At 37.7% G+C, this 244,306-nt stretch overlaps 2 protein-coding genes across 9 annotated transcripts; one reads left to right on the top strand and one right to left on the bottom strand.

Annotated features, from left to right (window-relative positions):
- Window positions 1–3,070: 3,070 nt before the first annotated feature.
- Window positions 3,071–118,358, bottom strand: SDCCAG8 (SHH signaling and ciliogenesis regulator SDCCAG8). 2 transcript variants are annotated; one of them, XM_057414515.1, is made up of 18 exons: window positions 118,210–118,358; window positions 105,221–105,400; window positions 105,032–105,114; window positions 102,068–102,181; window positions 101,534–101,659; window positions 101,126–101,266; window positions 100,165–100,229; window positions 98,178–98,366; window positions 95,906–96,044; window positions 92,815–92,967; window positions 90,306–90,440; window positions 86,664–86,780; window positions 74,356–74,498; window positions 54,547–54,674; window positions 52,329–52,437; window positions 45,430–45,561; window positions 9,763–9,889; window positions 7,468–7,849 (listed from the first exon to the last, which is right to left on the bottom strand). In XM_057414515.1, exons 1-18 carry the CDS (start codon window positions 118,274–118,276, stop codon window positions 7,760–7,762), a joined length of 2,238 nt encoding a protein of 745 aa, XP_057270498.1. In that variant the 5' UTR covers window positions 118,277–118,358; the 3' UTR covers window positions 7,468–7,759. The 2 variants fall into 2 exon arrangements, with proteins under 2 accessions (XP_057270497.1, XP_057270498.1); XM_057414514.1 differs by lacking the exons at window positions 100,165–100,229; window positions 101,126–101,266; window positions 101,534–101,659; ... (2 more) ...; window positions 105,221–105,400; window positions 118,210–118,358 and adding an exon at window positions 3,071–3,208 and having other exon boundaries at window positions 7,754–7,836; window positions 98,178–98,352.
- Window positions 118,359–118,564: 206 nt separating this feature from the next.
- On the top strand, window positions 118,565–219,108 carry CEP170 (centrosomal protein 170). 7 transcript variants are annotated; one of them, XM_057414442.1, is made up of 19 exons: window positions 118,565–118,750; window positions 144,335–144,480; window positions 149,400–149,489; window positions 154,122–154,200; window positions 154,828–154,886; window positions 155,010–155,172; window positions 157,198–157,332; window positions 166,813–167,286; window positions 169,921–170,552; window positions 183,878–184,027; window positions 190,311–190,437; window positions 193,798–195,627; window positions 201,334–201,568; window positions 206,172–206,319; window positions 207,704–207,871; window positions 208,155–208,243; window positions 213,542–213,635; window positions 215,593–215,644; window positions 217,094–219,108. In XM_057414442.1, the coding sequence occupies exons 2-19, from the start codon at window positions 144,376–144,378 to the stop codon at window positions 217,378–217,380; spliced, it is 4,917 nt and encodes a 1,638-aa protein (XP_057270425.1). In that variant the 5' UTR covers window positions 118,565–118,750; window positions 144,335–144,375; the 3' UTR covers window positions 217,381–219,108. The 7 variants fall into 7 exon arrangements, with proteins under 7 accessions (XP_057270425.1, XP_057270422.1, XP_057270419.1 ...); XM_057414439.1 differs by lacking the exons at window positions 118,565–118,750; window positions 144,335–144,480; window positions 149,400–149,489; window positions 154,122–154,200 and adding an exon at window positions 199,676–199,726 and having other exon boundaries at window positions 154,810–154,886; window positions 201,442–201,568; window positions 206,172–206,349; XM_057414436.1 differs by lacking the exons at window positions 118,565–118,750; window positions 144,335–144,480; window positions 149,400–149,489; window positions 154,122–154,200 and adding an exon at window positions 199,676–199,726 and having other exon boundaries at window positions 154,810–154,886.
- The last annotated feature ends 25,198 nt before the right edge of the window (window positions 219,109–244,306 follow it).

The following is a 244,306-nucleotide window of genomic DNA, read 5'->3' as shown; positions in this document are numbered from 1 at the left end:
TGTGACATTTCTTGACCTTGCTAGTTCTTTCATTAGATCCATGCAAGATCTAGTCATATGGTTAAGGATATTAAGCAGACACGACTATGAACCCAAGGAACCGTATTACTGTAGGTCATACTTAAACTGTTTATTTCCTTAAGTATATGACCCACAAGGATGTGAAATAACTACAAGAAACTGTTTTTGTACACTGTACATCCTTAGTATTTTTACACGTATATGATAGGGATGCACATTATTTTCCTTCGTACAGACAGCTTAAATAAAGCACTATGTCAATCTGCTACTTCTGTGTTTTTTAATGCTAATTTGTTCTGGAGGTTTGTAAATATATATATATATATATATGTTCAAGCTTGCCACAAAGGACGTATTTTTTTATATCTGCACATTACTATTAAATATCTTAGCGGATAAAATTCCTAAGTTGTTCTGTGTCAGAGAAAGAAAAACTGAAATGAGAAGGCTATATTGCAGATTACAAAAGATTTCTCGAGTTTTGGGTTAAATATTTACTTCATATTTTAAAGTAATTTTATATAGGTTAGACATTTCAATCCTGAAATGCACAAAGAATTTACTTAATTTCTTTTTACAAGAAAATGTACATCGTTATTTTTTTATCACTCTGTATATAATGACCTGTGCATGTTTAGTTACAAGTTTTATTTGCTGTGAAGTCCTAGTGATAACTGTAACTTGCTGTGACGTATTTCAAATGCTGGGTGATCAGTTTCAGCTTGTACATTATTAAGTTACAGTATTGTCAAAAAAAAAAGTTTTTATGACCAAGCAAGATGTATCTGTGCTTTGGACCAAGGCTGTTCCCATACAGATGGATCATGTTAATTCCACGAGGTGCATGTCACTTGTAAAAGGAAATTTGGGTTGCACTTTGGAAGGAATGATGGGCTATGCTCCTATCAGAACACCCACGACTGAAGTGATTTGTCATCTGATGAAATTCCTAGCCTTGCATCCTGGAGCTAAGTAATGCCTTAGGGTAAGGAGAGGAAAAAACAGGCAGGTGGGATTTGCAGGGCACCTCGGAGTGGGACTCTTTGAAGCCCATGAGCTGGCCCAGGGCCATTTGCACCAGCCGGCTCTGAGGGCTGAGTGTCCCTAGAGCAGTCGCCTGGGTTTTAGCTCAGGTCTGGGGCAGGAAGGCTTCCTTGCAATGGGAGGTGCTTTGTCCAGCTCTCAGGGTTTGGACTTTTTTTTTCCTCCTGTTTTCTCCCCCACCTTGTAATTAATAGGGAAGTGCATGACCCAGTAGTTCGGTGGGAATAGGTGACTGGTGATCAGCTGCAGCAGCAGCAGGACTGTCTGGCCAGGCTGCATGCCACGTCACAGGATCCTGCTCTGGCTGTGGATGTGGGATCTCCTGGATTTGGTCACCTAGTCTGACACTTGTAAACCCAAGCATTTTGTGCCTAAGGAGAAGTGAGGTGGGGGAGAGCTTTAGACAGGTAGATCTGGTGCTGCCTGTGCTTAATGACTAATTAATTGCTACAAAATAGAGTAGCTGCTGCCTGGAAATAGATTCCTTCTAGACTCCCAGAAAGGCACTGGATTGAGCCTGCTCCTGGGATGAGCGTGAACACCTCCTCACCCAGGATGCATTGAGATGAAGTATGGCTGTGCAAAAGGTCCAAAAGGTTGAGGGTCCAGCTGTGCCTTGGGCCAGGGCACGGCAGCTCCAGGAACTCGGTGACGCCTAACTGTTGGGACTAGGTGCCAAGTTCTTTTGCGTGTGTAGTTTATAGGCACTTTCTCCTATCTACACACAGATTTATGCTGTGGAATAATAAAAAACAGATTTAAACAATAAGTTTGCATATTCCTATATTTATAAATGTATATTCTTACCTGTGTAACCATCCATAAAATAGTGACACTTAAATAATTGTCAGCCTGATTACTGTGGAAAACCCAGTTTTTGACTGAACTTATTGTCATCAGGCTTTCTTGTCCTAAAAACTTGAGGCCATTTTAAGTGTGTTTATTGTCAGACTGGAAGCAGTTCAAGGAGGCAATCAGATGTGTTTGGCAGTTTAATGTGGCAGGAAATTGAAGTAGGGAGGAAAGCCCACTTTGATGTTAGGGTTGTACCACTAATAATTCTTAAAAATGCAAAGCAAGGAAAGATTGTCCCCCACACAGAGCAAATGGTAACTTCTTGCATGTGTTGTTACTCCTATTTTTGTTATATCTTATGTATTCATGCTGGCTGAGGTAGCTTTATTAATGGGGAACTGTTCTTTGCACTTTTCCCCCCTTTACTAAAGCAATTCTACAGCTACACTGAAGGTAGTAGATGTAGAAGGCTTTTTTCATATGTACGTAGATTCTCCTGTGCTAGTTAGCAGAAGATTTAGCTGAATTATTTCTGAAACAGTCCGGTATTTGGAAAGGAACTTTTCAAAACCCAGGTGTGCAGTTAACCAGAAAAAAGCCCTCCATGTATATCCTCCAGATGTTTTAAGTTCAGTAATTTGAAGCCAAGTTCAGCTGGTGCCCATCTGAGGGAACTGCTCAATATTTGCTGGTGGGAAAGTCTTTTGTCACCCCCTTAGCTGATCTGTACTACTTGATGAGGGCGCCTTTCTCTTAAAGGCTTGATCCAGTGACTTCTGCCCATGGAAATGCTTCCACATTATATGGAGTATTTCTTACTTATCCTTAGGCTTTTCCGATGGATAAGAAGTGGTTGGGACTCTCACTTCTGTTATAAAAAGTGACAAATACCTTGTAAAAATAAGGTTTCCACGTAGGTTCTGTTAATGAGTTTATAGACAGGAATGCAGTCGGCTTGTGCAGGGCTTATGAGTCCCCTTCTCCCACCTCCCCTTGGATTCAGGAGGAGGAAAAGTAAAAAGCCAATTAAGTTTATTGGTATTTCAGCCTTTAAGACATCTACATTCAATCATAAAAATAGATAAAAACATTTTATAGAAAATTGTACAAATTACAAATTCGGTCCATGCTATGTTATTGCTGTTCCAACACTTGCAAGCCTGGTCTTCAGAACAGTCTCGGCTGTCTTCTTAGGAAGCTGGGTAGGTTAGTGAGGCTTAATAATATTTAGGATTCTGTAGCTGAAACCGAACAGAAACCAGCTGAACTGAGCAGCAAGCATGCCTGTGTTCTGCAGAGGTGACTCTGGGTGAGCCTCAGACCGGTTTCAGCCAGGTGCAGAGCAGCCCTGAAAGATAAAAGGAAGAGATGGGCGTGTGAGTATCTGTCTTGCATTGCTTGTGTTTCTCATTTGTGCCCCTTCAGCCTGTGGGTGAGTTCTTAGAAGAGAAATACAGAAATGGGTAAGGCTGTGGCAGTGTAGTGTAAACAAACGCTGTTTTGAAGCCAGTGGTTCCTGTGGGCCTGCTGCCCTCACTGCTTTTGAAGATCAGAAGTCTTACAGGTAGCAAGGAGGAGAACTGTTTGATTTCTGACTAACAGGATCTCCACGAGCTTTAGACATGGCTCATGTTTAGCAGTAAACAACTGAGCTCTTGTTTTGGGGCACATCTACGATCCCGCCCCTTCTGCCTTCCAGGAAGGAGGCGGCAGGTTTGTGCCAGAGCATGTTTACTGGGAATTGGAGGGAGTGTGTACAGGGTGGGAGCTGCAGCAAAACGGGAAGTGACTGCCTGGGCCAGGAGGAAATACCTCTGGCTGGAAGGCTAATGTGCCCCTCCGAAGCTCTTGCATAGCTCTTGTTTGTGCTTCCTCAGGAGCACTTCAAGAGTGGCTCTTAAGCAAGACATCAAACTCTACTGGAGCTGGGGGAGCTACCTCTTAGTATGCCACTGGAGTTCTGACACTGGAATTTAAGAGATGTAAATGACCTCAGAAATAAAAATAAACTTTCTACTTTGTCTGGTTTTGCATTAGAGGGCAGAAGGGTTCACTTCCCTCACCCTCCTTACTTGATAAGGGATTTATGGCTGAGTTAAAAAAGAATTTATGAAGCTGCAGTTTCATAAAAAGGATTAATTAAAAACAGTAACATGGGACTTTTCCCCTCAAAATACATGCACCAACACCCAGCACAGGGAAGAATGAACTACAGCTACAGGAAGCCGTGGGGCTCACATTCTGCGTCGGTGCCAGTGAAAGGAGGCCTAGCGCCACACTGCAGTACTCCCCAGCGTTACAGCCAGCATGAGAGTACTGGCAGATTAAAAAGGCAAAAGTCCCCAACACTTAGCTCCTGAAGAAGCCTCCTGGCAACTGGTGCTGTGGTGGGTGGCTTACAACAGCCCAGCCAGCCCCCTTCTCCCCACAGCTGCCCTTCATGACTGCCCAACATGTTGTCTCACTGCTCCCGCTACTAAAGCAACCATGCCCAGCTGTAGAGGTAGAGGCTCTCCTTTCTAGGCTTTCCTCTTCAGACCATATTTCATACCACTAAGCTTCAAAACATCTGTAGCCTGGAAATGTCAGACTGCCACAGATTCCTCTAACTCAAAACCTCCCATTTTCTGCTTCTTGTCACCTACAGTTATAAAAAGCATTTCATTAGCCCTGCCTGTAAATCAGATCAGTGCCAGTACTTCCAGCCCGAAGCCTCAGGGTGCCCACACATCTGTCGTCACCACAGTTACCCCTCCATTCTTTGTGACATGCAGCACTTCACCTTGAGTGACGAAGTAGGAATTCCTCCACCTGACTACAGCCTGGCCACAACTGCTTTAACAATAAAGCACAAATACAGAGAGGGTATCATCATAATCCACTACATAGCAGCCTGGATGCTAAATCAGCCACTTAAGCTGTGCAATTCTGTAACTAAATGGACACGATGTTGTCACTCCTAATGCACAGGTAACTGGCAGATGAGTTTGGTCAGGGACCTTTCCCGTCTTACAGCTTCTCATCCACTCACCAGTACTTCGGTACACAGCTGCAGCACAGAGTGCCCAGGTTCCTGCCACCACCACCTCCTCACCTCAGCAGCACCTGTTCTCTCTGGGTGCTGGGTATTCTCAGGTGTACAGCTTCAGAGTGTCTGTAGGAGCAGAGCCATGGACAGCTGAATGGTTTCATTGCTGTTAACTCAGTGGAGGGTAGAGAAGCCACTAAGTTCTTTGGTTAGAGAGCACTCAGGTGGCTTAGGTGCCTCAGTCCTTATTTGCGGCGGTGCAAATGCCCAGGTGGAGCTCTCAGGAGAGCCAGGCTTAGCTCCTGAGCTGCTCCCAGCTTTGCCCACTGGCCAGACACTTCACAGGAGATGCAGGCCTCCTACAGCTGCAGGTTCACAAACTCTGAAGAGTAAAATACTGGGTGATGCAGCAGTTGCAGTGTCATGTCAGACACCAAGCAGAGCTCTATCTTTATCCCCTCCTGTCATCGTTTAACTCTCATCACCTCTGACTATACAGGCAGTGATGAAGACTTTCACCTACTTAAACCCCCCCAAACAATAAACCACAAAAATTCAACCCACAGCTCCTGTCTGTGGAATATCACAGGGTGTTACAAATACCTGGTAGGGGCACTAGTTTTGTGCATTGCAACTCCACTAAAAAACCCCAAAGCTCTCTCCCCAGTAACCTAAGCAGTCTTCAGGCCTCCTAAGAACAGTTGATGACTGTGTAAGGATCAACCTGAAACCCTTCTGACATCAGAGATGGATGAGCTACTTGTTTCCTGGACATAAAACTCCCCTTCTTTCTAAAAGCAAATGGAGCACGTTACACACTGCATCTGTTGCTGGGACCTCACTGAAATTTCCTACTGACATAAGAAAACAAAACTGCTGCTAAGGAACAGTTATAGTTCTGAAAGTACCTCCCACTGAGCGACTGGAGGGGCAAGGATGGGAATACAGTCACAAGTGAGTGTATTTTAACTTCTGTTGAGAAGGAAGGTGGTCTGTTCACTGTGAAAAAGACATCTGTAATGAGGGAGGAGACTGGTTTAGTGGCTTGGACGTAGGGAGAGCACAGGGAGAGCACATGGAGAGCAATGGGTGCCTGCCAGGGAGGGGCTGGCTCGTAGGAGGAAGTCTTTGTGGGGGAAGGCAAGAGCAGCAGCGTGGACAACAGTCTGAGCTGAGGGCAGTCCCCAGTTCCTAGTCCTGCAGGTCTGTGCTCTTGCTGGCTCAGCAGCTGGGATCTGCAAGGGGATTATCCACTGGGACACATACTTCCTGTCAAAGTGATGGACACCAAGGCAGGTCCTGCTAGCAAGGAGCATCCCAGCTTTCAGAAACACAGCACTGAGGCTTCTAGTAATCATCTCCATTTAGATGTTTGCTCTGCTATGCACATTTGTAGTTAGTATCTATATAGAAGGGGAGCTAAATAGCTCTTACTTTCCTGACTCAGAGTGAGTTGCAATGCAAGAGAGACTTTAAAAGGTAGAAACTCAAAACTTGAATCTTCTGAAAACCTTCAAAACAAGAATTGTAAATCCTGTAATTAGACTTTTGACTACCTTTACGTGGACCTGAATACATTATACTGTATTCCATTATTAAATAGTAGTGCCATCTATTGAATATTATTGTAATGGCCCGACACAAGCCCAGGCCATAAGGTCAGGCCACATTTTCATACTGGTCCTTTTTAACTATATGAAAATGAAAGTTACAGAGTGAGCATCTTCATCATTTAGGCAGGTGGTTATTCAGAAATAATACTGAGCTTCTTTCCATAATAGAAGATTTAACATTATTTCTTTAAAAGCATGTAATTCACTGCTGAGAATGAGAAAGGTGTTTTCAAAAACTGTGGTGCTTGTGTTGGTTAAACCTTCAACAAGGATGTTGAAAGTTTTAAATCAGGTTACCTATAAGGGAATTCAGCATGTAGCAGGATCAGGTATTATTTCTTTCATGATGACTTTTTAAATTCACTTTAAACCCCAGAATTTTCTTAACAAACAGTGTGAAATGAGTTTTCCATGGAAAAACAGACTCCCAGCAAACCAGAATGTAGCTGGATTTAAAGACTATACTTCCTTCCTTCCTTTCTCTCTTAGCCCCCTTACAGGAAACACTAACACTAGAAACAAAAATTGCAGCGGAAGTGACCTGAGTTTTTAAAGCAAATCCGATAGATTTGTCTTCCCGCCACCGCCTGTCAGCTAGATTAAAATAAATGATGCAATTCTAAAATATGGGACTTTTACATTGAAGTTAAGTAACTTTTCCAAGGCAACAGGAACAGCTCTAAGCATGTATCGATACTGTAACTCCAACAGTATCACTCCAAATACAATCACTTATATAATGTATCTTTCAACATGACATGAAGTTTTATGATTTATCCCAAAACAAACTGTAGCCTTTTTGAAGAAATAGAAAGGATTCAGCTTCCTTAGAAGGAGAATACAACTGGAAGCAAGGAAATTCACCAATTCCAAATCAAAACACAAACACAGTGATGATCCAGACCAAAAAGTACCTATCGTAAAATCTGAGTTCTTCTAGAAGTTCTCACCTTTCTAGGAGCTGTATGCCCTCCTTCCCCTCCCAGTTTACATCTTTAAAGGTTTTTTTCTTTTAATTCTGTCAGGTAAGCCTGTCCTTGAAGTGGAGCGCTTGTCCTACATTTTTAAGTGCTTAAAAAGAAACAAACATAAAAAGCTCCAACAATTTCAAACCCAAAAATGTTTCCAACACTTCCTTCTCCCTTTTGTCTTGAAGTGTTTGCCAGATTCAACCCACATCTGCAAATAGTTTTAGTCCTCCTTTCCTCTCCCTCCCCTGTATCTATATATAGGATACAGAAAAAATACCTACTTCTGCTCATTTCTCTTTATCCATCCAGGTTTTTACTTGATTCCATCTGTGTCCTGTTTGAGATCTGCATCCCATTTTTTCCCCTGAAATATGCAACTGCAGTTACTAGTGGCTTATGTTCCAAGATACAACAGCACATTAAGTTAGTATATTTTATATTATTTTTAAAAGACCAGGTTTCTCCCTCTTCTCCCCCACCAAAACAAAATAAATTCATTACAAAGGAGAAATGTTGAACAATACAGTAAAATGTGGAGTATGATGTCACTTTTACCTACAATCAACACTGATTCTGAAGTTGATACATTTTTTTTAACTATATTTTTACTCTGACTGCATCCTTCTGTAGTTCAGAGCTCCCATTTATGGTGAACGGTTCTTTAGTTTCTTTAAAACAATTGCCTGATATTCCAGGCAGCTCTTTTGGGCTGAATTCCAATTCCCAGAGAACCACCATTGCTTTAAATAGCTGCAAATAGATTTTTAGGACTCATTTCACAATTATTTTTTATATCATTCTTGTCTTCAGAGTGTTCCAAAGTTAAAAAGTATTCTCTGGAGCACAATTAACTTGTAATGAACATAAAGAAGGAAGCTTTTGCCTGTCAGGCCTTGATAGCAGTGTAATACTGTAATGATTTTTTCCTGTTTTGTCTGTTTCCTGTACTTCTGCCCAACTTCATAAAGGCATGCTCACTTACAGATAGATTATCAATAACACAATCCCTATGGACCATGTAAAGTCTGCTCACATAACCCAGAGTGCTGCCTTTAAAACAGAAATGTTAATTTTCTTTTCTGAACAACCATCTTACAGAGAGAACAATATGGTTGCCATGAAATTTGCCCATAGTTACTACATGCTGATAACCTTACACTATCTTGAGCTACCAAGTTTGTCTGCTACGACAGGAAATCCTGTAAAACCCAAACATACTGTCATGATTAAAGGCATAACAAAGTATGGATTTTATTCCCCTAGGTTAAACATTTACTAAATTCTGAGATAAAAAGCCTATAAAATACTTAAATCCTACTATTTTTCAAAGTTCTAAAGTGATTCATGTTCTATTTACTGCTGGGTTTGTTATGGCACTAAATTTCCTACACTGAATGCCCTTTGTTACACTGAATGTTCCAGTGATCCTGGGCAAACTCACTAGGTTTGGTAGTTAAAAGCATTATGATATGGTCAAATTAGTTCATTTAATTAGTCCCAGAACAAGGGTTTGATTATTTGGCAGTTTAACTGAAAACCATTCTGTGTTTGTTAGTTCTCCTTCTTGTCCTGAAACAAGTTAAAGAAAGAACAACAAATCCAAAACCAAACCCTGCAGCTCTCTCCCTTATTTCCAAAGCACTGACTGGCTGAAGAACAGTGGCCCAAAAAAACCTCAAAGCAACAACAGCCCATGGCAAGCCACAGCTTCGTAGAGACCACTGGAGGCAGAGTCATGCCTGCTAGAGATGCTGTGCAGCGGTCAGTGCTCAGGCAGACTGATTCTGTGCTTGCTGTTGGGTGAGTGGTCATGGAGCAGTAGGGAAGATAAATGACTAAAAATAAGGTGGGGGGGGGGGAAATACCACAAAATGGAAGGGGGATTTAAGTCAGATAAATGTCAGCAAAAAGCTCAAAGAAATTTTCAACATGAAGCTACTGTTTAAACAATAATGCTGTTAAAGAACAAATATCCCTTTTCTCTGAAAAAGGAACACAAAATCTTTTGATAAGAAAGCTAGGAATTGTCATCAACAATAACTTCTGCTGTTTTATTGTCCCTTCAAAAGGCTTTATTTAGTTTAGGCTTAAGTGAGGCTCAGGTTCAGCTACTAGTCATCTTTCTAAACATGGATTAGTATAATTTTTTTAAATTTCATAAGGTAATACCTTATTTAAAACAACAACAGCACAAAATCCAACATCTGAAATGAGACTGCTGGCAGATTTCTCTAGATTCTGCTAAAGCTGCAGAATATTCCCCTCACTTTCTTTTCTTTTGGCACAGTACCTGTGTTCGCAGAAACTGCACCTCTTCTGTAAGCAGCTGCTTCTCTTTGAAGAGCTGATTCTGTTTGTTGAGCAACTCCACTAACTGCTGGGCAGTGGCCTGGCAATGCTTGTCAAGCTGCTGTAACCTGGGAGAAAAATAGATAAAAGGGTTGCAGAGCATCTGAAGTTGGAGTTCACAGTAGAAGCTTTGATGTTTGCACTGGCGGGTGCAGTTCCCAGCTGACAGAGCTCAGTCTGGTGGTTGGGCTGAGACTGAAGTATTACTCCCAGGATGGGCATTCAATATATTTTATCTTTACACTTTAAATGAGCACTTGTAAAGGTTTGCACTTCTAATTTAGAAGCCTTATCATGACACGACAGCAAATTTGCTTTGCTATTAAGTGACATCAGTAAAGCCTGCAGGACTGCATCCTGATCCCTGTAGCTAAGCAAGCTGCACGCTCAGTAGCTGCTTCAGTAACTGCCCTCCTAAAACACAGGCAGTAGCACAGAGTACAAATCCAAATACCCCAACCCCCTGACAAACTGAACCTGAAGTGACAAAAACTTTTGTTTTCTGTCCACTGCTCTTTGCAAGCTGCTCATGTGCAAAACTTGTTCCAGAATGCAACATGTATTTTTGAGTGAGCTTAGTGATAAGTAAACACGTCTGTGTAGATCCTTTAACAGTGTAACAGGGATTCCTGGGAAAGGATGAAAAGAGTAGAAGGAATAAGCAGGGGCCTTTTGCTTACACTTGAAAACAAGTGCCCAAGTTGGGACAACACAGGGCAACTGCCACCTTTACTTTTTTAATCACAAAAGCCAGTATGGCTTGCTATGGCCATAGTGACTGTTCATTACTCCTGCCACAAAAAAGTCTGTTTGGCACCTGTAGCATGGGACACAAACACAAAGAAGCTGGAAATTATGTTTTTATATTAAACGCATTTCACTCTTTAAATACAAATGTCTCTAATTAGAAGTCCTTCTGGGTATCTTAGAAGCTTCTTGCCTTAAATTAACAGTACTCTAGGGAAAAACCTACACAGCTTTAACCACTATGCTCTTAGGGAGCATAAATCGACTGGTTTTGTCAAGGTTAGTTCTGAATCTAAACTTTGCACTTGCTTTTGCAAACTATTTCTTGTGCAATATCTTGAAATACAGCTTCAGCTAAACATGGTTTTTAGGTTGTCTCTCTCATACAGGCTATGTTTTTAATGGAATTACTTACATGCTTACAATAAGGCATGTGATTTTCTGAGTCCTTCTGCTTTCAAGTTCTGTGTGGTAGTTTTGACTTGTACTGCTGACATAACTCAGCTAAGCTCATCTCTCTGAATATCCACATTCTGATCAGGATTGTTCAAAGAACTGCATTAGTAAACACCCCCAAATTTCTTGAAAAGAAGCTAGGAAAATCTAGCTGAAACAAAATTGCCGAAATCGATGTCAAAGCTGATATTTACTGATCTGTATCAGCCAGCCAACTTCCTTGCAATCAAACCACAACGACCATGTAGCAAACACTGAATACTCATATTTCAGTGTCCTGTTTCTCTGCTAACATTTCCTTGCAAAAGGGATTTGAGGAGTTGCAGGACCATCCCCCAGGGATAAAAACAAAGCTAAATGTAGTGAGCTGCAAACAGCGACAGCTGGTTGTAAATGTCCAATGAAGCAAACAAAACCACCGCTTTGATAGCACAGGATATTCTACTAACTACACACCTAGATGCTCTGTGTTTAATTTCACACTCCCTATACCTTCCAAACTATACCATATTGGTACAGGAGCTGTTTATGCTTCATTTCTTTATTAAAGGTGATATCAGGGGCATTGAACTTCAATTAAAAAAAAACAACAAAAAAACACAAAGCAAAATTCCCACCCACAACCCCCCACTCTTGTATTCTTTGTTTTGTTTTTTAAGATGGAGCTTTTCCATGAGCATCTTGATCCCAGGGAGTGGAAGAACAATGGTGGTGTTTGCTGGAAGCAACATCATAGTTTCAGGCTGGAGAGCCGAGCTCTCCTCACTGCTTTGCCATTGATTTCACAGAACCATAGAATGGTTTTGTGTTAGAAGGGGCCTTAAAGCTCATCCACTTCCAGCCCCCCTGCCATAGGCAGGGACACCTTCTACTAGACCAGGTTGCTTAAAGTCCCACCTAACCTGACCTTGAACACTGCCAGGTGTGGGGCACCCACAGCTTCTCTGGGCAACCTGTGCCAGTGCCTCACCCTCACAGGGAAGATTTTTTTCCTAATGTCTAATCTAAATCTGCTCTCTTTCAGTTTAAAGTATTCCCCCTTTTCCTATCCATACCTGCTCATGTAAAACATCCCTCTCCAGATTTCTTGTAGGCCCCTTTAGGTACTAGAAGGCTGCTGTAAGGTTTCCCCTGAGCCTTCTCTTCTCTGGGCTGAACAAGCCCAGCTCTCTCAGCCTGTCTTCATAGCAGAGATGCTCCAGCCCTCCTATAGACTCACTCCAACAGGTCCATATCCTTCTTATGTTAGAATCCATTTAACTTGAGGAAGATAAGAGACTTTACTGCACTTCTTCATCTGTAATAAAGACATCTTCCAGTCCTTTATTTCTAAGTCTTAAGGCCATGAAATCCTCCTTATGCATGAGAGCCTGACTCAGTCAACTACCGTCCAGATTCTAGGCCCTCAGAATCTAAGTTTCTGCTGATTTCTACATTCAATTAATAATTTTTCTGCTCTGTTAATGTTTCAGTCTCTTTTAAGAACAATTATATAGTATTTGAGAGACCCTCTTGCACAAAATTACTACACAGTTATTTTATTATTAAACATAAGCACCCTGACCCACATCTCTGCAGCAACACGATGAGCCTTGCTCATCACTGTGGCAGGGCTCATGCAGCAGCTGGTGCAAACACTGCTCTCACAGCCCTGAGGAGAGGCCCTTCCCCGGCATGCCTCTCCTCTCACAGGAGAGGGCTCCAGCTGAAGAGCGACCACGTCAGTGTGAGGGACTTCCTCCAGTTCTGGCACCCAGAGAGAAGTCATTTCCAGCTCATGTGAATTTTACATCAAAACAACACTTTCTACTAGATACCCTCAGGCAGCCCATGCAAATTTCAGAAACATGACTGGATACAAGCTTCACCATGCTCTGTTCCTTTTGGATCATGCTAAGGACGATACAGATAAACTGCTGTAAACATACAAGTTGTTAATTGTGGCAGTACTACTCAATTATGCTTTTCTGTTCTGTACCTTCACCTCCCACCATGTTACATTTAGACTGTCCCCTTGAGCAGAGGGAGAAAGATGACACAGGCACCGTGCTGGGTTTGACTAGCATGCCACAACTTTACTATCGTCTGAATCTATCTCCAGTGCTTGAGTATGGGGTTAATAACATTCCCTTCTGCAATTCTGGGTCGAGATGGATAATGAGGGAGTAGTTCTAGTCAGTGCAGATCCCAGTCTGTGAATTTCCAAATTCTGTCAGTCTGCTCTCCCAAAACTCCTGCCGAGCTGGCCCCTGGTCCGCATACTGGGACTACCAGCCTGCTCCAGTGCATTTAGCTCCTGAGGACAGGCTCTGGGCCCTCTCACAGTATCTGCTATTACGTGTGACATGTGCAGCACAGCCACACATTCCCATATGCATTGTATCTGGCCTGCCTGCTGATCTCGTAAATGATTCAAGATGAGAAATGAACAGCTCCACCCACATTCACTGTACTTCCCATATGTTACAACTGCACATCGATGCCTGCCATCATTTTTACAACTGGGTGACAGAACCTTCTGCACATTTTGCTAATACAAGTGAGTAAGGTTGCACGGTCACCACATTCACTTTGGCAACACTACCTACCATACAAATGTGTACTGCGTCCTGAGCATCTGAGTGACCACTATATCCTCACCCTCTATTCCAAATGAGATGATCTTTCTACCAAGGTGGCAAGATCTGTCCAGCTGGGATGTCGAGCGGCTGCTCCTCCTTGGCCTGGGAGTGCTGAAGGACAGGAATTTACTCCACACTGTGTCATGTTACTTCAAGGCACAAAGTGAAGACATGTAGCTCTTGAACCATGTTATGTTTGGACTACTTACAGCACAACCTGGCACTACAGAGTAATTTCTCATTTAGTAGTTATAATACTACCCTTCAAATAGTTTTCTATTAATCACTCTAAACCAAAATTCCCATTTCTAAAAGGAGGAAAGAAAGAAGCAGCTTTGTGAGATGAGTGGTTCTGCAGAAGGAGAACAAAACTGAGGCATCACAAGCAGTAACGAATGCTTCAAGGTAAATGTTTTGCTCTGAATCTCAGTGCTTGGAGCTCGCATGCAGCTCATACGCAGTTTTATGTTAGAACCTTGCTACTTTGTGCAGCTACAACCTGCTGGAGACTACATCTCTCACTCCATACAGCAGTAAAATTTAGAACTGAGACTAAGCTATATCCTAGCCTGTCCAGAAATGAAATATGAACGGGACGGATAGGTTTCTTTACATTTCGACAGTTACGGGTAGACAACCACTGCACGCCTCTGTGGAAATTAGGTGAAACATCAAACACAAAGCAGAGCTTTGGCACCGAGGTGAATCCTACTCAGCAGAATAAACTTCGTGTCCAATACCACGGAGCTGGAACTGTCACCTCCCAGTCTTATATTTGGATTGTCCCCTTGTCTGTGGCCTACAGACAAAACCAAAAGCTTCCTTCTATTTTATAAACACACAGTGCTAAATAAAGGCACCCACAACATTCCTGCTGCAAGCTCCCTGCGCCGGGGGTCTCACAGGTCCATCAACCCACAGGCAATCTGCAGTGAGGGAAAAACTTATACAACTGTGACCCCTCCTCTGGGTTTTAAAGTTGATTTGAAAGACATTAATATGCGAGGATCTGTGGGCAGTGCCCATTCACCCGGCTGTGGGGATCAGTCCTCGACATTCACTTTTCCAGCACGGTCAGGTTACTGATATACAACATTTTCACTCTGCTTCACAGAGCTGAATTTGCTGAAATGGTGTGATTGGATTGCAGCAACCTGCAGCAGCTAAATCACCAAATCCAATAATCACGCTGCATTTACTGGCACACATCTTAATTAGGTTTTAATACAAGTAATCTGATAACTACTCCTGGCCAGCCAGAGCGGAGCTGTCAGAGCTGGAGGGGCTGTTGCCGAGCGGCTGGGCCGGCCCTGCTGCGGCCGCCTCCCGCTGACCCTGGTGAAGCCCCCATCTGCCGGTTGCCACGGTAACACAGGGCAGCCCATGGCGCCCAGCAGCTCCCCGGGCACCCCGCGGGGAGGCTTGGGGCCACACACATGGGCCACCAGCACAGGGGCCATGGCTCCTGCCGCCCACAAAGCTACCAAAACCCAAGTCATGAGGGCAGGCTACACTGCCTGCAGTGTGATCACTGCCTCCAGGGCACACCTCCCGTGTCGGGGTAAGAGCGCCAAGCTCCCAATGTCTAAGCTTGTTCTCCCATTGCTCCTCTGCAGGTGGACACAACGATCAGAGGCTGCCTCTGGTTACAAGATGGAAACCCGAGGGAGATGTTGCAGACCACCGCCATGCTGCGGGGACACAACCGAGGGGACCCTGCCCCAGCATGGCGGCAGTGCCACATGTGGTAATGGGCCACTTGAGAATCTCAGATGTTCTCAACAGGCTGAATTTTAAAAGCAAATGCAGGTTTTAATGACAAGCTCGTTATAAAAAGAGGGAACAAGACAATTAGAAAAGAAAGCAAAGCCCAGCAAACTTCTACCCACATTTATATTTTTTTTCCAGCACATCCACAAGTTTCATATCATGTGATAAGACGTGTTCAAGTAGTGGTTCTTAACAGGTAGTTGCACTGCAACCCATTAAAGGATGTTAATTTTTACACTCAAATAGTCAGGACTGAGGAAATCCCAAAGGGAAGGTTTTCTTGCAACTCCTTTCCACCCTGGCTCCCACCTCCACTGCTGTTCCCCTGACCACCCTCACTGGTCTCTTCCTGAGGCAATTACCCACTACAACTCTTCTGAACGATTTCAGTCTAAACCACATGTTTTGGCAAGCCTAATGAAATTACAAAGAACTTCAGCAGTTCCTTATAACAGGAAGCACCATGCAACCTTAAATGCAAACTACAGTGATTACAGTTGGTTCCTGACACAAATAGAGCAGGCACTGCCTAAGATTATCTCCTGCTGTATGCAAACTCCTGATCAGGCTTGCTTTGCCTTTGTGAGGATCTTGGAAAGCCAGACTTGCTGCCATGCCAAGAGTTAGGATGTATGGCTGGTGCTTGTGGTGACTGTGTTTCTGCAGCCACAACACTCACTGGTACTCCCCGCCCCTCTTGCAGCACAGGTCCCCTCTGCTGTCCACCTCAACTCTGCTACTTTTCTGTCTTCCCTTTTCATAGCAGAAGTAATGTTGTCTCTTTCATTAAGGCAGAAAAGTAATGCTGTCTTTTTCATTAAGGCAGAGGTGATATCACCCTTTCATACCTTGAATCAGCTCTGTGGACAACTAGGACATTTAAACCAGTAGTAAAATTAGTTCTTGTATGAGCAACCTTCACTGTCTTTTGCAGCACTGACAATTTCACACAGTAAATTTTGAAGTAACTAAGAGTTCATAAATTCAGGAAAGCAGACAAATAGCAAATTACCTCCAAAAGTTTCACTAGTGTCATAAACTGCTATTTGCTTAAGACCCTGATCCATAGATCAGGACCTTGAAGCAAACTTGAGTGATAAGCATATCTGAAAAGTCCCCATATGCTCCCAAATGTAAATGAAAACATCTATACAATCTATCCATAAACCAAACTCCATTTTCCCTCCTAGCTTCAAAAGCAAACACTGTGATATACCCTTCTCATGTAAATTAAAGAAACAAACCATAAGAGAAAAAACACACATACCAAAACCACTCCATCCCGTAACAGTGAGTAGGGACTGGAATGGACAGTGAATGAGCTTCCTCATTTCTGTTACACTGGAAGTCCTGACTTTTAACAGGACAGAAGACAGTTTAGGGCACACAAACAAGTTTCTGTGGCACATCCCACCCTCTGAAATCCCTATCAACATTCTGTTGCTACACAGAAAGCCAAGACTGTTATTTGTTCAGGAAGAGAAGAAATGCAATCTTCTAAGCACTTCTAGCTTAGTAAGGTTAGTTACTTGCCCAGCTCTACAGGTGAAACAAACTCACCCAGCTTACATTAACATACAGTAACTACAAGCTAATACCCCTTGCACAGTTTGGAATTGGACACCTAAGAAGAAAATATCCCACATTTCACCATAAAACCCTTGATCCATGTGGATTTCTATCACTCTTTTTATTTATTTATTTTTTTTTTTTTTAATGAGTATTGGGTAACCTCTAAATTCACTTTTACTAAAGGCACTCTTCATTTCCCATTCCCCCCCCCCCATTTTTAAAGAAGAGCCTATAGTACATCATCTCCAATAAAATAATAATCTTGACATACCATAACAACAAGTATGAATAGTGTTTAATTAAAATTTTACATAGGAACAGTAGTTTCCCCTTGGTTTCAGATGTCAACACTCACTATTAGAATATGTTCACTTCCACAGCTGGTCCAGCAGGTTAAACAAATAGATTGTGTAAGAAACCTGAGCCTGGATCTATTTCTGGGCTTCTAATAGCTTATGTCTAACGTGCTGAAGAGAAAACATTATCAGCCTGCTCTTCAGAAGGGGTGTGTAGCAGCTGGGGTTAGCTGGTATGATGGCCACTTTTAGCCCTCCTGGGTTTTGACAGGAAGGAAACAATGAAAGAGAATGGATGGCAGGCTGGAAAAGATATGGGTGAAAGCTTCACTAATGTCTATTTGTGTCCAAATCCCTAGGCTGAAGATGAGGATTTTCCTCCTTTAAAAGAATTCAAAATAATGTGATCTATGATAAGAGTACAAACTCTGGATCAGGTTTGCTCTAGAGCAAAAATAGTTCTGCCTGTATTTGAAAAGTGCTTAAGAAAACAATTCTCCAGATCAGTTAGGCTGGCTATTTATTCAGAATGCAGTGAAATACCTTAAGAAAAAAAAAAAGAAAGAAGCGGGGCAGGGCTTGCAGCAGATGTTGCTGCAGGAATATAATGAATCTTATAGTCTATTTTTTTTTTTTTATTTAAAAGATGCTCACCTCTCTCTGATTTTATTATGTGCCAGACAGAACAGATTTTGCACAATTTCTCAATCAGGAAACTGAGTCTTAATAATGCTAAAAGACGCATATCCTAGCAAGGTTTCAAAAGTGGCCCCCTCATGTTTATAAGGATTATTCTGCAAAGTATGTATGTACCTTACTGAAATAATTTTTCCTGTGCTTGTCTTACTAGTTACAACAATTTCTGTGGTTGGTCTACTTTTTATAAATGTGTGCTCCATTTTCCCCATTGCTTACTCCGATTCATCTTATTTTTTTTTTTACTACCAAACTGGAACCTTTACAAACTGCTAGTTGGTGTCCACAGAAAGTAATTACTGCATTCAAGTCAGAGATGCTGAGGATTTTTTAATGCAATCTGCCCAATCTGAACTCCTTCCTTCAGAAGCACTTCGCCTTTAAAAAGAAATTCCCAGCATGAACCTCATCAGAAGCGACATGTAACAGACAGTACATGTGGTGTTTGGGCAGGCAGCAGAGAATTGAAAAAGAAGTCTTCACTTTTTCTATCCCATGGCATGTGCAGAATGTACATGTGGCCCAAGCTGACATCAGGCATTTGAAGCAAAAAAACTGCTAAAAGCATCGGCTTCTGTTAATTTACTTTGTCAGACATTGTCTTAATTAAAAAAATACCACCACTAGAAAGGGTAGTGCAGCTGAGCTACAACTGCTTCAGTTGTTCCTGACAGTCGCAATTGCAGACTAACAGAACAGCTTTGCATTCAGCACTGCTGTCCTCACTGAGTCCAGACCCTAGCAGCAACCTGCAAGGACTGCAGGCTCCCTCTTACAGAGTATAAAGCTTCTGTTCATGTTCATAGCTATTAGTACTCGTGTTTGAAAGGTAAAATGTTTTTCACTAGTGACCTTTCAAATGGGAGCTCAACAGTGCCAGGTATAGTCCTTTGGAGCTGGTTATCTGCAAGGGAGTCTTCCCAGTTTAATAACTATGTGTCATAGGCTTTCAAAAATGTTCTTCAGCATAAAACCAAGGCTGCTACACTGTGTAGTTTGACCACTATGAAAATAAGCTGTAAAAATAGTGTTAGGTATCTGTGGAAGCATCACTTACTAGTTCCTTTGCCTAAACCCCATCACCCTTATTTCCCACACCAGAGGTGTAAATATGGCCCTCTTTCCAGTTCATTTCAAATGAGTGCTTTTGCCTGTAAACTCCAACAGGCAATAAAAGTTTGCTTATTTTCAGGGTTCACACAGGGTTCTTGTGGTTTTCATAAGTTACAGTGAAAGTAATAGATGTAGGGTTTTTGTGGAGGGTAGTTGTTTGCTTGTGACATGCAAGAGGAATAAGAGTTTATATTAGTGACAGAGGTAATTTCCCTGTGCAGCATATTCAGATAGATGTTTTCCATACAGGCCCCATAGCTCTCCCCACACAGACCAGATTGCTTCCATTTGTGAACTTACCCTAAGCCTGGCCTACTCCCCTTCAAATACAACTCTATCACATACATCTATTTTCCAAAGTTACTCTGCCTAGGAAACAAAAATGATAATAAAAAGGGCACATACTGAGTGAGAAGCTAGAGAAATGGCTGGGAAGCTGGTCAAGGTGGGCAGAGAAGCCCAGGATGTGCATGAGAGGTAGGGAAGATCTGTGCTCAGATACGCAAGGATATATCCAAGAGACCTGAGGAGGCTTCAGCCTCTGTTTCTCTGTTAGGGCTTGTCGTGGTTTAAGTCCAGACGGCAACCCAGAGCCATGCAGCCGATTGCTCACTCTGCGCCCCCTGCCCCCATCTTCCTCCCCCTGCTCCCAGAAGGATGGGAAGGAGAATCACGGGAAGGAGAATCGAAAGAATGTAACTCCCACAGGTTGAGATGAGAGCAGCCCAGTAACTAAGGTATAACACAAACCACCACTGCTACCACCAATGATAATAATGATAAAGGAAACAACAAGGGAAGAGAACACAACCACTCACCACCTGCCGACCGATACCCAGCCCGACCCGAGCAGCAACCTAAGCCCTTCCTGGTAACTGCCCCCAGTTTATATACTGGGCATGACGTACTGTGGTATGGAATACCTCTTTGGTCAGTTTGGGTCAGGTGTCTTGTCTCTACTTCCTCCCGGCTTCTCCTCCTCCCTGGCAGAGCATGAGACTCACAAAGTCCTTGGTCAGAGTAAACATTACTGAGCAGCAACTACAAACATCGGTGTTATCAGTGCTGTTCCCAGGCTGAAAGTCAAAACCACAGCACTGCACCAGCTACTAAGAAGGAGAAAAATGACTGCTACTGCTGAACCCAGGACAGGGCTGGCTAGCCAAAGCAAGCATGCTCCCACCTCACATGGAGCTACTGCTGTCACGCAATACAGCACTTTGGACCAGGGCTGTAGTTGACTGCGACCAGCCCCAGTCTCCACAGGTCCCTTGGGTATGCCATAAACCAGTTCTGTGGAGACTGAAGAGAGAGTCACAGCATCAAGGAAACACCAAATGGGGGAAATGTAACATGGAAGACCAAGTGTAGGGGTTAGAAAGCAAGCTTGGGAAGGGCTGAGATGGAGTTTAATCCTGAGAAACCAGAGTTTTTCCAGAAAATGAGAAAAGCTGGAGGACCTGAGCAGTATTGTCAGCCCACCTTCATGGAGGTCAGCTCTTGTGAACACACAGTCTATTCAGTGGTTTATTTTGGCCTATATTAAAAACACGGTGAATTTATATGTGAAGTTAGTGGAACCTGTAATTGCTTAGAAGTACTGGAGGAAAGCAGGGAAGCATTTAACAGAAAATACATCTTAAAAATGTATTAGTATATTATAGACAGTATTACACTCTGTAAGAGACTGGCTATTTCATGAAATGTATATATTGGTTCAGTTGTGCTCTGAATTTACTGCATCGAGCCTGAAGGCTAAACTCAATCATTGCTATTGAAATAGAGGAGATTTATTGCTGCTTAGAAGCAAATATAATTACAGTTATCTTCAGATAACCATTAACCTCTCCACAATAAGGAATACGACTGCAACCAGGCAGTTCAGAGACAAGTATCAACACACCCAGATCACAGCCAGGGGGAAAGGTCAATTATGCTTTTCTGGTGGCAACAGCTTAGCTTGTGGATGAGAATAGCAACTCTAGTGTCTCTGCAGTAGCAGCACAGGGCTCTCAGGAGTACCAGACAGAATGAGCACAAACGTGGCTCCAGCCTGGCTCTCCCACATCATGGCTCGGCACATCAGGCAGCAGTCACTAGACCCCGCACAGGCATCCCACCATGGTAAGATTACAGGCACCTTCCAACAGAAGAAATCATTCTGTCCACCACTGTGCACATGCATGCAGACTCTTCTGTTCCCACTGGATTTTAATTATTGTCAAAAAATCCTACCAAAACTATCAGTCTCTTTTATGTTACAAGTTAAATATTAATTTTCATGTCACATCTTCAATGTAACTACAAGAAGGAAAAAGTACTTTTCCCCTTAGATTACATCAAAAGGTCATGTGTAGTTTTCTTAGGTAAATTATGCTTCTCTCATACTACTTCCCCACATTCTAGTCTTTCAGTGGTAAGCAATGGTAAGAGTTCTATGAAAGAAATGTTTAAACAAGAAAGCTCAGAACTCTCAATATGCTTTTTGGAACTAAACAGTCTCACGTAAGTAGTTCGACAATTACAATTAAGTGCCTGAAATTACTACTTGTAATTTAAGAAAACAAAGCTGTGTCTCTTTGTTTAAAAACAAACATGGGTTTTGTTCTATGTAGGGATATGGAAGACAAACACGTGCAAAATGAGAAAAGAGATCCACCTACTATCAGTCAGTAACTTGTCTCTGTAGGTGTATTAATATCTAATACTGCTTCTGCAGCACAAATATACCATTACTCAAAATTAATCACTTGGAAAACTACACAGAGAAATGCATATTTCTGAAGGAAATACACACTTTTACTAATGCGCACCATGACGTTGCTGAACTCACATGCTAACATGGCGCAGAAAACACAGCCTGGGTTTCTGAGAGACTGTTAAAGCTCAGCAGATGTCCCAAGATAGTCCAAGGTACATACTGAGGCTCACTGCTCCAACTCCACTCCTCAGTAGCCACCGCGAGAGCCTTCCAGAGAGATACTGGTAGTCTTGGCACCGCTCCTGGTGGCCAACTGTCCACATCACACCTGGCTCAGCCTCGGCTGGGGCGAGGTAATGAACAGGCTGACCAAACAAACCCAAGCCTCCCTCCTGAGGGAGGCTACTTTTGATCAGTGTTGAGCAACATATGCAGGCTTGAGCAGGGGGGCATGCAGGCAGCGCAGGAAAAAGCGTGCACTGCTGTAACTAAACTGCAGATTAAGCTGAGGACTGCTGTTTCCTAAGCTCCAGATAAGGAGCCTTCTGGAGAGTTAAGAAAAAAATGAAAGAGAAAAAAGAGCAGTAATTGTACTTTTGCTTTTAAGTTATTGAAATTCAGGGTATACTAGAGCAGCGTGCATCTCAGTTTAAGACAGTATATTTCTCAGCAAAGATCCTCAATATGGGAGATGCTTCTGTAGTTAATGGTTTGTTTCTAATGCCTCTGAAACCATAATGTTCCTGCTCAGCAAGTATTTACTATGAATGAATATTTAGCATCCCTCATGTGATCTCCCTACACAAAAACTGTGATATGGGATCATAATGTACTTTAAAGTCTCTTCAAATAAAGTAATCTGAATTTTACTGAACTCCTGTACTGCAACATCAGATTTTTAATTTCCTTTGAAACAAACAGTATCAGTGAGATAAAACTGCATTTACAGGTGTACTAAGAGACCCAATTTCATTGATACGTACAGAGGAATTTAGAGTTCTATTGTGTGACAGAAGAGAACTGACTAAAGCCTATTTCTGTTTAAAATCTAGACACAAAAGCTTTCATCCTGATCCAGAATAACTCCCATAAGCTGTAATGTGAACGACAGAGACTCCTGTAAAGCACACAAAACCTACCAAGAGCCCAATCCTGTGTCACTAAAAACAAAAGGAATTTTGCCTTTAATAAGGATAGGCCCCCTGTTTGCATGAAGAGCAACTTGTCAAACAGAATACAAATGCCAAGCTGGTACGTTATAGCCACAAGCACAATAGATCAAATCTTGTTTTTAACTAAGCATATCCTAGAGAGATAAGTTTTCCCCCAAAATCTGGGCATCAGCTACATATTCAATGAATTGGTGTCTCCAAGTGTCTGTAAAGGATGCAGGAAATTTGCAGAAGGGCAGGAGCTTCTAATTTAAAAGAGAGGGAAACTGTATGTTTTCATTATAAAAAATGAGAGTGCAAAAAAATCCTAACCACACAATAGCTCTCTTTCAAGTTTAAAGTTCAGAATTAGATACCCCAAGTTTCCCTGTACATTAAAAGAAGTGCACAGAATAATGATCTAAAAATCCTTCACAAAAAACCAACAAGCAAGGATGAAGCAGTACCCGCCTGGGGGCCAATTGCCTCTCCAGCAGCGGTAAGGCTGTTACTAGGCTTGCAGTACCATTTGTTCCATTACACAATCTCCTGAAGCCTTTTACAGAGAGCTAAAACAACTGCCTGTACCAACACGACACATGGCTTTCCATCCCGACTCTTTGCTAATCCAGACGCTCCAACCATCTTTCTTTAAGATGCCATATGGTTGGCAGAAGCCTGTAGATCTAGCAGCACATCTGCTTGTATGTTACTTCTCCCCTCCAACTCCCCCCTCCACACCACAAAAGAGAGAGCAAATAATTATTTAACATGTAACCAGTTAAACTGCATTTAAAGAGGACAGGGATTATTTAGCTTTAGATAGTTTAAAAACGTAGATTGTTGCAGAAGATCGTTTATCTCTTAGTGATTTGAGAAATAAAGAGAAACAAAACAAAAAAATGAAAGGCACACGGGCAAAATGATCGCTGCATTTGAATTATTTAAATGACTGCCATTTCAGACCGTATGCCCAAAGATTTATTTCCCACATTAGTGTGCCATTGAAGAGGGGACTGAATTTTCTTTCCTGTGCTTTTGTCAGAGGTGAATCAGAGAAACAGACTAGGAAACTATAATACACCAACCCATGCTTTGTTAAGCAAGCAGAGTGAGTCTGTATGCTAATGACTCTGCAGGAATACACTGACACACTGATTTTTTTGGTGTGATGAGCAAGGATTATTGACACTGTTGAAATCCTGGTTGCACTGGCATGCAGGCATCCAGGTTGTTTCTTTAGAATCCAGACGCTAGGAAGACAGGCTGCAAAAAAAATTTTGTTTGTGATGAGCTATTATTTGACCATTTATGACATAATTGACTATAACAGAAAAGAAAATATACAGTTTGGAACCTGATTATTTATTTATTTATTTTTTAAAGTACCTAGAACATGGAAATTATAAATAAATGCTCCTATAAAACTCTCATCAACCACTCTGTGATGAATAACCATATCGGTTAACGAAGGACAGGCAGAGACGGAAATGTGTAAGGACAGACGGCACAATTTTGCAGTTCTGTCTGCTGAGGATTTGCAGCACCTTTTGTTCAGAAACACCATTACCTCATTCAACTTTTCATGCATCAGTAAAATAAGACATCAAAGAGATAACAGATAAAAGATAGCAGCTCTACCTCAAATGCTGCTCACGTGTATTGTTTGTGTGACAGGTTGCGCAGAGAGGAGCAGTGTGCAGCGTAAGGACCATGAAGCACATGTGTATGTTCTAGCGTTTTTCAAGAAGAATAGAGACTAGACATGTATTTACTCCAAATAGTCTCCCCACATCAACTTTCCATTGCAATGAGCACAGAACATTCCTCTGCCTTCACAAAACCAGCTTTCCTGACAATATGGGAATGCTTGTGTTTGACTACATAATGAACAAATTGTTTTTTTTTCCCTTGGCTATTAGAATTAGAGTTCCTAAACAAATGATGGGAAGACCAGGTTCTACCCTTATAGAAAGAAGGGCAGACCAATGTTGAGGCTTTGGATCAAACCAGTACTTCTGAGGACACAGTACTAGGTTACTAAGCTGTTTTTTAATGGCCAGTATTTTCCTTAACACCCCCCCCCCCCCCCCGATCTCAAGGCTATTTTAAATTTCATTAAAATTGTCTTTGATAGTTTTATATAAATAAATATAAACTAGAAAGCCACTTTCTCCTCCCATAATCCCACTATTCCCCACCTCTTCAAGACAAAGATGACAGAAATTCAAAACACACTTGAGTTTCAAAATGTAAAAGGTGGCAACATATTCAATGATGCAGCAATTTAGTTCAGTTTAAAACCGATAGGGCTTGATTTACCAGCTATAATAAATGAAGAACTGTATAGAGGGTGTTTACAGTAACAAGAAATATTTATAAATAACTACAGATTAAGATTTATGCATAATCTTCAAAATTTTCAAATCATGAAATTACATTAAAGAGACCACCAAACCCCTACTCCAGCCTCTTGGATGAGCCTCTTTCAGACCTTGTGTGTTTTGCGCACATTTCTGCTCTTTAAATCAATTTCCATTTCAGGTCTTAATGCCCAAGCTTGGCCAACCTGCTCCAATCTTCCTAGAGGGGTCTGAGAGATGATTTTATTTTTTTTTTCCCAGTCACCTGATTGTTAACTTCCTTTGTTTTTGTAGATGGAGGGATCTCTGCATTTTCCTGAGAGATTCTCTATCAACTCAATAGCATTTATTGGGTTTGAACGTCTACTTTATCCACTGGGTTGCTTTGGATAGCAAGGCAGTGATCAACCTAGCAGGATGCCTTCTCAACTGATCAAGTGAAAACCAATCATCTATGACCGCACGTCTCTAAACTTAAGCTGTGACTGTAGTTCTGAAAAAAGATGTGCTTGAAGAGCTGTCACACAGGCTACCTCGCCCCATACCAGTCCCTCAGCAGCAAGGTCAAGTCCACCCTTCCCTTCAGTAGAAGTCCATAAAGACATCAGAAATGGAATTTCTGAAACAGAGGGGCTGGCCAACAGAGGCCCTTTGCATATGTGAAACACACAGTGGATTAAGCATTTCAGAATTTAAGGTTACTGTTTAAGCAAAAAAATCTGGTGGTCCTAGATTTAGGCACAAAAGAGAAAATGAACTCTGTGTATATACTGTATCTTCTTGTCCCAGAATAGGTCAATGAGAAGAAACCACGTGTGAAGTCTTGGCCAAGACCTGCTGCAAACTGACTACCGTAGAAATAATGTAAATACTGCATGCTTTCTTATTGCTTGCAGTTGAAGAAAAAATAATACTCTTTATTCTCTGGACAAGCAATGGAACATTATGAATGTTCTGTGTACATCAAGAGCTCCTCCCTTGACTGCAGAGTGTAATTGCACTGCTTAGACACATGCTCATCCTAAACAATTTCTGATCAAAAGTGCCAGTGAGTTCATTGGACTGCAGTTTGGACCACTTAAAAAGATTGGGTCTGATGAAGAATCCACTGTAATTTCTTGGTCACAGAAATAAGAGAGTGCTTTTCCTCTTTTAAGGCAAAGAGGAATGGTGAACTGAAAGCAAAGCCCTTTCAATTTGAGGACTACATGAGGAAGTAGGAATATTAATAATCAAATTAATTTATTCCTTCATAACCAGATGAATGCCCTTAGACATCCATCATCAAACCAGAATGCACAGAATCAGTACATTGAAAAATGACTACACTTCATACTGGCATTTATAATTTACAGTTCCTGTGTTAGTATTATTTCTAGTTCTGGATGGTGACTTCAGGTACTTAATTTTAAGGATACAGGAGGAAAGTATACCTTACAGAGAAATAAAGTAATCAGCAATGCATCTGAAAATTCTCAATTACTATTTCTACAAGTTTCATGGTATTCAAACTATTCTAATTTATTTATTTTATTATTCTAACTCTTGGGTATTACTCAATCATATTTTAATAATCAGGATGATTCTTCTGAATTGGCTAGGATCTTACTTCGTTTATGTGTATTAAAAAATACAAAGTAGTAAGCTTTTTGCCTTTTGGGTTTCTTTTGGAAGAAGCAGTCCAGCAAGTTTGGCTTTTGCTTGTATATTCTAAAGCTTGTCATTAAATTGAAAAGAACAGATTAAATATGAGAAAATACAGAAATTCCAAAAATGCCCAAGATGTTCTGCAGTACTGAAGTTCCAAATTTCTATGAGTGTCAGGTCTGGAACCATTATTTAGGCTTTTAAACTTTGCCTTCCTCATCTAACAAATACAGATCATGGAATTACTTGGCCTCCATGTTGCAGTTTGTAACATACAAAGTGTATATGAAAAATACACTCCCTGATGAATTGTCACTTATTCAATAATGACATATTTTACATATACATACTTTACCTTATACAATATTGCAACCTATAACTGCAAGCTGCACTTGCATTTATCTCTACAGCTTTGCAGCATTTTGACTTCTGAAATTTTACTTGCAATCTGATGTCTCCTCCATCACAGCACTGTTATAATCAAAATTAATAGCCCAAGATAATCTTCTAAAATTAAACTCTGATCTGAAAGGTGCAGTTGAACATTTGGGGATCTCTCTTCAGATGCTGACAGGGAGACATGTGAGCGGATGTAGAGAGAATCTGGATATATGGTTCACATATGGGCCTAACAAGAGCAATCTCTTCATATAAAGACACTATTTCTCATGCTAAGTCTACCTTGTTTTCTAATGTCAGCTGAAAGGAATGTTGGAATCTGGGACAGTTTTCCGCATCAGAGTCTGTTGCTTAACTGCCTGATGTCAGAATTATTGTTGCTTTCATAAGACCTTTGTAGTTTGGGGTTTTTGTTTTGTTGTTGGTTTGGTTTTTTTAGGGGCGGGTTGTTTATTTAGAACTATGAATGACACACCATCTTAGGAAATCTTATTCTCTTGCTTATTCTTCCACCCAGAGCACCATGAAATTACTAAGGTACCCCAACTCATGAAGAATTTTGCTCTCAATGTTGCATTAGAACCATGAGATTACCACTGATTCAACTTTACGAAAGAAAGTTGGTATTTGGGATTTCCAAGTACTGATGGTTTTGAGCCCAAGTCCTTCATCAGAGTCTAGATCCAAAGACACAGGTCCCAGGCTCAATGCTACACTAGCTGTCATTTTGAGCTTCCCTTTGTAGAGCAGAGTCCAATGTGTCAGCACAAGACAAAAGCAATGAGTAGGAAGAAGTGGAAAACAAATCTTGGTTGCTAAGTTAGCCTGTCATGAAGTAAAAGTTTGTGTGAAGCCACATACCATATGACCCAAAGGCTGTTTGCTCAGAAAGCTAGTTTAGTTAAGAAAAAAAAAAGAAAGAAGAGAGAAGCGCAGTAGAAAGGAAATCCAGCTGCAAAGCGTGCAGAAGGTAGGACTTATACTATGGCTTACTGTGGGAAAATCTATGCCTTTACCTTAACTAGTGTATAGCCATACCATAAGCACAAAAATTTTGCTTGGACAGGTCTGGAAAAAAAGTGCCAACATTAATTAATGCCTACTGCTTACAACATGCAGAACATTAAGAAAGATCAGTAGAGCATTATTTCCACACAGCACACAGATGACCTAAAACCAGCAATGCCAGGATCTGTACCACAGTATGGGTAAAAATGTAACATTTGAATTAGAACTGCCATAGCTCAAAACAAAATGCTCAGAAGCCTCTGATAGCTGCCAGAACAAAAAGCATTCAGAGGACGAGGAAATGACCAGAATTCATGTTTTATGGCTTTAATAACTGAAGAAAACCAAACACAGTAGCACCTCCAAGCTGTGCAATCCTAAATAACAGCATCGACTGAGCAAAAAAGCACTGGAATAAGGAACAAAACATGTGAACACGAGAGATGCTGTCCAAGCTTACCTTAACTCAGGGAAAATCCTCAGCCAAGGAGGTTTAAGGCAAAAGTTGCCTCTTAGAGCTGCTGAATTATTTTGAAGCTAAGTCATTACAGCAACAAAGGGGCTTAATGGGTTGCAGCTACCTATGAGTCACAGGGTTCACAGACCGGTCTTCATTTAGCTCCCCACACCCAAAAGAAATGAAAATTTCTTTTTAATTCAGGGTCCTAATTAGGATGGTAATTGGAAGAAATCCCAAACCATCACGCTTGATGATAACAACCTATGTGTTTACACCCAGACTCTTTTGTAGCATACTGTGGGGAGAAAACGAAGACTTAAAGTACACTAAACAAATTACCTTACCTAGTTGGGGTCTGAACTTGGTTCCAAGTTTTGAAGAAGTCCAGGCCTTTTGAGGGAACTCAGCCAGCAAATTCAGGCAAAGATTTCTTCAAAGGATAAAGAGGCTTGATTTTTTTCCCCGTTTTTCTTTGTCCTCCTCTTTTCTTTTTAAAATAAAAGCAACATCTCTGATTTGTGAGCACAGAGATTTGAAAGGAAGGGAGGAAACACCATTACAAATAGCAAGCAAAGCTTTCAGCTTATGAATCTACTATTTCATCCATGAAATATCCAGGTTGCCTTCATCATCATTTCCAAAACACCACATTATATAAGGCAACAATGGAATACTAGGCTGGTCTGTTTCCCATATTTTTAGTTGGCTCAGCTGGAAACTGAACACAGGCTATCGCCCCAGGATGAGTGAATAATTTAACTCCAATGCAATTTTGCACAAAATTACTTTCACAACTAGGGGAAAAAAAAAAAAAAGAAAAAAAAGGCAAGCATAGCTAGTCAGGCTCCTTGTTAAAGAATGTGATTTCTTTTCCCCTAACTAAACTAGTATCATGCACAAAGTTTAGTTCACACCATTACTGTTAAATAAGCAAGACATAAATCTTGACATCAAAACACCAAGCTTTTCTGTGCTGAGTTAACTGCCCCTGCACAAGTGCCAAGTACAAAACATATGCATTACATCTCCAACAGTACTGCACTGGCCTGGGTGAAATCTCTGCTCAGGAGTAAAATTTATGCTAAAGTAGATGCAAGACAAAAACCCCAAATTGTACACCAATATTTAGAAGAGGTCTGTTGCATGTGGAACTGGTTTTGATCTTCAGATCATAAACTCCTGGAGGCACAGATCTTCTTTAATTACATGACTACAAAGCACCATGTGTTTCCATTATGCTATTTAAATAATAGATTTAATTTGAATTTACATTTGTTGATGTAAACATTACTGACTGTAATATTACCCTCCAATCTGATGCAGGAAGTCACTGAAGTATTAGGAAAAAAATTCCTTCCCATAAAGATTACAAAGGAAAGAATCCCCAAATGTGCTACTTGAAAATATGAATAGAAATTAGCTTAATAGGAGAATAAATTGCAGTGGAACAGAATTTTTAAGATTATATTTTCACATAACTAACACATCTTAGGTAGCTCTCATTTTCAATTCTGCTCTAAAGTTATCTGTTATATTTAAGGGACTGAATGAGTTTAGACCTTTTCAGCAGCCAAAGTTCAACTGATTATTAAATGGAAGCAAAGTAACATGAGAAGGATCACTCATTTATCTTGCAAAACAGCTTTAAAAGAATTGGAACTGGGAGTCTGCTAATGATTTTAACTATCAGGAGTCTAATCAGTTCTGCTTTTACCAAAATTAATTTACCTCTGCTTTCGCATAAATAGTCCCTGTTGTTTAAAACTTTGTTTGGGGTAGCTTCTGTACATCAGGTGGGGCTCAAATGGAGGAGAGCAGTGGTGTGTCCAGAGACAATTCAGAGAACTGCAGTTCAGAGGAAAACATTTTAACACAATATAAGATAAGCTTTGCACATGCACAATTAATAGTAAAAGCCCACCCTGGACTACTGCTGAATGAAAGGGAATTTAATTTTGTTTTATAGATGACCTGGAAGCTCTTATAATAATTGCTGTAATTTCTCTGTTTGGGAAAACGTAGGCAAAAAAACAAAACAAAACAAAACAAACATTTATGTACCACATACGTAGAATGTATTGTTCAGTTCATGTCATGTTGCTATTAAAAAAATTCCTTTAAATAACGGACCTTGCAAACTATATCTAGTCAGAACATCTAAGCATTAATAATAACAACAGTCTAAAATTTGCCAACATAGAGGCAGTTAAAAGTGGGAGAAGACAGCTAAGAGAGAGTTGAAAAAGTAATAAAATTCCATAGAGATTGTATTGGCTTTTGGTTTTGATCATGTAACTCACAAGCAAGTGAGCAAAAAAGTTGCACGGAAAATTTTGAACAAGCAGAGATTTTCGTTCACTGAGTAGATTCAAAATATTTTCCCCTCTGGAGATCCAGAAATTTTCTGAACATTTTTATTAGAAAACACTCATTCTATACGCAGAGATGGAATACCTAAAATTAATTTAAACCAATAAAAGCATGAAAAAGTCAAAGGGAAAAGTCAAAGGGAAAGTCAAACAGAAACAGCACTGTAAGAAGACTTTTTCTTCTTTTGTCTTTAGTATTTGCTTCCATATTACTAGATTATAATACTTTTTGGGTCCTTACTTTAACCTGCAGAAGGAAAGAGTGGAAATACAGCGGAAATTCTGATCTAAAAACACAGAGGCAGAAAAAAATAATAAACCTGGACATCAGTAAAAAGATGATGAGCAGACAGGAAGAAACAAGTATTTGAAGTGCTAGGTTTGACAAAAGGAAGTCTTCTTATTAGGTCCAGATCACCATTAACAGCCCCAGCAGTGGGAGCATAATCAACACTGTATGTGAAGAATCACCTGGAATTCACATCAACAAATGCACGTGCTTATGGTAAGGTGCTCTGGACTGCAAAAATAAAGTGTAATAAATGTGTAAAAAGCATAAGATTGACAGCTTCCTTAATACATTGTACATGGGAAAGACAACCACTTTAACTTGTTTTGCTCTTTTTGTTCACTCCTCCAACTCTAATTCTCATTTGTGCCAATTCTGTAAGAGGGTAAAACTCTTTGTAAAAATTGACTTTTCTTGAGATATTTGCAGCTTTGGAACCATGTTTGGAAAAAATGCATCGGATCTGTCAAATCTGTTATGCAAGAAGACAGGGCCTCTCGTGAATTTACAGCAGCTACCTAAATGATTCTAACAGAGGCTAGCCACTTCCAATATATAACACAGCAGAAAAGTAAATGTCTTATTTTGGAGGGGAGGGGGGTGAAGCTTATTAAGTTTCTTGAGACATTAAGTTGGTACATGCACATGTTCCATCAGATGTTAAACATTCTCCTTTCACTGCAAGACTTACACGGTTATATATGAAACTGGATGACCAAACCACAGGCACTATTATTAAAACTCAAGCTCAGGCATTAGTAGGACTTTCAAGAATATCACAATATATTTACAAGAAAGCCAGTTGTTCCAAGATGGTCAAGTACTTGGGTGTTTACTGCAATACTTTGGTACCTAGTAAGTGTTCAGACAAGTCTATACAACTGCTCTTTCAGTCAAGGAAAGGGGGAGATACCTTTACATATGGTGGAGTCCTTGAAGAATTTGGTTTCTTTTAAAAACGATGGCATTTTTCTTCCTTTAAACTGATAAATGGGGGTACATTTCTGTACTGTTCTGGTGCAGTAGCTGTTACCAGCTCCTGAATTAGTTACAGGAGGACTAAATAACAACATTCTGTCTCCCAGATTATAATATGCTTATTTATATTCATATCACTGAACAAAACTAAAATAATAAATCACAACCTTTGGATATATTTTAAATCATTGTCTATAAGGAGAGAAATTTTAACATTCCTGCAAATGTGGAGTAATGTGGTCTTGGTTCTTGCCACAGAGAATTGATTTTACATATATTTAGAGGAAAATCACTGTGTAAGCTTTGCAGGCAGCAGTACCTTTCTTACAAAAGGCTTTGTTTCTTTGATATAACTTGAAAACAATCCTGTAAATACCGGAGAAGCTAATGATTAACATCCTTTTTTCCTCTTCTCTACATCGATACAAAACACCAAAATCAGTATTTCAGTAGTACCAAACTCCACAAAGTGCTTTTTCCCAAAGGAGCTTTCTGATTGTAACATTTAGATTAAGTTTATATGGAGATCATTTAACTGTCCATTAATGTTTACTTCTTCATCCGTTTCTTTCTTTGTCAAAGAGAGCATCTTCTAGGTTAGGACAGACTTTTTTTTTTCACTTTTACCTAACACAATATACATTTGGAAGCACTAGCCTTTAAGAATTAACTTTCATATAACATGGAACTATACCAAACACGCATCAGGGTTAACCTAGAAACAGCTTACAATGTTCTACAAAAAAGTCATAGGCATTTACCAGCCATACAGACTGGAATAAAATCTTCTCTAAGATGGGCTACACAGAACACAGTAACACAGTGAAAGAAAAATATACCCAAGATGTATAGGTCAAAGCCCTTCTCTTTGTAGAGATACCATAGGATTTCTAACACTCCAGCAGAACAGAGGACTTTTTAAAACAGATGCTTGTCTGAAAGATTCTCCAATATTGTATATTGCATGGACCTCAATTTCTTCAATTGAGAAAAGGTGGATTGTCAAGCAGACCTTACTGGGATTTGAATCTTTTGTTCCAGAAAGTCTGGAATTTCAAACACAAGCCTTGATAACCAACCATCAATCCAATTTAGCACAACAAACTCGACAAAAGCAACTGCATTTAGCTTGAATGTATATTTTTCCACGTCAACTAAAACTGCAAAGAATAAAGGAGGATGCAGATGACTGTTGCCCCACACTGATCATTAGGGTGTCCTTCTATTTGCAGAGACAGAGTGTCACCTCTAGAAATACTTTCTTTATTTTCCAAGCTGTATTATCTTACATCATTATATACTGCTTATAAAACAAGCAAAGAACTGTATCTTGGTCAGATATCTCAACAGGGCACATTTGCAAATAATTGCCTGCTACAATTATCCTTTTTGGCATGAAGTCTGGACTTCTTCATGATATATTCTAATTCAGTGGCTTCTACTTTTGTTATTCACTATCCATTTCTCTGAACCCAGCAATGTCAAGAGGTCAACGTTTACATTGTTCAGAATACACCATGAAAGTAAGAGTAACCCTATATTCTATCTTCATTTTTCCCCTTTGATCATCCCTTTATTTGACTGTATTTCAGTAAATTATCCATGTAGTTTTTATTTTGACAGCTCTCTTTACAGCAGTAAAACAAAATGTGTGCATTGCAAATGGCAAAGATTCAAATTTCAGCTATGTTTATCCAAAATAGCACTGAACTGCTTCTGTACTTATGCTATACTGCCTACAGCCTTACGGAAGGGGAGACAGATGGGATGAATTTAGCAGGGAAACAGCTGTGGCTTGAAGAAGAGACAAGCAAAAGTTTTGCTATCAGGCTTCATTATGTATCAAGGTACCAGTAAAATGTGTATCCGTAAGGCAGCCAAAAAAGTGTTTTTCATTTGACTAGTGATAATTACCTTTTCTCAACAGCTGACAATGTTCTAAGCAGCATTAAATAGGTATAATAATTAAGCAATAAGATAAGACAGGCAGTGCCTTGCTGGGGATTATTGCTCTCCTCGGGTGTGCTGTGAGGCAAAAGGCTGAAGGGGTGAGTGACTTCAACCACCCGAGAAATGTAATAGTCCCCCAGAAACGCACTGCCTGGAGTGTCTTCTTGCTATTAAAAATGTAAATTTTAAAAGGACAAAAATGTTAGACACATTTCCTATGGATTTTATTGACATGGGTTACCATTACAGAAAGTCAACAAAGAAATTCCGTTTCTGCCCAACCTATGAAAGCCCTTTCCCAGAGATACATATGCCTTTGCTCAGCTTGCCTGTGCATTTTATTCATAAAACTGATTTGGGAAGGACAAGTATTTGCAACATCTAACACATGTGTGATAAAGCACAGCAGATTACAACAGCCTTCATGATGGTAAAAGTTACAAGTCAAAGTTTTAAGTCACATGCTTCCAAACATTTATTCTGTTGAATTGCCAATGCATGGTGTCATCTTACAGACAAGCTTTTTTTTTTCAGTTCTGAAACTGTGTGTATGCATATATATACACACACATACATTTTTTTAAATATCTATATGAAAGGTCAGACTCTCAAGTGAACTGAGCAAAGGGAAGAAAAACAACCCCAAAACTTGAAAGTTGTTTTTGACTACATGCAAGTCACACAGCTAAAACTAAGGCTAAATCCCTGGTCGTGTGGGAAGTGCTAGTGTAGTACTCAAAAAGATTATACTGCTTTACATAAGCAAAGATTACTGTAATTTCAGCCATGACACTGGGACAGCCTTTTGAAACTGGAGAACTGGAAGTATTTAGCAACCTTGACTTGAATCAAGTCAGAATTCTAAACTCTGTCCAGGATCAAGTCACAGGTAATGAGATAACATATTTGGGGCAAGAATGTATTTCCATATGTATAACTAAAGGTTAATTATGGCTCTCTGAGGTTAAAAACAACTTCTTTAAGAAAACAAAAAACAAAAGTAAACCAAAACAATTCCTCCTCTTTTCCTCCATAGATGAATTTAATGTTTATGAAGAACAAATTAAACAAACACAGAATAATCTCTCATCCTTTTCCACTTCTTTCACATTTTGTGTCATCACTACTTTTCAGAACCAAACCAGGAAGCCCTGAGCACACATAACTCTTGAGTACAACAGAAATGTAGATGCAGGTCATTTCATACTGCCCTTCCTTATAGCCACTTCCCTAATCTCTATTTCTAAGCTACAATTAGGCTGCTACCAATTAGCAATAGCACAAGGCACAATAAACACAACTACTTTTAGTGTTTAATATTTTAGGATGGCAACTTTTTAGAGTGCACTCAAACTGATGAGTATGACTGGAGCTCCAGAAAAGAATGATCATTTAACCAAGTAATAGGCTTGCCTAAGAGAACAAAACCAGTGAAAAAATAAGTCTTTAGTCTCAAAATGCATAAACAGCAGCACTTTCAAATAGTTTGAAAAATGGAAAATAAAAAGCATGAAGGGAAAAAAAACCTCACACCTTTAAGTGAACATTAGTTATGGAACTACTGGCATAAGACACATTAAGGCTAAACACTCGAAGATTTAAAAGCAGGTTAGATTTATATATGGAAAATGAGAGCATCCACAGTTACATCGACTTCCATAGGAGCAGAAATGAACCCTGCAGAAGCAATCAAGCCACTGACGTTATCAGGAAAAATCAGCCTCCTGACAGCCTTGCAAAAATCTACTCTCATATTGTATTAAAAACATAAATTGTCATCAGTTTTAGGTCTCTTTCTCCTACAACAATAACCTTGAAAGCAGGCAGGTGCATAGATTTTGTTACAGAGCTGGTAAATTTTCATGACACACTTGCAAAGCTGTTTAAATGTCATTCATCTGTCTTCATTTTCAGTTCCCCACTATATGGGAACGAAGAGTTTTAAATAGCCTTAGTCTGAAAATCTCAAAACCGGAAGGAAACCTGCTCCTGCTTAAAGTAGTATGCCAAATGGGTTAATAGTCAGATTTTACTATTACTGGGAGTTCACTTAAGGCCCAATAGGAAGATCCCAATTACTGTTAAATATCCCAACTAGATATTTGCTGCTGAACTATTGCACAGTGTTAAGTCTCACAGTGGCTATTTGAAAACATAATTTTTTAATGTTCTGATACACCACAAGTATAGCACAGAATTACAGTACAAAAAATGAACTTTAAAAATGCAACACAATTTGGAAGAAAGACAATAAGTTGAGTATAAGAGTCAGGGATTTCAACAATATTTTACATGGCCTAAACAATTAAGACTTGCTAAAGATTGTTAAATGGTGTACACTTCTAAGAGGAACATGGGAAAGGTTGTCCTCCAGACTTTATACTACATTGGAAAGGCTATTATCCTGGGTAGAAACCTTTATTCTGTAGCTTCGGATACCTTTTAGCAGATAACTTAAATGACATGCTCTTTTGGCGCTATTTCGTGCCATTAGACAACTGTTTTTCTGAAGACACCAGAAAAGGAACACTGATCTAGCCTGCTCACTTTTTATATCACATCTTTGGGGAAAGTGGTGAGGAAGACTGGCCCATGACTACTACCAGGCACTGAAGGCAAACTGGTTCAAAAAAGATGAGGTGGTGGTGAAGGGGTAACTGGTGGATTAACACAAGAAAGATCATATATAACCACCAGAAGCAACCCCCACCCAAATTAAAACAGTTGCAGGTTTGTAGCAAATGTAGGAGAATAAAATGGAGTTTCAGTGGAAAACTATGGGTACACTTTTGCCCAATGATGCACATCTTTTTCAGCATCAGTGTCAATCTGCAGAGTGCAAAGCATTTCCAGATCTTGCCATATCAAGGAGAATCTGGGCTGAGCTGTCAAAGACACCACCTTTATCCACCTCCATTTTAGAGGAGAGAATCAAGAATTCTTCGTTAATGCTAAATTAACATTTAAAATTGAAAACCAACAACTGTGCTGACAACAGAAAGTAACAAGAACAGCCTGGAACCTTATGTTGTGCTGTTTTATGTCACACATATTTCAGGGCTTTTTACATTCCTGGTAGACAGGAACACAAGCTCACTATTAGTGAGCTGAAGGCTTTGACTCAAAGAAGTTGATGGCATGAATAAGAACTATTCCCTTGTCTGTTTTGGAGAAAGCAGAGTACATCAAAGCAGTAGAGTAGCAGATATTCTCAGCAGTGGACAATTACTAGGCTTAGCAGAGGGGGTGTTAGTCAGAGTGTTGATAGCTGTTCAACACAGAAGCAAGAAAACCTGGTTGTTTCTCCACATAACTTTTCTTTGAGGCATTGACTGTTCCCCCATTTATGCTATCACTTTACTAGATACTACTCTCCAGTTTCTAAAATAAAATTGTGGTGGCCAGCTGTCAGGATGCACAAACTGAACACAGACACTGTGGCTTTCTCCTCTACAACTTCTTCCTTACATTGACTATATTTTTATGCAATTAAAACAGATGCAGCATTGACTAACCCTTAAAGAAGATAATTCAGATGATTATCAGCCCATTAGCATTGACCCTGAATGCACAAAAAGCCTGTAACAAATTTTGAAGAAAAAAGAACATATGAGGACATGAAGGTAAATGAAAAACATCAGAGAATGACATGTAAGTTAGACCAAGCAGATTCTGTCACGCCAATCCTAAATTCTTTCACATCTGACTTTTTGCTGAAGGAAATGCAATAAATTTACCTACTTTAACCTCAGTGAAACATTAAATATCATGCCTCACCAGCACTTGTAAACTAAGTGGTTGTTGATAAGCAACTGACTAAAATAAAGACCACAGCCAACAGGAACAATTGAAGGTGAGGAAGAATTGTAAAGGTATTTCTTCAAGTTTGAACAGATTTTTGAATATTTTGAATTATGACTCAGCACAAAAGTGGGAGCGGGCTGATAATTTTAAGAGATGCCACCAGCTCAGAGAAGGTCTGGGATATTGCACAGAAAGAAATGGATGACTCAGAAGATTGGAACAGCACACATGGGGTGCAGTTTTATAGTACCAAGTCTTACACTAGGGACTTCAAGTATTCTCAGTTCATACCAAAAGTCTCTGCTAACAACTTGAATTTACTTGTGAGGGAGTTCCTGAACACACTTCTTGAATAGACATAGATTATCAGCCACCAATATCACGCAGCTGTCAAAACACGATCATAGGATCTATCAGTCGAGGAATTTCCAGTAAATCCATTAATTCCATCATCTCAGATATTCAGATGCCTTCATCCAAACCCCTGTAGACAGTTCTGATTGCCCATATTCAAAAAAGATCAACAATCAGAAAACTGAGAGGGATGGAGAGCTTACTACAAAAAGAACAAAAGAAGAAACGCTTTACTTATTAATCAGAAGTAGGACTGAATAGATACAACAATTGTCTAGAATTATCTGCATCATCAGCGCAGATAAAATAAAAGCAGAACAAAAGAACAATTTACCCCAATTTTGGGTCAAAGACAAGTAGCTACAAGCCAAACACAAATAATTCAGACCAAAAAGAAGAATCCCAAACAGAAGATCAGTGGTACTGGAAACAGTTGTCCAAATTGGAGCAGCTTAATGATTTTTTCAAAGGAGCTCAGTACATTCTTAAGGGAATCTGTCTATATATAAAACCTATATATGTTAAGTATATATATACATATTATATGCACACACAGAGTACTCATGACCTAGAATACATCTTAAAGAACATTATTAAGTTCCCTAAAATATTTGTCTGAAAATTGGATGTGATATTTCCCTATGCTTGTAATTTCCTTCTTAAGAAGGCTAACAACTTAATTGCATACTATTTTGCAGCATTTTCTGAAGACTCAATATTAGTATACATTTTCAGGTTTACTAAATGAACAATGTTTGCTTTACGTGTCTACTGTTCAAGTAGTTGGGGCATAAATGTTTAAAAACAGTATTTGGGGGCTTATATAATCTTACAGAATTAAGTGTTTAGAACTGGATTATCTTACATATAAAAACATAAATAATATAGGCATTTATATATACACTATATATAGACATCTATTTAGAAGGGGGGGAGAATAGACAAACATATCTAGTAAGTAGATGGCTAGTGAACTGGACAGAAAGAAGGAGGGAGAGATTTTGAACATCCAGTTTCTATCCCAGAGGATGTGAACAGTGTGCAAACACCCGAACACTAAATAAAAGCCAAACACAACTTTCAGACTCTGACAGGATTTGCAACATATATGTATATGTGTGCATGCATATACACACCATCCAGTGATTATTTCCTAAGAGTACTTTTCTGTGGAGTATACATTTCTCAACCTAAAATGTAAGTCTCTTAAATAGTAATAAAAAATTAAGTGATAGTGATAATCCCAAATTCTGTGCTGAGCAGAGCGTTTTATCTGGCTGCACCACAACACCAGACAAACTCCTTGCATGAAAGGCCATACAAACAAGTCCACCTCTGATTGCTACAGCAGCCCCCTTACAGTGAAACGACACCAAAGATATATGGGTATAAACAATGATGCTCAGGAAAAAGTGAAGTATACTGCTCTTTAAACATTGAGGCAACTTTAATAGCAAAGGTGTTATGGACACTACCTACCTTAATTTCTATTGTTAATATAAAAATTAATACAGTTTAAACTAAAAAGCCACAATATAGTGCACTTTTATAATTGCATTTCAGAACAGATGGTTAGTCTAGTAAAATAAAATAATTTGTCTTACTGTTACTTAAAAAAATACTAACCTATCAGGAATAAAAATAAGGAAGACAATATATTCAAAGAACAAACTAACTGGGCTGAAAAAAAAAACTACAAGTTTTCTCGTTCAAAAACTGAGTTCTTCCACCCAACATTATTTCTTGAAAACACACACACAAGTAGTACAAAAGCTTTAAGCAGAAAATGCAAAATTTTAAATGCAACTTGGTTGCTTCAGTTATCAAGAAATAATTTTAATCAATTGTGCTACTGAAGATTTGCCAAAGAAATCCAAAATCTCTACTGAGAAGTGTAATGGTGACAGCAAAGCAGCTATTGTGATTTTATGTATCAGTTACTTGACACTGCTGGTATACTCTCTCTCTGTCTCAATTCTCATGTGTATGTGTTCTCGCATATACTATCACTTAGTAACAACAACAAAAAAAATAAACTTAATTGTGGGAAAACCCTTTAAAATCATTGTCAAACTGCATGTCACATTTTCTCTCTAACTCCTTGAGTGCTCTATTTAAGAATCCATTTTAGCTACTCTTCCAGATAAGCTTATCCATAAGAATCATACATTTCCCCATAGGTAGAAAACAAATATAATTTGTCACATGTTGTGCTACAGACATTTCTGCACAGTTGCTGCACTACACTAGAGTGTCTGAAGGGGAAGACACCCCAGGTAGTTGGCTGCAGACACATCTCAGCAACATGGCACGTAGTTACAATTTGACACATATAGTCTTTATAAATCCAATGTCTATGAAGTCAAACAAATCTCCTTCTTATTTATAGTAACAGGCAAGAGCAGATCTCTGCCGTCTTGTTACACAGATGGTTGTAACATTTTTATAGTTAACTTACAACCACTGATGCCTGAGGAATAGACACACATCTGCCCCAAACTGCCAGTCCTGTAGGCTCTTCTTTTTAACTTCAGCTACCAAAAATGCAGTCGAAATACATATAACACCATCAGCCCCCAAAAGCCACCACGACAAAAAAGCCCCATACAAATTTGCATAAAATGCATTATTATTGTTAATGTTACACAGATTGGACAGTGATCATACACATTATAGCAATGCCAATAGTAATACCAACTCGAATGACCAAAGCCAACGTTGTAGGGAAAATTCATAGCCCCAGACACCATATACTGAACTTAGTTTGGAAAAGCATTTGGAAAAAAATCATCAGAAGTTTTTAAATTTATGATTTCTTTAAAAGATTTCAAAAAAGCCTTGTACTTCATACAAACTACTGTCCATATGTCTTGTTTTTTTTTTTTTCTGCTTGATAAAAAGTAAAGGCATGGCTGGCTTATCTTGAAAAAAGGTAAGCAATTGCCTTGGATTATCTTCTCCTAGTTGAAGACACTGCTCTCTATATTTGCTGCATTTCCACACATCATCCTGGTCTTTAACAGGAAATAAACACAGAAAAGAGCTAGCTACATTGAGTTTAAAGTTTCCCATTTCAGACAAGGTCCACAGAAGAATTTCTCTAAAACAGATGACTTACAAGCAAATGCTTGCTTTACGAGAAGAAGAATAGATGCAGAAAAGCAAAGCTATAACTAAACCTTGTACCTACAAAAGTTATTAACTAAGTTCAGTGAATGCTTAAATATCCTGATGAAATCCTGACCCATGGCAGCTTGGGCAAATATTATTAAATATGTCCCATCAATAATAGATCTCAGCAGATTTTGTCTTTTCCTTCTTGCTCCCCAAATTGGAGGATAGAGATTGTAAGAAAGTGGATCTGCATTTACAGAACCTGTCTAACTACAGAGTTGAAAAAGCATGCTTGGATTCAGTTCTAAAACAGATAAAGGAGAGAATAAACTAACATTATATGTGTACAGTTACTTGATTTGGATTTTTCTTCCTCCGGAATCTATTTTTTGTGGAGCACAGAAGAAAAGCAGAAAGGTAGTTTAACCTTTTATTTTTGCTACATATTTTTTTTTTAATTCTTGGCTAGTTTCTATCTTTATATCTGCCTTATAAGAAATGCAATACTTTCGGCTACCTGCTAATTTCTACTATGAACACATATCTACAGAATGGGAATGTGAAGAATGTAATAATAAAATTTGAGGTTGAAGATTTATGCCAATGTACTCTTTGCCACATAACAGACAAGAATTTATTTCTCCAAGATTCAGAGCCATGAAGTCACACATGCTGACCAGTGGCACATCATTGACCCTATATCATGGTAATTAATACATTTAAGATCATCTATACTTAGCTAGACAAATCATTGTCTAAAATGAAAAGTGCATAGCTGCAAAAGTAGCAAAACAGTAGCAACCTAATGTAAAAACCCAACATATACACATGCGCAGATCCACAGTGTTGCTAGATTAACAACACTCAATGAACACCTCTTCATAAACTGCAATGCAGCCTTAATGTGTCACCCTAGTTCTGCAAATTGCACGTCTTTCCATTCAAGCTTGCCCCAAACAGCATGCATCCACTGTATAATTTTGAATGGACATCTACTTCTTTTAAGGATGTATTTCACTGAACAAAAACACACTGAAAGGGATGGATATTTGCATTACATCGAAAAGGCTGATTCAAAATCAACTTCAATGACTGCAATTTAAAGAAAATCATTTCTTTAAAACCTGCTTATATCATTTTGAACTATATTAATTTGCAGCCCATATTCAGACAGAAAGATAGGAGCAGCAGAGAAACAGTTATCTTGTTCACTTTTAGGAATGCAACTATGACAATGGCCAAAACACTGTTGCTCCAAAAGAAAGTCCAACTGATCAATTACAGATTGCTCCTTCCACAAAATAGTTGTATTGGGCCCTGTTATATTCTTCTAGGAGAACACAAGTAGCAACAGAGATTTCTTTTTAAACAAATACCACAATACCATATTATTCAAATGCAAATGTTAGGTTCTAAGTTAAGTCAAAATCATTTTGATAGAAGAAACTTTCCAATGAAAGCCAGAACAACTACAGCTAGAAAATTAGGTAGGAACCCACTTTGCAGGATTGCGTTGTAAAAGACTGGTGACATTTGTAGCTGCATACTAAAGGAAAACAAACTGTTTTAAGAAAAAATCATCCTGTACATTATTTTGCTGTGGTTATTCCTATGAGTGATGAATGATAATCTGAGGCAAAGCAAGTTATTTATTATCTGTTCTGCCTTTACTAAATACCATAGTCAGATCTCTAGTTTCAAAATCAGAAGAGAAAAATCATTATTTTTATTTGGTGGAAGACCTTCAACAAAATATAAAGGAACTGGGAAATTTATTTGTACTAATAGTTATTCTTTCTGCTTTTCTTCACCTAGATCTGAATACTTCATAGACAATTTATAGCACTTAAGAACCGGTACTGAAAATCTCTTACAGTTTTCTCGTGAAAACTGAAATTAGATAACACTGAATTTTTAAAGCAGTTTATGATATCAGTTTTGTTACTTACTACCTGGATTTTAAATGAATATAGTACAAGATTGTAATTAAAAATATGTTAAAAGACTCCCCGCTTAAAATTCTGGTAGAATATACTGTTCATGATTTAAATACCTGATAACCTCTGTCATATTTATGTATTCTAAAATATTAAATAAGACAAATGCTATCACTGTCCTGTTTTCCCTCCTCATTGTCAGCAAAACAGCAGCAGAAGGTAAGGCACTGCCTGCAGCATGACCACTCTGCTTTCAAACTACTTTCTGTTCTGGATTAATGCTTTCAATCTTTTCTAGTGTATAATCATTGCTGCTGCAGCACAGAATGAGCAACATTTTCCAGTAGATCTATTTTATTTGGTTCTGACAGAGGAAAGGTTGTCCTAAAAACTTAAAGCAGTCTTACATTAAACTACATGCTTATAATTCTACATATGAACAGTCAGGAGAAAAAAAAAAGATGAGAAAAAATGTATTTTTTTTCACTGAAAGTAACCCTGACTCTGCAGTGCATGTCCCCCATATGCTAAGAATCTACCACAAGTAAAGAAACCAAAAGGGAGGTGAGATAAATGGAATGTGGCCATACAGACTAGGGACACAGTTGTAGCATTTTGAATGTCTTTGTTCTCTGAGATATTAAGGACAGTAACAATCCTAGGTTATAGAAGAACAGGATGAGGTAGAGACAGATGTGAAAAGGAAGATGAAAGAGGGGGTCTGGAGGACTGAAAAGAATGCATGGAGAGCTTGCAAGAAACAAGCTGACTTGGACAGACTGAAGAGATGGCAGGGGGAAAATTAAAAAAGAAATCATTAGTAATTGGGAAAAAAGTACACAAGACTGGCGGCTTCAATACATGCAAGCTTTGTTCCTAACAAGTGGTCAGTGGTGAAATAAAGCAGAGAGAATTTTTCCCAGCCAGGACTATCTAGTCTCAATAAAGTTAAACTGTATTTTGCATTTCACTACTGATCAGAGGTACCATGACTGACTGGGTTTTTGCAGAATTGCCTATCAGTCATCTCCTGACTTTATCCTCTACCGCCCCAACCATGCCTAAGTGCCTGTTAACACTGAATGTGCAGTGGAAAACAGAACAAGAGAGCAGAGATTAACTTTCTGGTACCAAAAAGAAAAGTTTCCACAGTGACCTTTAAGGACACCTAATCCGAATCACAGCACAAGGCATTATCAGCCTGGACACTCTGGACAGAACAGTCAATTGGTATTGGTGGAAATATTCCATACTAGCCTTGCTGTAGCTGCTTCCACAGCTCTTCCTGTGGAAGTCACTACTTCTCTGAAAAGGCTAGTGGTGCCTGAAAGCTGTTAACAGTTCTCTGGAGACTAAGATCTTCAGTAAGACTTGTCTGTTTATACAAGTTAAATGATGGTAAAACCCAAAATACACCTATTACATGGCATAACAGAATCCACATCTGTACTCTACATTCATACCACTGAACAATCTCCTCTTTTCTCCCCCCACCCCTCCTTTTCTTTTTAATATGGTAAGACAATTCATCCAAGTTAGAGCAGAGAACAGCCGAAGCAGCCCACACACATATGCACTAGGCTTAAATTCTTTGGAAGACTATGTTGTTCAAGCTTTCCTTTTATTTATCCAAAATGGCACAAGCAAAAGATGTTATAAAAAAAACCTTGACAGAATGCTTGGGGAGGGGGAAAGGGTGGTCATTTTCATAAGGAAATAATATTACTTTCAAACAACCTATTGTCATTTTTAACTTTACACAATAGGTACAGTAGAGGATACCACATACTGACAGATTAACAGGACCTCCTACCTCAACTTCATCCTCTCATGCATTCTTCCATGCTGGATGCATTGTTGGTCCAATTCATCATTCCGTTTCTGCATCTTCTCCAATCTGCCATGAAGATACTCTTTTTCCTGACTAAGCTGGTTGACTTCAGATCTACAGAAGTAAAACACAGTGATGATGGATGTTGTCAGATTTCATCCTGCAGCGTGCCATCAATATGTGGCTTCAGCATTTATAAAATTTCATACATGTATATGTAATGCATAAACAGGCTATTACTAGAACTTACAGAAACAGAACACTGTTTCAAATAATCTTAAGACAAAAGAACATGATGATGAAGAGTATCCGGCTCAGTCATAGGTTGGCTAGGCTAATTTCAGCCTATTTTAAACAGTCAAGTCATTTGACATTATGTGTTGATGTTAAAGAAAATCAGTAAATGTAAATTCATACTTCAGCAAGAATTTGGCCAGCATTTTGAAAACACATTTAAGTTCTTTATTAGTGAAAGCTAAAATTTAGTTTAAAAAATGGCTATTAAAAACTTGTTTAATGTTTACTGCACTGTACAGGTTGAACTTTCAGTAGTAGTACTATTTCAAAACTATTAAGCTAAGATATCCAAAATACCATTACACAGATAAAAAAATCAAACAAAAAACCCCCGAACAACCCTCCTCCCACTGCCATTAAGAGGAAAATTAATAAAACTTTAAGAAACAAGGGACAAATCGTACAGGCACACCCTAATCTACATAAAAATCAGCACAGCCTTTAAGAAAATTAGTCACTTCTAAGCAATTCTCATTCTTCACGGGTGAGCAGAGACACCAGATCCATGAATGACCTGGGACTGCTACTTGCTACATCTCTAACCATCAGCCCATGGAGAAACAGGCATGAGCTGTTTCTTAATATCAGGAAAGGATCTCAGATTAAATTGTGATAAAATATACATTATGCACTTGTACAGTTTAACTCTTTGGAAAAGGTTAATGAGAACATGTCAGAATCTGCTATACCATCAAAAAGTAAGAATCAAAAGCAAGCAAATTTGTTTTATGGCATCTGCCACTCCAGATCTTGAGGTTAAAAAGCTTCAGATATATCTTTAAATCATAAACTTAAATATGCTGCAGTTACAGCACAAAGATACTTTACCTTCCTGGCTGTTACAGAATGCAACAACAACTGACATTCTGAAAAACACAACAAAGTGCAGGGGGGAAGCAATATTCCTCCCCTCAAAAACATGTTGTTACACTGACAAGTCAAATCTGGAAATGACAACATAATCTTTTCATGTTTAAATAGAGAACAATACATGGTATCATCTGTGAATCTAAAAGAGCTCAGAAAGGGAAACTTTGGAAGAAGACTGAAGTTGAATTTGGATAGGGAGTTATAGCTCTATTAAGGATCATCACTGACAAATACATCAGAATTGTGCTGATGTATTTGCACATCAAACTTAAATGCACAGGAGTTTCCTGGGCAGGTACATGTCACTGGGCAGGATGTTATAGGAAGGGGTCTGAAGTAGAATTTTTACACTAATCATTTAACAGAAATACTAGTAACTTCAATGTCAGCATTAACAAAGCATTGTCAGTTGGACCAATTGTTATTACACAGCAGGAATGCAGTCTGTACTTGATACTGATACTGTAAGAAAGACAATCAGTGGCTAACAGCAAAAGTGCACTGTAGAGCAGCTCAAAGGAGACCTGATGTAACAAAGCCAATCGTGTGGTAACAGGGACTGAACTCAAAATCGTTACTTTTTTTTTTTTTTGCCAGCAAAATGCAACAACGTTTGCCATGTTGGAATAATGTAAATTATCATCCTTGTGGCGTTTCCCAATGGGGGGATCATGCTTCGGTTTCTGTATTTTTATGCGGCCATCTCATTCATGGAAATGGGAGAAGCAACTTTCAAGGTGATAAAAATCTCAGTGATTTAAAAGGACTTATCTCCAGCAATTCTGAAGGTACCTGAAATCTTTCTGGAAAGATCAAGGGATTCAAATCCACCAAAACCAAAATGCTACTGAAAATTACAAGTAATGAAACAAAAGAAAGTACTGAATTCATTGAAAAAAATGAGTAGCAATATCTCTAGTCTCTGAAATACAGCTCTAATGCCTGATGCTTTGAACCATGTTACCGGCATTCTCTTCTCCTAAAACATCTTTTGTAATTACGGTTGAAATGAGGAAAAAAAAAAATAATTCCAGTTAAGGAATTATTTCCACAATATCCCTTCCAAGTAAATACCTAGAGGGTTTGACCACCCAGATTCAAGTATTTTATTACGTTGAAGTTTTGGAGGACAGCACATATGACAGGCAGAATGCCTGAAGTCAGCTTTAAAAGGTTCAGGTGTGTTGGCACTAAAGAAAGCAGACTGGTCCCAGTACAAGACTGCACACCAGAAGTCTTTATTATCATGTGACAAAGATTCCCTCTGCATCTTTAAATACACCATTCATCCACCTCAGTTTCCAAAGATTAAAGTAGAACAGTTAATCCTATGTGATATCTAAATAGCTTCAAAATTGTTGGGTTAAAAAACCCTAACAAACACAAACCCAGCCATAATTGTAATAAGCCTGAACAACTGTATTGAATGTGACAGCCCATTTATACTAGGAGTAGCAATTTCACTTAGCCAGGGCAGGACCGGTTCTGAGTAAATGCTTCTGCTCCCTAGCTGCCACTGCAGAGATGGGAGAAACAGAGAGGTGGCAGGTGCCCAAGCACACAGTCCTGAACTTCAGAAATAGCCCACATGTCACACCAGAGGCAGATGTAAATTAGAAAAATGTACGCACTCAACACTATGTCTGATGGATTCAGAACAACTAAAGGACACATCACAGGCACGCGGATGTTGTTCCACAAGAGCAGCTGTGGTTCCAACAGACCAAGTAGTATGCCATAGTGGACTTAGGAGAAACTGAAGTGTGCAGACATTTGGAGTGCTGCCAACTGAGCTGAACTCTGCAGAGTTGCACTTCTGCAGACTCAAGCTGGCCCCACAAGTCATACAGTCATGTTAATGTATCTGTGTATGCTTTTGAGATCTAATAGACTCAAAAGACCTGTATAAAATTAATATTAATTTGAAACTACACAGAGCAAAGCTACAATGTCACATGAAAATGTAAAATGCGTGCTTGTAAGCAGATGAGTAATATACTTTGCCAAATCTCATTTACTCGCCACTATATTAAAAATAATTAACGATGACTGGGGGGGGGAGGACAGGGACAACAACAAAACCAGTGTCTATACTTCTGAATCCATTCAACTATCAAGAAAGCCTCAACTTCTAATTAAAAACAAATTTCAGTTTTTATCTAGCATCATTGCTGGAAGAGCCTTGGAAAAAACCTCCCAAGGTTCCTCCAAAACACTCAAATACTGGAGGCAAAGAACCAGCAAATGTTAAATAGCCACAGTTCAAAGTCAGTCTCAGGATATTTTTAGGATGAGCTGATTTTTGAACACTAAGGTGGCAATGCTGCCTTTACTCCTCTGAACTAGCTTTTGCATTGCAGTGCTTTTTAGGCACTGCCTTTTCCTACTCTTAAAACCAATTGTTTACTTGTACAGCAATCAAATACACGCTTTAAAATACTTTCTGCTGATACAGTATTGTTGCATATAATTGTTAATGACTGACCCTTCAGACAGCCTGTTTCACATCTTTGTACAGCTACCTTCAACAAACATTTCACTCCTGGTATTAAGCTCAATGACTGCAGTCAACCAAACATGCAGAAAAATAGTTCAGCCGGGTGTGTGTTCTTTACTTCAATTAAACTCACACAGTTGGATGCCTACTGTTGCCAAACCAGTAATATAATTTATACATTATAGTCCAAACAGTAAAACTACACTAAAAGTCATTTAACAATATTTATAACACCATAAAATAGAGTGTTAAAATATATGAACTGCAATATGTACCAAAATTATAAAATTTGTTTCTCATCATCAGTGATTAAAACCAGGATCATTGCTCTAGCTTCAATACTCACAACCCTGGTGACAGATTAGAATTCAAATCTTAATGATCAATTTACAATTAACAAGATAGAAGTGAAACAAATTAAACCAACCATTATATGTAACGAGACCCAATGGACTCCCATTGTTCCTCTTAATTACAAAACGCAAATCACAAATACACAGTGGGTAGTGTTAAGCATTAATCTACAACCTAGAAACTCAGACAGTGACAATCAGAGGGGAAAAAAAAGAATGAAACAGAAGAAATCAACAAAGGACTATATTTTTAAACATGCCTACGCATACAGAAACCTTCTCAGACACTATCTTCTTTCTGCACAGCTTGAGGGGTTTATAATTTGTCTGACATTGTCTTTCTGAAGCTTTTCTAATCCTGTACAGGGGCTAGCTCACAAAAAAGGTTCCTGCTTATGTAGAAACAAGAAGACTTCAGTTTAGATTTCTCAGAAAACCTGTATTAAATATAAAAATATACGTGCAATTCAGAGGCATCCCACTGAAATTGTGCAAATATATAGTTGTCATAGATAAATTTGAAATGCCTCATATTACAAATGGGCCCTTTACTTCCCATTAAAACCCCCAAATTTTATATCAACTCACTTGTGCTTCTGTTATTTAAAAAAAGCTTGAGTATTTTACCAATTAAATAATGATACTGCTAGTATACAGTTATTGCTTAACCACATGGAAACTAAGGCACAAAGACTCTAGAGGTATAGCAAGAAAATACATGCCTAGGTCCAAAATCCAGTTTATGGTAAGGCAGAAGACATGGAAAAAATATTTTCCATGCAAATATGGCACACTGCTGCTTCATGATCTGCTTTTATTAATGTACATGAGGATGAAGTTATAAAATCTTCTAAAAATGATTACTTTTTTCAATTTTTTTCCATTTTTTTTTAGGACAAAGCTACAGCATTCTGTCCCAGAACTGTGGTTTTACACTACATCCACTGACATTGAGCATGAAAGTTGCCTTTCGGAGGGATGCTACTGAAAGATACACACTGCATTTGAGACACACATATCATGCATTTAAAACTTCAGTAAAGTAATTTTCTGCATCTGGTCACATCACATTTTGAAGCCATCTATTGGTTTACCATTCCCCACCATCTCCAGTTCCACCTTTCTATTCTCATTTTCCCACGTTATCTTTATCCCTACCTATTTCTCCATTCTTGTTACTGACTGCAGCAGCTCCCACTCCAATGAAGGCAAGCTCAAGCTATTTTAGGGCCACTTCTCAGAACTCTTTTCATACGTTCTTCCATACTGTTTCTTGCGCAAAATACACCACTTTCTGGAGATCCAAGAGGGCTTTTTTTCCCCATTTCAGGTTCTTGACATAGTCAGCTAATGCTGCTAGGTGGAGAAACACTTGGCAATCTCTGGTATTTATTTTCAGAGAATAATGTGTTTTCACAGTATGTTTTCTGTCTTTCCTTCATCCTTTTACAGTTACTAGTCTGTGACTGTGAGCTCTAGCAACAAAGTCTGTGTGCATTTTTATTGCTGGAATAATAATATGATTTGAATCTATTTAGATTTTGTATTACTTTAGCAGAGGAGCCTTGCATTTTCAGAAGAAAAATTCTGTTTGCTTCTCTCTCCAGTATCCATCACAACATTTACAGGGGAAGATCGCTTACATTTCCTTAAGTTTCTCATTTTTTCCCCCAAACATTCTGGATGGGATTCATCTCCCAACTTCAGCCACTTAACAGCTAGTCAACACTTTATATTCAGTGGAAAGTAGGATGGGCAGTGGAGGCAGTACCTGTGGGAAGCATCATATATTTTATATATGAGATATATTTATATAAAATATATACATACGTGTGTGTATATATATAATTCCCTTTTGACCATTCCTGGAAACAGGATACTGCAATGAGCTATCTCCCTGAAAGAGTGTTGCCCCTGTTATGTTACCTCAACAGAATGATTAAATCTGCCTAATACAAGAAGAATCCTATCTTGAAAATTAATTTTATGTCTTTGCTGAGTGTTTTCCTTGCTTCACATAAGCCATGCGAGATGATCCTTGCCTTAATTACCAAATTCAGTTTGCATGAAAATTACAGAAGTTGCAAAATGCCAACTCCCCACTTAAAGTCCTATTAATTACGTTAAATATGAACCCTGAAGAAAGTTTCAACTGAGGCTGTCTTCACACTTAAAAATGTAAAATCAAATTATTTACTGGTATAGCACTAAAAAATTATTCTTCTTAAGGTAGCCCTGTCCTGTAGAACTTTTAAATAGATACCCTCATACTTTTGGATTTATTTAAACCAATTATTGCTTCCAGGTTTCATTCTATTCCTGAATTTTTAATGGCTTTGTATATAGATCTGCTATTGATTTTAACAAGAACATCACATAACAAGCAGCAGCACAACCAGAGCTTCAATGACTAGCAATTTTGATGACAATTATTTCAGAGATAATTATTCAGTGTGTAGTATTGTGAATGGAGCTTTAAGTAAATAATTAAAACAACAGTTTTAAGAACTTCAAATATTTAGTATTTTTCATATCATTTCAGATGAACTCAAATTGTAGCTTTGTTAACAATTTTCCACTCTTCACTTTAAGAATATGAGCAGCAATAAGAAAATAGTATATAATTTTTTGCATTGGAATTGTCTCAGAAATTTGAAGTAATAGCCAGAAATATAATCTGAAAAGTGGAAAATTAGAATTACCCTGGATAAAAATCTATCCATGTTTCGTAAGTGGTGTATATTCTACTGACATGATACCCAAGACAAGTGGAATAATAGTAAATATTAAATCACATACACAAAAAAAAAAAATGAAGCACATCCTAATGATGAAAGGGACAGAACAAGAAAAAAAATACTAACCTGTATTTTTCTGACATTTGCTTCAACTTCCTTGCCAACATACAATATTCTTCCTTTAATTTTCCTATGAATGCATTCTGGGAGGTCAGCAATGAATCCAGTTCATTTACTAGAAATCGTAAAATTATAAAAATTATTTTGCAATGATATAAATTTGTAGATAATTTATAAAAAAAATTATATATTCTCAATTTCTTTCCTCTAGATCCTTATGGGTTTTGGTGTCGTGTTTTTTTTAAATTTCAACTGCTTGGACATGGAATAATGACATCAACATTAACCAAATAAAGGCTCTATGTCAGAATAAGCTAAAGTGTTAAAGCAATGTTGCCACTGAATCTGGTCTTGTGCGAAGAATCATCATAAAGACTACATAGCTAATCTGGTGGTTTTGCTTTTTAGCTGCAAGTTCATTGACGTTTCTGGGAGGAATAAAATTGGCAAGCCACGTCTTCGCAGCCTTTTGCTTGCTTAACTGGTGCAGAGGATACACTGGCAACCCAAACACTCACACTGTAGACTCATTTCATTCTCTACTTAAAAAAAAGTTATTTTATTTACTGGGTCCTGTACTTACTATGATTAATGCATTTTTTTCTCTTTAATGATAAGATATAAATTATTGTCCAGTGACAGTTGCAGTGAAACCATTTTATAAATTAATTTTCAGTTACTATTGTTTTGGGTTGCACCAAAACTCTTTTGCATATTTATTCTTTCAAAAGGAAGCTATTGCAAAATTATGTTTCTTGATTTCTGCTTTTAAAATCAGAGGAAGAGAGACCACTGTTACCCAAATTCCTTGTATGTGTGTAGGATCATAATGCACAAGGGTTTCTTTATGTACATAATAAATAATTATCATTTTCAAGTCCTTCTAATCCTACTAGAGATACATAAAAACAAACTCAGCCGTAAGGTTGTTTCATTTTTCCATACTGGGACAATTTATGCACCAGAAGGTTAAATTACACATCTCTTGTGCAAAATTACATTTGGTCATATGCAGATGTGCTGGCTAGAGTAGGGGAAAATGATTCGGATTGCTTCTTTTCTTTTCCTACTGTGTAGACAGCAGCCATAATGTAGCTGTTTGCATTCCCTGAACACATGGAAAGGTCCTCTAGTACTGTGACAATGCTGCAAAAAAGGCAGAAAATCAGATGGCAGATGTCAATGTGCCTGCTACCTCAGGTATTATCTGACACTGCTTAGAATTAATGTACGTGACATCATATTTCTAAAGATATTACAGGACTGGTGGGTAAAAATTACATTTTATTAAACATATGAATATATTATGTACCATAAGAGCTGAAGCTCCTCCTCCTTTCCATGCTCAGGGGTTAGAGATTTCCTCTCTAAAAATATTTTTTTTTGTTTTGTTTAGAATATGTACCTTTTTAATGTTGTTGGCATACTACTCCACAATAACAAAAGGCTTTTTTTTGTTTGATTGGAGAACCTGTTTTCCTTCCAGATTAAAGGTTAGAAGTTATTGATCAGCTAAGTCAACGCAATGAAGTCTCCTGTTATGAGAACCTGAAGTATGCAAGGGATTAAACATCTTTCTTTTAGATTGAGGGTGTGTATGTGGAGGGGCACATGGTAATGCTAAAAATGTTTGAGGCTGCAAAGATTAAATAAAGGAACGTATCAATTTGGAGCCAGTGAATTACATCCAGCTGCGACAGTGAATTAAGAACCGATTAATGGCTAAAGCTTTTCTCCAGTTTGGATGCCGAAGCAAACTCATTAAGCTTTTAGAGTAGCTATAATGTGTGTACTGTGGGAACTGTTCAATGCTATTCAGGAGACTTTAACTGTAAGCTCAGAGCATTTCCCGCAGAGCTTCTGATGCTATTTTCTTTATATAACATGTGTGCCTGAAAATCCAGCCAAAAACAAGCCCTTTGTTTTTCTACTTTGTTGTGGTCTCTCTCAGCTTTACGTTTCTTGAACACAGGTAAATAAACTCATAATCCAGATGGTGCAACAGATGTGAGAGCAGCACTCTGAAATCAACAGACAGTGGGCAATACTTTCCATTTTCTCTTTTAAACGCTAACTAATATGTAATTCGGAATCTCCGGTGTAGTTAGCATCTGCTCCCTTCGGCCAGCCAAAGGTTACAGGTGTTCCTGATGTCATTTCACAGTAAGGCGTGGGCCTGGCTTGTGAGTGAGTGCCCAGGCTCTAATCTTTCCCTACCACCTACCAGTTTTCTCATGCTGGGCCTCCATTTGCTGCATCTTCTGTGTCAGCTCCTGCTCTCTTTGCTGGGCCTGAAGGGCTTGGGCCTTTGCTTCATTGCTAATGCTCTGCTCAATGCTCTCTTTCTTCAATCTATTTAAAAACAAAAAAAGGAAATAAAGAAAACCAAACCTCATATACTGAAGATGATAAATTAAAATGGCAATTAATAATAACAAAAAAAAAACTGGCCTAGCTTTTCACATTAAACATTCCCCTCCTACTTCATGTTATACAAACTGACCTTTCTCTTACAATGTCAAACATTCTCCAGTGACTAGCAGAAAATAGATAAAAACATATGATCAATTTCCTGAGCAAAAATTAGCTTTCAGACAAAAATAAAATTTTATATTTAGAAATTTGAAACATGGCCTGTTTCATAAAGAAGTGCCCCAACAACCACTTTGCACTGAACAGATTTTTTGCATTTTCTTTTAAATGTTATTTATTTAACTTTGCACTGAAGCTTAGGGACCTGACCCTGAGATGGACTGGTTCCCAGTGAACCAGCAGGAGATAAGTCAATGGGAGCGACTGCCACAGTGCTCATAATACAGCTACTCTGAAAGCTTAATGAGTTTTTTTAAGCAACCAAACAAGTTTTAACTATTAATTTATGTAAATAAGAGATGAATGCATCCATTACAATAGAGAAGACTGTTAGCACCACACAGGCCCAGCCCCTTGTGGTTCTGCTCACAGGGGGTTGTACAAGAAGGTCTAAAGCCCAGTACTATTATCGAAGTACACAGGCAAGAGAGCAATTTACTTGACCAGATATGCAAGATGGGGCAATCTACTCCTGAGGCAAAACAAATGCTAGACTACCACACTCCATTGAAGCATTTTATTTAATGCAAGCCAAGCAAAAACAGCATGGAAAATAACATCCTCCCCCCCCCAAATATATGCATATAAATGAGAAAAGGTCCTAAACTGCAAACTCATATCTAGACTTTCCCAATGGTTGGGAATATTTATCTGGTGCACGTTAGGATCCAGATTGAAAATTTCAGAGAGTTCACAATTCAATATTAATCTCTAGATTTTAAATTGTACATATATGCACACACTTTCCTACTGAAAATACCTTGGGATAGGTTTCAGTAAAGTCTCCTAAACATGTTGGCTTATTCTAGGGATAATACCTATTCCAGGGGACTACAAAACAGAACATTGGCATAGATCATGTAAGGATAAAGCCACATCTCATGTGGTTGCTGCACTTAACCTTTGGATTGGTGCCTAATAACCCATCTGAGATATTGCAATATCTCAGCATGACACACACAATGTTAAATCTTCTCTCTTAAATTTACCCCAAAGCAATACAAATGGTGGGTCACATTACACTAATTCCTGGTCCTGATGTTGCAAGCCCTACCTTAGGCAAAACTCCCTTTGAAATCACAGGCAGGTTTTTTTTTGAGGTAAGACTGAGAATGATTTGACAAAGAGAATACATTTAGAAAGCAAGAATACTACAGCATTAAGGAAAGAAGAGCACATTTTTGAAGGACGTTTCATACACTGAATTGCACTTTATCACATTCTCCAAATTGCTTTGTAACCATATTGGGGCTATCCTAAGGAGTGATGCTTTCATCACTTCCCAAGCGTAAGCTCCAAACATGGAAAGCACTATGGAAAAATCTTTACATATTTGCTGGGAACCAGATTATTTAAACCCCTTTCAAACATCATTTGACTTTCAGACAGCTGTCATGAGCACTGGACTGCTCAAAAAACCACACCAGCACCTAACACATCCCCCAGATACTTTCAGCTAAAGAAAGTGGCAGTAGCACAGTATTTTATTTAATAGTGTCTCATGTGAGATGGCTGTGTGCAGTTGGGTGCTGTGCTATCCTGTGGCACACAGCTGGCTGACTAGCTTTCTGCTGGGGGTAGCCTTCAGCATGTATCAAGCTTCCCAGCTCAAGGCAAGCCTCTAAAGGTCTATTCCTCAGTGCTAGGGTCTCTCCTGTCAAACACATGCTAACACATGCTAATGGGAAACACGCTCTTGTTTGGACCCCTCTAAAAAAGCCACTCACCTGTGCTACTTACTAGAGCAAACCGGCAGGAGCTCAGAAACCATGGATGCATGGTGAGTTCCCTATGGCTAAAGTGTGTATGGGGCGGGTGAAAAGAGATGAGTTTATATAGTGGATAAAAGCTCAACTATAAGACTAGGAAAACACCGGTAAGTCTTACATAGAAGGGTAGCTGACTAGTCTTGATTAGCACGTACTAAAAATTAGGATTGAGACATATCCAGTGCCACAGAAAGCAATACCTGAGGTGCTCAGGGCTGCTGAGGAATGAAAAAGTTTCCTGGAGACAAAGCTGTCTAAACTGCATGCAAGTCTTTCACCCACACCTTGAGTTGACACCTTCCCTGCTCGCTAAGTTCAAACTCTCTGCCCTCCTACGGAAAATTCCCCAACACACTCTACATAAACAGGGAGACAAAAGTCCCAGACCAACAACAAAAACCCTATCATGGTCAAAACACAGGGAAGGCAGCCCAAGAGATTTCAGGAACTATCAGTAACATTCCTGCTACAACCAGCAAATACTGCAGGAGTTTTAGAAGGTTTGACACTGGCTGCTTATTTGCAATTACTCTGAATTGTGACAGAAGTTGAGCTTGACTTAAGAAAAACGAAAACTGGACTAAAATGGACTGTAGACAGAAGGAAACAATTATACCCTTCCAGCATTAATGTGAAGATATCAGAAGTTTCCTCTTACAAAACCTCCATAATTTCTCACGTTGACTAAAGGAAAGCACAGAAACAACAAAAGCAAAGCAAGAACAGCCTAATTTTGATGACACAGGCAAGATCTAAATCAGAAATAGAAATGACAGCTAAAGATTAATTGTACCAGAACTTTTAAAAGCATCTATAGACATTAAAAAAAGGGAGACAGTAGTTAAACTGCACCACCTTTTCTCTGCTGGAATGCAAACACTGAAACAGAGACAGTAGCAAAAATTATAATTCTTTCACACAGTACCCCTTGTAAAATGAAGGCCTGAGTTTGGATAGACTGGAATTGGCCATTACATTGATCAGTTTTACTAAAGCAGAAGCAATGAACTCATGGTGACTTCCATTTTCTCCGTAAAGTCAGAAGCACCCAAAAAATCATTCACATGGAGGCAAATTCAAACTCTCCTTGATCCCTGCTCTGAGGCGCATGTTTTCCACAGTGATTTTCTTTCTAAGCACGGATTGCTTTGAGCCTGAGTTACAGCTGTCAAGAGCAGTCTACTTTGCTAACTTGTTCACATATCTCAAAGAACTGGATATTTAACAGAACTGGAAAGCTAACATAAAAGCATGCTGGCTGAATTTAAGCCACCAAATTTAATAATAAAACCCACTGGCAAACCTTTCCCACCACTAACAAATAAAAGCCGGATCACAGATCCATTTTCAGTACCGTGCAAATGTTCTACTTTTTGCAGTAAAGAATAAGGAAGGATGAAAAGAGTAGTGATGTGAAAGACGTTTGGCATAAATAATTTGTTGATTTTTGACAGTGAAAGAACAGAACTTAAGACTGATAAAACTTTGTGTTTCACAACACAATATTAATAGTAAGCATTTCTGCAAGTGTCTTTTTGCTTTGCTAACAGTAAAAATACAAAATGAAATAATACAGGATGAGTTTCAAAGTAGAATCAGGCCTCTGACTGGAGGCTGGCAGTAAGTTTTCTAACAGAGTAACTACGATGTGAAACAACCATGCTTTCTATATTGACTATTTGATTTTTCCATGAGATCAACATGTGGCATTTTGTAAAAAGCTAATGGATCCATTAGTAAGGACTATGAACTCAATTGGACAAATTAAAATACTCTAGCAGTTATCTCAGTTCAGTGGCACATAAGAGGTTATCATAACCTTACTTTTGACAGGTTTACTGTTTATTAATTACAGTTAAAAATGTAATATATTTTAGACTTCCATATACACTTACTTTAAACTGGACTTCATAAATTACTAAGAACTAGTTGGCATTTAGTGTTCCCAACGTTTCAGGTATCTGAACTAACAAAGAACTGTTGGTCTAAATAATGACCAGGCCTGAAACTCAAGCACCAACACTCATACTTGGGCAGCAAGAAGACCGGTTGAGTTTTCTAACACTGATACTTTCAGTACATGCCTCAGTGGTCAAGCACAGATCTCTTTCCTAGCTCATATGTAGCCAAGTGGGCCATCACCGTGGACTACTGCACAACAAAACCTTGGAAGAGGGAAAGCACTCAGCTGAGGCCTCCCTCAGCTCTTTCAGAGGAAATGGGCTTTCACTCCCAGTATTTTTGAAAATAAATGTGTAGCACAAGCTTCTTCATACCAAACTGAAAAACAGTTTTGGGAATGTACCCAAGCACTTAATTCCCAGTACCTTTAACAAAATTTGGCCTGGGGGCACACAAATCAATTATAACACTTGAAAATAGGACTTGAAACCCTACTAGAAACCATAAAGATTTAACCAGTAACTTTGGGTACAAAGGCTCAGCTATATTTTATTCAGTCTACTTTGAAATCTTTCCATGATACAGGCCTAGTGGACTGTCCATTACACACAGCTTTCTAAGCCACCTTAGTACATGTTGATATTCTTATTTCAGCTACAAGTGTTGAGGGAAAAATGAAAAATCAGAATATATCCTTACAGACAGGAAAAAGCCCCCAGCAAACCCCCAAACAGTATTCATGGTAAACCCCAAACCAAATCCACCCCCCTCCCCCCTCAAAAAAAAAAATACCAAACCCAAACCAACAGAAACAAGAGATCACAATACCTACCTTATTCTTTAAGGGTAAACATGAGAAAAATGTTTGTACTCTCTTACTTTACTATCAGTAAGTATTCAAATACTACAATGATAAAGATCATAAAAGAATGTATCTAGAATAAGATCATATGTTGGGCACTGCAGTATCTTCAACTATTTATAATGGAGTATGTATTTACAGAGTTTTCTCTTATGCTATCTGAAGTCTTAATATTTTCAAACATTTAGATAAGGAACTAGGACACAGTAAGTCTCCAAATTCCACAGGTAAACAAATAAATACTGGTTTTAAGTGTAGCTATGATTCAAAATTCTTGATTTCCACATCTTCTAAATTAACAGAGCTGTAGAGCATGTACCTTGCTGATACGTTTGGATCAACTCTATAATAGGACTCAGGGTTACGAGATTTCTCCCTTCCCCTTAAGCCAGGTTTCTAGGGATCTTTTGCTTAGCGTTAGTTGTTTGGTTAATTTCCTTTGTAATGCCGACATATCTTCATCAAATAGGCCCTTGTTAATGCCTAGGATTGCTATGACTGAGGACATAGCTGGACAGTGTTTCCTAGTTTTCTCTTACAAAACACTACAGATTTTTTGGCACCTGATTTTTTGTAATAAAGGTTTTGATTTTTTCTGTGCATCTGTAAATGCATGTTTGCATTTACAGCATGTTTGGACTGGCTGGATTTTACAGCTCATGGTGCTTTCATAGGGCAGAAGGAGAGGCATAAAGTGAACGTTATTATGCTAAAAAAAAAATCAAAAAAGACGCACACATGCATGCTTGTGCATGACTCGTGTAGAGATACCTTTTAAAAGCATCGTGATCAGGTCATTTCTTTAAACCTCTCCAAGGAGCTGAAAAATTGCCCTTCCTGTATCCCATTGTGGGAATTACCCACTGAGTTGCTCTTCATGACTGTTTCTGGTAGCTGACTGGATGCTGATTCGGGAGCTGGCTGCCAGGTCTTCTCAGTGGAAAGCACAAGTTTCTGGAAACTGCCCTAGCCAGCACACTGTGCTTGGTAAGCTTCAGTACAATCTACATTTGCACGGTCAAATTTTGCAGACACCTAATTATTAATTCAATTGGTAGAATTGGAGGGCTGCACCATTGTTGAGGATGCGCATGGTCCTGTTTGTGAGAAAACGCGTCAAAAACCAAAACATGATAAAAAACACCACAGTTTTTGTTTTTATAGTATAAGGTGCTTAGTTACATTAATTGAGAGATACAGAGTTTCCTAAAATAATGAAATGTCAGACTTTTCTTCTCATAACCATGTGAAGCAGAAGCTACTACAAGCAATTAGAAAAGTTATGTAAAGGTCAAGCATTTAAAAGTGGTACAAAATTAAGGCTTTGAATTGATTCAGCTCTTTAAATACGGATCTAGAAAGAAGATGCTACAGAAATAACTGTAAAGTACAAATATCTTTGAAGTTAATGAACCAATCAAGCAAAACTTTTTAACCCTACCTGAGATAAAAGACTGGGAAATACATCTCTGCCAGTCTACTACTATTTCACAAGAACACTTCAAAAATACTTGTGGGGAGAAACCAAGATTAAGCTCTGCCTCCATTTCCAGCTCTGGCAAGAGTCTAACTACAATTATTTGACAAATTAGCTTAAAACTGTTTTCCCCACAATGCAAATAACAACCCAACTCTATCCCTATTCCCAGAATCCAAATGATGTCAACTGTTTATATACTACCTTGTATTTTTTCCTGGGAATTTCAATTTTGTTGAAATGAAAATCATTGCATATGACTTTCTTGTTACCACGGATTTTATTTTTTTCCCAGCTTTCTTTGCTTAGAATGCAGCTACGCCATTGGAACCACCTTATAACTTTTATATATATATATGTATTTTACATAATATTAGGAGGTCTACAGAAATAATAAAACACTAAGTCTAAAACTCCCACTTTGCCCTTTGTCGTGGTTTAAACCCAGTCAGGTAACTCATTCACTCACTCCCCCCCTTCTTTCCCTCCCCCTACTCCCACAGGGATGGAGAGGAGAATCGAAAGGAATGCAACTCCCATGGGTTGAGATAAGAACAGTTTGGTAACTAAGGTATAACACAAACCACTACTGCTACCACCAATAATAACAATGATAAAGGAAATAACAAGGGAAGAGAATACATCACCTCACCACCAGCCAACCGATAACTCGCCCCCCCCAGCCCGACCAAGCACCGACCCATACCTCCTCCAACCCCGCAGTCTCCCAGTCCTTCCGGCTAACTCCCAGTTACCTCCTGGCATGACGTGCTGTGGTATGGAATACCTCTTTGGCTAGCTTGGGTCAGGTGTCCTGTCTCTTCTTCCTCCCGGCTTCCCCTTCCCCCTGGCAGAGCATGAGGCTCACAAAGTCCTTGGCCAAACCAAAACATCATTGTTCTCAGCTCTGTTCCCAAGCTGAAAGTCAAAACACTGCACTGCACCAGCTACCAAGAAGGAGAAAAATGACTGCTACTGCTGAACCCAGGACACCCTTAAACCTGGAGGCACCAGAAGATAATTATGTATTAATGCCTGCATGTGAAAAAGATTCCTACTCTGTTAGTATTTGTTGTGCTTAAGAACCACTTCAAAACTATCACTAACTGGAGATATTGAAGGGCATGAGAAATATGAAAAGTTGTACTGGTATGGGAACCAAGAGACATAGAGTGTTACTCCTATTTAAGTTTGTGTGATATAAAGAATCTTGAACGTAGTTAACTGGAGTATATACATAACTGATGGTATATTCCACCTCTACTGCTGTCTACTTGGTCTTAACAAAATGAAAGGACTGAACTTCTTACTTTAAATTCAGCATAAAAGAGAATTTACAAACACCTAGCCTATAGGATGATTTTATTTTTCTGGTGTTATGCCTTTAAGATACATACAGAAAAATACCAGTTCCTCAAGGTAGACAGTAACAACTTTTCAGCCTGGATAGATCTCTGTATACTAAGTCACAGACAAATATCATCATTAACTGCTCTCTATTTCATTCTTAGAGAAGAAAAAAAAAAAAAGGGTCTCTAACAGTACCTAACATCTCACGTTAGGTCAAATATACTGACTTGGAAAACCAAATCTAATTTTTCTAGCGTATCTATAAGCCTTACCAGCATGATACATACCTTGTAAGTAAACAGCCATCCTGCAGTGGTTATTGCCATCAGATTGTGAACTGTTTGGCTGATAAGGCCCCTACAGAAACAGACAACTAAATACAGAATGGAAATTGCATGGGAAGATGCAACATGAGAAGAATTTTTAGTATGTAGCCCTTAAGCTCTTCACAGTGTTGCACCCTTTTCTCTGGAGTATCCTTTGTGCCACAAACAACTTTTAAAACGGCTGACTATTGAAATTTTTGCTTCCCATACAAGATTCTTACATTTACTCTGTATACACAAAGTTGTTTTAATTATTTTTACTATATTTAAAATAAAGGAGTAATTTTCTTGACTTTTCGTGATTCCTGAATTTGGCACCAGCTGTCCCTTACAATGCAGCTTCAGGACAGACTTAAGCCAGCCTACTGTGACATTGCCAGTATAAGGTGCAGTCCCTCTTTTCATCCTCTTATAATTAGCACTCATGCAACTTACTCTGCAAGTGCAAATGATTGGTTTTCAAACTGATTAACTCCCTGAACCACCTGATCATACAGGTGCCTGTCTTCCAGTGTCTCCACAAGCAAAAGCCTGGCAATATGTGGCCAAATATAGCCACATACCACCACTCCAGGGATTTGCCTTTTCAGCAGAAGCCGAGACTTTAGACCAGCTTCAAACAACTGTTACTCTGTGCTCCAAGGCCCAGCTTGTTAATACAGCAACTCCAACTGTCAGGCTCCCACCTTTGAATCAAAAAATGATGCAGCTAAATGATGCAGAGACCTGATCTGCTCTGAACTCACCCTGCCAATTTACATTTGCTCAAAAAACCAGTATTTTTGGTACGTTAACCAGCAAGCTTTATGCTGAATCAGGTATCATCTGTCCTACTGCAGCTGGCATAAAGTCAGCACACACACTGCATTGCATGCTGTAGCTAATTCAAAAGGAAAGTGACTGTTCTCACACCTGATCCGAATCAGCTCAGCATAGCTGAATGATCCAGTAGATCACGGATGCACTATGAATGACTGCTGAACAGCCACCTACATTTTTCAGAGACATCAGGCTTAGAAACTCAACCTCCAATTAAGCTACCATAGGCCTGATACTTTTTGAGTTGTTAGCTCTCTCCAGCCACTGCTGAAGTGAGGAACAGTTCTTTCTGCCTCCAAAGGACCAAGCCTCGTATGAACAGCTTGGGAAGAAGCAGAATAATTTAAGAATGCAGCATTCTTCAGGATTGAAAGACAATATTTGATTCTGAGGGAATTTGATCTGGAATAAGCTAGTCTTGTACCCCCATCCTACAGCGAGATACTGCGTATTCTAGCAAACTGACAAACTTGTGACCAAAAGCAAGACAGATGAGAAATCCTGTGCTAACATTACACTGTACTTGACTGCTGTCAATTTACTCTGGATATTACAGAAACACACCAGCAAAAGACATGTTTATGTACCCACATATCACAAGAGCTAGATATGAACAGGTGAGTTAAAAAATAAGAATCCAGCCTTATGTGCCTTTTATTGTTTTGGCCAACTGTGGCATCATTTTTGTATTACCCTGATTGTAACTGTCTGTACATGAGTATTAGAAATAATGGACAGGCAGTGTGACAGTTTAGGAGTTTGGAGATTTTTTTTAATTTTTTTTTTTTTTTTTTTTTTGGTCAGGTTATAAATTTCTCTTCTTTATGCTGTCAGGAGTAAGGGAGAAACATATTTCAATAGCAACTTTAAAATGGAACTCACAAATTACTACCATTATGTTAAGTGCTAGATATCCCACTGTGCAGTTTTGCTTTGTGAATTTTTACCTTCTTCCATGCACACTTTTAGCCACTGATCGCACAGCCTTTCAGTGTTTTCTGCCTTTTCCTTTAAATAAACTGGCTCTGGCTCCTTCCATCTGGTTCCCCTTCCGTCAGCAACCCTGCACCTGTTCACACCTCCTCTCCTGTTGGATTCCACTGAACATTTCCTCCTCTGCCAGGGCTATTCTGGCACTCGCAACCTTTCTGTCATTCAATCCATCTGTCAGAAGTGAACTTTGTTTACCGCAAGCTTCTGCTTTCTTCCTCAAGAAGCAAAGCCCCTCAAGGTCATTGTCAAATGAACTGTCGGTGTGGATTTAAATCCACTTCTGCTAACCAGCAGCAGATGAAGTTCTTTACAGTCCTGTATTTGTGAAGATTGGTCTGGGGTACAGGAGAAATAATACAGCAGCAAAAGAACAGATTTTAATAATTTGTTAACTCCAACAACTAATGTGGTTTTCCTCATATACATGTATCTGTACATTCTTGCAAAGGCTAGCAGAATCTAAGAAAGGCTTCCAGAGCTATTAAGAGAAGTGGAAAAGGCTAATAAAAATATTACAAATAAAAGAATAAATGAAAGCTTCTGACTCTCACTCTACTCTAGCTCTAACACCATGTAACAAAGATACTGACTAAAATTGTAAAGAGAAAATGGGAACAGCTGAGTAAGTTTACAGTAAAACCTTAAAGCAGCCAACAGCATTCACTGTAAATTATTTCATCTGCAGCATTTTTTTTTTTAAACTTACCTACTGATGTTTCAAGTGCAACACTATTTAAAGGGGAAAAAAATCCTGAATATTTTTTCCTGTTTTCAAGCCTTGTATAAAGCACATATGCAACTCTGTTAAAATAGTATCTTCTACACTGAGACAAATTGTAAAGATTCTTTGTCAGGGCTGAGAGTAAATTCATATTGTCAAACAGGACACATTATTTTTAGCAATTCCTGTGCCCATATTTCTTTTCAGGAATACATTCTGATAACCACAAGCTCCTGAGTTATTAACTAACCTCCTCAACAATCTCATTCTTCTAAAATAAGAAACACCTTTCAATTTCACTTGGTATCCTTTAAAAAGAATAAAATCTTCAATGCGATTAAATACAGTACCAAAAAATGTTTCAAGTTTTGTAAGCAACTGTAACAAATCACTGATTTTATTACCCTTTTACAAAGAAATGAATTTAAAGTAAAGCTTTCTGGAAGCAAACCCAGGAGGTAATCCAATCTCATTAGCAGAAATGCAGTTATGTTAGGTCTGAATCTGGCTCTAATGAAAACTGCATTGACAAATACTGTACAAGTTTAGCTGAATAATAACTTAATACTGCTTATATGGGGATTAGTCCCTGCATTTGCAAAGGAATGTTTTCTGATGCTGTGATCGTCTTCCATCAGAAACTACATGCAGGTAAACAAAAGCACTGGCAATAGAAGAGGAACTCTGGAACAAAAAGAATATGCAGCGGTGTCCCACCCAACTATAGAGAGACTTATCCCCCAGTTTGGTTTAAGCACTGTAGAAGGTGCGTGAACAAGGAGAAGCTAATCAACACCACTTGCTCCTATTTCTACAAAAATGTAGTTTGATACTCAAACCGCCCGGAATACGGGGGCAAGCAACAGTGGCATGCTATTATTCCTGCCACGCTGCCAGCACAGCCAGGGGAAGGAGGTCAGCCCTGTCAGGCAGCTGACAGCAGAGGCTGCGCTCATCTGCTCACTCAGGACAGGCATCTCCCAGCTCACGCGCTCCTCGTGACCAATCACTGGCACAAGGGCACTGAGCAAGGGGATGAGGAGAGCAGCCAGGCAGCCAAAGTTGGTGTGCTCAGGTGACTTTTTCCTCCTCCCTCCATTCATCAGCTACCTTCTCCAGAGATGACAACCTACAGGCTGATGCTCTTGAATGTCATGTTTGATGAAGTCCCCAGCTGAGGACCCTTTGGGTTCCCTGCTGAATTTTTTTCTAGGCAAGAATTTCAGGAGCAGAATCTTACACAGAAGAGAAAGGAGAAAAATAAATAAAAAAAGCCAAACCAGCAATCACCATGACTGCACAAAATAAACAACTTTGAATACAATTTTGAAAGCACAAAGCAGCTTCTAAAATTCTTTAAGTCCACAAATACCAAGTGCTGATGGTACATTTTAGCTTACTGTAAAAGCAAGCTTTCAGAGGTACTTGAGAAAAAAACCCTTAGAACAAGTCAAAAATAAAGATCAAAATCAGAATGATTCTTCCAGTAGCAAATTCAGCAAAAAACATCCAGCAGCCTTGAATACATGTGTCTGAAAGATTTCTACGGTTCAAAAAATAAATCATTATCCTGTTGTCATTAGTCACACAAATAGAAAGCCTAATTTGAATGAGATCAAAGTAAATATTTGATACACATGCATAAACTTATTACTGTTAGTGCTGAATAATAACTGCTCAAAACAAAGCTCTTAGAAAGATGCTTGTTTTCTACAGCAGCGAGTCTCTTCTGTATTTCATCTGAATTCACTGCTCGCTCCAAAGCGCTTTAAGTATTGTCACTGCTCCTGAACCACACTCTACATGCAGTAGTAATTTGGCTGCCTCAATAACCTGATGCGATGTATAAAAGATGAAATCATTAGAGAAATTTGATATGACCATTTGCAGTTTAAATGCCATGAAGAAAAATTTAGTTGAATCTAAGACTAACATCTGAAAACGTAATATTGCCTTTTCCTTGAGAACTTTGTATTGTAGAAAGTAAATTCAATTGTCAACCATGTTTAAACCCTTTAAAAATGAAAAAGAAAACAGGTAATTTATAAAGCCTTTCATATTCAAAATTAACACATGAGTTTGGATTTGTTCTTTACTCCTTCACTTGTATTTTCTTTCTTTCCCTTTTAAACTTCATCAATGGCCTTTACATGTTTGTACAAGCATCTTAAATATGTTTAAATAATTAAATAGAAAAATACATAAATAATTGTGTATTATCTTTATACAAAGTGTATCAGCTTCAAAATTTCTACAAGGCACTGCCAGAAGACTACAGAGCCGATCTATTTCAAATCACTCAGTATCAGTCTTCATAAGGCAGCATATGGTCTTATCATGGCAGGTAAAATATTTTACCTTCTATAATAACGCAGAGCAGCTAATTTATCTACATGCTGTATAATCAGATAAACAATTTCAGCTGCACTATGAAACCTGTAGGCAAGGGAGAAGTTTATGCCCCACCACTTTATTGATTTTTCCACCTATACATTCACATAATTGCTAACAACACAGGATATTCTTTCTTCCATCCCCTTCTTCAATTACCTCAGAGCAAGACCTTATTTTCAGCTGTGGAAATATTTGCAGTTTCTACAGCTGCAGGACAAAGAACTGAGACATTTTCACAGAATTGCTCAGGAGAAAAGCAGAGAGGGAAAAAAAGGTTTGCAAGATTCTATTGCAAGTAAAGCAAAGTGAATGACAACTTTCAAAGCTACCACAATCATTTACTAATGTGCTGCTATACCAAATAAGTCTAATTTTTTTTTGACAGCACCAAATTAGATTTATTGCAGAAACTGCTGCATAAATAGCATATGGCTATGTTATACCACCTATTTCAAATCCCTGTAATGTTTCCTCCCCTCCCTGCTCAAAATGAATAACTGAGCCAAGCTATAAACCTTCTGCAGACAGAGATACACAAGTTCAAAAAGCAGATGCAGATTTCTCTGTTGAAATTGTCTAAAACAGTATCACATATCCCGATCAAACAGGACCGGGCAGTAACAGGTCAAGCCTCCCTTGCTACACTTCAGGATTTTATTTCCCCCTTTCCTTGATAAAATTTTGTTTTCCTTTCTCTTTCAAGCTGACAGTCATCAACATGGGGCATGACCTCGTAATCCTCTCGCACATGACTACCTCTTACTTGCACAAGAAATCCTATTGATCTTTACTTCTTACGTGAGTCAAATTATTCATGTGACTCAAGATCAGAAGGCTTGGACCCCCATTCATTCCTCACAAGCTCTCATTTACGAAGAGGGAAGTGCCTCCTCCAAGCAAAAATAAAACATCAGAAAACTGGTTTCATTCATCGTAGGGGCCCAACCCTGTGGGAAGGTGCCGACCTCCAGCTCTCCCGCTTTCAACAAGAGCAAAGTTTTCTTATGGGTTTGCTGGATCGGTCCCCGGACCCACGTGTTTTTGCATTTCTGTCAATCGCTAAATTCTGGATTCAACATGCTGCAATGATAAAACACGAAAACACGTCTCCTTCCCACGCGGCGGGACCGAGAGCGAAGACACGTATTTTTGAGGTAGGCAGGGGCAGAGGCAGGGGCAGAGGGACGAGCTCCAAGCCCCGCAGGCCGCAGAGGCAGGCTGCTCCCCGCCACAGGGTGAGGGCCACCGCACGCCTCCAAAGTTTGTGCGGTTGCCGCACAGAAAAGACATTGCAAGGTCTTCTCTCTGGCCGACGGGCACACCACTGCACACATCGTGGAAGGCTGCGGCTACCCCGCCGCTCGCCTCTCGGTGGTCAGTCCTCCCAGCTGCCCTATCCGTTACTGTCTGATTAGCTCTGCGAAGGAGCCCCTCCCCGGCCAGCTTTCCCCGCCATCTGTTCCACACGCGATGGCTGCCGCCCAGCAGCCTCGCGCTGCCCTCCTACCTGGCACCCGGCTCCCGGCCTTACCCCAAAGTGCTAACACAGGTTCTCGCTGCTGGCAGAGTCAGGATTTCATTACTACTACTTTGACAAGTGCAGGGTTGTTTGTAATTTCTCTTTTATCCTGATTTTGATTGTACAACTACCTCCCACTGATTCAGTTTGCTTCAGTTTTGTTGCTCACAGATTTTACTCTCCACATTAATCTCCCTCTGGCATGTTACTGCATCTGTTCCCTTTTTTATTATTAATTTTCAAATTCCCACCATTTTTGACAAAAAGGAGGTAATCTACACTCTGCTTCTGCCCATTTCATTTTCTTTAATTTAGAAGATAAGTATGAAAGCGTGCCAAAGAAGTTAATTCTCCGTTAACAGTTTATTTTCTGGCATCCCGATGCCTTTGTATATGAAAACCAGATAGAAATAAATGTTGACTGAATCACAACAACATAGTTGCAACCGTCCCCAAATTTAATGAAAAGTAAACATATGAAACAGAATCTAAAAAGTTCATTAGTTATCAGAGTTGGTACATGTTATCACTCCTCCTGCATTTTAAAATAATGGTTTTGTACAAGATGAGCAGAATATAAAAAAAAACTGAAAAACAATCACTGCTTACACATTATTTCTGCTTCTCTCCTGTCCCTGTTTTCCCCAGTTCAAGTGTTATTGGCTGGTCTGGTAACGTAAAACATATCTCAGTCTTTTTAATATTAGTAATGGCATTCCTTTGAATGGCGTCTCCTTTCTAGCACAGACAATGGACTCTTCCTGACACATTAGAATTGTTGGAAAAAGCATGACAGTAAGTGTGCTGCTAACAGATACTACTAGAAAAAGAAACAATAGATAACACTAAGTACTGTGTAACTGCCTGGAAGGCTATGTATAATCACCAAGAAGTTAGTGTACATTTTACCATTTAATAGTATAGCTTTAATAGGGAAGTCAATGCATGAGACATGCTGCAATTCTAACAACTAACACTGGTGACGACATACAGCTCAACACCAAAGATTCTGTGACTAAGTCACACCACAGGAACCCAGAGGTGGACTGACAGATTTACGTGCTTTATTTATTATACATGTAAAACAAATTAGCGGAGTGGAGTCATTGAACTAGCAGGAAGGACATGGTAAGAAGGCTATAGCATTGCTAAACCCCACTGTACTCCCCAAGCCCCACTTTCTTAGATGTGCTGCTTTCTAGAGATCGTATCGTTTTCAAAAATAAGGAAGAAATCACATAATGGTGGGAAAAAAATAATCAAGAACTAAACCACCCGCTGACTCACTGTAATATAAACTTTAATTCCTCAAGGGATTGACATGGGAATTCAGGGTAGCTTGATGGATTACCTGAACCCAAGATTCTTCTACTGTTTAGTAATTTTTCCCACCTACAAGTTGGCATTCAATACTGCTTGCAATGTTTCATATAAGCCAACAAGAATAGTAAAAAAATTAAACTAAACTAAACCTGCTTCAATTCTACTCAGTTACATCTCCTGGCAAATTTTACACAACATTTCTGTCAAAAAAAACTCGAACCATCCACCTATCTCTATGCCTGAGAAAATGCATGATGGCATAGAAAAAGTTCAATTTTGAAATTCAGTGATTCCCTCACTTCTTAAGATTTATTTAATTGCTTTGGCATATGCAAACAGGAACTACATCTGACTGCAGCTGAAACAAATAATAACTTCAGATTTTTTTTTTTTCTGAAACAAGAAGGAAAAAAATTAAGGATGACTGGGTTACACAAGAATAGTGAAAAAATTTATTAGATTAGAAGACATTTTAAGATCTGAGCAAGTTGTTAACATCTTGCATCTTTTATGTGATCTTTTCCACTAGCATATTGACATGGTTTTTAATGATTATTCTCTCATGAACCAAGAACAATAGATCTGTATGGTTTCTACTTTCTGAAGAGCAGATTCAAATAAGCTTTGTTAGCAAGACTCAACCTTGCCAAAGTGATGTCAATTTAAATCTGATTTCTTAAGTAATTTTGTAAGATTCTCCTATCATACTAACTAATAAAAATAACAAGAAAGCTGAAACTAGGGCAAAAAAAATATAAAAACTTTAAACAAGCATGGTCAGTCTCATAGCATCGTGACATCTGCAAAGTTACATGACTGACAATCAAAACTACACAGCACAAGTTCTGTATTTCCCCAGCCATTTGAAGACATACAAATTAGAATTACTAACTAGATTCAATAGCAGAAAATGCATGTTAATAGCAAAGATTTCTAAGCAACATATTGCTTCAGGAAGAAAGGTGACAGGAAAAGGCAATTTTAAACTCTGTGGCAGTGGTTTAGAATAGCTAATTGTAACCTTTTTCTTGATTTTTAACAAGTACATTTTGTTAACTTGGAAGCTGTTTAGTTGGTAATCAATCAACAGTGTCTGAAAACTAGGATGCAGCAGAGAAGTGGGACTCCTGGAAAAGAGTGCAGTTCTGCAGAGCACTTTCTGCTTTCTCATTAAGACATAGACTGCATGCTCTTTCTCACTTAAGCCATTCATATTATTTACTGTCCCATTTTCATACATTAAAATCCAAAGTTCCCGTATTTGTTTTATTATTCTGTTTATTTACTATGTCCATATATATAATCAGTGAAAACTTTTCTCCTTAGTAAAATACTAAGACAAATAATTCTTTCTGTATCACCTCAGCTACCCCTAATTTTTGCTAGAACAACACAGACAGGTCATGCAAGGCAACAGAAAGACTATGCACAACCCTGTAACAGCAGTACAGGCCTCCCCCAAGTCCAGTGTTGTGAGAGGACTTGGAGTGGACCAGCTGGTCCTTTCCTGAAAAGAGGGGAATCAGCAAGACGAGGCCAAGGCCAGAATACCCAAGAGATGCACTAAATCAGTGCAATTTCTGCTGCAACCTCCCACAGGCAGTACTCTGGAGCTTAAAATCTGTTTTCCTTGGCAAGTGCCACAGTAAATGAGCCTAACCCCCATAGGATTGCTATTACCACTACCTTTCAAATGAGTATTTTCACTGGCACAGCTGACATTTGAGGTGAAGGGAATAAAGAATGAAAGATGGCAGAGCGTGAGTTAATAAAGTTCATGTGCAACAGCTATGGATGTACCAATCCATTAAAAACATACTGAGTTCAAAATGCAAAACTAATGCCACCAGAGACATATAACTTTTACACCTTCACTAATACAGAAAACTTGTTCTGGCAGCAGGTGATCTGAGAGAAACAAAAAAGAGTATAGACTGAGGAAAAGTTTCATTTCAGCAGCGGATCTTTGCCCCTGCGAAGGGAAACAGACTACTGTGCAAGAATATCTCTAACCCTGCCCTACCAATCTAAGTACATGGGCACAATGGGTAACAGTTCAGCAGCAATGAATCTCTCAGCTCATTTCCCACCCTGTTCTTCAACCATGACAGCAACATCACCTAGTGTATGCCTGGGAAGCAGACAGGCATCCCAAAGATAAGCACACAAAAACCTAGACAGTATTACAGAATTTGGGGATTACCAAGAAGAAAGATTTGAACCTATTTCTCATGCTTCCATGTATACGTTTTTGCAACAGCTAAACATCAGCTCAGTAAACATTTCAATAATTATTAGCATACTTATGAGCAGAAGCCTTAACATGAAAACAAAGTATAAAAAAATACAGATCAGGACTTTGCAGAAGAGCGGCTGCACTAGGTCAGACAAAGAAGCTGCGGCAGTTCAGCATCTGTTTCAAAAAGCAGACGTCTGTGAAATCATATGAGAACAGGGCCAGCACAGAGCATTACTTCCCTAAAATACTGTTACCAGCCTTCCGTGATTTGCATCTCGGAAACTTCCCGAGTCAGAGACCATAGATTGAAAAGCTACCTGAATCATCTGTGTTAGGTATCCAGTTTTAAGTACCTTGCTATGTAAAAGCAGGCAACAGTCCTCATTTTTACAAGCTGAATATTTTCACAAAAAAAAAAAAAAAAAAAAAAAAATTGGCTAGTCAGATTTCCTCCAAGATATCCAGGCTTTACTGCATATAATCAGCCTTTTGCTAAAAGGAGCATGGTAAGCCATTTGGTTAACTATCACAACAAATCATTATTAATAAAGTTCTGCTAAATCCAAACTTTAGATATCTTAACAACTCACCCAAAACTTTTTTCAAGTTCATTAACCTCTAGCATATTTTTTCTCTAAATACAGGCTGTTAGAGTGGTACTTTCTTCCATCTGTTAAACAACCGTGCTCTGAATTACACAGAAATGTAGCTGAATAAAAAAAATGATTCATTGAATTTAATAGTTTAGATGAGGCTGTATTTTATTTCCATTTACTCAATGGCAGAATTCTCACAAAGCCCAAAGAGTACAAGATTTGGAAAAACATGCAGACTTCTGTGAAGTGATAAAAATCTGAGGGTCCCCCCCTCCATGTCAAATTTAAACTAACTTAGTTTTTTCCTTAAGGACTGAGTAAAAGCTGCCAGGTTTCTGGATGCTCACTCTTGGTGGAGCAGGATGACGGAACAAAACAAAAACCCCACTCCCAACAAAACTCTTGCAAACAATCAGACAACAGCATTTTCTGTGGCAAAAGGAAAAGTTCCTGCAGGTACCAAAACTCAAGCTCCAATGAACAATTGGTATGTTAACCTTTTGGTGCTTTCTAGAAATGAGTAATGAATAGTATGGTAAATGGCATTGGGAGCTATATCCAAGGATGGAATATGGTCAAGCAAAATCTCACATCACACAGTGTTTGCATCATACCACATTTCCACCAAGCGACATCCTCCTCACGTATTGAGGTTACCTCCTATTCATAGACAGTAATATTACCTTTTGGTTGTTTAATCTTCAGTGAAGATTTACATGACTATGTTCATTTACACGTTCCTGGTCATCCTACTGCAGAAACTTCAGGTTATTAATCTGAGAATTCCTATGCTTAAAGGTGCTGCTGCACACTACAGTTTCAAACATTTAAAGTATCCCTGGCCTACCAAACACAGCAACAAGATGAATGTAGTTGCACTCTTCCTTGCTCTTCTTCCTACCCAAAAGCACGCCACCTCATCCTCAGAGCAGAACATTACCTTTTCTTCACACCAGTAATTTACTGCCACAAATTATAGTTCATAACTCACTTTGTAGCTCATAACTCATTTAAATCTCCACTTCTAACATGACTGAGGGCTGCCCAAGCAGTCAGTGATGCAAGTATCTATAACAACTGTGGGGAAGCCTGTGGCAAAAAATTTAGCAGAATGAAATTGGTATTACAGCATGTAATAGGATAAGGGGTACCTGGTGAGGTGCAGTTGGTGCTCAGATTTACTCTGCATTTCTGTCAGTTTTAGGCACTCCTCTCTGGCTCCTGCCACATCCTGCTGGGCTTGTTGCAAACGCTGCTTGTTTCCATTCAGCTCTAATTCCAGTTTTTCTATTTGCTTAGAAAAGTATAGAACCAAAGAGAATGTATTTAAGAAATGCATAGAAATGCATTTTAAGACAATAGATCTTAAGGTGATCAAAGCTACTGAAAAATCACGCAATCTTTTGTTTTAGAAAAAAAGTAGTTTGTTGATAAAAACTGCAAAACAAGCAAATTGCAATATTTGAAATTATATTCATATGAAAAGCTAAAAGGCATGTCATACTTTAAGACATTAATACACATCGATGTTGTTGACTTTACATGGTTTAAGAGATACATGCAATCAATCACTTTCTCATTTTCTTGTGTGAAGGCTTCTGTATTGCTGTCCCAAATTCACTGGGTTAAAAAGCCAGAAGGCAGCAGAACAGCAGCTATCTTCAAAAACTGCTGGACATAGGAAAAGCAAAAGTAATGACCACAAGAACTATTTCTTACATAAGCAATGACATGTGGGAATTCAGCTTTGTCATATTCACATAATATTATGCAAGAGAATAAAAGTAATTTTGTGATTTTACCATTATTGAAAATAAGTTATTTATGACTTGTAAATGAATCCTAAACACACCAGCTGTTGTGAATCTTAACATCATTAGTCCTTATATGCCAACTAAACATAGTAAGTAAATCTAACTTAGTTGATGAGCCCACTTATTTTAGAAATAATGATAAGCAAGCTTGCATGACCAACATACTTGGTTCCAGTGAAGTATACAGGCCTTACGATCTCTTAAATGAATCATCTTGTCAGCCATTTAAACATTTTCCACAATTATTCTTAGAAGGAATGATTATGCTCTAAGTCCATACACAACATATGAGTACCTGTAGGAATACATCAGTCACGTAATAGTATACTTTTTCCTACGGATGCTTTTAAGGAGACCAGCGGGGTACAGAATAAGTTAAGGTAATTTTATCATGCAGTAACTATTCCACAGTAACTCTCTACATAAATATTTATCCACCATTGGAGCTGGAGGGAACTTGCATGTTTTTCAGTTAACTAGGCTGTGAAAGGTCACTTGTAGTACAGAATAAAATTGTTTTTATAAGGAGTCGCTGCTGAATAGTTATTATACTTTAAATCCATACTATAACTTATTTTGTGATAACTTCCTTACGTAGACAAGCCTCACTATCTTCTTTAGTTAATGAAATTATGCAAACATCCTACAAGGACAACAGAATGTAATTCGTTCCCAATATTTGCACTTGAATCACCTCTGTAAGAAGTCTCTTTTCCTCCCATGAAAATGTTAAAATAAACCACTCAGTCATGATGTCACAGACAAATACAAACTCTTCATGCAGAAAAAAGTTTCATAATGTTCCCTTTTTTTTTTATTTTGCTAATTAATGTACAGTTCTCCCCCCAAGAGAACTCAACAAAGGTTCATGAAGGACTTTTGGATTAGAGTTTGAATGTCACCTTGTTTTATCACACAGACCACCTAACAAATTAAGTCAGTAATTCCAAGTTCAAATGCAAAGGTAGTGAAATTATCTTTAAAATCAGTAGTGCTCTTCCCCTGTAAAGAACGTAACAACCTGTTACACTTTCAGAATATTTTAAAACCAGGTGTGCAGAGGCATTCAGTTACATATACTTTGCATTTTCACTTATTTCCAGAGACTTTTGTATATTTTAAAGAGAACAATAAAAGTCTCAGTGGGTTCTCTACACTCTATTCTCCTTAACAGCAGCAGCTCATTAACGTTATTTCTCCATTTATAGCAAATAGTTCTTTACTGTCTTTACAAGTTAACAATAAGGAGTTCTGCAACATTGTTAGAATTTGCTTTAAGAATACATCCATTCAGCATACCTTTAAAAAAAAACAAACACGCAAGTTAGCTGAAAAGCATCAACTAAGTATTTGAAAAAAGCACGGCCACAGCTGAGAACATAAATACACTCTAGATCACTCCTTCAGGGAAAAGTTTCAATGAACAGATGGGCTTTAACCATTGCCTCGAGTTAAACAGGCTCAGTCAGGTTTTGACACAGCCCCACAGAAGGGAAGCAAATTCCAAGTGCAAGAACCTCTGGTGAAAATGTTCTCCTTCCATCAACCAGATGTTGAACCTGCAGGGCTGTACCCGAGAATACATCCTTCCGTTGAATTGAATACATCCAAGAATTGAAATCACAGATTTCAATTGTCATGAAAGTGCAGAGACACTCAGACAATGACCCCTTGACAGGGTCTTTAAAGATTCACAGCAGTCTTATGACTTCTATAAGAAATGTCAGGAAAGCAAACATAGGTTTTGAAGAACAATTTTACTTCTGCTACGAGTAATTCCAAAATTCAGAATCAAATCTTTTAAACACACATACATGTGTTTGTGCATGTCTGTATATATATATATATATCTTAAAACACCAATATTTAGAGGTATTCAGAGTGTGAGATATATGAAAAGTAAGAATTCTGCATGAGGATTCTGGCCAATGACCATGGCAGTAACAGCAGAGAACCTCATGAGAAAGGGATGGCAGAAAAATGCCACCCAAGAGAAGAAGCTAACAGGAACTCAGAAACCAGGCAATTTAAGGATATCAACTAAATTCTTCCTTTTGAAACACCTGAAAAGGTTAATTGAAAATAATTTGGCTGGAGTCATGAATCACCATGCTTAAAACTGACAGCCCATACTCTGAACGCTACATGTGACTTTGGTTTAAAATCTCAGATAATAGGTTGAAAAATACGAAGCCTCAGCACTTGAGACTTGTTCATACGATTTAAGCCAACCCTCCTCTCTCTTGCAAACTATAGAAGGCTAACAAATATACTCTATCCTAAAATATGGCAAGTCCAGCCCATCTTTAGGTCATCACAATTAATAACAACTTAAAATACAAAGAAATTACAGAACCATTTAATCTTCTTCACTGATCTTGAGAGGAACCTTATCAGGCAGCATCCATCCAAAACTACTCAAACTACTTTTTCTGTTACATTTAGTTGCCATTTCTTCTACTGGAAAGCTACAAGCAGTTCTGTATCTGCTATCTGGGCCCCAGCATAATTGTAGGGAGAGAAACAGAAACAAACCCACCAACTAAAGTATTTTGTTGACAACTCTGCTTCTCATGCAGTGTTAATTTGATCCCTCAGTGCCTATCACCTGTGATACAGCTTTTTACAACATGATCAGAGAGTATTTCTTCAAGGTACTTAACTTTTCAATGTAAGTGAGAGACAAGAGATGGAGCACAGAATTGCAAAAAGACAGATGACAATCTTGCATTTAAGAAAATCTGAAACAGATTTTCAGTATAACAAGGAACAGAATTATCATAATGCATACGTACAACAAGACTACATTAAGGTTGGAACAGGCAACTTCTGGTGCATAACTCCACAACTTTAATATTCTTACTACTTCTGCACATAATTTTAAAAGTACTATTTAATCTGTCTTGCACTGTAGTTGTCTATAAACTCCCAGGAATATCAACAGGTGCTTTGCCATTGCAAGATGGCAGGCGAAACCTCAGGACAAGAAACATCATTATTAGTAAGCTGGAACACATCAGTATAATTCTGCATGCATACCCCATTTAGCTACAAGAAAGAACTTTTACTAAACAAAAATTAAAGCGATAGTGAAGCATCACTGCAGTAAGATCCTGTTCTAAAATAATTACTCTTTTTTCAGTATTAACACTTTATCTTTTAAGATTTCCGCTTTGAAGCATATAGGACCCTTCTATATTTTTTCCTGAAAGCAGTTAAAATAAGTGTTTCAGTCCTCATTCATTAGTTTATGATGAATTTACAAATTATCTTCTGATTTTCACAATGCATTTTTAGGTGAACCCACCGAAGATGCTCATTCAGTGACATAAATGCAATTTACTGGAAAACATAAACGATGATTTCTCAAACACGAGATCAACCTTCAAGTATCCTCTTCAGAAATTATCTGAAATTATCTTCACCTAACAATACTTATGTATGTGGTAAAAATGTGCTGTTTAATTAACCAGACATCTCTTTATCTCTATAAAATCTGATAAAATGAAATAATAATTTCATTCAAAACAAGCCAAATTAAAAATTAAAATAATTGTTTAATTCTTTTCATACTGATGCTGATTCTATTGTATACAGAAAAATGCAACTTTAAATTCCAAACTAGCAGATGTTTTTCATAGAATTTTAAAAAGCAGCAAACTGACAGAGAAGACAAATGTGGGGTTTTTTTTCTAAAGAAAACCAAATGAGAATGATTAAGCAGTGATAAAAGAATTTGTACTCTGAAGTAAATGCAAAAACAACTTTAAAAGACCTTTAAAAAAAATGAAAAATATACTAAACCCAAATGATTTATGACATCCACTGCTATTCAGTATGCTCACACATCAGGTAAGAAAAGACACAATATAACCTGTAAAATAAATTGTGCACTGACTATACCATTTCCCAAATTCTGCAGTAAAATAATTCTGGAAGAAGAAAATGTTTTTGTGAATTTACAGTACTTTCTTTTTGTTTTGTACTACTTTCTTCACCATCACTAAAAGCTTTAAGGGGCATAAAATAGAACCAAAAAATTAGAAGAATAAATACACAGTAATAAAAAATGAAGTATAATTACTGTGGTAGTTGATATTTGCAGGTACATCCCCAAAAGGCAATCACCATCTATAAAAGCACGTACAGTTCAAATTAACACACAGTAAAATTTTACAGGCCTCATGCTCACATGCTTAGTTTCATTTACTAAAGTAGCCTTTCAAAGCAATGAGATCACTGCACAGGACTGAGGCTATAATTAAGGTCTTTCCAAGAGGTGCCACCGATATGGCCATTCATATAAATATTATATATAACAGTAACAGGAAATTTTTGCACTCTTTAACAACAATCACGATATGTTGCCTTCTTTACTTTCTGAAATACTAATTAATCAGGGATAGAAGCATCATACCCTATTATGAAAAGTAATAATACTACAAAAATTAGTGTTTTTTAAAAAGCAACAAGATGAGACTATGTTTTATTAGCAAGAATTTGAGGTATTTTATTTGGAGGAAAGATGGCCATCAGTACGGGCTGATGCAGGAGGTGTCAGTTGCAGTCATTTCTATCCTAATCCTGATATCAATCAAGCAACTCTAGGTTCTGAGTGGTCTCTAAACCTCAGACCTCCCAGGCATGGCCATCTGACATAGCATATTGCACCTGAAAAACTATCCAACTTTTTAAAGAGAGTTAAGGCCATCATGAGGTTAACCCCCGCCACGTCCCAACAATGTTTTTCTCCCTTCTGCACTCTGTATGAATTACTGCTGCATTCAAATTTGAATGAGGATAACAATGCAGTTATGGAAACTAAACTTGGTTTTAAAGGAGAACCTCCTTTCTGGAAGCAGATTTATTATAAACCTAAGAAGATATACAAATCAATAGTACAAAATACAATATCCAAAAAGGCTTAAAAGAGTCCACAGAGATGAACTCTTTCAAAGAGTTCAGTTCACAAAAATCATAAGACAACTGCAGATTCTACAAATCATTTAGCCCAAAACAGGAATCTGAAAACCCTTCATGACAAAGGCAACTAGCGTGAGCAGAAATACAAGAAGTAACCCTAATAACACACCTTTAACAGATTTTCCTTACTGCTGCCTCACGAATTTTTTGGCTTCTAAAGACTAGAGAGACAAGCAAAGCCATAACCTAGGTAAGCAACTTATTGGATAGCTGCTATTCCAGCCTGGTCTGGTGGGACTCTTCCTCAAAGAGCAGTAGTTTTGTGACCACCTTGTCACTGGTACTGCAAAGAAATATACTGGCACCTGGCAGTACCATGACACCCCAGTACTGTGACACCCTATGTGCTCCACTAAAAGGCAGAGCCCTAAGATGAGAGCCGTTACCTAAGCAAAGGTCAACAGCCACACACCCTCTGCTTCCAAAAAGACTGGAGATTAACAGAGACAGGACGCTGCTGTTTGCTAGGAAGAGTAGGGATGCTGGAAGCGCTTCCTGCGAATGGCACATAGGTGGGATGCTCTAAAATGCACACATTTTTAAGTCTTGTTGAAGTAAACTTCCTATCTGTAATTGTTAGCTGAATCAAGAAAAAGATCACACTGTTAAGTATACATGAATACACACACACACACACACACACACACACACACACTTTTTTAATTAGCAATAATCTTAGGTGCCTGTCATTACGCAAACTCTTGAAGAGCAACATGGCCCCTGGATATTGTGGATACGTACCCTGGGAAACAGACAAGAATGAATGGCTGAAACACGCTATACAAGGATTTTACCTCATTATTTCCCTGAAAATATTTGTTTTCAATTTGCCAAAATATTTGGACTGCAGTACTATTTCACGAACAAAACTTCCAATCCATGGAGATTACTACAGTCACATTTTAAAAGACAACATTGCTGTACTAGAGATTAGCTCAACAGCCATCAACAGAGATAAGAAAGTGATTTTGTTCCACAGTGCAACAAGAGTTCAGTTTGGTTTTTCTAATGGAGTGCTCTGGGGAGGTGGGGACAGGCAGAATGGGGTGGTGCAAAATAGATGGTTTGCTTGATGATAAAGGAATTTCAGACAAACAGAGATGCATAGGGAAAAAAAAAAGGAAGGAGATTACTCCTACTTCATTACTGAAAAACAGGAGAGAACAAAATTTCCTCCTTTTATGTTTTCAAACACACATATTTGAGATTATTGATGTGGGATTGTTTTTTTCCTGGAGATCATTGAGGAATAGCTGGGAAGAAAACCTATGCAGTGACAATCAACAAGTGATAATCAGGGACTTTTACACTTGTTTTTTTCTGATCACTGGGACAAGGACTATTGATAAAGCAACTATTTTCTGAGTCTAAGAAAAAAATAAAAAAACAAACCACAACAAAAAAAAACAACAGAAGAAAACCAATGCTTATAACAGTATTCCAAGAACTATGCAATTCTTTTCCTGATTTGAATAATGCTCATAAATGATTTTCTCTTTCCACACACTGATGGGGTGACATCACACTGGATGACAGAACCTGCATCAAGATTACATAGGCCAATTACTCCTGTGAACAATAAAATCCCGATTACCAACTGGGTCATTCCTCCTAGCAGGCCAGCTGCTTAGGGGAAAACAGACCAGTACAGAAACATAGATACACACCACAACAGAAAATTTTACTACTGGGAATCCCAGTCCCAAGGATTGTTCTTATGGAAATATGACAAAAAATTTAATAAAGGCTGCTCATACTACTGATACTTCAGGAATCTGTGGCTGACAGAGGAAAGCAGTGTCACAGCAGAGCAGCAGCAGCCATATCACAATTGAAATGAAACATTTCTTTTGTTACATATTAAACATTTCTTTTGTTATATATTGCAGATCAATATTGTAGATCAATGATTTTCCTCAAAAATCTTGAAATGAGCTTATAAGTTCAGTTATAAAAAAGAATGACGTTTCTCCTGAACAGGTCAGAAATGTCTTATCAAAGCAAGGCATAAGGTACTATCATTTTACTCCCTCCTTATTTACCCATTTTTAAACTAGTGCACTGAATGCCCAAAACTGAAAACGAGACATTAAAAAGAGCTCAGTACAGAAAAGGGTATCACATTTTCTTAATGCTTTCTTGTCCAATAGCAATTTGGGTTTGCTACTTTTAAGGCAGAACAGGAAAGAAGACCTTTTGCTACTCAAGGTCAGACCAGGTAAGAAAATTTGATGCTAAAAGTTCCAAGCTATCTTTTAGGTTTTGAGTTATTCCTCCCTGCCAAAGAATATTCAAGAATGTTTATTGATTTAACAGATTTTCCTTTCAAAATAGAACTTCCCGAGCATCTTCTTAAAGTAACGAGGTCACAAAATCGTAGGTATAGGACTGTTACACAAATATACATAATACATAATCCTAACCTATCTTAACCAATATTATTTAAACTTCTAAGTTTTGAAACATCTGGTGATCTCCTGAATGTCCCAGCTTGTGAAAAAAAATAGCATTTCAAAGCCCAACTCATGGAAGCCTGATACCTATTCTAAAGACAGTTCAGTGAATCAGTGTCTTTAGAAGGTTGCACTGGTCTTGCATCACGCACTGTGCAGCATTTCCAGGATCACACCCAAATTCTTGGCCTGCATTATTTCTGATGAAGACAGAGTCAGTAATCTCTCCACTTACAGTGTCTAAATTAGGTTACTATAAATCCCGGATTTATGACAAATGAGATAAAAGTTCCCAAAATACCCTTTGGCAAAATGCATTTGGACAGCAATTTTGCCAGATTTTTATTTGTATGCAAAATTGTCAGTCTATAGTGTACAGAGACATCATTTAGGCTCTGTCATACTACACAAAAATGCTTTGATGTGTAGCTCTTTCCAGTCGTATAGGTTGTGCATATCAGTGACACTCCAACTTTTTATTTGGGCTCATGAACTTCCATGCAGGGAGCTCTTACTTAAAAACCATTCTAGTGGTTTTCTTTCTGTCGCCTACCTTGTATGCGACAGAATTCTGTAATCCCCTGCTTCAAATTGTGTTTGCCCAATTTTAAAGACAGTATTAAAGGAATGATTTTTTACAGGTTAAGATTACAAGCTTGGATTTATTTCTACACAAAGAATTTACCTGATATGTCAAAACATGGCAAAATGAAATTTAAAACCCTCAGTTAGTTTCTGAAGCTGGATTTAACATGTCTTATTGCTTTATTACAAGGAGACCACAACTCCCAGTGGTGCAATGCTACCAGTCAGAACAATCTAATAAGGATGACACCCAAATTGGCTGGGACTACATGAACCACTACTGCAAAACTGTTTTCACTTTCACAGGCTGAAACTTGCAAGATTTTACAAACCAAGTAAAATTGATTTACAGACAAACAGAAAGCAAATTATTAACAGCATAATTCATTTTTATTTTTCTAATGCAGAGCAGAAAAGAGCAAGTGATGCTAATTTGAGAAAACGATTTCATGGTGTCAGAAGTCTGATTTCTATTAAAAATGCACAAATTATGCCATGCAGTGCTTCCAAATTCACAGAAGAAGTATTGTAAAAGTGAAGTCTTGCTGTGTCAAATATGCCACATAATTTTTGTTCTGATAACAGCTATTTAGGTTAGGGCGTGACTTTTCTCTGATATAGCTGTGCTAGTACAACCCCTAGTGTGGACACAGTTTACTGCCATGAAGGCATTATACTTGTATAACTTACAAAGCTTGCTCCTAAGAAGGAAAAGTATTAAGTCACTGTTATTTCTGCACAGCTACATCCACAATGGGAGGGCTGAGAGACAAAAAGAAAGGGCAGTAGGTTATGTTACTTTGAAACATACTGGGCCAGATGAACAGATGCAGTTTTTGTGTAGAGAAACTGTTTGGTCTATGTCTCTCTCCCCATACCTCACTCCATAATCCTAATGTTAATCAGGATCATGATGGATGATATTACAAAACACTTATTCAATTTAAACGATAGCATTGCTTATTGCTTCTTAAGTTTTAAGAAATATTCATGTAAAATATTATTAATAGGCAATCATATAAAGGTGCTAATATTTGTTATTAGTCCTGAGTAATAAAGATAGGAAAAGAGATATTAAAATAAAAGAGATTCAGACCAAAGATATATATTCCCTTTAATTTTCCTAACTGATATAAATCCAGTTTTGAAGAACTTTACAAATATGAGTGTACGATAAATCCACATCTGTATTTACTGATGTATCTGATGATCCTGAATCGTACGTATGGGGATTTCTGCCTATTCTGACACACCTGAATAACTTTACATATAGTGACTTTTAAAAAGGGATTAAACTAAAATACATCTTTTAAAAACACTATTAAAAATACAACCATGCCTCAAGAAACAGTGAACTCACTTTCAGTATATATCAAAAGACAATATGAAATAGAATTCTTTGCTTTTACAAAAGAAAAATGCACCATCTAATACAGAGTTAACATAGAATTAATACAAAAATACTCATACCTTATTGTCTCTCTATTAAAAAAAAATAAATATGTATTTATTACAAACAGATGGTGGCAAAGGAAGGTATCAACTCTGTCCCTTAGCCAGAAGGTCGGGTCATGGCTGAGGGACCAAAGAACATTGCTATTCAGTGCCATATAAGATGAAACATTTTAGGATTTTCTTTAAATACAAACATATATGCAATTGAAATGTTTTCATTTCATTTAAATGAAATAATTTTCAATGACTTACTAACATCTGTTAAAAATTGATTTTAAAAAAATTAACAAAACCACCCCAAAAAAAACCAAAACCACAAAAACCCCAACCAAAAAAACCAACCACACAAAAAACCCCAAACAACCCAAAAAAACAGCCAAACCAAAATAAACAAAAACCAAAGCCCCAGAATGTACATACACTCTTTCTGGCTGCCTTTCACCATGTTAAATAATATTAGAACCTATACAGAACTTTCTTGGTAACTAGAGCCACAGGTATAAAACAGCTATTAGATGCTGAGCCTGAGAATTTCAGAATGGTTTGTTTTCCTTTTTTTTGAGGAACCAACAATCGTATTTGAACAATATAATTATTTTCTATAAATACTGAATTATTCTAATAATCTTTGCTTATAGGAAACCCCCTCCCATCGCTTCACTTCATATCAAATTATAAATCATCACATTTTGGTATATTCATTCACGCACTGAACAAAATACCAGCATGTCAATACAGGAGGTTAAAATATTTTGTTAAATTTTACAATTTGTTCAAAAGGCAATCCTGAAGCAAGTTGGAGAACAGGATTTAAAATCCAAGATACTTCTTCAAATATCTTATTAAACACATCTTGTTTTATTTGTATGCCAAGATTATGCCAACTCTTTTATTTGTGATATCTGTCAAGACACAGACGACAAGCCTGTTTTCTGTTTTTCAAAGTGTCCTTGGGCCTAAAGGATGCAAGAGTGAAAAAAAAAAAAGCCAACCCTGAAAACAAAATGCTTTAAGGCCGCTGTTTTTCTGTACTGTATGATTTTCCATACATACTGAAGAGTTATTTTATTAAATAAGCTTCTCTTTTGGATTTTTAGCTTCTGATTATAATTTGAATTAATATTGCTTCCAGCTTAAGATCATACTTTATTAAGTTAAAAACTTACTGTCCTACAGGAAGATTTCGGGGAACTGGTAAATGAAAACATAATTTTAGAAATACTGCATTTTTCCCTACATATATTCTTACAAAAGAATGGATTTGTTCACTTATTTACAAGAAAAAAGAATTATTTAAAACCTGTTGGATAGGCTGCTCTAATAACAAAATGCATATTAAAAAGAAGTACCCTAATGTGCATCTTATACACCTGTGTATTCAGAAGACATCCACTCATGTGGAAATCACAACTTATGAAGGAATAACTGGAAGTTTGAATACCTAGAGAAAAACAGATAGAACCTCAACAAAAAGGGCACTTCAAAAGCTGCAGATTACACCTGTTCAAGCTGTTTGCCAAGTATGTTGCAGGTTACTCTAATAATCTTTCTTACTGCATGGGATGCTTTCTCACAGACTACCTGTAAGGCATGTACTGGTTTTTGAATTATAATAAACCACAGTTTTAGATAATCAACAATTAATGCCTAGTGGAATTTTAATACAGTCATTTTTTCTAGAAGGCTATTTTTGTTTTGTTTTAAACTTTTCTCTGAATCCCAGCATTCATTAACCTCAGATCTTTAAAGAAACTGGAAGATAAATGATTTTCATTGTTGGTATTGTTAGGTTATACTTAAGTCTTTAATGTTTTGTCAGGCTGCATGTACAGGTAATTATGTGTGGATTTATTTGTGAGAAAAAGGATATAAGCATATGTATACAGTACATACAATTTAAGTACACTGTATGAATACATATGACAGAGTAATTCTACATGAAAGCATGGGATGAGTATTATGTAAAACTGAACATACTAGGGCTGACAACAAGAATAAGATAACCAAGAGGTATTGATTTAATGGTAATAGCTGGCTTGTTGCCATTAATTTAGAAACCATTTAGCAGTAATAAATGACCACTATTAGAAAAACGAATCATTCCAGCTTCTGAAATAACCCTACTTAGGCTTCTAATAACTGCAAAGCTATAGCAGTATTATCTCTTACCTGGTCCTTAATTTCAAGCTCCCTTATAGTTTTTGTTCTGTACTCTCTGAGCTCCTTTTCTGCCTCATCCTTCTTCATTTTGGTTTGATTCAACTGATAGCGCATTTCTCCACACACCTGTTAGATTATACAGACAACATGATCTGTAGCTTGAAGAATCAATAGCCCAGGGTTTGCAATTAGATCTTTTGGTGCCCTCTACAGGTCATTTAAATGCAACATATTTTAATTTACAGATATTTTAAGACTACATATGGTAAATGTTTTTATATAAAAAGGTGGATCAGAATGCTCTATATGGTCATTAAGTTTGAAATATGCAGTGCCTTCTAGATTCAATTATATTCGGATCAAGATTTCGCTAAGTATAAATATTTATGCTGTAAATGTATGTGCTACTAAATACAGTTAAACTACAGTTGCTGGGTTTATATTCTTCTCCCTTTCTCTATAAAATCCCAAGAAAAAAAATCTATGTCAACACTTTCAAAACCTAAAAGTTTCAAAATCTAGATCTATCACACTCCTGTATAAGGACATAATTTCTTATCTTGCCACTTCACCACTGTTAAGAAAGAAAATGTTTAGGTGTTAATACAATAATTTTCAAAGTCAGATCAGAGCATTATAGACTTACTGCAAACTGAAGACAAATTCTTTGAAAACACAGCTTAATTCAAATATGTGCATGGGCCAGAAGAAAGAGATCAAACCAACATTTAAAGAAATGTAGTATCACTTCTACAAAGGGAATAATCATTCCCTGTGTTTGGGATGTTCGTTATGATATCTAGTCATTCCTTTCCACCTGAAGGCAGCTGAACTTCAGAGAGTCTGGGGAGGGTTTAAAGGAAAGAAAGAAAAAAGCACTCAACACCAACCCCTCCAACAACTTTCACGGCTGCTGTACAGGGATATTATTCTCCCATTTCCTACTCTAAGATTTTTTTAAGGATTCTATCTGATCTTATCTGTTCAGAATGGAGAAGGATTGTGGATAAGCTGTCCCCTTTTTGTCCTTATCCTGTGCAAGCACCTCCAATCTGTGCCTGATTATTTCACCTTAACCAAGCATAAATACATGCACATTCCCTAATAAGAACCCAAATGTGTTTACTTGCAGCTAAAGAACTTCCTTTCCAACTCACTCTGCTTCCCTGCCCCACTTAGGTTCTTTCACTGGACTTGCCTCCTAGACATGCACATTTTTAATTTGCTGCTACAATCCTCTGCACTTTTCAACAATCTCCTCACACAAATTCTACAAGCAAAATTAATTTCTGGTTTTTTAGTCTCTCACCTTATTTTCGCTATTATTTTTTCCTTCTTCTTATAAAGAAAATTAGGGTAAAAGTAAGTATGCATACCACAATCAAATCACCTTAGGAAAAAAGAAAACCAGTTGTCACAACTTTAAGAAGCAGCATCACTTACAAATTCAAAGGACAGCTTGTGAATTCATCCCTGTTGCAAATAACACAAGTTAGCAAATGCTCTGAAGATTGGCAAAGTTCTGAAGCATGATTCATTTTTTTGTTTTAATACTGAAATACCATTTGCAACTAAAAAAACCCTAAGATGCAACTGCATAGATTGCCAATCCTGTCTACCTTCTCCCTTTGTATGAAGGATGTAAAGAAGTGCAATATGTCACTTCCTCTAAGGAAATAAAAAAATATAGCCATCCTCGCCTTTGGCTCCCCCATACATTGCACAAAGTGAATGACGCAGAAGAATCAGCAGATGGTGCTGTCCTAATAATGGATTTTTTTAGTCTCCTTGTAGTTCAGAATGAAGGAAAGAGATACAGTCCAAACTTTCTTTCCCTGACTTCTGGTGCATGCAAAAAAAAGTATTTCAGATAAAACTCGAAAGGAAAAATGTTACTATTTGCTCTTTATAATAATGGCAAACTGAGTTTGGAAATAAGAGTCAGATTCACAAGCGGACACAGATGTTTCTTACATGGCCAATGAAAAAGGTCAGGGTGATGCCTATAGTCCCAACAGCTCAATGGTCAGAACATTCCTCCAGGATGTTTGAGTCTTCTCAATTCAGTACACAAATGCAGTTTTCTAGTCTCTCGGGACAATGCAATAAAAACACAGCGTAGCTACTGCAAGGTGGCCACCTATTCAACTTTGTATTAATTAATATTAACTGATAAGGGGATTGGAACCACAGTGTCATTCTCCTAAGAGACAGTCTCAAATCAATAGGCTATAAAATTGTTCTTTCCGAACCAATGGATATTCATACCTAACACCTTTCTTACCCCTCTTCACCCCTGTAAGTGGTGCAAGCAATCTGTGAACCCACTCTGAAAATCAGAAGTGTGTTTCAGAAAAGGTAAACTGAACCATTTTGACAGTCTGAAAATGCTCCCTCATTTGTTTTTCAGCTGAAGTTGAATTCAATTTTCTAATAAGTTTGAATGACTTCTTGCTATACATTTTCTGCAATACTTTCAGCTATTTCTACCAGCGGAGGAAAACAGGAACTATTGAAAACGCCTCCAGAAATCTATAGAGGCCTAAAGAATTAATTGCTCCCCAAAACCTCTCAATTAATGACATGGGAGACAGGACTTGCCCAGGATTATTGGTAAGGTATATACATTTCAAGAGGCTGTAACAAATTTGAATTCTCAGATTGTCTATTCTACAGAAATTTAGCAGGCCCTCATCTCCACAAAGTTGAAGTTATTTCTATCACAAATGAATGATGAAATTAAGCTAATAAAACTAATAATTTTAACAATGTATCATCTCCCAGCATAAATTTTGGATGGCAATTGTTTTTTCTTTCTCATGTTATGACCCACATTAAGGTTCTAATAGATTGAGAAATGTGCAAAATGAAGCACTCAGAAATGATACACATATATAGATGGATGTTAAGCTATAATTCTTACTAAGATCTCTTTTAAAAAGGCATATCATCAGTATTAATGAATAAAGCACTATAATACATACAAATTCTACAGGAGAGTATTTGAAAAACAGTGATTTGTTTAAGCACTGCATGTCCCAGAGGTATCAATTATGAGATAGTGTTGACTACTATACTGTCTCATTACCACCAAATGCAATTTTTAATGAAACACTGGGTTAGTTTTTAATAGCGGTCTGCTTGGTCTGCAAGGTACCCCGGCTTTTGCATCACAAGCTGACTTGGCCGACTGAAAAAGTTATCTTTTTACTTGTAAGACTGTGCCCCTGTGATATCCAAATGAAGTTTATATTAATCACATGTTCTTTACCAATACGGAGGAAAATGCAGAAAGTAAAAAATTCTCATCTTTCAGGTCACAATGATAAGGAAAATGAAGCTCACAGTATCACAGTATGTTAGAGATTGGAAGGGACCTCGAAAGATCATCTAGTCCAATCCCCCTGCCGGAGCAGGAACACCTAGATAATGTTACACAGGAATGCGTCCAGGCGGGTTTTGAATGTCTCCAGGGAAGGAGACTCCACAACCTCCCTGGGCAGCCTGTTCCAGTGTTCCGTCACCCTCACTGAGAAGAAGTTTCTTCTCAAGTTTAAGTGGAACCTCTTGTGTTCCAGTTTGTACCCATTACCCCTTGTCCTATCATTGTTTGCCACTGATAGCTCAATAATCATTTATAAATGCACCTACCTTATTCATCTCCATTTCATGAGATACAAGCTGATGTTGTGATTCTTCTAACTGGTTAGCTAGGGAGCTCTTTTCCCTTGCAAGTCTCTCTACTTTAGCCTCCAACATGGCCACATTCTCGGACATGGCTGTGACCTGCAAAAAGCCCAAGAACACTGTAATGGTGCAACTTGACCAACCGCAGGTCTACATCTTGGGGAACTTTCTACTTAAAGGCAACTGTACACAGCCAAAACACAGCATTAAAAATATAATAAACTGTTAAATATATACATTAAAATATATATAATATAATTTTAAAATATAACAGAATAGAGCAAAATGATTTTAACAACAGGTTCATTATTTTGAAATAATTTATCACACAGTAGTTTATTTGAAACTTTTAATCAACTGGACTAGTCTCCATGACTTGTTAGTACAGACAAAGCGTCAGAAGCAGCTAGTTGCATTAGTCTTGCAGCTGTAAAAGTACTATTTAACACCTTCTTACCACTCTTATGTAGATGGATTTAAACTGAATCATGTGCCCCGGCTAAAGAAAACTGTCATTGCAATTACAAACGATAATTTAATTTTCAAATTCAGAAAGCATTTCAGCAGTACAGATCAATGCATGACATACAAAAACCAAAAAATAGTATGCTAAAAATTCTAAGGTAATTCAGATCAAATTCTGCTGAATGGTAAAAAAATGTAACAATAAAACAGAGGCAGTGACCCTTCAGCCATTTACACCTGAAACTTACTAATTTAAGTGGAAATGATGGTGTCTGACAGTTCTAGGTTAATTTACAAGAATTCAAAGCCAAACGTAGAGGTTTACACATTCATAACTATCTTTCACTCATTAGACATCCACCTAATTTATGTATCATACCACTTCTCCCCTTCAAACCACTTCATAAAGTAAGAGATAAAATAACGACAGGAAGGTTGACCTGATGCACAATATACCATTTCTACCACCTCATAATCCTGAAACAAAAAAGTAGTTAATCATATATAGGCATAAATCATGCATATAAATCATAGTTTTCTACAAAGTTATCCTTTATCTTTAGCTTCCACGCATCACATCATCGTGTCACTATATGTCATTTAATATCTATACAGGATTTAAAAGAAAGACTGCAACTACTCAAAATGGGTATTAGTTCCAGTAAAACACATCTCAGTGGGTGTTGAAAAACAGTAATGTGATGACATGAAATGAATTATTCTACCAAGAAATGGTATGAAATGCTTGCCTATAGGCTGTATTTTGGAGTGCATACGCTGTTCTAAAGCAGATTTGTAACTAAACAATTAAGTGCATATGAAGGATAATTCCAATAGATAGCAAGTACTCACACAAGGAATTGCTTAATAATGTCTCACCGCCTCCTGTGTAAGGTTATTGTTTTTATTTCTGTTTCCCTGACAATAGGTTTCTGATGATCACTTACAACAGCTCACTTTCTTAAATATCCCTTAGCCTCTATCACTGTACTTAATTCCTGTTTTTATATCTGGAACTAGAGCCAAAGGCTTTGACTTCCTGTAGCAGCTCCAAAACATTATTCTACCATCTCATAATATCAGAAATACAACTGTATCACCTTGGTTTCCTCTTTATTTAAACAGCTTTCAGGCCATTTTACAAGCAACAACACTACTAAAGAACCTCCTCAGTTTAAACACATAGTTTACCCTGTTAAGTCTGTACTCTCCTGACTGTATAAACTGTATGGCTTATTTCTAAAAGGAGCCCTAAAATATGGAAAAAGCCTACACTGAGAAGAGAAATTCACTATATTGTTTCCAAACCTCCCCCAGAAAATGGTTGAAGAGGCTGCACATCAAACAATCATGAAACCCACTAATTCATGAAGCATTTATCTCTCTACTCTTCTTCCCATTTCTTTCTCCAATTGCCTTAGAAGTGCATCCTGTTGGCATGAGGTTTCCCTCATGATGAGACAGATTCTGCCTCAGAGATTTTATAAACATCAGTAAAAGGATAAAAGAGATTCTAATACATTTCTGCAGGTGGTCAAATTAAGCATATGGTAAGATTACTCTGAAAAATGCCATATTAGAATGCAATTATAACATATATTATACTGTAACATTAATATATATGCATATGTAAGCTCAAAGTAGCAAAGAATCCTAAATGTGAAATGTGCTAACTTCTCAACACTTGACCTGTCAACCTACATAATCTTTATAGGAAGGTAAGTACAAACCATGCATCATGTATTACTTAAACCTACTTTGACAAAGTGCATTAGAAAATACGCAAACTAAAATAAAATGTACAACATCAACAATTTACTACATATCTAGTTATATAAAATCCAGTTGTTCAAACTCATAGGATCACTTATTTATCTCTGCTTTAAAGCAATAACAGAAGTGATTTACTGAGGTCTCAAATTGAAACAAAATGAAAGACAATCAAACAGAAAGTTTGAGGACAATATGCTCATTGTAATACATAAATGAAATAAAAACCAACTCATACCATTGCTGCCAAGTCCTCCTTTTCCTTCTTCATTTCTTCCCCCAGCGTTTCTTTTTCATCAGTCATCTTATTTAGCTGGGCAGCTAATTCCCTTTCAAAATGATTCTTCTGCTGTTCCATCTTACTTTTCAGCTGCTCACACTGGACTAGAGCCTAGAAAAAAACCCTTATTTTTAAAGTGGAAGAACCTTAAAATTTTAAACAAACATAGTATTTATCTAATGCTTTCAGAGAAACCAGTTTGCTGTTAGAAAGGATGCCTTTTGTTTTTTTTACATAGTTATTATGCTGCTTATCCATACCCTACTATGTTAACATCCAGAATGGGACTAACAAATTGAAAACAGATGCATATGTTTGTATGTATATACATTCCTTACTATAATTTAGAAGCCTAATTCATTTTAGGAGCCATGGCAAAGATAGAAGCATTTTCCAAGGTGTATTTTCCAAATGAGTAGCTGTTCTTCCAAAACTGATTATTTGCCTTGCATTTAAAATTTCAGATTTTACATCACTAAAATGAGCCTCCAATATTTGATTCCTTGCAAACACTGCGGTTACTGCATAACTGAAGGAAAAATAAACAAGTAAAGTATGTGCTTCACTTGTTCTCCCCCTAAAGTCAATTACTAAGTGCGGAAGGCTAAGAAGAAACCTGGAAAAAGTAAGCAAAGATACAAAGAAACAATTTTTATTTTAGTTTAATTTAGTTGCAGGTTTGTCAAATAAAAATTAATTCTACTGAAAACTCACAGATGTCTTGCTTAATTTGAAGTGCTAAAACATAGGTTACAGATGTGTTTTCTATCAAAATGGAAGAAACATAAGTTTATATGCAAGAAGCACAGTAGGCACTACCTTCTAAAAAAGCTAAGAAAAAAAAGCCAAACAACAATCTATGCTGATGCATCCCTGCCAAAGGGATAAGAGTTGAGTGTTACATCAGTTTAAATCAGAAATACACTACTCCGTTTAAACAGAAGTATTCAAAGCACGCTTAAGGCAGCTTGCCAGCGCACGAGTAAACTAGATTTCATTTAATCATTCCATTGATATTCAGCATATCCTATTTCAAGGAAGCTAAAGCAACCTCCTCCTAGGAATCCTACCTTACTACCCTTTATTTTCAAAATAGTCTTTTTAAACTGCTTATTTTTAATTTACTCAAAGCCAAACCTCTATATGCAATTTCCTTGGTGTTGGCTGTTCATGAGGGAAGCAAATTAAACCATATTTTTTAGAGAATGCTCTAACAATCTCCATCATATGTCAGTTCTGTGGGATTCTCCTCAGGGTCTCTTTCCTATCACTCACCAAGGTAGTCTTGTTTTGACTACCTAATGAGCAGTTCAAAAAGTTATTCTTCCATTTATACTGAAAATGCACTCCTGGATTTGCTTTAACTATTGAAGTTTACCCTTACCAGATCTCTTCCTTGCTCTACAAATTAGGCAAGAGGCCACAAACTGGAGACAGCCATAAGACAAAAAAAAAAATTGGTGATTTCAAGTGATAAGCACCTGAGGTTAGACTGTCAACAGAGCGATGAAACTGCAGTTACAACATTTGGAAGCCCAACATGTTAACTACTCACTTTTTCTCACATGGCCTGTTCTATTGTATTCCATGATAATTACAAAGAAAGAGACTTAAGAGTAGAATAGGACTTACCAAGAGAAATACCGTTATATATATAAAAAAATCTAAACTAATGTAGCCTAAATTAAAGATTACTTCATGTTCCTTTATTTTACAACAGCTTTTGAGCATGGGAAATCAGACTACTATTCATTCTTGTATGCAAACAGCACTTCACATTTCCTTTCTGCAGTGGAGTGGCAAGTAGAGACCCTACAGAGCTGTTTTCTTTATGTAGTAGAAATAGTATAGGTACAAAGAGCCATTTTATTAAAGGTTTTACTAACTTGTCTTACTAAGTTTTATTCTTAGGCCACATTTCTAACATGACCTAAACTGAATAAGAGTTTATAGATGTTTTCTTTTTAAATATTAAAATAGATTTCTAACACCAAATGAAAAAAGAGGACAATCAGATAACTTCACTTTATTACACAGAGAAGGAAAGTATTTTGAGCAGTTTTCAATAGCAATTACAATACTGGACAACTGCAGAACCCACCCTAAAAAATTTAACAAATAAGCTATTTAAAAATTTAACCTCTCAGGAACAGGATGTGACAGGGGAACAGAGGGCTCAGAAGAATTCTTTTTTCAGTAAAAAACAAGGAGCTGTAATACTCTGAAGTTAAATTTAAAATTCATACAGAATTTCCAAATTTCATTGTTTCCCCCTCCCCTTTAACTTTATAGTTGAAGACCCTACGCATACACAGTCTTGCAGCATTAGACAAATAATACCAATTTGATCAATAAAACAATTATATAAATCTTGCCCACTATTAAAACCAACAGCATTTCATTTAAAACAAACAAACCCAAACAAAAAAAACCTCTCTCAATTCCATAGTAATTCACTAATAATACAGTAGATGTCACTAAATATCAAGGAAATAATTTAGGTCAAGATTAGCTGATCATATAAAGTATCAACGACTAACACAAGCATCAAATCAAAACTGGTTTTATCATTATTATTTACATAGCACCAAAAGTTTCCTGCAGGTAGCATCAGACAGGAATTCTCATCTTCAAAGAGTTCTGTCAGCTAATCAGTTCTTGCACTGCACTCATTGATGCAGAAGAGTTGCTCATAAGCATTAAGTATTCTTTCCTGAGTAACTCAGAAATGTGATATTAGAATTATCCTCCTACATGACATGAATGCCTTTGAAAATTCTACCATTCAATTTCTATCACCTAGTAGCAAAAATAGGTCAGAATTTAAAAGATGGCCTGAGAATGCAACACAGCCTCGATGAGAATTAAAAAACTTAGAGTTCATGTTACTGCTCAGAAACGGTCACACTGTGTAATCCTTCTGAATCCAATACATCATACCAACATGTGACAAAGGTCTTATGCATATATTTGCTCATTAGCATTAAAACTAATTAACATTTGTGGTAGATCCAAGTACTGAAAAGCTCTAATTTCTTGATGAATTTACCTTTGTTTTTACTAAATTAGCCTCTTCTGCCATTTGCACAGCGTATTTAATTTGCTCACAAGCATTAGATTCTCTTTGCTGCATCTCTTTCATCTTTTGTCTCAATGAAAGAAATGCATCCATCAAGTCATCTCTTTCTCTGCATGTAAAGAAAAAACAGATATTTCTTCTAGATCTTTTCTCAAAAGAAAAAACTCAATGGGTATATCAAATATAAAATGTTAACAGGTAAAAAACATAAGGGTGGTAAAGGCAACATGGATTAAGCGAAAGACAGCGTACTACTAGCTAGGCAGTATCAAAAATATCTTTTGCTTGATGATTGGTCCTTCACTTAAAGAGGGTGGACTATTAGTAAAACTGGCAGTAATGACAGTGGAGCTCAAGTCATACATTTAAGCTGAGCAACATTCCATTTGCATTACAAAATGGAGATCCACGCTAAAAGCAAACAAACACCAAAACCAAACACCAAAAGCAAACAAACACCAAAGGCAAATAAACATCAAAAGCACAGGCATGCTTCTGAAGAAGATGGGAGCAATATGATATTATTTAATTACTCATTAAACATCAAGTGGGGAGAAAAAAATAAAAGGAAGGGCTAGGTTCAAAAAGTAATTCAGATCACTAAGCATATCAAATGAAAACCAGTAAATAGCTCTTTGCTGCAAAGTGGAAGTAAACCAAACAATAAGACTTCTAGATTCTACATCCCCTCTGAACCTTTGTTCACTAAGAAATTTAGATCTACAGCAAATGGTGAAGCACAGCCAGTAAAACTGTAATATTTAACTTCACCTTTCCATTATTTTCATATGTTGAAAGCTTTTAAAGTAAGAGCATAATTGTCTGTGGTTTAAGTGCAACTAGAGATTGTGTCTGCAAGCTGTTGTGTTCGTTTTTTTTTTAAGTTGTATAGAATAACAACACAGTTGTATTTGCTCGAGAACTATTACATTTTGAAATTTCATTTCAATATTTTAACAAAATTCTTCTGAAAATCCCTACTGAAATCTTTTTTATTAATAAACTGCATCACAGGATGATGTAGCTTTCAGATTTTATTAAATCTCAAACTGAAATAACGGTTTAAGCTAGATAAATAGGTCAACTCAAACACTTTATTTCAAAATGCACTATAATACAAGATGACAAAAATGTACCGATGTACTCATATTTTCCAGGGTCTATGAAAAATAATTACTTTTCTTACAAAAGGAGATTTTGGAACATAACTTTTCAGCAACAGGGAGCTTTCCCAGAAAAATCTTGGACCTGACAACAGAAACACACGTAAATCCTGGCAACAGCCATTTAATGCTTACAGATAATATCCATCTGACAGACAATATGTACTATGTCTTTTTGCTTCTAATTGACCCATCACCTCATCTCCAGCAATCTCATTCTAAAGCTTCAGAAATCCTAAGAAGCTTCAGATAGCTCATAGTAAATAGATGTCTGTTTAAGAAACTCTGAGGAAGCTGCAGCATCTTGTCATTATTCCTAGCAAGTAGAAATTGAGAGATGTTTTAAAGATGATTGACCAGCAGAATTTCTGATGAAAAAACACATTTTAATGTTCTTGGGGTTTCTGAATTTTATACATATATTCAGGATATACAGCTGGCTTTTTTAAAAAAAATAATTTAAATAAAAGCTACAAATAAAATAAGGCGGCAGCAAATAATTTCATTTATTTTTACCCAAAGGAACTTTTTTTCTTCCCCTGATTTATTGTATTTAGGTAGGAACAATGCATCCTGCCCAAACACCTGTCCTACTAAGCAAATTCAAGAGAAAAAAAAAGTAAAATAAATTTACACTGCTGATGTATCTTAAAAGTTCCCTAAATGTAACAATAAGAAGAAAAAACATTAAATTACAGAAAGACAAAGAACTTTCACAGGAAATAATCAAAACACTCAGACTTCCATAATATTTGTTACGATAGAGTGAAAGGTTTATTCCTACAAAAATGGGAAACAGACTATCAACAGTCTGATTATCTAGACAGCTCAAAGTATCAGAATTAATGACTAACATTCTTTTCCAGTTGAAATAAGTACCAAAACTACCAAGGACTGCAAAGTGGTTGGGACCCAGGCTCATATTCAGCCACTGATTTTAGCATTGTAACTTCAACTTGGGAGTCCATTGCTGCACAAGTGCACATCTCTCTATGAATCCAACCAAACATATAGAGAGATAGGGTTTAATAAAAACAACTGTACTTTCCATAAGAAAGTAAATACCCCCCTAAACCTACTTTGTTACCCTTTCGATGGTCTGCATGTGAATATTACAGTAAGTCTCTGCAAGAACTGCTTTGTGTTGTACACATTTCAGACACAGACCACCAACCCACTTAGAATTTGTGGCTGAAACAAGTAACTGCTGATGTTCTAGCCTTCCTTCCAAATCTTTGCATGTCTTCTGAGATTCTGAAAGCTCTTTTCTACAGAAAAGAAATAAAAAATATTATTTGTGCAATCAAACATTTCTACAAGTTATATTTGTATGCAAAATATAATTACAGATGTTAAAAAGACCTGTAAAAATTCCTGTAATGAACATTATTTTACACATTTCAGTAGGCTAAAGAAGACTTTAACAGAGAAATAATAATTCAACCGCCCAATCAAAATTGTTGATAAACAAAATTATACCAATTTTTTCCTTCCCTCTATTATCAGAAATTAGTAAAGTTACATAGAAAGTTATTAGATTAAAAACTTGTAGGCTTACATATTCTCTGAACAGAGTAATAAATTTATTAGCAAGAAACACAATCAGCTGTGTAAATATTTCGGCACTCTATCTAATATTTATTCTGTGTTCTTATTAATAATATCACCCCATTTCTTCTCTACTCGCAACTTCACTGTAAAGTTACAATCTTAAGTAAAGTAATAGTCCTTTAGACTCCCTAGGCAAAATCCAGATGTACCCAACACATTTGCTCTGATCCAGTGATCCACACAAACTTCAGGTCAACCACATCTCCACAAAACCAGGGTAAATTTTTTACTTGTCTCCAAATTTTTTACCAGGTGCTCTGAAGAGTTTTCTCCAGAATTTCCAAGCATCTGTTAGACTGGGGAGAGCACAAGCGATAGGAATGCTGACATCAGGGAGTTCCAGACAAACGCACACTGTGCACATATAGACCAATTTGCAATGAATCCAAAGCTTTTGGTTTGTTATGCAGGCCATCTGGGCAGCATACTCATAGTTAAGTCTGACACATTCTGGTTGCATTGGATTTACTGTGCACATGATATATACACTGCATGCATGCTTATTTCCATCTGGGAAATCTTCTGTGCACTTTTTCCAATTTTAGTAGTTGGTCTATTAAATATAATCCACTATAACCTGAAATCTGCATATATCATTAGATAGTCATGGTACAACAGACCTATTGTTAGGAAATCTTGGACAGAAACCAGCGGGTCCCACATAAATTCATGCTTAAAGTTAAAACCAAGGATAGTCCCACTGGAAGCAATATAATTTCTCAATGTAATTAACATTTAAGCAAATAACTCAAGTGCTTTGCAGAACTTACATTTCAAAATATCATGCCCCTTAGGAAAAATCAAGAAGCTGAATAACGTACTTGTGACAATTTTTAGGCCATTTTAGCCTCCAATATTTATTTGAGTATATATAACAGGTCAAGTCAAGTAGGGAAAAAAAAAAAAAAAAAAACACAAGCAAACGAATTAGATTCAGCAGCTGAAATTTAAAATCCTGCTTCCAAGCTTCAAAACAATATTTGCCTGCTCAAAAGTTATTATGTGGCCTGAAGTAATTCGATGCCTAAGATTTCTAGAACTTGAAATATAAAATATTAGTAGAAGCAAACTAACTATAGAAGAGCTCACACAAGTTAAAATTTTAACTTCTTTTTCTTTGATTGGTTTACCTTAACACACATGATGTTTCTACAAAGACAAAAGGTAAAAAGGATAAACACATTCTATCAAGTTTTAATTTCTATAAACACAACAATTCAATTGAATTTATAAATTTTATATATTGCCAATGCTGCTATATAGTAGCAGTACATTCAATTTTGCAATGTTTATATTTGAGTAAACTTTATGTAAAACCAGCTTGCAGGGACAGTATCAGAAAATACAACATACATCCAAGTATTTTCTTGCTTAAACTGCAATTAAGAGTGGTTCATGATGTTACGAAGTAATTACTTATTAACAATAATTTAAAGAAAAAATTAAACAGTTTACCTTAGAGACTGTATTTCAGCTTCAAGGTTATCGCGTTTTTCTTGATAAAGACATTTTAGTTTCTCCTTTAGAAAAGATGGGAGGAAAGAAGCGTCATTTACTTTCTTTATAATACTGCCTTTACAAATCAACTTAGACATTAGTCACATTCATTCTTTTCCCCGAAGGTGTAACCTTTTTGAAGCACTACTGTCAGAGAAATCTAATATTTCACACTTGTAAAAATCTAAAAATGAACAACCCTCCCAATTTTATTTCTATACATCTTGCCAGATCCTTGCACAGTAAATTGCTTCAACTCCAACTGCAGCCCTCTACAGTGATTTACACAAATTGATGATCTTGTCTTGAGTTTGCTCTTACTTTCCCACAAGTAATCAGAAGTAAAAAAGAAATTTTGAAGAACTTCAAGTAGACACTATTTATTTATAATACAGTGAGTTACTGTTATTACCTGGTGAAGAACTAGGTAAATGAATCAACCACACCAACATTGAATATGATGATGATAACGAATCAGATAAAGCACCAGAAATTTATGCTTAGGAAAAAAGTCATAATCAATGTGATTCTCTTCCTCTAAATATGGCAGATGAAGTAAAAGTGCAATTACTGTAAAAACTAGCTTTGAAACAACTGCAGGTGTTAGGGATCACTGGAGAGGTTTTCAGCTCTAGATGATGCATAAAATGCATAAGACCAACAAAAATATTTTACTGGGAAAAAATAATAAATACGTATCATTACCTTGAAGAATTTAAGTACCCTTTAAATTCCACAGTACACACATGCACATGGATAAAAAACATCAGATGTTTCAGTTAACAATGATTTTCCCAAAATACAGCAATAATACCCCATTAATAAAGAGAAAAAAAAAAGTAATTAAAAAAAAAAAATCAAGAACATCTGCAGCAACAACAAAGCACCGATACGTTTTGCAAAGAAAGTTAACACCAACCAGTTCTACATGCCATTTTTCAATTTCTCCAGCAGCTGATGTAGCAAAAGCCTGATCTCTGTTATGGGCTGGTGATGAGGTGACAGGCTGGCGAGTGCTGCAGTCATTACCACCTACAGTCCAAGAGTTCTCAGCATTTGCCTAAAATAAAATTTTTAATGCTTCAGCTATGTAAGGTGGGGTTTTTTAAACAAATGTCAGTTATGTATGTACTGAATCTTAGAATTTTCATTAAAGTAAAATATAACAATAATATGGCAACCTAAGATAGTATTATCCACAGAAATCCATGTTTACACACTTTCATTAAATTCTGACTAAATTTCAGATTGTAGATAACCATTTCCATAGCCTTCCTTAAAAAAAAATAAATCTATAACACTAAGCAACAGAAAAATAAAAACTTACTGAGGCATCTAGAAAAGTCTGTTCTCTCAACTTATGTTCCGCAGTTAAGCATTTCAATTTCTGATGAAGTTCTTCATTTTCAAGTACAACTACTTGTAATTGATTTTTCATCCCAGACAATTCCTCCTATTGGATACAGGAATTACATGTAAAAGGCTCACTGAGACGTTATCAACATCTAAATACATCTTGAGACAGAAGGTCTAGACAAGTATTCTCAATTATTTCATCTCTTTTAGAGAAAAAACAAATACTCAAGACAGATTTCATATTTTTGTAGCTTGAACTTCCATATAATTTCTTTATTAAAACAAACTTTTTATTTGTGATAGGCCAAAAAAATGTCTTTAAAGACCTTTAAAGAGTACACAGGTACCAAGACATGTAGTAAGGCTGAGTATCTACTGAACTGCATTTGGCTCAGTTTTGGTCATTACAACAAACAATCTAGAGATTAAGTGTAAGCTGTTTTTAAAGCAATTCTTCCTATTTAGGGGACCAGGGGTTTAGGGGTAAAATAATATTGTCTAATACCTTGCAAAACTTCACTTCTGCTTCTAAATGGTTAATGTACTGTGACTGATCATTGATTATAGGAACAAGATCAGAAAGGGCTGGCAAGTCTCCAGTTGCAGCTTCTGGGGGTTTCTGAAGGAAGTGAAGAATAACATATGTTACTTTCCAGTTTTCCATTTACTGCAGTAAAATGTTGCTTGCATACAGAATACCATGTATACTTAATAAAACGTCACCAAGTACTAGATCAAGAAAAGTTCTTCAATACAAAAAGTAAATATGTCACTCCTGTCAAAATGTACAGCTGCTTGATTACGCACATCCATAAAGCAGGATTAAATGATATCCACAAACCAATTTGTAAATGAAATTTATACAACTATTTAAGTGCATCTTCCATTTTAGACATGTAAAGGAGTGCTTTCTTCTTTATGAAATGAATATAAATATCCCTTGAATTTTAATGAGTTCTGGATATGCAAAAGCAACTCCTCTAAATGTTTATTAACAATTCCTACAGAAACATGACTATATCTGCAACCTTCAAACCTCCAAAGAAACATAGGGAAGTATGTAATAGGTATTACATTTATCAAGGAACTTAATTATTGGCATCTTAAAAAACAAAAAAAACCTTTCTGAAGACCCTAAAACAGGTAAAATTTTTGATAGCCTCACAAATAACTAGTTGAAGAAGGTAATGAGGGGAATGCCTGTCTATTCAAGACAACTACACTTCTGCCTTGCTCAGTAAGATTTGTACAGAGATTAAGCTTTTTACAAAATGTGAAAACCATACTTTCTACAGCTTTACAGCATTTACACCTAAGAATACAGTACAGATAAAGAATGCAAGTAAATATTACTAAAATGCCCTTAAAGTCATAAATTAAATTGTTTCCTGAAAACTACAGCCTCTCTTTGATCCTATGACATCTGGATATTAGGGAAAAATTCTTCACCAAAAAGGGTGCTCAGGTATTGGTACAGGCTTCCAAGGGAAGTGGTGGAATCACAATTACTGGAAGTGTTAAAAAAACATGTATATGAGGCCTTTTGTGACATGGTTTAGTGGTGGACTATGCTAACATCCCAAATAATTTGGCCCAACTTGTGCATTTCTAGAATGCCTCAAATTTCAAACCTCTACACCACAGAATCAGAGATACTTCTGGTGGCAGTCCTAAATCTGCTGCCCTGTAAACTGGCAAGAAACAACGGGAATCAGCACAGGAATTCTAGCTCTAACAAGTGTCAGGAACCCAGGCTGGGGGCAGTTCAGTTAGCAAAGACTCAGCTTGTAGAACTGCAGTTGTTGTATGAAGCTATCTTGCTGGGCCTTGACCTTAGGTGATGAGGTAGAGAGCAAAAGGAAAATTTCTGCCCAATAATGTAGGTGTAATCAAAGAAAAGACACTCATTTGATGTCTATTAAAATTTTTATCAACGGACAAGATAAAAGAATTTTGTTAAGACAATGTTATTTATACATTGTATATATTGTAAAGTTTATTAAACAGTATACTTCCTGTGAAATATTATATTTAGCTATAGACGCAGTCATCTACCAGTCATCAGGTACTTCATCATAATTCAAAGCAAAAGGTTAAAGTTACTCATAATCTAAGTTTGCTTTCCTTGACCTCTGGGGAATCTGATCTTCTTATACAGGAAGCGTTTCTGCAGTGTATGGTGTATGCATACTTTTGTAATTCTACTTTTTTTGAGCTTTACATTTGGTCTGTCTTCAGAACACTTTCAGATCCTTGTTACCAAGAAGATGGAGGACAGCTAAAAAGGAGACTAAGGCCATCACTTAACAGAATCCCTCTCATTGGGACAATGCCCTAACAAAACAATAAATTCCCATCTTTTCTCAGTTTATTTCTCTATCCTTTAATCCACTCCATGAAAGCACTATCACATGTTTCTGAGGAAAAGTATCCTGTTTTCTGAATTTCTTCAGTCTACTAAAATTTCCCAATATAAGTAGAAAACTTTGACAAGGATGGAGTAAAAAATGTTTCCCCTCCCCTCCAAAGGCTAAATAAAAATTGATAGCGATCTATGTCATCTCAAGATCAACCAATGATGCACCATTCCCTTGACCTACAAAACACTAATTCCATCCTGTACCGTTACAAGGCAAAGGTACCTGGCAGGACAACCAGTTTAAATTAATGGATTTTAGAACACTTAGAAATGTTGAACTTTAAATAGAATTTCTCAATGGCAGAATAGTAGAGCTAGGCTCATTACACAGGTTCAAAGCAACACAGCAGGAATAGAGGCATTAAATTATTCTGCTGCTACCTCAACTTTGACAACAAAACGCTGCTTGTCTTGCTTAGTATGAACCAAAAGTAGTCAGTGGAGGCCATCAAAAGAAACAATGCCTTTGAATTATTTTCCTATAAGAATACTAATATCTAGCAGTTGCTCTGTAACTGAACTGTGCATTGCACATACTTTGGTGCAGTTCTGCTGCAAGAAGGCTAAATCCAAGAAGACCATTTAAGGGTGTAAACTAACTTTGACACAGACCAGTGCATTTTAGCAGAGAGCTACAAACCCTTTCTCACATGAACAACCCTAATCCTCTACAGAAAATGCATAGTTACAACTATGATGATACATATAGATCAGTCAAGGGAAAACAGATGCTGCTTTTACAGAAATTTGTACATGTAGTCAAATCCAACTGTTTCCAAAGCAAAAAAGACGAAATTTTGATGGAAAAATATGAGAAAACTGAAAACAATGTGGACTGCGACCCATACTGTACGGTCAACAAAAGAGGACAAAAGCCCAAATCTGGCATAACAGATTCCTTTTTCTTCCACTGAGGTCATAAGCATGCCAAGTTCTGGCTATAGCCTCAGGAATCTCCTGTGTCTTTTTTTTTTTCTGGATAATAGAAAATTGATCTCATTATGCATGCCATTCATATAAAAAACACAAAAGAAACAAGAAGAAACGTACACAGAATGACCTCTTCCTCCTTGACAGAGAGACTTCGCTTTCCATTCTTTCTTGATGTTCCAGTAGAATTTTAAGTTGATTAACTAGGGAGAGATAAAAAACATTATAGCAAAAATATTTATTTTTTCCCATTGAAATTAGTATAATTTCTAAAAATTTTTAAACTATTTGCTTTCACAGTAATCTTACCTGCATGGCTTTGCTGCAGTTCCTGCAAGCCTGCATTCCCACTGTCATCATTACTCATATCCACATCATCACTGCCCTTGTCCACAGAGGACTGGCCAAATCCAGCTTCACCTTCACCCTTTCCAAACTGTCTGTCCTCCAAGGCATATTTCAGTTGATGGATGCTTTCACTAGCACGATCTGAAAAAAAAAACCAAACCCATTATTAGCCACAATAAACAACATAAAAGAAAGTATTTACTGACATTTTAAATTTGCAAAAAAATGTGAGCACTAAAAGCATTCAGCATCTGTCTAGCTTGACTACTTCATCTAAACTCAGCTGTCATGATTTAAACCCAGTCAGCCACACAGTTTCTACTACCCCCCCCGCCCTGCTCCCAGAGGGATGGGGAGGAGAACTGAAAGAATTTAACTCCCACGGGTTGAGATAAGAACAGTCCAGTAACTAAGGTATAACATAAACCACTACTGCTGCCACCAATGATAATAATGAGAAGGGAAATAACAAGGGAAGAGAATACGATACCACTTGTCAAAACAAATCCAACCAAGAAGAGAGAGTGCCCTTCCGGGTAACTCCCAGTTACCTCCCCAGTCATGACATGCTGTGGTATGGAATACCTCTTTGGCTAGCTTGGGTCAGGTGTCCTGTCTCTGCTTCCTCTGGCCTCCCCTCCTCCCTGGCAGAGCATGAGCCTCACAAAGTCCTTGGTCAGGGTAAACATCTTTTAGCAACAACTAAAAACATCGGTGTTATCAGCTCTGTTCCCAGGCTGAAAGTCAAAACACAGCACTGCACCAGCTACTAAGAAGGAGGAATTGACTGCTGCTGCTGAGCCTAGTACATCAGCCACTGGAAGCAATTACCTAAAGCAAACAACCAAAACAACTCCTGTATATCACAACTGGCAGAAGGAATATTTACAACATTTTCAAAGAAGCAGCGATAAATAGTGTCGTAGCCTGTCAATACATTAGGACTCTACAGCAGCACAAGTAATAATACACTTGACCCTCAAATATTTTCTAGTGTATGCAGCTTCAATACTTTTCAATGAACCTAAAGCTCATGCTTTATTTCATACAATGGGTAGGACTGGGCACCAAGAAAAATATTTTTGAATCCTAATGATGCCACAACACAGGACAAACTAAAAGAAAAAAATCAAATCAAAGTAAATGAGGTAAAAACTCAGCAAACCACACCAACATAAACCAGTGATTAAATAAAGACCAATGACTTCTCAGCAAGTGTAAAAAATAAATAACAACACTGACCATTCTGGGAAGAAAAAAAAAAAAAAAAAAAAAAATTCTTTCCAGATAAATACAAATACTTTTATGGACCTTTTCAAAAACTAACTTACTGAAGGGTGACACAATAATGGTCTTTTCTTATTTTCAATATTTTTTTCTTATATACTTTCCATTTCTTGTTTTTATTTGATTCAGCTGACTTCAGAAAAATAAAAAATTTCCAGTCATAAATGCCATATCACCCTGATAGAGCTGAGCATTTCCAATATGCCAGAAAAGAAACTTGAGAGATTTATAGCTGAGAGATAACTGCTGGATTGGGACTCAGAAAATATCAGCTTGGTTTTAAATAATGATACTTCCAAGTACACACTATTGGACCTCAGGCACTTCCTTCTTTCAATTGCCTATATTCAAAGGGAAATGAGTATTTCATTTCTCTTCCTTTTAAGCAGTGTATACTAACTAGAAAAGACAGTAGTAACCTAAGTAGTATGACTTTATACAATGTTCAGCAAAGAAGGATGATCTCCAGATTTTACTGTAGTACCAAGGGAACTAAGAAAATTACCCATACATCATTCACAGAGCATACATCCTCAGCGAGACAGTTGTCCACCATGATACACAGCTACTTTATATGGAATATAAGACATGCTTCTTTTACGTTTCTCCAAATAACCCAGGCATTTGTGACTACCACTCAAAACTACCCTGAATCAGAAACAGTTCTTCAAGAGTTAACAGTTACTAATAATTGAAAACAAACCCCTACACTCTTTAAACCTTACTTCACTTTCAGTAATATAAAACCATAGTTATTTTCTTCATTTAGCCCTGAATCTGCTAGGTAGAATTCAGAAGACATGCTGAACCCAGGACAGTAATACATGCTGCTGGTTAAAAATGTTAATAGTTTATTTCTTTTAAATGAAAAGCTCAAGGTGAATAGCAGTTTAGCAGTTTAAGTCAAGAGACCAAAAGCCATGTGCAACAAAATAAGACTGTGTCCTTGTTAAAAATATACGAACTATTGAGAACAGTGAAAAAGTACAGAATCTTACAAAAGACTTGTGTTTCTATGAAAAACAAAAAATGTAAATAATGTGATAACTTGTTCAACCTTGCAAAACTTGCTTAGCTTTGTGAAATTTGCCTATCTTATGCAAACTGTTGCTTATGAACATAGAATAAAAAATTCCACTAAAGGCGGACTGTGTAGCTGTAATGTCTGGCTATCTAAGCCAAAGAAGAAAGGAGAAGGGACTTTGCAGATGGCAAAGGTATAAAACAGGTATATACTTAAAGCAAACTGAATGTCTGTTGGGGATCTCTCTTTATTTGAATAAAGCTTTAAACCTCTGCCTCACAACCTACTCTATTATCGAAAACAGAGTATTATTCCTGACAAGCTAGATATGTATTTTTGCCTTCACTTTATCTACCTTTTTCAAGTTCATATCAGCTTGACTGAAGTTGGGAAATTGATTCCTCCCCAAAAATGGTTTTCACAGTCCTTTTCCATCTTTTTTTTCTGCTTGGTTGTAATTTACAAATGGCTTATAAGATATAAATATTACCCCCAAAAAGCATTATATTTAAGAACATGGTCCTCAGACCAGTATGCCAGCCACCACTCACCACTCAGCAGTGCTAGTTTTTAATAAAAACATTGCCCACTTTGACCTACTAATATTCTCTCAGCACTTTTTCAAGAATCAGTCATCTCACAACTCATACCACCTCTTGATTTTTGGATACCCCATCCTTTAATGAGGTCAATGCAAATGAAGACATAAAACATACATGTGAAGTAGTTACAATTTATTATAACAAACTAAATACAATTCACAAGGCAATGACTAAAAAAAAAATAAAAAAATGAGGGGGTTAGGTCAAATATTTCTGTATTGGCATACTTCAGCTATTCATCCATTCTTGAGCACTCCATGATGCTACAAGGGCGGGAGAGCTAATAGAGGAATGGTAGAAGTATTTAACTGATGCAATGGCTTAAATATTTAGCAAACTATGTTACAACCAATGGTTGCCAAGAAGTGTTCAATGCCAATTATTACAGGATGTGTCATCTGATAGCAATAAAATGCCTTCATTTCCCCATTCACTGCAGACCTCTGTCAGAGAACAACCCCAGACTATCAATATTTGCTCCACAGCCAGCGAAAAACAAATCAAAACAAACCAGAACCAAAAGTCAGTTTTCCCCAGACTTCCTCTCTTTCTGTAGTATTACAGCTTCTGAACTCTAGGCTACTACTTTATCCTAAAAGACAACACAGATCTCCTTATGTTCTGTCCTTTTCTTCCATAAATTTACTGGGCAGTAGTGGTGAAACACATTAAAATCATTATCAGTGCATACAGATGTTTACTTTTTTGACTACACTGTCCTGCCTCTGGAATAACGTTTCCACATTTTGGAAAGCTTGCTGATTTCCAAATTATAGAAGACACTGCCATAAGTTACCCAGTTACCACTGGGTAACTGGGAGTTAGGAGTTTCCAGTGGTCTTTCTTTACATTCATTAGACACCAAAAAGCTAACATTTACTCCACTAAAAGTTGAACTGGGCATGTAAAAGGGAATAAGCACATTATAGTTGTTTGTTTTTGTTTTTTTTTCTCCTAAAAAAGGGAGTGGGATAAAAGAAAACTCATTGCCAAGTTAAAAGATTAAATTTGTTTCTGCCAATGTTAAAATATTCTTTTTAAATATGAAAGAAGTAGAAAGAACCTCCATGGATGCAAAGTATGGGACACCAAAAAACCTTTGCTTAAAGACATGATAATTTTGTAATGAATTTAGAAGTCATTAATTTTTAAGTGCTCATACATCCTACCTAACTTTTTCAGTTAGGCTGTTCCTGTAATAGTACTTTTTATTGAGCCTCAGTAAAAACATACTACAGCAAACAGCTCGCATGCACTACTATGATTTGCATATATAAAATTCAATCAGAATTTTTCTTTTCTACATCCTAACATGACTCTATGAATAAAATCCAAACAAATATTTCTGTAGTTGATAAAACATTACTGATGTGTTACTTCCTATAGAAACAGATGAGGATATAAATTAAATTGGACTTATCTGGATTAAAACTTAAAAAAATAATAAACATGTTTACTATAAAGCTCTTTGGTTTTCAGTTTAAAGGATCTGAGATGATTTTTAAAAATAGCAAGCTAACAACAAAACCAGATGGATCAAACCCCATACATAAATAAAAATTTGGAAAAAAAATAAATAGCAATGGCTCCACAAAAATGCTGTAAAGTTGTCAACTACCACATATAAATCACAGGCAGTACTTGCCACAAGGGACAAGCAGATCACTTACCTAATGCCTTCATAATGACATAGCTGACCAAACACCTAACACAAAGAAATGCATTACTTCTTATTATTTCAGAGACAGAGGCAACCAGCAGTCTGAACCCAGGATCAAGACCACACTGTTCTAGGTATGAAGATATTCCTGCCCTTAAATTAATCTAAACATAAATGCAACTTTGGACTAGATGAAGTTCAGTTAAGGAAAATGCTTTAGACAAAACCAATATAGCCCTGACAGAAACATTAAATAATGTTCAAAAAGCACATGCCATATATTCTACATGCTGAATAAAGATACTCCTTTGAGTACTGAGTGACTGACCTCACATTTACCTGGACTTGTGCAAGGCAGTTGACACTGTCCTGCAGGACATCCCTGTCTCTCAGTCGGAGACACGGATTTGACAGATGGACCACTCAGTGGATACAGCATTGGCTGGATGGTCACCCTCAAAGGGTTACAGGCAACAGCTCGATGTCTAAGTGGAGATCAGGGTGCTCCTCGGGGTCAGTATTGGGACCAATCCACCCAAACATCTTTGCCCTGAGAAGTTGTGTCTGCCCCATTCCTGGCAGTGTTCAAGGCCAGCTTGCATGGGGCTTTGAGCAACCTGGTCTAGTGGAAGGTGTCCCTGCCCATTGCAGGGAGGTTGAAACCAGATGATCTTTAAGTTAACTTCCAACAAAAACCATTCTATGATTCCTTTGTCCTGAAAGAAGCATTGATTACTCTGGTTATTTTCTGTACCCACTGTAACTACAAAATCTAAGTATCACTCCCTGAAGATATAGTATAGGTATCTTTTTTCAAGAGAAGTATCTTTGTATAAATATAATTGGTAGAAGGTTTTCGTATATGGGAAAATCAGTACCAGTGCTGAATAACAATTTTGTTTTATTTTTTTACATTGGAAACACATCACAGACCCACTGAACTTGTCAAGAAGGAGTAGAATAGTAACAAAACATACACACACACACACACACACAAAAATAGGCTACACTCTGAAGTAAAATACAACATAAAAGAGGGAAGAGGTGGCTGTATGTTCAAATTAGTAACCAGCTTTGAGGGTGGGGAGAAGAACTAAAAAAAAAATAATTGTAAAAACAATTTGCCACTGAAATGAAAACAATAAAAACAGAGAAGGCATTGAACCATGTCTGTATTACCTAAACAAAAGATGTTTTTTTCTGACACTGACCGAGACTGTCTATAAAGAGCACTTCTTTAAATGAAAGCACCAAAGCTACCTCATTCATGAACTTAGAACTGCCACAGAAAATACCTGGGAGTTAATAAAGAGCTCAGCAATGGAATCAGCCATCCAAAACAACAGAATTGCCCGAAAGACATAGAAAATTACTCCACCTGGTAGAAGTGTTAAGCAACACAAATTGAAGAAAACAAACTGCAACTGTAAAAAAAGCTGTCATAAATCTGTCATTTAAAGGTAAATGTCCAGTTCTAATCATGTTTTCAGAAAGATGACTTGAAGTTACTGGCTATAAATTCAACAAACAGCTCACTTCCTGATACCCCTTGGTTCCCAATCAGAAAACACTCCTAGTAGATTAGGGAAGAAGGGATTACACTGATTCTTTAGGTCTTAAAAAAATAACACTGTAAAATTTATGTGAAACAGTAACTGACAAAAAAGACAATTTGACCAGTTAGTGAAAAGGGAAAGATGAGCCTCAGTTCCGAGCACTGAGCGACACCAAGGGAGTCTCAAGTCCTCACGAAGATTTGCCCAGGAGCTGGCAGCTCAGCTGACACAAGCAGCTGACTCACAGGGGACAGCGGCAGATTTGAACAGGTCATCTTTGGCCACTAATGGTCATTTGCTGAGATGAGTAGCTCCAGATAGGACATGCTTGAGAGGTGGGCCAATGCCAGCCTCATGAAGTTAACCAAACCAAGTGCAAGGTCCTGCACCTGGATCAAGGCAATCCCAGGCACACGTGCAGGTTGGGCAAAGAAGAGATTCAGAGCAGCTCTGCGAAGAAGGACTTGGGGGTGTTGGTTGATGAGAAATTCAACATGAGCCGGCTTCAGTGAGTGCTCGCAGCCCAGAAAGCCAACTGTATCCTGAGGGGCATCAAAAGGAGTGCAACCAGCAGGTCAAAGGAGGTGATCCTGCCCCTCTCCTCTGCTCTCATGAGACTTCACTTGGAGTATTGTGTGCAGTTCTGGTGTCCTCAACATAAAAAGGACATGGAACTGTTGGAACAAGTCCAGAGGAGGGCCACGAGGATGATCAAGGGACTGGGCACCTCCCGTAGGAAGACAGGCTGAGAAAGTTGGGGCTGTTCAGCCTGGAGAAGAGGCCTCGTAACAGCCTTCCAGTATCTGAAGGGGGCCTCTAAGGATGCTGGGGAGGGACTCTTCATCAGGGCCTATAGTGATAGGACAAGGGGTAAGGGCTTCAAACTTAAACAGGGGAAGTTTAGGGTAGATATGGAAGGATATCGTTACTGTGAGGGTGGTGAGGCATTGGAACAGGTTGCCAAAAGAAGATGTGAATGCTCCATCCCTGACAGTATTCAAGGTCAGGCTGGACAGGATCTTGGGTGACATGGTTTAGTGTGAGGTGTCCCTGCCCATGTCAGGTGGGTTGGAACTAGATGATCTTAAGGTCCTTTCCAACCCTAACTATTCTATGTTTTAAAGAAAACTTTACGGTCCAAAAGAATATCAACTTTGAATGTTTCTATTGACACTTTGAAATAGTACATCATGCACCTCTTCTGGAGTAGCATTTGACCCAAATAATTGCTTAAAAATACTGAAACTGAGAATTTGCTTGTCAAGTTTTTATTGTTTTTTGTAGTCATGGAATTTACTTACCATTCTAATATGCAGCTATGTTTCTTCACTGGCCGCCAAACACTGGTATGCTGCCATGCTACTAACATTATATGACAGTTTTGAAACTGAAAGTATACTATCAATTACTACCTGTGCTACTAGGATAAAATCCTAGTGAACACTGAACCATAACAACACATGGCTGTTCATTAGCCAGACCTCAGAGAGTCCTAACGTGTTTAACACTCAGATGTTTCAAAATTATGAATCCATTTAATTTGGTTTCTCAGTCTTCATAGTTGCTTTGCATTATATGAGAAATAAGCGGTTTTCTACAGTGTTTTGACCAAACTATTGTCTTTAAGAGCAAACTGTTCTCTAGAGTTGCAGCATTCATTGTCATTACTTCCTAAACCAGCCCCTTCTGAAGAGCACAAAGCATATGCCTAAAGTCTGGAGTCCCTCACATGTGAGAAACTCTAAGCATTTCCCAGTTCCTTCTGACAAATTCTCCACCCATAAATAAATATTACATGCTCTGTTCAGGAGAATACTTTGAAATAATTGACAAATAAAAAGTCTAAGTCAGACATTTACAATTATAAATTACCCTTTACAATTTAATTCTTGGTTGCTTCAGTGTCACAGCTGATGTGTAATTGGGCCATATACTCATTTTTCTAGGACAGCTGTGACTTCACATCTTTCCTGCTTTATTTTTGGAGTCACATAAAGCAGCCAGAAAATGCAGCTTTATTTGTACAAGTCTTATTTTCACCTGTTGCTCTCAGAGCTTGAATCTTCATTCTGTGAATTATGTAAGACACTGCACTTGGTAATGCAACAGAATACAGCACATAATTTCCACATCTTAGGGTAGATTTACAAGATGCTTTTATCAGGCACTGTACCTAAAAAGGATGGTCTTCCCCTCCACTGTTCCTCCTTTTATACTGACTATGGCCCTAAAGTAAGCCAGTGCTGTTTGTTTACTAAACAGGCAGAAAATTCAACATAAAAAGTAAGTTAATAGTTCTCTGTTCAAGGAACCAGGTGAATGCTAGAAACAAAGAACCAGGCTCTAAATGGTCTTCTCCAAATATTTACTGCTGTTGGAAGAAAAAGGGAAAGCAACAGGAAGCCATCACACTCTGCGCGTGGCACTTGTACATTTACACTATGCCTACCAGTTTTTTAGTTATTAATGTGAATACACCAGCACAGTACTTATGCTCCTTTACAAAACACTCCTATTCCCTTGAGAATAACTTTTTAATAGAAATGTCATGATTTCCCAAAGACTTTGAAATGGTGTCAACTCTGTGGAAGTTTACACCGTAACCCAATAACCCCAACTGTACAAGTACTACCCTCTTAAATCTGTATTACACATACAATATTAAAGACTTTCATCATAGAAAGTCCATGCTATTCAGGAAAAGCCCTGTTACAGGACCTTTGTTATTTCAGAACTTCCCTGTTGGGCTCTAAGACCAGTTATGTCTTAAGATTCTCCAGTCCTGCTTTCTGTCCTCTGGCCACCACGCTCACTTCACTGAACACCTGGCCTCCCTGTGTACCAGTCTTCTGAGGGACTTACTTCCCTTTACAACAAAGGTCACTGCATTGAAATAATCAATTACTCTTTGAGAACCTGGTCTTGAACACTGCCAGGGATGGAGCATTCACAACCTCCCTGGGCAAGACCAGGTTGGACAAGGCCTTGGGTGATATGGTTTAGTGTGAGGTGTCCCTGCCCATGGCAGGGGATTGGAACTAGATGATCTTAAGGTCCTTTCCAACCCTAACTATTCTATGATTCTATAAACTTACACACCCTTCCATCAAACTGAATAAGGCTGTAAAATGATTCTTCTGATCTCCAGCATGGCTGGTAATAACCTGTTGCCATGTATCAGACTGGGTCCAGATACTGGTAAGCATTACAGGCAGTTTAAGAACATTGTATTTCAAAACCATCAAATAATGCTCAAGGCATACCACCTGAAATTACAGAATCCAGATAACAGGAATGACCCAAATTTGGAGGAAAAAATCTCAAGCTGTATAACTGTATAATAAAAACAGGTAAAGAATTAGGTTTGACAACTTTGAGAGTAACAATCATGTCTGTCCTACAGAAAACTCCTAATGGTAATGGTAATGATGTGAGAAATGCTGTACAGGTCAAAAATTGCATATCACTGGGAAATAAAACAGCTCATTGAGAAACACTGGAACTTAACGCCCTGCATTGGGGTTATGTTTGTGATAATATCCTACTGATACTTACTCGACCAAGAGGCACCCCTGGATGTATGAAATCAAATCTACCTTGGCACTGCATGGAAAAAGTCCATGTTTCCCAGAATGGAAAGTGAAACAGCCACCAGAACGTTGTGTTCTAAAATGATTTTAAAACCATAATGTTTCTGGACAGAAATAAGTAAAATGAAAATAAGTTGTGGGAATAGAATATGTGTAACCAATCATTCCAGTATCTGAAGGGGGCCTATAGGGATGCTGGGGAGGGACTCATCATTAGGGACTGTAGTGATAGGACAAGGGGTAACGGGTTAAAACTTAAGCAGGGGAAGTTTAGATTGGATATAAGGAGGAAATTCTTTCCTGTTAGGGTGGTGAGGCACTGGAATAAGTTGCCCAGGGAGGTTGTGAATGCTCCATCCCTGGCAGTGTTCAAGACCATGCTGGACAAGGCCTTGGGTGATATGGTTTAGTGTGAGGTGTCCCTGCCCATGGTAGGGGGGTTGGAACTTGATGATCTTAAGGTCCTTTCCAACCCTAACTATTCTATGATTCTATGACTAAATACTGTGAATTCTAATAGTACTCTTATACACAGTTGAGCAGCTCAGGATGCAAACTTCTTGAAAAAGGCCCTTTGAAGATAGCAGAGAATTAAAGATGTCACTTACAATGTCCAGATAACGTGGCATAAAGGCATGCTTCAAAACTTCACATATCAAAAGCCTAAAAGCTTGTCACAACTATGATCATGTATATGAATGTCCTCAAGCACCCCAACAGGTTTCCTAGCTGAAAGAGAAATGTCCCATTGGAACATTCAAATTACAAAAAGAGCCCAAGAGAAAAGTCAGAAAGATTGGAACTCAGTTGCAAAATGCTACAAAAACATTTTCATGACAAGCCTGTTCTGAATCAAGAAACAAGCTATGAAGTCCTTATCAAGCTTACCAAACTATACACGCACAAGAACATTTACATGAAGAAGTATTAGGCATCCAAAATTATGGGAATACATAGTAGGCTTGGAAACCAAAAGTCTTCAGGTTCATCTGCTCTTAGCACCCAAGGAAGCTGAGAACATCTAGTTCCGCATGAAGTTCAAGCAGCCCAACATCACCACTGTATCCAGTGGTGGGTGGATTTCCACAGCAGGATGGATGTTTGGCACAGCACACTTCGCTACCTGCAAGCTCCAGAATTCACACCTCCATATGTCCCTGGATGAGGATGAACAGAAGAAACCTGACTTCTCCACTGCCTGCATGCCACCATTTGGACTAGGTAGTACTGACTGGCCTTCATTCCCTTAAATGAAAGGCAGGTCAACCACTGAGCTATAACAGGGGAACATGAATTTATTAAAATTTTCCAGTAACAGCGTAACCTCTTCCCAGATCTGCATAAAAGCAAGCAAACAAGCATGAAAAAGTAATTCTAGGTAAAAGACAATCACAAACACTCTAAAAAGAACTGTCTTGTGAAATTAACCATATTTTCCATATTGGCTGAGCTTGCACTTACACCTATACTAGTGTAGCAGAAATAAACAAAACCCCTTGAAGTGTAGCCTTTCTAAATAAAATTATGTCTCTGTGAATGACAATACTGCCTCGAAGCAAAGGCACAGTGCCATTAGAAGATTTACTAAGCAGAAAAATCATGTGTTCAACTGCAGTTTTAAAATCCTAGTTTATCACTCTTCCTTTTTCAATAGGAGTCAATAGGCAATACTTTGCCTCCATGAAAAGTCCAAATCAAATACAGGAAAACTATCCAGTGGTTTTCCATACTCACCCACAGAAAAAGGTAACCTGACACAGTACTAAGATTATCCATGTCTATATATGGCAGTTCATAGGGATTTATTAATTCCTTTTACATACTAAAAGAGGAACTCTACGCATATTAGGAGATGCTCTGATATTTGTAATTTTAACTCTTCTACCTGCAAGTGCTGAGCAGCATCTACTAGCTCACTAAACCTACAGGAGAAGGAAACAGAATCAACTAGGTTAGAATAGAATTTTAAGATCACCAAGTCCAACCTTTACACCAGGATTGCCACGTTCGCCACTATACCATGCCACTAAGAGCCTCATGGACACAGTCTTTGACCACTTCCATGGACAGTGATTCCACGACTGTCCTGGGCAGCCTGCTCCAATGCCTGACTACCCTTTGGTGAAGAAATTTTTCCTAGTATCAACTCTAAACCTCCCCTGGCACAGCTTGAGGCTATTTCCTCTTGTCTTATCACTCATTATTTGGAAGTACCAGCCACCTCCTTGCTCCATCCTCATTTCAGGTAGTTCTTTGAAAAGTCACTTCCATAGAAGTGACTCTTCAGAGCTCTACGTTCTGGAGCAAATAAAATCCATCCTCAGTGCAAACGACTGATCCTATTTTGAAGGGGAAATATGAAATACCGCTAAGAATCAAATACCAAGTAGCTACTTAAAATTATTTCAATTACTTTATCTTTCTGCAGTGACACATCTATATTGTAACTACACATTTAATTCACTCGTGTCACAACATGTGATGTGTGGGCACTGTGTCAAAACCACAACTTTCTGCACCAAATGGGGTGAGGTACCCACAGATTATCTACTGCCTTTCTTCAGAATCTGGACACTTAGTCTGGCTAGTCAGAGACAGTCTGAAGGCTGGTAAAGCCCAGGTGTCATAGCTGAGAGATTAAGGCGCTCTCTCCCAGGCTATATACTACGCTTCTTGGATAAGGCAGCGGGTATGAAAACAGGTTATGACATGGGAAATAATCAATTCCCTTAGAAGCAACTTGTATTCTCTTCTTTACCACATCTGGAATCTCAGTGACAGCTAACACCCTTGCACGAGCCAAGAACCTAGCAAAAGAAGCAGCGGCCCTGTCAGAGCCAAGTTCTGACAGTACACCTACATGCAATGACTTTAACTGCACTAGTGATCGGATTCAGGCAGGACCAAAAACAACTTAGTGATGGACTTGGCAGTCCTGGGATAATGGTTGGACTTGATGGCCTTTAAGGACTTTTCCAACCGCGCTGAGTCCGTGGTTTCAACTTCCCTCTTGCCGCCAACCGCGCGGAGTGCAGGCGGGCCGCCCTTCCTCAGCACGTCCACCCCGGAGAGCGGCGGGACGGCCCAGCCCGGCCCCCGGCTCCTCACCGCCTGGCCCCGCAACGCTCCGCGGTAGGAGGCAGCCGGGTGCAGCGGAGCCTTCCCACAGAACCACGAGAGCGGCGGGCGGGAGAAGCAGCCCACTCTCACCCCGCGGAGGAGTCCGCTCACCTTGGAGGCGCCTCTGGTACCGCTCCACGGACTCTTCCAGGGCGGGCTCCTCGCGGGGCGCCCGCATGAGGAAGACGCCGCCGGCTCCCGGGGAAGCAGCCGCCGCTGCCCTGAGGCGCTGGTGGGGAACAGGGATTCCTCCTTCCCGCGCTGCCAAGAGACCCCCAGCCGCCACCAGCTCCCCAGCGCGGCCGTTGCTACCCGCCGCCCCTAAGCAACACCCGAGGCCTGCCACGCCCCGCGCGCACAAGACCGCACTAAACTACAAGTCCCAGCGCGCCTCGGGAGGCGGAGCCCGCATCGGCAGCCGACGCAGGCGCGGCGCGGCTTCCCCGCAGCAGGGCGTTGCGCGCCTGCGCAGTATCGTTCCCCGCTCTGCCCGTTAGCCGCTATGTGGAGGGAATAACGTTGGGGCCGTTGCCAGAGGGACACCGACCGGAGCGCCCCGCCCCCGCCCCGCTGGGGATGCCGGCTCTGTGAGCACCGGCGGCGGCATCGCTGGGGACGGCCCCTCACCGGCGCGGCGAACCTCCTCGAAGGGGTGAGTGAGGATGCTGCCGCCCTGGCCGCGGATCGGGCGGGTGCCGTGACGCGGAGAGGGACCGGGGTCGCGCCGTTCAGCCTTCCATTGCCTATTGTGTGAGGCGGCCCTCGCTCCCCGGGAGCTGGCGCCGTGCGGCGGGGTTTGCGGCCGGCTGAGGGGGCGGTAGCGCGGTGTGGGCGCAGCCCGCTCCTCCTCCCCCGTCCCCGCTGGGTCCGGAGGCTGCTCCGCGCCCCCGACTTCCTTTCGCTCGTGAGCGCGGCGGGGGCCAGTGTCGGGGGGCTGCTGCTGCCCCAGGGTATCACCGCAGGCTGGATGCGGGCGGCGCTGCCGGATCCCGCTGCCCGTGTCTCCTTGCCTCTTGCCGCCCCTTGCTTTACTGCCGCCACTGGCACACCCACCCACCCACCCACCCGGCCGGGCGGCTGCGGGCACCGGGGATTCGCAGCCTGCCTTCCAGTCCCGCGGGCGGATTTCCGCGATGCGAGCGGGCGTCTCTAGAGGTTTAATTTTTTATTGTTATTGGATATTTTTCGGTTGCCCCTATTTGACAGCCTGCCCCGCGGCTGGAGGTGGCGTGTCTCCAGATGTCAGTGATGCCGGTCATTCGAGAGGCGGTGTCTTCCCCCGTCTCCTTAAAATCATGTCTTCTGAGAAGGCTGATGGAGAGAATCTGTTGGTCTTCCCCTTTCTCTTACTGCGTATTTTTCCCCATCGAGGCGGAATATTGCATCGAGGATGCAATATATTTCTGCATTCAAACATACTCCCCCGAAGGCGCGATTTCCCCTTTCTTGGGGTTCTTCCCGGGGACAACGCGAAATAACGCTTTTTGTTCCTGGCGGCGAGAAGCGGCACCAGGGCCACTTTTGTCTTTGTGGCGCGGGAGCGAACGGGTTACCGAGCTAACAAAAACCCGATGGCTGTTCCTCGAGCCGAACGCGCGATGCAGCAGAGGAAGAAGGCTGCGGCGGCGGGGCCCTCCTCCGCCCTCAGTCCCTGCGCGGCGCTCGCTGCAGCCGTGCGGGGCGGGCGGGGGGCGCTGCTCCTCCTCCTCCTCGCGCTGTGTCCCCGATGCGTCCCCGCGGACCAAGCCCGTTGCGTGGCAGCAGGCAGGGGTGCTCGTTGGGTGTGTGAGGCGAGGGTACCGGCCCGGGGGAGCAGGGGCCAGCCTCGAGGCGGTGCTTAAGCGTTTATTGAGGTGAGCTGACAATTAGTCCATCTGTTTATGGCTCCATGGAAAGAAAGAGATGCAGATGCTAGGCTGATGAGTTAGATGCATACGAATTGTGCTCTTATGACAAGAGATGACAGGTAGTGTCCACTGATCTACACTTTGAAGAAATTATTTTCCTCCCTGTGAAAGCAAAGGTACTCATAAAATATTTAACTACTCTGAAAGAAAAAAAGCCTGTTCTAGCACGCAGTGATTGCCCTGCTCATGGCAGAGGGGTTGGAACTAGATGATCTTTGAGGTCCTTTCCAACCCAAACCATTCCATGATACTATGATACCTTTTCTCCTTTGGAATGCTATTCAAGGTATCATGACAGTGTTCTTGGCTCTGGATTTGCCCATGTAAAATGACGTGGGATGGGACAGTTTTTGTAAACTGAGCTGACATGATTAAATACCCTGTTATTTCCTCTCGGAATTACTTTATGAGCAGATGATGAGAGGTCTGTCTTACTGGAACTGAACTGTGTTAGTATGGAGTTAAAGCTCCTCAACTTTATGTAATGGGGAAAAAAATTAAACATATAACTACTACAAAGAATCACCCCACACTCTTTTTCACTTTCATGTAAATATTTTGTTGATTTTGTTTGCTTTTTTTTCATTTTGTCTGAAGGAGGTTGGGAAGCCTGCCTGAATAGACAGAATCATGTGTGAAGATACACAGAATTTAGTCAAAATCTCAAGAATCTGAAAGTTCCCACAGAATCATTAGAGTTGGAAGGGACCTCTGGAGATCATCCAGTCCATCCCAAGGCAGGGCCACCTAGAGAAGGCTATTCAAGAACGTGTCAGGCGGGTTTTGAATGTCTCCAGAAAGGGAGACTCCACAACCTCCCTGGGCAGCCTGTTCCAGTGCTCTGCCACCCTCAACGTTAAGAAGTTCTTCCTCATGTTGAAGTGAAACTTCCTGTGTTTTAGTTTATGGCCATTGCTGCTTGTTGTGTTGCAGGGCACCACTGAAAAGAGTCTGGCACCACCCCCCCACAAATTTAATGTGTAATGAATCAGATTAAAATGTTTAATTGTTTTAAAAAGAAATATTCTGGCATGAAAGTTGTTACTTAACTTAGTTTATCATGGTACTGATTGTTTTTTTTTTGGCAGTGACTGCTTCCCATATCTATTCTGACTTGCAAAGAAAAGTGGGTTCTTGCTCTGTTGTGCTTCATCAGCTGTAACACACTTGTCAGGCAGATTTTTTCAACAGGTCTGGTGATAATCTATAATCCAGAAAATAAAAAGCTGATGAAAGTGAACAGGAAGAGTCTTATGTTCATTTGTAGGTGGGAGCTGGGAAGCTTGCTTGAATGACTGGAATGAAATCTGAGGCATAAGTAGCTGCAGAAATTGATTTTGAAGTACAATTTCCAGTTCTTGCAGGAAAAAATGTACTTAATGTATACTGATGCTGTAATATCTCTCTAATGTTTCCTATAAAGACAGTTTCCACAATAGTGCTGCATTTCTTAGCTTTGTGGGTAGAATGGAACTGAGGTAAAAATGTATTGTGTTACTTGAGCTAGACAGCCAAGAAAATCTGTGAAATTCTGGTTTTCCTTTAGAAAAGTTTGGACAGGGGAATGAGACATTGAATCCGTGCAGACAGCAGAATTTACTTGTAGAAATTCTTGTATCTGCTTGTCGTGGTTTAAACCCAAGCCAGACAGCTTGTTCACTCACTCCCAGTGAGTGGTGCCAGGCTGGAAGCAATCGAGACCCCTCCCCGGGGCTCTCCCCTTCCCTGCTCCCGGAGGTATGGGGAGGAGGATCGAAAGAGCGCAACTCCCATGGGTTGAGATAAGAACAGTCCAGTAACCAATGTACAACACAAATCACCACCGCTACCACCAACAATGATAAGAGAAAATAACAAAGGAAGAGAATACAATACCACCCGCCGAGAAACGAGTCCAACCCAGAAGCCCGTGTCCTTCCAGGTAACTCCCAGTTACCTCCCCAGGCATGACGTGCTGTGGTATGGAATACCTCTTTGGCTAGCTTAGGTCACGTGTCCTGTCTCTGCTTCCTCCCGGCTTCCCCTCCTCCCTGGCAGAGCATGAGCCTCACAAAGTCCTTGGTCAGGGTAAACATCATTTAGCAACAACTGAAAACATCGGTATTATCAGCACTGTTCCCAGGCTGGAAGGCAAAACACAGCGCTGCACCAGCTACCAAGAAGGAGAAAAATTGACTGCTACTGCTAAACCCAGGACAGCATCCACCCCTTATTCCATACCATTCACGTCATGCTCAGATCCCACATTTTCAATATACCATCGCTCTCCCACATATATACATCCATATACACACAGACCAAGAGAAAGAGATCATTTTCTTAGTGCATGGACCAATCCCTATAATGCTGCCGAGTCCATTCAGTCCATGATGTCAGGTTCCATCTCTTGTAACAGTCTTTCAGGGCAGGAAAGGCTGTGTCCAGTATTGGATTGTTGCCTGCTGATGCTGATCGTTCCTTTACTGCAGAACTCATCCGGTTCTATCAAAGTTCATTCTCTGTTGGGATGATGGTTGGCGGGAAGTCAGGGCCAGTCGCTGGTGACCTGAAGACATCTAGTTGATGGGCTATAAAAGTATTACACAGCAAGCAGGAGCATACAATTAAGTTCATTGGCTGTTTTCCCCTAAAATCAAATCCCCTTGAGGTATACATTGGACTTCCCCATTTTCCTGCATTACCCACCAAGTATATACAGGTCCCTGAGCAAAAGCAATCCCACGAGTGGGTTTGCCTTTACCTGAAGCAGGAATAACCCAGACTGTCTTCCCCACCAAATTCTTCATATGCACCATGGGAACTTTGTCCCCCTCTACAATATGTAACAGCTCTGACTGGGCTGGGCCAGCCCTGTTGGCAGATCCTCTGGTGTTGACCAACCAGGTGGCCTTTGGTAAGTGTGTATCCCAATGCTTGAAAGTTCCCCCACCCATCGCTCTCAGTGTAGTTTTTAACAGCCCATTGTACCGTTCGATTTTCCCAGAGGCTGGTGCATGGTAGGGGATGTGATATACCCACTCAATGCCATGCTCTTTGGCCCAAATATCTATAAGGTTATTCCGGAAATGAGTCCCATTGTCTGACTCAATTCTCTCTGGGGTGCCGTGTTGCCACAAAATCTGTTTCGCCTTGAGAAGTGCTTATAGCACTTCTGAGTTTGTAAAAGGACACAATGGCATGCATTTCCCCCTCTTTGAAGAACTTGCTACATAATGTAGTAAAAATTGATATGGTTGTGACCAGGAGACTCTTTGAAATCTGAGAAAAGGAAGGTCTTTGTTACTGGGGCATGTAGCTTCAAATTTGCTAGCTGGGAGCTACGGTTAGGTGTGCATATCTTTTCTAAGGTACACATCTTCACCATGCTAAGTGAGCCTGCGGGGGTCTTCTGTTCACTATTAGGTTTATAATGCTCTTATCGAATGCCTATGATGATACCAATCATTGTGCATCTATGCATTTTCAATGGGCTGGTCCTACAGAGAGCGACTCCCCTCAGTGCACAATGCTAACAGTTTCCCTGGATCTGAGTCAGTTTAGTGCACTGAATGAAGCAGATGTCCTGGAGAAAAATAGTATGTAATCATGTGACTTAAACTGTAACATAACACACACAAATTGGGGGGGGAGGGGGTGGGTTCAAACTGCTTGTTTAAGCAACAGCTTTGTGTTTCTGTCTGTTCCACAGTTATAAATGCATGAAAATACTGAAATAAATTGCAAATATTTGATTTACTGTTGTAGTTTAGTTTCTTCGCCTACTGCCAAAAAGCAAAAAGCTGGGAAGCTGTTTTTATTTTACAGGTGCATTTGGTTAGAATGTCCTTTAAAATTTCATTTCCTTTCAAAAAAATCCATGCATTTTAAATTAATATATGTATCTTTTATCATGTGTGTCAAAAGCAGCTTGTCCTAGAAGTTTCAAGTGAAACCCACAAAGATGTTTTAGTAGAATGCTGACATAATTAGATTTCAGAGAGGCAGACCTGTATTTGGGAAAGTTCTCAATACTGCATTGCTGAAGTTGAGGTGAATCATGCAGGCTTTTAGATGGTGGATAAGGAATAAGTCTGGGAGTAGGTGGATGTTAAAGGAACTGACTGGCAGTTCTCACATCTTAATGCTTCTGCATGGAGTATTCAGTTACTCACTCCCTTCTGGTTTTCATACAGCATGAATGTACTGCTCTGTCGCAGTGACTCTGGTACTTTTCTAAGCACATGAGAAGTTAATTCACTCAATCCAGCAGAAAGCTATTTTCTTTCTTTTTGTTTTGCCTGATTCTTCCCGCCCCCTCTTCTCCCTGTGGTTATCAAATTGAATTATCTTGTGTGATCAGATGAGAGCCAGGGAACAAGTACACTGAATAGGGACAGCAGCATCAAGCCTGGAAGAAGGGATTACTGCCTTTTCCAGTGACAAAGATACATTTGGTGTTCTTAGCTGTCCTGTCTGGCTGTCCCCTGCGCCACTATAGACTACTGTTTTCAGGGAGGTTGGTTATTTATAAATCCAAGAAAACAAAGTAATTTAGGTGCTAGGTTTGTTCTTACTGTTAGTCTTTACTTATTGCCCTTGATATGTAGAATGCCCACAGTCACAATCTGAACATGTAGAACATATAACTGTGTGAAAAAAATGTTTCTTTGTAAAGTAGATACGAAAAGAGGGAGGAGAAGTGGTTCTACTAAGTGGTGTGGCCTTTGTACAAGGAAAAACAGGGGTTAGTGCCAGGCTAATATTGGTATCTTTCACAGAATTTAAGACTGTGACTTTTCAAGTATTTTCATTTTTTTTTCTTGCTTGCTAGTTTTGAAGTGTGTGATTTTTGTGAATTGTAGAAAAGTGCTATTTGATAGAAATTCAGAGAAAACATTTTTATTTTTAAAAACAGAGATATACAGCGTCTTCTCTCTTTTCATCCCCTGCATAGAATGCTCAATAAAACATGATAGTTTTTTTTCCCATGTGAGCCTGACATATTTGTCAACTTTGTTTCTCCTTCTCATTTTCTTCTCTTAAATTCTTACTGAAAAAAAAAAAAACCCAAACCCAACTTTTCCTTAGTTAGGTGCTTTGGAGAGTTCCAACATCACGCATTGGTGGGCCTAGTGAATTGATTCAGGTCCAACAACTGCAGCCCTCTTAAAGTCAAGCTTCTTTGATTTGTTCTGCTGTGCTTATTGTAAAGATTGGTGATTTTTTAATAGGGTCCTCTGTTTACAGGTTTCCATTCTTGTGAACAAATGTGTTTTATATTCTGATCTCTTCCATGAAACTAAAAGGGTATTTTCCCTGACAAATAGCTGAATTTTCTAAAGACTCTGTGATGGGTTTTTCAGATCTCATCTCATTTTATATCTCATTTTGTACCTCATTCCAAACGAGGTTCTGGTTCTGCTCATTTTCTTTTCAGGAAGAACTGCAAATATTGAGCCTTTCAGAGTGATAATCACAGAAGTGGTGCCACTCCCTGGTGCACAGGGTATTTTGTTACAGTCTTCAACTGTGGTCTTGCATGAAGAACTTTTTATCAATCCATTAGCTAACCATTATGGTCTGAAAGTAGTAATGCACTGAATTCATTAAATCAGATGTGCTTGTGACTTTTCCCTCAAGATTACATGCTTATTTTTTTTTATCTTCCTACTGAATTGCAGATATTTGGCCATCTAAATACAGTTCTGTCTTCAAAACCAAAGCATTTTCAATTAACACTTTTTTTTTCTTCTCAAGGTAGACTGCATTTCAAGATTAGGAACTAAAATGCAGGAAGTTGGAATGTTGTGATGTATGTTCATGAGAAAAAAGAAAACATACTTCTATTGCTTCATTAATCTCACTTTTTCACCCCTGCCCCCCATGACTTAACTGGTTATTTGGTCCCATGGAACTATATCATCATGGCAGGAATTATTCTACTTTTTTATAACACAGTTTCCTGATTAGAAGACACTTCTTGGGTAAAATTGCATTTTTAGTTAACTTTTTTTTTTCCTCATCTGGAATTTTCCTAAGAATGTAAGAATGGCCACATAGATCTACCTTTGCTCTGACTCAAACCCATCATCTTTTCTCCAAGAATAGATGTAACCTGGTACAGAAGGAGACTTAAAAAATGTGTAATCATATATGGTATTTTATGCTAAGGCATTGCTAATCTGTCATTTATTTTCTGCCTGGAACTTTTGAGGCAGGTGTAGTTTCTATTAAGGACTATTTCTTCCACTTTATTTGCAGTTCTTCAGCTGTATCTTGAAAAGGCAATTCAATAAATATGGCATCTTATATTTTGCAGACCTGCATTTCTTATACATGGTCATCTGTATACCAGCTTAATCTAATAATTCAAATCTTTATTTTCTACAGATTTTTGTTATTACAAAAAAGCTCCCCCAGCTCTGTGAAGTTAATGAATATTACACATCTGCCATCCCTCACCTCTTTCTTTAAGTGATCATGGAGTTTTTTGATTGTACTTGGTTTCCAAAGGGGATAGTCATGTAACATGAGGGTCAAACCATTCCTGTAAGAACTGTTCTTATGATTTATGAGTCAGAAACACAACTTGGATTTTAGTTCTACGTTGACTGTGAAACTGATCATTGAAAATCTGTTTCAAATTTTAAGCAGAAATTATTCAGTAAACCATTGAGGAACCACTGAGAACCCAGAACTTCTTTTTCCTTAGCTTTTGGATTAGCAGAGAGTTTGCAAGAATGATCACAATTGGTTGATAGATGAATTATGGAAATGTTTAGGTAAAGGTCTTGTTCAAAAGCTGGTTTTCTTCTAAATGCTGCTCAGTCATCACACTCAAATAGCTCTTTAAACGTCGTGCTAATTATTTTATTAGGCCATATTGGAGTAATTAGGTAATGCCTTTATTTTGGTGATGTCTATACTAACTTGAATCTTCAGCAACCTCAGTGAAGTTAATTAGTTGTAAATCTGTTGTAATTCATGCCTATTTGTTAAAATAAATGTTTTTAGTTTTAACTATTGTCATTTGGATCACGAATTCTGTCCCGTATTTTTAATTAATCAGATCTTAATACATCAGTTTCTGAATACATCTTATGATCTCTTTTTAGACCAGTTGCAGTCCTGATATATTGCAAGGAATCATATATGTAACATTTCCTTGCTGTGTGCTCTTTTGAGATGTGCAATTGCATGCCCAATACCAGTCCTACAGGTAGACCTTAGTTGCACATCAAAAGAGGTGCAAATTCATAAGGTCTGAAATGCCACTTGAATGGAAGCATGTGGCTGGTTTTCATCCACCGAAACAGATTCCTAATTTATAGAATTGTGTCCACATGTTTTGTGGGAAGCTGCAGAGGGGCTTCTCATGAGCATGGTCATTTTTTAATTTCTTTTTTTTTTCTTTTTTTTTCTGTAGATAGTGCAACATAGCTTTGTTCTCTTCAGTTTTCTTCCTAGCTGTAGAACAGTAAGAAGGATAATGTTGCTGGCAGAGAGCTGGAATTAGTGAAAAGGAGTAGCTGGGTATAGTCAGTAGGTGTATTGCAAAAAAGAAACAACCAACCCAAAAATCAGCAAAAAAAAACCCAAACCCAACCAACCAACTAAAAACAAACAAACAAGAAACAGAAAAACAACAGCTGCACAAAAAAAAGGAATGAGCAATGGGAAAATACATTCACACAAAAAAATAGTTCAGGCTGAACTTAAGCTTGGGTATAGCTTGAATTAATCATTTGGAGTCAGTGATGTCACAAAGTTTTTCTTTCTTTAAGTTTGGCGATAACAGTATCTGAAACAAGGTGGCCAGAAACAAAGTGGCCATCGCAGAAAATGTATTGTTTCCAGTAGTCGTAGTTTGCCGTATTCTGTGCATGGAGTTTCTGTGCTGAATCTTTGTGCCCTGTTTGTTTCGTTGGCTTTTTTCTAATTCAGAATTTTATTTTTTATTTCCTTGAGCATGGGTAAATTGTTTGTCTGCCCCAGGTCTTGGTGAAGTCAGTGGATCTTAAGGTACTGCTGATGATTTCTATGTGAGGCAGGATCTGTTTTTATACGACAATGCGAGGCCCAATATAATCATATTGCACAGTATTCTTCAGCTTAATCTAGGACGTATTGCTTGGCATTATTCAATAGTATCTTTTTCTTTTTTCCTGGAATAAAAAAAAAAAAAAATTCAAATATTCAGTATTTGCAACTTCTAATTGTCTTGCACGTTGCATGTGTATTTTTTTAACATACCCCCTTTTTTTTGTTTTGCTTTGTTTGTGGGGTTTTTGGTTTTGTGTTTTTTTTTGGGAGGGGGGGTGTCACCTTACTGCATTTTCTTTAGCATACTGTATTGGCGTCTTCAACTGTCAAATTTAAACGTGTTCAGGCATTGCATTGCTGAAACTGCAAATAGCAACAGTCAACTTCCCCCTTTGGGGCAAGCTGATACTCTGGAATCTGGTTTGTATTGATGTCTTGCACGATTATCCTTGCAAGTGGTTCATTTCAAAATACTGCCTGGTTTGCCTGCTTTGAGGAGATCAGTGTTTGTAGCAGAACTAAGAACTAAATTATCCAACAACTTTGGTTCCTGATGTCTGAATCACATTTCAAGTACCGACACATGGTAGAAATGTTTTTAAGTTTTTATTCATCGTGCCTTGAGCTCTAGTTTGTCAAGAAGCAAGAAGACATTTTTTTTTTTTCTGCTAGGGCTTCTGACATTGCTTTCATGGTCTCTAATTCTGTTTACCTGGTTTACGCACCCTACACAATAACCATTTACAGTTGGTCCAGCAAATATTGCAGGGTATTTACTTAAGTGACTGACAAGGTGAATTAATTTTTATTTTCATGTTGCCTGGGCACATAGTAAACTCCTTTGTAAGGTGGCAGTAAAAAAACGAAAAAGGTGAAACATGACCATGAACCAGGAAGTCCTGAGTCATTCTTTGCCCAGTTGAGGCAAATGGAAAGCTGTGATTTAGTAAAAAAAACAAATCAACCCAAACCAAAATCCTAAAAAAAACCCTAAACATACAGTTATTTTAAGTGGGATTCATAAAATTACTTTAAAAGCGCTAAGGGAGAAGACTAGATTTAGCAGGTTAAGGTTCTTGATTTCCCAGATTTTGCAAGTCTTGGTTCAGTTTCATTCCAAAACCAAGAAAAGCATTATGTCTTAAAGTTTTTATCTGTGGCATTTTCTTAGGGAGCAATGCCGAGGCCTTAAAAAAATATATTCAGAGATGGCTATGTATTGTTTTATTTGTATAGTTACTTCCATAGGAATTCTTCCTTTCTTTCCAGATATTTATTCACACTTTGGGGGTCGCTGATCTAAGGTAGATTTAGAAGAAAGACTCCATTAGTGTGCCATGAAGTAAGAGACTAAAGATTTGATCATTGGATTGTGATGTGTTATAAAAAGCAGTTGAGGCAAGTGGAAAAAAGAATAAAAATACACGCTGAAACTTTTTTTAAAAGTATATAATTTTAATCTGAAATGTGCCAATATTAAAGCCTTCTTTATATTTGAATAATATTATACTAATATTTGTATGGTTACTAGAGACCTGTCTAAATCAAAGAAGTTCTGTTCAAATTAGATGAATTTAGTGTAGTTGACCCTATGTTCTCATAGCAGCCTAAGCAGAACTGGCTGTTGGTGGTTCTGGTCTTGCTCTGTTCTTCCCTTTTCTGTCACCACTGGTTACACAGCCCCACTCCTGCTTTGGTTCTGGATTGCTGTGTGTTCCTTCTGAGAACCATTTGTTTGTGGGAGTGGAGAAGTGTGCAAGAGTTTGTCACTAGTTGAACATGCTGAAATAGCTCAGCTGCAGAGGCGTGTGAGCCCTGCAGCCAAGACAAAGGGAGTAGTAGGGACTTTGTGACTGGTGCAGGGCAAGAGGGTTGAGATCTTGAAAGCAGTGAGACTGGCTTTGGCTGGTGTGGAACTGCAGCTTCTTCGGTTCAGCATTTATATGATGAGAGCTAAAATTGCTTATTTGCCTGTCATTTGAGTCTTCAACACTAAGGCTGAAAATAAGTCAATAGGGTGAAGTTCTGGACTTGCAAGCAGCTTACGGCAGGGTAATCTATATATTAGCTTTGTATATATTAACTTTCCATAGTAACTTCTACCATGTGGCATGTACAAGGAGTGCAAGGCATTTGACACAAAGTAAGCTATGAGATGTGCTGCAGTGGAAGCATTTATGCATGAGCTGCTAATATAAGGTAAAGGTGCAACTATAAATTCACATCCCATACTGCTGTCCAGTAAACTGTTGCTGTATTTAGATGTTTACATTTCATTATCCTGCTAATTTCTCCATTTCAGCCAATAATGCTTGGACAGAAGCTGCTTCAGTCTCATTATAAATTCTGTATACCCTGTATGAACTGGAATTTTATCATCTTGTCAGATACAAGAAGTTGTGGAGGATATGAAAATAAAATGTTTTCTTTCTCTCTGAACCAAACTTGCAAAAACAGCTGATAAGCGCTTTGAGGAGAAAGTGGAAATAAGTGTCAGAGCTCCACTGTTCATAGAGTTTTTCTTACTACTTAGAGTTAAATGGAAGTAAGAAAGGATAATTGTCTTATTATGATAATTCAATATCATTTTAAATTTCAACTGCCTCTCTGCAGATCACAGATTGATAGGTACTGGTATATTCTAGAGCAGCTTCCAACTTCAGATCTTGACTTTTATGAATGTATTAGCTGGCATGATTGGAGTTTTATTACTGAAACATCTGTTTAATCCATTATGATGTTTGTTTGTTTATACTTGCAATACCATGAGAATGTGCTCATTCTGTTAAAATGCCTGTGTGCTTGTATGGGATGGCCCTCCACCTGTTCATCTTGTGAATCAAGCACAGGGAAGATGTTCCTGTTCTATCTCTCCCTCCCTCTAATTTATAATAGTACATTGCATGTTCATCCAAAGCTAAAGGGAAAAAGGCACTTCTGAATTTCTGGCAACGTTGGGAGCCAGAAATTTTTGATTCAAAAGTAAAGCAAGGCTAGTAGGATTAAATGGAGAGCGAGATGTCTGGTTTCTCAGGGATGTGTCCTGTATCCCAAAATGGGATTAACCTCAATGTGCACATGTGCTAGCTCATTTCTGCTTGATTGAGAGCCAGCAGTATTCTGTGGGGAAAATAACCTGAATGGCAAATATCTTGCAAACACTGAGTGTCAGACGAGCCATGAAGGATGTAAGGAGCTGGGAACTGTTGAACTTCTAGCACAGTGTTTCTGCCAGTGGATAATGGGCTTTTTCTTTTGAACTTGTTCAGCTCAGCCCTTCATTCTCCCCAGACTTAGAAGACCTTGTATCTCTGAAATCTCCAGCTCTCTAAAGCCTGCTGTTGGAAGGAGCAGTCAGCGGAAAAAGAGTGACTACTAAAGCCCCACTTCCTTAGGTAACTAGAAATGGTTTTAGTAGAAGTTTTAATTACTAACTGTGGTAGAAGGGGAATACAGTTAACACCCCCCCCCCCAAATAATTTTAAAAATACACACTCTTGCTTGAAGCAAGCAATACACTTTTGCAAATACATCTGGGGAAAGAAAATGAAGCCTACAACTGGGCTATTTTAGATTAAGCAAGAGATAATACTACTATTGTTTGTGACAGTTAAACTGCATAACTAATTACCGTATTTTCAATGGAAATAGACAAGAAATAAGGTCCAGGAAGAGCCAAGGCAAAATAAACAAACATAGAAATTGCAGCACTAATTTACCTTAAGATGTTAGGTGTAATGTATTAAACTATCAGAAGTGTTGCTCAGTGTGTATCAATACTGCTAATAATTTTAATGCCATGGAAATGTAATTTAAAGAACAGAGGGCATGAATTGTTCCAGCTGTTCAAAAGGGAACTGATGATGATATTTACTTTTAATCAACTCCTTATGCTTTTGTCCATATTCAGTTCCACGTTCAAATGATTTTAAATATTTCTGGTAAACTGGAAGACTGTTTCTCCATTGCAGTAGCATGGTCAGTGTTGCTTAATATACTTTTTAGGCGGCTGAGCATAGCTAAGTTTCCAGTTAAATCTTTGTTTGAGACATAAAACGAGTAACTTCTGTAGTAACTGCGAGCAGTTCTTTAAAAAAATAACCAACAAAAACCAAACCCCCGAACTTGTGCCAATGAAAGGGATGACTCGATCCCTTCATGTGGATAGGGTTATAGCACCACTTCCTTCTTTCTTTTTTTTTCTAAATAAATTGTGGAATTTACAAAGGAAAATCTGCACAGATTTCTTCCCTTAGAACTACTTGAATTCCAAATGTCTGTCTAGTGAAACACACATTTGCATGCATTTAATAGTCTTGAAAAAATTTATATTATGATACTAATAAAAGTATTTTCCAGTGGACTCTTGAGTGTTCTGAAGTTAACCATATTTTCATTGTGGTATTCTGCAAAACATATGTCAATGCTGTACCAAATGAAGTATAAATCACCAGTCATTCTTAAACCAACTTATAAAAAATATTCTGACACCTGAAAATATTTTCACATAACAATGAAGGTTTCTGATTGGGATTTGTTTAGTAGAGGAGTTGTAATATGTTTGCCTGAGCAAGACCTTGCATTAAAAAAGTGAAGTAGCATACACACTGTATGTGTTAATTCTAAACTTTTCTAGTGACAATTTCACTTGTAACTCTTTGATTATATTTAGTAAATAAGGGGTAGTATAAGAAACAGAATTGAGTTTTACCATGCTACTAGCTATATTCTTTTTGCTGGCTGAATACAAGAAAAGAGTGAGAAGACACTGAAAGCAAATGTAGAAATGCTTCTCCCCAAGGAAGCCATTTGCTAGGTACTAATTACAGACTAGTTTAAAATCTTCGCAATATGTAATCATTAAAACCATGGGTATTCTTGTTCTTTGTGCAGATGTCTTACCCTGATTTGTGTTTTGCTAAATTCTCAGTATTTTCTTTTTGGCAGTATTTGTTTTGGTGTGATCATACACTGAGAAAGTGTTTGTGTTGTATTTGTTACCTTGCAGTTTCAGTCCATGGAGAGGCGGGAGAGAGATGAGAATGACACAGACCTTAAAGATGTGCTATACTTCAAACTGCAAGACTAGATTTCTATTGAGTTATTTGTGATGCGAGTAAAGAACTTAACCAATAATTAAAATATAAGGCTTTTTAAGTCCTTTTCTACCCTATTTTTATATGAATCTTCAGGAAGAGAACTTCAGGGGAAAAAATATTAAAAAGCAAGTCCTATGTTTTTGTCTGAGATTGGAAATGAACACAAAAAACCCTGCTCTCTTTACTTCACAGCTACCATGCTAATTTTGAAAGAATTTTGTTTTTAAGCTTGTCCTCATGTTAAATACTTTGTAGAATACCCATATAGCACAACACATTTCTTACATGGAATCAATGCGCTTTTATTACCCTCATGCAGGCACACACTTTCCAGTTCTTCAGACAGTGAAGATTGCCTAGAGCAAACATCACTTACAACTTTCATGCAAAATTTTGAGGTTTTGGTTGGTTGTTTTGTAGAATAAGTACATCCAACTTCTTTTTCTTTCTGTGTAGGGCCTCTGTTACTGATCTTGGAACAAACAACTTAGTGTATTTCCAAGAAAAATACATCTGTGGCCTTGGCTGTTGAGAATAATTGTAAAAAGCTCCAAAGCATTCCATAAGGGAGAGGGTAGAATGTATGAAACATATTGTATGGAGCCTACCTTGGAATGATAGCAGTGGAGATGTAGCAAAGAATAATAATTGAATATCTCTTTCAAGTTATATATCTGCAATACTGTGAATGGGTGTGGAGATCATTAACCCTGATTTTTGTTAACTGTCCTCTGTCACGTCCACTCTCATGTTCTGTGTTGTGCACTGTGTCAAGAAGTAAAATGGAATTGAAAACTGAAAGAGTGATGTTAAAAACACTTAAATACGTGTTTTTCTTTGGAGAATATACTTATCTTCATACCCACAAAGTAACTAATTCCCTGTATTAAAGAAGAAAAAAAAAAAATTGTTGCCCTGAGTGTGATTTAATCTTACCAAGCATCTTGGACCATGGAATAAGCCCCATATATTTCACAATTTTGGAGAAAGTGAAATCACCACCCTTGGGAGATTAAGAGGTGCAATTTTATTTGCAAAGTGGTGTTTGTCTTTTCAGTAGTGCTCAGGGCTGTGGTCTGTACTTGGCCAATGCAAATAAAACCTCCTTGGCGTGCACATAGCCTACAAAGTAACTTGGAATATGCCATGGTGGAGGCAGTGAGAATAGGAAGTGAAGGAGGAGGACTTGACTGCTTCTTTAAGATTACATTCTGCCTGAATGCAATGCCTGATTTGTATCTATTTATTTATTTTCCTCTTTGCTTATCTTGGCATTAGTATAGTCTGATAATATAGTCTGATGCAGAGGTGGGGGGAAGGAAATATTTCTGTAGCTTTTGTTAAAGGAAGCTTTTTTCCCAAAAACTTTTCTGTGGCCTGCATGCCCAGTCATTATTAAAGGCTGCTTATGAAGTATTTTATTGGCATACTGAGTATGCTAATCTCTGTATAGATGACCTTGTTTTGATCATGGTGAAATAGGAAAACTTAAAAATATTTTTCTTTATGCAGTTCCTTAAACTAAATGAGGATGGACAAAAAATGAACACTTGATTGATCATAAGTTAAGCTACTCTTATAAGCAATCATCACCCTTTATTTTAACTATTTATTGACAGCAGCTTTTGAAAAGTGTTGCCTTTCAGTGTAGGAAGGCTGCAAAGAAGAATATTAGTGAGAAATTATTTTTTGCTTATGAATACAAAGGTTAGGAATACAAAATGAGCTGTCCATTTCCTTCAATAAATGCAAAATATCCTTATTTTCTGTTATCAAAAGATAAAAAAGGATTACTTTTTTTAAGTCTTAATGGCTTTATCCTAGTGGCTAATAACTGAATATGCTTTTAACAGAGTAACTTTGATAATAACTGAGATTACCTTAAAAATAAATAAATAAATGTAAACTTCAGATACTCCTGATTATTAGAACAATATAAGCATAAAAAAGCTTCTGATTGTTGTATCTTTTTCCATGTACAGTATTAGACTGTTAGGGATTTGCATGTTTGTCAGTATTCTGGAAGTGTAAAGGTAACCCTGCATCTTATTTTTTGTCAAGTTGCTGAAGTCTTTGTTTCAGTCTGCTGTTCTTAATACAGTTAGATCTTGTAGCTTCTACAAAAAATTGTGGTGTTTGATTTTAGTTTTCCTTGTAGCTTCTCTCTTTTTTTTTTTTTTTTAATTCGTTTTGTTTGGTTTTGGTTTGTTAAAGGCAAAGGCATGATTGTCTTCATAGTTCCTGTAACATTTAATTTTCCTTTCGTAGATGCTTTAAATAGGAGATTACTTAGTTTCAGTTGTGTGAGTATGCTTAAACTTGATATCATAGAATCATAGAATGGTTTAGGTTGGAAGGGAGGTTAAAGATCGTCCAGTTCCGACCCCCTTGCCACAGGCAGGGGCACCTTCCAGTAGACCAGGTTGCTCAAAGCCCCATCCAGCCTGGCCTTGAACACTGCCAGGGATGGGGCAGCCACAGCTTCTCTGAGCAGTCTGTGCCAGTGTCTCACCACCCTCACAGTAAAGAACTTTTCTCATATCTAATCTAAATGTACCCTTTTCAGCTTAAAACCATTTCTCCTTGGTCTGTCACTGCATGCCCTTGTAAAAAGTTCCTCTCCAGCTTTCTTGTAGGCCACCTTTAGGTATTGGAAGGCTGCTAGAAGGTCTTCCTGGAGCCTTGTCTTCTCCAGGCTGAAGAAACCCAACTCTCTCAGCCTGTCTTCATAGGAGAAGTGCTCCAGCCCTCTAAGCATCCTCCTTGTTGACACGGGAGTCGGACAACGCAGAGACGATCAGTGTGATCAAGCAATTGCCAAATTTATTACAAAGCCTTAACTCCTTATATACTATTTCTTACATGCGCTTACAGTGATTTGGCATATTATGATTGGATACATGTCTTGAAGACCCTTAGTGACTAACATATAATTGGTTAAGCACAGGTGTGAGAACTTGACCTCGAAAGTTTGCCAACAGTCCACAGTTCTCATTAACTCAGTGAATTCCAGCTTCTTCTTATCTTGCTTGCTTAAGCTTCTTCGGGCCTCTCATGGCCTTGCTGTATCTTTCAGGATTATTCAGAGTTTATGTACTAATTATGCATTCTCCCGTGAGAACACTGTCTCCACACCTCCTGGCCCTCCTCTGCACTCGCTCAAGCAGGTCCATATCCCTCTTGAGTTGGTGGCCCCAGAGCTGGACACAGTACTGGGTGTGGGGTCTTACAAGAGCAGAGTAGAGGGGTAGAATCCCCTTCCGTGATCTGCTGGTCATGCTGCTTTTGATGCAACCCAGCATATGGTTGGCTTTCTGGGCCGCAAGTGTGTGCTGCTGGGTGATGTTGAGCTTCTCATTAACAAGCAACCCAAAGATTTTTCCTCAGGGCTGCTCTCAATCCAGTCTCTGCTCAGCCTCTCTATGTGCTTGGGATTGCCTGACCCAGGTGCAGGACCTTGCACTTGCTCTTGTTGAGACACTGGCCCACTGTCAAGGTTGTCCAGGTCCCTTTCCTGTGCACCACATAGCCTGGTGTCATTGGCAAACTTGCTGAAAGCACACTCAATCCCACAGTCCATGTTGTCAGCAAATATGTTTGACAGCACCGGTCCCAGTACTTACCCCTCAGGAACACCACTTGTCACAGATCTCCACTTGGACATCAAGCCGTTGACAATAACTTTTCGAGTGTGACAATCCAGCCAGTTCCTTATCCACCAGGCGGTCCATCTGTCAGATCTATGCCTCTCCAATTAAGAGACAAGAATGCCATGCAGGACAGTGTCAAATGCTCTGCAGAAGGCTAGATAGATGATGTCAGTTGAACTTCCCTTATCCACCAGTGCTGTACCCTGTCATACAAGGCCACCAAATTTGTCAAGCACGATTTGCCAGTAGTGAAGCCATGTTGGCTGTCACAAATTGTGTCCTTGTTTTCTACGTGCCTTAGCACAGTTTTCAGGAGGATCTGCTCCACGATCTTGCTGGTACCAAGGTGAGACTAACTGGCCTGTAGTTGCGTGGGGTCTGTCAGTGCAGTCATACTGTTGGCAGAAAAAGGAGTTTATTTCAGTTGCTGTTCTGACAGCTATTCCTGTGTGTCATAGCAATAAAATAGATACAGATCTAATTCTGACCTGGACTGGAGGGAGATGCTTGTGCAGCCCCACAGCTGTAGCTACATTATAGGACAGATTTGCTGATTGACAGAGGGCAACGGTATCCTGACTGCTCTCTTTGCATCAGATGCGTAGGGTGACCTGCAGCAAAAGAAGAGTCTCTGGGTCCCTTTTATAGAGATCTCAAACTCTGAATGGAGGAGGAAGATCTCAGTATTTTATAGCATTGCCAGCTAGGCAGCTTTTATGCCTTTTTGTAATGAAAATGTGTGGAAGCAATGCTTCTTCCGCAAATGCTGCTGTGGAGTCTGCTGTGGTAATCTGATGCTAGAGCCAGATCGACAGAGTGCCAGACTGTATGCTCCAACTTCATTGCCGTAAAGTGGAAGATATGACTGTATGCCTCTTCCCCCCCCCACCTTTCTCTTCTAGCCAGAGATCCCCTGAGAAACACATTGCTGTTGCTTTACTGATGTAGTAGAACTCTAATTTGTTGGTTTAGTTAGTCTTTTATTACAGGTAATAGAGGTAATGTGTGTATCCTGTGTTGGATTTTTTAAAATGTAGGATCTATCAGATGTTGAAAGATTTTCTCTGTCAGTAAACAAAAGGCCCAGTGATTTTGTTGACTAAGTTTCAAGGAGGTTACATGCTCTTCTTTCTTCTGCCATCTCTGTACAAAAACCCCCAAACAAACATAAGACTAAAAAGGGGGAGAGCAAAAAGAGAACAGTTTTGCAGGGTAGTGGTTTAGAGTGGTTTCTTTTTCCAGCCAGTGAAATATTTGATAATAGCAATTCTATCTTGTTGGGCAACTGCTGAAAGTCTAGGATTGTTTTGGTCACTTTTCCTGAGCGTACAAGCTCATCTTCTCTGGGGGACGTTAATAAAGAGCTTCAATGGTTTTAAGCATTATTTACCTTTTTTATGCTTCCATCAATTTCACTTTTATATTATCTTTTACAACCTTTTAAGGATATATTTTGATTAAACTTTAATGGGTATTGTTATAAAACTAAACCTAACCCTCTAAGTGACAAGTATTGTAACTTGACAACTTGATTTAACTTGACTTGGCCAAAGCATTACATTGGCAGTGTCTTTTCACTGTGCTAAACTTTTATAGCTGTATCCAGTGTTGCTTGGCAAGCAATGACCAACACTAAAGTTTTCTTGCTTCCCTTTGTGAAGTACACTATGAATTCAGAAGGTCTATAAATTCTTAGCAAAATATTTTAATCAATTATTAGCCTAAGCTGCTTTAATTTAGATGATGGGTATTTATTTATTTAAGAGTTTTGAGAAGCAACATTTTACACTGCTGTGGCATGAAGGGTATCTTATCTAGAGTGAATTCCAGTTCCCGATGAAGCCATGTGCCTTTTCTTTTCCTTACCCCTCCCCCCCCCCCCCATTCAGCACGCGATACCCACTTTATTAACAAATTCACTTGGTGGACTAGCATAGGAATTGGTGAGAATTATTTCAGCCAAGAGGCTGTTGTCTGTGGAGCCCCCCTGTCACCCTTTCTGGTATTACAGTAATATGAGTAGTGAAAGAAGCAGGGGATTATGAAGGCACCAAGGATAGGTAATGACTAAAACAATTAGAAGCTATCCTAGAGTATGAATTATTTTCTTGTATTTATAGTCCCTATGATGGCAGATGAGCCATCTACCCATGCTTTGGAAAAGTGGACCCAGTTTTCTAGCCAGCTGATATGTGGCTTTAGCCTTAATTGCAAAATAATTGGGCATTCGGTGTTTGCAATAGAAATAAGCGAGACCATGCGAACACCTTTTCAATTGTGTAAATCTAGGTACTTCAAGATGAAACAATGCTGGTTTTGGAACTTAAATACTCAAGATCAAGATACTTTAGTGTTTAGAAAGTGCTCTGTACAGATTGCCGTTTATAATATACCCTTTAAAGAGAGATTTATGGAGATTTTACTATAAATATCAATGAATTTCTTATGCTGTGGTGATGAGCATAGCAGATAAAGTCAGTAGTAAGTTAATAATTGACAAATTTTTTTTTTTATAGTGATGTGTAATAAATAAGGCACGGGCTAATCAACTGATGAGGAGAGGAGAAAAAAATACTAATTAACTGAATGTTAATCTTGTAATTTCAATGTGAGTAAGGTCACTGGTTAAGATACTATGTGGTGGTGTAGTTAAAGGTGATTTTCTAGTGCATGTATGTAAGCAGGTTAATTATGATTGCACATGAAACACTGATAGTGTTCAACTTCAGAGTGTTTTACAGAGTAGGCAGTATTATTGTAGTGTTTTCAATGTGTAGCTTCTTAGATTTAAATTGATTATAGGTTGCTTTTTAGCATCGATTTTATTGATACTGTAATCTTCTCAGGGATGGAATTACCTTTACTTTGCTCTTTTCTTTCAGTCAAAAATAGAACTGCTGGCACTAGTATCCTTAATTACAGCAGTTATGGTAGGCACTTTTTCCAGTGGGTGTTGTTTGCTGATGGCTTTTCTTTGTGACTTATGAATCAGCTTCAACTTCAGATCCTCTCCAGTCATTACTGGCTCCATCAATGCTCTCTTAATTCAGATTTCTCCCTTGTCATGGCTTACACCTGATGTTTACCTTTCTTGACTGTTCATTCCAGGGTCTACCTAGCTCCAGCTTGTCCAGGTGTGGTGGTGTTCTCTCTTTCTGGGTCTTCTACCCTCATATATGTTCTCTACCATCAACAGTGGATGAATTGAGAGTACTGGGGAAAAATGCTCTGGTTTTGGTTCTAGCTGGATTTATAACATTAAAAAGAGGTAGTTAAAGTGTGGAGGACACTGGTAGAAATGTATTGAGGGACTTCGTGTACTTTTTGAACTAATATACATGTGGAAAGTTTTCAATAGCCTGTTGCTTGTCTGCATTTGGATGGATTTGCACAAAAACAATAGTGAGAGGTACAAACTGATACTAAGGCCACCTGTCACATTTCAGTTACTGATTTGCATATATAAGGCCCTACTTTAAATGTTTTTAAAGTTAATAACATAGAATATTTTCCCCTAACCTTGTTTTGGAAATGTTTGAGTTTTCCTTCTGAAGCTGCAATATACGAAGTAATTGTATGAGACCATAAACTTACTTTAAGCAAAAATTTTAGCAGCTGGAAACAGGAACTTATGAGGGCAAGTAATGGGCAACTTAGGGCTTCCAGCTTTGTCAGTACAGTGTCTAAGCTTGCTGCAGGCAATTTTTAATGCTATTTTAAAATATTCTTAAATAAAATCTGTTTTACAGTAAGAGCATAATTGCATACCATTAAACTAATAGTGTTTTCAGTCTTAATATGTAGGACTGTAATGCTTAAAGGTTGGGATTTCAGGTATATATTAGCTTTAGTTTTAATTTTAACTACAGCTTTTTGTTTCTTTTTAGGATTGGTGTCTTATTACTTGCCAGTAGTTTAGTGGGAGAAGATAATTCGCTGTTTTCTGTTACAGGCAAATAGAAAAATGTAGACTGTATATTGCTCCAATGTGAGATTATTAAGGATTTTTGCTTACAATAACATGACTGTATCAAGACTGTAATCTTGGCAGTGTTTCTCTAGACATATTTGAAATTGGTTACACCCATCCTTTGGCTACACAATGCAGGGCTTTAGTTCTTAGGACTGAATTATATTTACAGGGATGATGCAGCCAATTTCCCTGTTGCCGCATCATATGTTTCTAATGATTTATTAGCCGTGTGTTCCTTCTTACACACTGGTTACTGCCTTTTGAAATTCATAGTCCTTCATCATAGAATGTAGTTTCTTCTGCAGGCATGGAAGTGTTTTGTAGTTGCAGTAGACGTCTCAGCAACTGACTTCTGGGTTTCTAGAATGAAGTATTGCTTTGAGTGATCAAGTCATAAAGATGAAATGTTTACTGTCTTGTTCAAAGAGTACAACACAGTACTGCCATATTAGGAAAGACTTAATAAAACACTTAATAAAGCATTTAAAATTAATTTTTCTATGGTAGAAATAATATTTTGATAAATACGTTGTCTAAAATGCATAGTCGGTACTGGAGTAGGATGGGTCTACCTTGGCCGGTATCTTGTTCTGCATAAACGAAGGCTGGGTAAGGAAGAGAGGTTATTAAGTAGGACTATAGTAAATGAAACTTCACTAGAGGATGCTCCCTGCCTCTCAAAATTCACAGTGAATGCAGTTCCTGAACGATGAGTGGAGTCATCATATTTAACAGGCATGATAATTTTTTTCTTCCATGAATGCTTATTACTTTGTGAGCCCAATGTAACCTTTTAGTATCTATAACATTTAATTGCAAGAATTATCATGACCTAAATTTACATTGTATAAAAAGCAACTTCTTCTGATAGTTTTGTACCTGTCATACTTTAATTTAATTTGGCATCTTCTAGACCGTGAACAATCTTTCATACTTGTGTTGTTCAGAGTACTACAGCCAGAGGTCTTAGTGCAGCAGTGTATTCAAAATACTGTTAGCTTTCATGAAGTTTTCAGGGTGCTATGCAATTGTCCATATACTGTCTATATAACTAAGTTTGCAGTTTTATATCAAATTTTTTTATGCACTTTTTTTTATCTGATATTATGTAACTGTTGTTACTGTATCTTTTTTCTCAGCCAGTTTCGCTATGCAGAATTTCAGCTTAGCTTTGATCAAAGGCATTTATGTTAAAGAATCCTTTAAAATAAAATATGTATCTAGGTTGATGATTCGTCGCAGTTGAGACAGCACTGTTTGAAAAGAACAATATTATTAAGTTTGATAGAAATGGTGATTTGCTTTTAACTACATATGTGCTGCAAGCTGTGTGGCAATGATTGCTCGGTATAATACACTTTTTAAAAAGTGTTTCAGATAGCTTAATTTAATCTGTTTGTTGTCAGGCTTCATCATTTGTGGGAGGTTTGGGGGGTTGGGTTTTGCTTGAGGGTTTTTTTTTCCCCCTACCTCTAGTTGTTGACCTACTTGTCTGTTTTATAAATATAGTTTTTCTCCTTTATTGACAGTCTGCCTGTGTAAACTGAAACAGTCTTGGACTAAGAACTTTTTCTAATAATTTATATTCCTTTGAAGGTTTTCAGATGAATTTCCAGTTAGAGCAGGAAGGCCAAATGGTGTAAATGTTGCTATAATAAGCAGATGGGAGATTTAAAAGGCGGTAAAATATAAACAGATTGAGGAGCTTTGATATTAGTATGTTTGCTGTCAAACATCCATTTAATTTGCTTGTTAGAAGCTAGAACCTAGGCTGGCCATTTTTCATATTCATATTTCTTTTTCCTTTCTGAAAAGGAATGGAAATATGGTATTTGATTGACCTAGTTTATCTTCTAGTTTTAAACTAAGTTAAATTAAACATACAAATGCTAATTTCCTTCAAAGGTGCTGAATACACTTCAGATTATAGAACCACTTATTTGGTAACTAGATGTCTTTAAATTTGATTTCATCAAGTTATTGTAAATGTTATTTGTAATCATATTTTCTATTAATAAAGTTAATAGAGATGCTGTATCACTTCTGTTGAATTGGAGAACATTAAGTGGAACATAAGTTTCATGCTCTGATACAGATGTAGAAACATAATCCTATCATAGGTATAACTGTGTAAGAGAATACTTCGTTGCAATACATATTTATGTTTTCATGACATAAACCTTTAGTACATTAAATCTTTCTAATGTCTTCCATTTCAATTGCATTAAATTTTTTAAACTGGCCTAACCGGTCTGCTGGTTCATTTTAGCACCTGCCATGGTGTGCTTTTGATTTACTGTTTGTAAATGTCTGTTTTGTCATTTTCAGATGCAGTTTTGACTTAGCTCAGTCCTCTTCAGTTTTCATAATTTGTGATATCTGTCCTTGATTGTAGTTTGTCTAATGGGGCAGTACTGGTACTGTTGTCTTGCTCAGTGTTTTGAAAGCACATTAGCCTTTATGTTGAGAACCTTGCCGTGTTCTTACTTTGCAGATTATGCTCAAGTCCACTACAGGCTAATGTCTGTTTTCAGTACATTTGCTACCCTTGCATAATTTCACTAAGTGACGTACTAACAAAAGAGAAATGTGAGCTATTTGGCTCTGAGAGGAATGCAGACTAGTTGCTTTTTATTTCTTTAGCTTCTCTTTTAGTGAATACAGAATGGTAATGAATGAAATTATTCCTTTGGCTTGCTTTTTCTTCAAGAGAGGTTTGGAATACTTCTTAAAAGTCTTTTCCAAGTATCATTCATTGTATTGCGCTGGAGAACGCTTTTAATCATATTTGTTGTCCAGTTGCAAGTAGGCCATATTATGTGAAGATGTTTTCCATAAAAGATTTTATCTAATTTTCAGGTTTTGTTTTCTTTGTGTTTTATGACATTTTGTGACGGGTTTTGGGGTTTGTTTTTTTGTTGGGTTTTTTTTTTGCGTGTAGGTAAGTAGTATGTTGTTGTTTATTGAAAAAATAAAGTTCTGTAAGAATATTGCTTTCAGTTTTATTACTTCTAAGTTGTTTGTTTTGCTCTGCTTCTTTACAATTCTATATATATGCTATTTTTCAAGATACAAGTTTTATCGAGAAAACGTAAGGTTAAATAAGAAGCAAAACTTTAATGTTTCTCTTGGTGCTGTACAGAGGCTTAAAACCATTTTAGAGGTTTCTTTTTTGCAGGAAAATGTAATGACACGCATGCAAGTTACTTGCTGTACTTTGTGAATGTTTGCCGTGTTGTTTCTTGGTTGTGATAGTGAAGCATTAATGTAGCAATTACCTTGATAATGAGTGGTCAGATGTTAAAAGCTTTCTGACAACTTGACATATGACTTTGGCATTAACTAGCTGCTTGTTCATTTTCAAGAAGCTTACCACCAATTAGGTTTGCCTAGTTGCATGAAGCAGAGCCTCAGACTATGTAAATCTGGAGCCTGTCACTTCCTGTGATTGCTGGATTCAGGACATGCTATTGAGAATGCCGTATTTTCGGAGGTTTTTTGTATTCTGTTCACAGTGTTTGCTAAGCAGGCACTGTAGCTAAAAATAACTAAAATGAATCTCTCTGTCTCTCTTTCTCGCTGCAGGATGACGTAGCTTTGCCTAGGATTTATCAGCTAAGCAGAAAATGAGCTTAACATCCTGGTTTTTGGTGAGCAGTGGAGGCACCCGCCACAGGCTGCCACGAGAAATGATTTTTGTTGGAAGAGATGACTGTGAGCTGATGTTACAGGTAATTGCATCAGCCTTCCTTGTGCAACTGCTCAAACTGAACTTAATGCACTGGTTTTATATTCCTTTTGAAAATTAAATTCCCCAGATGTTGGGGGAGCAATCACATTAATCTTTTGTGTCCACAGAAAAAACTTAAATACATTGGTATCAATCATACACTTGCTGTCAAAGTACAGAGGATCACATTTTCTTCATATAAATCACATACCAAATGCAAGAATAGAAGGTGAAATAAAGTTTGCAATGTGATCAGTAAAGTAGACTGCGTGCTCCCTAAAATGTGATAATGCTAAGTGCACTGGATGCTTTTGAAAAGAGCTTTCTTTTTTCTGCAACTTGTAATATAATTTAGTCACATGATTTAACTCTATCCCCAAGTCCTGGTCTTGTTGTACAAAGGCAAATGAAATTAGTAGAGTACTTCTCTGTCTCTAAGGAAGTTGAATGACTCAGTCTCAGTAATGGTTTCAGTTGAACTATTAAAATACAAGTCTTAGTCGAAATAGTTTGATACTTTAGTAGCTTCCTCAACATTGAGGATCACTGCGCGGAACTCTTTAGAGATGTGTAACTGTATTATTACGTAGATGTATTGCATTCACTTTGTCCTCCAAGCTGCTTCTTTATGGTATATGCATTTTTTAATGGTTAACAGTAATATTTTGGGAGTTTCTTCTTGAATTATTGTCTTTGCTGTAGAGCTCTTTATTAGTTCTGAAGTTTAATCTTTTTTTCCTCAACTGTTCCTACCATTCAATAAAATATTTTCTTTTGGAAATATTGTTCCAAAGAGTTGTGAGTGCAGCCATTAATGGCCAAAATAGAATCTCACTTGCAAATGAAGTGCCTACAAACCTATTTTTATGTGTATTACTCAGAATGTAATATCTCTAAGTAAACTGTGTTTGGTTCTCAACCTCAGAAGACATCCAAAGACTTTATGGATGATATACTTTGTCCTGTTAGAAAGTAATTGAAAGTACTCTTAATTTCTCTTTAAAGACAGTCATTATGATGTCTTGGTGATTTCTGTGAGAAATATTTAAAAAAAAAAACCAAACAATGCAACAAACACACACACAAAACCCACAAAAACCACCAACTCCATTGATTCCAAGCCCAAGAGATTATAAGCAAAAAATGAAAATGCTTTTATTTTACCATTAGTTTGTTGTAATGAGTGGATGTCTCTGGATAAGGGAGGCTTTTCTTCCTTCAGTCTCCCCTATCCCATCTCGTGTCCTTAGAGTGAAGCTGAATAGTCAAGCATTTATTACATTGTGTTACAAAACTTCAGTCATTATCACCTTCAAAAGTAACTGCCTCTTTGATTAATATTGTGGATAGATTCTAGTCATTTACAAATGTTATTTGTTGTGTATTGACCTTACAGTTAGTAAAAAGAATTAAGGGGGCTGGGATTTTTCAAGAATATTCTCTTTAGCCTGCTGTTAGGTCTACAGGCCAGCATGGCTGTAACACAGCATACTGTTTCAGGGGGAGGAGTCCACCAAAGAGGATCTAATAATGTGTTCTTGTTCTATGTGTATGCCTCTTTGTGTAGGACCTTCCTTTCCACTCTTGACAACTTGGTTGTTCCCATACTGCAAAGCATGTGGACAATGCATGATAAAGAGAGCAGATTTTAATGCTTTTATTAATAGTCTCCTGACAGAAAACATGTTATAAAAGCCTTATTAAAAAAAATTACAGCTATGTTGCATGCTTGGTAGAATTAGACCTCAGATCTGTCTCTAACATTGCTCTGCTAAGAAGTTTTGTTTGTGTCTGGGAATACAGATTTGTTTTAAATGTGTTATTTTGTAAATATGCTCAAACATAGCCTTTGTATTTAGCTAGCTGCTCCAGTGCACCACCCTGCTTGTGGATAAATATCACATTTTCCCCTTCTTTCACCATTATGTTTAGAAAACTATTTGAATCTTGATGGGGAAATCATCTCCAAGGTAAAATAATCTACACCATTCATATCAAAATTATTCCCAAATAATACTATTTTCTGTAGTCTGAGTATTTTCTCAATAGTCTGGATTGAAGAGTCTTTGTCTATTATTAATGCCAATTTATTTTAACTGGGGATGGTGTTTTCTTCTTTATAGTCATAGAGCTGTTAGCACAATTACTCTGTTATTTTTATTATTTCTGCAGTCAGATATATAAATGTTTTTACTGGTTCCAGTGAATATTCTTTTTAGAGGCTTTTACAGAACCATGTTTCAGATTTGTAACCACAGCACAACAGTGTGACCAGCACACCAGTATTTTAGTTACTGCTGAGCAGTGTGTACAGTTTCAAGGCATTCTCTCTCACTCTGCTCTTTCTACACGCATGTGACTAAGTGGGTGCAGAAGAAGTTGAGAGGCAATGCAGTCAGGACAGCTGACCCAACCTGACCAATGACATAGTCCATGCCATATAATGAAATGCTCAGCAATAAAAACTGAGGGAGGTGGCTTTGAGGAAGGTAACCACTGCTCAGTGTCTGGCTGGGCATTCTCCTGCTTGCGGGAAGTGATGAATGATTGCCTTTGCATTACTTGATTTCTCTTACTTCTTCTTTCTTCTTCCCCTTTCCTTCACTGCTTAACTTATATTTAACTTGTCCCATGAGTTTTCTTGCTTTTGCTCTTCCTGTTCTATCCCCCATCTCACTGGGGCAAGGGCAAGTGTGAAAAGCTGTGTGCTGATCAGCTGCTAGCCAGGGAACCACAGTCTTACAAAAACTAATTCAGTCCTCAAATTTGAACAGAAGGCTGGAATAATAAAACAAAAGAAAAAATGGCATCTGTAAAGATTGTCTGCAATGAATAAAAGATGTTTCTAATTATATGCCAGTAATCTGAGACTGAGGAGAACCTTAATGTTCTGCAGAACTTCAGGTTTCTCTGATAGCCACAGATTTGAGTACTCATGCTTACCATTTCAGAAGATGTGACAAAATACCATGAAATGCTAAGAATCTGTCTGCGTCCTTTTTATTTTAGCTTATTTTTGAAAGCTGAGCACACATATAGATAATAAAATAATTGATTGCTAAGAAAACATATTTGAATAATTGAAAGAAGTTCAGAAAATATTCCTAGGTAAAGAGAATGTAATTCTTGTGCTTGCTTTGCTGTATCACTTGAGTGTGGAAAAGTGTTCTCTCTGCTTGACGTTCTAGGTTCATCAGAACACCCACATCAGTGAATTTGATTTTATTGAGAAAGCTTGGTTTTGCCTGAGGTTACTAAGTTAGTATGAAATTAACCATACTGGTATATCTCTATCATTAAGAACACTTAACTAATGTACTATACTACTGCAGCTTTTATTGGCATGGACCTAGTCATTCATTTGTCAATCTCTTCCTTAATTCTCTCTACCCCCGCCTACTCCCCTTACATCCAGCCCCCCTTTTTTTGCCCCACAAGACTGCAGAGCAAACTGGCTCAAATGAAAAGTCTAAAAATAAAATAGTATAACCAGGAGAGGACTGATTTCATTTCTTTAAGGAGAAAGTGAAGTAGTCAAAAGATGGCATGGAAAAGAAGTATAAGAAAGTAAACTGAAAAGAAGGAAGGAAAATATGGTAGCAAGTCTTGAGGAGGAAGGAGATGATAAATGTGGGATTCCGAGAAGAGAAAGCATTTCCTTAGGAGTCATGATTGCATGTTCTGATGTCTTGAATAGGCTAATGTACTGTGATAACCTGGGACTCCTATAATAAATAGACTGCAGTTGCTGGTTCAGAAACAGCCACTGAAGTCTCAGTTGGATATTTGCCATTGGCAGTGCTGTATAGTCCTGAACAATGCATTTGAGGAGCAAGGATAGGAGATGCAAACTGAAACTGAAAAGAATTCTGTGAGAAGAAATTTTGGTGCTATGCAGTTATGTCAGGAGACTGCACTACCAGAATTACCAGCAAACAGACTTGAGATGAAGTGTGGACAGCTGGGAAAGAGGAGCTCTGGGCTCCATCCAGTCGGGAGGTCTTCTAGATGTCAAGGTGCTGATCACATGCATGCATGAAGAAAGCATACATCCACCCCCACCTCTTCCTTGCTTGGAGTCAGCACCTTGGGCTGCAAGTACTTGGCCATGGGCAAGTTTTAAAAGAGGGACTTAGCTGTTAGGGAGGTGACGTTCTTGGGAGAAATAATAAGATTATTCCTGATATATGGGTTGACATTTGGATGTAAAATTAATAAAATAGATAGGTGAAGTGCTGAAGTCTTAAGGAACAACTGATAATGAAGGTCAGAACTCATGGGGAGTAGTTGGAATGTTCCCCATGAATTACTATTTGTGGGGATTACTATTCCCATGGGAAGAGTAATTCAGGAGCTGCTCAAACGTTTAGTGAAGAGGCTATACCTAATTTGTTTACAAAATTGAGATCAAGGAGAAACAATTTAAATGCTTGCATACTCTGTTAAGTATCCCAGATACATGACAGGAAATCATGTGTTTCAGGAAAAATAGCAATGCCACAGAGTTGCATTTATGTTTTGAAAGATGCATGCAGTTAAAGACTGAGAGAGAAATAAAGATGGAGCTGCTGATGTTAGATTAAACATCGGTGAAGCTGACGTTTTCAGGTGAACTGAAAAAAAACCCATATTTGGATGAATTATGTCTGGATCTGACTTATAATCACATTTTGGTAAACATTAAGGAACTAATTCTTCTGAATTACTTATAGGATTGTCTGTTGGTACCCAGGGGCAGAGTTTTGTGTAGTTAGAGATTTTTGTGGTTTTTTTTTTATATGTGGGATTTAGTAATGCAACTTGAATAAATGTGCTATGTAGACATAAAATATTCATGCTACTTTAAGAAATAGGCATTAATGCAATCTTGATCGTTTTTTAAATACCCTATTTTATATGATTTTTTAAAATGCATTTTAGTCACGAAGTGTGGACAAGCAACATGCTGTACTTAACTATGATGCGTCTACAGATGAACACTTGGTGAAGGATTTGGGCAGCTTGAATGGGGTAAGTTAAGATCAGAAATGGATAGCTCCTCATAGTCTTTTGTATGTTTCTTTGTTTTGGGTTGTTGTTTTTTTTTTTTTTGAGTGAAGAGAATATGACTTAAGTGTGCTTTAATGTCTTTATAATGCAGGATTGGAAATGGGGGAACATTCAGAAGGAAAGCGTAGTTTTTGCATTGGCTTTCCACTGCACGGTATTTAAAGGGCTTTGGTAAATTCCATTAATAAGAGGGCCTTGACATTAAAAAAAAGAATAAAAAAAAAATCAAAAGAATCAAAAGGAGTATGCTACTCTTCTGTATTTCAGATATGCAAGGGGGGAAGAATTGTGATTATATTTTAAAAGAGAAGAAAACAGATTTCTGGTCCATATACTGGACTGCATGAAAAAGACTGTGACCAGCTGGTCAAAGGAGGTGATTCTGCCCCTCTACTCTGCTGTCTGTTGTCCTCGACATAAGAAGGACATGGAACTGTTGGAACAAGTCCAGAGTAGGGCAATGAGAAAAGGGGGGCTAGAACACCTCCTGTAGGAATACAAGCCAAGAAAGTTGGGGCTCTTCAGCCTGGAGAAGAGAAGGCTGTGTGAAGACCTCATAGCAGCCTTCCAGTATCTGAAGAGGGCCTATAAAGATGCTGGGAAGGGACTCTTCACTTGGGACTGTAGCAGTAGGGCAAGGGGTAACAGGTTCAAACTTAAACAGGGGAAGTTCAGGTTAGATCTAAGGAAGAAGTTCTTTACTGTGAGGGTGATGAGGCACAGGAACAGGTTGCCCAAAGAAGTGTTCAAGGCAGTATTCAAGGCCAGGCTGGATGGGACCTTGGGCAACATGGTTTAATGTGAAGCGTCCCTGTCCATGGCAGGGGGGTTGGAATTAAACGATCTTAAGGTCCTTTCCAACCCAAACCATTCTATGATTCTGTGGTTAAAAAGTTGATTTTTTATTCCTTATGCTTATTCATGTTTCATATTTCATTTCATATTTACTTGAAATAAATTTATTTCAAATCCAATAAATGGATTTATTTCATATGCTATTACTTTTTTCTCTCTTAAAAAAAAAAAATACAGCCAAGATGCTAAAGTACTTCATATGTGAAAAAAAATTGAATGGCAATAGCCATGTTGTATATAAATGTAAATCTGTTTAATTCTGTATTTGCATTTAGTTTTTCAGTATCCTTTTTATCAAATATGTGAGTAATGCTTAAGTGTCAAATCATTGCACACTAATATAGGAAAAATTCAAAGTTGTGAGCAAAATAAGGTTTCATATCCCATTTTACATTTTAAGGCTTTTCTATGAATTGCATATACAATAGTCTAGGTAAGCTTCACCTCTTATAAATGGTTTTAGTATTATAATAGATTATTAAAAACTGGGTAACTTTGTCATATTTTTATAGCCCTTTAAATACTTGCGAGATTTTTTTTTTTTTATGCACAGTAGTTGTGGTTGTTATTTTAACTTTAAATGTTTACCTGTGTGAATGCATGCAAAATATGAGTTCATCTGTGATCTCTTATTTGAATTAATATTTGGAAAGGTAGTGAATAGCATTGTCAGATGTTTAAAAAAATAGAAGATTAAGGAGAAATCTCAAATTGTTGCCTGTTAGCACTGATTTAGGTTTTGGTGTTTGATCTTGAAAAGCGTTTCAAAGGAAAAACTCTGTTAGTCTGCTTCTTACTAGCTTTTCTGTATTTAACTAACTCAGCCTTCCAAGGATTCAATGTCAATTTCATATGAAACCAGTGTAACCTGAAGGGTTATATCCTTTGAACAGTTGTAGACATATAAGAACTTTGCTCCTTAAATATTTAATAGGAAAGTCAGTCAAATATTTAATTTGAAAGTCAGTGCATTGTTTTGAGGCAGTGATCAAAAATTAATTCAGTGCATAGTAGTTTTTTGCTGAGCCATTTGTTTTTATTCCCTATTTCTGTTACTCCTGTAATATAGTAGATATGCCTTCAGATTTTCATTGCCTTGTCACAGATCTTGAATTTAATAAACATACATTAAAAGTCCTTCATCCAAGTCTTCCTTTGCCTCTGATAAAGAGCTTTCAGATATTTGCTTCGCTTGATCTGATTAATTCTCAAGTTTGAGGTGTCAGTTGCTCTGTAGCTGTTTACCCAGAGACATCAAAGGAGCTCTTTCTTCCCACAGCTTTGGGTCAGGGAATATTAAGTCTTAGGAGTTCAGTCCTTGCTTTTATCTTCACAGTGCTTCCCTTACTGTCTCTTTTCAACTGTGCTTTTCCTACATACGTCTATCTACCTGGTTTTCAGGTTGAAAGAGGAAACAAATAATTTTGTAACACCATACTTAATTATGTCGCAGAACAGTAAGTACAATACTAGGCAACAATTCTTTTAGTCTAGCCACTGTTTCCATTGAGAACACCACCTCCCTAGCAGCCAAGTTCCTCTTTCAGTGACTCATCAGCTTCTACCTGTTCTTTATTTGCTTGCTTCATTATATATCATAGAATGGTTTGGGTTGGAAGACCCTTAAAGGTCATCTGATTCCAACCTCCCTGCCATGGTCAGGAACACCTTCCACTAGATCAGGTTGCTCAAAGACCCATCCAGTCTTGCCTTTCTGTGGAGAACAAATGCATACTTTTCTTAGTATACAGGACTGCTCCATTCCTTGTGTAATGCACTTTAACCACTCGAGATAACTCAGTTTAAGGAGAGAGGACTCCTACCAGTACATAGGACATTTTGAGTCCTAAATAATTTCATGAGATTTACTATAGCTGCACCTGATACCCTAATTTCTGAATATTCATATCTGTGTGTTTGATTCACACTTGGTTCAGTGAAAAGGTTACAGCAGTCTTCATCCTGGACTTGGATTTGAAAATATAGCAAGATGCCGGGCAGAAGTTTTTTTGCCAGGTTACACTGTAGAAAGATTCTTCAAAGATCTGTAAGTCTGTAAGTGTCTTAAATATTATGTAGTTACATTTCTTGTCTTTTCTAGTTTTTGTAATCAAGAGCTTAATATTCTATTCTGCCAGACAGAACATGTCTTCACCCTTTTCTATTTCTCTATCACTGAGTGAATTCAGAAGACATAAGATAGAGAGTTTTCTGTGAAGATAACAAATTCAATTTACAAAACAATTCAGTTTCATAGAAATGCATCCTAATTTGGAGAGTTCTAAGAGCAGTGGTATGACTCAGGATGAGCAGAAGGGTCAGTTTGAGAGCTGTCATTAGGAGACAGGTTCTGGGAGAAGTCTGTACTGGAGGTTTAAGCATCCCATCCAAGATCAAAAGGGCAAGTTGTGAGAGGAACACTTTCAGCTCCTGACATCTGCTCCTACCGTAGCATGTTATTATCATCCTTGGTTTCTGGAATGTGAAGTCAACTTCAGGCAACTTCAAGTCTTGGTGATGTTAGTAACCTGGGCAGTTTGCTTGATGCTGACAGCCTACCTTCCTAAGACTCTAAATCGGTTTTAAAAGATGCAGATCTGTTACAATGAAGGAATGTGCTTCACACACACAGCATACATTTTTTCCTTACAAGGGCTTGTGTCTGTTTTTGAATTTTTGTGGTAGGTGACTGTCTAGAATTTTCTTTAGAGCTTGAATAATCTAACTGCAAGCCCTATTTATGTTCATCTGATTTCTCCCCCCCCAGAGGTGCAACTGTTTTACAACTCTTCCAAACTATATCTCTGAAATATATTTTGACTTGAATGTGTATTAGTCTTTCTCCTTCCTGACTCTTTAGTTAGTCGTTCTGTATATCTCCACTGTTCTCTTGAAATTTATACCAGCATGTTTTTTGCAAATTCCTTGTTACTTTTCACTGTTAGGTTTAATCCTGATCTTGAAAAAGGAACGATTGGTAATCTGCCTCTAACAGCCAACTGATATGGCTGGTAAAACTGGGCAAACTTTCAGATACATAAATCCTTCTCCAAATCACCAAAAGCTTGTCTGATTTCTGCAGCTATATTTCCAATGGTAATTTCAAGGAGGAGATAATTACATATTGTACAGTAATTTTCAGGAGGTATTGGCAAACTGATGGAATTTGCTCTGCTTTGCTGATAGCTGGTATAATAATGTTGTTTCTGCTTACAAATGTTTCAAGAGTCACAATATACTGAATATCATTACTATTTGGAGTTACTTGGATGCACTAACTTGGTCTGTTTTTCCTTTAAGTTCTTTGACAATGTTCAGAAATTATAAGCTACATCAGAAATCTCGTATCTATTGTTAAATGCTGTACAAATATGATGACAAATCAATTCTGACAGTTAATTGGGATTAAAAAAGCAAACTGCAAGAAAAATAATGAGTTGCTTATTTGAGAGAACATTAATCAGCAATTCAGTAAATACTGCTAACAGAATTAAACTTCTAAGAAACTTTTCAAGGCCAGTGTGATGTCAGCAGCTTGGTTAGTGACTGGTGTTTAACCCTTCTGCAATCTTTTGTGAAGCAGGTGGCAATTTGAGCTTATCATATAATTCCCCAGTGAATCACCAGTAGAAAATTTATGGTGCTGGAAATTGCCTTATAAAATTGTTTAAGTGATTTGTCATTTTTATTATTTTGGAATTTAATAGTATCTCTTTCTGTCCTCATTTATTTCTGTAGACATTTGTGAATGATGTGAGGATTCCAGAGCAGACATACATCACTCTGAAGTTAGAAGATAAATTGAGATTTGGATATGATATCCTTGTCGTAAAAATGCACAGCATCAGGACACACTTTTTTTGTTAAAAGTATGCTTGTGTCAAATCAAGAGTCTTTTCACTACTTCAAGTAACTTCAAAATATATATTTCTCTTGTTATTACAAAAATACCTGTATTAAAGAAAACGGTAGGGTCTAGATTCTGTACCTTCATCAGAACTATTGATAAAGTACGCTTCATTGTTTCTCACCGCATGAAACCTCAAACTCCAGTTGCAGTTTAGAACCTGTTAATGTAATATTTGTGTTGCAAAGAAACATTATTTGAGGCAAATACATAAAAATTTGTATCATGTATCATCTCATATACAATGAGATTGTATACAGGTGGAGAAGATTATGAGTAATTACTCAGCAAACTGCCAAATGGAAAAAAGAAAACCCCAAACTTACAGCAATTAAGATAGCTACTCTATTTTCAAATAGTAAATAATTGTCCATTTGCTTTGTTGAGTATGTTTGTACATGCTGATCCTAACAGTGAAATACTTGCAGAAGCATCATCGCCATTCCAGTGATAGAATATACTCAGCACTGTTCCTTTTCAGTAAAATCCTCTTGTAAATTGAGGAATCATTCCAGTATTTTCCTTAGCATTTCCTACATACAAATCTGTTTACTGTCGTCAGGGGAGAGATGAGAGTCCCTGAAGAAGCACTTAAGGTAACAATGTGCCGATCCAAAATGACGATCTGTCATTATGTGGTGATTGGTAACATAAGGGTTTTTTCTGCTCTTTGAGAATTCTTTTTTATTGTTTTATTTTATTTATTTGATGTCATGTAGCATGAAAAATTCACAAGCCAACTCCAGTTGTCCCAAAAATCTTCAGAAGCAGAAGGATCGAGGCAAACCAGCTCCAAAAGCTCAGAGTCCAAGGTAACAGACTCCACAACTGAAGTGCACCATAAAACTCCAGAAGCACAGAAATCTGAAGAGAAATCATTGGGTAAGGTTCTTTTTTGCTGCAGAAGCACAAAAACTTGGAAAAGATGTTCATTTGCTTTGGTAGAATGCCTGTGAAGTTCTGCAGATAGTAAAAACTCCACATGTGAAATTTTAAATATACTTTAAGAGTAATTAATAACTTTTATAATTTATTTTTTGGCTTTTGTTTACTGTAGCAACCACATGTTAAGAAAACTTGTATAGGGACATTTCATCAGCATTTATCAGACTTTTGCATTCTTCTTTCCCAAAATCACGAACACACCTCCCCACACGCTCCCTTGTTTTTTATAACAGGTGGAGGGTTTGTTTGTTTGTTTGATCAGTATTAGCATTCGTTGTTAGATGGGTCAGGTTAGAACCCAACTGTTCCATTGTGCTTTAAAAATTTGTAGAAACTGAAGCTTTCATCTTGTTTCTACATCATCTTTCATATTTATGTAATGTGTCATGGTGGCTCTACTGCGGGTGTCTTAGGCTTGCTAAAATTTATTGTTCATCTGTAGTGTGAATTACTTTGTTACCTATTACTACATGAGATAACCACAAGAATGAGAAAGAAGTTGGGTATCGTTGCTTCCTTAATGTGGAGCTGACTAGGACTGACTTCTTAGGTCAAGGCTGTATAGTTTTGTTTAAGTTTTGGCTGTTCTTCTGAAGGCACACTTCAAAGAGTTCTCTTCCCCACATAAAGGATTCATATATAATTAAATAAACTATTTGTTTTGTTGGCTTATCTGGCATCCTTATAAGGTACATAAAGCGTATCAATTGCTTCAAGGTTACTATTTAATATTGCTTTTCAGGTCCTCTTAAATTTTCATAAAGTAGAAGAATGGAGTTTTTTATCCTCATCTTCCATTCCGCTTTTCATTCTTCACAAAATAATAGTCAAAGTTAATGGTAGGGATGTGTATGTGAGTGTAACTCTTGGAAACTTTTGGGGGATTGATTCACTGTTGCTGTATATACGCATAGCTGTTTACTTAGCTTGCTAATTCAGTGCACAAGCATCAGCCATCAAATTTTTAAAAACAATTCATTATTGACTAAAGTGTAATGTTATTTTTAAAAAAAAGGTATCTTCAAATCATATTGAAACTTCTGACATGATTGTGAAATTAGATATCAACTTAGGAGTGGCAGTGAATAAAACATTGACTAAAAATGTTTAAATTCATTATAGGCAAAGTAACAGACAAGCTACTAAGCTGGATTTGAACAGATCACATTATTTTATATGAAGAATGTTCAAAGTATTTTCAGATCATCTGTATAGTACTAGAGTAGCTAAATCTCAGTAGGGTAAAGCATTCTTCCAGAGATAAAGACAAAGCTAATCTAGTCAATTTATCATCAACATAGAAATCTTAATTACATTGGTGTTTTGGTTTGTGTTTCTTTTTCTTATTTGATTTTTATGTTGTCTTGTGTATGCAGTCTATATAAGAAGTAGTATTTTTTATTTGTACTGTAATTTAACTGCTACTTAAAAAAAAATAAAATAAAATGGTTGTTCTCCATGATGTTTTACACAGGGTAGCTTTTACCACTCTTTAGTAGCTGTCAGCGGTTTGGAACCTTGGCAACATCACAAAATTTGATCAGTTTTTCATGCAGTGAGTTCAGATTTCATTGAAAGGTCAATGTGGGTAAAAATGAGAATCTTCTTGCAGAAGTAGTGGACAGCTTTTAGGTGTGTACTGCTGAGTTGATAACTTCAAACTGAAATCAGAAAATAATGTTTACAGATATATCAGGGTAACAAAAGAGGTGTCAGCTGCCTTTGCATAAATGTTTGTGCCAAACGTTTTGATCAGGTCACTAGTAAGCTTTTATATTTAGAACCCAGATCAGTTAGCCAGCCTCCAAGTTTGTTTTGTATTTAGGCAAATGCATGAAGCCAATTCACTTCAGCTTCCATGAGAAACGATCCGAGCAAATGACTTTCTCTTCATGTTGTTTTAACCTAAATATCACAAGTAAACGGCAAAGTAATTTCCTCTGATTTGGGCTGATTTTATAGATCTTTCTGCCATGCCTCGTGGGACACCTTTGTACGGACAGCCAGCCTGGTGGGGTGATGATGAAGCTGATGAAAAAAGTGGTTGTAAGCAGGATAGCAAACAGGAAGAAAAAACACAGGAGACAGGGCCTTCAGGTAAGTCTGTTGTCTTATTTTTGTGGGTATTTTTTCTCTTTATTAGAGTGCATATGTCCTTAACTAGGGAACTAAACAAATATTAATGTTTAGAATTTTCATAAACATTTTGCATAGATGAAAGACTGTTAAAATTAAGCTAAAGATATTTATTCTGTGTGAAACTGTGCATTTCCAAAGATCAATATCACATACAATGTGCTATTTTTCTATATTGTATGTAGTATATAATACAATTTGTTGTCAGTAATTGTAGAAAATAATGTTATCTGAACTAGTGTCTTATTTATCAATTTAATTCATATTTGTAATTTTATGTGCTTAAGGGTAGAGATTGCATAGGGTTATTTTATCAAAATAACTTTTGAAAATAAATGGTGCTATATTTATTTGACTTTTAGCTATAAAAGGTGATCTATGCTAACATTTTCTCCTGTAGTTTAATAATGGTGCATTAGTGGGAATTGCATTTCATAATTCTTGCAGTAAAGATTTACATAGTCTAAAGTTAAATCGGTAATGTTTATTTTCCTGTAATATAGGTTAATTTTTTAGTTTGCTTGTCTATGTAAAATATGTATTGCCAAAACTTAAATCTCAATGTCTATAATTAGGCTTCTAAATCTATCATCAGGCATATAAATAAAGAGACTGCTATTCTAACATGCAGAATAACCTTAAAACTTAACACAAGTTTGCAGCTTTTTAAAGTACTATGACTGAGGTGGGAATTTCTCTCTTCCTGTAATAGTAGTTGCCTTGGTTATCATGAATCTTGTTTGCAGGAATTTTAGTAAATGCTAAAATCTGTAAAATCAAACTAAACTAACACTTCAATGCAATGAAGTCAATGTCTTTGGAGTTAGCTTTTTATCATAACTTTAATGATGTTTTTCATATGAGTTTGAATTTGTAAGGACTCGGTAAAGTACCTTAAGATTTGGGCTAGTAGAAAGAAAACAGGTGAAAACAGATTGTTTTTGTGCAGTATGAAAGTTTTGTCGCATATAAAAGAACTGCATTATAGTGCAGTAGAGTTGTAGAACACTTTCATATTTGGTTGTTTTGGTTGTTTCTTTCTGTGAAAAACTTCTCTACCATACACAGCATGAGTACAGTATGCTAATATGTGCTACTGTGAAGGCTTTTTAACTACAGGTTTAATGTCTCACATTAGTAATCTATAACTCTGTAGTTCAAATCTTGTCTAGAAATGTGTTGTTGAAACACTTCTAAGCATTTCTAAGGAATACAAATGTTTTTAATGGCAGTAATAATGAGAGACAATGACTGTTAGATGTTACTCCACTTTCATTTTTCTCAAGAAAAATGGAAATTGCATATATCATCAGTTACAAAGAAAAAGAATTAAGAGGAGTCACACCATAGATAGACTTGTTAGCCACATGATTTTCCTAGCTTTTGAAATTACAGGAAACAGTAACTGTTGGCTGTGAAACCTGTGACTCTGTATCTTGCTGTATATGCCAGAACAGGGATAGTAATGTCTCTAATACCTGTTTCTATACTCACCTGTATTTATCTGTGCTGTTCTAATTTTAAAAACATGCATGTTATTTGCCTTCATTGAAGAATATCCCAAAGTCTGTGATTTTGATGCCATACCATTTACAAGGTATGACACAAGATTTCAGCTTCTATTTAGTAGCATACGCATTCTTATGTTTTCATACTTAGAAGTCACTTTTTCAGAAGCAATATTGGAAATGGTTTGCATTCTTTTGTATTCATTTATCAAAAGATTTTTCAGCAAGTGGCCACTGCTCCTTTCTTAGTTCCCAAGTCCAAAGAAAAATAAGATTCCAGCTTCTTCTCAAACTAGTCAAGAAGATGAAATCTATTTCAGTAGTAGACAAAAAATGTTGTTCTTGACAGAACGTCGGTAATGGGGATATTTTTTACATGCTTTGCATCAGTGAAGCTGTCAAAGTAAATGATGAATGGAGAAAACTGACTAATATTTTCTACCCTGTTTAACTGATTTTGTTTGTTTTCCATATATATACATCATATAAATAAAAGCAACATTTGGGCCTGGAGGCTTCTTGGCAAATAAAACGTGGGGATTTTTTGGTTTTTTTTTTTTTTTTGTTTATTTTTTATAACATAGGTTAGAAATCCATTTTGTTTACGCTATTGTTGTTTAATCATAAATTTATTTTCTACAAATAGAATTAATCTGGGTCTAGGAATAGCTTCTGTTTCCTCAAACTGGAAGACAAATCTGCAAGAGTGGAAGCGCATACTAAACAAAAGCTTATGTGAAATGCTAGAAGAGGACACTGATAGGGCGGGGAGGAAACAAAACCTAACATTTCTGCAAAACAATTCAATCTAGAAGCATATGGAACTAAAATCCCTTGTATAGACAAGTGGTTTATTTATCTTGATCACTTAATCTCTGAGTAGACACTAGTTGTATGTTTTGCTAGTCTGGGTTTTTACTGTTGTAGATGTTTTTAGTAGTGTTGGCAGAGAGCCTGAGAAGACAGACCACATAACAGTTGACATTTGCCTCTATGGACACATTTCCTCAGTCTTAGAACAGTAACTACATTTGTGTAGAAGTGTGGGGAAAAAAAATATCCTGAATGTTTTTGTAGATTTATAAAATAAAGACAAGGTTTTGAGGCTATTTGGTCTACAGTTTCATTCCATGAAAACATTAAGTTAATTTTCAACAAGTTAGTATGCATTTTCTTCATGCACTTAGGTTTTATAACACAGGTTAATATAATGATTGGAAGTCAATATAGCTTTAATGAAAGGAAATCAGAAATTTGAATTGGAAACAAGACTGTCGTGTTTGGATTTTTTTTTTTAATAAAAATGAAATTTAATAAAAAATACTAAAGATTGATGCAGTTATTTGTTCTTTCATGGGCTAAATTATATGAAGCATTTCAAACACTGGTTTGGAACATGTTTCCTAATATAAACTGCCTAAAGTAAGTACAGTACAGGTGAATTCATGTATGTAAATTCTTGAACTTTTTGCTTAGTAACTCAGTCTCATAAAGCCTGATATCATTTTAACAAATTAATCCTATGAAGAATCTGTTTCATGCTTTAATGATTTGGTACAGGATTATTCACTGAATATAAAAGGAGGCATGAATTATAACAGATGGGGCAAGGTTTAATGAGGAGATTGAAATGCGAGATTTGTTTCTGCTAAGCCAACTACAGACAATTAGTCTTTACAGTCTCAAGTTAATAAGATTATTTCAATGTTACTGTCTTTCTATCACAACAGAAACTCACTAATGGAAATTATTCACAAACATCAGAAAAACCTGGAAAACTTGAAAGAGGAAAAAATCATTTTGCTTTTTTCAGACGTGTTTTGCTCTGATTGAATGATCCATAGACCTAGTAATCCATGTTAAAATGAACAGTTGCATATGCACCTGTGGTGTGACTTTATGTTGCAGGTATTAAACTTACGTTATTGGCAAGTTTACTGGGTGTGTGATTGTTATTATTGCCATGTGTTACACTCACTTCTGAAAAGCAAAAACTGCGTTTTCTGCTGATCTCAGTAGTAGTTTAGAATTTTATATTATAAATGCTTTTACCAGAGATCTAAGAAAAGACAGAAGTCAGGTTTTAAACAGGCTTTAATATTTTTTCCATTTGGCACGAAGCATTAGTTTCTTACAAGTCCAGCCTTGCGTAACACTGTATGAGATTGTTTCTTACATTTAAGAAACAGTGTTGTTTTAAGGTAAAGCAGGCTGACAGTTATTTTAAAAATACTACTGTAATCAGTATGTGTAGGAGATTGTACACACGTTTAATCACTAATGTTAAGATTAAAGTGCCTAGATATTTGTTGTAGATTTTTTCTGAATTTTTGCCTGGAATACATGCAAGTGCTGCATTACAGCTTACGGAACTTTTTAGAAACATTACAGCAATGTATTTAAGTAAGAGTCGTTTTGCAATTTTTTCTTTAACTTCTTTAAACCACGAAGTTAAATGATTTTTTATGAGCAGTGGGGATTTCTTTGCAGTAATATTTTATATATTTATTTTGAGAGAGCAATTTTTATGCTTTTTGATAAGACAGGTTATGACAACATTGAAAGCAGTACTAGGTGAATCATTACATGTAATTTTTGCGATCTTGTCTTAAAATAATGAACAACATGCTTCAGCCATAAAGCAAAAAAAGAACCTAAATGGTAAGTGGGAAATAAAAAGTAGTGTTATGGAGAAGAGAAGGAAAAAAAAGAAATTCTGTTAAACGCTCAAAAGCACTAGCTTCAGCTTCTTTTCATTAAACATATCATTGCAGAGTACCAAATATAAAGCTAAAATACAAAAAATATTTTGAGATATTGAATAATATTTTGGCTGCATCTTATACCTTCTGCAATTAATATTTTACTCTAGGTTTATGGATTTTTTTTTCAAGATGTGCTTTGTAATTTCCAAATATTTTTCTTTAATAAGTTTTATTCTTAAAATTGCATTTCTAAGGCAGGAAAAAAAGATCTGAAAACTGTACAAAGTATTTTCTGAGGTTTCATTCTATCTTTGCAGATGATATTTTATTCATACATATAGCTAATTTCTTGCATATCTGATATATTGTATTGAATAGCACAAGAATGGCAGACATTTCTTGTCCAGGTTGGAAAGTGCAGTTTTAAGATTCTGACTATTTGTGTGTATAACTCAAGAAATATAACTTTAAAAGTGGTAGACAGTGTAATCAGTTCTACTAATGTCACAAAGTAGACATTCCTTTTCTGATGATTGTCTCTGAAATTATATTTAGTGAAGAATTTCCCTGAATCTCTATTTGGTTGAGCCTGTGGTTTCCCAAACATTACATAGTTTCCCTCCTAGCTTCTCCTAGACATATTATTTCATTAAATCTCACTATGCCTGTGTATCAGCTACAGAGTTTTTTTTTTTCCTTTCTTGCTTGCAGAAACTGCTACACAGTTGTCTGTTGCAGCTCTATACCTTTGTAGAATGAGATCTTCTACTTTACAGATATGCTGGTTCTTTTTCTGCCCCTTTCCTTTCACTTTCGCCAGTTCAGAAATCAATTCAGTCCCTGCTGAGATTGCAGTTTACAACCTGTCTGTCCCTCTTTCTTCCCAAAATGCATTTTCAGTTCCACATAATTGCTTTTTTTTTTCCTGTACAAATATTATGCTTGTTCTGTTTAAAAATTAGAGAGCTGTGATGACCTCTATCTTTGGTATTTTCTTGAGGGTTTGGTCTTAAAGCTGTCTGTATTTAGCCTAATATATAATTTCCTTCATCTTGGCAGGTGACTTTTTATAATATGATTTCAGTGTTAACGCTATTTTATGAATAACTTTTTTGAAAGCTATAAACACTTGAATTTGAAATTTGGGTGAAAAATTCAAGGGTGGTTCAGATTAGGATCTCTGTTAATTTTTTTCTTTCCTCATTACTTATTCTAATCAATTATGGTGTATTTAGGTCTAATAAAAATGCACATAAGTGAGGCTGAAAATAGTATTTTTAAAATAATTGCATTTAACTTATACTTCAGGTATATTTCATTAAATAATTTCTAAGATTTTTTTTGTAGTGTACTTCAGTTTCCTCTTTTGATTAAACTTATTCTGTCATAATTTAGATTCAAACTATATTATAACATCTGTTCAATCAAAAATATTAGAATCAGATACTATGCATATCATTATAGTTGAAACAGTTGATTTCAAATATTACATTTGGTCCAGGCAAATTTCACAGAAAAGGGTTTTTATAAAGTTGTCCATCAGTGCTGACAAGCCAGTGTTACAGATCCCCTCGTCCTAACACTACCATGTCTGATGCAATCTGGCTGCAGTCATAATTTTCAAATAATGGTGATGAAAGTTAGTTAATATTTACTGAAAAATATTGTTTATTGTGTGGCCAGTAGATTGCTTTTGCCTCGCCCAAAAGTAGAAATATTTCTCAAACATACAGTATCAGCCAGTTATCTTTTGAAGGAACATTGAATATTATTATCTTGCTTAATTACTGGTTACAGGAGTTGCATGAAATTGTAGGCTTGAAGCTCTGAATTGCACCATAGGGGAAGAAAATAAGCTATGTATGAATTAGCTCCCTGATGGATTACTCTTTGTTCAGAGCCAATGTTGCATACTGTAAGGATTCTGGCTCTAGATTTGATCCTACTAGAGCTTGATCCATTCCAGCTTGTTAATTGGATGAAACAAAGGGAGAGTGATGGTAGTTTACCTAAAATCTAGTAGTTGCAAACTGTGACTTTATCACTGTACATCTTCTGCCTAAACATGGAGGCTTTTTAAATGACCTTTGCATCAGTTGATTCATTCTATATTCTCAGACTGGTTTTGGGAAGTGGATTAAAAAGGCATTCCATTTCTCAGGGAAGGAGTAGTGAGATGCTGCTGTAGTGCCTCAAAATTATCTATCTGACAATGCAGGGAAAAGCATTAGCTAGAGTATTCTTGGAATGCAACAGCACAATATAAAAACTGTCTGAATTTTTATTATCTTCTGTATTTGCAACAGCTACTTTTAGAAAAAATGTAATAGCTGTTACCTGCATCAGAATTGTATTATCCTGTTGGTATCCAAGCACGGCAATAATAAAGAATGTGCATGATTTTCAATATCACTCCATAACAGTGTTTCCAGCTATGATGTTGTCATTTAAATATGTGTATTTCTGTATCAAACTACCCTCCTTTCTTATTTTTCAATTTTTAACCTTTTCCTAAATCTTCACAAAAAGCATGTGTTTGTGAAGAACAGCATAGGTGCATTATGCCATTCTGCATCCTTTACCCCTTAAACTCCTAACCTCCATATATGTTTCTGTTGCAACTGTATTGCCTAATAGTTGTGTACACAAAGGTTAACCATCGCAGCTGATCTACTCTGGCTATTTTTATAATAGCCATAATCTATTAATTGCATTCTTATTCCCTTACTTGGCAACCTAAAGTGATTTCTTAAAAATCCTAATGTGGTTTATTGCAAATAATGTAAGAACTATTCAGAAATCTGTAGCTGGAATGTAACTTGCTATTGCTGGTAACCTCATAGAGTCATAGAATAGTTAGGGTTGGAAAGGACCTTAAGATCATCTAGTTCCAACCCCCCTGACATGGACAGGGACACCTCACACTAAACCATCTCACCCAAGATCCCGTCCAGCGTGGCCTTGAGCACTGCCAGGGTTGGAGCATTCACATCTTCTTTGGGCAACCTGTTCCAATGCCTCACCACCCTCACAGCGATCTCCTCCCATATCCACCTTAAACTTCCCCTGTTTAAGTTTGAAGCCATTACCCCTTGTCCTATCACTACAGACCCTAATGAACAGTCCCTCCCCATCACCCTTATAAGCCCCCTTCAGGAACCGGAAGGCTGCTATGAGGTCTCCACGCAGCCTTCTCTTCTCCAGGCTGAACAGCCCCAACTTTCTCAGCCTGTCTTCCTATGGGAGGTGCTCCAGTCCCCTGATCATCTTCATGGCCCTCCTCTGGACTTGTTCCAGCTGTTCCATGTCCTTTTTATGTTGAGGACACCAGAACTGCACACAATACTCCAGGTGAGGTCTCATGAGAGCAGAGTAGAGGGGCAGGATCACCTCCTTCGACCTGCTGGTCACGCTGCTTTTGATGCAGCCCAGGATACGGTTGGCTTTCTGGGCTGCGAGCGCACACTGAAGCCGGCTCATGTTCATTTTCTCATCCACCAACACCCCCAAGTCCTTCTCTGCAGGGCTGCTCTGAATCTCTTCTCTGCCCAACCTGTAGCTGTACCTGGGATTGCTCTGACCCAGGTGTAGGACCTTGCACTTGTCGTGGTTAAACTGGTGGCATCAGCCCACTTCACCAGTGTGTCAAGGTTCCTCTGGATGGCATTCCTTCCCTCCAGGGTATCAACCGAACCACACAGCTTGGTGTCATCGGCAAACTTGCTGAGGGCGCACTCAATCCCACTGTCCATGTCAGCGACAAAGATGTTGAACAAGACCGGTCCCAACACCGATCCCTGAGGGACACCACTCATTACTGGTCTCCAGCCTGACATTGAGCCATTGACCACAACTCTTTGTGTGCGGCCATCCAGCCAGTTCTTTATCTGCCGAGTGGTCCATCCATCAAATTGATGTCTCTCCAATTTAGAGACAAGGATGTTGTGCGGGACAGTGTCAAATGCTTTGCACAAGTCCAGATAGATGACCTCAACTGCTCTACACCTGTCCATCAGTTCTGTAGCCCCATCATAGAAGGCCACCAAATTGGTCAGGCAGGATTTCCCCTTAGTGAAGCCATGCTGGCTGTCACCAAGCCCCTTGTTGATTTTCATGTGCCTTAGCATGCCTTCCAGCAGAATCTGCTCCAAGATTTTGCCAGGCACAGAGGTGAGACTGACTGGTCTGTAGTTCAAACCTGTAGTTGAACCTGTAGTTCAACCTTCTGTTGCTTATGGCACATCTCTACGCCAGATATTTTGGCTAGCTTACCAGTCTATGAAATGCAACCAGAAGGTTTGTGTTCTTAAAGGTGCATTGGTAGCTTTGCTGCAACCGCAAGAAGCTTTAAACTTACTTCAGGCTGTAAAGTGGGACTTCCAATTACTACCCTATGCTTTTTCCACATTCTTCTTCCTTTACCCAGTTACAGCATGGTTTCGTGACATTCTGCATGCTTTCAGCTATTGTTACTTTTTCTGTTCATCTACAAATTATGGAGACAAGTAAAAATAAAGAAGATGACATTAGGATTTATCTTGATTCTTTCATTTTTATCTTTTGTAGAAACAAGTAAAAGTAAAGCAGATGACATTAGGATTTATCTTGTTTCTTTCATTTTTATCTTTTGTAGAAATGTAGAGCGCTTGAATTCCAAAACACTTTCCAAAGCATTTTTCCAGTGCTTATCAGTGATAAACTTTTCAAGACAGAATTAATGTTTATCTTGTGTTGATGTGTGAACTGTCTTTCTAAAGAATTTTACCAAAGTTATACTAGCTATCCACTGCAGGAGATGGAAGCCAGATTATTAGTGCTTGTTTGGGGTGCACCTTGATGTGGTAGTTTCCAGTAAATTAGAACTCCACTAAAGATCATCTCAACTATTTCTGTAATGTAACTTACCCATTTTCCAGGTGTTAATAACTCATCTGACCTTTACATCATCTAAAAATACTTGGAATGTAAATTTCTCTTGACAAATTCAAGGTGAGCTTTTTGACACTTTATACTCCTTCCAGCCAAAGCTCATGCTGTCTTTTCAATAATACTTTTTATATGTAATTCTGGACTTACTTTTTCTGGAACAGGGCTGCTCAGTCTTCTCCACAATCTTACTGTTTGTTCCAGAAATTACTCAAATGGCCTTTACAGGAGTTCAGAAATTTCTTGAAGAACTTGAAGTTCCCAAGTATTGTGAAATCTATTTTTTTTATTTTTCTTAATAGGATCCAGCACAGATGCCAAGCAAGCTGAGGAGCAACCTGCAGCTGCAAGTGAAGACCTTTATCCTTTCTGTAGGGAGCCAAGTTATTTTGAAATCCCTACAAAAGAATTCCAGCCACCTTCACAGGTAGCAGAGAGCACGATTCATGAAATTCCAACAAAAGACACCCAAAACTCCCATGCATCAGGTGCAGGGCACGCTTCCTTTACTATTGAATTTGATGACAACACTCCTGGAAAAGTAACAATCAAAGATCACGTGACTAAATTCACGTCAGAACAGCGTCACAAGTCAAAAAAGCCTTCCTCCAGTGGGCAGGACCTGCCTGGGCTTCAAACAGTAATGATGGCTGCAGAAAGCAAAGTAGCAGATTGGCTAGCACAGAACAATCCTCCTAGAATGATATGGGAACCAACAGATGAGGATTCCAAAAGTATTAAAAGTGACGTTCCAGTGTACTTGAAGAGACTGAAAGGTAAAGTGTATAATTCCAGCTATGCTTATTTCTGACAGCAATGATTCCTCAGCAGCATCCAGTGAGTGAGTGGATCCCTGAGCCCCTGAGGAGTTCAATTGAAACCACAGATACTCCACATAAATGCAGGGATCTGTGCTGGAAAATTCTACTGCAGTATTAAATCTTGAAAAGAGGATAGGAAAGGAAATCCTAAATCATCTTAAAATAGCTATGCTAACTGGAGATACTCTAGTATCGCTAAAAACATCAGGTGTATTTAAAACATTGGTATTGAAAGGGAAAAGGAAGAAACCCAAACCTTAGTTAAATTTTATATATTTCACTTTTTTTATGCATTACTTTAAAATTTGCTTTTTAGAGTCAAAGCTGTGAAGTTCAATTTATGCTTTTAGCAACTCTTCCAATAGCACATGTTCTGTGAATATTCATGTGCTCTAAATATATAATTTCTGGCAAAGAATACATCGTACAGATATTCTGCTTAAATATATCATGTATGATGGAGTCAGGTTTGAGTCGGAAATCTGAAATAGATCAAGAGCTTCAATTTTTATAATAACCTTGCAGAAGATGGTATTTATGAGAGCGCTGCTATTGAATGGAGTTTCAGGTGATTATGCATGTTCATTTACTTCAGCCAGTGACACTTCAAATAAAATTAAATCAAATGTTAAACATGATAAGTTTACTTTCTTTTGGATGCCACTTAGCAGAATAGAGAAGAAAGTAGTTTTGATGTTCAGATGAAGATGTGACATTCAAATTTTCAGGATGAAAACTTCTGAAGAACTTTTTCAAGTCTCTTATTTTCTGTATTTAATTTCAGCAGGTTGACCTGCAATTCCCATTTACCTTAATTCTGCAACATTGTCATTTCTAGCTTTTAAACCAGCTGTGACTGGGTGCAACATGCCTTGTCTTACTGATCACAAGTCTGCTTTTCAAAGCTGACTTTTCCAAATTAAGCTAAAAAAATATTTTGAAAACAGAATCGTATCAATGTGCTAGCATTATGATAATAGTATAATATGTCTTCCAGAGTATATCACAGAGTATTCTTTGGTCCTTATGATACTGTATTGTATTTATGAATATTCTTTAAAATATTAGCCATGTCACTTTGATAAACAGGAAGGGCTTTGTTTACAAAGCCTTCATTCACCTTTCCCTGTCAGAAACTCGAAGTTTGATAAAATTTTATCTGAAAGAGATGTAAACTATGTGGTGCATATGGCCATAAAAAAGATCTGATTTTTTTGAATTTTCTGTAGTCTGTTTGTATTCTCACTCATTACTTGTACTTCTTCAAATCATAAAGGTAAAGAATATAAGTAGTCACTTTGAAAGTTTGATTAAGGAAAAAAAAAAACAAAAAACCCCCAACCCTTTGTGTTTTTTCTCCTCATCTTTTTCTTACAATATCCTGTACTGAAGTCACACAGCTAAAATTATGTTATATGACTAACTAACTGTGGTGTTGATATGAATTGTTATTATGTGAAAGTATATGAACCATCACATCATTTTCTCAGGCATTTTAGAAGCAAGTAGAAGTCAAGAATGTAAGCAGGGATTTCAGTTGTATATTCAGTGCTGTTAGTCCAGTAAGCTTCCCAGTATATGATTACTATTTAACTGAATAGTAGATGCATATCTTAACTATGTAAGTGAGAAAACCTTAAAAAAGGCTGTCTTCTGGAGAACATAAAAAAAAATATCTTTTCCATTCTATGTATACATGAGCAAGACAATGCAAAAGAGTTCAAAGAAGGTAAAACAGTTCCTTCCCAAGAATTGACCTAAAACTTAAAAGTGTAGACACTTTACATGAAGCTGCTATGTGTTAAATGTGACTGTGTATGAGTATCCAGCCTTCCATGCATTTTCAGGTATCTTTGCAAATTATAGGCGTATACATGATTTATTAAATACTTATTCATAGTTCTCAAAGTAGTTTGTGGAATGAATAAGTAATAACCATTTTACATGCATACGTCAGATGGTGAGGGGAGTGAATGATGGAAAAGCTCATTGTACTTCTTGGAAAGAGTAATAAAGAATTCATTCCAATTTTCAGTAGACATTTCTCATGATAAACTGTTGTAAATGTGTGAGGACTCCAACAATATAAACTGTGTTTCTCAGTGGGTATTTTCAGCTGCTGGAAGGACTGTTTTAGGCTTTTCTTTTTCCTCTTAACACTGCCTAGAAGGTTTCAGTAGTCATTTATAATCAATTGGCTATGTAACAAAATTAGTATGATTTGGAAAAACACTATGGTACAGCTGGTAAAATACTATAGTACAGCTGGTAAAATACTACTTTTGTAAGTCACCGATAAGGATTCATAGATGAGAATATTGGTGAAAAGGTAATTCAAATGTACTGCTGTAACTGATCAACTTATAAAGTGATTCATTGTTTGACTCATAGCAAGTTGGATGCATTAGCAGGAGTTGTACAAAATTTACAGAGCCAGGTACTGAAAGTGATTGAAGTCTAAACAGAAAACCAGTTTAAAATTATTTCTCTCTTAGTTTCTTTTTTTATGTGTTGGGTTCAGGGGTTGGTTGGTTTGTTTGATTGATTGATTGATTGATTGTGCTACATATTCTTTTGCTTTGCTTATAGGGAATAAGCATGATGATGGTACACAAAGTGATTCAGAAAATGCTGGTGCACACCGGCATTACAGTAAGAGGGCAGCACTTGAAGAGCACTTAAGGCATCATCACACAGAGATGAAGTCACATCAGAAAGTCCATTCCTCAGAAAAGCAGCAAGAGCAAGCTGGTTTGAGCCAGACTGCTTTTATGATTGAGTTTTTTGATGAAGACCATCCTCGAAAGAGACGGTCTTACTCTTTTTCTCAGAATGTAGGAGGTCAATGCCCAGAATCTCCATCTCCAGCGCCTCATGCGCGAGCTGAAAGAGTGAAACCTACATCAGGAGAGAAACCAGTCCCTTCATCTGTGCAAGCTAGCTCATCACACCATAGAGCAGTACATGGTGTTCATGCAAAACTTCTAAAACAAAAATCAGAAGAACCCTCATTGCCTGTCCTACAAGCTGCATTGTTAAGGAGTTCAGGAAGCCTTGGGCACAGGCCTAGTCAGAAGCAGGAGATGGACAAAAAGTTGAAAAGCCAGCATATTTCTGCTGAAAAAGACAATGAGGATGACCAGAGTGACAAAGGTACTTACACTATTGAGTTGGAAAATCCCAATTCTGAAGAAATGGAAGCCCGTAAAATGATTGACAAGGTGAGAAACCTAAAATGTATACTGATGTTAAAGTGGTATATGATGTGTGGGCAAGTCTACCGCTTCAGTTCTGCTGGAAGCTGCTACAAGAGCACAAGTTTTTAAGCCAGTCTATAATGATGAAAAATGGAATGTCATAAAAGCATCAGCAGGCATTTGGCTGAAAAATATTCCTGTTTGAAACTGCTGTTCTTTTAGTTTGGTAGTTTTAATGTGTTTTCAAAATATTTAAGTGCTGTAAGAGTACTAGACAACAGAATTCAAATAACTGGTATTTTTATAAGACTTGTTAGAGTTGAATTTTTTATGTCTCTGTGAAATACTCACCTGCTCTTAAACTTCTATGGTCTCTGTAGTTTTCAGTATATAAACTGATTCCATCCAAATTAGTATCTAGAAAGAGATTGCAAATGTTTTCTATACCTTTTAAAAAAAGTATATTCAATAACATTAACTTCAATTTCAACATCATTGTAAATGGTAAGTATTAGAATACTTTCATTTTCCAGAAATGTTTGATAGTAAGTAATTTTCCTAGTTTGACTATGGTTATATATTTCATTAGGCTTAGGAATCTTATGATGACCACGTAATTTTTGCTTCTTGGTAACAATACAGATAACAATATAAATAATAATATAAATAACAATATAAGTCATAGTTGCAGTTAAATCACTGCAAATAACTCTCTGGATTCATCAGGAAGATATGGGTAAGAGAAGCTATGTCTAATTGTTTGGCTTAGCTGGCTCTTGAAAAGGATTTTTGTTCATCCATTTTTGTTTTTTCCCTAAACAGGTTTAGAGTCCTGGCATTCACTTCTAGGCATTTCTTCTGGCCAATTTTACAGGAAATTAATCACTTAATTGTTATGAAATTATCTAAGGATTGATTTTGTGTGTTTAAAACTTTTTCAGAGCTCGACAAATACATTAATACATTTAGAATTAATTCTGGATAAATGTTGAAAATAGTTTTTGAAATACAAGCTAGCTTCACCGGATTGAGTTCATAGAAAAATCCTGACATAATGGGGCAATGGGAAATTTTACTACAGATTGTTTTATTTTATAACAGGTGTTTGTGGAGCTTTTGTGGAGGATGGGGATTAAATAAAGAGAATTGTCTTCAATAAAATTATGAAGACTGTGGTTTCATCTCTTACGGGTTCTGTAAAGGAGACTTCTGACTTCTTTGAGTCAATATTCAAAGAGCTTCTTAGAACCATTATTAAGTATTCCAGATGAAGCAAGTGAATATTAAGGAACATAATTGCTTTGACTTGGTAACTACAAATATTTACATTTGATTCTTAATTTATAAATTTTCAGTTACATTGCATCAGAAAATGTGTAAATCCTCTTTTTGCCAAGTATAGTTGTGCAATAGGATTTATTTGGAAAACAGAAAAAATAATAACATTTGGAAATAAACAATTTATATACTTTATAAGAATGTCAATACCATCTAATGTTTAATAAGATTTCAAATTACTTGAAGTCTTTAATGTCGGGTCAGGACATCCACAGTCTAGATTTTGTTGGAAAAAAGTCTGATCTCTTATAGGAGAGATTCAGGAACAGGAGGTGAATGTAGACATTAGGTATGGTAGTAAAGTATTGGTTAATATCCTTAGTGTTGAATTATATCATAAATACCCTTTACTGCTAACCTAAAAAGTGTCACCATTAGAAATTAAATATTTACTAGGAAGTAAAGCAGAGATGGTTTTTATTTGAGATCTTCTGTATCTTTTCACTTAGTATCTGTACTGAAGTGTTAATGAACAGTATATTTTTACACCCAGTTCAAAGAATCCTGCTGCACAATTCATATTTGCTTTAGTAGTATGAAAGAAGTATAACATTTTTATGAAGTGCAGAAAAACAGCCAGTGAAGAAAATCAAAACCAAGTGGAAGCCAAAAGTTCTTCCTGCAGCTAAGTTCAGTTTTGCTTCAATCCTGTTTTAATTTCTAATGCTGTGGATTCTGTTACTTTGCTAAAGGTAGATAAGTGAGGAATTAAGACAAGGACTTTTGTTAGCCTGTTGACTGCTGTACCTTTTATTGAGGAATTAAGAGAATTATTGATATATATTATATCAATAATTCCAGTATAACATCTCCTTTTTTTTGTCAAGTCACTCCTTTTTCTGAGCAGTTATGATGCCTGCTCAATTGAGTCTCATTTAAAACAGTCTGTTGGGTCATAAGATTAACTGAAATTCAAGTGTCGTATTTGTTAGGATTGGGGTGAAAATGCTCTACAAATACCGAGGATAACTTTCTAAAACATTTGCACAAATAATGCAGGCTTGTCAGTAACAGTTTACACTAGAGTGGTGCTAAGATCCATGAGTGGTTTACCTAAAGAATTTTCTATGGAATAAAATACTTCTGGGCTTGAGGTTTTTTTCTCTTTTACTGGAGGAAAGAGAATGAGCAGAATATCTGAAGATTACTTTCAGTGTGACTCATTCACTTGAGAAGCCTCAGCATTAGCCTTATTCCTGTAGGCAGAGTCTACTCTTTTCTCTAGAAAGGAATGTCAGAACAAATCACAAATGCAAGAGTGGCATTAACTTGTCAAAAATCAAGGCGTGATTAATATTGCTTCTTTGAGGTAAGAATCCAAGAGAGAGAGGCAGGGAAAAAAAAACCAACCTAAAATTCTCAAGAAAAAAAAGGAAAAAAAACACCTATCTACAGAATTTTAAAAAGGGAAGGAAAGAGGTTAATGTTGAGCTATATTATTCCCTTCAAAAGTACCTTTATTGCTTAATGTAGCCTCTTATTAAAGACTCTAGACTCAAGGAAAATAGATACTTATGTGAAAAGATTTTAAAAATCCGGAAAGCATGCTCTCCTGCTTATTCAACATCCTGATTTCATTTAAATTGCTAAGGATCCATTTCTTCCTCTCCTACTCTTTCAGTGTCTTAAGAAAAAAGGTATTGCCTCTGCAGCAGAAAAGGAGTAGACTAACAAACACCACATTATATTTTCCTTGACCATTGTAAAGCCTAGCTTTTGAAGAGAGCCTGTAGTGACAGGACAAGGGGTAACGGGTTAAAACTTAAACAGGGGAAGTTTAGATTGGATATAAGGAGGAAATTCTTTCCTATTAGGGTGGTGAGGCACTGGAATGGGTTGCCCAGGGAGGTTGTGAATGCTCCATCCCTGGCAGTGTTCATGACCAGGTTAGACAAAGCCTTGGGTGAGATGGTTTAGTGTGAGGTGTCCCTGCCCAAGGCAGGGGTGTTGGAACTAGATGATCTTAAGGTCCTTTCCAACCCTAATGATTCTATGATTCTAAGAGAATGTGGTTCTTTTTTGTTTTTGCTTGAACAAATTTCATTTCCTGATCCTTCTGAATGGAAAGATTTGTCAAGAGTTCCCATTGTAGAGATAGTAGTTGTGATTTGGAAACAATCTTCAGCTGTTACCCACCCTAGCTCACTTCTGTCAATTGTCTGGCGAGAACAGCTTACCTACATAGGTCCAGCTTTGTCGGTTCCACAAGTATCACAAACCCATGCACACAAACTTCATCCTGTATTATAGACATTTTCTCTGAAACACACATTTTATTTTTTAGTAACTTGACATTATTACTATTTCTTTCAAATTTGGTTGTGTTGGTTTTTTTTTTTTTGATACATAGAAACTGAGTGAATACTGTCAGTATTACTGGTTTGCAAATGTGCTACACATTTCCCTCTTCTGTCACTAGTTTATTTGCATTCGCTGTTCCTCACAAACTCATGTTCTTATTTAAATAGAGAAGACTTGAAAAATGCCAATAAACCTTGCCTCCTAAAAGTTCTTTCATTAGCCAGTGATTTTCTATTCAGGTATACAAATGTCACTTCATAAAGAAGTCTGAATTGGTTACTAGGCAAACAGGTTTTGAAAACAAATCCGTTAATAACGTGAAAGAGAATTATTCTTGAATAATAGCTTCTGGCTCTCTATAGTTGTTGAGCTCTTCAAAATTACCACTGAGAGTAATTTTATCAATGTGTAAAGAAGAAAAGCTGCTCTTACGTACTCCAAAGACTGCCTTGAACATACCAGCCATCCAATATTCTTTACACAAAAAGCTTCAGAAAGCCACAACTCATTCTAGCACAATAGTACTCTGATTGTTGCAGCTAACGGCAAAGTATAAAATAAACCAAATTCGGGATCTTGATTTGATTTAGAATACGTTTTCAGTTTTAACACATAAAATACACAGTTAAATGGGGCACAGTCATACTTTTTTTTTCTTCACATCCTGCCTTTTGGACAGGTTCAGTGCTTTCTTCTGTTAACACTTAGAATTTGCTCTTTAATTTACACAAAGTTGTAAATTTTCTGGTTTAGATTTTTTTTTTAAATAAATAAAATGTGTTCTATTGAAAGGAAGTTCTTCTCAGCAGTCATAGCAGGTAAAAAAAGTCTTCCTAGGCCACAGAACAGGTAAGTCTGTCAGTGGGTGGAAGAATTCAGAATGGTGTTTTTCCAGTTTTTCTTCCTTTTTGTTGATATAAAAAGGCTATTTTTTTTATAAAAAAGGGGGTGCCTTTATTGTTTGGTTTATGTAGGTTTGTTTCATTGTTCTTCAGCCAGTTTCAGTTCAGGATATTTCTGAATGGAAATACCTTGTAGAAATTAGTATAGCAGAGTTAAACTGTTCCATGCATGTGTGGAAAAGGAAGGACCAGAATAGAGGCTGTATGTATATTTCAGTTCTCATCAGCGTAGCTAACCAGGGAATCTAGAATGTAACAGCAGCTCATATGCATATGGAAACACTGGGCTTAGGTATTTCTTTGGTTCCAAAATTATTTTCTTCAAGTAGGTTATATTCATTTAAATTTCATGATAAATAACTTTGGTTTTCATTGATGGAGTAATTTTAGATCTCAAATTCAACATACTGATTCCTAAGCAGAAGTAAAACTTGAAAAAGAAGTACCAAAATCAAACCTCAATCTAGCTCTCAGCCATCTTCAAAAAGAGTTATTGTGACTGTTTAATGATTGTTTTAAAGTCTTTGTTACTGTAGATAGACCGTAATAGTAATGACCTTGATTTTAGTGCACATTATATACTATTCAAAGGGTATAAATATTCTGTTTATGTTATATTCTGTCTATAAGTATTGTTCTGGCATAATCTTGAGTGCATTTTCCTCTTTAAAGGTATGGAATAACTGATAATTTTGGAAGGCAAGCTATGTTGGTGTTCATATAGACAGCAGATTTTTCATTTTCTACATCTTTCTGCTTATGGTGATAGTTATATTTCAGGTTGATTTCAGGTCTGGGTTTGGTTGGCATTTTTTTGAGTATGTGTATGAATGGGAATCTATTCCAAAAGACATCTATAATGAAATGGAATCTCCTTACTCTTCTTCTCCCAGGGTATGTCTATTCATACCATATTATATTAGTGGCTAATGTATTCTTCAAGAACTGTGTACTTCTAAATGATTTGCTGTTGTTACTTGAAGTGTTCATAAACTTGTTTACCAGATCTTTTCTTCTCTGTTGCAAACCTTAAAGTTTTATCAGTAATCCCGCAGGTAGCATGAAACATTGTTTTAAGCATAAAATAAATGCTAGGTGAAGAATCGGGTGCTGTCAAGTTTACCATTAATGTTATGCTGAATATTTTGAAAGTAAGAGTGACAAAATCATCAGTAGGTATGATATTGCATTGTGACATTCCAATATATGTCTGATTCTGTGAGATATATAGACTAATTCAGATGTTTTCCATAATTTGCAAATAGTGTGCAGTGCACAGATTTTAAAACATGAAGCCATATACCAAATTAAAATATCTTTTTAAGAACTGCAAAGTTTATTAGAAAATGTATATCCTAAACTCTTTTAATAAACTGTTTTGGTCCAAAACCTAATATTTACAGTGCAAGTGGAGAAAGGAGGGGAAATGTTTTTCATTACAATGCTTAATATGCATGTTATTCTACTTCCTCTTGTTATGGAATTAGCATACATGTTATGGAACTCATCTTAGCAAATTTTTGTAAGATTGGAAATGACAAGCCACCTGAAAAGAATCAATAGGTAGCGGCTGAGTTGTGAGGTGGGGTGGGGGAATCTCAGCATGTTTCAGTGACTCTTTAAGGAAAAAAGACAGATGTCTGTTTTCAGGAAATTACTTTCAAGTCTTCTGTCTTTTCACACCCTCTCGGTTTAATTGTTTTACCATTGCTTCAGCAATTTCTTATAGAAAGATGCCTTTTAGCCCCATGGAGTGTTTTGGTCACAGAATGACCATATTGTGTGAATACAGTGCTGAAAAGGGAGTAGAACAGTTGAAGCCTACTGGGTCTTCTGAGCACATAAATTTAATCAAGAGTTCAGAGGATGTTTCTATTTTTCTTTTTCTTCCAAGGGAAGGAGTCTTACAGTCTTTGAACTTATTTTTTCCTTTTGAATTTGGAATTCTAAAGAGAATTAATTCTTCACTGTCGGAAATGGATACAAAATATGTATGCATGTAAATATGTAACTGGCGCCTGGTAAGAGGAAGTTATTAGACTTGGCATGTTGATCGTTTTCATTTACTTATGTAGCTTTTTTTAGGCCAGAGCGTCTTACATATGATTCTGTATCTTCAATATATAGTTAAAATGACATAAACAGCTTCTGTGAAAATCCATGGCTATTCATGAGATATGCCCTGCACAGAACACAGTCTGTTCGCCTGGGATGGCTAGGATAACTGCCAAGAACAAGCAAAAACTATTAAACTAAGATTTCTCAGAAGCAAGTTTGTTAAACACAGTTCTTGCAGTAGCTAAACACAAAAAGAGCTTCAGCACTGTGCTCTGGCTCATTACGCTTTCTCAAAGGTGGGAACAAATTGTTTGCCTTTTGTCTTTTCTATCTGATCAGTAATTGACTTCTAACAACCCATTTACTGTATATTATGGATGGCTGGACTACCCTCTTTGGAAGAATTATGAGGAGCTTAGTCTGAACACTAAGCACTTGCCAAGATGATCTGCAATATGGATCTGACGCCTCTTCCATTTCCCTGCTCTCTGGAGTCTTCTCTTCCTGTCAATCAAGCGTCCCCTGTGTGTGGCTTATTTACACTTTCTTCTTCTTGCTTAGTACATCCAAACTGTGTCCAAATCCAGCTTGTGTTTCCAAGACTGACTGTATCAGTTCACAGCTCAGCTTCTGAAATATACTTTTATTTGACTTCCCTGACAATCAAATACACTCATCATCTTCCTTTCCTCTAAAAAGTTATGAAACATAATTGCTATTATAATTTACGTTCCTGTCACTTTACAGTGGCAAATATCTTATTTCCAATTTATTCACTTGCTCTTTGCTTTATTTACGTGATCCTGTCTATAATTCACTGTCCAGTATGGCTCCTTGTCCCTTACCTGTGCTCTGCTTTGATGTAGTTTGCTTTTTATTAACTGTTCATCTTTGAATTCCCTGTTGCACACTTTTTGGCTTTTGTTCTGCCTCTTGTATACAGATTGCCTCCACTGAAACTGAGAGCGTTTAAATCATCATCTTTTTCAGATATGTCTCCAGATTGTGGCTGTAACTGTTGGTAGGATCTGAAATAATTGAAGGAGAATTATTCAAATACAGATGACCATCATTAACAGATATGTGCCTCGTTACAGCTCTCTGAATTGCAACTAGAATCTTTATTTGTTGCTTTTCTGTTAATCTTACTAATATCAGTAATTACTGCATATCCTTTATATTAAGACTACAGTGGTAAGACTACTGGGGAAACTTTAGAAACTCAAAAATTTAAAACTAGATAGGGTTCTTCAGATTTGTATTTTGAATAAGATTTATGCACCTAGTTTGTGTTAGTGCTCTTAGAAATACTTTCTAATTCTTCGTGCAGTAAGTAGCTAATCCTTTTGATTCAGGAAAAATGGTTCTGACCAGTTTTTGTTTAATTTCTAGAGTGTCTCATCCATATCAATAAACAGCTTCCGTGATTGTAAAGAATCATTGTTTTTGATAGTTAACCCTAACGTTATCATATTGACCTCTAATATATTTCATCTGTGATACAAAAATTCACCTGTTGGGGAGCAGGGGAGGAGGAGAAGAAGGAGAGTGAAGAAGACCAATTCCTGATCATGAAAGCTAGCTTGTGTTAAAGCTGTGTTTCAGCTATGGTGACAGGTAGGTGTGCTGTGAGTCATGAGCTGTTTTCGCAGGGAAATGCATATAGGCTGCCAAAACATATTACTCTGCTTTCTATAAAATTAGCCACTGCAGAAGAGGGCAGGGCACATGCTCAGACTTGGTCCTGTAGCTCATGTCCCCAGAAATACGCTAAGGCTTCTTGCACGGATTGCATCTTGTGTTACACACATTTTGTTAACTCATGTTTGTTATTGGATAAAAATTTTAAAAATTACTGGTTTATGTAAAGTTATATTTTTCAGTTACAATACTGAGAAAACTGGTGGTGAGATAAAGTAATTATTATTATCTATATTGAGGTGCAGTTCTTTTGCTGTCAGTTATTTCATACTTCACCTCTGTATTTGTCAGGCTGAGTTTGCATTCCAGCAAGTAACAGCATGATGCTTTGGGACTTGTTGAATTTTTAGCGTGGTGTTTTGTCCCTTTATTTTACTAGTTAGACCACAGAATGTAAATGGAGTATCACCAGGGAGTCTTTGGAGAGCTTACTGTTCATTGCTCTGAAATTGAAATGTATGTATCAGGAACTCTGTTGTCCCCTGCTGATTTAGGAGACTTTATTATGTGTCAGCCGTAGTGTTAGCGGTTCTGCAATAGAGAAATTAAGGGATTTCCCTTTGAGCTTTCTTAAGACTAGCTCTTCAAGGCTAACCTGAGACGCTAAGTTATTATCTAGGATCACTGTTATTAAGGCTCGTAGGATCACATAACGGGGAAAGAACCTTAGGACATCTCTAGTCCAACCCCGTGCTCAAAGCTGGACCAGCTTTGGGGTCAGACAGATTGCCCAGGACTTTACGCGTTTGGGTCTTCATGCCCTATAAGGACGGAGACTTGCTTGGCTGCCCTCAGAGTGAAAAAGCTTTACTTTATGTCCTGTCTGAACCTCTCTTGTTTCAACTTATATGAGTTATCCCTTGTCCTCCTGCCTTGCTCCACTGTGATGAATCTGGCCATCATCTTGGTGTGGTCCCCATAGGTACTGGGGGGCTGCTGTTAGGCACCCGCAAAGTCTTCCCTTCTTCAAACTGATCAAGTACAGCTTCCCCAGCGTCTCCACATAGGGCAAGTGCTTCAGCCTTGACCATCTTGGTGGGCCCTGCTGAGATCCCTCCAGTTAGACAGTGTCTCTCGTGTACCAGGGAGGATCAAAACTGAATGCAGTGTGACCTGTTAGTCCATTTGTTTAAGAGGTCAGCTGGATTGCAGATTAGACAAAATTATGTTAACTACATTTTATAAATGAGTTTGTTCTTTCTACAGCAATGTTGCTGTTCCGTTGCTATTCAAAATGTTCTGATTTGCAATGGAAATTGTTTCATGCTTCATAACAATAAAGTAGTTATTTTTAAACACCACCACCACAGTTTATTCAATGTTTCTGACAGTTCCACCATTACAGCCATGTGGCAGAGACCTTGCAGGAACCCCCTGTAATGGTGCAGATCGGTTTAGTGCCTAGATTTTTCCCTGTCAGTCAGATTTCAGGGATTCTGGGAAAATTATTATCCTGGGGTGGGGTTTTTTGGTTTTGTTTTGGGTTGTTTTTTCATGGGTTGTTTTTTTGTTTGGTTTTGGTTTGGGTTTGTTTTGTTGTTTGGTTTTTTTTTTATTTTTATCTTGTGGCAAAAGAAGCATTCAGAGTGAAATAATCTAGTCTTTCTGCTAAAATACAATTTCATATAACTAGACAGAGTAGGGTAGAAAAATTTACTTTCCAGAATGTTTGCTTGTAGGAAGCTGTTAGCTTGGAAATAGCTTCTCTGGTAGTTTGGGTTATAAATTATTTCTGTTTAATGAAATAGCATTAATAACTGCTTAAAAAAAATTAAATATTTAGGAATTTTCTTCACAGTGCATACTGCTACCTAAGTTAAAAAATAAATGTATTACTCCTCAAATCTCAGACTCTCTAATAATCCATGATTTTGTGCAAGTCCGTATTGTTTACAGTGATACAAAGTGAAAAGTTTTATTTCACTTAATTTTTTTTTGCTGATAGCTATGTGCTGGATATGTGTGATTTGAGGTCATTAGGAATATTCTTGAAGTCTTAAATGAATACATAGAATCCTTTTACCTCTTTTATAAAAAATAAAACAAAAAAGGCGTTCTTCTCCTGTTTCAAACAGCTTGCTGTGTCCAAACCGGTATTGTGGAATCTGGCTTTGTCTTTTTCTTCCCTAAAATACAGTTAATCAAAATACATGTGTTAGTTGCTTCTGTTTAAAGCTGTAGCTGCTGCTTCTGAAAAAAAAATACAAGTTTTGCAGAAAGAAACTTCAGTCTTTTTGTATATAAAAGATGCAGTGATGCGTGTCATCAGCTTTTCCTCAGGATTTTTTTTTGGTTTGGTTAAGTTATCTCCTAGATTTCCCTAAATGACTTTGAAATCATGAAGATATTTAAAGAAGAGAATTGACTAAAGACTTGGAAACCTTGAAGAATGCTTTTCAATATTTGTAGGAACATAGAGGTTTCTATCCGTTTTCTTTAATTTCTTTAATCACAACAGCTCATTGTTTGCACACATACCTTACCAAAACAACCTATAAAGTACAAATTGCATTTTCCTAAATGGTAGAGGGATGATTTCCAGCAGAAACCTTAAGGTTACACCATGGCTGTTTCTATTGAGGCTATACTCTCATTATTTAGTGAACAGGGTACTAAATGGAATAGTGATGCTGAAATTCTGATGGTATTTATTTTCTGCAGATGTGTGACAAGTGTGTAAGTGATATTGTCAAGCACTAAACATGAGTTGTTTTGATTTTTGCGTAGGTTTTTATATTTAAAATCTTACTTATACATTAATGGCATTGTTTTCAAAAGGGTTTTATATATATCACAGTTCTGAAACTTAGTCTTTTGGGCCAGATGTGAGAATCATTTCTTTCTTGCTAAGAAGAGGAGCATTACAGTTGTGTAGCCAGGGAACAGAGGGCAGGTGCTCCTAGATGCGGAATGAATGTATAGTGCAAAAATTTACATTTATTGAAGAAGATGCTTTCCCTTTTTAATAATAGTATCTCCAGATGTTTTGTTTATCTGTTCTGGCCTTTAATATCCCCACTATATATACAGAGGGAACATTAGGAATAGTAAATCTGTTACTTTGGTCTTACTGCTACCCATATTGCCTTTCACAGTAAAAATAGGCAATATTCAAATTTGGGTTTGCAGTAATTTCAGTAATAGAACAAAAATAATAAAATTTGCTTGAACAGGATTTCAGTACTAGAAAAGGTAAGACTGAAAGAAGCCATGTGTGCTGTTGTTTGTGATATAAGTCAAGGAATTTGACATGGTAAATGAATGTGCCACCAGGTAATAATATGAAGCAATTTACAGGCAGCAATTTACTCCTGCAGTCCTGATTAGATGCAAGTGTTGAATTCATTTTTTTACTCAGATGCTTATGTGATAAAATCAGATTTTCCTTTTGTTTAAAGGAACATGTAAAACTGTAATCAATGGAACTATGTTAAATGGGAAAAAAATGGCTACAGAATAGTGGTATATTCAAAGAAAGGAGGCAGTGAACAGTAACTGGTTTGTATCTTCAAAAATTGCCACAACTGTACAAATCAAAAGTATATACTTAAAGAGAAAACTTAACTTATATCACACTTTTTTTTTTTTAAGAAAAGAAATATTTATGAAATACTTTTAGGGAACTGGTGTATAAGTGTATCTAGATGTGATTCATGTATAGACTGAAAATTTGAGCATTGCCTGAATTTTAGAAATGCAGAAAGCATTTGAAAAAGCTTCCTCAGTTCTAAATGTATAAACGCTATAGCAACATCTTACTGGATATTTAGAAGAGCATAAGGAGGGGTTAAATGACAGGGTGCCTAATTTTTAACTTTTTTTTTTTTTTTCTTCATCTACTTCTCAGACGCTAAAAAACATTATGGTTTGTGGCCATCTAGTGGTGAATCCGTTTAAAATACACTAAACCTCTGGCTTCGCTGTGCAAAACTGAATTACAGAACGTTTAGGGGGAAGAAATAATTCAGTGTATCTTCTTGTCCTTTGCACTAGCAACATTTTTTTGCAGGAGAATAACCTCCATAGAAGTAATTTCTTTCTTTCGTTTTCTTTGTCTTTCTCTACAACAAAACAATTTTTTATGTTAGCAGCTAATTTTAATCTGTGTGTGGGTTTCCATTTTTATTCTGTAGGTTTTTTTAATGCCCAAGTCCTTAGTAGTAAAGTAGTGAATTTAATGCCTAGACAGAAATTGATAGATTTTATGAATTTCGTTTCCAACATACAAAATATTCTCTAATATATTTTTGAAGTATGCATTGATTCTGAAGGGAATTCATATTTCTTAGTATCTTTGACTCATAAGAAATTTGACAGACAATATACTGGCTTTCCTGCTTAAGTCCTTATTACTAAATTGCCTTGGTAATAACATTTTTCTAGTATTTTTCTCTGAGCATTGTTTTTTAAATGTCATAGAAAAATTATCCTATCACAAGCAGAAGGGGGATTACTGCAAACTTCAGTAGGAAACAGTGTAGTAGAGCAAGTATGGCAGGTCACATCTTGAATGAGATGAGTCTACATAGCTTGTGAGACGGTGGACTTCTAACATCTACGAAGTCCCTAACAAATTAAAAACTGAAATTTTGTTTGTGTTAGAGAAACAATTCAATAAGCGTATTAATAACATGTATAAGCATTTGTATTTCTTGCTTTCATTAGATAATAGCAAAAATGTAAAAATTCAGTGGTTACAGTTCTTGGGTTTTTTCCTTAATTGGGAAATGGAATGTCAAATGGATTTTGTCAAGATTTTGCCTTTCCTTTTTGTTTCTTTCATCAAAGTGTCATTTTTACACATCTGACCATTCCAGCTAGCAGTTCCTTGACTTGTCACGATGTTGGCATAGAGTTCTGGTCTTTTTCTAATTGCTGTATATATTTTTCCTATTTAATTTGTAGATTTCACCAAGATGACAAATAAGTATAATACAGCAAAATCTATTTAAACTCACTATCCAGCATGCCACCATCCATCCATTAACATTGAACATTATATCAGGATGGTATTGGGTTAATGTATGTAATGGTTTGTTTCATTTTCAGGTATTTGGAGTGGATGACAGCCAGGATTATAATAGGCCTGTTATCAACGAGAACCAGAAAGATTTAGTAAAAGATTGGGCTATAAATTCTGCTACAGTAGTGCTGGAAGAAAAAAGACCACTGAGTACAACTGGATTTCTTGACACAGAGGTAGAATTTAATTTTTGAAGGTCTTCTTTTTTCTTCCAATAAGAGAGAGCACTAATAACTGACCAGTAAGTGTTAAACAACAAGCAAAACCGTGCCTAGAAAACATTACCTCAGATGTAAAAGTATTTTACTTTTCTTAGGCCTTTATTGCATTATTACAACTTCTCTCTCAGAGACATTACATTTGGAGGTTTTCAACTTTGCTACCTTTCTATGTGCACTAACACCAGTGTATTGGAAATGTAGCAGGAGCTTCCTTACAACATTATATTGCAACATACATTTGTACAGCATAGGCTTCTTGTAAGTTATGCAGCAGAACTGAGGAAAAGCTGATTATGTTTTATAGCCCAAAGCAAGTAACTGTATTAAAATTCAAGAATAAGGTGTCTGAATTTAATGCGTGATACAAAGTTAGCTAAGAAAAAAATGGTGGATTATACATTTCAGATATTTTTGCAAAGCAGAGAGCTCCAGGTTTTTACACTCACAGTTTGAGTTCTCAAGTGAGATGCCACTCATGAGGAGCCACTTGCCTTGGAAGCAGTATAATTTAATCAGTTGGTGAAAGATCAGGAAAAGGAAAATGCCTGTTCTTTATATATGACTCAGAATACGCATGCAAGCTAGATGTTAATTGTATTTCATATTGAAATCTTGGGTGACATTCTGATGTCGTTGTCATGGATAAACTATAACTTGAAATGTGTTGGGAACAGAACAGGCTCACACTGGAGCAGAATTAATCTGTAACAGTAATGAAGCACACGAGTCTTACTTCTACTTGCCATGGCAAACTGTTACTGAAGTATGATCCTGTAAATTAGCAAACTTCATAAATAAGCAAATTTTCTGGAGTATATCAAGAGCTTAAAGTATAGCTTTGTGTGCCTCCCATGTGAATACATCAGGGTTAGTATCTAGGAATCTGTTCCTCCTAGAGGAGGTCTGCTTTATCATGGTTGTATTTTAGCTGCTGTGCAGTCTTGATACACTATGTTACTGCATCCAGATTAGTATCTTTGAATAGTTTCTCTAAGCTTTCTGCTTGGAGTAAATTATTGCCGTACAGCATGTTCATATTATGTGGAAGAATTTGACAAACTTTGGCTTTCACCTTGCTTCTTTGCATGAATCTATAACTACAATCTTTCTTGGTTTTCATGACTTTTGCAAGATTCAGCTTTTTTGTGCTGTATCAGTTGTCAAGGGTATTAAAAGTATTGATATTTTCCTTTTTCTATAATTTCACAAGCAGAAAAAGAATTTATGATTTATTTTAGGAACATAAACTAGCTTTCCAAGTTTCATAATTTGCAAATAATGGGGTTTAATTTTAGAAGATTGAGACTTCTGCAGTCATAGGGCAGGTGTAAGAATCCTTCTGGAAACAGCATACTAAAACTTGCTTTGATTTATGTTGAAATTACAAGAATTATGCCTTTTTATTACTGTGGATGCTTTGCTGGATACAAAAGTCTACATACATTAGGAAGGGAATGGGTTATTTGATAGTCTTAATTTACAAGATAACTACAAGAAATGACAGGAAAAAACTAAAATTGATCAGTTGGTAAAGGATCAAAACTGACAGAAACAATACATGTAGAGAAGGTATTGGTGTAAGAAGAGTTAAGGACAGATGAAAATGGAAAAAGGCTTACCAGAGAAAGTTAAAAATAGAAGTTGGTTGATACATATGTAAAAGAGAAGCTAATTCAGAAAAAAACAGAAAAATAAAGGTGTGTTTTGTAGTATCATAATGGGAAAACAATCATGAGAAAACTCTTGAGAGAATATGGTAATATTTCAAGTCATTACTAAAACTTTGTTTATCATTATGAAAGGGAGAGAGAGAGGCAAGCGTGTTTGATTTGTAAAGTATGTGGGTATCATGTTCTCATTATGTACAAACTTTTCTGCTTGTGGTTTTTGGAAGAATTACTGCATTACTGGGCTGCAGATCATAAACTAATAAACCTTGTTGAATACCTTGGCTAAATAGTGATGGCCTCAGGGTAGGTTTGCATCCACTCAGATTCTGGGTAGACCGTCTTCCAGCTGCCCATCACAGTTGTACCTGTAGATGATTTAGCAGAATGAGGCGAATGTAGAATATGATTGACAGAAAAAGCAGAGAATAAAAAATTAAGATATTTCAATTGAGGAAAATGGAAAAGATGGCTTTGGAAATAATGAAGATCCTATAAAAACAATTTTTGGGTTGAAAGATTATTCTGAACTTAAATATCTTAAATTTACAGGGTTTGTGAAGTGTCATGAATAATGTGTTTGGAAAGAACCTTAAAGACTGCTTTTCTTAAAAGGAAATTCTCACCTTTTCCTTTGACGTGACAAGCTTTGGTACTTTGGAGCAGTGTATGTCATGAGACTAAATGAAATGCAGAGTGCATGTCTGACACGGTTGGATTGAGCCTGCATGTACTGGTTCTTGCCTTTTCAGTGATTACAGATAGGCAGTAAAAATATTAAATCTATCTATTTAAAATATTTAAATGTTTTTATTTTCTATATTATAAGCTGCCACTTGCCAACCGAGGTAAGTGTGATTTAAGAACAAAAATTAAATAAGATAGATAACAAAGAGAATATTGTTGTTGTTCTTATTGTTATTTATTCTCACTATGTGAACTTGATTAATAAACACACTGTAGACGTTTGGGCTCTGATTTATCCATCCAGCTTCCATTTAATTTTCCGTGGTCAGTTGTCTGTGCTAACCACAGTTCTTAAAAAATGTACCTGCTTTAGCAACGTTGTCTTTGATGTGCTTCTAAGGACATACCTGGTTTTCGTTTGGTTTGTCTTGGAGTTTTTTAAATTTTTTGAAAAGGCTGCTGCACATTCTGAAACCTGGTTCTGCATCTGCGGGGTCACCAGTGCCATTAACTGCAATGTTCCTTTCCTGTTTTGAATGCTCATTTCATGTCTTTTCCACTGAAGAGAAAAGAAATAATACTGCTGACATTCTGAATGCTGAATAATTTCATTTTTGTGAATATTTGATATATTGCTTCTTAGAAGTGGAGAACTGCCATGTGTATTCAGAGGCTGTATTTCCTTTTGTTTGTCCTCTCTAATTACAGTAATTTCCTGCCCTTCTGTAGAGCAAATGATTTAGTCTGAAGTTTGATGCTTACTTTTTGGTTGAACTTAGATGCTATACTGAAACATAGGATGATTGTGTCACTAGGATCATGTGGCTATGAAAAGGCAAATATGACCCTTGGAACAATGTATTGTCTAGTAGAGAAGGGCAGTGTTGTAGCCATGGTGGAAAGTGTTGGTGAAATTTCCTCTGAAATAGTGGCCATAGAATATTTGTCAGCCACGATTAAGAAGGGTGAATACAAGATTAGAGAAGATACAAAGAGAGCGACTCAGATTATTATGGGCACAGAGATTGACTTTACAAGACTGGATTCATACAATTCATTTAGTATAGCAAAGTAGTGGCTGAGATGGATACAGTTGCTGGATTTAGTTGTTTAAGATAGACATCAGTGTTGCTCCAGAACAAATGTAGAGACAGTGGCTGAAAATAAAGTGAGCATGGAAATTTGAAAAAAGATCATCACCCTTGGAATAATATGGTCCTGAAGCAGATAGAGTGAGGAGGTACTAAAAGAACTGCTTTCAAGGCAGCACTTCAGTTTATGAAAGGATGGCATGATACAATTCTTACAACATGAGATGGCTGGAGTATGTGTCTGAAAGGACTTCTTTTTCTTTTTTATTCAGCTTGTTGAAATTTATTAAAAAAAAAGAAAAATTATTATTTTGCTTTGAAATGCCAAGTATGGAGATGCTTCCAGGTGTCCTGTGTGTGCACTGTGAAGTTTTTTCAGATGTACAGCCTGAAGTCCTAAATCTTCAAGCTGGAATAATAAATCCACAGAAATCCATTGGTCCATTTTCTGAAGATCTGTTAGTCCAGTTTAGTTTGTATATGCAATAAGCAAAAGGGAAAGCAGATTTAACATGGAAGTTGAAATGTTGGTATCTCTTACATGAAGCCAGCGTTTCTGGAAGACTAGGAAATTCCTTTTGGTATTCAAGAGATTTGGAGGATTGCTTGCTTTCCTGTAAATGGATATGAATTATAGAAAGAACATTAGGATAACTGACTGTGACTTTTTTAATGTGTGTTTTATAAACCTTTCACCTTTCAGTTGTGCTTAAATTACTATCAAAAGAAACTGCTTTTCATTGTTCTGTATTTTGTGCTTTAGTATATAGAGGTGACAGAATACACATTTACATCCACTAAGTAGAAAACTTTTTTTTTTTAGTGATTATTTTCAGAGAAAAGTAATTTATTATGTTGGTTTGCTACAGTTAATCTGCAAAGTTTTAACGTATTTCTCTATTGTGAAGTAGAATTCAGATTTCCACTACATATCATATCTCTATCTCTGGAATTAGCTAGGCAGTACATAAGGAGCTAGTCGGTGTTTTCTGTACTAAAGGTAGTGGGGATGTCTATCATATTTGGGTTTGGTTGTAATTAGGAGGTTTATTGAAGATGGAAGTTCACTAGTACAGACAGGCAATAGAGAAAGTTTAGAGATATGAAGGAAAAATGAGGCTTCAGCAGTAGTTGTCAGTCTGTAAATTCTGCACGTATTTGCATGGGGGTTTTGCAATATTTTTTTCTGGCACCCTTTTCCTTGTATTGTGTTCAGAAATGCCAATGAATAGCAGTTCAGTTCAGTTGCCTCTCTTTGCTGTTATTAGACTTGAATTTTATAACATTTTGACTCTAAGAAATGAATTCACAATGTGGAAATTTATATAATAATTCAAATAAATTATTTGGTTCATCTCTGACTTACTACATTCATAGTATTCTGAAAGAGATTTGTGATGTTCCAATTGTGTTCATTAATTATGGTCACTTGTTTAATCAGGAGAAATTCAAGATCATAAATTCAAGTCTTCTCAAATGCCTAAGTCACTTTTAATTTGAAGGAAGTTACACCAGATGACATTGTTCACCATTCTATTGCTGCTAAATAGATCTTAGAAAATTTATAGAGTTGGTTCCTGGTCAAAGACTGGAATCCCAGAGTGGCCAAGGGATTAGGCAGAAATCAGTGTTTTGAATAGTAGTGCCATGATATGAACAGGCAACAGAGCTTCCGCTAACCTTTGAAACAACTCCTACAAATCTCGTTATGAAGCAACTTACTGGTTTTTCCATGTTCTTTCCATCTTGTTGGTCTTGAATTGTGATTCTCATTTGACTTGCCTATGGTTATGTAACTCCTTTGGAACTGTAGTCAAGAAGTTCTGTCGTTTGCAGTGCTTTGTCTTTTGAGTCCAATAAATTAAGACTATGTAAACTTCTGTATAGCCTTTGACAGTGTACAGCCCATGTGTGCATGTGCAGGTGCACATATATATACATCAACAGTTGCCTGCTGTCTTTCTGGGGAGATGTGAGCAAGAGAGACTACAATATATTGGGTGAAACAGTAATATTACATTAGATTTGGAAATAAGTGGGTTTTTTTGTTTTGTGTTTGTTTGGTTTTTAATTACTTAAGATGCTATAACAACACAAGAAGATGATTTAATTTTATATTTGCTTTTTTTACATATTAAAGCTTTTCAAGGGTTCAAAAGACTTACTGTCAAGGAAGTAAGTTAATTTCCTTTCTAGGTCAGCTGCAAAAAATGATCTGATACTGGTTACTTCGACTTCACAGTTACCCGGTAGGATGGATTAAAACTAACTGTTGCTTCCTTTTTTTTTGTTTGGGCCAAACAAATAATATGATCTTCCTTTCCTTTCCATCATAAGTTATCTTACTCTTTTAGTCTTTAAGGTAGTCTTTCTGTAATGTAGTAAATAGTTCATCTGGACAAGGGGGTCTTCTAAGCTGGTAAAATGTCTCTTTCTTGGCTTCCTTAAAAACATTTTTAAAGTTAACACACACACTCTCACACCCCATTCCTGCTTTTCTGAGCTGAGGACTGAAATAACCGTTTGAAAACTCACATATTTTATATAGGTTCTGATGTTTAAGAGTTCACTGCACTAGGATATATTCTTTATTCAGTGCCGACTGTGCAGCTATATAGATTTTGGTTTTTGCCATTCTAGAGCTGGTAACTGTAAAACATACCAAGGTAAACTCTTTCTTCAGCTTCTTCCAGGGAAATAGTTTCTGACATACCTAGTCAGAAGAAACCTGGAAAAGGGGCATGCTTTTTATCAAACTGTTGTAATTTTTCTTTTTCTTTTCTTCTTCCTTAGGGAGGTTCTACTGCCCCTGGAAGTAAACGTTGGGTATCACAGTGGGCCAGTTTGGCTGCTAATCACACACGTCATGACCAAGATGACCTGAGATTGGAGTCATCTATGTCTCTTCCACTAGAAAACGGTATAAAAAGCTGTTTTTGTCATAAAATCTGCTGAAGAAACCTATGAAAGGGAGAAAAGAGTACCTACATAAACAGCTTTCTTACTCTTAGTACCTGTTTTATTTTTTATGAGTACCTATTTTATTTTTTATGCTGATACTTGTGAATTGTGGTGGAGTTAGTGTACCTCTTCAATATAAAATGGACTAGTAACTACAAAGGGACATCATGTTGATGAACGCTTCTTATTTTGAAAATTATATGCTATTTACTGATCAAGAAGTAACTAATTATTAGTCATCTATAGATATTTTTTCCAACAATTCCAGTATTTCCTCTTATTCCAGCTGAATTTGAAATTTTCAGCATCAAAAAAAAAGTTCAAAAGATCAGGTGAAAAAAAAGCATGGTTTAGAAGTAGAAATGCTTTTGTGTGTACACTGCTTCTGAAGATACACTGCTATTGACAGAACATGTACAATATCCTTATGTCAGAAATTGGTAATTTTTTTTCTCCTATAGTCAGACCTGTTGCAGAGAAAAAAATTGCCTTAGTTCTTTGGGTATTTGTGTTGAGGACCAGCCTTCTTGGGTCAACTCTGTGTCTTCGTACTGAAGACTCTTTTGAAATTCACCAAGAAACAAGTTACATGCTTAAATAAATGTAAAAGATTGGATCTGGTAAGTCTGTCTGAGAGAAGTCAATCTTCATGGATAGCAGTCATATTGATTTTCATTGAACTTCCATTTTTTTTATAATTTCTGAGAAAAACAGTCTAGGAATCAGAAAACCTTCCATAGATTCCAGAGATACCACCTGTTTCTCAAAAGAGTGTCCTAGCACAGATTATACAAAAAAAAGATGTGAGTCATTTTGCATTCTTCATCAAAGGTGTGGTACTGTGCAAAGAGAAAAGAAAGATTGAAGGGCTCAGAAAGTAGCAAATATGTGTAATTGTACAATATGTACAACCGTATACAAACAGCATGTTGGTTGTTATTCAATTAAGTGCTTAGAGAATTCTTGTAGAGAAGTGTCCTGAGTTCAGCAGTAGCAGTCATTTTTCTCCTTCTTAGTAGCTGGTGCAGTGCTGTGTTTTTGACTTTCAGCCTGGGAACAGTGCCAATAACACCAGTGTTTCTAGTTGTTGCTTAGTAATGTTTATTCTGACCAAGAGTCTCATGCTCTGCCCGGGGAGGAGGGGAAGCTGGGAGGAAGCAGAGACAGGACACCTGACCCAAACTAGCCGAAGAGGTATTCCACATCACAGCACATCATGCCCATGCCCATATACACTGGGGGCAGTTACCTGGAAGGGCTAGATATCTGCTCAGGCTGGGTATTCATCGGCAGGTGATGAGCAGGTGTATTCTCTTCCCTTGTTATTTCCCTTATCATTATTATTATTATTATTGGTGGTAGCAGTGGTGGTTTGTGTTACACCTTAGTTACTGGACTGTTCTTATCTCAACCTGTGGGAGTTACATTCTTCTGATTCTCCTCCCCATCCCTCTGGGAGCAGGGGGGAGAAGAAGGGGGAGGAGGGGAGTGAGCAAGTGGCTGCATGGTTCCGAGTTACTGACTGGGCTTAAACCATGACAAGAGGGAAGCCCTGTATTCCAGTTTGTATTCCTGGAACAGCCAATGCTGGTGCAAGCCTTGATAGAAGGATTCCCAACAGGATATTTAGAACTGTTGTTTATAGATCTCTCCTGGTGTAAAGTGAATTGGCAGATGTGTGTTAGTACGTATGTCACATTATATTGCAACAACTGGTAAATAAACTGCAAAAAGAATTTTCTGTCCAAACACTGAAAGTCAGAGCAATTCATAGAGCAATTCGTATTATCTCTGTATGTGCTTGCTTTGCACATTCTTTTGATGCTTTTTATACATTTTTCTATATATTTCTATCTACAGTGTCTTGTTTGGGTTAAAAACATTCTTTTTGCTCTCTCAACCATACTAAGTTCTTTCTTCATGAGTGGGGCTTTTCAATACTGCTGAAAGAATGTCCCATGGGGAGAGGCTGTAGCCTTTTGTTGAGACAAGACCTTGAGCTGTGGAACAGGCAAGTAGTGAGGAAGGAGGGGGATCTTACTCATTCAGAAATCTGGTGTTACGTGTGTTCAGGAAGACTTGTTTTCCACTCCCTATTGTAATGGTATGCTGGTATACCAGTGATTTGTGTTGTACCTATTTTAACTTACCGCGAGAGTGTAAAAATTTTACATTCATATATATGGTCCAGTGTACACAGCTGGCTAAAAGAGGGTGATTTGAGGGATAACATATCTTATGTAGCTCAAAATCTTGTATCTATCAAAAGGAAAGTTTTCATATGAGAGCAGTTGTAGCCCATATTATGGAACATACTTACTGAGATTACAATGAAGCAGGAAAAAATACCATAGTCCCTATGTAAGAATGCCACAAATGTTCACTTTCGCAGTGTACAGCCACAGAGGGTCAGCAAGGTACTAAGTAGCCCAAGATGCCACGCAAGCAGGCAATTGTTCAATTACAATCATCCTTATCCATGTTTGGGAAGAAATTCTGTTTGTAGCAAAGCTGGAAGACAGGGTGGTGTTCTCTCTTTGCACTCTTACCCTGCTTCTCAAATGACTCCTTCCCTTTTCCTGCAGTATGCCAGTTTTCTGAAGTACACGTTCAGAAGATGGCCTTTCATGTCCTGTTCACATCTCTGTGATAAACCAGAAATAGGTCATTGCAGTAATTCCATTGTGACAGTTTAGAGATTGCTTTCATAGATGCATGTTCTGCATCAGCACTTTGGATTGTGTAGAATTAACTGTTCTCTTGTATGACACCCTAACCATTCTACTTCTAGTAATAGAGAAATATTTTTTTATGTATGTACTCACTTTTATTAGCAGATACCTGTTCTAAATTATGTTAGCACATGACTTTGCTCAAGTTCTTAATACAAAATGTATTGGAAGAGTGAAATGAAATAATATAGCTAGTTACATGCAGGTATTGGAAGTAGTTAATGTAATTCACAAACAGAATTCCCACTCTTTCATATGAGTGTTTCCAGTCTTTCCTGTAAACAGGAAATGATGCCAGTAATGGGCTCAATTGGAGAAAGTCCAGCTCATGTTAAAGGACATGAACATTATTTTAAAAGTTTTCTACCCAAGCAGCTTATATGGATAGTCAAACCTCCATCAACTGAGATTTTTAAGAACTTCTATAAATGTTTTTAAACATTTATTTGTCTAATTGATGCTGCTGTAGAACAGAGGGACGGACAGACTATTTTATTCAGTTGTGTTTTATGTTGGTACGTTAGTCTTACCTTAATATTTTTACCTTGCTGTTTGAATGAATTCTCACATATTTTTTTCATTTTTAGATGCAGACATCAGTGAGTCTGGTATTTCTGTTAGAAGCACTGGTTCAGCTGCTTCTATGACTAGCCAGGGTGAGCGAAAGAGGAGGACACTTCCACAGCTTCCTAAAGAGGAGAAAGTGAATGAAAGCTCAAAAGTAAAACCCACATCTCATCAGAGATCAGAAATAGGTGAAAAGCAAGACACTGAACTTCAGGAGAAGGAAACTCCAGCTCGTCCCTCAGATGCTGATAGCAGAACTGTAGCCAAGTCCAGCAGAACAATGAATGGTGTTTCGCCCAAAGCTACTGGAGACAAAGTTTTTTCTTTCCCCAGCTGTTCCAGTAAAGAGCGAGTGGAAACTAGCAGAGAAACTTCTGCGGTGAAACAGGCTTTAGCAAAAATTCAGCAACAAGAAAGAAAGGAGCAAGGACACTGGACACCCACAAAATTATCCTCTACAAAACCTGCTGCAAACCAAGTTGAGAAAGGTAGGGAGGAGATCATTATGTCACCCAAAACTTCAGGTAATCAAGACAGAGCTCCTGCACACATTACAGATAAGGCAGAAATGAAGTTGGTGCAGAGTGAGGGAAAAAGAAGAAAAAATGAGGAAACTATTAAAGGACAAGCTCCTAAACCATCTGGAGGAGAAAAAAAGGAATCTTCAAAACCATTAGTGAGGCAAGGTAGCTTTACTATAGATAAGCCTAGCACAAATATACCTATAGAACTTATTCCTCACATTAATAAGCAAAGTGGATCTGCTGCCCCTTTAGCATCTGCAAACAGGATACGTGACAGAAGTGATTCAATGGACACTGATTCCAGTCTAGATACAACACTCATTTTAAAAGACACAGAAGCTGTAATGGCTTTCCTTGAAGCTAAATTGCGTGAAGAAAATAAAACTGATGAAGGTCCAGAAACTCCAAGCTACAACAGAGATAATTCCATATCACCAGAATCTGACGTAGATACAGCCAGCACAATCAGTCTTGTTACTGGTGACTCCGAAAGGAAATCCACACAGAAGCGCAAGACCTTTACAACCTTATATAAAGATAGGTGCTCCTCTGGTTCTCCTTCAAAGGATGTTTTAAAATCTTCTGCAACAAGTGCCAGAGAAAAGATGGAAAAGAAAACTAAAAGTCGGTCTTCAGATGGTGGCTCTAGAGCTGATGCTCGCAAAGCTGTGCAGTCCAGTGGAAGAATGAGACAACCATCAGTAGATTTGACAGATGATGACCAAACATCTAGTGTACCTCATTCTGCCATTTCTGATATCTTATCATCTGACCAGGAAACCTACTCTGGCAAATCACATGGAAGAGTTCCTTTTGCCTCAGCAGATGAACTTTTACATTCCAAGATGGAAGGAAAGTCAGGTAAATCAAAAACTTCTCCTGTTGCACTTGGGCAGTCTAGTAAATCTACCACTCTTCCAAGACCTCGTCCTACAAGGACTTCTCTCTTGCGCAGAGCACGGCTTGGTGAAGCCTCCGATAGCGAGCTCGCTGATGCTGATAAGGCTTCAGTGGCTTCCGAAGTGTCCACTACAAGTTCTACGTCAAAACCTCCATCAGGGAGGAGAAGTATCTCCAGAATAGACTTACTTGCTCAACCGCGCAGAAACCGACTTGGCTCTTTATCAGCACGTAGTGATTCTGAAGCAACAATAACTAGAAGCACTGCCTCATCTCGTACCCCGGAAGCTATTCTCAGAAGTAGTGCCAGGCTAGCATCAGCAGGAGATAGTAGTAAAGTTTCTGCTAGAACTCGTGCCAATAGCATTTCTCGACTTTCAGATTCAAAATCCAGATCTTTGGCTTCAGCTCATAATTCTCCCTCAGGTACGTGACACTATTTGAATTAGTTTTCTCCAATATTTTTTTTTCATATATGGATTTTTTTATTATTATTATTTTTGTAAGTAACAGTTCTTAAGAAGCATTTGTTGAGTTTTAATTGGTGGAGGCTTTCTCCTTGGAGTATGAGACTTCCTTGGAAGGGCTTGTGGACAATTCTCATTTAAAATTATAAAAACAAGATATTGCAATTCTTTAACTCTTTGGTTATTGTTTTAAACTTGTAACCAGTAACAAAGAATTGCATTGAGGCATTTGGATGTGGCAGCATTAGTACAAAACCAGGACAGATATCTCTTTACTCAAGTCACGGTAGTAGAAGTTCAGAACTACATAGAAGATGCAATGTTTATTTGTAAGATAGGCTTGTAAGTATGCTGAACAGCAAATGTTTCCTGAGATATCTGTAGGATAACTATAATTTAAAATTTAAGATTAGCTTCCAGAACTATGAGAGTGAGAATTGTTTGGTAAGAATAATAACAAGGTAGATACGGAAAAATTAAACACAAACGCTACCTAAATACTGTAAAGTTATTTATATTAAAATGATTGCCTTGTCTTGGAGTAGTTTCTGTTCTCTGTTCCAAATCTTGACAATTTATGATTTCATCATGATTTTCAAATTATGTTCATCTTCTTTTGTGTTCCTTTACAGTAATATGATGTGTGGAAGGAAAAATAAGTTGATTAATTTTAACTACTCTTCTGTTAGAAGTGAACATAATAGTTTTAGTGCAAGCACTGTGAAAGAGTGCCAGCTTTTTTACAAAAGCAATATTAAATCAACCAAAACTTAAAAGAGTTATTTCTAAATAAGTGACCTTTCATGTGGAATGAATACCTAAAATTGATGACCTCTTGCTTTTTGAATTGTCATACTAACAACTTGACTTTATTTGAAGCTGATCCACAATTTAAGAAAAGTTTAAATAGGATAGCTTCCAGGGTTCTGTGTTGCTACAGAAATTATATATTGTCCTTTATTCCTTCCCATTCAGACTTGATATAAATATCTGTGATAAGTTTCCCACAGTCCTACTGCTTTTTTGATGCTTGTATATCATAAATGTACCTTCTTAGGATTCTCGGCAGTGTTCATTCCCTGGCTAGGTATCTTTTGGCTGTTTCATTAGCTGAACAGAAATTTCTGTAGAGATACTAATGAGGTATTCAGTGAACAATGAAGTTGAATCTGTTTAGTGTTATGACAGGTGTCTACAAAGATTAAAAAAAAAAAAGTGAAACTTCAGAAAAAAAAGTCTTTGTAAGATATCATTGGAAAAGTAGCATGTGTTCAATTTTAATTTAAGTTTTAAATTTACATGTGCAGCCTGAAAGAGTGGCAACATTAGGTCAGGGAAAACTGTCAGTTGAGACTGCTTCTATACGCTTAACAGTTAGCACTAGTTCACATTGGGATATTGCTGACACTTCGCTGCTGCTTGTTTTTCACAAAACTATATATGGATTTTGTGTTTTGTGCCCATGTGAACTATTGCATGCTTCCTAATTTTTTCCCAGGTTGCTGCATTTAAATGATTTGCTGCTTGTGTTCAAGGGAGCGGGTGTATCTTGCTCTTCCCAGTCTATTAGGCTATCACAGTTGCCTTTGTTAAACATTCCTTTCATTTACCTGCATTACACAAAGTTTACTGTAGCTTGTATAAAATACTCTTTTCAGGAAAGAATATATGCCATCTTCCTTGAGCTACCCCAACCTAACAAGCTAGGTATTTTTAAAAGACTGTTGTTAGAAAAATCTACAGTAGAAATAGCTTCTGTCGTGTAACACATCATCAGTTTACGTGTCAAACTCGGGGAGAAGCCAGTATCAGTGTAAAGGTGAAAAAAATCTGAAAGCAACTAATAAGTCAGTCAGATACTTTCAAAAGAAAATCATGGCATAATAAATCAATCAAGTCTTGTTACTAAGCAAAGAATATTTTTAGTACTTTTTAGGATTTGGAGTTCTGGGTTTTGCCTGTATCAGTAAGCTGATTGTATAATTTTCTTTTTACTCATCTATTGAGAGTATATATTAGGAAAATCTGATCTGCTTTAAAAGTGGCATAATCTTCTAGTATATGTAAGAGTGCGTGTATACGTACATATCTCCTATTGTATATAGGGTACTAGTCAGTCATTTTCCCTTTAGCATCTTATACAATGATGCTAATAACTACCCAACACATCAAGCTATTAATAATTTTATTTTATCCTTGCATAAAAGTATTTAAAATATCTTTTAATGAAATGTGTTAATTCTGTGCAATATATAAAAATAGAATGCTAGCAGAAGCTTTTCAATCCAAAGCATGTAATTCCTGAGTTTAATTTCATTTCTAGAAATGTCAACAATTCACTTAATTTTAGCACTTTAGGAAATTACTAATGAAGTACCTGATGCAAGTGCCTCAACTGTTTGAATGTGTTTTACTTCAGACATATTTAATCAAGGCATAACGGTGATACACTTTCCTCTCTCCTTGGAGCTAGAAAGACTGGAAAATGAATGATCATTACCGAGATAGAGTTTGTTGGCTTGGTTTGATTTTTTTTCTTATCTTTTACCAGAAAACTTGTTGGTATTGTCTTCTCAACAGAGATCAGTTAATGTTACCGTAATGTAGATCACTAACCATTGGCAGGAGAATCCTGCTTCTTCAATCTAGTCTATCAAAGAGAAAATTATTTCCGTGTTTCCCAAATCTTTTTAAATGTTCAGACATACATCCCTGTGAAACAGGGGCAAAAAAAGGCATCCTTTTAGCGGATAAATGGCACGTTTTGAATGAGAATTACCAGCATTAAAGTAATTACCAGGGTGTTCCTGTGGTAGGAGGCTTGGTAACTGACAACACTGTGAAGACATGTGAAGCAGAATTAATATTTTTTTACCGCAAGCAGTGAAAGATTTAATCAAGGCTGAATCATCAAATAGCAGAATGTGATCAATAAAAACAGAGAAGACCAAAGACCTTTTTTCACAATTGCAGAGGGAAGTTGATGTTACAGAAGGGGCTGTTTACTGGGAAAATTAAAAAAGGATCAGACCTAGTGCAAAAGTGCAACTGTAAAATTAAGCAGTGAGTCAGAGTAGAGAGACCTTGAACAAGTAGTTGTGTTCAGCAGCTTTGCTGGGTTGCTGACCTAAATGTCATTGCAAATAACTAGCAGATAAGTTGATCAAAGCTGTTGGGGGAGGAAAAAGAAAGCAAAAGGAAAAAAAAATTGAACATGGAGAGAAAACAACCCTTATTCCAGGATCTTTGAAAAGTGTGAACCTTGAGAAGGCATCAGTGAGAGTGCATTATAAGAGAGATGCTTAATGAAGTCTGTCCTTAGGTCTTAAGTGACTTGATTATGGTGTCTATCAAAATTGCCAGCTTATGGTGCTGTCAACGCGTTATACTTCTAGAGTAGTCCCCAAATCAGGTTGGTCTGCTGATTACTTTAGCCAGAGTTTTGGAGGGATTTTTAATTACTGGTACCCATATTCACAGTCTTTGCTAAGATAATTTGCATGATAGCTTTCAGAAATCTGCGTAAACTACAATGACATATTGGGGCTGCTTAATTAAAAAATAGTATTAAAAGCATATACGTGCGAATGTATCGCTAGCATAATGGGAAACACGCTTGGATATTGCTTGTCGTGAGTTGTACAACTTTGAAATTTTTACTGTTAAGCTTGCAATACCTTTTTCCGTATATTAATGAGAAACTCATTGATAATATATGAACAACATTTTAAGGCCTTAAAATCTAATGACCTTAAAAAACGTAGAGGGATTTTGTGATACTATGTAGACAGTTATTGATATTACTTCAGTTAGTGTCTCTTAAATGTTTACGCTTTCATAAAATTTGGATTTTTTTATTGAATATAATTTAAGAATCTTTTCCTAAAAAGTGTGGGTGGAAAAGAGGATCTAAGATTAATCTCATCAATATTTTTTTTTTAAGCAAATGCTTCTAATCTGAATGTTTTAATACGAATTAACATGATAAAACGCTATTTTGTACACAGAGAAATCCAAGCTTCTCCCAGACCCAGATCCTGATGTTGAAACTTACAGTGGTAGAGTACTAGAAATCAAATCTGTTTCTGATATTTCACTTCTCATTCAGTTTTTAGTTTTTAAATATATGATGACATATGCTCATTGTACAGTGCTGAGTTGCTGGACTAGCTCACTTAAGAGGTTTAAGATAAGTTTTATATTTATTTTGATTCATATAATTTGAACTGGGACAAAGAATTTAAACAAAAAAAATGATGGTAAAAATGTGGGCCCAACTCATAAACTCTTTGGATTTCAGTCACACATTGCTTGCATGCCATTGGTGGGGAAATGTGCTTTTTCTGCTTATGTTCTACTTCCCTAAGATCAAAACAAGTTTGAAACCTCTAAAAAGAGAAAAGTAAGTGACTGGAGAGACATTTTTATTTTCCTCAATAAAGTTATTGAAAAAATTAGTAGATTTGGACTTGATTTGAAGTCCACATTTAAACATGAAGAAAATTATAGCAGTATATTCTGTTTTCAGTGATTAAAAATGCATTATTTATAGGAGGGAAGGGATGTAAGCTTATGCACCAAGCTAATTTTTCTACATACTGTAATTTTTGAGAGCATTGCACAAATCTTTTTGCAACCAAAAAATACTTTCAGTATTTGTTACATAAATTCATATTGATGTATACCTCTTTTATAATGTGTTTTAAAATGTTTCAGGAGAAATCATTATTAATTCTTGCATTTTTCTTATACTAAGCCAAATATACATTACCTGAATCTATTCCTCTTAAATTACCAGAAGATGATCACATACTTTTTAAAATTTCTACAGTAACTATAGAGCCTCGTGAATGTCAGTGACTGTGGGGATAAGTCCCCTGCAAGAATTTAGCAGGTTATCATGATGAGAATTCCTTTACACTTAGTTCTATCTCTTCCTGTTGGGAATGTTTGAGGACAGAATATCTGAAATGCATTTTCTACACTTTAATACTTCACAGGGGGACAATAGCCTCCTGCTTAGTTTCAGTTCTCTTACACTTCAGGCTGTCTTCTGGCGACATGGCTGTATGTGCTTTATGTGCAACATGTGAGAATATATGAGTTTTTCTCTGAGGCTGCTGTTTTTATAGATATGTTGTTGATTTTTATAACACTTAATTTAAACATTTTTTTTTTCTGTACTAAATACATAATGCATCATCTAGGATATATATGCTTTCCTTAAGTAAGCATTCATTCCAGGCTTGGTGCCAGCTCCATCCTTCCTTTGTATCTCTTCATTTTTCTGTATCATGTAAACCATGAATGAAACTTGGGAAAAAATCTGCAGAAAAAGTGCAATCTGACTATATACTTAAATGTTAATGAATTGGGCCCTTGTTTTGTAATGCAATTTGCTTGACCTTCTATGCAGTTACTGGCTTTTATATCTTGTTTCACTCATCATTATACAAAGAGCATCCGTTTTACATTTCTATTAATACTTATTATTTAACACAAATTTTGTAGCTTTCTTTTTAAGATGTAGTAAATAAACCTTTTGTGAGGTATCTGGGGATTGGTAATGAATAGTTGTGTACTTCTGTGATGTTATTAAAATAATACTGTTTTTTCTTATTAAAGTTGCAATAATAATTCTTTTTTAACAATTAAACTAATTTAGTAAGTGCAAGATGGAGGCGCTTTCCTACAGATTATGCTTCCACCTCAGAAGATGAATTCGGATCAAACCGTAATTCTCCTAAACATACCCGTCTGCGTACCTCTCCAGCCCTGAAAACCACACGACTGCAGAGCACTGGGACAGCAGCTCAAAGTAGCAATACATTCAAGCACAGAATAAAGGAACAGGAAGACTATATTCGTGACTGGACTGCCCACCGAGAAGAAATAGCAAGGTTAGTTTTAAGGGAGTGCCTCTAAAATGGCAAAGATTTGTACTCAGCTGGTTGTACAGGTACGTATAGAAGAGAAAGAGGGCTAATGGATTTTCTGTACCACTCAGTGTTCTTATTCTCTAAGTGAATGGGTAATTTAAAGTTCTCATGAGACTAGCAGACAGAGCACTCATGTTACCAGCACATTCTTTCTAATGGAAAATGATAGTCATTTCTGACTTATGATAGCCAGATTACAGAAATGAACATCTGATTGCATTAGTGGGACTTGCAGAAGTCATCTGTGGTAATGGTGTATTTCCTGAGGTTGAAGTATATCTGATTTTGTACTACCCTTACATTCATACTGAGGTAAGATCTCAGATCAATGCATATGTGAAGGAGAGGAGAAAGTGATTTTGGCAGTGTGAGACACCACGTTCTCATTTTAATTTTTTTTATCTAGACATTATTTCATGATAGATATTTTCAGATTTAAGTCATGCATACTCATCAAAAAGTAATTTCTTTTATTGCAAGTCCCTGAGATTAGTATAGCAATTCTTCCATTATTGCTAATAGTACTCTGCTTCAGGTGAACCAAAGAAACGTTCAGCATTCTGGTACTCCATTATTCCTGTATCATGCAATACCCAGGCAGTGGAAGCTTCCAATAGCTTGCACTAGATAACGTTTATATATGTCATAGTTTTATTTATCTAAAACTTAGATGCCAGTGTCCAGGTTCTAAAGTTTTTAACAGAACTTGATTTGGAAGCCTAAACAAGGAAAGTGTTTTCCTTTTAAAATTAATACTGTGGTGTTACAGTTGTGAAGCATTGCATTTTGCTTAGTGTGATTGGTTATTTTTTGTTTCCTCTTGTTACATTTTTTCAACATTTGTTTTTCTAGTATTGTCTGTGCAAAGGAAAATACTTAAGGGAATCTGGTAGCACCTTGATAAATCATGAAATAAACATCTTCAAAGCATCTTTCTAAAACGTATCTAGAGCTAGAGATGGATCTAGGGAGGAATGTGTGTATCTGGGGAAAAAAAAATTATACCTATAGCATATTATTTTGTCCTTATAAAAATTGCTGTTGAACCTCTACTTCAGTGAAACTTCTTGGTACATTTTGCGCATCTAGGAGAGATTAATGCTGGAAGTAACTGACTATCCATTCTCAACTTACTTGATGATTACGTGTGTCGGGCTTTTTTCCCCCTTGCGCTTCATGCCATTTTCTTCATTTAAGCACTGGTTTTAAATTTGTTTTAAAGGTCACATACATACCCTGCCTTTTTCACCTTCTTCACTTTCATTGGAAGTAGAGGTTCAAATTGGTATTGCCCAATTTGTGATGATGTGCAGAAATTTTACACAAACTGCATTAAACGAGCATGTTTTAGGTTAAGAAAGCTAGCACTCAGCAGTTGAGAAATGCCAGGCTACTGTCATCTGTTGTCACTGCTTAAAATGCCAGTTTCCTTGGTTAGCCTCTGCTGAGCCCCCCCTGCTCTATGTCACTAGTTGATGCTTTCTGTACATCTGTATCTCTTTGTACTGACGCAAAATATTGCTCCTCTGGCTTTTAAGTTTAACTTTTGTCCTTTTTAAGATATTTTTGCCCCTGCTCCCTTTTCCTTGCTAACTATACCCTCTATTGTCTACCCTGGAGGGTTTGTTTGTTTTCCTTCCCAGCGCTTAGTCCAGCCTCCATGATCACAGTCCCTTCAACTCTGTTTAGAGTTTTTAAAAAAGTAATAGACAGTTGTACATTCTCATTAAAACTGATTATTTTGCTCATGTTGAATAACTGATTAGGTTAGGCAGATGTAAAGATAATTTTATAAAACAAATGTGGAACAGAAAGTAGTGTAGAGACTGTATGACAAATATTTCATTGCATCCATTTACCATCATACTGCATTTTAACTGCTCTTCCAAGATTGACCCAGTTTGCACTTTTCATGGAGTCTACAATTTACAGACGTTAATAAAATTGAAAATCGGAGAGTGATGTTTGTAAAAGCTTAATGGAATAGCTAAATTTTATTTAAAACTACTTTGGCCTGGAGGATACACCCTCAGAATAACAGGAGTTTCACATATATTTTATTTAAGGATTTTAAAGTATCATTACAAAATAAACTGACTTAATGTAGGAAGTGTGACATAGTGAAGTAAGCATGAGAACGGTTTTGGTAATCTAGTAGTTCAGAACTTTTATGGGTACCTTAAAAGTATTCCTATTTCATTGTGTTTTTCTAATACTATAGGTGTTCTTTCAATACAGGTAAAAACTATTGAAAGTGTATTTCCTGGGGCAGGTTTGGGGGGCTTAGGGAATTTGAATCTTATTTTAGTTTTGCCTCCTTGCATTAATTTGCCTTGTATGATTGCTAGGTCTGATGCAGGAAGCACTAGAGATCTGCAAGGCAACCTACTGTTGCAAGCAAGTAAATAGTGTGTTACCTAAAGCCTAAGTCTCATGTTCCTGATTATACAAAACATATTCTTTAGGCAGTACTTTCTGTTTCTAAAAGTTAACGTAGAATTACTTGAAAACTTCATTTATGAAAAGTCAGGCCCAACTCTCAGATGGGTTTTGATTTTCTTTTACATAGTGCTTTTTGTTCAGTGCTCTCTATTGTTTCTGTACAGAAGCATTGAGTACTGACTATAGTTTACTATCTAGTTGAAACTAATTCCAGATTTTGTTCACTTGACTAGTATTTGACTATGATGTTGGTCTAACAAGTTCTTTGCCATCCATATTAGAGTTGTTTATTATGATATTTTCAAGATTCATTTAAATTCATTTTTATGTAGACATCTGACATTTGATGTAATTTTGTTTGCTTGGTAAGAACTCAGTTGAAGTGGCTGTGGCATGTCAAAGCATTGCTGATTTCTGTGGAGAGTTAAGTGTTACTTGATTGATAGTACTTCTCATTATGGTGTTTAATGACATTTGTCTTCTGGAGGATATACTGATAATTGAGATTTCCTGAGGTTTATTTTCTTAACAACTATTCATGAAATACCAAAATTTGTCACAGAAATCAAATGTGATTATTAGCAACTTGTGCGTTTAAGGAAAAAAGTGATATGATTGTGTGAAAAAAAAGAAGTAGGTGCTCTGGTATCTCTATTACTTAGAATATTAGCTCAAACCTTGGAGTTTTAATGGTCTGTATATATAAGAACATGAAATATAGATTAAAATTGAACCAGAAGATGTAGTAATAACAGGCACTTTCCATAATTTATTACAATGAGCAGTTGACTTGGTTTCTGCTTTTATGTTCTAGTCTTTGATTGTTTGAATTCAGAAATACAGTGTGGAGTGGTAACAGATAATTGACACATATATATATAACTGGGGTAAGGCTGCAGAAGAATATCTGAGCTGCACAAGGTTGCACATTATTGTGGATTGCTGATGGTTAGCCAGAAAATCTAGTGTTCAAATTTGACTGGAAATTACATTTTCCTTTCTGGTTTAAATTCTGCTCGCTCTGTCATAAACTATGCTTAGGTCAGTGATGTCTATTCTTTCTGACTTGAAGAAGTGAAAATAAAGAGCAGAAAGAAGCTCACCCTTAACAAGCACTGGCCAGCACGGTGTGCATCACTGTCACATGGCTGTGTAACTCCTTTCACTTAAGTGGGGGGTGGTTTTGTTCAGAGTCCTTGGTGGTGCAGAATTAGCACTGTTGACTTCTGTGCCTTCAGTCCTCTCAGAAAAGTGAAAGGGGATCACTTTTTGGGCTGCTCTGAATTCTTAGGTCTTCTGAACTGCTTGATCCAAGGTGGAGATTCAGGGTGCCATATTTAGCAGGGGGCTTTTAGCTTTGTGGTGGGGGATTTTTCCCCCTCCTTTTTTTGGGGGGTGTCCTGGGAAGGAGTAGCACATGCAGAGCTAGGCAAGCTTCCTCCCTGTGCTGAGCAGAATACAGAGCAGAGCAATTTTTTGATGTGGTGGATCAGAAGTAAAGAAATCATTACTTGACAATTCGGATGTAATTGTGTAGTGCTAGCATATCCAGGGGTTTCACAGACATACTGTTTTTCCAGCTAGAAAGCTTGTCTTGACTAAAGTTGAAGCTCTAGGGTACTGCTCTGGAGTTTCAAACATGTAAACAGCTTGATCTGAGCAAGTTGCAGGGCTGCTAAGTTAATCAAAGGTCCTCAGGAAGTTTTCTGTAAGTAGGTAAACTGAGGTATAAATTAAATGTGTTCTGGACATTTCAGATTTACTGCATGTACACAGATCGTCTGTGCAGTATTTTCAGCATATTTGCAGTGCAATCCATGTGTCAGATTTAGTGCATGTTGCACACAACTCCACCTGGGAATCCTAGAAAGAAAAAAAGGATGCACTTATGTCTTTTGAGATTGCCTTCTACCTTCTTCGTATAGAAAGGCATGTTATTAAAAACTTCATTTAAAAAATTGCTTTCATAGTTTTACCAGTAAACTCTCAGTTTAGAAGGGTATACACATTTTCATAGCACAGTTGTCAAGAACTAGAACTTGCAAGCTCAAAGGTTGCAGGTTGGGCTCTACTGGTCCAGAGGTGTTTGTAGGGAAGTATGTAACACTCTCTTTATTACTAGGATCAGTCAAGATCTGGCTCTCATCGCACGGGAAATCAACGATGTAGCAGGAGAGATAGATTCAGTGACTTCATCAGGCACTGCCCCCAGTACCACAGTAAGCACTGCTGCCACCACCCCTGGCTCTGCCATAGACACTAGAGAAGAGGTAGGAGATCTTCATGGAGAAATGCATAAGGTTCTTCCTTTTCTTTATTTCTTTTGCTTTTAGCATTTTGCCTAGCCTTTTTTAGTTATTTCCACTCAAACCGTATGCATGATCTCGACATTGTTTTTTGCTTTAAAGTTCCTTTACATTCCAAGAAACAACCTAGAAATTATTCTATGAACACAGCCTGTCAATAGACTGCATACTATCTGTCTGTCTCTTTTTTCCCACGAAACATGGGACAAGATAGTTGTTTCTTGCTTGTCAGTAGCCTTAGATACCATTGGATAGTATCTAAGTGCATTTGAAGATACGAGTGTGTATGCGCAAATATATATGCATGTATGCATTTAATACTTTGCATAGCTATTAAAAACAAAAAAGTCCCTTTTTTCACAGGTGACAAAAGTTTCATCTTCTGAACACTGAAATACTTAGGTACCATCACTTAACAATCACTTCAGATTTTCTTTCTTAATAACATTATCAAAAACTGCCTTAAAATAAGTTTGTCTTGTGCTCTAATAATTCTTATTTTCTTTGACTATTCTGGTGTGCTGCTCTATGAATATATTGACTAACTTGTTCTAGTAATCATCACAGGTCTAATGCTGGTAAATATGCTAAGCTGAATTTAAATCATCACTTTCTACGATATTATAATTCACCCTTATATGTTATTAATGTTTACTGCATTTTTTTCTTCATAGTATTCCTTTCAAAATGTGTTTATTCATTTTTGTGTGCATAAAGTTTGGTTAAGATATTAATTTACTGTGGATAGTATAATACTTTCTTTTTCTGTGGAAAAAAAGATATAAACAGTGATAAGAAACCTGTGAGTTGAGAACTCAAATTGTAACTGCACTCACAGCGATTCTCATGGACTTAAGGCTTAGATTCAAGGAAGTGCTTATTTTCTCAGATCCAGTTAGATCACTCTGATTATTATGTTACTAAATAATTATTTTCTTCTTTAAGAAGTATTGTACAGTATGTACATACTGCAGGTGGCAGTATCTCCTTTAAGTAGGTATAGGTGTTTCTGTAACACTATGACTAAACTGGGAAAAAAAAACTGAAATTTGATAGCACTGTACTTCATTCCGCAAATATATTCCATTAATCAAAGGATTAATGTGTCAGTTTATAGGTAACTGTTATGTTACCTGACCATAAGCAAAGTTTCTGTGGCTGGTAATTGGAGGGAAAAAATAGTTCATTTTTACAAGGTATTGTTACATGAGAGATGAATCATTTTATGCTGTACAAGACAAGAGAATGATTTTTATTTGATGGGCTTCCTGTAAACCATTTCAGAAAGAAAAGGATATTAATCTGTTTTTTGCATGTATCAGTAGTTTTCATTTCTTTTACCCCCTAGTTGGTTGACCGAGTATTTGATGAAAGTCTCAATTTTAGAAAAATCCCTCCACTAGTGCATTCCAAACCACCAGAGGGGAATGGTCGGCTTAATGATGCTAGACCTCAGATAACAGACACCCTTGATCCCCCCAAAATTACCCGGAGAAGGACTTGGAGCAGAGATGAAGTGAGTACACAACTGGATTCTCTACTAATGTGTCTATTTCAGGCTTTTACAATTCCCACTTAATATTCTAGACAATATCCTTTCTTTCCTACCTATAGCAGGTAGAAAAAAAAATTATTTGTGTATTGTTTAATTTGCAAAATGTTGATATGTAATTGTTTTATATATGATGCTAATTAGGAAACAAGTCATTTTTCTAAGTTAAAAATATTTCAACATTTATGGAATTGTTTGTATTCTTATTAAATTAACAGTATACTTTTTTATTAAAAACTTATTGCAGGTTATGGGGGACAGTTTGCTCTTGTCCTCAGTCTTCCAATTTTCTCGCAAGATAAGGCAATCTATAGACAAAACAGCTGGCAAAATCAGGTGGGTTTGTAAAAATTATTACTGAAAATGTCTGTTCTCACCAACAGTCCTACTAGTAGAAGAGATAGGTGTAATACGGATAGTATTTAGTAGCAACTTGTGGTTTAAAAAAAGCAATGTTACCTATGGCTTTTTTAGCATTCAGAAAGATTTGGGAAGAATAATTTTTCCATTATTGCCTTAGTCTTTTTCACATTATATAAAGACAAATATCAGCCAAGTTTACACAGACTGAGCAATATCCATCATACTTCCAGCAGAGGACTTGTTCCAACACATGCAAATACTGAGCAAAATCTACATGACCTCTATGCAAGTCTTATAAAACTCGCTTTCTTAAAAGATAAGGTTAAAATGTTGCTGAACTGTAAAACTGGCCCTGTACGCTGCCAAGTTGTAGGGATCACCTGTTTGGAAAGAGAAAAAACTGGGACAGGGAGAGCAGTTTCAGTAAATCCTTCTGAAAAAGAACTCACACAGGAAACAGTGTGGTCACTATTGATTTCCAAATCTAAAACAGCAGACGTAACTGTTATTTTTAATTGAAAATTCCTGCTTAGGTAGTTAGATTCCTACATAAAATGTCATAGTAGCTTTCAGGAAGTATAGACATGTCAAAAATGATAACAAGTTGTTCTACCAACAGTTCCATTTAACTTGAATGAGTGAGTGTACAACCGTTTGGTGACCATCTAGGTTGACAATAATAAATGAAAATTCTAAATACAAAGTTCAGGGTTTTATTATTCACGTGTCCTTTTTCATGTCTTTTTGCACTTGATAATTTCAAAATCGGATACTTAAAAAATAAAGTCATAGGGTTGAACTTCACATACAATTTTCTGAATGTGAGAAAATATTACGTCTGTAATTGTCAATTTATCTAGGAAGCATCAGGTTAGATGGGTGACAGATTAATCACCAAATCACAGATTTACTTCAGCAAAGGGTGATGTGACTAGTAAAAGTGGCAAAATACTATCGTATCTGAAGATTGTATTCTCATGGGAGTATCAAAAAAGCCTTGTCCATAGAAATCAAGAAGAAAAAAATGGTCTATATGAATCAGTACAAACTGTAGGTTATCTGCCATTTCTAGTCCTGCTGTTTGTAGTAAGAAAAGTATCACTGGGTGAAGAATCAAGTCTTTAAAACCTGGAGCCCATTGTTACTCATTCTGTTCTGAGTGGTTTTTCCACTGGTGGTTACAGGTAACCCTTGTGAGTACCTTATTTCTGCTGTCTTGGAACACGGTCAGGGCCTGACATTCATCTCACTTCTCTTTTTCCACCTCAGCATTTTGGGCTGCAGGATTATAATACTGGAAATACACCCTTTGCTGCCTTTCCCTCTTTGGTTTCCACAGATATATTCCTTTATGATTCATACTATTTATTTAAGTATCCTTAAACAAAGGAGACATGAATGTCTTTTGCTATGTAAATTTCAGGTACAAATGACTTTGTGAAATTCAGGTGTACAGTACTGTTACTTTCAAAAGCTATGCCAGATTAACAGAGCTCAACTTCATTATGCAGAATTTATTACAAATTATGCTGAAGTTAATAACTTGTTCAAGTTTAATCAACCTCTAAGTACATGCTATCATTTACTTTAATAGCTGATCTCAAAAACCGAACAAATAAATACACGTGATGAGGTACTTAAACATGACCAGTTTTTGAAAGTCATTCTAAAAGGCATTTGAAATTTAGAAATAGAAATGAAATACTACATTAACTTTTGTTTTGAGCATAATTTTTTGGGAAAATACAGTGACATCCATAAGGAACTCTGCTTACCAATGTATTTTTTTTTCCTTTTAAAGCTGCATCATTGGAACAAGAATCTTGCCTATTGACTGACTTATTTGTCGTAGGCGTCCAGGATGATAGGTATCTTAAAATGCCTCAGAAGCAGTAGAGAGTAGATACTCTTTTTCAGTTGTTCTGATTTTTCTTGACAGTTGGCGGTTTCTGACCTGCAAATATGTTGCTAGCACAGCTCTAGTTTACTTAAAGTAAAAAACTGAGTGCAGTATAGTGGTTTAAAACAAACGTATGTATGTGAATTCATTCTGAGAAAAGCGTATAACTGTAAAATCAAGTCTTTCATGTTTTCGGTTGATTCTCTGAGCTTAAAAGGTAAGTCAGCTACATTGTAATGAATGTAATAATTATGTGATCATGTATGATGTTAAAAATGTAAGCATACCTATAAACATTTTATATAGATTTAAAGAAAATGGCATTGCTTATTTCTATCAAAATATAGTGGAGAAACTTTCATTAAGCAATTATTTAATGTATTCCCCAGAGCTGTGATAAAAATTTTCTTTTCCTGCTATTCAGAATGGATTTGAATAATATGTTGTTCTTCCTAATGTCATTAGTATTTTGAATCAGAAAAAATAAGAGTAGTTTCAGGATTTCTTTTTTTAGAAAGGATATAAAGCAGTTAGGATGAGGTAAAAAAACATTTTTACCTTAGCTTAGTTTTCATGCACATGAGTTCAACCAGCTGTGTTGACAAGTGCTTCTGTCCCTTTTATTGCAGTTAAGCCAGTTAAAATTTCCGCCAAGGACAGATACAGTGAGAATTAGTTAGGGTTTGTCAAGCTAGCAGTTGCATATGTTTTTTCAGAGTACTTGAATCTGAAAGGATGGAAGAAACTTTTAGAGGCGTCAATAAGAGTAAGCTGGTAAGCCTGACTGTGTTGTAAAAGTCCTCCCTCAAATAACTTGTTCACCAACATAAGCAGCTCCCCAGAGCAGGGACAGTATAGGGCAGTTGTGCTCCCTACAGTTGCATCATACATGTTAAAAAATTTCAGCCTTCCTATCTGGGTCCAAATGGAGAAATGTTCTTCCTCTGAATGTGAGAACTCTTCTTTCTGTAATATTTTAGTTGCAACAGCTAGCTTTACAAAAAAAACCAGTTTCTCTTAGGCTGAAGTATTAAGAACATAAATATTTTTAGTCATTCTTGAGAAGCAGATCTGTCAGAAATTAAAATGAGCCAAAATCAATCAGGAAAATAAATTAGTATGGGCAAAAGGAAATATATATCTTTTTGTTTGACTAGTTTCTTTCCTGCTTCTCCACTACCATTTCTGTTTTATAATTTGCAGATAATGTTCTGAATTCCACAGAGTTCTGTAATCATTCCTATCTTATATTAAGAAATAAGATTGAGAAAAGCTTTTGACACTGTATTCCTCAGCACTGTATTCTCGCAGTGCTAACAAAACTGGATTTTTATCCCTAAGCCCTAGGATGGTGTTCAGATTAAACAGATTCAAGTGCCTGGTTCTTTCCTTTCACCAAATCCTTTGTATATTTGTAATTTTCTTCAGGACAAGGTCATAGCTTGGGTAGTACTGAATTGCTTTTTTATTATATATTTTTATTGATTAATTTCTATAATCAGTTATATTCTTATCTGCTGGTGCACACAAAACTGCATTGTATTTAAAAATTCTGCATCATTCTTGCCATGTATCATATAACCTGTTCTTCGCAGGCTGAATATTGTCATGGGTTCCCAGGAAGCCAGTATGCAATTTGTTTACTTTTTTGTCTTTTATGTGTTATAATGGGTTTGCAGGAATTTTCAGAGATTATGGAGGGAAGAGGTAAGTAGGTTTTGCAGTGAGAAGACCTACACGGTCTTCAGTGCTCTACAGTGTGAATGCAGTGTTACTGGCTTGCTTGTAGCAGTCAAGTACCTCTTCAGTCAGGCAGAATCTAGGCAAAGCATTGAGGTCAGTGTAGATACTAATTGTCAGTCTCTGCGGTTTGCTGTGCATCCAGCAAAGTTCAGTGTAATTAAAATGGGGACTGAGCGCAAGAAAATAAGGAGTTCAGGTAGATTTGCCCCAGAAAGTAGGAAGAGGTTCAGCACAAGGCAGCAATCATTTATACATATGTTCTTTTAGGGTATGGTTTGGTTAGAAGGAGGAAGAGAAAAGGAGGCAGAGAACCCCAGGAGTTTAAAATGTACTAAATGAAGAATTGAGAAAAATGTTGTAAGAAGGAAATAGGCTTCCTAAAAAAAACCTTAGGCAAACCCCAATTGGCCTGTCCACAGTGTAGTCCAAACAATTACTAATTACTGCTTTCATTTTTCCATCATTTTTCTTTCTTTTTTTTTAATAAAATGACTATGAAATTATAAGCTTTCAAATTGTAAGAGAAAAGTAAGAAAAGTATTTCTAAAAAAATAATACTGAAAACACCACATACACAAGCAAAAAGCACTAATCACACCATAAAGGTAGAAGTATTTCAATATAATTATGGGCAAGAGGTAAATGAAACAAAACCATGTAATGTCAAAATAACATATTTTTCTACTAGTGATGTTTACTGCTGAATAAAGCCTTATTTTCTGTTCCTGCTGATTTACAATGTGATATAAATGCTATTAAAGTACAGAAAGTATAGCTGTATAAGACTCTGTATACTAAATCCAGATATTTCTAGGACTTGCCTGGTTTTTAGTGCATGGTCCTATAAAAATTTAATTGGCTGTGCTTTTCATTTATTTGTTTTAACTCATCACTGTCAGACAAGTCCTAAATTTTCCATTGTATTTGGACTTTCTCGTATCCAGCTTTGCAGCTGTGTAGTTTTGCAAGCTTTTGCACTCCCTTCCAGAGCATAAAAGCAATATTCTCAGACATCTGATGTTCAACTTTGTTACAATATGGTGACACTACTTGAGGCCATAAAGCATTCCATGCTTTCTTCACTGTAGTTTTGATTGCTTTTATTTTCTCTTTCCCCAAGAAGCAGTATGTAGTAATGTTTGCTCTTTGTGTTCTATGAACACTAAAATCACTTGCAGAAGTGGTCACTTGCCTCAATCGCACGACATTGTGTTATGAGAGTATTCATAATTAAATTAGTATAAAATACAAATGTAAAAGAGTTGCATTTATTTGCCACTGTTAATCTTTCTCTTACATTTAGCAGTTGTAAAATACAGTGTTAATAGGGAGTTCTCTGACTAGTGTAAAATAGTTGGATTTTTAGAAAAACATCTCAGTGCTGGAGGGGAGAATAAACTGTGTCTTTTCAAAACCATAAGCAAGTATTTAGCTACAGAAGTGCCATTTTAATGTCAAGAATAATGGTATTGCTGAAACCATGTATGCTTCCCTGAAAATTTATGTATCTCCAATTTCACTTTTATTCAGTGCTCCCTATGCTGCTTTGTTGCATCATGTTATCTCTCAGGCTTAGTTTATTTCTTTTTGTCTATTTAAAACATGCTCTTCTTGAATTTTTCTTCTAGAATATTGTTTAAGGATAAAGACAGAAATTGGGAAGAAATTGAAAACAAGTTGCGAGCTGAAAGTGAAGTTCCTATTGTTAAAACATCAAGCATGGTATGAACAGTTATCTTTTCTGGGATTGATTGAGCCTCTTGTCTAATTTCTAAATATCAACACAGCATTTTGCTATATGTGAAAGAAAATAATCTGTAGACACATTGCAATAAAAGCACTCTTCAGAGAAAAATAATCATGTTGATTTGTGCAGAAGTGATAACTATAGGATACCAACTACAACTGCAGCTGATTCATGTCTTCCCCCCCACTGCGTAATTAGAGCCATTTCATGACCAGACTGAGTGAGAGTGTGAGGGAACAGAGCACATGTGTTGTTTCCTAGTACGCTTCTCCTCTGCTTCTAAACACGGAGCATGGGGTTTGAAAAACATCTGTGCATGTGGGAGCAGGCAGAGAGTCTGGCTATATTATCCTGTCCGGAGTATTGTGCTGTTACGAACATCAACTTAGGCAGTTTTCTGAGGGATGGGTGGGAGAGGAAACTCCTTCTCACATACTTAGTACTGGACTGCTCAGAAGTAAAATGTGAGCACATTTCCTCTGGCATCAAGCTGGCTAGCACTTCTCTATGAGCTCATCATGAGCTATTAAGCTAATCCAAATTGATTTTTCCTGGAAGTATTAAAAACTTGGCCAGTAATTTCTGCAATATGGTGTATTTTTTCAAGAGAAATCATTCGTAAGTCAGTCTATTTAGTAGATACACTGGCTGTTTGTTTTTTTGGTTCTTTTTTTTTTTTAAGTTTCATTTATCTAGTTACAGAAGTTTCTACTTTTGCAAATGTAATTCTTTTACCCATTTCCAAAATAAGATCGAAGTTTAGCGTTTTGTATTCTAAATTCCATGAATAGGGCTTTAAGGCACTCATTACAAAAGAAAATGATTAGTTGTATATTTATTTCTAAGCTCAGCATTTTATGGTTTCTTTTTTTCAGGGAATTAAATTCATTGTTTGAAAGTGTATGGCTTAGGGTTTGGGGTTTTTTTGTCTGTGCACTGATTTTCAAGTTTCTGCTCAGTTTTCAGAGCAATTCGTTGTTCAAATGCAGTGCTTATTTTTACCACAGAATATTGTTAAGAGTTAATAAAGGACATTTGTTACCGATGTTTGTTTTGTTACTGGGACATTTGGGCCCAGCTGAGATGTGGAATTTGCTTAAAGATAATGACTTTGTAAAATCCAAGGTAATCAGTCTCTTTGCCACCCACAAAAATCACATTACTTAGTATAGAATGGGTTTCTGAAATAGGTTAAATAGGTGCCCTTGAAAATTCTCAGCTTTTAAAGGTCACTGGTAGCTCTCCTCAGCACCTGGATTAACAGTGTTCTTCATAAGGGATCCTTAATTTGTGGGATTTACATATTTATAATTTAAGATGTGGCACACTTAGCGATGGCTGTGTTTCTGAGTGCATTGCTGTGGCAATGTCTGTTAGCAAGTAGTGCAGCACAGAGGAGAAAAATCTGTAAGGCAGACAGGTGCGGAGGACCCAACATTGGTGTGCTGTACAGGGTCTTGTGGGCATAGAGCCCAGTGGTTACCGGCAAAATCCTGATGCCATCATCTTGCTGTTCTGACTCACATGTGAACAGGGTCACCCTGTTCCATTAATACTGGGCTTGTACTGTAACTTTCCTTTAAAGGTTTGCTACTACTTTGCCCTATTTGTACAGAGCCCTGGTGTCTAAGTCTGTGCTTGAGAAGAAGCATGCAGACAAATGAGCAAGGAACAGAGTGAGGTTTGGTTGACACTCTTTCAGTGCAGAGCAGAGCTCTTAATTTCAGAGTGGGCCATGGCTGTCCAGTCTCAAGCACTGCCACCCAGGACTTGTAGTGGACATAGCTGGACCACCAGCAGCAAAAGTGTTCTTGATGCTAGGGGAGACAACCCAAATAGCCTATTGCAAAGGTTAGGTGGGGGGATTGTTTACTACTGACAGGTAGTTTGAGTCTCCTTTTCCTTAATGAAACATGTTTGTTTCTTTCCTAGGAAATATCCTCAATCTTACAGGAACTGAAACGAGTTGAGAAACAGCTGCAAGGTACTATCTTTTTTCACTTTCCTCTTTTTTGATTGCTTGCTTCAATTTCTATATATATATATGTATGTATGTCATGAAAAAAGTTACTGCCTTTAATTAAAATACATTAACAGTATCAGTTGCATATATTAATATAATTCCTGGCACATTTGGTAAAGAAATATCACTGAATTATTTTAAAACAGAAGAGTATGATATCTTCTGTGGGTGAGAAAAGGCTCAAATGAAAATTAAATAGTCCAGAGAATTCCAAAGGAAGTATTTTTGAAACATTCTTAATAGAAATATTTTCATGGGTAAGTATTGAAGAGTAGGTGATAGAGAATACGGAGATTAGTCTGTATAAAGTAGTGTTTGTACATCAATAATACCCTCGTGTAGCACAGTTCAATGCACTGGGACCATAATCTATAGGAAATCTCAAAAGCTAAAACCACCTGTATCTGATACAATAAAATGAAAATTTAGAATTAGCTCTTATCATCTTCCTCTCAAACCGCTGAATCCACTCTTTGCAACTGTGGAGTCCACAGACTACAAAATGGAAAAGTTACTTTGCTTTTCACGTGCAAAGACTTAGCTGTGTATATGATAGAAAGAAGTATGTTGTGCTTACAAAGTCTGCTATTTGGACATATGTTCCATTTACCAAAATCAACTTAAATCTTAGTATATTTTTAAAATAAGCTGCAGTCTTATTTGTGTATTGTTTATACTTAGTTTAATTTGGAGTGGTCAAATGGATTAGTGTTCCATGTTTATATATAACTGTTACTGTATTTCTTGTAAATTTCCTGTAGTTGTTATTTTTAGTATTCACATTTAGTGCCACAATAAAACATGTTTTAAGAGAATAATGTTTCAGGAGAAATTGTTAGCTCCCTTTAGAGATAAATTAGTATTTGTTTCATTCTGAGCTATAATTAAAAAGTGTTCATTTATTACAAATTATATTGTTTTTAGAGAACATAATAAAAAAATTTGGCCCAGAGAAAGGCCAAATCATTTCCTTGCATATGCAATGGTCTTCTAATAGATCTTAGTACAGTTTTGGAAGTTAAAAAGAGTGAGGTTTCGTTAAACATGACAGGTGTGTTAGTAGTATGATGAAATTGTACTAGGTGTTTCAGTTTGCCCTCCCTATGTGGGGGAAACGGGACAGTGAGACCATCATTATGCATTAAATAGAACAAATGACTGCTCTTCTATACAAATTTCATTCGATCACAGAATTAGCAGCTATGGACATTTGAATGGGGGTGTAGAATGAAGCATAATATATAATGGTAACGTTAGAGCCCCTTAAACATGACTAAAAATCCCATCTTTCAGTCCCTATAAGCTAATCTTAGATGGTTTGTCATCTCTCCTTCCTGTCTGCACATCAGGCAGTGTTTAGTTTGTGTAGCTTCATTTCATCTAAAGCTTCATCTTTTCTTGATTGCTTAGCAATTAATTCTATGATCGACCCTGATGGTACCCTGGATGCTCTGAGCAACTTGGGATTCACCAGCCCCATCTTACCAGCTCAGCCGAAGGCGAAGTCCAGTCCTGTTTCCCAGAGTACCCGCCCTCAAGTGCAGCCAAACTGCCAGCCTGAAGCTCGGGCTCTTCAACCTGCTGCTGACCCTGGTGCAGCGGAATTTGAGAATGCTGAATCCGAGTCAGATTTCAGCATACGTTTCAACAGATTTAACCCAGATGGGGAAGAGGAAGATGCCACCCTGCGTGAGTGACATCTCAGTGTTGATAAAAAACCTTTCATGTGGAATGTTTAGGAATAAAGAAAAAAATATAATACTGGTTTTATAATTAAAAAAAAAAAAGAAAGAAAAAAGCTTGGTCAAACAGCAGTTGTTTTATTAAACCAGTTTTCTTTGACTGTGATGCTTTGATTGTCACACAAATCCTTTTCCAATCATAATGATATGCATAGATACCCGTGTAGGAAAGCAGATTGTGGCAGGTTTGCCCTTTGTGGTTGTGTGCTTTGCAAAAAATTTATTAATATCAGCAATTTTCCCTTAATAGATTTATTTCTTTTCAAAAGCCATGCAAGCAGTCTAACATTTAATGTTACTGAAACCCCAAATCTCTTTGCCAAGCTGCTCTCATGAACGGACTTCCTCCACTAAAGTTTGTACAGAACTGTTGAACAGTTACATTTGACTCTGAATTAGATGATTTATATGGGAAACATTATCTTTGACTACAATGACACATTACTGCAAAAGGTAAGACAGATTTTAGAAAGCGTTCATTCTTGCGTACTGAAAATCTCAAACAGTTCTGTGATTTATATAACCTTGTTGCTGCATAAATTTTCTTGGGGGTTTACAAAGTTCACATATTATGTTTGCACTAAGATTGCTGGGAGTGGGAGGTGAACATATCGATGTCAATAAATGGCAAGCAGTGTTTTGGTGTACATACAAAACGGATAATACTGTACTTGTATTATCATCACAGTGTTTTAATCCACTTTCTACAAAGACTATTTGGCACTTTTTGATCTTCTTCAAATGACTTTTTGATGTTAATTAAAGTAGAAGTATTTCATATCTCATCTCTGTCCAAATGTTTGTTGGATCTAGGAAATAAATTTAAACATGGGGCATTTCAAAGCGTAGTGAGGCGAATGGGCTTTCACCAATTCAAATGCGACATAGCTTACAGAAGAAATTACTGTTCCTCGGAACGATTGTGAGATGTAAAATTTTCTTTAGGGGACTTGGAAATAGAGGTGTCATAATTTGCTTCATCGATAGATTCACTCCCAAGTGAATGGTTTTATTTGCTTCTGTATATTTTCCTGTAGTCTTGCTAGTAAAGCTGTCTCTGTCTTACATATTTAAAAGGATTCTGGAAGACGACTGCTAACATAGACATTTTGCTTATACCACTGGAAAGCAAGTCTGTTTAAAGTTTCCTCTATAAGCCTATTTTCCTTATAAGTTGTCCCAGTAACTTAACATTTGGAAATAATAATTAAAAAAAAAAGTAAATTACTTTGTATTTCCAGAACACTGTAATTTGGAGGAATGTTATTTCTGTTAAGTGTAACTAATAGACTGGAATTTTCCTATGTTTGCATCAGTCTCTATATATTAAGGTTAAATATACAGTTTTGCAGCTTTTATGAAATGGTCTTTAATATTTCAGCAATAATCCTAGATGGCATTTGTTTTAAAACCAACTACTTTCTGTACACTTTTAAATTGTACAGCCTTTCAGAATCAGTGAGGTTGGACCAGTTAATAAAAATGCAAAAACTTTTTTTGTAGAGATGTAAAAAAAACCCACTAATCTGTTGTATAATGGAGTTCATATTTTCTTTAAAAAATTTAAAAGCAAACAGCCTTCATGTATGACTATGCTCTACTCCAGCTAACTGTGGGAGCCTGGACTACACCAGTTTACAGTGGCTACAAGAGATGTTTTAGAAGGTAGAGAAGGGCAAAAATCGAAACTAGAGCTAGGCGGTGAAAACTGAGTGTACCAAACCATCACCATAATTCCTTCTTTTGTTGAATGCTTGGGAACATAATTTTTCTGCAGGCTCGAGTGGAAAGTAAGAAATCACTAGGAAGGGTAAAAGGTGCAGGCTCTTCATGCGAGATTCTGTTTGTGTTCTTTCAGGCGTTTATACCTTTATGTTCTGTAATAAGCATTTTGCATTACTATGTTCTTATTTTGTATGAACATGTTCTCCTTATTTATTTTTGTTACATTTATTATGTATGTTATTTTGTTATATGCATTTACAACTCCATTTTTAAATAAAGTGTTTCTGGAACAAATGTGTGAATATGTAATGAAGAGATGGGAAGGTTTACACAGTCTTCCTGCAGTCTATGTTACCTTTGCTGAAATAGGAAATGGCATTTTTCATAAACATCCTTTCTCCGTAAGAAGATATATTATTGCTGCTGCTGTATCATTTATTCAGTGCTGACAATATTGGCCCATTTTCCCATACTCAGGTTCATTTCCACGCTTGAATTGATTTTGTGTGCAAAGCTAGAGGCAAAAATAATCCACTAGGCCAGTCACCAAATAGTTGACTGTTTCCCTTCGTAGAAGGAAGGTAAGTGAATTTTATTGCACCTGCCAGTTGCAGCAGTAGATGGCTTTCAGACTGCCTTCCTTCTGCTCCATATATTGAAAAACTTTACTTGAACGTTCCAATTTGGTTCCAGACTGGTGCGTGTTTTTCTTCTGTCTCACCTTCGACTCCTCCGACTCCATACATACTTTTCCCGCAAGACGCTGTAGCTAGCTAGCTTCATGCAAGAGCAAAGCTATGAGTTTGATATAAAGCTCCAAAAATTCCTTCCCAGATCACTCATTTCAGTGTTGCTGAGCATTGCTGTGGCTTAGCAGCAGCCAACACTGTCTTGCTTCTGTACGTGTAATTTTCTTTCAGATACCCAGACTGGTGGCATTAAGGCTGCACTGGTGGCACACAGTAACACTCCACAGAACTCAGCTCTAGAAAGGCAGGAGAACATCTCTGATGTTCAGAGATACCAGTTTATGATAGAGAAAGACTGATGAAAAAGTTACAAGGGCTTTCCAGGTGCTCAGGTCCTTTTTATAGCCCCCAAATTGCCTGGCTACTATCATTGCCTCATGTGTTGCCAATATTCTCTAGCTTTGCAGAGTTAAGAGGAGTGCATTTCTGGGTTAATATTCTCATGCCCAGAGCCTCATTTATGTAAGCAGTAGTGAAGCATTTTGTTATTTCTTCCCACACAGTATTTTCACCGGTCCACTCCACTTTGAGCCAAGGTTATGCAAAGGTGCTTTTCAGACATAGTTAGGAAATCCACCCAGGTGGCATCAGTCTTCTGCTTCCTTTTGGCATCAGGAAGTGGGGCTGACATGCAGAGACACAGAGCAAGGAGAATTCAAGCCTTTTCTGATGAGCACTGTTGGTTCCTCCCTTAGCTACATGCACTGTTCTAATTAGATATCCAACAGACACTTCTAATGACACATCTAGTTGTAGCATACAGAAATAAAGCTAAGAATATATTGGTGTGCCTGATTTGATGGTAGCAATATGGTGTTTCACTATGGCATGTACATTACACCAAAGGCAACTGGTACTTCAGTCTCTGAAGAGAACGTTGCTGCATATGAGAAACTGAATTTCAGTCAATGACCATGGGAAGGCCTTTGTAATTTTAACTGGAAAGATCACAAGCACTGGAAAGATCTACAATTACTGCTTCGACATGCAGCCATGAAAAGATGGGTACGCAGGAATGCGTGGAGCCTCAGGCTAAAGAACAGCATTGCCCACTGGCTCAGTAATGTTGTAAAAGCCGTTTCTGTTTTTAACTTGGTAAGGCTTACCCAGTGCTGCTCCTGCAAGTGACAGCCAGTGAAGAATGGCTGGGGAGCAAGGCATTTCCTTTTCTTGCTGTTCATATATTTCTCTCAGAAAAGATGCAGTTAGAAAACAAGTGGGAATGTGAGGCCCTGGAAATGCTTTAAAGCAGGGAAAGATAACTGGAATCTAAAGATCTTTACCTGTTCCAAGGAGACCAGAGTTCAGAGCTAGTAGTAAAGAACTAAACCCAGAGAGCTTGCTTTGTCTTGCTAACAACTTGAGAGCAGTTACTGTTTTGTAACATTCTTACCTCGCATCTGAGGAGAGCTCTTAAAATGACAGGGTATTTACAAAATGACCTCTTTGGGGAGGCTGCATTAAAATAGGAGTTTGTAGTTAATTGAATATCCTCACGGAAACACAGGGCAACGTTTTCAAGTAATAGTTGCCAAATCTATTCAAGCTCTAGGCCCTTAGGGGTGGAGAGGGGATAAAGATTTGTTCATTTCAGGGCTAAACCTGACATTTTCGTTTACCGATGAATGTCTGTTCTCGCTCAGCTCTGTTGCTGTAGTCCACCAGCTCCTTTGGGCTAGCATTTTTAAACCTGTTTGAAAAATTAATGCACATGTTTATAATTTATAAGGCTTTCTGTTCCTATGGAGTAGCTAAAAGCACTATCACAGCTCTAACAGTCTTTGTATTATATTAAAAAATAATGGTTTAGCAGCAGCATGACATCTTTCAAGCAAAATGTGGGGTTTTTTTTTAACAGGAAAAGCTGAAGTAATAGTAAGGGTTTTAAAAAAACATGTACAGCGTGAGTTTTCTAAGTTCTGTTTGTCTCTCCATGCACACATGGACCTGTATGAAGCTGGGCACAAATATATTAGGTTTATACATAAAAGTTAATGGATGACTTTGCATTTGTTTACAGCATCACCTCTGAAGTGATGTTATTTGTAAGTTAAGAAAACTATTGAGGAAGTGTGAAGCTGTAGCTCCTGCATCCCTGGCAATGTTCAAGGCCAGGCTGGACAGGGCTTTGAACAACCTGGTCTAGTGTAAGCTGCCCCTGCTCATGGCAGGGAGATTGGAACCAGATGATCTTTAAGGTCCTTTCCAACCCAAACCATTCTATGATTCTGTGATAAGTAATGTGGATATGAGTTGTGGTTCAGGTTATCTGTGGCTGACTGCAAATAATTCAGGAAGCTTTAGAGGTGTTAAGAAATAAAATATCTTAATAAAGTTCTTGGAGAAAATGAGATAAATGGTAGTTCCCAGAATCACAGCTGACTGATAAATGAGCAGGCAAAATACTATGTTCTCAACAGACATTATTGGCTTAGGAGATTGAATCAAGTCCAAAAGGTTAAGCAAAATCTTGTGAAAACTCTAGAAAGAAATCAAATGACAGATGAGCAGAAGTCAGTCTGGGTAGGAGGGAATTCTGAGTCCCAGTGCACATTATTGAGCAGTGCCACTAATGTGAGGCAACTTTAGTGGGAAGGAGATCTGGGGGGTGCAGATGGCACATCAGAGTTTGGCATGAGAATGGTGCTTTCAGAGCTGGGCAGGAGCTGGGCAGGGACACACACTGCCTGCTCTGCGATGTGCCTCAGGTGCAAGTGAGGCGGCAGCCTCCCTGCTCCTTGACAGAGGGATGGCAGCTGGAAACACTCAGGAGTTACTAAACGTGTTGGTAATCACATCATCTTCACTCTGCAGAACACCTGGAGTTTCTCAAACAAACAGAAACAATAGAAGGCCCTTTCCATAGAGTGGAATAAAGACCCCTGAACAAATCAGTGTCCTCCAATGCAGTTGATTTTTTGCTCTTTTTCTAAAATCATTTTTGCACCTCACGGACTGGATCTATTTAACTGACTAAAGATGCAGCTGTGTAATATTGTAATCTTACTACCTGCACACTTGGGAACTCAAGCGCTACCAAAAATTTGCTGCGCAGCCCTGTTCATTCTTTCCTTGTTTCCAAACATGCAGGGATATATGCAAACCAAGCTCCTCGTGTCATTGCTGCTGTCAGTCCAATGGATGGCTGGTAAAATGGTCATTTACAAAAATCAGCTTTTTTAAAATGCAGTTTATGCAATGTTCTTCATGCCTTCCAAGTTGCTTTCTTCCCTTTGCAAGTCTGAGGTAAAAGTGTTGCGGTAATGAGTTGATTTTCTACATGTCCACCCTCCTCAATGATAGCGCCACTCTAATAATTAAAAATGCTGGGCTTTATTACAAGTCACATCTGTGGCTTCATTGAAGTTATTATTCCGAGGGCAGCAGAAGTTCAAATACAGATTTGAAAAGACAGCGTCATGCCTTGCCTGGGTGCTGACATTAGCACCAGGCACACTGAATTTGGGAGAGGTGCTGTGTTTCACTCCACATGGGCAGGGTTTGCTGTCTGGTCTAAGAAGCATTTGCTGCTTGGAGTGTTTGAGAGTATATTTTTAGGCTTCCAAGCCATTTGTGTATCTTGATTTCTAGCTTTGGCCAATTTGGCCATTCAGATTTCAGGGTGACATGAGCATAGAAAGCCATCATTTCCTTTTTAATGCTGAAGTGATTTTATTTGGAAAGTACATGGGTTTTTTTACAACTGGAAGAAAAGCATTCGATAAAATTGTGTGTTTGTCCCCCAGTGCTCTAGCACAGAATTACAAGTTAAGCAGAGCTGGTCTCCATGAAGTCAAAGGAAAGGTTCATGTAACTGAAGTTATGTGCTTGCTTAACTGAGTGCAAACCAGATCACTACTTCTTGCTTTTTGCTGAGATACAGTTTCGTAATATTCAACCGCCCCAGCACATGCATTTTGAAATGAGTCGATGGTAAGCGTTAACCTGGTGTTGCAAAAGCAGCAATTTTAGGATCAGTCAGAAGAAATCCATCCCGTCTGACATCAATGGTTTATTTTGACATTTAAATCTCTCCAGATGAGGAAACATGCTGGAACTTGTCTTGCTGCTTATAATGCAGTGAGCCAAAAACAGAAAGCACAGGATAGTAGGAAAAAAAAATCTATAAAGCAATAAGTGTGATTAAAAAGCATAGCTGAAGGAAATTTCTCATTAAGGGTTCTCTCCAGGGAGACGCAGTGAAAAGCCTGAGGCTAAATGAGTTTTGGAGAATCACTGCAGATCAATGAACCAGCTTTGCCACTTTCTGGAGCCTCCCTAACGGCTGCGCTGAGGACTGGCCCGGATAGTTTTACAAGCATTAATATTGCTTGCAGGCTGGCACTGCAGTACTTAAGCCAAAGAAACAGCTACTAGATTTTACCCTCCAGCGGTGCTTTCCTCCTGAAATGTTCAAGCACCTCACAAACATTCATTCTGTTATGAAATTTCTGTGAGGAAACAGCTTCATCCTAGTCTTACAGATGGGAAAATAGACTAAGAGAATTCTGATTGTATTGGCACTATAGAAAGTGCTGAGGCAATGCTTTGCCATGAGTGAAATCTCAGTAAGTGACAACATACAGCCTGATGGTAGGAATAATGCACCATTTGATCTGACAGTGCCCAATTTTCAATATCAAAGTTATCCCTGACTCCTGAGTGTCTGTGACAGAGCCAATGACCTGTGTCTTTCCAGCCAGATCCATTTTGCTCCACCTCTTTCCCCTGCCTGGGTTTCCAATAGCGCTCCTTGCTGGCACATTTGGAGCTGCTGAAATGTGGGTATCTATCCCAGCGAGCTGCGGTAGCTGGCTGGTAATTGGCAGCCTCCCCAGAGGTTGGCTGGAACAGGCGGCTAGCTTGGTGGCTGGGGTTATTCTCCTCTTTCTGAGACACACGGAGCTGTCGCACGCGTGATCCTCAGTGCTGTACATACCTCAGGATTCTCACAGGTCTCCTGAAAATTTCTGTTTAACGTTTATCCCTGCTGCTGTGCATTACTCAAGGCAGAACGCAGTGCCGTGTATCACTTTTATTTGAATTAATATGCTCTAATTCTCCATGCAAATTAGCTTGGTTTATGTGCATATATTTAATACTGTCTGTTTTTTTATCTTAAGATTTAATGGCAGAGATCCTATCAATAGAAGTTTGCAGCCACTGGTACTTGGGGCTTTAGATTTGCTGCCAGTTTTGCAACACTGCAGAAGAACTGAGGTAGCCATTAATTTTAGTTTTCTAATGTAAGGATTCCATTTCTAAATGTATGCAGAAGGCCAGAGAGAAAGGCATCTATGCAAGTGTATTTTTTCAATTGCCAAAAAATTATCAGCAATACATGGAGGATGCTATTTTGTACCTCCACAGTCACAAAGCAGTTTCTCTGCAGGACAGTATGCAGCTGGAGACCCCAGCTGTCTCTGGAGGGTTCTTTAGAAAGGCTCCGATCTAGAGCCTCAGTGGTTCAGGCCAACTTTAATGGGGCTGTGAGCAACCTGGTCTAGTGGAAGGTGTCCCTATCAATGGCAGGGGTGTTGGAACTAGAGGATCTTTAAGATCCCTTCCAACCCAAACTGTTATATGAATCTATGATTCCATGTGTATTGTTCATATATGTTAAATGTCCACAGGATCATGATACCAAAAAAATAATACTGTTATTTAGACTACATACAGTTCAGAAAGGATTCAAAGCCATTCTCCTCCCTGCCAGCTTCTCAGGAGAAAAGAAAAATGTACTGATTTACCTTGTTGAGCATGTGATTATATCTGAAAGACAAAGAAAACCTGAAGACCTCAAATTATCTGGTTAAGTTCCCATTTTACCAAGAATTCCCGTGTTAGCGTTGTTGTCTTGGCCACATGGCCCATTAAATCTGCCTTCCTTTGAAAAATGACCAAGTTTCCTAATTCCATTGTCACAGCTACCACTCAATTGTACAAAGCTAAAGACAAACCAGAAAGGATCACAGGTCAAGCTTTCATTGTACTCAGGGGTCAGGAGCAGAGCTAAGTGGATAATCCCACATTCTGCGCAAGGTTATTTGCCATCACTATTAAAGGAAAAAACAGTCAGGAGAGACAGGGATCATTTTAAGACGGTCAGGTTCTCCCTGGCCCCCTCCTGTGCCTGCACTCTGGCTTTCCTGTAAAGCAGTTTCACCAAGGAATACACTGGATTTGTCTCACTGATTTTATCTCCAAGAAAAAGCAGTGTGCTGAAGTCTGACAAGCAGATAATAAAGACAAAGCAGTGCTGCTCTTGTGGCAGCAAAGCTTCTAAGGAAAGAAATTGTGACCTGGTTCTCCTGCTGCACCAAGCTACAACAAATAATGCATCATCTCACCAGAATCAAAGCTTTCCAAAGTGCATTACCATCAGGAATAGAAACTCCACAAATAAATAAAACTGGAGGGGAGGGAGAGAAAATTCCCAGAAAACATTTTCTTAAAGGATATAGGTTTCCCAGAAAGCACTGAGAAAAATAAGGCTTTGATTGGGCCAAGCTCTCTCAAATTTTCAGTTTAACCAGCAAACCCAGCTCCCACTTTCCCAGTCTGGATTTTGATAACTAGTAGGTCACACTGCAAAGGAATTCAAGGTGTTGGGGATTCCTGTGGAAGTGGATTGCCTGGATGGAAGATGGGGCTGTCTGGGGGAGGCTCTCCTCACCCAGGAGGAAGCAGGTAAGAGAGCAGGCTGCGTTCCTCTAACTCATTAAGCTTCTAACTGGGAAACAGAGAGGGGTGCAGGAGCTGGCCGGGAGAGCAGAGTCAGAGAGAGTGGTGGTGGGCTGTGCTGCCGGTGGGATGGGAACAGCCTTTCCTGCACTTCCAGCAGACACAGAAGAGGAGGGAAATGCTAGCAAGGGCTCTGGAAAGCAAGACTTCCTCTACATCCAAGTTGCAGGATAGAAAGAGGGTGCTGATCTTGTCCATTGCATTTTGAAAGCTTCACTAAATGCTTACATCTGTTTCCTACAGGGAGTGAAACTTTCATTAATGCAAAAATGAGGGCAGATGTTTGGTTAAATGATAAATCTGAAATGGTGGTTCTTGCATGGGGTCCCTTAAAGCAACTAAAGAAAATGCCTCAGGGGCTTTATGAAATCCCTTGAACAGGTTCAAAAAAACGTGAAAGAGAGGAGGAAAGGGCCATTGCTACCCTGAGATACCAGAACCAGTCAGGTGGTGTTGTTAAACCCGGAGTGTTAAAAAATAGAAGTGTTTGACAAGTGAATGGGATCCACAGAATCAAGAAAAGCAGGAGTTTGGCTCAAAAATGGGAGGGTTTTTCCCAGCTGTACAAATAATGCTCAGAAATGGAGAAGCCAAGGTACAATTTCTTGGGGTCAGATGGGGAACATGACCGGGAAGCTGAGATTCTAAAAACCAGTAAGCTGGACCCTGGACTTTGGGCAAGAAGTCTTATTAACTGAGCTGGCAGAGTGCTACCAACCAGACAGAATGTAACTGTGGGAAGTTACTGGAGAAAAATTAATGGAAAGCTATCTTGAGTATTCCCCGCATGGAAATTCCCCTTTGTGTATATATGTGGTCCAGGCAAAAATAGTATTAAAACCCTTCTTCATTTCAGTTTCTCAGGCTTTTTTCTTTTTTATTTTTAAGGAAGTTCTTATGTCAGAACTATAATGTGAATCATTCTGTCTAAGCATACACATTCAGTCACTTACCATTTCTATGTGTATTTTTTCTTTCCCGGGAACTGGAATATTAATATCCCCTCCATGGCAGCACATGACTGACACAAAGAGAATAACTTCAGCCCCTGCTTACCTTTTGGAAGTACTTTGCTTTTGCCTGCTGACAGATATTCAGAATAAAAATGAGTGATGTATGAATGAATGGTTTCCAACCTTTACCACATGGAAAGGCCCCTGTAAATGCAGGTCAGAGAATGCCTGATTGGCTGGAGCTTGTATATGCATGTCCCAGCACTCTGAGGGATTGAAGCTCCCATTGCAGTTCTATGGAACATCCTCCCCGTTCTCTATCTGATTTTATGAAGATAAACAACATACAGGAAGAGCTTTGAGAGCCATGACCACTGAAGCAGTGCGGTAAAAGCCAATGGGGCCACCTCAACAGTCGTGTGTTATCTGGAAGTGCTTGTGTGATTGACGGTTGCTTGTCACTTTCTTGCATGTTTGGCAGCCCTTAGCCTGGCCAGCAAAATGTAGCACAGTGGAAATAAGCAGCCTCTTTTATTTCTACGAGAAAATGGGATTACAGGGATTTGTTACTGTTGAGTTCTGGTGAGCAAGAGAGAAAGTGTAATTTTTGTATGTTACAGTTAATCTTTCCTCCCTCTCTGGGCTGCTTGTTCTGATTTTTCCCCCTATTTTTAACAAAGGAAGTTCTGCTTGGTGAAAAAAGATCCTAATGTGCTTTGCAGAGAATTCAAGTCAAAATGAAGCTGATAATCTGGCTATCAAATCCCCAATATTAATATTACAATAGCACAAAAAAATGTTTTCCATGGTCTACACAAATCTGGATTAGACAGATTTCTCTGTTCCTTATCCATCATAGATTTATTCAGAAAATTATTACTTGTGCCCAGTTAAGCATGGCATCCCAGTTCTGAATATCCCTGCGCTGAAAGGACTTCACCATCGTGAGAGCTGTTTGGAGTCCACTTTAGGGGCCTTTCAGTGCCCTCACAGTCTTTCCATGCTATGCACTGGAGTGGGTTTTTTTTCAAAACACCTACATGATAAGGACATGGAACTGTTGGAACAAGTCCAGAGGAGGGCCACGAGGATGATCAGGGGACTGGAGCACCTCCCGTATGAAGACAGGCTGAGAAAGTTGGTGCTGTTCAGCCTGGAGAAGAGAAGGCTGTGTGGAGATCTCATAGCAGCCTTCCAGTATCTGAAGGGGGGATGCTGGGGAGGGACTCTTCATTAGGGACTGTAGTGATAGGACAAGGGGTAACGGGTTAAAACTTAAACAGGAGAAGTTTAGATTGGATGTAAGGAGGAAATTCTTTCCTGTTAGGGTGGTGAGGCACTGGAATGGGTTGCCCAGGGAGGCTGTGAATGCTCCATCCCTGGCAGTGTTCAAGGCCAGGTTGGACAAGGCCTTGGGTGAGATGGTTTAGTGTGAGGTGTCCCTGCCCATGGCAGGGGGGTTGGAACTAGATGATCTTAAGGTCCTTTCCAACCCTAACGATTCTATGATTCTATGAGTCTATATTTGGATCACCTTGTTGCAGAGAAGTGAGCCCATGCTGCCTGTAATGATGTGCTTGGTGGGTGCAGGGCAACACCATGAGCTGTTGAAGATGCAGACACAAATAGTTTCCTTGTGCAGGAGATACTCTCAGGAGGCAGGTATTCAGTAGCAAGGAATATCAAGCAGCTGCTCTCTGGAGATGAAGCACAATAGATGCAGAGTGAGGGCACAATAAAGTGCTGCATTGCACGGTACATCAGCAAACCTTCCTCTCTCTGCTGTGAAGTTAAAGCAGATTGACCAGATTGTCACTAAATCTGTATCTTCCTCAACATATTATATTTTTACTTAAGTCTACAATAATTAATAACTCTTGTGTTTTATAATGGGAGGAACTTATAAAAACAAAGCATCTCTTAAAATGCTCAGAAAACCTTCTGTTGGCTGATTTTCTTTGTGTTGTTTTAAACCACACCTTAGCATAACACCAATTAGTCATTTATTCTTCTTTTATTATCAAGCAACTTTCTGAATAGCAAGACAAGATCGCACATTTCTATTTGGTTTTTTTAAGAGCTCTTTCTAAAAGCAGAATCCCAAGGTAAATCAATTCTTATTCACAGGATAGAGTTGTATGTATCTTAATTCTGCAGTCCTCAAATTCCACATGCGTTGCCCAACTGCATGGAGGTCCCTGGAGCTGTTCTGTGGAGTCAGAAAAGTGGCTCCTCTTGTCAAGAATATTTAACAATTTGGAATTGTTTAACAAGCCAATAATTCCTGATTCCTGTGCAATGAATCCTGCAAGTTCACTGCATCTCAAATCCGAGTTGAATATTGAGAGCTGAGCACGTGTTTGCCAAGCTGGCCTCTGCACTTCTTACAAATGAAATTGAATGAATTAGTCACATTTTTTCTCTCCTATACCAAATAAACAAATGACAGAGACATCTCAAAGAGCTGAAGAACCCACTGGTCTTCATTTATTCACAGAGAAACAGAAGAGAAGCCACAAAGGAGCCTGTCCCAGTGAGTCGGGCAGCTTCAGGGGCATGCCATTTCTCCTGAAGAAGGTCAGAAAATGCTCTCTGAGCAAAGAGAGTGCCAGTTCCATTGGACACCCCCTCCTGCATCTGCTATCACTTGACATGACAAAAAGATCTGAATTTTCACAGTTTGCTTATGAGCCTGAGATCTATCATGAATATCCAGGGCTTTCCTGACTTCTTTGTCTGGTATGTGCAGCAAATCTTCTTATGGAGTTGACGAGAACAGTAATGAAAATGGGATGGTTGGACAGAAAACAACAGCGGTGGGTAACTATAAGCCTCTCTTATTTCATCTGTTTGCAGGCTGTTTCTACATGACACATTTGCCAGCAGCTCAGGTTCTGTGTTGGCTTGCCATTTACCATCCTTATTCCTCACCGCCTCTTTGGCTGCTGGCAGCTTCTCTATTCAATCACTTCTAAGAAAGCCCACAGTGGAGCTCTTCAGGATAACTGCTTCTCCCACAAGTTCAAACCATTTTCTCTGTCACTGCGTCCATCACACAGATACAGTCAGGGAGACTCCATCCCACTGACACCACACCAGAAGCAAAAGCAGTACTTCAGCCTGGTATTTTTGTACTTACTCCTTAATTCTCTTTGCTTTCCAGAGGAACATCAATAAGTATTAATGTGTCAGCTGTGCTGGGCAATGTAATGAAATGCTCGTGTTGAGAAGCTAACCTTGTGCTGCAAAATGCCACTTGGTACTTGTCTTGGTTGTCAGATTTGCCACATCTCAGCAACATGAATTGTATATATCAAAAGGTGAATCAATGACCTATAACTGAGCTTTCAAAATGTACGGAAATTAGAAGGGCGGGGTACTATTTGCAGGAGTGTGAGTTACCTGAGCAGTGATGAACAATAGCTGTCAGATGAGGAATGACCAGGCATAATTAATTTAGATTAGCTTGAGATAGCTTTAATAAACTGCTACGAATAAGCAATTTGTGCTATGTAATCTCAGCCGTGGAATGAATGCATGAAGAGATTGTGCATTAAATACTTAAAGAGTGACATTAGTATTGGTACAGGGGTTCAGCAACAACAACTCATCTTGATTTCATTGCAGCTGTGGAGACCCAGCTCCTGCAAAAAAACAGCTAGCAAGGCCTGAAACAAGTCTGGCTCACTCAAGGAGGGATACCTGTAGCAAAGGCCAGGCTGTGCCATGGCCAGGAGGAAGGCTGGCTATCAACAGCCAGGTCACAGAACAGAACTGGTGCTGCGCTTTGCTGTGCTTTTGTACACTTCAGAGCAGTGGAGGAGGGAGGAATTTGAACTGATGGTCTTAAAAGAAGTCTGCTGCAGACATGCAGGATACTTATTAGCCATGAAATGAAAAGATAAGAAATGCAAAACAATGTCTTCAACCTTGAGACTGAAAAAAGGACCAGCTTTTACTGCTGTTTTTGTTGCTCTGCCTTCACTATTTTCTTCTAAGACACAATTGAACCTTAAGCCCTGGTATTTCTTTCACATTTCAGCACACCTAGGATGGTCCTAGATATGTTGTGGCTTGTTCAGCAGGACTGTCTGGTCTTAGTGGTCTGAGAATGATAGATATAGTTTTATATGAGAAGATGAGAGTACTGGGTCAGTTTCTTACTCTGGTTTTTCTTCACCTAGAAGGGGCTCCTTTGCTGTCAGAGAAATGAAACCAAGACAGTTACAGCTATCTGCTACTTGATGATGAATGCTATAATCTTAGCCTTTGATTCCTGCTGCTCCCATTTACACTTCAGACAATGTGACACAAGTAAGTTCACTATCCGATTCTGAGTATTGTGCTCTCATCTAAAGGGTACTCCGTTTCTTTTCTTATCTATCTCATGACACTTTAGTGAACTTGAAAAATCTTACAAAGTGGTTTGTAAGAAAGCCATTGGATTTGTTATAACTCTTTAGCCATTTTCCATCATACAGTAGAAGGATTAAATCTGCCTTTATAACATTTGAATTTCCCATGCAAGTTTGAGAAATAGCAGACAGGATAATGTGATAGTTGATCACTAGGGAATTAAGCTGGAGGCCATGAGAAACAGCCCTTAGGATTTCAGCATTAGTCATGGAGTACAGTTAATGATACCAAATTAAAGTTCAAACTACAATATGGCTTTTCTCAAATGGCATTAAAGCCACCTCCTGATTCACAGTGCAATATGCAATAGCTCCTGCTAACTTTCAACTCTCCTGTCTCAGCTGCACAATCAAATATAGCAATTCAGACAATGAGAATTAATGGTGAGGTTATATTAAATGGCTGACAAAAAAATTACTGGTGTCTGTGGCTGCACATTTTGGCTGTGGTATTCCTTTGGGCATGAAAGATAATCTGACAAAAACATTAATTTACTGTGCTTTGTATTCAGTCCTACCTCCCACGTACACTGTGAACTTCTGCCAGTTTCTTCAGAGTAAACAATAATCAAAGTCTTGCGGAATGGGACCCTCTCTCATCTTTTGTGCTGTTTCCTTTTTATGTTGTGTATAGGTGATTTTTATGTTTGGTTTGAGGTTTTTTCCATTGGTAGGAGGAATTTATAATGAAACAATTCAAACAAGTAGATAACATTCTGCAAGCAACTTCTTGCAGGAAACTCCTGGCAGCTTTGCCAATGAACTTTGATGAGAATTTGTACTATGAGCTAGGATTGCAAATCGTAATATACCTTTGTATTTCTGGTGCTAAGGAAGAAACCAAGACTTCTGCTAGCTGTGAAAAGAAACTGAACATATCAAATTCATTTCACACGTGAGTGGAACATCCTGAGATGAAATTAGTCCACTGCACTTCTGAGTTATTGATTTAAAGGTTTAGATTTTCACTCCATAGGCATTTGGAATATGGCATGTGTGGTTAGGAGAAAATGTGAAATAATTTAATTTTGTCTAAAATTATGATTTCAGATATGGTATGAAATCACCATTTAGATTGTTCAGATCCAAAAACTTGCAGGATTTCATTCGCCTTTCTTCTTCTTGTGTTCCCCTTTAACTCCTGCTCATCTCTGGAGACACAAATCTGAAGTACAAAGTGTTTAGAAGGACTTCTATTATATTGATTTACCTGCTAGTACTTAAACAAAGGTTCACAGTGCCTTGTTTCAGCTGCTTACCCTTCACTGACACTCGCTCCATTACAAGGCATACGAGTAATTAGAACTGCTGAAAATCAGGTCAATTATTCTAGATTTCATGCCTCCGCTACACTTTATCAACTCAAAATGTTGTCCGTGTCAGCCCACGTTAATGATGAGCTTTTTCTAAACATTTGTAAGTTTATCCTGGCTATTTACCATGAGACAGTTGCTATTGTGGTTGCTGGCACAGACACTTGGCTCTCTTTTGCTTCTCAATCCAACAAGGAGAGAAGCCTTAGAAAAAGAGGGCAGATGCTCAAGTTTTCTCATTTTTATGCCATCTACTGCTGTTCAGGTGCTATTTCTCCTAGAAACTTTTCTGTCTCAAGTCCACACAAGTAACTCTTCTGCTCACCTTCTGCACATCACCAGATGGCAAACTAATATGCTATTTTCTGTGGAAAGAATAAACAGATCAGACCAGATTCTTTAACACGTGTATATTGAGGGAAGTGTTTCAACATCTAATTTCTCTGCAACATAAGCATATCCAGAACTCAAACATTTAATGTAACTAAAATGAGGGAGTCAGCAGGTCTCTGGCCCTCCACTATGTGCATCTCTCAGCACAAGCTCTTGTTTCTCACCAAAGAGCTCAAACAAGCCAGCACACAAGTCTTGTACGCATTAGATGCACTAGCTGTGCTGCTGAACAACCACCTGGGATGTGCTGAAATAGCACATTGAGAGAAATAGAAGAGCAATCATAAACTAGAAAAGACTGGAGATTTTATGTTTCTGCACTAATACTTGTTCCCTTCTCCCTATCTCTCTCTTTCTCCTCCTTTCTTTCAGGAAAGCTGCACCTTCAAATCAGCCAGGGTGTGACAGACACCACTGAGCTGTGTGGCAGAAAGCTGAACTGTGCTTTGTCCTGTATACATCAATGCAGAATTATTTCTAAATATCAAACCTGATCTAATGAATTACTTAGCCTAGTTTTGCAACTGTAGCTGGATTGTTCTGGACTTTTAGAAACTGTAAAATTGCCTTGCCTACTCAGACAGATGCCACTATTGTTAAAAACAGGTCTTGGATTTAAAAGCAATTGAAGCTGCTGTTTGTGTAACAATGTTCAGTGAAACTGAAGTGTTATCTCCATCAGCCACTTGAGGCTCTGGTAGGATGATGTCCTACCTGCAGCAGTCATGGGGAATGGGACAGAGCACATCCTTTGGGCTTGTAGCTGCTGCATGATAGTAGATAAGGGACTGAAGGAGAAGCAGCACTGTCATATGCAATGTAGGAAGCTCCTTCCACTACCACTCCTACTTAATAAAGGAGATACAGGAGGAGAGAGGAGCTATAGAAGAAGGGATGTAAAAGTGGAGTGAACTGGATTGTGTTGGGCTAGAGCTGCTTCTTCCCCAGCAGCAGCCACAGAGCCCTTCTCTGCCTGCCCCACTCAGCTCCTTCCACTAACCTTTGTGGGTAGAAGCAGGCAGATGATGATTCTCTGATGATAAGAGTCAGATGATAAGTTTCCCGTGTCTGACTGGTGACTGGACTCTCTGCCCTGTGGATTGCTGCCTGTTAGGGCAACAGGTAGTGCAAAACATTCTTCAGGCGTACTCCAGTAATACACGGTTTAGTGGAGCCAGGGACCTCCACTGTATGTTTTTCCCTTATCCTTACTGCTGCACTTGCCTCAGCTTAGTCTGTAGCTGTTTTTACTCTCTTTCTCTGCTATCAGGGAGCTATCCAAAACCCATCAGACATGCAAATGACTCCAAACTCCTCCATTAGACTCCAGCTGAACTCAGCGGGGGCTCTGCTCTTCCTTCTGTACAGCATTGGTAGCTTCATAGCTCTGGGTAAGAGAAACCATGGGGGGCAATCTGAGTGGGATCTGACCAGCCTTCCAGAATCTGATCAAGGATGCCCTCAGTGTCTCAGCATGCTTCTTGGAGTGCATTACTTCAGCTTGTAAACTGTAAACTTCACTGTAAACTGAAGAGCTACGAATCAAGCCACAGATTTACTGAGAATGTAAATTTTACATTTATATTAACAAAAAAGAGCGGTGTTAGTACCTGAACCTGTGCTATTGAAAAAGGTGTTTCCCAAAGGTAAAATAAGATAATATGCAATAAGAGGAAATCTGACCTTTACTATTGTCAATCTGCATACAGATACATGGCAGGTTGTATAGCTCTTCCTCTATTATATCTGTTATTTGCTGTAGCAATACCTGAAATTCCTCTGCAGCTGTGAATTTTCATAGGTCTACATCCTTTCTGGGAGAGGTACTAACTATGACACGGTATGCCACCTGCACACTGTTTGAGTCAGGTTTAGCAACCTGCTGTTATCACTCAGTCCTATCCTATCAGTCCTTGCAGAAGAAACTTAAGTAAAGAACGTAAGAGGAGAGGACCTGTCTACCATTAGGTCCAAGTCCTAGAAAATGATCTGGCTGAGACCATGAACTCTGGCTGACTGCTTGCTCTAGACTAGCACAGACCAGGGAGAAAGGATTTCATGCTGACCTGGACTTTGACAGCCCTACGAGAAGTCATGCTGTACCACGTACTTAATGAAGAGAGTGCTATCATGACCATTCCTGCCTGGTTTTCTTGTCATGGCTCTGAAAGTAGTGAAATTTCTGTGGTCCTATGTAAGGCTGTGTATCCTGTAACTGAAATATGCAGGCTAGAGACTGAAGTATTCACACTAGAGACTGAGTCAATACAGTGTCTTTTTAATACTCAGTCGTCCTTGGGAAGGGAACACTGTGCTTCTGTTGACTACAGCCATCTTTCTGTGTCTTCATGGCTAAACACCATCTGTGTAGGAACTTCAGAAGATGAAACAATATTTCTTCTTCTTTTATGAAAGCTGTAGCCATAGAAGCTTGTGAGAGAGCAGTTTTGCTTCTTATCTTCTGCTTATCTAACTGCAGGCTTGGAATTAGCATCACTTGTCATCCCAAACAGCACTCTGCACCTTTGTTTTTTTCTGATTGATAATATCAACTGAGAAATAATTACAAAAGGCACCAGACAAACCAGGTTAGCCTGGCCCATGAAGTTTGTCATAGAGACCCATCAATTCATTGGGCCTATTTTTTTTACAAGCTCCGTGTATTATTTTTCTTAGAATGACTTGGGGATTTTCATTGTTGTACTGGATACAGGACTAAAAGGATAATGTATTTACAAAGATGGGATTATTCAGCACATCCAAAGCTAAATTTTAGTTTTGTGGGGAAAACTGGCATATTAAATGGAGCTGATTAGTACACCACCCTCCAGAATCAACAATCTTAACATGTGAGCTGTTTAGAATTGGCACCTGACCCCTTTCAATTGTTTCGCTTATCTGTCTATTTCTCTTCTGAGGTCCTCAAGTACTTTCCAGCTCGGATCAGCTCTTCTGAGCTTGTTCTACTTTTGTAGGAGAAAAGATTGAATAGTGATTATCTTCTGCTTTCAAAGTGATTTGAGAAAAGCTTATTTCTTTTCTTGATCTTTATTTGTACTGAAGTGTGTCTTATGAACAGCAAAGTTCTCTGCTTGTAGACTGGCGTTTTATCATCTCAGTTCTGACCCATGTCAACTGTCTTGTACAGGTGTGTACCTTGTACTACAGTTTTCTGCCTCTCTCTCTTGAGTTTGCCCTTAGAAACTTCTACTCAAGAATTCTTTGGAGGAGTAATCTTTATTTAGACATTAATTTGACAGGTGTCTGTTTTTAAACTTTCATGTATATGTTGGTGTGTATATATATATATGTTTAACACATATATAACCAGGTTAGGAAATATTTTATTTAAACCAAAGCCCCATGCAAGTCACAAAAATGCAAAATTAAACTCAAGGTCTTCTGCCTGCTTCCCTGTATGCTTTCACTGTTCTTCAGGTATGGTTGCAGTGCAGATGATGATACTGCTCTGCTGAATGATTGCCTCTTGCTCATATTTAAATTAAGGGCATTTTTCAGAGTAAAACCTTAGTCTTTTTTCTCTCATCTGCTTTTCCTGCACCAATTTCCTGGCAATTGGACATTTTCAAATATAAATGAACTCCATTATAACTTAATCAAGCTGTTCTAACTGCAGACAGAATAAAGTAAAAAAATAGGCAAGGACTGTAATGTCCAGGTTACCATTTGAATGCCTGGCAGGCTCTTGTAACACTGTAAAGCAGGATTTTCTAAGAATGTGGGTAGAAACCATAACCAGAGATGCAGGAAAATGCAGCTACAAATTGTCTGTTGCAGGCTAAGCCTTGTTCTAAAAGCCACACAGGTTAGCACAGAAACTCATGATTACAGGGTCCAAAGCTTCTCCTGCAGTACAAAGTAAAACCTTGAAAACACAAATCTCTTCCAAACTTAAGCAGGTTCCTGTGGCAAGAGTCAGTGATTTCTATTTCAGATAAAATGGTAGAAAGAACTGAATTCAGTTTTCAGGATCACCTGCATTGTCACTAGATGGCGCATTGGTCTAAAGTTTCAGAACCATCACTGCTGTTGCTCACAGTTAAAGCAACTGCATGGACAAACAGCAAGTTATATATGAGCAACAACTAGCAATTACGTATGTAGCTTCTCTGTGTGCATCTGTGTGTGTGCACAGGTTCCAGTGTGTACAAGTCCCAGTATGGTGTATAGGAATACAGTTGTGTGTATGTTTTTCCGAAGACTGTTGTTCTGTGTACAATACAGTTACATTAGATACAGACACTCGATATTCAGGTACTGGCATCCAAGATAGGGATGGGGACAGAAAAGAATGAAGATGTCTATCTGACTACCATCTGTATGTACCGGTCTGTTTTGTACTTGAAACAGATGAAGGTCAGCCAGGCTGCCCATCAGTGCCTCCTGAAGCAGCATAAGACCTTAGGAACTTTACTTGTAAATGACTAAAAGTAGTGACCTGTGGAGGACAGATAGCAAGGATTTTTATATTAGTTTGCAGGCAAGGAGGTGTATCCCTCCAGTATCTCAATAAGGTGCTTTCAGATGTTATTATAGATGTCTGTTCCTGAAAATTGAAAAAGGGCAGTGAATCAGAACCCAGCACACTGTACTGTGTGTTGTCTTTATTTTGAGCCACAAATAAGTGCCTCATATCCTTAACTACTGCTCTTTCTCCTTCCCTTTCTCTCTCCATCCTCATCCCTCACCTCCTTCTCTATCTCATTCTTTATGAAGAAACCATTTTCCACCTTTGAGAAGCCCACTGCAGCTTAGTGGAAAGGGTAATTTGAACATGAATTTCTGCAATGCACTGTGGCTAGAGGCATATTTCAGGCATTTTTTTTTTTTCTCATTTGTGGGAAGTGCCCTCTTTTCTAACAGTTTCCAGTGCAGACACCTCCTTTTCCAACATTTTTATGCCTTCTTGAAAAAAGATACATGCAGAGATTACCTCGCGTGCTGTCTTTTGCTCATGATTATCTTTCTCTTTAGCTGTTTTCTTCTGTGGCTTACCCTCTGAGAAAAAAAGGCTTGGATTTGTGTATTTAATGCTGCTGGGAACTTTAGTTGTTAGAAGTAATTTCAAGGTATGGATTCTCAAAAGAAGGCAGAGGGCTAATAAATAGTAAAAACACAAGACTGCGGTCTATCTGTGGAGAAGGTGCTGCATTTCATTTGTTAACTATATAAGCATTCTATTTACCCTCACTGGAAAAAGCCAGGCAGGTTTGGAAGCTTACAGAGCATAGTAATAACTTTCAGTCTTGGTAAGGCTGTTCTGTAATGAAGCAGGAAATCCAGAGGAGAATCAGCACATTAGGTTCATTCTGAATTCTACTGTGTGGTAAAACTGATTCTGAACTCAGATGAATTATGTGGCTTTCTGTTCCCCTCCCCCTTATTTCTTTCCCCTTTATGTATTATGCATTGATATGCATTCAGTATTTTTGCCCTGAGATGTGGGACTGGCTATTTTTAATGGCATATATTAAATGGAAATTCAGATTCAGTTAAAACCCAGGGAAAAAGCTATTAATTCAAAATCTGTTTCTTTTCTTTCACATTGCAGAAATTGATTTTGGTAAAAGCCATTTAAAACTAGTGCATTTTGAGAATTAGTGGTGCGTCTTTGCAAATGGATTCATTCTTCTCTTAGGAGTCAGTCCCAATTCTGAAGTATGGTTAGATTTTACCAAGTCTGGGAAATCTTGAATTTTTAACCTTCAGGAATGAGCTAACAGTTCTGCTGTGACATTTGGGTAGGAATTAAAGGACTGTCCCAGTTCTTGAAGCAGAGAAAAGCTGCAGGGACAGCCAGCCTTGGTAGTGTCTTTTCACCACCGAATTTTTAAGACGGGCTGTTTCTTGCTGAGGGCAATTCTCTCAGTTGGTATACTCTGGAGAAAATTCAAAACAGGTAGATATGGGCACAAGGTGCAAGTTGGGGTAAACAAAGGGATGTGTCAATATGAGTCTTGCTTGTCATCTGTACCTGGCCGTGGGAAGGGGTTAAGAGTTGAAGTCTGTGTTATACAGGCTATTGGTTTGTGGTTTATAGGCTGGTGGGATGAAAAACTTGGATGTCTTTGATAAATGAGACTTCTTGTTCTGGTTGTTTTTTAGCAGCTTAGAAGAGGAAAGTTGTTCACAAATAAACCCTGACAACATGGAGATAATATGTCTTCTTAGGGCTTTTCATACATTCTTTTCTTGTAGTCCTCAAACTCACTGAAGTCAGTGGAGGATTTGGACAAGGAATCCATAATTAGGTCTTAGGTCTCTTCTAAGAGACATTCATCTGATCCTTTTCCAGGAATCTGAGAAATGGCAGGCTTACCATTTTGCTCTGATTACTTGTAAATGATAGGTATTTTTACTCTGGTCTACACATAAACAAAATCTACACCTTCAACACTAAACCCGAGAAAAGGTGGAGAACACCCAGGCAGATGAGAAACATCAGAGTGAAAAAAAGACTCAGTGCCAGTATAGAAACTAGTATGGCTGAATACAGTCTAGAGGGATTTGTTTTGTTTTATAGCTTCTATAGGCAACTTAAAATATTGGAAACTTAAACCTTTCTCATAGGTGATAAATACGCCAGCCCAAATCCTTTCCAAAACTATTATTTGGGTATTAGCTATAGAATATATCAGTTGGTTCCCTCCAGTACTGCTCATTACTGCAAAGTTAATGGAAAAATTATTGATTGGTAATTCAAGCCGTACAAATTAACTTTGCGCAATAAGTAGCATACAGAGTTTAACTACTCGTGAGGAAGTGATTCCCTGACATAGACATTCCTAGTTTAGGTAGCACAGCCACAGCAATATCTTTCACACAGTGTGTCACACACCGCAACGCAAGCTTTGTTGACAGTGTGCCTTTTTGAATGTGCAGCCTGTGCAATGATGTTACTGGTATGGACCGCTCCTATTTTATAATAAGGAAAATGTTTGTCATCTCTGTGCTTGTGCAATTCTGAAACTTAACCCAAAAACCTCCAAGAAAGTTCAGACTGGAGGCAAAAGGCTGCTTAATCTGAGTGCCAGACTTACTCAGTGTAACACTTTTTCTCATAACCTTCAGTATGGCTAACTTGAACTAGCACTATGTGGCTTAGGCTGTAGCTTGTGTAACAGAGTGCTGCTGAAACTCATTTCTAGGCAGTAGCCCAGCTTAGTAGCTTTCCTGTCATGTGAGCCTGTATGTGTGTGATTTATTATGTGCATTCCTTGATGGTGATATTCATATAAATTAGGAGCTCTGGAAACAGACTTACATTTCTTACACTCTGGAGATGATTTTCGAAAATCTTGGTCACATCACCCCAAGTACCGGCAGCTTTCCTTCTGTACCTAAGAAAATTACTTCCTCTGGTTTGTTTCCCACAGAATGAACTCAAGTATATTAGTTGAGGTTTAGAGAAGGAAGAAAGAGAAATAGTGTCAAATGGAGGACTTCAGAAATCTTGCATGTTCTTCAGTTACATCAGCTTCTTTCTGCCTAGTCTGATTCTTGGGAAAGACATAACAGTGAAATCTTTACTTTTCTGTTCCCTGTTTTCATAGAATACTGCCATCATTTTTTCTGTATCAACATGCCTTTCCCACTTTAACTGTCGTATAAACAATGAGGGCATTGCATCCTAGGTCTCTTTCTGTCTTTGAGGAATTCCAAGTGTCTGAACTGTCACTCAGAGAAAAAGGGAAACACTTCAGCACAGGTTTACCAACAGGCCACCTACTTGTCAGTGTAAGAAAAAAGTCCTCACACGTGAAGCCCGGTTCCAGTTTAACAATACAGCATTCTTATCAGTTGATCCTCTTTTGAGCTAAATACCTCCTTCATAATATTATGATATGGGTTATTTGACAGTTGATTTAGAAACACAGCTGCTCAACCAAATTTCATCTGCCGATGTTTGGCAACAACATGAATTTGTTTTGAGCTGTTTATTACCAGTTGGTCATTAATCACAGATAATGACTGATACCCTGAAGATTAATACTTGAATGCATTCTTCTAAAATTGAAAAACATTTCTGTTTCCAAGCATACTCCACCATCATGCAAGATAGAAGCAACGAAATATTGCACTCTTGTTATAAGGGTACTGCTGATATATGTCATAACATACTCTAGGTGTCAGCACTATTAAAATGTCATTCATCTACATAAATGGTAATTTGAAATAACATGCAAAATACCTGGTTTTCAGATAACTGATTTGTTTTTTTTAAAAACTTGCTACATTTTTGTCCCAGAGCATAATGAACACCAACAGAAGAATTGTACTGTCAGTAAGATTCATTCCACCAGGGAAAGGTAGTGTTACCCTGTCTATCTAAATCAAGAAATACATGATTTGTGTTTCAACACTAAAAAGCCTGACATTAACTCTCCTTTTGCCACCCCAAAACTTCCACACACTCAATTATTAACAGATTTCACTACCCATAAAATATTCATGCTTCATGGCAGCAGTAATTCATTACTCCTCACCAAAAAAGTGCAGGTAAGCCATCAGCTGAAAGCTGCCTTGCTCTCAGTGACAAACTTTACATAAACTTTATTAAGATGTCTTGGTATACATGCAGTGCTCTTTGGTGATACCATTGCTATGTTTCAAACTCCTAAAATGGCAATCCATGTCAGGAGTGTGAGGTGGAAGAATTATTGTGCTGCTTCATGCAGCACATATTTATAGACCCTCTTGGTGTAGCCCATTGTGCAGATTCTGCATGCTCTGGGACGCAGCAGTGCTCCATCTTCTTTTACTGACTGTTCTACAACCTCCAGAGCTGTTGGAAGAATCCAGCTGATTATGTCTCAGCTATGAGAATATAAAAATACAACGAAACCCAGTTTTAAGATCTGTTGTCATGCCACAGACTTGAAAAACAAAATTAAATTAGCACCGTATGTCAAAACTCATCATACACCCAATGAGGGGTAAGCAAGGAACTTCAAAGGTAAGCAAGCAGAATATCTTTAAGCAGCTGAAAGGTGGATGAAGTAAACAGTGGCTAATTAAATATCCAGGTCATTAATAAAAAAAGGTTCTTGAATTAGTTATCTCCTTTCTATTTTAATACCTGTGGGATATTAAAACAGTTGCAATGCCTTTATAAATATGGAGGCAGTGCAACTGAGGATCAGCTCTGATCTGAGGCCCTCTCAACAGCTTGAGATACAGAGAATACCTGCACTGATACTGCTCTTTCCTGCAGTACTTTTATAGTGGTGGAACTCTATTGGATGGATGGTGTTTTGAAAGCCTTATTCAGTATTAAACCCCTAATTTTTCCTACATGGTACTAGCAGAGAGTTGCTGATTACTGATGGCCAGCTAACTAACACCTGTTATAAGAAGGTAAGGATATGCTCCTATGGCACATAGAGGAATGCTTGTATTTTGGTGAACAGATGAAAGGAATAGGCCAAGCACCATAATTTTGGCTTCCGTAAGAGAACAATTAATCTTCATAATGTAGTCTCGCCAAGCTGGGCATTCATAGGTTTGGGTAGCAGTGCCAAATGAACAATCATGAAAGACAAAAGACACTAACCAGCAGCACAGCAAAGCAATTTTGCTTTGTGCAAATTGACGATGTGTTTAATAGTGTTCCCAGCATCTGATCGTGGGCAACAACTCCCAGCTGGCTTATGATACATTAAGGTGGTTGGATTTATGAAGCAGTGCTACATTTAGTGCTCGGATTCTGCTTTTTCCGATTTCTTTTTGTGTGGGGAGTGACCACCTTGGACTGGGCAATGCTGAAAATCCAGTTTTGGGAAAGAGATGCAGAATAATTTAGCCAAATACACCCAGCAAACCACAAAAATTCCCTTTCTACTGAATTCGGTACTGATCTACTAGGAAATCCTTCTCTCTTCCTACCAGAGATGCCTTCCCATCCATTTTTTAATTACCAGTTGAACCTTGTTTAGTGACTGAAGTGCATCTACTTGTTGGTATTTTTCCAAGTTCAAGCACACGTTCTCAGTGCTTCAAAAGCAAAAAGAAGGAAGCCACTGATCTGCAAAAAGTTTTTATTAAAATGTGTACAGACACGCACAAAAGCTCAGGCAATTTACATGAACCAATTAAATGGTACCCCATGTCCCTAATGAGCAAGCAGAGAGGTACAATTAACTGATATTTTATTTGTTAAATGAATTGATCTTTAGCAACACAATCCATAAAATTAATTTGGCGTATTGCAACCCTTGCAGATTGGCAGTCCATTCACAGCAGGAGTCCAAAAATATAAGCACAAGAGGCTTTTCAATACCTTACAACATATCATTAAAATGTGTCCCAAGGTATTTCACAATCCATAAAACAGTACAAGATTAGCAATTGATTACTCATTACAACCACCACATATGGCATAGATGTTAACTTGTACAGCATCTTAATATTCCTTGACCCTAGCTCCATGTTGCTTGGGAGAGGACACTTGTGCGAACTGGTGAAAGGGTTCAACAACAGCCAACTTTAGCATGCAAAATACTTCTCTTTGCTTTTGTAGACATGCTATCCTGGTGTGAACTTGCGGTTCTGAGCAATATTCATAATAT

This window comes from Pezoporus wallicus, unplaced genomic scaffold, assembly GCF_028554395.1.
Source record: "Pezoporus wallicus isolate ANWC-B61680 ecotype Strahan unplaced genomic scaffold, APGP_CSIRO_Pwel_v1 contig_8042, whole genome shotgun sequence".
Classification (NCBI taxonomy): Eukaryota; Metazoa; Chordata; class Aves; order Psittaciformes; family Psittacidae; genus Pezoporus; species Pezoporus wallicus.
Note: the sequence above shows the minus strand (reverse complement) of the source record. Positions and strands in the feature narration are given on the sequence as shown.

Bases quoted from the DNA above. Each gene is read 5' to 3' on its own strand.
- SDCCAG8 (XM_057414515.1), bottom strand. From the start codon at position 118,276: ATGCGGGCGCCCCGCGAGGAGCCCGCCCTGGAAGAGTCCGTGGAGCGG. The intron at 96,045-98,177 runs GTAGGTTTAGGG...CTTTACATGCAG, and splicing joins ACCATCGAAAGGGTAACAAA to AGAAAGAGATGACTTGATGG. The intron at 74,499-86,663 runs GTAAGAGATAAT...TACTTTTCTAAG, and splicing joins AGCTTGAAATTAAGGACCAG to CAAATAGAAAAACTGGAATT.
- CEP170 (XM_057414442.1), top strand. From the start codon at position 144,376: ATGAGCTTAACATCCTGGTTTTTGGTGAGCAGTGGAGGCACCCGCCAC. The intron at 170,553-183,877 runs GTGAGAAACCTA...TTTCATTTTCAG, and splicing joins CCCGTAAAATGATTGACAAG to GTATTTGGAGTGGATGACAG. The intron at 213,636-215,592 runs GTATGAACAGTT...TTTCTTTCCTAG, and splicing joins TTGTTAAAACATCAAGCATG to GAAATATCCTCAATCTTACA.